Below are 288,358 nucleotides of genomic sequence, written 5' to 3' on the forward strand. Positions count from 1 at the left end.
CCAAACACCACTGACCTACCCGAAATCTACCCCCAGCACAACCCCCTACACTACTCAAACACCACTGCACTACCCTAAACCCTAATAAACTACCCCCGGCACGACACCCTATACTAACCAAACACAAGTGGGCTACCCTATACCCTAAAACACTGCCCCCAGCATTACCCCCTACACAACCCAAACATCACTGCGGTACCCTGAACTCTAAAACACTATCCCCAGCACGACCCCCTTCACTACCCAAACAACACTGCGCTACCCTAAACCCTAAAACACTCCCCCACCACGACACCCTACACTACCCAAACATTACTGCGTTACCATAAACCCTAAAACACTACCCCCAACACGACCCCTACACTACGCAAACATCACTGCGGTACCATAAACCCTAAAACACTACCCCCAGCACAACCCCCTACACTACCCAAACACCACTGCGCTACCCTAAACCCTAAAACACTACCCCAGCACGACCCCCTACACTACCCAAACACAACTGCACCACCCTAAACCCTAAATCATCCCCTAGCATGACTCCCTACACTACCCAAACACCACTGCAATACCCTAAACCCTAAAACACTACCCCCTACACTACACAGACACCACTGCACTATCCTAAACCCTAAAACACTACCCTCAGCACGACCCCCTACACTACACAAAAACCACTGTGTTACCCTAAATCCTAAAACACTACCACAGCACAAACCCCCAAACACTACCCAAATACCACTGCACTACCCTAAATCCTAAATCTACCCTCAGCATGACCCCCTACACTACCCAAACACCACTGCGCTACCCTAAACCCTAAAACACTACCAAGCACAACCCCCTACACTACCCAAACACCATTGCACTACCCTAAACCCTAAATTTACACCAGCACGACACCCTACACTACCCAAACACCACTGTGCTACCCCAAACCCCAAAACACCACCCCCAGCAAGACCCCCTACACTACCCAAACCACTGCGCTACCCAACACCCTAAAACACCACCCCCAGCACGCCCCGCTATACTACCCAAACACCACTGTGCTACCCTAAACCCTAAAAAACTACCCCAGCACGACCCACTACATTACCCACATACCGCTGCACTACCCTAAACCCTAAAACACTACCCCAGCACGACCCCCTACACTACCCAAACACCACTGTACTACCCTAAACAATAAATCTACCCCCAGCACGACCCCCTACACTACCAAAACACCACTGCACTACCCTAAACCCTAAAACACGACCCCCTACACTACACAAACACCACTGCACTACCCTAAACCCTAAATCAACCCCCAGCACGACCCCCTACACTACCGAAACACCACTGACCTACCCTAAAGCTACCCCCAGCACGACCCCCTAACCTGCCCAAGCACCACTGTGCTACCCTAAACCCTAAAACACTACCCCAGCACGACCCCCAACACTACCCAAACACCACTGCGCTACCCTAAACCTTAAAACACTACCCCAGCACACACCCCTACACTACCCAAACACCAATGAACTACCCTAAAACACTACCACCAGCACAACACCCTACACTACACAAATACCACTGCACTACCCTAAACTGTAAAACACTATCCCCAGCACGTCCCCCTACACTACCAAAACTCCACTGTGCTACCCTAAACCCTAAAACACAACCCCACCACGCCACCCTACACTACCCAAACATCAATGCGGTACCCTAAACCCTAAAACACTACCCCCAGCAAGACCCCCTACACTACGCAAACATCACTGTGGTACCATAAACCCTAAAACACTAACCCCAGCACGACGCCCTACACTACGCCAACATCACTGCGGTACCCTAAACCCTAAAACACTACCCCCAGCACGACCCCCTACACTACCCAAACACCACTGCGCTACCCTAAATCACTACCCCAGCATGACCCCCTATACAACCCAAACACCACTGCACTACCCTAAACCCTAAAACACTACCCCAGCAGGACCCCCTACACTACCCAAACACCACTGCACTACCTAAACCCTAAAACACAACCCCACCACGACACCCTACACTACCCAAACATCAATGCGGTACCCTAATCCCTAAAACACTACCCCCAACACTACACAAATACCACTGCACTACCCTAAACTGTAAAACAGGAACTCCAGCACGACCCCCTACACTATCCAAACACCACTGACCTACCCTAAATCTACCCCCAGCACAACCCCCTACACTACCCAAACACCACTGCACTACCCTAAGCCCTAAAAAACTACCCCCGGCACGACACCCTATACTAACCAAACACAAGTGGGCTACCCTATACCCTAAAACACTGCCCCAGCATGACCCCCTACACTACCCAAACACCACTGCACTACCCTAAACCCTAAATTTACCCCAGCACGACACCCTACACTGCCCAAACAGCACTGCACTACCATAAACCCTAAAACACTACCCCCAGAACGACCCCCTACACTACCCAAACACCACTGCGCTACCCTAAACCCTATAACACTACCCCGGCACAACCCCCTACACTACCCAAACACCAATGCACTACCATAAACCCTCAAACAATACCACCAGCACGACACCCTACACTACCCAAACACCACTGCGCTACCCTAAACCCTGAAACACTACCCCAGCACAACCCCCTACACTACCCAGACACCAATGCACTACCCTAAACCCTAAAACACTACCACCACCATGACACCCTACACTACCTTAAACACCACTGCGCTACCCAAAACCCTAAAACACTACCCCAGCACGACCCCCTACACTACACAAATACCACTGCACTACCCTAAACTGTAAAACACTATCCCCAGCACGTCCCCCTACACTACCAAAACACCACTGCGCTACCCTAAACCCTAAAACACAACCCCACCACGACACCCTACACTACCCAAACATCAATGCGGTACCCTAATCCCTAAAACACTACCCCAACACTACACAAATACCACTGCACTACCCTAAACTGTAAAACAGGAACTCCAGCACGACCCCCTACACTATCCAAACACCACTGACCTACCCTAAACCTACCCCCAGCACAACCCCTTACACTACCCAAACACCACTGCACTACCCTAAGCCCTAAAAAACTACCCCCGGCACAACACCCTATACTAACCAAACACAAGTGGGCTACCCTATACCCTAAAACACTGCCCCCAGCATTACCCCCCACACAACCCAAACACCACTGCGGTACCCTGAACTCTAAAACATTATCCCCAGCACGACCCCCTTCACTACCCAAACAATGCTGCGCTACCCTAAACCCTAAAACACTCCCCCACCACGACACCCTACACTACCCAAACATTACTGCGTTACCATAAACCCTAAAACACTACCCCAACACGACCCCCTACACTACGCAAACATCACTGCGGTACCCTAAAACACTACCCCCAGCACGACCCCCTACACTACCCAAACACCACTGCGCTACCCTAAACCCTAAAACACTACCCCAGCACGACCCCCTACACTACCCAAACACAACTGCACCACCCTAAACCCTAAATCATCCCCTAGCATGACTCCCTACACTACCCAAACACCACTGTGCTACCCTAAACCCAAAAACACTACCCCAGCACGACCCCCTACACTACCCAAACACCACTGCACTACCCTTAACCCTAAAACACTACCCCAGCACGACCCCCTACACTACCCAAACACCACTGCACTACCCTAAACAATAAATCTACCCCCTACACTACCCAAACACCACTGCACTACCCTAAACCCTAAAACAGGACCCCCTATACTACACAAACACCACTGCACTACCCATAACCCTAAAACACTATCCCAGCATGACCCACCTACACTACACAAAAACCACTGCACTACCCTAAACTGTAAAACACTACCCCCAGCACGACCCCCTACACTACCCAAACACCACTACACTACCATAAACCCCAAAAAACTACCCCCGGCACGACACCCTATACCACCCAAACTCAAGTGGGCTACCCTAAACCCTAAAACTCTACCCCCAGCATAACCCCCTACACTACCCAAAAACCAATGCGCTATTCTAAACCCTAAAACACTACCACCAGCACGACACCCTACACTACCCAAACACCAGTACGCTACCCAAAACACCACCCCCAGCACGACCCCCTACACTACCCAAACACCACTGTGCTACCCAAAACCTTAAAACACCACCCCCAGCACGCCCCCCTACACTACCCAAACACCATTGTGCTAGCCTAAACCCTATAACTCTACCCCAGCACGACCCCCTACAATACCCAAACACCACTGCACTACCCTTAACCCTAAAACACTACCCCAGCACGACCCCCTACACTATCCAAACACCACTGCACTACCCTAAACAATAAATCTACCCCCAGCACGACCCCCTGCACTACCCAAACACCACTGCACTACCCTAAACCCTAAAACACGACCCCCTATACTACACAAACACCACTGCACTACCCTAAACAATAAATCTACCCCCAGCACGACCCCCTGCACTACCCAAACACCACTGCACTACCCTAAACCCTAAAACAAGACCCCCTATACTACACAAACACCACTGCACTACCCTTAACCCTAGAACACTACCAACAGCACAGCCCCCTACACTACATAAACACGACTGAACTACCCTAAACACTACCCCCTACACTACACAGACACCACTGCACTACCCTAAACCCTAAAACACTACCCTCAGCACCACCCCCTACACTACTCAAACACCAATGCACTACCCTAAACTGTAAAACACTACCCCCAGCACGAACCCCCAAACACTGCCCAAACACAACTGCACTACCCTAAACCCCAAATCAATCCCCAGCACGACCCCCTACACTACCCAAACACCACTGACCTACCCTAAAGCTACCCCCAGCATGACCCCCTACACTACCCGAACACCAGTGCACTACCCTAAACCCTAAATCACTACCCCCTACACTGCACAAACACCACTGCACTACCCTAAACCCTAAAACACTACCCCTACACTACACAAACACCACTGCACTACCCTAAACCCTAAAACACTACCCTCAGCACGACCCCCTACACTACACACACACCACAGCACTACCCTAAACTGTAAAACACTACCCCAGCACGAACCCCCAAACACTACCCAAACACCACTGCACTACCCTAAACCCTAAATCAACCCCCAGCACGGCCCCCTACACTACCCAAACACCACTGACCTACCCTAAAGCTACTCCCAGCACGACCCCCTACACTACCCAAACACCACTACATCACCCTAAACCCTAAAAAACTACCCCCGGCACGACACCCTATACTACCCAAACACAAGTGGGCTACCCTAAACCCTAAAATACTGCCCCCAGCATGAACCCCTACACTACCCAAACACCACTGCGCTACCCAAAACCCTGAAACTCCACCTCCAGCATGCCCCCTACACTACCCAAACACCACTGCGCTATCCTAAACCCTAAAACACTACCCCCAGCACGACCCCCTATATTACCCAATTACCACTGCGCTACCCTAAACCAAAAAACACTACCCGAGCACGACCCCCTACACTACCCAAACACAACTACACTACCCTTAACCCTAAAACACTACCTCAGCATGACCCCCTACACTACCCAAACACAACTGCACTACCCTAAACAATAAATCTACCCCCAGCACGACCCCCTACACTACTCAAACACCACTGCACTACCCTGAACCCTAAAACAACACCCAGCACGACCCCCTACACTACCCAAACACCACTGACCTATCCTAAAGCTACCCCCAGCACGACCCCCTACACTGCCCAAGCACCACTGCGCTACCCTAAACCCTAAAACACTGCCCCAGCACGACCCCCAACACTACCCAAACACCACTGCGCTACCCTAAACCTTAAAACACTACCCCAGCACACACCCCTACACTACCCAAACACCAATGAACTACCCTAAAACACAACCACCTGCACGACACCCTACACTACCCAAACACCACTGCGCTACCCAAAACCCTAAAACACTACCCCAGCACGACCCCCTACACTACACAAATACCACTGCACTACCCTAAACTGTAAAATACTATCCCCAGCATGTCCCACTACACTACCAAAACACCACTGCGCTACCCTAAACCCTAAAACACAACCCCACCAAGACACCCTACACTACCCAAACATCAATGCGGTACCCTAAACCCTAAAACACTACCCCCAGCACGAACCCCTACACTACGCAAACATCACTGTGGTACCATAAACCCTAAAACACTAACCCCAGCACGAAGCCCTACACTACGCAAACATCACTGCGGTACCCTAAACCCTAAAACACTACCACAGCACGATACCCTACACTACCCAAACACCACTGCACTCCCCTAAACCCTAAATTTACCAAAGCACGACACCCTACACTGCCCAAACACCACTGCACTACTCTAAACCCTAAAACACTACCCCCAGCACGACCCCCTACACTACCCAAACACCACTGCGCTACCCTAAACCCTAAAACACTACCCCAGCACAACCCCCTACACTACCCAAATACCAATGCACTACCGTAAACCCTAGAACAATACAACCAGCACGACACCCTACACTACCCAAACACCACTGCACTACGCAAAACCCTAAAACACTACCCCCAGCACGACCCCCTACACTACCCAAACACCACTGCGCTACCCTAAACCCTAAAACACTACCCCAGCACAACCCCCTAAACTACCCAGACATCAATGCACTACCCTAAACCCTAAAACACTACCACCAGCACGACACCCTAAACTACCCAAACACCACTGCGCTACCCAAAACCCCAAAACACCACCCAAGCATGACCCCACACTACCCAAACACCACTGCGCTACCCACAACCCTAAAAGACCACCCCCAGCACGCCCCCTACACTACCCAAACACCACTGCGCTACACTAAACCCTAAAACACTACCCCAGCACAACCCCCTACATTACCCAAATACCACTGCGCTACCCTAAACCCTAAACCACTACCACCAGCACGACACTCTACACTACCCAAACACCTCTGCACTACCCAAACATCAAAGCGGTACTCTAAACCATAATACACTACACCCAGCACAACCCCCTACTCTACCCAAACACCAATTCGCTATCCTAAACCCTAAAACACTACCACCACCACAACACTCTACACTACCCAAACACCTCTGCGCTACCCAAAACCTTAAAACACTACCCCAGCGTGACCCCCTACACTACCCAAACACCACTGCACTATCCTAAACAATAAATCTACCCCCAGCACGACCCCCTACACTACCCAAACACCACTGCACTACCCTAAACACTAAAACACGACCACCTATACTACACAAACACCACTGCACTACCCTTAACCCTAAAACACTACCCACAGCACGACCCCCTACACTACACAAACACGACTGCGCTACCCTAAACACTACCCCCTACACTACACAGACACCACTGCACTACCCTAAAAAACTACCCTCAGCACGACCCCCTACACTACACAAACACCACTGCACTACCCGAAACTGTAAAACACTACCCCCAGCATGAACCCCTAAACACTGCCCAAACACCACTGCACCACCCTAAACCCTAAATCAATCCCCAGCACGACCCCCTACACTACCCAAACACCACTGCACTACCGTAAACCCTAAAAAACTACCCCCGGCATGACACCATATACGACCCAAACACAAGTGGGCTACCCTAAACCCTAAAACACTGCCCCCAGCATGACCCCCTACACTACCCAAACACCACTGTGGTACCCTAAACCACTATCCCCAGCACGACCCCCTATACTACCCAAACACCACTGCGCTACCCTAAAACCTAAAACACTACCCCAGCATGACCCCCTATACTACCCAAACACCACTGCACTACCCTAAACCCTAAAACACTACCCCAGCACGACACCCTACACTACCCATACACCACTGCACTACCCTAAACCCTAAAACACGACCCCCTATACTACACAAACACTACTGCACTACCCTTAATCCTAAAACACTACCCCAGCACGACCCCCTACACTGCACAAACACCACTGTACTGCCCTAAACCCTAAAACACTACACAGACACCACTGCACTACCCTAAACCCTAAAACACTACCCTCAGCCCGACCCCCTACACTACACAAACACCACTGCACTACCCTAAACTGTAAAACACTACCCCCAGCACGAACCCCCAAACACTGCCCAAACACAACTGCACTACCCTAAACCCCAAATCAATCCCCAGCACGACCCCCTACACTACCCAAACACCACTGACCTACCCTAAAGCTACCCCCAGCATGACCCCCTACACTACCCGAACACCAGTGCACTACCCTAAACCCTAAATCACTACCCCCTACACTGCACAAACACCACTGCACTACCCTAAACCCTAAAACACTACCCCTACACTACACAAACACCACTGCACTACCCTAAACCCTAAAACACTACCCTCAGCACGACCCCCTACACTACACACACACCACAGCACTACCCTAAACTGTAAAACACTACCCCAGCACGAACCCCCAAACACTACCCAAACACCACTGCACTACCCTAAACCCTAAATCAACCCCCAGCACGGCCCCCTACACTACCCAAACACCACTGACCTACCCTAAAGCTACTCCCAGCACGACCCCCTACACTACCCAAACACCACTACATCACCCTAAACCCTAAAAAACTACCCCCGGCACGACACCCTATACTACCCAAACACAAGTGGGCTACCCTAAACCCTAAAATACTGCCCCCAGCATGAACCCCTACACTACCCAAACACCACTGCGCTACCCAAAACCCTGAAACTCCACCTCCAGCATGCCCCCTACACTACCCAAACACCACTGCGCTATCCTAAACCCTAAAACACTACCCCCAGCACGACCCCCTATATTACCCAATTACCACTGCGCTACCCTAAACCAAAAAACACTACCCGAGCACGACCCCCTACACTACCCAAACACAACTACACTACCCTTAACCCTAAAACACTACCTCAGCATGACCCCCTACACTACCCAAACACAACTGCACTACCCTAAACAATAAATCTACCCCCAGCACGACCCCCTACACTACTCAAACACCACTGCACTACCCTGAACCCTAAAACAACACCCAGCACGACCCCCTACACTACCCAAACACCACTGACCTATCCTAAAGCTACCCCCAGCACGACCCCCTACACTGCCCAAGCACCACTGCGCTACCCTAAACCCTAAAACACTGCCCCAGCACGACCCCCAACACTACCCAAACACCACTGCGCTACCCTAAACCTTAAAACACTACCCCAGCACACACCCCTACACTACCCAAACACCAATGAACTACCCTAAAACACAACCACCTGCACGACACCCTACACTACCCAAACACCACTGCGCTACCCAAAACCCTAAAACACTACCCCAGCACGACCCCCTACACTACACAAATACCACTGCACTACCCTAAACTGTAAAATACTATCCCCAGCATGTCCCACTACACTACCAAAACACCACTGCGCTACCCTAAACCCTAAAACACAACCCCACCAAGACACCCTACACTACCCAAACATCAATGCGGTACCCTAAACCCTAAAACACTACCCCCAGCACGAACCCCTACACTACGCAAACATCACTGTGGTACCATAAACCCTAAAACACTAACCCCAGCACGAAGCCCTACACTACGCAAACATCACTGCGGTACCCTAAACCCTAAAACACTACCACAGCACGATACCCTACACTACCCAAACACCACTGCACTCCCCTAAACCCTAAATTTACCAAAGCACGACACCCTACACTGCCCAAACACCACTGCACTACTCTAAACCCTAAAACACTACCCCCAGCACGACCCCCTACACTACCCAAACACCACTGCGCTACCCTAAACCCTAAAACACTACCCCAGCACAACCCCCTACACTACCCAAATACCAATGCACTACCGTAAACCCTAGAACAATACAACCAGCACGACACCCTACACTACCCAAACACCACTGCACTACGCAAAACCCTAAAACACTACCCCCAGCACGACCCCCTACACTACCCAAACACCACTGCGCTACCCTAAACCCTAAAACACTACCCCAGCACAACCCCCTAAACTACCCAGACATCAATGCACTACCCTAAACCCTAAAACACTACCACCAGCACGACACCCTAAACTACCCAAACACCACTGCGCTACCCAAAACCCCAAAACACCACCCAAGCATGACCCCACACTACCCAAACACCACTGCGCTACCCACAACCCTAAAAGACCACCCCCAGCACGCCCCCTACACTACCCAAACACCACTGCGCTACACTAAACCCTAAAACACTACCCCAGCACAACCCCCTACATTACCCAAATACCACTGCGCTACCCTAAACCCTAAACCACTACCACCAGCACGACACTCTACACTACCCAAACACCTCTGCACTACCCAAACATCAAAGCGGTACTCTAAACCATAATACACTACACCCAGCACAACCCCCTACTCTACCCAAACACCAATTCGCTATCCTAAACCCTAAAACACTACCACCACCACGACACTCTACACTACCCAAACACCTCTGCGCTACCCAAAACCTTAAAACACTACCCCAGCGTGACCCCCTACACTACCCAAACACCACTGCACTATCCTAAACAATAAATCTACCCCCAGCACGACCCCCTACACTACCCAAACACCACTGCACTACCCTAAACACTAAAACACGACCACCTATACTACACAAACACCACTGCACTACCCTTAACCCTAAAACACTACCCACAGCACGACCCCCTACACTACACAAACACGACTGCGCTACCCTAAACACTACCCCCTACACTACACAGACACCACTGCACTACCCTAAAAAACTACCCTCAGCACGACCCCCTACACTACACAAACACCACTGCACTACCCGAAACTGTAAAACACTACCCCCAGCACGAACCCCTAAACACTGCCCAAACACCACTGCACCACCCTAAACCCTAAATCAATCCCCAGCACGACCCCCTACACTACCCAAACACCACTGCACTACCGTAAACCCTAAAAAACTACCCCCGGCATGACACCATATACGACCCAAACACAAGTGGGCTACCCTAAACCCTAAAACACTGCCCCCAGCATGACCCCCTACACTACCCAAACACCACTGTGGTACCCTAAACCACTATCCCCAGCACGACCCCCTATACTACCCAAACACCACTGCGCTACCCTAAAACCTAAAACACTACCCCAGCATGACCCCCTATACTACCCAAACACCACTGCACTACCCTAAACCCTAAAACACTACCCCAGCACGACACCCTACACTACCCATACACCACTGCACTACCCTAAACCCTAAAACACGACCCCCTATACTACACAAACACTACTGCACTACCCTTAACCCTAAAACACTACCCCAGCACGACCCCCTACACTGCACAAACACCACTGTACTGCCCTAAACCCTAAAACACTACACAGACACCACTGCACTACCCTAAACCCTAAAACACTACCCTCAGCCCGACCCCCTACACTACACAAACACCACTGCACTACCCTAAACTGTAAAACACTACCCCAGCACGAACCCCCAAACACTACCCAAACACCACTGCACTACCCTAAACCCTAAATCAACCCCCAGCACGACCCCCTACACTACCCAAACACCACTGACCTACCCTAAAGCTACTCCCAGCACGACCCCCTACACTACCCAAACACCACTGCGCTACAATAAACCCTACAACACTACCCCCAGCACGACCCCCTACATTACCCCATTACCACTGCGCTACCCTAAACCAAAAAACACTACCCCAGCACGACCCCCTACACTACCCAAACACCACTACACTACCGTTAACCCCAAAACACTACCCCAGCACGACCCCCTACACTACCCAAACACCACTGCACTACCCTAAACAATAAATCTACCCCCAGCACGACCCCCTACACTACCCAAACACCACTGCACTACCCTAAACCCTAAAACACGACCCCCTACACTACACAAACACCACTGCACTACCCTAAACCCTAAATCAACCCCCAGCACGACCCCCTACACTACCCAAACACCACTGCGCTACCCTAAAACCTAAAACACTACCCCAGCATGACCCCCTATACTACCCAAACACCACTGCACTACCCTAAACCCTAAAACACTACCCCAGCACGACACCCTACACTACCCATACACCACTGCACTACCCTAAACCCTAAAACACGACCCCCTATACTACACAAACACCACTGCACTACCCTTAACCCTAAAACACTACCCCAGCACGACCCCCTACACTGCACAATTACCACTGTACTGCCCTAAACCCTAAAACACTACCCCTACACTACACAGACACCACTGCACTACCCTAAACCCTAAAACACTACCCTCAGCACGACCCCCTACACTACACAAACACCACTGCACTACCCTAAACTGTAAAACACTACCCCAGCACGAACCCCCAAACACTACCCAAACACCACTGCACTACCCTAAACCCTAAATCAACCCCCAGCACGACCCCCTACACTACCCAAACACCACTGACCTACCCTAAAGCTACTCCTAGCACGACCCCCTACACTACCCAAACACCACTACATCACCCTAAACCCTAAAAAACTACCCCCGGCACAACACCCTATACTACACAAACACAAGTGGGCTACCCTAAACCCTAAAATACTGCCCCCAGCATGAACCCCTACATTACCCAAACACCACTGCGCTGCCCAAAACCCTAAAACACCACCTCCAGCACGCCCCCTACACTACCCAAACACCACTGCGCTACAATAAACCCTACAACACTACCCCCAGCACGACCCCCTACATTACCCCATTACCACTGCGCTACCCTAAACCAAAAAACACTACCCCAGCACGACCCCCTACACTACCCAAACACCACTACACTACCGTTAACCCTAAAACACTACCCCAGCACGACCCCCTACACTACCCAAACACCACTGCACTACCCTAAACAATAAATCTACCCCCAGCACGACCCCCTACACTACCCAAACACCACTGCACTACCCTAAACCCTAAAACACGACCCCCTACACTACACAAACACCACTGCACTACCCTAAACCCTAAATCAACCCCCAGCACGACCCCCTACACTATCCAAACACCACTGACCTACCCTAAAGCTACCCCCAGCACGACCCCCTACACTGCCCAAGCATCCCTGCGCTACCCTAAACCCTCAAAACACTACCGCAGCACGACCCCCAACACTACCCAAACACCACTGCGCTACCCTAAACCTTAAAACACTACCCCAGCAAAACCCCCCTACACTACCCAAACACCAATGAACTACCCTAAAACACTACCACCAGCACGACACCCTACACTACCCAAACACCACTTGTTAGAAATGGGATTTCTGGTTGGCTAGGGCTTGCGCCAAAGCCAGGCAGAAACCACCACTCTAGTCAGGGCTGGGGAGTTACACGCCAAAGATAACCCCTGCTCACCCCCTTGGTAGCTTGGCACAAGCAGTCAGGCTTATCCCGGAGGCAATGTGTAAAGCGTTTGCGCGCGCACCCAGCAACAACACCCAAGGCCCACCACAAAAGAAATTCCACACAAGGTTATATATAAAAATAGCCTTTGTATTATACCAAAACACATTAGATAATATTCACACAATTCACACTGTGCCAACTGGCACTGGGCAGAATTTTACAAGGGACTATTTACACGGGATAAGGCCACATGGACCACTGTCAGAATTAGCACAAATCACCAATAGTAAATGTAGAACATATACCAATGGAAACACAAAGTAACTGTAGAGCACAACCAGTAACTTCTGGCGCAATAGTGACCTCAGCGTCATCCCACTAGCATCAGGTATAAAACCTACCCTGCATCCATCACAGGGGCATAAACACATTATGCAATTTCTCAGTAGCCTAACGCATTAGACCTAACCACCTGAGTATAACTATACTAGGGGCGTACATCACACAGGGAAGTACAATCTCCCTAACACCAACCTAAACAGGTGAAACAACCTCCTAGGCAGAAATGACCACATTTAGAGGTATAAAACACAGGGTGCGCAAAACATGCTATACACAGTACATTTCCTAACACCCAATCACATTAGCATGAATCGCAATAACACCTCAATCACATTAGGGTCCAGGTCGCACCAGAACCTAAACGTAGCAGCTGCCCACTACTTGCTGGGCAGCTGGGGACAAGAACAGGGCCTAAACGCTGCAGCTGGCACTAAGTGCTGCGCAGCTGGGGAAGGAAAGTAGGAGGCATGGGCTCTCAATGGCCCCTGCAACAATATCCACAACGTTGGAGCCACCTAGGCTCGACACACCCCATGTCCCCAAGTTGGAGCCTCTCTGGGCTCTAGAATAACCATGCCCGCCTCGTTGGAGCCTCTCTGGGCTCTAAGAAAACAATTGTGCCCCATCGTTGGAGCCACGTTGGAGCGCAGCAGCGCTGGAAACGAACATGCCCCCACTGGAGCGGCCCGCCACTGCGGTGCCACTGAGGAGAACAGGGGCAGAGTCAACAACCACGTGGAGTCCCACTGGACTCTAAACAATGTTGGACCCAGAATAACGGTGGAGCGGCACTAGCGCTCTAAACCAAACAATGCCCGGCGTGGGAGTCTTTCTGGACTCTACAAAATACTGCCCCCGTAGTGGGAGTCCCTCTAGACTCAGAAGAGTGAAAGGCTGCCCCTTCATTGGAGCCTCTCGGGGGCTCGAGAACGCTTACCGGGTTTCTGCTCCGGGGTGCTGGGCAGCGCGCTGGAGCTTTCTTCACCGGAGCGGAGCTCTCTTCACCGGAGCTCTTCTCGTTGCTCCACGGGGCTCTCCCTCGCTTCCGGGGGCCCCGGGTGCCGACGCTGGCTTCCTCTTCCAGCACAGGAACGCGGGGTGGGCTCCCGTCGGCTTCCTGTTTCGGGACGAGGCCCCGCCCACATCACCACAAGAACTGCCTGACTTCCTGTATAAACCCGGACCGGGCTGCAGCGGTGATTTTTCCTGCCGTAAGAGGGGTGGGCTCCCTCGTAATAATAAAAACAATATCCAGCGGGTGGGCACCCACTATTAAATATAAAAATAAGCGGGGTGGGCTCCCGCGAGACCGGCATCATGGGGGAATCCCTCCGCTGGGGATTCCCTCTCTCGCTCGTCGTGCAGCGCCGTGCTGCGGAGCTCCAGCACTCCTATGGTGCCACATAAAGCAATATAGCGCTCTCAGGGCGCTAGAAGCCAGGAAAAGAGATAAAGCGCCCCCCAGGCACTTGGACAGCAACCTAAAGGTCCTGCAGACCTCAGGGAGGCAATGTAGGGCCCAGGGGCCAGCACACAGGGCCCTCCAGCAAGAGGGCAGCCCCCATGGCGGTCCCTCCTGGGCCCCACCAGGAGCAAGCCCCCTCCTGTTAGGATCCAAAGCAGAACCAGGCGCTAGAAACAAAGTCCTTGAAGTCCATCAGGCATTCAGGGGCTGGGCAGGGCCCAGGGAGGCAAGCCTTCCCCTGGGCCCCAGCAGCAGCACTCCCCTGGCAGATTCAAGTCAGAACAAGAACATTTTCATGGGGTCACAGCCCCTCTTTTATACACCAAATCCTTTGTTCTCAAAGGTGCAGGGAAGGGGCGAACCAGATACAACTGGTTCCTGAGCACTTGGTTTTGCTCAGCCCCTCTCCCTATTCTCAGAACAGGCCAGGGTCATCAGTCGCACCACAGGGGGTGGAGCCAGCATTGTGTGGGGAAAGCCCAGCCCTATTCAGGTCCCAGGTGTACTCCTCCCACTCATCAACATGCAGCTCTCTCCACCCACCACTGGGGCAGACCCATCATGACTCCTGGAGCCAGGCTCACCAGCCAATCACACGCCAGACAGTCACTGCACATTTATGCCAATGTCTAGAAGTGGCGCTTCTATACTAGCTACAGTAACGCCGCACACATCATTGCGCAGCATTCACTCTCATGAGTTTGCACATATCAAACTCGACCCTGCACTCCCCACGCATCAGGAACTAGCACGGTCACTCAGATCCCCCATGCATCCCTATGGGAGGGCAGGTCAGTCTCATTCAACCACACAGAGCGCACGCGCTTTCCACTGGGACACAGTGTGAAAGCGCCTAAAGGCCTAAAACCACTAGTGCAACACAGGAAAAAGGATACTGCAAAAAGTTCTAGGGGTGAATTTGCCAGAAGGGCCAAGTCCAACACAACCCCCTTCCAGCCAAAACGCAGGGCAGACCAATCACCACCGTGATGGTCTTTCCTGCTTGGGGCGATAGAACACGGACGCAGGCCCGCACTGCAGGGACACTCTCCGGTTCTACGCCATTCTCAATCAACATGGTTCCATCTGAAAAAAAAACATCCGAAAAAAAACTCAGGCCCAACTAGGCTACCCCACTGGTACTACCTAGTTGACCACGGCCAGGACCAGGCCCTAGGCCACCCAGATACCACTGGTCCTTGCCAAACCCAGAGTGGGGGGTAGTAACCCCTGGCATACAAGCCATTCTCCACTCTCCCTCTCAGTGTAGTTCCCAACTACCACTGATCCTTCAACCTAGGGTCCGCACCCTCAGGCTGACCAGAGGTCACGGGCAAGAATGCCCCACCCTACCTCTACTTCTGGGGTTCCGCACCCTCCCAGGGAAGCACCCACCAGAACACAACTCTCCCACCAGTTCAGGACCTCTCTCCACCAACTGGTCTACCACCTGGGATCCAAGGGGTCAGAGGCGAGGACTCCCTCCCTCTGCACCCACTTCCACTGTAGAGCAGGGTCTCTTCACTTAAGATGAGCACCACCTGCCCTCAGGACTACAGCTGCCCTTATGTCCAGATCCGGAAACACCGACTACTGGCTCCCCAACCGAGGGACGTACCCTTTGGTCAGATGCCTGGCGAACCAGGACTTAACGAGGGTGACACATAACTAATGGGTTGTGCGACACTCTTCCTGGCGCTGATCTCACGACCTCCTGTCCATCTGACAGTGCGTGCAGACCCCCCAGGACAGAAGTGGCGACACCATGGTCACTCAGTGGCAACTCAGCCATCCCGGCTGGTCTCTGACCTACTGGTTCCCACTGGGGAATCCCTCCCCCTCTCACCCCTCCCTCTGGACTTCCGCACCCTCCCAACTGGAGCGGTACCGCCAGACACCAGGACTACTGGAGCTCTGATTACAGACACTCCACGTCCTCTAGACACTGGGAGATCCTCCTCAAATGACCTATTGGTACAGCCTAGGCCCCCGACCTGATGTTTCCTAAAGAAACCATCCAGGCCCTGAGACTGGGTTTCGGGCACCTGGAGACACGCAGTCCCACCCACTCCTTCTCCGCAGAGACAGGCCGTGAGCCCCTACACCAAGACCTAGCTGGGCTACTCTGAACCTCTTCCACCACGCTGGGCTGGTAGACACCTTAGCCACTCCTTTTGGAATCACTCCCCAATGCAAGCTCCCTTTCCCAGAGAACTCACAGCCAATCAACTAGCAAGCTCCTTATTTCAGAGAACTCACACCATTCATCCACACACACACCCCTCAGACTAGTAAGACAGTTTCTACCGCCCCTGATTTCTCAACCTGACCACCCCGTGACACAGGTACCATTACTCCGGGAACTGGGAATGGGAATACATGCACTGGACACACATCTGCTGCCACCACTGGATCCCACCCTTACTGGTGAATCCAGAAACACATTTCCACAGAAATGACACTTAAAACAAACTTAGAACAATAATCCCTATACCATGTGACTATCTAAAATGCAGAGTTTTGTAGTGCAGCCAGTTGCTGCTGCGGTACAGCGCAAACGCAAGTCCTAATCCCACCGCTGATCACCAATGTTAGAAATGGGATTTCTGGTTGGCTAGGGCTTGCGCCAAAGCCAGGCAGAAACCACCACTGTAGTCAGGGCTGGGGAGTTACACGCCAAAGATAACCCCTGCTCACACCCTTGGTAGCTTGGCACGAGCAGTCAGGCTTATCCCGGAGGCAATGTGTAAAGCGTTTGCGCGCGCACCCAGCAACAACACCCAAGGCCCACCACAAAAGAAACTTCACACAAGGTTATATATAAAAATAGCCTTTGTATTATACCAAAACACATTAGATAATATTCACACAATTTACACTGTGCCAACTGGCACTGGGCAGAATTTTACAAGGGACTATTTACACGGGACAGGGCCACATGGACCACTGTCAGAATTAGCACAAATCACCAATAGTAAATGTAGAACATATACCAATGGAAACACAAAGTAACTGTAGAGCACAACCAGTAACTACTGGCGCAATAGTGACCTCAGTGTCATCACACTAGCATCAGGTATAAAACCTACCCTGCATCCATCACAGGGGCATAAACACATTATGCAATTTCTCAGTAGCCTAACGCATTAGACCTAACCACCTGAGTATAACTATACTAGGGGCGTACATCACACAGGGAAGTACAATCTCCCTAACACCAACCTAAACAGGTGAAACAACCTCCTAGCCAGAAATGACCACATTTAGAGGTATAAAACACAGGGTGCGCAAAACATGCTATACACAGTACATTTCCTAAAACCCAATCACATTAGCATGAATCGCAATAACACCTTAATCACATTAGGGTCCAGGTCGCACCAGAACCTAAACGTAGCAGCTGCCCACTACTTGCTGGGCAGCTGGGGACAAGAACAGGGCCTAAACGCTGCAGCTGGCACAAAGTGCTGCGCAGCTGGGGAAGGCAAGTAGGAGGCATGGGCTCTCAATGGCCCCTGCAACAATATCCACAACGTTGGAGCCACCTAGGCTCGACACACACCATGTCCCCAAGTTGGAGCCTCTCTGGGCTCTAGAATAACCATGCCCGCCTCGTTGGAGCCTCTCTGGGCTCTAAGAAAACAATTGTGCCCCATCGTTGGAGCCACGTTGGAGCGCAGCAGCGCTGGAAACGAACATGCCCCCACTGGAGCGGCCCGCCACTGCGGTGCCGCTGAGGAGAACAGGGGCAGAGTCAACAACCACGTGGAGTCCCACTGGACTCTAAACAATGTTGGACCCAGAATAACGGTGGAGCGGCACTAGCGCTCTAAACCAAACAATGCCCGGCGTGGGAGTCTTTCTGGACTCTACAAAATACTGCCCCCGTAGTGGGAGTCCCTCTAGACTCAGAAGAGTGAAAGGCTGCCCCTTCGTTGGAGCCTCTCGGGGGCTCGAGAATGCTTACCGGGTTTCTGCTCCGGGGTGCTGGGCAGCGCGCTGGAGCTTTCTTCACCGGAGCGGAGCTCTCTTCACCGGAGCTCTTCTCGGTGCTCCACGGGGCTCTCCCTCGCTTCCGGGGGCCCCGGGTGCCGACGCTGGCTTCCTCTTCCAGCACAGGAACGCGGGGTGGGCTCCTGTCGGCTTCCTGTTTCGGGACGAGGCCCCGCCCACGTCACCACAAGAACTGCCTGACTTCCTGTATAAACCCGGACCGGGCTGCAGCGGTGATTTTTCCTGCCGTAAGAGGGGTGGGCTCCCTCGTAATAATAAAAACAATATCCAGCGGGGTGGGCACCCACTATTAAATATAAAAATAAGCGGGGTGGGCTCCGCGAGACCGGCATCATGGGGGAATCCCTCCGCTGGGGATTCCCTCTCTCGCTCGTCGTGCAGCGCCGTGCTGCGGAGCTCCAGCGCTCCTATGGTGCCACATAAAGCAATATAGCGCTCCCAGGGCGCTAGAAGCCAGGAAAAGAGATAAAGCGCCCCCCAGGCGCTTGGACAGCAACCTAAACGTCCTGGAGACCTCAGGGAAGCAATGTAGGGCCCAGGGGCCAGCACACAGGGCCCTCCAGCAAGAGGGCAGCCCCCGTGGCGGCCCCTCCTGGGCCCCACCAGGAGCAAGCCCCCTCCTGTTAGGATCCAAAGCAGAACCAGGCGCTAGAAACAAAGTCCTTGAAGTCCATCAGGCATTCAGGGGCTGGGCAGGGCCCAGGGAGGCAAGCCTTCCCCTGGGCCCCAGCAGCAGCACGCCCCTGGCAGATTCAAGTCAGAACAAGAACATTTTCATGGGGTCACAGCCCCTCTTTTATACACCAAATCCTTTGTTCTCAAAGGTGCAGGGAAGGGGCGAACCAGATACAAATGGTTCCTGAGCACTTTGTTTTGCTCAGCCCCGCTCCCTATTCTCAGAACAGGCCAGGGTCATCAGTCGCACCACAGGGGGCGGAGCCAGCATTGTGTGGGGAAAGCCCAGCCCTATTCAGGTCCCAGGTGTACTCCTCCCACTCATCAACATGCAGCTCTCTCCACCCACCACTGGGGCAGACCCATCCTGACTCCTGGAGCCAGGCTCACCAGCCAATCACATGCCAGACAGTCACTGCACATTTATGCCTATGTCTAGAAGTGGCGCTTCTATACTAGCTACAGTAACGCCGCACACATCATTGCGCAGCATTCACTCTCACGAGTTTGCACATATCAAAATCGAGCCTGCACTCCCCACGCATCAGGAACTAGTACGGTCACTCAGAACCTCCATGCATTCCTATGGGAGGGCAGGTCAGTATCATTCAACCACACAGAGCACACGCGCTTTCCACTGGGACACAGTGTGAAAGCGCCTAGAGGCCTAAAACCACTAGTGCAACACAGGAAAAAGGCTAGGATACTGCAAAAAGTTCTAGGGGTGAATTTGCCAGAAGGGCCAAGTCTAACACCACTGCGCTACCCAAAACCCTAAAACACTACCCCAGCACGACCTCCTACACTACACAAATACCACTGCACTACCCTAAACTGTAAAATACTATCCCCAGCACGTCCAACTACTCTACCAAAACACCACTGCGCTACCCTAAACCCTAAAACACAACCCCACCACGACACCCTACACGACCCAAACATCAATGCGGTACCCTAAACCCTAAAACACTACCCCCAGCAAGAACCCCTTCACTACGCAAACATCACTGTGGTACCGTAAACCCTAAAACACTAACCTCAGCACGACGCCCTACACTACGCAAACATCACTGTGGTACCCTAAACCCTAAAACACTACCCCCAGCATGACCCCCTACACTACCCAAACACCACTGCGCTACCCTAAATCACTACCCCAGCAAGACCCCCTATACAACCCAAACCCCACTGCACTAACCGAAACCCTAAATTTACCCCAGCACGACACCCTACACTGCCCAAACACCACTGCACTACCATAAACCCTAAAACACTCCCCCCCGCACGACCCCCTACACTACCCAAACACCACTACGCTACCCTAAACCATAAAACACTACCCCAGCACAACCCCCTACAATACCCAAACACCAATGCACTACCGTAAACCCTAAAACAATACCACCAGCACGACACCCTACACTACTCAAACACCACTGCGCTACCCAAAACCCTAAAACACTACCCCCAGCATGACCCCCTACATTACCCAAACACCACTGCGCTACCCTAAACCCTAAAACACTACCCCAGCACAACCCCCTACACTACCCAGATACCAATGCACTACCCTAAACCCTAAAACACTACCACCAGCACGACACCCTAAACTAGCCAAACACCACTGCGCTACCCAAAAACCCAAAACACCACCCCAGCCTGACCCCACACTACCCAAACACCACTGCGCTACCCACAACCCTAAAACACCACCCCCAGCACGCCCCCCTACATTACCCAAATACCACTGCGCTACCCTAAACCCTAAAACACTACCATCAGCACGACTCCCTACACTACCCAAACATCAAAGCGTAACCCTACACCCTAATACACTACCCCCAGCACAACCCCCTACACTACCCAAACACCAATGCGCTATCCTAAACCCTAAAACACTACCACCAGCACGACACTCTACACTACCCAAACACCACTGCGCTACCCAAACCCCAAAACACCACCCCCAGCACGACCCCCTACACTACCCAAACACCACTGCGCTACCCATAACCCCAAAACACCACCCCCGGCATGCCCCACTACACTACCCAAACACCACTGCGCTACCCTAAACCCTAAAACACTACCCCAGCACGGCCCCCTACATTACCCAAACACTACTGCGCTACCCTGAACCCAAAAACACTACCCCAGCAAAACCCCCTACACTACCCAAACACGACTGCACTACCCTAAACAATAAATCTACCCCCAGCATGACCCCTACAGTACCCAAACACCACTGCACTACCCTAAACCCTAAAACACGACCCCCTATACTACACAAACACCACTGCACTACCCTTAACCCTAAAACACTAGCCCAGGCAATACCCCCTACACTACACAAATACCACTGCACTACCCTAAACCCTAAAAAACGACCCACGGCACAACACCCTATACTACCCAAACACAAGTGGGAAACCCTAAACCCTAAAACACTGCCCCCAGCTTGACCCCCTACGCTACCCAAACACCACTGTGCTACCCTAAATCACTACCCCAGCACGACCCCCTACACTACCCAAACATCACTGCGGTACCCTAAACCCTAAAACACTACCCCCAGCACAACTCCCTATACTACCCAAACACCACTGCACTACCCTAAATCACTACCCCAGCACGACCTCTTACACTACACAAACACCACTGCGCTACCCTAAATCACTACCCCAGCATGACCCCCTATACTACCCAAACACCACTGCACTACCCTAAACCCTAAAACACTACCCCAGCACGACCCCCTACACTACCCAAACACCACTGCACTACCCTAAACCCTAAATGTTCCCCTAGCATGACTCCCTACACTACCCACACACCAATACACTACCATAAACCCTAAAACACAACCCCCTACACTCCACAAACACCACTGCCCTTCCCTTAACCATAAGACACTACCCACAGCATGACCCACTACACTACACAAACACCACTGCACTACCCTAAACCCTAAAACACTACCCCGTACACTACACAGACACCACTGCACTATCCTAAACCCTAAAACACTACCCTCAGCACGACTGCTTACACTACACAAACACCACTGCACTACCCTCAACCCTAAAACACTATCCCCACCACAAACCCCCAAACACTACCCAAATATCATTGCACTACCCTAAACCCTAAGTCTGCCCCCAGCATGACCCCCTACACTACCCAAACACCAATGCACTACCCTAAACCCTAAAACACTACCACCAGCACGACACACTACACTACCCAAACACCACTGCGCTACCCATAACCCCAAAAAACCACACTCAGCATGACCTCCTACACTACCCAAACACCACTGCGCTACCCAAAACCCTAAAACACCACCCCCAGCACACCCCCCTACACTACCCAAACACCACTGTGCTACCCAAAACCCTAAAACACCAACCCCCAGCAAGCCCCCCTACACTACCCAAAAACCACTGCGCTACCCTAAACCCTAAAACACTACCCCAGCACGAACCACTACATTACCCACATACCACTGCGCTACCCTAAACCCTAAAACACTACACCCAGCACAACCCCCTACACTACCCAAACATCAAAGCGGTACCCTAAACCCTAATGCACTACCCCCAGAACAACCCCCTACACTACCCAAACACCAATGCGCTATCCTAAACCCTAAAACACTACCACCAGCACGACCCCCTATACTACCCAAACACCACTGCACTACCTTAAACCCTAAAACACTGTCCCCAGCATGACCCCCTACACTACCCAAACACCACTGCGCTACCCTAAAACCTAAAACACTACCCCAGCATGACCCCCTATACTACCCAAACACCACTGCACGACCCTAAACCCTAAAACACTACCCCAGTACGACACCCTACACTACCCAAACAACACTGCACTACCCTAAACCCTAAAACACGACCCCCTATACTACACATACACCACTGCACTACCCTTAACCCTAAAACACTACCCCCAGCATGACCCACTACACTGCACAAACACCACTGCTCTACCCTAAACCCTAAAACACTACCCTCAGCACGACCCCCTACACTACACAAACACCACTGCACTACCCTAAACTGTAAAACACTACTGTTGTATTTTAATGTGTATGTTTCTTTAAGTATTGCACAGTGTTGGCAGTGGCTTGCGCTGTGTTATGTTTTGCTTGAGTTCCAAGTTCCAGCATGGAACGAGGGACGGATCTGGCCAGTGGTGGTGTCAGTTGTTAGTCACCCTGCAGCTGGATGGATGTACTGCCGTGCTGTCATCAATAAAGAAGATTAATTTATATTGATGTGTACCTGGATTTAATATTGGCGACGAGCGGAAAAATCTCTCATGTCAGTGAAGCACGGGAACTGAGAGTAACTGGATCCACGAAAAAAAAGAGAAGAAAGCGGATTTAAAAAAAAAGCGAAAGGAAGTCACAAGGGAAAGTATCGGAAGCGGTGTACAGAGGAAGTAAGGCGGCGTGGAAGTAGCATTTTGGACGCAAGGAGCGATGTGGAAGACGTATACTTAAAAATATTTAAAAAAAAATAAAGTTACCGTCATCTCGATGTTGGTGGAGCGAGGTAGAGAACGTTGACGGAAGAAGCGTTCTCCATTCGCGTTGTGGTGCAAGAAGGAGGAAGGCTCTGACGAACAGTGATCGTCATCACGCTGAACGTGCAAAGACGTGTGGAGCGTGAGGAATAAGCAGCGTTGCTTAGCAACGGAGAACAACAAAGAGCGGAGCAGGACGAAGTACGCGACGCGAATGATTAGCGTAACGTGTTCTGGGTTACAAGGAAGCAACGGCGATCTCGTATAAAGTGGAAAATAAGGAGTGAAGAGCTGGTTCAAGGAAAAAAGGTGGGAAGTACTCTGTTTCATTCAAAGTTTATCGTTCCGAACGCATGGTGAAGAGCTGTTTGTTTTTCTTGGCAAAAGAGAAGGAAAATAAGGAGATTTAGCAGCACATGTGTTTCGTGGCAAAAGGAAAGCAAGAAATAATTTTATAAAGAAGAAAAGAGAGGATCAGTTGAGGATATATATAGATATGTGTATTTATTAAAAAAAAAAAAAACGCAAAGGAAAATTTCACATGAGGAGAATATAGAGGAAGGTGTGCGTTGTCCAAGCAAAGACAGAGGGTTTAGTGGAGAAAGTAATATTGTTGCGCAGTCTGTGAAGCACACGTGTAGGAAGAGAGACTAGGACAGTAAAAGAAAAGGAAAAGGAAGACTAGTGTTCGAAGTGAAAAGAGAGAAATAAAGATGCAATTTGATCCTCCAGGAAAGTTCTTACAGAATAAGGGAGATCCACCTCTACCATGGACAAGGTGGAAAGAAGAGTTTCTGACGTACATGAAAGCGATTGACGGAGAGAGAATGGGTGCGGAGAGGAAAAAGAGTATCCTACTGCACTGTTTGGGTTCGGAAGGACAAGATGTTTTCAGAGCTTTACCACAAGTGACACCTCAAGTAGGGGAAGAGAATATTAATGTTTATAGTGAAGCGCTACAGAGATTAGAAAAAAGATTCAAACCTGCTACAAGTATCGCACTGAACAGATTTAAATTTTATACAAGAAAGCAAAAGGAAGAAGAATCGTTCGATGACTTTTTAACGGCGTTAAGAGCTCTGTGTGTTCATTGCAAATTTGGAATGATGGCAGATGAAATGATAAGGGATCAGATTATCGTGCATGTGAGGAACAAGAAGGTTCAAGAGAACTTGTGGGTAATGGGGAATCCTAGCCTGACAGAGGCTATTGCTAATGCAAAAGCAGTGGAACAGTCTGAGAGTTGGATGCAGACTGTCAGGCAGAATGTAAAAAAAAGTGAAAGTGTAGAGGAAGTATGTGCTATAAAAAATAACGTGAAAAGCAGCATGCATGGTGGAAGCAACATGCAGGAGGGTTCAGAAAAAAAAATTGTGAGTAACAAGTTCAACAGTGGGAATACATTCAGGAGTAATGTGCACCAGGGTGGTCAAAACATGTGTTATAGATGCGGCAGCAGAACACATTTGGCATCTTTCAGAGGGTGTCCTGCTATAAGCAGGGAGTGTAGGAAGTGTGGAAGATGGGGTCATTTCAGCATGGTGTGCAGAGACAATAGAAGGAGTGGTTCTTCTAATTTTACCCCTACTCCCCGGTCAATTTCAACTATTTGTGGGAGTGAGGTTAATAACTGTGAGCCAGGAAGGGAAGAAAATGAAGTCAATACAGTTTGCGAGAGAGGTTTTGTAGTTTCTATTGTTAATAAGGGTGCGGGTAATGAGATTATTTTGGAGTCTCCTAAATGTTTGGTCAAGGTGTGGGGTGTGGATCTTGAACTCATGGCTGATTCTGGATCGCCGTGGACTATAATATCCAAAGAATATTTTGAAGAGAGGTTGAAGAAAGCAAGTGTGGGGGAAAAGTTGCATGCTAGTGATGTCATTGCAGAGAGTTTTGATGGTACTAGGATTGATATGGAAGGGTATTTTACTGTCAAGTTGTGGTTTAAGGGTAGATGTGTAGAGATTAAATTGTACATTGCCATAAAAGGAGTGAATGTGCTAGGATGGCGAGACCAGTGGAAACTAGGCATAATGCTAAATCCACGAGCAGTTGAACCAGTTATACTTGGGGATCAATACTCAAATGGGATGGTGGCAGTTTTGGACAATAATGAGAAAGTGAAAAGGTTGGTTGACAAGTATAAAAAAGTTTTCAGTGAGAAATTGGGTAAGCTAAAAGACTTTGAACACAAAATTGTTTTGAAACCTCAGGCACGCCCTGTAGTACAGAGGTTGAGAGGTGTACCAATCAATGTTAGAGAGGAGTTGAGAGAAATGTTGAGACAGCTTACGGAGGAGGGAATTATTGAGGAGATTGAGTCTTCAGAGTGGGTTTCTCCCATCGTTTTGGTACGCAAAGCAGACAAAAATTTGAGAGTGTGTGTTGATTTGAGGTCTTTAAATTCGAACATTGTGGTTGACTGTCATCCTCTGCCGAACATAAATGAAGTGGTGTCAATGCTAGAGGGAGCAAAAGTATTTTCTACATTAGATCTAAGGTCTGCGTATCATCAAATTTGTTTGTCAGAGGAGTCAAAGAATCTTACAGCGTTTATTGCTCCACAAGGCCTGTATCGTTACACCAGAATGCCGTTTGGTTTGGCTTCAGCTGCATCGGTTTTTCAGAGGATTATGTTTAGAATATTTAGAGATGTAGATCTTTTTGTGAAATGTTTTCAGGACGACATCTTGGTTTTCTCAAAAAATGAGGAGGAACATGGAGTTCACCTCAGAGAGGTCTGTAGTAGATTGGAGAGTAATGGTCTTACGCTGAAGGAAAGTAAGTGTAAATTGTACAGGATATCTGTTGAGTACCTTGGCCACACTCTTTCGGGTGATGGGGTTGTACCAAAGAAATCTAATGTGGACGCCATCACAAATGCCCCATCTCCTAAAAACAAAGAACAATTGTTGAGTTTTGCAGGGATGTGTGAATATTATAGCAAATTTGTGAGCAATTTTGCAAGCAAAATGGAACCTCTGAGAGTTTTACTACGGAAGAACACTGAGTACATTTGGGGTAGTGACCAGGAGAAAGCGTTTGAAAATATTAAGCAGGACATAGTGCGTGCACCCACTTTGAGGCCATTTTGTGTTAATAAAGAGTGTATCATCACTGTAGATGCCAGTTTATATGGCATCGGAGGTGTACTTTCGCAGAGGTACGGTAGAGACGAATGGAACGTGGCGTTCGCTTCGCGTACTCTCAATGAGTCAGAGAGAAAGTACGCTGTGATTGAGAAGGAGCTACTGGCGTGTGTTTGGGCAATAGAGCATTACAAGTTGTATGTTTGGGGAGGAAAATTTGTGTTAAGAACAGATCACAAGCCGTTAGTCAACATTTTGTCTTCGGGTGGTGGGTGGAATTCCACTGCGAGAATTGCGAGGCTTTCTTCTAGGCTTCAGGAGTATAATTTTAAAACAGAATATGTTCCAGGAAAATGTAACGTCACTGCCGATTGTCTTTCAAGGCTACCTTGTACTCCTAGTGTTGTAAATGTAGTGAGGGAGATTGATTTTGTTTTAAACATAAATTACATCATTCCTGCACAGTTTCAGGATATTAGTGAAGCTTTGTGGGAAGAAAGTGTAAAAAAGGATGAGGATTGGTTAAACATTAAGAGGTTTGTGTTGGAAGGTTGGCCTAGTAAAAATTTAATCAGACCGGAGTTATTACCTTGGTTCAAGGTTGCAGGTGAATTAGAAGTAGAAGGAAATTTTATGTTTAAGAATGGTAAGTGCATTCCTCCAAAAGATATGCAAGAGGTTATACTTAAGATTGCCCACAGAACTCATCCAGGGATTTCATCCATGAAACGACTAATTAGGAATTTTTTTTGGTGGCCTGGGGTTGATAGATTGGTTGATCGTGAAGTAAGAGAATGTGAACAATGTGTTTCAAGTGAAAGAATGCTCAGTGTTAAAACTCCTCCTTTAAGGATGGTAGAGTGGCCAAAGGAACCATGGCAAAGGTTAGCTTTTGATATTTCAGGCCCTTTCAACATGCTCCCGGAAAGATGTAAATTTGCTTTAGTGTTAGTAGACTATCATTCGAAATGGCCGGAAGTGAAATTTGTGAACAAAGTTACCACAGATGTGGTTTTGAATTTCTTAAAAGAAGTTTTTGCACGAGAAGGATGTCCTTCTTGTTTGGTCACTGATAACGGTGTGCAATTCACCTCAATGGAAATGAAAGATTTTGTGAAAGAGTGTGGGATTAAACATATTTTTACTTCTTTGTATGGACCGCATGAAAATGGACAGGTAGAAAGGTTTAACAGAGTATTGAAGGATTTTATTGTGGAGTCCATGAAAGAAGGTGAGAATTGGTTGAATACAGTTAGAGAGAGGTTATGGTTATACAGAATAACCCCTCACACTACTACTGAAGTGAGTCCTTTCAGACTGTTGAAAGGAAGAGAGCCTGCTTCTAAAATTTGTCCTTGGTGGTTTCGAGATAAGTGTGTGAAGCAAATTAAGAGCAGTGAGTGTGTTGAGGATGTCGCTTCAAGGGTGAAGCATAAACAGATGAGAACGTGTTTGTGGTTTGATAAGAAGTGGAGGACTCGTGTCCCTAGTTTTAGAGTTGGGGATTGGGTGAGAATTCGAAAACCAGGAATCATCTGTAAAGGTTCTAGTAGATATGGTAAAGCAATTCAAGTCAAAAGAGTTTTTAGGAACTCAGTTGCTACTCAGGATGGGAAGGTCTGGAACACTAGAAGAGTTGCAAAGTGTCCTCTCAATGTTAGGCATGGTACTTTAAATGAGGTGCCTGTTGAATCAATACGCACCAATGAATGCGAGGTTGGTCCTATGGCAGAATCAGGAGGTGTGAAGGGAAATGATCCTGGTTGTTCTAAGAACAGATCTTCTGACCGGGTTAAGTTTTTTCCCAAGAAGTTGAATGATTATGTTTAACATCTTTCTTGTATTGTTCAATGGTTGTTTTATTTTGTATTTGATTTTAGTTTATTTTCTTATTTTTGTTTTGTGTAAAGAAGGGGGATATGTTGTATTTTAATGTGTATGTTTCTTTAAGTATTGCACAGTGTTGGCAGTGGCTTGCGCTGTGTTATGTTTTGCTTGAGTTCCAAGTTCCAGCATGGAACGAGGGACAGATCTGGCCAGTGGTGGTGTCAGTTGTTAGTCACCCTGCAGCTGGATGGATGTACTGCCGTGCTGTCATCAATAAAGAAGATTAATTTATATTGATGTGTACCTGGATTTAATAACTACCCCCAGCACGAACCCCCAAACACTACCCAAACACCACTGCACTACCCTAAACCCCAAATCAACCCCCAGCACGACCCCCTACACTACCCAAACACCACTGACCTACCCTAAAGCTACTCCCAGCACGACCCCCTACACTACCCAAACACCACTACACCACCCTAAACCCTAAAAACCTACCCCCGGCACGACACCCTATACTACCCAAACACAAGTGGGCTACCCTAAACCCTAAAATACTGCCCCCAGCATGAACCCCTATATTACCCAAACACCACTGCGCTTCCCTAAACCCTAAAACACTACCCCCAGCATGACCCCCTACATTACCCAAACACCACTGCGCTACCCTAAACCAAAAAACCCTACCCGAGCACGACCCCCTACACTACCCAAACACCACTAGACTACCCTTAACCCTAAAACACTACCCCAGCATGACCCACTACACTACCCAAACACCAATGCACTACCCTAAACAATAACTCTATCCCCAGTACGACCCCCTACACTGGCCAAACACCACTGCACTACACTAAACCCTAAAACACGACACCCTATACTACACAAACACCACTGCACTACTCTAAACCCTAAATCAACCCCCAGCACGACCCCCCACACTACCCAAACACCACTGACCTACCCTAAAGTTACCCCCAGCACGACCCCCTACACTTCCCAAGCACCACTGCGCTACCCTAAACCCTAAAAAACTACACCAGCACAACCCCCAACACTACCAACACACCACTGCGCTACCCTAAACCTTAAAACGCTACCCCAGCAAACCCCCTACACTACCCAAACACCAATGAACTACCCTAAAACACTACCACCAGCACGACACCTTACACTACCCAAACACCACTGCGCTACCCAAAACCCTAAAACACTACCCCAGCACAACCCCCTACACTACACAAATACCACTGCACTACCCTAAACTGTAAAACAATATCCCCAGCACGTCCCCCTACACTACCAAAACACCACTGCGCTACACTAAACCCTAAAACACAACCGCACCACGACACCCTACACTACCCAGACATCAATGCGGTACCCTAAACCCTAAAACACTACCCCCAGCACGACCCCCTACACTACGCAAACATCACTGTGGTACCATAAACCCTAAAACACTAACCCCAGCACAACCCCCTACACTACCCATACACAAATGCACTACCGTAAACCCTAAAATAATACCACCAGCACGACACCCTACACTACCCAAACACCACTGTGCTACCCAAAACCCTAAAACACTACCCCCAGCACAACCCCCTATACTACCCAAACACCACTGCGCTACCCTAAACCCTAAAACACTACCCCAGCACAACCCCCTACACTACCCAGACACCAATGCACTACCCTAAACCCTAAAACACTACCACCAGCACGACACCCTAAACTACCCAAACACCACTGCGCTACCCAAAACCCCAAAACACCCCCCCAGCACGCCCCCCTACACTACCCAAACACCACTGCGCTACCCAAAACACTAAAACACTACCCCAGCACAACCCCCTACATTACCCAAACACCACTGCACTACCCTAAACTCTAAAACACTACCCCAGCACAACCCCCTACACTACCCAACAACCAATGCAATACCGTAAACCCTAAAACAATACCACCAGCACGACACCCTACACTACCCAAACACCACTGCACTACCCAAAACCCTAAAACACTACCCCCAGCACGACCCCCTACACTACCAAAACACCACTGCGCTACCCTAAACCCTAAGACACTACCCCAGCACAACCCCCTACACTACCCAAACACCACTGCACTACCCTAAACCCTAAAACACTACCCCAGTACGACACCCTACACTACCCAAACAACACTGCACTACCCTAAACCCTAAAACACGACCCCCTATACTACACAAACACCACTGCACTACCTTTAACCCTAAAACACAACCCCCAGCACGACCCACTACACTGCACAAACACCACTGCACTACCCTAAATGCTAAAACACTACCCTCAGCACGACCCCCTACACGACACAAACACCACTGCACTACCCTAAACTGTAAAACACTCCCCCAGCACGAACCCCCAAACACTACCCAAACACCACTGCACTACCCTAAACCCTAAATCAACCCCCAGCACGACCCTCTACACTACCCAAACACCACTGCACTACCCTTAACCCTAAAAACCGACCCCCGGCACAACACCGTATACTACCCAAACAAAAGTGGGCTACCCTAAACCCTAAAACACTGCCCCCAGCATGACCGCCTACGCTACCCAAACACCACTGCGGTTCCCAAAACCCTAAAACACCAACTCCAGCACGCCCCCTACACTACCCAAACACCACTGCACTACCCTAAATCACTACCCCAGCACAACCCCCTACACTACCCAAACAGCACTGCGCTACCCTAAATCACTACCCCAGCATGACCCCCTATACTACCCAAACACCACTGCACTACCCTAAACCCTAAAACTCTACCCCAGCACGACCCCCTACACTACCCAAACAACACTGCACTACCCTAAACCCTAAATAATTCCCTAGCATGACTCCCTACACTACCCAAACACCAATGAACTACCCTAAAACACTACCACCAGCACGACACCCTACACTACCCAAACACCACTGCGCTACCCAAAACCCTAAAACACTACCCCAGCACGACCCCCTACACTACACAAATACCACTGCACTACCCTAAACTGTAAAACAATATCCCCAGCACGTCCCCCTACACTACCAAAACACCACTGCGCTACACTAAACCCTAAAACACAACCCCACCACGACACCCTACACTACCCAAACATCAATGCGGTACCCTAAACCCTAAAACACTACACCCAGCACGACCCCCTACACTACGCAAACATCACTGTGGTACCATAAACCCTAAAACACTAACCCCAGCACAACGCCCTACACTACGCAAACATCACTGTGGTACCCTAAACCCTAAAACACTACCCCCAGCACGACCCCCTACACTACCCAAACACCACTGCGCTACCCTAAATCAAAACCCCCAGCATGACCCCGTATACAACCCAAACACCACTACACTACCCTAAACCCTAAAACACTACCCCAGCACGACCCCCTACACTACCCAAACACCACTGCACTAACCTAAACCCTAAATTTACCCCAGCACGACACCCTAGACTGCCCAAACACCACTGCACTACCATAAACCCTAAAACACTACCCCCAGCACGACCCCCTACACTACCCAAACACCACTGCGCTACCCTAAACCCTAAAACACTACCCCAGCACAACCCCCTACACTACCCAAACAGCAATGCACTGCCGTAAACCCTAAAATAATACCACCAGCACGACACCCTACACTACCCAAACACCACTGTGCTACCCAAAACCCTAAAACACTACCCCCAGCACAACCCCCTACACTACCCAAACACCACTGCGCTACCCTAAACCCTAAAACACTACCCCAGCACAACCCCCTACACTACCCAGACACCAATGCACTACCCTAAACCCTAAAACACTACCACCAGCACGACACCCTAAACTACCCAAACACCACTGCGCTACCCAAAACCCCAAAACACCCCCCAGCACGCCCCCCTACACTACCCAAACACCACTGCGCTACCCAAAACACTAAAACACTACCCCAGCACAACCCCCTACATTACCCAAACACCACTGCACTACCCTAAACTCTAAAACACTACCCCAGCACAACCCCCTACACTACCCAACCACCAATGCACTACCGTAAACCCTAAAACAATACCACCAGCACGACACCCTACACTACCCAAACACAACTGCACTACCCAAAACCCTAAAACACTACCCCCAGCACGACCCCCTACACTACCAAAACACCACTGCTCTACCCTAAACCCTAAGACACTACCCCAGCACAACCCCCTACACTACCCAAACACCACTGCACTACCCTAAACCCTAAAACACTACCCCAGTACGACACCCTACACTACCCAAACAACACTGCACTACCCTAAACCCTAAAACACGACCCCCTATACTACACAAACACCACTGCACTACCTTTAACCCTAAAACACAACCCCCAGCACGACCCACTACACTGCACAAACACCACTGCACTACCCTAAACCCTAAAACACTACCCTCAGCACGACCCCCTACATGACACAAACACCACTGCACTACCCTAAACTGTAAAACACTACCCCCAGCACGAACCCCGAAACACTACCCAAACACCACTGCACTACCCTAAACCCTAAATCAACCCCCAGCACGACCCCCTACACTACCCAAACACCACTGCACTACCCTTAACCCTAAAAACCGACCCCCGGCACAACACCCTATACTACCCAAACAAAAGTGGGCTACCCTAAACCCTAAAACACTGCCCCCAGCATGACCCCCTACGCTACCCAAACACCACTGCGGTTCCCAAAACCCTAAAACACCAACTCCAGCACGCCCCCTACACTACCCAAACACCACTGCACTACCCTAAATCACTACCCCAGCACAACCCCCTACACTACCCAAACAGCACTGCGCTACCCTAAATCACTACCCCAGCATGACCCCCTATACTACCCAAACACCACTGCACTACCCTAAACCCTAAAACTCTACCCCAGCACGACCCCCTACACTACCCAAACAACACTGCACTACCCTAAACCCTAAATAATTCCCTAGCATGACTCCCTACACTACCCAAACACCAATGCACTACCCTAAACCGTAAAACACAACCCCCTACACTCCACAAACACCACTGCACTTCCCTTAACCATAAGACACTACCCACAGCATGACCCCCTACACTACACAAACACCACTGCACTACCCAAAACCCTAAACACTACCCCGTACACTACACAGACACCACTGCACTATCCTAAACCCTAAAACACTACCCTCAGCACGACCCCTTACACTACACAAACACATCTGCACTACCCTCAACCCTAAAACACTACCCCCAGCATGAACCGCCAAACACTACCCAAATATCACTGCACTACCCTAAACCCTAAATCTGCCCCCAGCACGACCCCCTACACTACCCAAACACCAATGCACTACCCTAAACCCTAAAACACTACCACCAGCACGACACCCTACACTACCCAAACACCACTGCGCTACCCATAACCCCAAAAAAACACCCTCAGCATGACCCCCTACACTACCCAAACACCACTGCGCTACCCAAAACCCTAAAAAACCACCCCAGCACACTCCCTACACTACCCAAACACCACTGTACTACCCAAAACCCTAAAACACCAAACCCCAGCAAGCCCCCCTACACTACCCAAAAACCACTGCGCTACCGTAAATCCTAAAACACTACCCCAGAACGACCCACTACATTACCCACATACCACTGCGCTACCATAAACCCTAAAACACTACCCCCAGGACAACCCCCTACACTACCCAAACATCAAAGCGGTACCCTAAACCCTAATACACTACCCCCAACAGAACCCCCTACACTACCCAAACACCAATGCGCTATCCTAAACCCTAAAACACTACCACCAGCACGACCCCCTACACTACCCAAACACCTCTGCGCTACCCTAAACCCTAAAACACTACCCCAGCATGACCCCCTACATTACCCACATACCACTGCGCTACCCTAAAACCTAAAACACTACCCCCAGCACGACCCCCTACACTACCCAAACATCAAAGCGGTACCCTAAACCCTAATACACTACCCCCAGCACAACCCCCTACAATACCCGAAAACCAATGCGCTATCCTTAACCCTAAAACACTACCACCAGCACGACCCCCTACACTACCCAAACACCACTGCGCTACCCTAAACCCTAAAAGACTACCCCAGCACGACCCCCAACACTACCCAAACACCACTGCGCTACCCTAAACCCTAAAACACTACCCCGGCACGACCCCCAACACTACCCAAATATCACTGCACTACCCTAAACCCTAAATCTGCCCCCAGCACGACCCCCTACACTACCCAAACACCAATGCACTACCCTAAACCCTAAAGCACTACCACCAGCACGACACCCTACACTACCCACACACCACTGCGCTACCCATAACCCCAAAAAACACCCTCAGCATGACCCCCTACACTACCCAAACACCACTGCGCTACCCAAAACCCTAAAAAACCACCCCCAGCACACCCCCTACACTACCCAAACACCACTGTACTACCCAAAACCCTAAAACACCAACCCCCAGCAAGCCCCCCTACACTACCCAAAAACCACTGCGCTACCCTAAACCCTAAAACACTACCCCAGAACGACCCACTACATTACCCACATACCACTGCGCTACCCTAAACCCTAAAACACTACCCCCAGGACAACCCCCTACACTACCCAAACATCAAAAGCGGTACCCTAAACCCTAATACACTACCCCCAACAGAACCCCCTACACTACCCAAACACCAATGCGCTATCCTAAACCCTAAAACACTACCACCAGCACGACCCCCTACACTACCCAAACACCTCTGCGCTACCCTAAACCCTAAAACACTACCCCAGCATGACCCCCTACATTACCCACATACCACTGCGCTACCCTAAACCCTAAAACACTACCCCCAGCACGACCCCCTACACTACCCAAACATCAAAGCGGTACCCTAAACCCTAATACACTACCCCCAGCACAACCCCCTACACTACCCGAAAACCAATGCGCTATCCTAAACCCTAAAACACTACCACCAGCACGACCCCCTACACTACCCAAACACCACTGCGCTACCCTAAACCCTAAAACACTACCCCAGCACAACCCCCAACACTACCCAAACACCACTGCGCTAACCTAAACCTTAAAACACTGCCCCAGCATACCCCCCTACACTATCCAAACACCAATGCACTACCCTAAACCCTAAAACACTACCACCAGCACGACACCCTACACTACCCAAACACCACTGTGCTACCCAAAACCCTAAAACACTACCCCAGCACAACCCCCTATACTACCCAAACACCAATGCACTACCCTAAACCCTAAAGCACTACCACCAGCTTGACACCCTACACTACCCAAACACCACTGCGCAACCCAAAACCCCAAAACACCACTTCCAGCACGAACCCCTACACTACCCAAACACCACTGCGCTACCCAAAACCCTAAAACACCACCCCCGCACGCCCCCTACACTACCCAAACACCACTGTAGTACCCTAAACCCCAAAACACTATCCCCAGCACATCGCCTTACACTACCAAAACCCCACTGCGCTACCCTAAACCCTAAAACACAACTCCACCACGCCACCCTACACTACCCAAACATCAATGCGGTATCCTAAACCCTAAAACACTACCCCCAGCACGACCCCTTACACTACGCAATCATCACTGTGGTACCACAATCCCTAAAACAATAACCTCAGCACGACGCCCTACACAACCCAAACACCACTGCACTACCCTACACCCTAAAACAATACCCCCAGCACAACCCCCAACACTACCCAAACACCAGTGCGCTACCCTAAATCACTACCCCAGCATGACCCCCTATACAACCCAAACACCACTGCACTAAACGTAACCCTAAAACACTACCCCAGCACGACCCCCTACACTACCCAAACACCACTGCACTACCCTAAACCTTAAAATACAACCCCCTACACTCCACAAACACCACTGCACTTCCCTTAACCATAAAACACTACCCCCAGCATGACCCCCTACACTACACAAACACCACTGCACTATCCTAAACCCTAAAACACTACCCTCAGCACGATCCCCTACACTACACAAACACCACTGCACTACCCTCAACCCTAAAACACTACCCCCAGCACGAACCCCCAGAAACTACCCACATACCACTGTACTACCCTAAACTCTAAATCTGCCCCCAGCACAACCCCCTACACTACCCAAACACCACTGCACAACCCTAAACCCTAAATTTACCACAGCACGACCCCCTACACTGCCCAAGCACCACTGCGCTATCCTAAACCCTAAAACACTACCCCAGCACGACCCCCAACACTATCCAAACACCACTGCGCTACCCTAAACCTAAAAACACTACCCCAGCACACCCCCCTACACTACCCAAACACCAATGCACTACCCTAAACCCTAAAACACTACCATTAGCACGACACCCTACACTACCCAAACACCACTGCGCTACCCAAAACCCTAAAACACTACCCCAGCACAACCCCCTACACTACCCAAACACCAATGCACTACCCTAAACCCTAAAACACTACCACCAGTATGACACCCTACACTACCCAAACACCACTGCGCAACCCAAAACCCCAAATCACCACTCCCAGCACGACCCCATACACTACCCAAACACCACTGTGCTACCCAAAACACTAAAACACCACCCCCCGCATGCCCCCTACACTACCCAAACACCACTGCGCTACCCTAAACCCTAAAACACTGCTACCAGCACGACCCCCTACACTACCCAAACACCACAGCAGTACCCTAAACCCTAAAACACAACCCCACCACGATACCCTACACTACCCAAACATCAATGCGGTACCCTAAACCCTAAAACACTACCCCCAGCACAACCCCCTACACTATGCAAACATCACTGTGGTACCATAAACTCTAAAAAAAAAAAATACCCCAGCACGACCCCCTACACTACCCAAACACCAGTGCGCTACCCTAAACCCTAAAACACAACCCCACCACGATACCCTACACTACCCAAACATCAACGCGGTACCCTAAACCCTAAAACACTACCCCCAGCACGACCCCCTACACTATGCAAACATCACTATGGGACCATAAACCCTAAAACACTACCCCCAGCATGACCCCCTACATTACCCAAACACCACTGCGCTACCCTAATTCCTAAAACACTACCCCCAGCATGACCCCCTACACTACCCAAACACCACTGCACTACCCTAAACCATAAAACACAATCCCCTACACTCCACAAACACCACTGCACTACCCTTAACCATAAAACACTACCCCAGCATGACCCCCTACACTACACAAACACCACTGCACAACCCTAAACCCTAAAACACTACCCCCTTCAATACACAGACACTACTGTGCTACACTAAACCCTAAAACACTACCCCCAGCACAACCCACTACACTACACAAACACCACTGCGGTACCCAAACCCTATAACACTATCCCCAGCACGACCCCCTACACTACCCAAACACCACTGTGCTATCCTAAACCCTAAAACACTACCCCACCACGACACCCTACACTACCCAAACATCACTGCGGTACCCTAAACCCTAAAACACTACCCCCAACATGACCCCCTACACTATCCAAACATCACTGCGGTGCCCTAAACCCTAAAACACTACCCCTAGCACGACCCCCTATACTACCCAAACACCACTGCGCTACCCTAAACCGTAAAACACTACCCCAGCATGACCCCTAAACTACCCAAACACCACTGCACTACGCTAAACCCTAAAACACTACCCCAGCACGACCCCCTACACTACCCAAACACCACTGCACTACCCTAAACCCTAAAACACGAGCCGCTATACTACACAAACACCACTGCGCTACCCTAAACCCTAAAACACTACCCCAGCACGACCCACTACATTACCCACATACCACTACGCTACCCTAAACCCTAAAACACTACCCCAGCACAACCCCCTACACTACCCAAACATCAAAGCGGTACCCTAAACCCTAATACACTACCCCCAGCAGAACCCCCTACACTACGCAAACACCAATGCGCTATCCTAAACCCTAAAACACTACCACCAGCACGACCCCCTACACTACCCAAACAGCACTGCGCTACCCTAAACCCTAAAACACTATCCCAGCATGACTCCCTACACTACCCAAACACCACTGCACTACCCTAAACCCTAAAATACAACCCCCTACACTCCACAAACACCACTGCACATCCCTTAACCATAAAACACTACCCCCAGCATGACCCCCTACACTACACAAACACCACTGCACTACCCTAAACCCAACAACACCGCCCCCCACACTACACAGACACCACTGCACTATCCTAAACCCTAAAACACTACCCTCAGCACGACCCCCTACACTACACAAACACCACTGCGCTACCCAAAACCCTAAAACACTACCCAAGCACAACCCCCTACACTACCCAAACACCAATGCACTACCCTAAACCCTAAAACACTACCACGAGTATGACACCCTACACTACCCAAACACCACTGCGCAACCCAAAACCCCAAATCACCACTCCCAGCATGACCCCATACACTACCCAAACACCACTGCACTACCCTAAACCATAAAACACAATCCCCTACACTCCACAAACACCACTGCACTACCCTTAACCATAAAACACTACCCCCTTCACTACACAGACACTACTGTGCTACACTAAACCCTAAAACACTACCCCCAGCACAACCCACTACACTACACAAACACCACTGCACAACTCTAAACCCTAAAACACTACCCCCTTCACTACACAGACACTACTGTGCTACACTAAACCCTAAAACACTACCCCCAGCACAACCCACTACACTACACAAACACCACTGCGGTACCCAAACCCTATAACACTATCCCCAGCACGACCCCCTACACTACCCAAACACCACTGTGCTATCCTAAACCCTAAAACACTACCCCACCACGACACCCTACACTACCCAAACATCACTGCGGTACCCTAAACCCTAAAACTCTACCCCCAACATGACCCCCTACACTATCCAAACATCACTGCGGTGCCCTAAACCCTAAAACACTACCCCTACCACCACCCCCTATACTACCCAAACACCACTGCGCTATCCTAAACCCTAAAACACTACCCCAGCATGACCCCTAAACTACCCAAACACCACTGCACTACGCTAAACCCTAAAACACTACCCCAGCACGACCCCCTACACTACCCAAAAACCAGTGCGCTACCCTAAACCCTAAAACACAACCCCACCACGATACCCTACACTACCCAAATATCAATGCGGTACCCTAAACCCTAAAACACTACCCCCAGCACGACCCCCTACACTATGCAAACATCACTGTGTGACCATAAACCCTAAAACACTACCCCCAGCATGACCCCCTACATTACCCAAACACCACTGCGCTACCCTAAACCCTAAAACACTACCCCAGCATAACCCCCTATACTACCCAAACACCACTGCACTACCGTAAACCCTAAAACACTACCCCAGCATGACCCCCTACACTACCCAAACACCACTGCACTACCCTAAACCATAAAACACAATCCCCTACACTCCACAAACACCACTGCACTACCCTTAACCATAAAACACTACCCCAGCATGACCCCCTACACTACACAAACACCACTGCACTACCCTAAACCCTAAAACACTACCCCCTTCACTACACAGACACTACTGCGCTACACTAAACCCTAGAACACTACCCCCAGCACAACCCACTACACTACCCAAACACCACTGCGGTACCCTAAACCCTATAACACTATCCCCAGCACGACGCCCTACACTACCCAAACACCACTGTGCTATCCTAAACCCTAAAACACTACCCCCAACATGACCACCTACACTATCCAAACATCACTGCGGTGCCCTAAACCCTAAAACACTACCCCTAGCACGACCCACTATACTACCCAAACACCACTGCGCTAGCCTAAACCCTAAAACACTACCCCAGCATGACCCCTAAACTACCCAAACACCACTGAACTACGCTAAACCCTAAAACACTACCCCAGCACGACCCCCTACACTACCCAAACACCACTGCACTACCCTAAACCCTAAAACACGAGCCGCTATACTACACAAACACCACTGCGCTACCCTAAACCCTAAAACACTACCCCAGCACGACCCACTACATTACCCACATACAACTGCGCTACCCTAAACCCTAAAACACTACCCCCAGCAGAACCCCCTACACTACCCAAACACCAATGCGCTATCCTAAACCCTAAAACACTACCACCAGCACGACCCCCTACACTACCCAAACAGCACTGCGCAACCCAAAACCCAAAATCACCACTCCCAGCACGACCCCATACACTACCCAAACACCACTGCACTACCCTAAACCCTAAAACACGAGCCGCTATACTACACAAACACCACTGCGCTACCCTAAACCCTAAAACACTACCCCAGCACGACCCACTACATTACCCACATACAACTGCGCTACCCTAAACCCTAAAACACTACCCCCAGCACAACTCCCTATACTACCCAAACATCAAAGCGGTACCCTAAACCCTAATACACTACCCCCAGCACGACACCCTACACTACCCAAACATCACTGCGGTACCCTAAACCCTAAAACACTACCCCCAACATGACCCCCTACACTATCCAAACATCACTGCGGTGCCCTAAACCCTAAAACACTACCCCTAGCACGACCCCCTATACTACCCAAACACCACTGCGCTACCCTAAACCCTAAAACACTACCCCAGCATGACCCCTAAACTACCCAAACACCACTGCACTACGCTAAACCCTAAAACACTACCCCAGCACGACCCCCTACACTACCCAAACACCACTGCACTACCCTAAACCCTAAAACACGAGCCGCTATACTACACAAACACCACTGCGCTACCCTAAACCCTAAAACACTACCCCAGCACGACCCACTACATTACCCACATACCACTGCGCTACCCTAAACCCTAAAACACTACCCCAGCACAACCCCCTACACTACCCAAACATCAAAGCGGTACCCTAAACCCTAATACACTACCCCCAGCAGAACCCCCTACACTACGCAAACACCAATGCGCTATCCTAAACCCTAAAACACTACCACCAGCACGACCCCCTACACTACCCAAACAGCACTGCGCTACCCTAAACCCTAAAACACTACCCCAGCATGACTCCCTACACTACCCAAACACCACTGCACTACCCTAAACCCTAAAATACAACCCCCTACACTCCACAAACACCACTGCACATCCCTTAACCATAAAACACTACCCCCAGCATGACCCCCTACACTACACAAACACCACTGCACTACCCTAAACCCCAAAACACCACCCCCCACACTACACAGACACCACTGCACTATCCTAAACCCTAAAACACTACCCTCAGCACGACCCCCTACACTACACAAACACCACTGCGCTACCCAAAACCCTAAAACACTACCCAAGCACAACCCCCTACTCTACCCAAACACCAATGCACTACCCTAAACCCTAAAACACTACCACCAGTATGACACCCTACACTACCCAAACACCACTGCGCAACCCAAAACCCCAAATCACCACTCCCAGCACGACCCCATACACTACCCAAACACCACTGCAGTACCCTAAACCATAAAACACAATCCCCTACACTCCACAAACACCACTGCACTACCCTTAACCATAAAACACTACCCCAGCATGACCCCCTACACTACACAAACACCACTGCACAACTCTAAACCCTAAAACACTACCCCCTTCACTACACAGACACTACTGTGCTACACTAATCCCTAAAACACTACCCCCAGCACAACCCACTACACTACACAAACACCACTGCGGTACCCAAACCCTATAACACTATCCCCAGCACGACCCCCTACACTACCCAAACACCACTGTGCTATCCTAAACCCTAAAACACTACCCCCCCACGACACCCTACACTACCCAAACATCACTGCGGTACCCTAAACCCTAAAACTCTACCCCCAACATGACCCCCTACACTATCCAAACATCACTGCGGTGCCCTAAACCCTAAAACACTACCCCTACCACCACCCCCTATACTACCCAAACACCACTGCGCTACCCTAAACCCTAAAACACTACCCCAGCATGACCCCTAAACTACCCAAACACCACTGCACTACGCTAAACCCTAAAACACTACCCCAGCACGACCCCCTACACTACCCAAAAACCAGTGCGCTACCCTAAACCCTAAAACACAACCCCACCACGATACCCTACACTACCCAAATATCAATGCGGTACCCTAAACCCTAAAACACTACCCCCAGCACGACCCCCTACACTATGCAAACATCACTGTGGGACTATAAACCCTAAAACACTACCCCCAGCATGACCCCCTACATTACCCAAACACCACTGCGCTACCCTAAACCCTAAAACACTACCCCAGCATAACCCCCTATACTACCCAAACACCACTGCACTACCGTAAACCCTAAAACACTACCCCAGCATGACCCTCTACACTACCCAAACACCACTGCACTACCCTAAACCATAAAACACAATCCCCTACACTCCACAAACACCACTGCACTACCCTTAACCATAAAACACTTCCCAGCATGACCCCCTACACTACACAAACACCACTGCACTACCCTAAACCCTAAAACACTACCCCCTTCACTACACAGACACTACTGCGCTACACTAAACCTTAAAACACTACCCCCAGCACAACCCACTACACTACCCAAACACCACTGCGGTACCCTAAACCTTATAACACTATCCCCAGCACGACGCCCTACACTACCCAAACACCACTGTGCTATCCTAAACCCTAAAACACTACCCCCAACATGACCACCTACACTATCCAAACATCACTGCGGTGCCCTAAACCCTAAAACACTACCCCTAGCACGACCCCCTATACTACCCAAACCCCACTGCGCTACCCTAAACCCTAAAACACTACCCCAGCATGACCCCTAAACTACCCAAACACCACTGCACTACGCTAAACCCTAAAACACTACCCCAGCACGACCCCCTACACTACCCAAACACCACTGCACTACCCTAAACCCTAAAACACGAGCCGCTATACTACACAAACACCACTGCGCTACCCTAAACCCTAAAACACTACCCCAGCACGACCCTCTACATTACCCACATACAACTGCGCTACCCTAAACCCTAAAACACTACCCCCAGCAGAACCCCCTACACTACCCAAACACCAATGCGCTATCCTAAACCCTAAAACACTACCACCAGCACGACCCCCTACACTACCCAAACAGCACTGCGCAACCCAAAACCCAAAATCACCACTCCCAGCACGACCCCATACACTACCCAAACACCACTGCACTACCCTAAACCCTAAAACACGAGCCGCTATACTACACAAACACCACTGCGCTACCCTAAACCCTAAAACACTACCCCAGCACGACCCACTACATTACCCACATACAACTGCGCTACCCTAAACCCTAAAACACTACCCCCAGCACAAACCCCTATACTACCCAAACATCAAAGCGGTACCCTAAACCCTAATACACTACCCCCAGCACGACACCCTACACTACCCAAACATCACTGCGGTACCCTAAACCCTAAAACACTACCCCCAACATGACCCCCTACACTATCCAAACATCACTGTGGTGCCCTAAACCCTAAAACACTACCCCTAGCACGACCCCCTATACTACCCAAACACCACTGCGCTACCCTAAACCCTAAAACACTACCCCAGCATGACCCCTAAACTACCCAAACACCACTGCACTATGCTAAACCCTAAAACACTACCCCAGCACGACCCCCTACACTACCCAAACACCACTGCACTACCCTAAACCCTAAAACACGAGCCGCTATACTACACAAACACCACTGCGCTACCCTAAACCCTAAAACACTACCCCAGCACGACCCACTACATTACCCACATACCACTGCGCTACCCTAAACCCTAAAACACTACCCCAGCACAACCCCCTACACTACCCAAACATCAAAGCGGTACCCTAAACCCTAATACACTACCCCCAGCAGAACCCCCTACACTACGCAAACACCAATGCGCTATCCTAAACCCTAAAACACTACCACCAGCACGACCCCCTACACTACCCAAACAGCACTGCGCTACCCTAAACCCTAAAACACTACCCCAGCATGACTCCCTACACTACCCAAACACCACTGCACTACCCTAAACCCTAAAATACAACCCCCTACACTCCACAAACACCACTGCACATCCCTTAACCATAAAACACTACCCCCAGCATGACCCCCTACACTACACAAACACCACTGCACTACCGTAAACCCAAAAACACCGCCCCCTACACTACACAGACACCACTGCACTATCCTAAACCCTAAAACACTTACTTCAGCACGACCCCCTACACTACACAAACACCACTGCACTACCCTCAACCCTAAAACACTACCCCCAGCACGAACCCCCAAACACTACCCACATACCACTGCACTACCCTAAACCCTAAATCTGCCCCCAGCACGACCCCCTACACTACCCAAACACCACTGCACAACCCTAAACCCTAAATTTACCACAGCACGACCCCCTACACTGCCCAAGCACCAGTGCGCTATCCTAAACCCTAAAACACTACCCCAGCATGACCTCCAACACTACCCAAACACCACTGCGCTACCCTAAACCTAAAAACCCTGCTTCAGCACACCCCCCTACACTACACAAACACCAATGCACTACCCTAAACCCTAAAACACTACCATTAGCACGGCACCCTACACTACCCAAACACCACTGCGCTACCCAAAACCCTAAAACACTACCCCAGCACAACCCCCTACACTACCCAAACACCAATGCACTACCCTAAACCCTAAAACACTACCACCAGTATGACACCCTACACTACCCAAACACCACTGCGCAACCCAAAACCCCAAATCACCACTCCCAGCACGACCCCATACACTACCCAAACACCACTGCACTACCCTAAACCATAAAACACAATCCCCTACACTCCACAAACAACACTTCACTACCCTTAACCATAAAACACTACCCCAGCATGACCCCCTACACTACACAAACAAACACCACTGCACAACAACCCTAAACCCTAAAACACTACCCCCTTCACTACACAGACACTACTGTGCTACACTAAACCCTAAAACACTACCCCAGCACAACCCACTACACTACACAAACACCACTGCGGTACCCAAACCCTATAACACTATCCCCAGCACAACCCCCTACACTACCCAAACACCACTCTGCTATCCTAAACCCTAAAACACTACCCCACCACGACACCCTACACTACCCAAACATCACTGCGGTACCCTAAACCCTAAAACACTACCCCCAACATGACCCCCTACACTATCCAAACATCACTGCGGTGCCCTAAACCATAAAACACTACCCCTAGCACGACCCCCTATACTACCCAAACACCACTGCGCTACCCTAAACCCTAAAACACTACCCCAGCATGACCCCTAAACTACCCAAAAATTGATACTTGTATAGCGCACTACTCACCCGCAAGGGTCTCAAGGCGCTTGTACGAATACCGCTGTGGAACCCATCCTGGCTTTCCCTGTGAGGTGTCCACTCCTGGGCACCCCCAAGGTGGAGGCCAGGCATCCTTAGCGTTGTGGGGGCCGTTGTGGAGATTAAGCAAGCTATTACCCAGAGTTGCAGAGTGGGACTCCATGATTGGAATGGCACCGAGGCGAGAATTATCAGGTCCATGGAATTTTTGAGCCCAAGACCCGCCGAGGTGGGGAATTGAACCCTGGTCCCAGGCTAGATCTCTGCATCAGGGTCTGCCGCTCTAATCATTGAGCCACTGCCGCTCTAATCATTGAGCCCAAACACCACTGCACTACTCTAAACCCTAAAACACTACCCCAGCACGACCCCCTACACTACCCAAAAACCAGTGCGCTACCCTAAACCCTAAAACACAACCCCACCACGATACCCTACACTACCCAAATATCAATGCGGTACCCTAAACCCTAAAACACTACCCCCAGCATGACCCCCTACACTATGCAAACATCACTGTGGGACCATAAACCCTAAAACACTACCCCCAGCATGACCCCCTACATTACCCAAACAACACTGCGCTACCCTAAACCCTAAAACACTACCCCAGCATAACCCCATACACTACCCAAACACCACTGCACTACCCTAAACCATAAAACACAATCCCCTACACTCCACAAACACCACTGCACTACCATTAACCATAAAACACTACCCCAGCATGACCCCCTACACTACACAAACACCACTGCACTACCCTAAACCCTAAAACACTACCCCCTTCACTACACAGACACTACTGCGCTACAATAAACCCTAAAACACTACCCCCAGCACAACCCACTACACTACCCAAACACCACTGCGGTACCCTAAACCCTATAACACTATCCCCAGCACGACGCCCTACACTACCCAAACACCACTGTGCTATCCTAAACCCTAAAACACTACCCCCAACATGACCACCTACACTATCCAAACATCACTGCGGTGCCCTAAACCCTAAAACACTACCCCTAGCACGACGCCCTATACTACACAAACACCACTGCGCTACCCTAAACCCTAAAACACTACCCCAGCACGACCCCCTACACTACCCAAACACCACTGCACTACCCTAAACCCTAAAACACGAGCCGCTATACTACACAAACACCACTGCGCTACCCTAAACCCTAAAACACTACCCCAGCATGACCCACTACATTACCCACATACAACTGCGCTACCCTAAACCCTAAAACACTACCCCCAGCAGAACCCCCTACACTACCCAAACACCAATGCGCTATCCTAAACCCTAAAACACTACCACCAGCACGACCCCCTACACTACCCAAACAGCACTGCGCAACTCAAAACCCCAAATCACCACTCCCAGCACGACCCCATACACTACCCAAACACCACTGCACTACCCTAAACCCTAAAACACGAGCCGCTATACTACACAAACACCACTGCGCTACCCTAAACCCTAAAACACTACCCCAGCACGACCCACTACATTACCCACATACAACTGCGCTAGCCTAAACCCTAAAACACTACCCCCAGCACAACCCCCTATACTACCCAAACATCAAAGCGGTACCCTAAACCCTAATACACTACCCCCAGCACAACCCCCTACACTACCCAAACACCAATGCACTACCCTAAACCCTAAAATACTACCACCAGTATGACACCCTACACTACCCAAACACCACTGCACAACCCAAAACCCCAAATCACCACTCCCAGCACGACCCCATACACTACCCAAACACCACTGTGCTACCCAAAACCCTAAAACACCACCCCCCGCATGCCCCATACACTACCCAAACACCACTGCGCTACCCTAAACCCTAAAACACTGCTACCAGCATGACCCCCTCCACTACCCAAACACCACTGCAGTACCCTAAAACACAACCCCACCACGATACCCTACACTACCCAAACATCAATGCGGTACCCTAAACCCTAAAACACTACCCCCAGCACGACCCCTACACTATGCAAACATCACTGTGGTACCATAAATTCAAAAAAAAAAAACCACCCCCAGCACGACCCCCTACACTACCCAAAAACCAGTGCGCTACCCTAAACCCTAAAACACAACCCCACCACGATACCCTACACTACCCAAACATCAATGCGGTACCGTAAACCCTAAAACACTACCCCCAGCACGACCCCCTACACTATGCAAACATCACTGTGGGACCATAAACCCTAAAACACTACCCCCAGCATGACCCCCCTACATTACCCAAACACCACTGCGCTACCCTAAACCCTAAAACACTACCCCAGCATAACCCCCTATACTACCCAAACACCACTGCACTACCCTAAACCCTAAAACACTACCCCAGCATGACCCCCTACACTACCCAACCACTGCACTACCCTAAACCATAAAACACAATCCCCTACACTCCACAAACACCACTGCACTACCCTTAACCATAAAACACTACCCCAGCATGACCCCCTACACTACCCAAAAACCAGTGCGCTACCCTAAACCCTAAAACACAACCCCACCACGATACCCTACACTACCCAAATATCAATGCCGTACCCTAAACCCTAAAACACTACCCCCAGCATGACCCCCTACACTATGCAAACATCACTGTGGGACCATAAACCCTAAAACACTACCCCCAGCATGACCCCCTACATTACCCAAACAACACTGCGCTACCCTAAACCCTAAAACACTACCCCAGCATAACCCCCTATACTACCCAAACACCACTGCACTACCGTAAACCCTAAAACACTACCCCAGCATGACCCCCTACACTACCCAAACACCACTGCACTACCCTAAACCATAAAACACAATCCCCTACACTCCACAAACACCACTGCACTACCCTTAACCATAAAACACTACCCCAGCATGACCCCCTACACTAAACAAACACCACTGCACTACCCTAAACCCTAAAACACTACCCCCTTCACTACACAGACACTACTGCGCTACAATAAACCCTAAAACACTACCCCCAGCACAACCCACTACACTACCCAAACACCACTGCGGTACCCTAAACCCTATAACACTATCCCCAGCACGACGCCCTACACTACCCAAACACCACTGTGCTATCCTAAACCCTAAAACACTACCCCCAACATGACCACCTACACTATCCAAACATCACTGCGGTGCCCTAAACCCTAAAACACTACCCCTAGCACGACGCCCTATACTACCCAAACACCACTGCGCTACCCTAAACCCTAAAACACTACCCCAGCATGACCCCTAAACTACCCAAACACCACTGCACTACGCTAAACCCTAAACCACTACCCCAGCACGACCCCCTACACTACCCAAACACCACTGCACTACCCTAAACCCTAAAACACGAGCCGCTATACTACACAAACACCACTGCGCTACCCTAAACCCTAAAACACTACCCCAGCACGACCCACTACATTACCCACATACAACTGCGCTACCCTAAACCCTAAAACACTACCCCCAGCACAACCCCCTAGACTACCCAAACATCAAAGCGCTACCCTAAACCCTAATACACTACCCCCAGCAGAACCCCCTACACTACCCAAACACCAATGCACTATCCTAAACCCTAAAACACTACCACCAACACGACCCCCTACACTACCCAAACAGCACTGCGCAACCCAAAACCCCAAATCACCACTCCCAGCACGACCCCATACACTACCCAAACACCACTGCACTACCCTAAACCCTAAAACACGAGCCACTATACTACACAAACACCACTGCGCTACCCTAAACCCTAAAACACTACCCCAGCACGACCCCCTACACTACCCAAACACCACTGCACTACCCTAAACCCTAAAACACGAGCCGCTATACTACACAAACACCACTGCGCTACCCTAAACCCTAAAACACTACCCCAGAACAACCCCCTACACTACCCAAACACCAATGCACTACCCTAAACCCTAAAACACTACCACCAGTATGACACCCTACACTACCCAAACACCACTGCACAACCCAAAACCCCAAATCACCACTCCCAGCACGACCCCATACACTACCCAAACACCACTGTGCTACCCAAAACCCTAAAACACCACCCCCGCATGCCCCATACACTACCCAAACACCACTGCGCTACCCTGAACCCTAAAACACTGCTACCAGCATGACCCCCTACACTACCCAAACACCACTGCAGTACCCTAAAACACAACCCCACCACGATACCCTACACTACCCAAACATCAATGCGGTACCCTAAACCCTAAAACACTACCCCCAGCATGACCCCCTACACTACACAAACACCACTGCACTACCCTAAACCCTAAAACACTACCCCCTACACTACACAGACACTACTGCGCTACACTAAACCCTAAAACACTACCCCCAGCACAACCCACTACACTACCCAAAAACCACTGCGGTACCCTAAACCCTATAACACTATCCCCAGCACGACCCCCTACACTACCCAAACACCACTGCGGTACCCTAAACCCTAAATTTACCCCAGCACAACCCACTACACTACCCAAACACCACTGCGGTACCCTAAACCCTAAAACACTATCCCCAGCACGACCCCCTGTACTATCCAAACACCCCTGTGCTATTCTAAACTCTAAAACACTACACCACCACGACACCCTACACTACCCAAACATCACTGCGGTACCCTAAACCCTAAAACACTACCCCTAGCACGACCCCCTATACTAACCAAACACCACTGCGCTACCCTAAACCCTAAAACACTACCCCAGCATGACCCCTAAACTACCCAAACACCACTGCACTACTCTAAACCCTAAAACACTACCCCAGCACGACCCCCTACGCTACCCAAACACCACTGCACTACCCTAAACCCTAAAACACGAGCCGCTATACTACACAAACACCACTGCGCTACCCTAAACCCTAAAACACTACCCCAGCACGACCCACTACATTACCCACATACAACTGCGCCACCCTAAACCCTAAAACACTACCCCCAGCAGAACCCCCTACACTACCCAAACACCAATGCGCTATCCTAAACCCTAAAACACTACCACCAGCACGACCCCCTACACTACCCAAACAGCACTGCGCAACCCAAAACCCAAAATCACCACTCCCAGCACGACCCCATGCACTACCCAAACACCACTGCACTACCCTAAACCCTAAAACACGAGCCGCTATACTACACAAACACCACTGCGCTACCCTAAACCCTAAAACACTACCCCAGCACGACCCACTACATTACCCACATACAACTGCGCTACCCTAAACCCTAAAACACTACCCCCAGCACAACCCCCTATACTACCCAAACATCAAAGCGGTACCCTAAACCCTAATACACTACCCCCAGCAGAACCCCCTACACTACGCAAACACCAATGCGCTATCCTAAACCCTAAAACACTACCACCAGCACGACCCCCTACACTACCCAAACAGCAGTGCGCTACCCTAAACCCTAAAACACTACCCCAGCATGACTCCCTACACTACCCAAACACCACTGCAGTACCCTAAACCCTAAAATACAACCCCCTACACTCCACAAACACCACTGCACATCCCTTAACCATAAAACACTACCCCCAGCATGACCCCCTACACTACACAAACACCACTGCACTACCGTAAACCCCAAAACACCGCCCCCTACACTACACAGACACCACTGCACTATCCTAAACCCTAAAACACTACCTTCAGCACGACCCCCTACACTACACAAACACCACTGCACTACCCTCAACCCTAAAACACTACCCCCAGCACGAACCCCCAAACACTACCCACATACCACTGCACTACCCTAAACCCTAAATCTGCCCCCAGCACGACCCCCTACACTACCCAAACACCACTGCACAACCCTAAACCCTAAATTTACCACAGCACGACCCCCTACACTGCCCAAGCACCACTGCGCTATCCTAAACCCTAAAACACAACCCCAGCATGACCTCCAACACTACCCAAACACCACTGCGCTACCCTAAACCTAAAAACCCTGCCCCAGCACACCCCCCTACACTACCCAAACACCAATGCACTACCCTAAACCCTAAAACACTACCATTAGCACGGCACCCTACACTACCCAAACACCACTGCGCTACCCAAAACCCTAAAACACTACCCCAGCACAACCCCCTACACTACCCAAACACCAATGCACTACCCTAAACCCTAAAACACTACCACCAGTATGACACCCTACACTACCCAAACACCACTGCGCAACCCAAAACCCCAAATCACCACTCCCAGCACGACCCCATACACTACCCAAACACCACTGCACTACCCTAAACCATAAAACACAATCCCCTACACTCCACAAACAACACTGCACTACCCTTAACCATAAAACACTACCCCAGCATGACCCCCTACACTACACAAACACCACTGCACAACAACCCTAAACCCTAAAACACTACCCCCTTCACTACACAGACACTACTGTGCTACACTAAACCCTAAAACACTACCCCAGCACAACCCACTACACTACACAAACACCACTGCGGTACCCAAACCCTATAACACTATCCCCAGCACAACCCCCTACACTACCCAAACACCACTCTGCTATCCTAAACCCTAAAACACTACCCCACCACGACACCCTACACTACCCAAACATCACTGCGGTACCCTAAACCCTAAAACACTACCCCCAACATGACCCCCTACACTATCCAAACATCACTGCGGTGCCCTAAACCATAAAACACAACCCCTAGCACGACCCCCCATACTACCCAAACACCACTGCGCTACCCTAAACCCTAAAACACTACCCCAGCATGACCCCTAAACTACCCAAACACCACTGCACTACTCTAAACCCTAAAACACTACCCCAGCACGACCCCCTACACTACCCAAAAACCAGTGCGCTACCCTAAACCCTAAAACACAACCCCACCACGATACCCTACACTACCCAAATATCAATGCGGTACCCTACACCCTAAACCACTACCCCCAGCATGACCCCCTACACTATGCAAACATCACTGTGGGACCATAAACCCTAAAACACTACACCCAGCATGACCCCCTACATTACCCAAACAACACTGCGCTACCCTAAACCCTAAAACACTACCCCAGCATAACCCCCTATACTACCCAAACACCACTGCACTACCGTAAACCCTAAAACACTACCCCAGCATGACCCCCTACACTACCCAAACACCACTGCACTACCCTAAACCATAAAACACAATCCCCTACACTCCACAAACACCACTGCACTACCCTTAACCATAAAACACTACCCCAGCATGACCCCCTACACTACACAAACACCACTGCGCTACCCAAAACCCTAAAACACTACCCCAGCACAACCCCCTACACTACCCAAACACCAATGCACTACCCTAAACCCTAAAACACTACCCCCTTCACTACACAGACACTACTGCGCTACAATAAACCCTAAAACACTACCCCCAGCACAACCCAATACACTACCCAAACACCACTGCGGTACCCTAAACCCTATAACACTATCCCCAGCACGACGCCCTACACTACCCAAACACCACTGTGCTATCCTAAACCCTAAAACACTACCCCCAACATGACCACCTACACTATCCAAACATCACTGCGGTGCCCTAAACCCTAAAACACTACCCCTAGCACGACGCCCTATACTACCCAAACACCACTGCGCTACCCTAAACCCTAAAACACTACCCCAGCATTACCCCTAAACTACCCAAACACCACTGCACTACGCTAAACCCTAAACCACTACCCCAGCACGACCCCCTACACTACCCAAACACCACTGCACTACCCTAAACCCTAAAACACGAGCCGCTATACTACACAAACACCACTGCGCTACCCTAAACCCTAAAACACTACCCCAGCACGACCCACTACATTACCCACATACAACTGCGCTACCCTAAACCCTAAAACACTACCCCCAGCACAACCCCCTAGACTACCCAAACATCAAAGCGGTACCCTAAACCCTAATACACTACCCCCAGCAAAACCCCCTACACTACCCAAACACCAATGCACTATCCTAAACCCTAAAACACTACCACCAGCACGACCCCCTACACTACCCAAACAGCACTGCGCAACCCAAAACCCCAAATCACCACTCCCAGCACGACCCCATACACTACCCAACCACCACTGCACTACCCTAAACCCTAAAACACGAGCCGCTATACTACACAAACACCACTGCGCTACCCTAAACCCTAAAACACTACCCCAGCACGACCCACTACATTACCCACATACAACTGCGCTACCCTAAACCCTAAAACACTACCCCCAGCACAACCCCCTACACTACCCAAACATCTAAGCGGTACCCTAAACCCTAATACACTACCCCCAGCAGAACCCCCCACACTACCCAAACACCAATGCGCTATCCTAAACCCTAAAACACTACCACCAGCACGACCCCCTACACTACCCAAACAGCACTGCGCTACCCTAAACCCTAAAACACTACCCCAGCATGGCCCCCTACATTACCCACATACCACTGCGCTACCCTAAACCCTAAAACACTACCCCCAGCACGACCCGCTACACTACCCAAACATCAAAGCGGTACCCTAAACCCTAATACACTACCCCCAGCACAACCCCATACACTACCCGAAAACCAATGCACTATCCTAAACCCTAAAACACTACCACCAGCACGACCCTCTACACTACCCAAACACCACTGCGCTACCCTAAACCCTAAAACACTACCCCAGCACGACCCCCAACACTACCCAAACACCACTGCGCTACCCTAAACCTTAAAACACTGCCCCAGCACACCCCCTACACTACCCAAACACCAATTCTCTACCCTAAACCCTAAAACACTACCACCAGCACGACACCCTACACTACCCAAACACCACTGTGCTACCCAAAACCCTAAAACACTACCCCAGCAAAACCCCCTACACTACCCAAACACCAATGCACTACCCTAAACCCTAAAACACTACCACCAGAATGACACCCTACACTACCCAAACACCACTGCGCAACCCAAAACCCCAAAACACCACTTCCAGCACGACCCCCTACACTACCCAAACACCACTGCGCTACCTAAAACCCTAAAACACCACCCGCACGCCCCCTACACTACCCAAACACCACTGTGCTACCCTGAACCCTAAAACACTGCCAACGGCATGACCCCCTACACTACCCAAACACCACTGCGCTACCCAAGACCCCAAAACGCCACTCCCAGCACGACCCCCAACACTACCCAAACACCACTGCGCTACCCAAAACCCTAAAACACTACCCCGAGCACAACCCCCTACACTACCCAAACATCAAAGCGGTACCCTAAACCCTAATACACTACCACCACCAGAACCCCCTACACTACCCAAACACCAATGCGCTATCCTAAACCCTAAAACACTACCACCAGCACGACCCCCTACACTACCCAAACAGCACTGTGCTACCCTAAACCCTAAAACACTACCCCAGCATGACCCCCTACATTACCCACATACCACTGCGCTACCCTAAACCCTAAAACACTACCCCCAGCACGACCCTCTACACTACCCAAACATCAAAGCGGTACCCTAAACCCTAATACACTACCCCTAGCACAACCCCAGACACTACCCGAAAACCAATGCGCTATCCTAAACCCTAAAACACTACCATCAGCACGACCCCCTACACTACCCAAACACCACTGCGCTACCCTAAACCCTAAAACACTATCCCAGCACGACCCCCAACACTACCCAAACACCACTGCGCTACCCTAAACCTTAAAACACTGCCCCAGCACACCCCCTACACTACCCAAACACCAATGCACTACCCTAAACCCTAAAACACTACCACCAGCACGACACCCTACACTACCCAAACACCACTGCACTACGCTAAACCCTAAAACACCACACCCTACACTACACATACACAACTGCAGTACCATATACCCTAAAACACTACCACCAGCACAACCCCCTACTCTACAAAAACAAAACTGCACAACCCTAAACCCTAAAACACTACCCCCTAAACTACACAAACACCACTGCACTACCATAAACCCTAAAACACTTCCTCAGCATGACCCCCACCACAACACAAACACCACTGCACTACCCTAAACCCTTAAACGCTACCCCCAGCATGACCCCCTACACTACACAAACATCACTTCACTACCATAACCCCTAAAACACTACCCCCAGCACGACCCCCTACACTACACAAACACCACTGTATTACCCTAAACCCTAAATCTAAACCCAGCATGACCCCCTACACTACAGAAACACCACGGCACTACACTATACCCCTGGGGTATTACCCCAGCATGACCCCCTACACTATCCAAACTCCACTGCACTACCCTAAACCCTAAAACACGACCCCCTACACTACACAAACACCACTGCACTACCCTAAAACCTCAAACACTACACCCTGCACGACCCCCTACACTACAAACACCACTGCACTACCCTCAACCCTAAAACACTACCCCCAGTACTATGCCCTACACTACTCAAACACCACTGCACTACCCTAAAACCTAAAACACTATCCCCAACACTACCCCCTACACTACACAAAGACCACTGCACTACCCTAAATCCTCAAATACTACCCCAGCACGACCCCCTACACTACACAAACACCACTGCACTACCCTAATCCCTAAAACCCTACCCCCAGCAGTATACCCTACACTACCGAAAAACCACTGCACTACCCTAAACCCTAAAACACTATCCCCAGGTTGACCCCCTACACTACACAAACACCACGGTACTACCCTAAACCCTAAAACACTACACCCAGCAGTACCCCCTACACTACCCAAACACAACTGCACTACCCTAAACCCTAAAACACTATCCCAGACAACCCCCTACATTACACAAACATCACTGCACTACCCTAAAACACTTCCCCCAGCATGACCCCCTACAACCCAAAAACCACTGCACTACCCTAAACCCTAAAATACTACCCCAGCACGACCCCCTGCACTACCCAAACACCACTGCACTACCCGAAACCCTAAAACACTCCCCTCAGCATGACCCCCTACACTAAACAAACACCACTGCACTACCCTAAACCCTATAACTATCCCCAGTACAACCCTCTATACTACCCAAACAAAACTGCACTACCCTAAACCCTAAAACACTACACCCAGATGACCCCCTACATTACACAAACATCACTGCACTACCATAAAACACTGCCCCCAGCATGACCCCCTACAACCCAAAAACCACTGCACTACCCTAAACCCTAAAATACAAACCCAGCACGACCCCCTGCACTACCCAAACACCACTGCACTACCCGAAACCCTAAAACACTCCCCCCAGCATGACCCCCTACACTACACAAACACCACTGCACTACCCTAAACCCTAGAACTATCCCCAGTACAACCTTCTATACTACCCAAACAAAACTGCACTACCCTAAACCCAAAAACACTACCCCCAGTATGACCCCCTACACTACCCAAACACCACTGCAGTATCCTAAACCCTAAAACACCACCCACTACAGTACACAACCACTGCACTACCCTACACCCTAAACAGTACACAAACACCACTGCACTACGCTTAACCCTAAAACACTACCCCCTACACTATATAAACATCACTGCACTACCCTAAACCCTAAAACACTAGCCGCAGCACGACCCCCAACACTGCCCAAACACCACTGCACTACCCTAAACCATTAAACACAACCCCAGCACGACCCTCTACAATACACAAACACCACTGCACTACCCTAAACCCTAGAACACTACCCCCAGCGTGACCCCTACACTACACAAACACAACTGCACTACTCTAAATCCTAAATATAACCCCAGCATGACCCCCTACGCTACACAAACACCACTGCACTAACCTAAAACACTACCCCAAGCACTGCCCCTACACTACACAAACACCACTGTACTACCCTAAAACCCTAAATCACTACCCCCAGCACGACCCCCTTCACTACCCAAACACAACTGCAATACCCTAAACCTAAAAACGCTACCCCCAGTATGAGCCCCTACACTACCCAAAAACCACTGCACTACCCTAAACCCTAACACACGACCCCCTACACTACACAAACACCACTGCGCTACCTTCAACCCTCAAACACAATCCCCAGCACGACCCCCTACACTATCCAAACACCACTGCATTACCCTAAACCCTAAAACACTACCCCCTACACTACACAAACACCACTGCACTACCCTGAAACCTGAAACACTACCCCCTGCATGACCCCCTACACTACACAAACACCACTGCACTACCCTAAACCACTACCCCCTACACTACACAAACACCACTGCACTACCCTAAAACCTAAAACACTACCCCCTGCACAACCCCCTACACTACACAAACACCACTGCACTACCCTAAACCCTAAAACATTACCCCTATACTATACAAACACCACTGCACTACCCTAATCCCTAAAACACTGCCCCCAGCACGACCCCCTACACTACACAAACACCACTGCACTACCCTAAACCCTATAACACTACCCCCTACACTACACAAACACCACTGCATTACCCTCAACCCTAGAACACTACCCCAGCACTATGCCCTATACTACCCAAACACCACTGCACTACCCTAAACCCTAAAACACTATCCCCAGCACTACCCCTACACTACACAAACACCACTGCACTACCCTAAACCCTCAAACACTACTGCCAGCATGACCCCCTACACTACACAAACACGACTGCACTACCCTAAACCCTTAAACACTACCCCCAGCTGTGCCCCCTACACTACCCAAACACCACTGCACCACTGCACCACCCAAAACCTAAAAAACTACCCTCAGCAGTACCCCCTACACTACCCAAACACAACTGCACTACGCTAAAAACTACCCCCAGCAGGACTCCCTACACTACACAAACACCACTGCATTACCCTCCTGCACTACCCTAAACCCTAAAACACTACCCCCAGCATGACCTCCTACTCCTAAACCCTAAGACACTACCCCCAGCATGACCTCCTACACTACCCAAACACCACTGCACTACCCTAAGCCCTAAAACACTACCCCCAGCACGACCCCCTGCACTACTCAAACATGACTGCACTACCCGAAACCTTAAAACACTACCCCCAGCATGACCCCCCACACTACACAAACACAATACTGCTCTACCCTAAACCCTAAAACTATCTCCAGCACAACCCCCTACACTACCCAAACACCACTGCACTACCCTAAAACCTAAATCTACCCCCAGCATGACCCCCTACACTACACAAACACCACTGCACTACCCTAAACCCTAAAACACTAACCCCAGTACGACCCCTTACACATACTCGAACACCACTGTGCTTCCCTAAACCTTAGAACGCTTCCCCCAGCATGACCCATTACACCACACAAACACCACTGCACTACCCTAAACCCTGAAACGCTACCCGAAGCATGACCCCCTACACTACACAGACACCACTGCATTACCCTAAACCCTAAAACACTACCCCCAACACTACACAAACACCACTGCACTACCCTAAACCTAAAACACTACCCCCTGCACCACCCCCTACACTACACAAACACCACTGCACTACCCTAAACCCTAAAACATTGCCCCTATACTATACAAACACCACTGCACTACCCTAATCCCTAAAACACTGCCCCCAGCATGACCCCCTATACTACACAAACACCACTGCACTACCCTAAACCCTATAACACTACCCCCTACACTACACAAAGACCACTGCACTACCCTAAATCCTCAAATACTACCCCAGCACGACCCCCTACACTACACAAACACCACTGCACTACCCTAAACCCTAAAACCCTACCCCCAGCAGTATACCCTACACTACCGAAACACCACTGCACTACCCTAAACCCTAAAACACTATCCCCAGGTTGACCCCCTACACTACACAAACACCACGGTACTACCCCAAACCCTAGAACACTACACCCAGCAGTACCCCTTACACTACCCAAACACAACTGCACTACCCTAAACCCTAAAACACTATCCCAGACAACCCCCTACATTACACAAACATCACTGCACTACCCTAAACCCTTAAATACGACCCCAGCACGACCCCCTGCACTACCCAAACACCACTGCACTACCCGAAACCCTAAAACACTCCCCTCAGCATGACTCCCTACACTACACAAACACCACTGCACTACCCTAAACCCTATAACTATCCCCAGTACAACCCTCTATACTACCCAAACAAAACTGCACAACCCTAAACCCTAAAACACTACACCCAGATGACCCCCTACATTACACAAACATCACTGCACTACCATAAAACACTGCCCCCAGCATGACCCCCTACAACCCAAAAACCACTGCACTACCCTAAACCCTAAAATACAAACCCAGCACGACCCCCTGCACTACCCAAACACCACTGCACCACCCGAAACCCTAAAACACTCCCCCCAGCATGACCCCCTACACTACACAAACACCACTGCACTACCCTAAACCCTAGAACTATCCCCAGTACAACCTTCTATACTACCCAAACAAAACTGCACTACCCTAAACCCAAAAACACTACCCCCAGTATGACCCCCTACACTACCCAAACACCACTGCAGTATCCTAAACCCTAAAACACCACCCACTACAGTACACAACCACTGCACTACCCTACACCCTAAACAGTACACAAACACCACTGCACTACACTTAACCCTAAAACACTACCCCCTACACTATAGAAACATCACTGCACTACCCTAAACCCTAAAACACTAGCCGCAGCACAACCCCCAACACTGCCCAAACACCACTGCACTACCCTAAACCATTAAACACAACCCCAGCACAACCCTCTACAATACACAAACACCACTGCACTACCCTAAACCCTAGAACACTATCCCCAGCGTGACCCCCTACACTACACAAACACCACTGCACTACTCTAAATCCTAAATATAACCCCAGCATGACCCCTACGCTACACAAACACCACTGCACTAACCTAAAACACTACCCCAACCACTGCCCCTACACTACACAAACACCAATGTACTACCCTAAACCCTAAATCACTACCCCCAGCACGACCCCCTTCACTACCCAAACACAACTGCAATACCCTAAACCTAAAAACGCTACCCCCAGCATGAGCCCCTACACCACCCAACAACCACTGCACTACCCTAAACCCTAACACACGACCCCCTACACTACACAAACACCACTGCGCTACCTTCAACCCTCAAACACTATCCCCAGCACAACCCCCTACACTATCCAAACACCACTGCATTACCCTAAACCCTAAAACACTACCCCCTACACTACACAAACACCACTGCACTACCCTGAAACCTGAAACACTACCCTCTGCATGACCCCCTACACTACACAAACACCACTGCACTACCCTAAACCCTAAACCACTACCCCTACACTACACAAATACCACGGCACTACCCTAAAACACTCCCCCTGCACAACCCCCTACACTACACAAACACCACTGCACTACCCTAAACCCTAAAACATTACCCCTATACTATACAAACACCACTGCACTACCCTAATCCCTAAAACACTGCCCCCAGCACGACCCCCTACACTACACAAACACCACTGCACTACCCTAAACCCTAAAACACTATCCCCAGCACTTCCCCCTACACTACACAAACACGACTGCACTACCCTAAACCCTTAAACACTACCCCCAGCTGTGCCCCCTACACTACCCAAACACGACTGCACCACCCGAAACCTAAAAAACTACCCTCAGCAGTACCCCCTCCACTACCCAAACACAACTGCACTACGCTAAAAACTACCCCCAGCAGGACTCCCTACACTACACAAACACCACTGCACTACCCTACTGCACTACCCTAAACCCTAAAACACTACCCCCAGCATGACCTCCTACACTACCCAAACACCACTGCACTACCCTAAGCCCTAAAACACTACCCCCAGCACGACCCCCTGCACTACTCAAACATGACTGCACTACCCGAAACCCTAAAACACTACCCCCAGCATGACCCCCCACACTACACAAACACAATACTGCTCTACCCTAAACCCTAACACAATCTCCAGCACAACCCCCTACACTACCCAAACACCACTGCACTACCCTAAAACCTAAATCTACCCTCAGCATGACCCTCTACATTACACAAACACCACTGCTCTACCCTAAACCCTAAAACACTACCCCCAGTACGACCCCTTACACATACTCGAACACCACTGTGCTTCCCTAACCCTTAAAACGCTTCCCCCAGCATGACCCATTACACCACACAAACACCACGGCACTAAACTAAACCCTAAAACACTACCCCCAGCATGACCCCCTACACTACCCAAACACCACTGCACTACCTTAAACCCTGAAACGCTACCCGAAGCATGACCCCCTACACTACACAGACACCACTGCATTACCCTAAACCCTAAAACACTACCCCCACACTACACAAACACCACTGCACTACCCTAAACCTAAAACACTACCCCCTGCACGACCTCCTACACTACACAAACACCACTGCACTCCCCTAAACCATAAAACACTACCCCTATACTACACAAACACCACTGCATTATCCTCAACCCTAGAACACTACCACCAGTACTATGCCCTACACTACCCAAACACCACTGCACTACCCTAAACCCTAAAACTCTATCCCCAGCACCACCCCTACACAAACACCACTGCACTACCCTAAACCCTAAAACACTACCCCCTACACTACACAAACACCACTGCACTACCCTAAACCCTACAACTCTACCCACAGTACGACCCCTTACACTCCTCGAACACCACTGCGCCTCCCTAAACCTTAAAACACTTCCCCCAGCATGACCCATTACACTACACAAACACCACAGCACTACCCTAAACACTAAAACACTATCCCCAGCACTTCCACCGAAACTACAAAAACACCAATGCACTACCCTACACCCTTAAACACTACCCCCAGCAGTGCCCCCTACACTACCCAAACACCACTGTACTACCCTAAACCTAAAAAACTACCCTCAGCAGTACACCCTACACTACCCAAACACAACTGCACTACCCTAAACCCTAAAACACTACCCCCAGCATGACCCCCTACACTACACAAACACCACTGCACTACCCTACTGCACTACCCTCAACCCTAAAAGACTACCCCCAGCACGACCCCCTGCACTACCCAAACACGACTGCACTACCCTAAACCCTAAAACACTACCCCCAGTACGACCCCCTGCACTACCCAAACACGACTGCAGTACCCAAAACCCTAAAACACTGCCCCCAGCACGGCCCCCTACACTACACAAACACCACTGCACTAACCTAAACCCTAAAACACTACCCCCTACACTACACAAACTCCACTGCATTATCCTCAACCCTAGAACACTACCCCAGTACTATGCCCTACACTACCCAAACACCACTGCACTACCCTAAAACACTATCCCCAGCACTACCCACTACACAAACACCACTGCGCTACACTTAACCCTAAAACACTACCCCCAGTACGACCCCTTACACTACTCGGACACCACTGCGCTTCCCTAAACCTTAAAACACTTCCCTCAGCATGACCCATTACACTACACAAACACCACGGCACTCCCCTAAACCCTAAAACACTACCCCCAGTATGACCCCCTCCACTACCTGAACACCACTGCACTACCGTAAACCCACCCCCAGCACAAACCCCTACACTACCCAAACACAACTGCACTACCCTAAACCCTGAAACGCTACTCGCAGCATGACTCCCTACACTACGCAAACACCACTGCACTGCCGTTAACCCGAAAACACTACCCCCAGCACGACCCCCTACACTACCCAAACACCACTGCATTACCCTAAACCCTAAAACACTACCCCCTACACTACACAAACACCACTGCACTACCCTAAACCCTAAAACACTACGCCCAGTACGACCCCTTACACTACTCGAACACCACTGCACTTCCCTAAACCTTAAAACACTTCCCCCAGCATGACCCATTACACTACACAAACAACACGGCACTACCCTAAACACTAAAACACTACCCCCAGCATGACCCCCTACACTACCCGAACACGACTGCACTACCCTAAACCCACCCCAGCACAAACCCCTACACTACCCAAACACCACTGCACTACCCTAAAATCTTAAACGCTACCCGCAGCATGACCCCCTACACTACGCAAACACCACTGCATTGCCCTTAACCCGAAAAAACTACCCCAGCATGACCCCCTACACTCCCCAAACACCACTGCATTACCCTAAACCTTAAAACACTACCCCCTACACCACACAAACACCACTGCACTACCCTAAAACCTAAAACACTACCTCCTGCACGACCCCTTACACTACACAAACACCACTGCACATCCCTAAACCCTAAAACACTACCCCTATACTATACAAACACCACTGCACTACCCTAATCCCTAAAACACTGCCCCAGCATGACCCCCTACACTACACAAACACCACTGCACTACCCTAAACCTAAAAAACTACCCTCAGCAGTACCCCCTACACTACCCAAACACAACTGCACTACCCTAAACCCTAAAACACTACCCCCAGCATGACCCCCTACACTACACAAACACCACTGCACTACCCTACTGCACTACCCTAAACCCTAAAACACTACCACCAGCATGACCCCCTATACTACGCAAACACCACTGCACTACCCTAATCCCTAAAACACTACCCCCAGCACGACCCCCTACACTACCCAAACACACCTGCACTACCCGAAACCCTAAAACACTCCCCCCAGCATGACCCCCTACACTACACAAACACCATTGCACTACCCTAAACCCTAAAACTATCCCCAGTACAACCCTCTATAATACCCAAACAAAACTGCACTACCCTAAACCCAAAAACACTACCCCCAGTACGACCCCCTACACTACCCAAACACCACTGCAGTATCCTAAACCCTAAAACACGACCCACTACAGTACACAACCACTGCACTACCCTACACCCTAAACTAAACAGTACCCCCAGCACGACCCCCTACACTACACAAACACCACTGCACTACCCTTAACCCTAAAACACTACCCCCTACACTATAGAAACATCACTGCACTACCCTAAACCCTAAAACACTATCCGCAGCACGACCCCAACACTGCCCAAACACCACTGCACTACATAAACCATTAAACACAACCCCAGCACGACCCTCTACAATACACAAACACCACTGCACTACCCTAAACCCTAAAACACTACCCCCAGCATGACCCCCTACACTACACAAACACCACTGCACTACTCTAAACCCTAAATATAACCCTAGCATGACCCCCTACGCTCCACAAAAACCACTGCACTAACCTAAAACACTACCCCAAGCACTGCCCCTACACTACACAAACACCACTGTACTACCCTAAACCCTAAATCACTACCCCCAGCACGACCCACTTCACTACCCAAACACAACTGCAATACCCTAAACCTAAAAACACTACCCCTAGCATGAGACCCTACACTACCCAAACACCACTGCACTACCCTAAACCCTAACACACGACCCCCTACACTACACAAACACCACTGCGCTACCTTCAACCCTCAAACACTATCCCCAGCATGACCCCCTACACTACCCAAACACCACTGCATTACCCTAAACCCTAAAACACTACCCCCTACACTACACAAACACAACTGCACTACCCTGAAACCTGAAACACTACCCCCTGCATGACCCCCTACACTACACAAACACCACTGCACTACCCTAAACCACTACATCCTACACTCCACAAACACCACTGCACTACCCTAAAACCTAAAACACTACCCCCTGCACAACCCCTTACAGTATACAAACACCACTGCACTACCCTAAACCCTAAAACCCTACCTCTATACTTTACAAACACCACTGCACTACCCTAATCCCAAAAACACTGCCCCCAGCACGACCCCGTACACTACACAAACACCACTGCACTACGCTAAACCCTAAAACACAACACCCTACACTACACATACACCACTGCAGTACCATATACCCTAAAACACTACCACCAGCACAACCCCCTACTCTACAAAAACAAAACTGCACAACCCTAAAACCTAAAACACTACCCCCTAAACTACACAAACACCACTGCACTACCATAAACCCTAAAACACTTCCTCAGCATGACCCCCACCACAACACAAACACCACTGCACTACCCTAAACCCTTAAACGCTACCCCCAGCATGACCCCCTACACTACACAAACATCACTTCACTACCATAAACCCTAAAACACTACCCCCAGCACGACCCCCTACACTACACAAACACCACTGTATTACCCTAAACCCTAAATCTAAACCCAGCATGACCCCCTACACTACAGAAACACCAAGGCACTACACTATACCCCTGGGGTATTACCCCAGCATGACCCCCTACACTATCCAAACTCCACTGCACTACCCTAAACCCTAAAACACGACCCCCTACACTACACAAACACCACTGCACTACCCTAAACCCCCAAACACTACACCCTGCACGACCCCCTACACTACAAACACCACTGCACTACCCTCAACCCTAAAACACTACCCCCAGTACTATGCCCTACACTACTCAAACACCACTGCACTACCCTAAAACCTAAAACACTATCCCCAGCACTACCCCCTACACTACACAAAGACCACTGCACTACCCTAAATCCTCAAATACTACCCCAGCACGACCCCCTACACTACACAAACACCACTGCACTACCCTAAACCCTAAAACCCTACCCCCAGCAGTATACCCTACACTACCGAAACACCACTGCACTACCCTAAACCCTAAAACACTATCCCCAGGTTGACCCCCTACAATACACAAACACCACGGTACTACCCTAAACCCTAAAACACTACACCCAGCAGTACCCCCTACACTACCCAAACACAACTGCACTACCCTAAACCCTAAAACACTATCCCAGACAACCCCCTACATTACACAAACATCACTGCACTACCCTAAACCCTAAAATACTACCCCAGCACGACCCCCTGCACTACCCAAACACCACTGCACTACCCGAAACCCTAAAACACTCCCCTCAGCATGACCCCCTACACTAAACAAACACCACTGCACTACCCTAAACCCTATAACTATCCCCAGTACAACCCTCTATACTACCCAAACAAAACTGCACTACCCTAAACCCTAAAACACTACAGCCAGGTGACCCCCTACATTACACAAACATCACTGCACTACCATAAAACACTGCCCCCAGCATGACCCCCTACAACCCAAAAACCACTGCACTACCCTAAACCCTAAAATACAAACCCAGCACGACCCCCTGCACTACCCAAACACCACTGCACCACCCGAAACCCTAAAACACTCCCCCCAGCATGACCCCCTACACTATACAAACACCACTGCACTACCCTAAACCCTAGACCTATCCCAGTACAACCTTCTATACTACCCAAACAAAACTGCACTACCCTAAACCCAAAAACACTACCCCCAGTATGACCCCCTACACTACCCAAACACCACTGCAGTATCCTAAACCCTAAAACACCACCCACTACAGTACACAACCACTGCACTACCCTACACCCTAAACAGTACACAAACACCACTGCACTATGCTTAACCCTAAAACACTACCCCCTACACTATAGAAACATCACTGCACTACCCTAAACCCTAAAACACTAGCCGCAGCACGACCCCCAACACTGCCCAAAACCCACTGCACTACCCTAAACCATTAAACACAACCCCAGCACGACCCTCTACAATACACAAACACCACTGCACTACCCTAAACCCTAGAACACTACCCCCAGCGTGACCCCCTACACTACACAAACACCACTGCACTACTCTAAATCCTAAATATAACCCCAGCTTGACCCCCTACGCTACACAAACACCACTGCACTAACCTAAAACACTACCCCAAGCACTGCCCCTACACTACACAAACACCACTGTACTACCCTAAACCCTAAATCACTACCCCCAGCACGACCCCCTTCACTACCCAAACACAACTGCAATACCCTAAACCTAAAAACGCTACCCCCAGCATGAGCCCCTACACCACCCAACAACCACTGCACTACCCTAAACCCTAACACACGACCCCCTACACTACACAAACACCACTGCGCTACCTTCAACCCTCAAACACTATCCCCAGCACAACCCCCTACACTATCCAAACACCACTGCATTACCCTAAACCCTAAAACACTACCCCCTACACTACACAAACACCACTGCACTACCCTGAAACCTGAAACACTACCCTCTGCATGACCCCCTACACTACACAAACACCACTGCACTACCCTAAACCCTAAAACATTACCCCTATACTATACAAACACCACTGCACTACCCTAATCCCTAAAACACTGCCCCCAGCACGACCCCCTACACTACACAAACACCACTGCACTACCCTAAACCCTATAACACTACCCCCTACACTACACAAACACCACTGCATTACCCTCAACCCTAGAACACTACCCCAGCACTATGCCCTATACTACCCAAACACCACTGCACTACCCTAAACCCTAAAACACTATCCCCAGCACTACCCCTACACTACACAAACACCACTGCACTACCCTAAACCCTCAAACACTACTGCCAGCATGACCCCCTACACTACACAAACACGACTGCACTACCCTAAACCCTTAAACACTACCCCCAGCTGTGCCCCCTACACTACCCAAACACCACTGCACCACCCGAAACCTAAAAAACTACCCTCAGCAGTACCCCCTACACTACCCAAACACAACTGCACTACGCTAAAAACTACCCCCAGCAGGACTCCCTACACTACACAAACACCACTGCACTACCCTACTGCACTACCCTAAACCCTAAAACACTACCCCCAGCATGACCTCCTACTCCTAAACCCTAAGACACTACCCCCAGCATGACCTCCTACACTACCCAAACACCACTGCACTACCCTAAGCCCTAAAACACTACCCCCAGCACGACCCCCTGCACTACTCAAACATGACTGCACTACCCGAAACCCTAAAACACTACCCCCAGCATGACCCCCCACACTACACAAACACAATACTGCTCTACCCTAAACCCCAAAACTATCTCCAGCACAACCCCCTACACTACCCAAACACCACTGTACTACCCTAAAACCTAAATCTACCCCCAGCATGACCCCCTACACTACACAAACACCACTGCACTACCCTAAACCCTAAAACACTAACCCCAGTACGACCCCTTACACATACTCGAACACCACTGTGCTTCCCTAAACCTTAGAACGCTTCCCCCAGCATGACCCATTACACCACACAAACACCACTGCACTACCCTAAACCCTAAAACACTACCCCAACACTACACAAACACCACTGCACTACCCTAAACCTAAAACACTACCCCCTGCACCACCCCCTACACTACACAAACACCACTGCACTACCCTAAACCCTAAAACATTGCCCCTATACTACACAAACACCACTGCACTACCCTAATCCCTAAAACACTGCCCCCAGCATGACCCCCTATACTACACAAACACCACTGCACTACCCTAAACCCTATAACACTACCCCCTACACTACACAAAGACCACTGCACTACCCTAAATCCTCAAATACTACCCCAGCACGACCCCCTACACTACACAAACACCACTGCACTACCCTAAACCCTAAAACCCTACCCCCAGCAGTATACCCTACACTACCGAAACACCACTGCACTACCCTAAACCCTAAAACACTATCCCCAGGTTGACCCCCTACACTACACAAACACCACGGTACTACCCTAAACCCTAGAACACTACACCCAGCAGTACCCCTTACACTCCCCAAACACAACTGCACTACCCTAAACCCTAAAACACTATCCCAGACAACCCCCTACATTACACAAACATCACTGCACTACCCTAAACCCTTAAATACTACCCCAGCACGACCCCCTGCACTACCCAAACACCACTGCACTACCCGAAACCCTAAAACACTCCCCTCAGCATGACTCCCTACACTACACAAACACCACTGCACTACCCTAAACCCTATAACTATCCCCAGTACAACCCTCTATACTACCCAAACAAAACTGCACAACCCTAAACCCTAAAACACTACACCCAGATGACCCCCTACATTACACAAACATCACTGCACTACCATAAAACACTGCCCCCAGCATGACCCCCTACAACCCAAAAACCACTGCACTACCCTAAACCCTAAAATACAAACCCAGCACGACCCCCTGCACTACCCAAACACCACTGCACCACCCGAAACCCTAAAACACTCCCCCCAGCATGACCCCCTACACTACACAAACACCACTGCACTACCCTAAACCCTAGAACTATCCCCAGTACAACCTTCTATACTACCCAAACAAAACTGCACTACCCTAAACCCAAAAACACTACCCCCAGTATGACCCCCTACACTACCCAAACACCACTGCAGTATCCTAAACCCTAAAACACCACCCACTACAGTACACAACCACTGCACTACCCTACACCCTAAACAGTACACAAACACCACTGCACTACACTTAACCCTAAAACACTACCCCCTACACTATAGAAACATCACTGCACTACCCTAAACCCTAAAACACTAGCCGCAGCACAACCCCCAACACTGCCCAAACACCACTGCACTACCCTAAACCATTAAACACAACCCCAGCACAACCCTCTACAATACACAAACACCACTGCACTACCCTAAACCCTAGAACACTACCCCCAGCGTGACCCCCTACACTACACAAACACCACTGCACTACTCTAAATCCTAAATATAACCCCAGCATGACCCCTACGCTACACAAACACCACTGCACTAACCTAAAACACTACCCCAAGCACTGCCCCTACACTACACAAACACCAATGTTCTACCCTAAACCCTAAATCACTACCCCCAGCACGACCCCCTTCACTACCCAAACACAACTGCAATACCCTAAACCTAAAAACGCTACCCCCAGCATGAGCCCCTACACCACCCAACAACCACTGCACTACCCTAAACCCTAACACACGACCCCCTACACTACACAAACACCACTGCGCTACCTTCAACCCTCAAACACTATCCCCAGCACAACCCCCTACACTATCCAAACACCACTGCATTACCCTAAACCCTAAAACACTACCCCCTACACTACACAAACACCACTGCACTACCCTGAAACCTGAAACACTACCCTCTGCATGACCCCCTACACTACACAAACACCACTGCACTACCCTAAACCCTAAAACCCTATCCCCAGCAGTATACCCTACACTACCGAAACACCACTGCACTACCCTAAACCCTAAAACACTATCCCCAGGTTGACCCCCTACACTACACAAACACCACGGTACTACCCTAAACCCTAGAACACTACACCCAGCAGTACCCCTTACACTACCCAAACACAACTGCACTACCCTAAACCCTAAAACACTATCCCAGACAACCCCCTACATTACACAAACATCACTGCACTACCCTAAACCCTTAAATACTACCCCAGCACGACCCCCTGCACTACCCAAACACCACTGCACTACCCGAAACCCTAAAACACTCCCCTCAGCATGACTCCCTACACTACACAAACACCACTGCACTACCCTAAACCCTATAACTATCCCCAGTACAACCCTCTATACTACCCAAACAAAACTGCACAACCCTAAACCCTAAAACACTACACCCAGATGACCCCCTACATTACACAAACATCACTGCACTACCATAAAACACTGCCCCCAGCATGACCCCCTACAACCCAAAAACCACTGCACTACCCTAAACCCTAAAATACAAACCCAGCACGACCCCCTGCACTACCCAAACACCACTGCACCACCCGAAACCCTAAAACACTCCCCCCAGCATGACCCCCTACACTACACAAACACCACTGCACTACCCTAAACCCTAGAACTATCCCCAGTACAACCTTCTATACTACCCAAACAAAACTGCACTACCCTAAACCCAAAAACACTACCCCCAGTATGACCCCCTACACTACCCAAACACCACTGCAGTATCCTAAACCCTAAAACACCACCCACTACAGTACACAACCACTGCACTACCCTACACCCTATACAGTACACAAACACCACTGCACTACACTTAACCCTAAAACACTACCCCCTACACTATAGAAACATCACTGCACTACCCTAAACCCTAAAACACTAGCCGCAGCACAACCCCCAACACTGCCCAAACACCACTGCACTACCCTAAACCATTAAACACAACCCCAGCACAACCCTCTACAATACACAAACACCACTGCACTACCCTAAACCCTAGAACACTACCCCCAGCGTGACCCCCTACACTACACAAACACCACTGCACTACTCTAAATCCTAAATATAACCCCAGCATGACCCCTACGCTACACAAACACCACTGCACTAACCTAAAACACTACCCCAAGCACTGCCCCTACACTACACAAACACCAATGTTCTACCCTAAACCCTAAATCACTACCCCCAGCACGACCCCCTTCACTACCCAAACACAACTGCAATACCCTAAACCTAAAAACGCTACCCCCAGCATGAGCCCCTACACCACCCAACAACCACTGCACTACCCTAAACCCTAACACACGACCCCCTACACTACACAAACACCACTGCGCTACCTTCAACCCTCAAACACTATCCCCAGCACAACCCCCTACACTATCCAAACACCACTGCATTACCCTAAACCCTAAAACACTACCCCCTACACTACACAAACACCACTGCACTACCCTGAAACCTGAAACACTACCCTCTGCATGACCCCCTACACTACACAAACACCACTGCACTACCCTAAACCCTAAAACCCTATCCCCAGCAGTATACCCTACACTACCGAAACACCACTGCACTACCCTAAACCCTAAAACACTATCCCCAGGTTGACCCCCTACACTACACAAACACCACGGTACTACCCTAAACCCTAGAACACTACACCCAGCAGTACCCCTTACACTACCCAAACACAACTGCACTACCCTAAACCCTAAAACACTATCCCAGACAACCCCCTACATTACACAAACATCACTGCACTACCCTAAACCCTTAAATACTACCCCAGCACGACCCCCTGCACTACCCAAACACCACTGCACTACCCGAAACCCTAAAACACTCCCCTCAGCATGACTCCCTACACTACACAAACACCACTGCACTACCCTAAACCCTATAACTATCCCCAGTACAACCCTCTATACTACCCAAACAAAACTGCACAACCCTAAACCCTAAAACACTACACCCAGATGACCCCCTACATTACACAAACATCACTGCACTACCATAAAACACTGCCCCCAGCATGACCCCCTACAGCCCAAAAACCACTGCACTACCCTAAACCCTAAAATACAAACCCAGCACGACCCCCTGCACTACCCAAACACCACTGCACCACCCGAAACCCTAAAACACTCCCCCCAGCATGACCCCCTACACTACACAAACACCACTGCACTACCCTAAACCCTAGAACTATCCCCAGTACAACCTTCTATACTACCCAAACAAAACTGCACTACCCTAAACCCAAAAACACTACCCCCAGTATGACCCCCTACACTACCCAAACACCACTGCAGTATCCTAAACCCTAAAACACCACCCACTACAGTACACAACCACTGCACTACCCTACACCCTATACAGTACACAAACACCACTGCACTACACTTAACCCTAAAACACTACCCCCTACACTATAGAAACATCACTGCACTACCCTAAACCCTAAAACACTAGCCGCAGCACAACCCCCAACACTGCCCAAACACCACTGCACTACCCTAAACCATTAAACACAACCCCAGCACAACCCTCTACAATACACAAACACCACTGCACTACCCTAAACCCTAGAACACTACCCCCAGCGTGACCCCCTACACTACACAAACACCACTGCACTACTCTAAATCCTAAATATAACCCCAGCATGACCCCTACGCTACACAAACACCACTGCACTAACCTAAAACACTACCCCAAGCACTGCCCCTACACTACACAAACACCAATGTACTACCCTAAACCCTAAATCACTACCCCCAGCACGACCCCCTTCACTACCCAAACACAACTGCAATACCCTAAACCTAAAAACGCTACCCCCAGCATGAGCCCCTACACCACCCAACAACCACTGCACTACCCTAAACCCTAACACACGACCCCCTACACTACACAAACACCACTGCGCTACCTTCAACCCTCAAACACTATCCCCAGCACAACCCCCTACACTATCCAAACACCACTGCATTACCCTAAACCCTAAAACACTACCCCCTACACTACACAAACACCACTGCACTACCCTGAAACCTGAAACACTACCCTCTGCATGACCCCCTACACTACACAAACACCACTGCACTACCCTAAACCCTAAACCACTACCCCTACACTACACAAACACCACTGCACTACCCTAAAACACTCCCCCTGCACAACCCCCTACACTACACAAACACCACTGCACTACCCTAAACCCTAAAACATTACCCCTATACTATACAAACACCACTGCACTACCCTAATCCCTAAAACACTGCCCCCAGCACGACCCCCTACACTACACAAACACCACTGCACTACCCTAAACCCTAAAACACTATCCCCAGCACTTCCCCCTACACTACACAAACACGACTGCACTACCCTAAACCTAAAAAACTACCCTCAGCAGTACCCCCTCCACTACCCAAACACAACTGCACTACGCTAAAAACTACCCCCAGCAGGACTCCCTACACTACACAAACACCACTGCACTACCCTACTGCACTACCCTAAACCCTAAAACACTACCCCCAGCATGACCTCCTACACTACCCAAACACCACTGCACTACCCTAAGCCCTAAAACACTACCCCCAGCACGACCCCCTGCACTACTCAAACATGACTGCACTACCCGAAACCCTAAAACACTACCCCCAGCATGACCCCCCACACTACACAAACACAATACTGCTCTACCCTAAACCCTAACACAATCTCCAGCACAACCCCCTACACTACCCAAACACCACTGCACTACCCTAAAACCTAAATCTACCCCCAGCATGACCCTCTACATTACACAAACACCACTGCTCTACCCTAAACCCTAAAACACTACCCCCAGTACGACCCCTTACACATACTCGAACACCACTGTGCTTCCCTAACCCTTAAAACGCTTCCCCCAGCATGACCCATTACACCACACAAACACCACGGCACTAAACTAAACCCTAAAACACTACCCCCAGCATGACCCCCTACACTACCCAAACACCACTGCACTACCTTAAACCCTGAAACGCTACCCGAAGCATGACCCCCTACACTACACAGACACCACTGCATTACCCTAAACCCTAAAACACTACCCCCACACTACACAAACACCACTGCACTACCCTAAACCTAAAACACTACCCCCTGCACGACCTCCTACACTACACAAACACCACTGCACTCCCCTAAACCATAAAACACTACCCCTATACTACACAAACACCACTGCATTATCCTCAACCCTAGAACACTACCACCAGTACTATGCCCTACACTACCCAAACACCACTGCACTACCCTAAACCCTAAAACACTATCCCCAGCACCACCCCTACACAAACACCACTGCACTACCCTAAACCCTAAAACACTACCCCCTACACTACACAAACACCACTGCACTACCCTAAACCCTACAACTCTACCCACAGTACGACCCCTTACACTCCTCGAACACCACTGCGCCTCCCTAAACCTTAAAACACTTCCCCCAGCATGACCCATTACACTACACAAACACCACAGCACTACCCTAAACACTAAAACACTATCCCCAGCACTTCCACCGAAACTACAAAAACACCAATGCACTACCCTACACCCTTAAACACTACCCCCAGCAGTGCCCCCTACACTACCCAAACACCACTGTACCACCCTAAACCTAAAAAACTACCCTCAGCAGTACACCCTACACTACCCAAACACAACTGCACTACCCTAAACCCTAAAACACTACCCCCAGCATGACCCCCTACACTACACAAACACCACTGCACTACCCTACTGCACTACCCTCAACCCTAAAACACTACCCCCAGCACGACCCCCTGCACTACCCAAACACGACTGCACTACCCTAAACCCTAAAACACTACCCCCAGTACGACCCCCTGCACTACCAAAACACGACTGCAGTACCCAAAACCCTAAAACACTGCCCCCAGCACGACCCCCTACACTACACAAACACCACTGCACTAACCTAAACCCTAAAACACTACCCCCTACACTACACAAACTCCACTGCATTATCCTCAACCCTAGAACACTACCCCAGTACTATGCCCTACACTACCCAAACACCACTGCACTACCCTAAAACACTATCCCCAGCACTACCCACTACACAAACACCACTGCGCTACACTTAACCCTAAAACACTACCCCCAGTACGACCCCTTACACTACTCGGACACCACTGCGCTTCCCTAAACCTTAAAACACTTCCCTCAGCATGACCCATTACACTACACAAACACCACGGCACTCCCCTAAACCCTAAAACACTACCCCCAGTATGACCCCCTCCACTACCTGAACACCACTGCACTACCGTAAACCCACCCCCAGCACAAACCCCTACACTACCCAAACACAACTGCACTACCCTAAACCCTGAAACGCTACTCGCAGCATGACTCCCTACACTACGCAAACACCACTGCACTGCCCTTAACCCGAAAACACTACCCCCAGCACGACCCCCTACACTACCCAAACACCACTGCATTACCCTAAACCCTAAAACACTACCCCCTACACTACACAAACACCACTGCACTACCCTAAACCCTAAAACACTACGCCCAGTACGACCCCTTACACTACTCGAACACCACTGCACTTCCCTAAACCTTAAAACACTTCCCCCAGCATGACCCATTACACTACACAAACAACACGGCACTACCCTAAACACTAAAACACTACCCCCAGCATGACCCCCTACACTGCCCGAACACGACTGCACTACCCTAAACCCACCCCAGCACAAACCCCTACACTACCCAAACACCACTGCACTACCCTAAAATCTTAAACGCTACCCGCAGCATGACCCCCTACACTACGCAAACACCACTGCATTGCCCTTAACCCGAAAAAACTACCCCAGCATGACCCCCTACACTCCCCAAACACCACTGCATTACCCTAAACCTTAAAACACTACCCCCTACACTACACAAACACCACTGCACTACCCTAAAACCTAAAACACTACCTCCTGCACGACCCCTTACACTACACAAACACCACTGCACTACCCTAAACCCTAAAACACTACCCCTATACTATACAAACACCACTGCACTACCCTAATCCCTAAAACACTGCCCCAGCATGACCCCCTACACTACACAAACACCACTGCACTACCCTAAACCTAAAAAACTACCCTCAGCAGTACCCCCTACACTACCCAAACACAACTGCACTACCCTAAACCCTAAAACACTACCCCCAGCATGACTCCCTACACTACACAAACACCACTGCACTACCCTACTGCACTACCCTAAACCCTAAAACACTACCACCAGCATGACCCCCTATACTACGCAAACACCACTGCACTACCCTAATCCCTAAAACACTACCCCCAGCACGACCCCCTACACTACCCAAACACACCTGCACTACCCGAAACCCTAAAACACTCCCCCCAGCATGACCCCCTACACTACACAAACACCATTGCACTACCCTAAACCCTAAAACTATCCCCAGTACAACCCTCTATAATACCCAAACAAAACTGCACTACCCTAAACCCAAAAACACTACCCCCAGTACGACCCCCTACACTACCCAAACACCACTGCAGTATCCTAAACCCTAAAACACGACCCACTACAGTACACAACCACTGCACTACCCTACACCCTAAACTAAACAGTACCCCCAGCACGACCCCCTACACTACACAAACACCACTGCACTACCCTTAACCCTAAAACACTACCCCCTACACTATAGAAACATCACTGCACTACCCTAAACCCTAAAACACTATCCGCAGCACGACCCCAACACTGCCCAAACACCACTGCACTACATAAACCATTAAACACAACCCCAGCACGACCCTCTACAATACACAAACACCACTGCACTACCCTAAACCCTAAAACACTACCCCCAGCATGACCCCCTACACTACACAAACACCACTGCACTACTCTAAACCCTAAATATAACCCTAGCATTACCCCCTACGCTCCACAAAAACCACTGCACTAACCTAAAACACTACCCCAAGCACTGCCCCTACACTACACAAACACCACTGTACTACCCTAAACCCTAAATCACTACCCCCAGCACGACCCACTTCACTACCCAAACACAACTGCAATACCCTAAACCTAAAAACACTACCCCTAGCATGAGACCCTACACTACCCAAACACCACTGCACTACCCTAAACCCTAACACACGACCCCCTACACTACACAAACACCACTGCGCTACCTTCAACCCTCAAACACTATCCCCAGCACGACCCCCTACACTACACAAACACAACTGCACTACCCTGAAACCTGAAACACTACCCCCTGCATGACCCCCTACACTACACAAACACCACTGCACTACCCTAAACCACTACCTCCTACACTCCACAAACACCACTGCACTACCCTAAAACCTAAAACACTACCCCCTGCACAACCCCTTACAGTATACAAACACCACTGCACTACCCTAAACCCTAAAACCCTACCTCTATACTTTACAAACACCACTGCACTACCCTAATCCCAAAAACACTGCCCCCAGCACGACCCCCTACACTACACAAACACCACTGCACTACGCTAAACCCTAAAACACAACACCCTACACTACACATACACCACTGCACTACCATAAACCCTAAAACACTTCCTCAGCATGACCCCCACCACAACACAAACACCACTGCACTACCCTAAACCCTTAAACGCTACCCCCAGCATGACCCCCTACACTACACAAACATCACTTCACTACCATAAACCCTAAAACACTACCCCCAGCACGACCCCCTACACTACACAAACACCACTGTATTACCCTAAACCCTAAATCTAAACCCAGCATGACCCCCTACACTACAGAAACACCAAGGCACTACACTATACCCCTGGGGTATTACCCCAGCATGACCCCCTACACTATCCAAACTCCACTGCACTACCCTAAACCCTAAAACACGACCCCCTACACTACACAAACACCACTGCACTACCCTAAACCCTCAAACACTACACCCTGCACGACCCCCTACACTACAAACACCACTGCACTACCCTCAACCCTAAAACACTACCCCCAGTACTATGCCCTACACTACTCAAACACCACTGCACTACCCTAAAACCTAAAACACTATCCCCAGCACTACCCCCTACACTACACAAAGACCACTGCACTACCCTAAATCCTCAAATACTACCCCAGCACGACCCCCTACACTACACAAACACCACTGCACTACCCTAAACCCTAAAACCCTACCCCCAGCAGTATACCCTACACTACCGAAACACCACTGCACTACCCTAAACCCTAAAACACTATCCCCAGGTTGACCCCCTACACTACACAAACACCACGGTACTACCCTAAACCCTAAAACACTACACCCAGCAGTACCCCCTACACTACCCAAACACAACTGCACTACCCTAAACCCTAAAACACTATCCCAGACAACCCCCTACATTACACAAACATCACTGCACTACCCTAAACCCTAAAATACTACCCCAGCACGACCCCCTGCACTACCCAAACACCACTGCACTACCCGAAACCCTAAAACACTGACTCAGCATGACCCCCTACACTACACAAACACCACTGCACTACCCTAAACCCTATAACTTTCCCCAGTACAACCCTCTATACTACCCAAACAAAACTGCACAACCCTAAACCCTAAAACACTACAGCCAGGTGACCCCCTACATTATACAAACATCACTGCACTACCATAAAACACTGCCCCCAGCATGACCCCCTACAACCCAAAAACCACTGCACTACCCTAAACCCTAAAATACAAACCCAGCACGACCCCCTGCACTACCCAAACACCACTGCACCACCCGAAACCCTAAAACACTCCCCCCAGCATGACCCCCTACACTACACAAACACCACTGCACTACCCTAAACCCTAGAACTATCCCAGTACAACCTTCTATACTACCCAAACAAAACTGCACTACCCTAAACCCAAAAACACTACCCCCAGTATGACCCCCTACACTACCCAAACACCACTGCAGTATCCTAAACCCTAAAACACCACCCACTACAGTACACAACCACTGCACTACCCTACACCCTAAACAGTACACAAACACCACTGCACTACGCTTAACCCTAAAACACTACCCCCTACACTATAGAAACATCACTGCACTACCCTAAACCCTAAAACACTAGCCGCAGCACGACCCCCAACACTGCCCAAACACCACTGCACTACCCTAAACCATTAAACACAACCCCAGCACGACCCTCTACAATACACAAACACCACTGCACTACCCTAAACCCTAGAACACTACCCCCAGCGTGACCCCCTACACTACACAAACACCACTGCACTACTCTAAATCCTAATTATAACCCCAGCTTGACCCCCTACGCTACACAAACACCACTGCACTAACCTAAAACACTACCCCAAGCACTGCCCCTACACTACACAAACACCACTGTACTACCCTAAACCCTAAATCACTACCCCCAGCACGACCCCCTTCACTACCCAAACACAACTGCAATACCCTAAACCTAAAAACGCTACCCCCAGCATGAGCCCCTACACCACCCAACAACCACTGCACTACCCTAAACCCTAACACACGACCCCCTACACTACACAAACACCACTGCGCTACCTTCAACCCTCAAACACTATCCCCAGCACAACCCCCTACACTATCCAAACACCACTGCATTACCCTAAACCCTAAAACACTACCCCCTACACTACACAAACACCACTGCACTACCCTGAAACCTGAAACACTACCCTCTGCATGACCCCCTACACTACACAAACACCACTGCACTACCCTAAACCCTAAACCACTACCCCCTACACTACACAAACACCACTGCACTACCCTAAAACCTAAAACATTACCCCTATACTATACAAACACCACTGCACTACCCTAATCTCTAAAACACTGCCCCCAGCACGACCCCCTACACTACACAAACACCACTGCACTACCCTAAACCCTAAAACACTATCCCCAGCACTTCCCCCTACACTACACAAACACAACTGCACTACGCTAAAAACTACCCCCAGCAGGACTCCCTACACTACACAAACACCACTGCACTACCCTACTGCACTACCCTAAACCCTAAAACACTACCCCCAGCATGACCTCCTACACTACCCAAACACCACTGCACTACCCTAAGCCCTAAAACACTACCCCCAGCACGACCCCCTGCACTACTCAAACATGACTGCACTACCCGAAACCCTAAAACACTACCCCCAGCATGACCCCCCACACTACACAAACACAATACTGCTCTACCCTAAACCCTAACACAATCTCCAGCACAACCCCCTACACTACCCAAACACCACTGCACTACCCTAAAACCTAAATCTACCCCCAGCATGACCCCCTACATTACACAAACACCACTGCACTACCTTAAACCCTAAAACACTACCCCCAGTACGACCCCTTACACATACTCGAACACCACTGTGCTTCCCTAACCCTTAAAACGCTTCCCCCAGCATGACCCATTACACCACACAAACACCACGGCTCTAAACTAAACCCTAAAACACTACCCCCAGCATGACCCCCTACACTACCCAAACACCACTGCACTACCTTAAACCCTGAAATGCTACCCGAAGCATGACCCCCTACACTACACAGACACCACTGCATTACCCTAAACCCTAAAACACTACCCCCACACTACACAAACACCACTGCACTACCCTAAACCTAAAACACTACCCCCTGCACGACCCCCTACACTACACAAACACCACTGCACTTCCCTAAACCATAAAACACTACCCCTATACTACACAAACACCACTGCATTATCCTCAACCCTAGAACACTACAACCAGTAATATGCCCTACACTACCCAAACACCACTGCACTACCCTAAACCCTAAAACACTATCCCCAGCACCACCCCTACACAAACACCACTGCACTACCCTAAACCCTAAAACACTACCCCCTACACTACACAAACACCACTGCACTACCCTAAACCCTAAAACTCTACCCACAGTACGACCCCTTACACTCCTCGAACACCACTGCACTACCCTAAACCTTAAAACACTTCCCCCAGCATGACCCATTACACTACACAAACACCACAGCACTACCCTAAACACTAAAACACTATCCCCAGCACTTCCACCGAAACTACAAAAACACCAATGCACTACCCTACACCCTTAAACACTACCCCCAGCAGTGCCCCCTACACTACCCAAACACCACTGTACTACCCCAAACCTAAAAAACTACCCTCAGCAGTACGCCCTACACTACCCAAACACAACTGCACTACCCTAAACCCTAAAACACTACCCCCAGCATGACCCCCTACACTACACAAACACCACTGCACTACCCTACTGCACTACCCTCAACCCTAAAACACTACCACCAGCATGACCCCCTATACTACGCAAACACCACTGCTCTACCCTAAACTCTAAAACACTACCCCCAGCACGACCCCCTGCACTACCCAAACACGACTGCAGTACCCAAAACCCTAAAACACTGCCCCCAGCACGACCCCCTACACTACACAAACACCACTGCACTAACCTAAACCCTAAAACACTACACCCTACACTACACAAACTCCACTGAATTATCCTCAACCCTAGAACACTACCCCAGTACTATGCCCTACACTACCCAAACACCACTGCACTACCCTAAAACACTATCCCCTGCACTACCCACTACACAAACACCACTGCGCTACACTTAACCCTAAAACACTACCCCCAGTACGACCCCTTACACTACTCGAACACCACTGCGCTTCCCTAAACCTTAAAACACTTCCCCCAGCACAACCCATTACACTACACAAACACCACGGCACTACCCTAAACACTAAAACACTACCCCCAGCATGACCCCCTACACTACCCGAACACCACTGCGCTACCCTAAACCCTAAAACACTACCCCCAGCGTGACCCCCTACACTACACAAACACCACTGCACTACTCTAACTCCTAAATATAACCCCAGCATGACCCCCTACGCTACACAAACACCACTGCACTAACCTAAAACACTACCCCAAGCACTGCCCCTACACTACACAAACACCACTGTACTACCCTAAACCCTAAATCACTACCTCCAGCACGACCCCCTTCACTACCCAAACACAACTGCAATACCCTAGACCTAAAAACACTACCCCCAGCATGAGCCCCTACACTACCCAAAAACCACTGCACTACCCTAAACCCTAACACACGACCCCCTACGCTACACAAACACCACTGCGCTACCTTCAACCCTCAAACACTATCCCCAGCATGACCCCCTACACTACCCAAACACCACTGCATTACCCTAAACCCTAAAACACTACCCCCTACACTACACAAATACCACTGCACTACCCTGAAACCTGAAACACTACCCCCTGCATGACCCCCTACACTACACAAACACCACTGCACTACCCTAAACCCTAAACCACTACCCCCTACACTACACAAACACCACTGCACTACCCTAAAACCTAAAACACTACCCCTGCACCACCCCCTACACTACACAAACACCACTGCACTACCCTAAACCCTAAAACATTACCCCTATACTATACAAACACCACTTTACTAACCTAAAACACTACCCCAAGCACTGCCCCTACACTACACAAACACCACTGTACTACCCTAAACCCTAAATCACTACCCCCAGCACGACCCCCTTCACTACCCAAACACAACTGCAATACCCTAAACCTAAAAACACTACCCCCAGCATGAGCCCCTACACTACCCAAAAACCACTGCACTACCCTAAACCCTAACACACGACCCCCTACACTACACAAACACCACTGCGCTACCTTCAACCCTCAAACACTATCCCCAGCATGACCCCCTACACTACCCAAACGCCACTGCATTACCCTAAACCCTAAAACACTACCCCCTACACTACACAAACACCACTGCACTACCCTAAAACCTAAAACACTACCCCCTGCACCACCCCCTACACTACACAAACACCACTGCACTACCCTAAACCCTAAAACATTACCCCTATACTATACAAACACCACTGCACTACCCTAATCCCTAAAACACTGCCACCCAGCATGACCCCCTATACTACACAAACACCACTGCACTACCCTAAACCCTATAACACTACCCCCTACACTACACAAACACCACTGCATTACCCTCAACCCTAGAACACTACCCCCAGCACTATGCCCTATACTACCCAAACACCACTGCACTACCCTAAACCCTAAAACACTATCCCCAGCACTTCCCCTACACTACACAAACACCACTGCACTACCCTAAACCCTCAAACACTACTGCCAGCATGACCCCCTACACTACCCAAACAACACTGCACTACCCTAAACCCTAATACACTATCCCCAGCACTTCCCCCTACACTACACAAACACGACTGCACTACCCTAAACCCTTAAACACTACCCCCAGCTGTGCCCCCTACACTACCCAAACACCACTGCACCACCCGAAACCTAAAAAACTACCCTCAGCAGTACCCCCTACACTACCCAAACACAACTGCACTACGCTAAAAACTACCCCCAGCAGGACTCCCTACACTACACAAACACTACTGCACTACCGTACTGCACTACCCTAAACCCTAAAACACTACCCCCAGCATGACCTCCTACACTACCCAAACACCACTGCACTACCCTAAGCCCTAAAACACTACCCCCAGCACGACCCCCTGCACTACTCAAACATGACAGCACTACCCAAAACCCTAAAACACTACCCCCAGCATGACCCCCCACACTACACAAACACAATACTGCTCTATCCTAAACCCTAAAACTATCTCCAGCACAACCCCCTACACTACCCAAACACCACTGCACTACCCTAAAACCTAAATCTACCCCCAGCATGACCCCCTACACTACACAAACACCACTGCACTACCCTAAACCCTAAAACACTACCCCCAGTACGACCCCTTACACATACTCGAACACCACTGTGCTTCCCTAAACCTTAAAACGCTTCCCCCAGCATGACCCATTACACCACACAAACACCACGGCACTAACCTAAACCCTAAAACACTACCCCCAGCATGACCCCCTACACTACCCAAACACCACTGCACTACCCTAAACCCTGAAACGCTACCCGAAGCATGACCCCTACACTACACAGACACCACTGCATTACCCTAAACCCTAAAACACTACCCCCACACTACACAAACACCACGGCACTACCCTAAACCTAAAACGCTACCCCCTGCACGACCCCCTATACTACACAACCACCACTGCATTATCCTCAACCCTAGAACACTACCACCAGTACTATGCCCTACACTACCCAAAAACCACTGCACTACCCTAAACCCTAAAACACTATCCCAAGCACCACCCCCTACACAAACACCACTGCACTACCCTAAACCGTATAACACTACCCCCTACACTACACAAACACCACTGCACTACCCTAAACCCTAAAACACTACCCACAGTACGACCCCTTACACTCCTCGAACACCACTGCACTTCCCTAAACCTTAAAACACTTCCCCCAGCATGACCCATTACACTACACAAACACCACAGCACTACCCTAAACACTAAAACACTATCCCCAGCACTTCCCCCGAAACTACAAAAACACCACTGCACTACCCTACACGCTTAAACACTACACCCAGCAGTGCCCCCTACACTACCCAAACACCACTGTACTACCCTAACCCTAAAAAACTACCCTCAGCAGTACACCCTACACTACCCAAACACAACTGCACTACCCTAAAAGACTACCCCCTACACTACACAAACTCCACTGCATTATCCTCAACCATAGAACACTACCCCAGTACTATGAACTACACTACCCAAACACCACTGCACTACCCTAAAACACTATCCCCAGCACTACCCACTACACAAACACCACTGCGCTACACTTAACCCTCAAACACTACCCACAGTACGACTCCTTACACTACTCGCACCACACTGCGCTTCCCTAAACCTTAAAACACTTCCCTCAGCATGACCCATTACACTACACAAACACCACGGCACTCCCCTAAACCCTAAAACACTACCCCCAGTATGACCCCCTCCACTACCTGAACACCACTGCACTACCGTAAACCCACCCCCAGCACAAACCCCTACACTACCCAAACACAACTGCACTACCCTAAACCCTGAAACGCTACTCGCAGCATGACTCCCTACACTACGCAAACACCACTGCACTGCCCTTAACCCGAAAACACTACCCCCAGCACGACCCCCTACACTACTCAAACACCACTGCATTACCCTAAACCCTAAAACACTACCCCCTACACTACACAAACACCACTGCACTACCCTAAACCCTAAAACACTACCCCCAGTACGACCCCTTACACTACTCGAACACCACTGCACTTCCCTAAACCTTAAAACACTTCCCCCAGCATGACCCATTACACTACACAAACACCACGGCACTACCCTAAACACTGAAACACTACCCCCAGCATGACCCCCTACACTACCCGAACACGACTGCACTACCCTAAGCCCACCCCAGCACAAACCCCTACACTACCCAAACACCACTGCACTACCCTAAAATCTGAAACGCTACCCGCAGCATGACCCCCTACACTACGCAAACACCACTGTACTGCCCTTAACCGAAAAAACTACCCCCAGCATGACCCCCTACACTCCCCAAACACCACTGCATTACCCTAAACCTTAAAACACTACCCCCTACACTACACAAACACAACTGCACTACCCTAAAACCTAAAACACTACCTCCTGCACGACCCCTTACACTACACAAACACCACTGCACTACCCTAAACCCTAAAACACTACCTCTATACTATACAAACACCACTGCACTACCCTAATCCCTAAAACAATGCCCCAGCATGACCCCCTACACTACACAAACACCACTGCACTACCCTAAACCGTAAAATACTCCCCCCTTCACTACAGAAACACCACTGCATTACCCTCAACCCTAGAACACTACCCCCAGTACTATGCCCTACACTACCCAAACACCACTGCACTACCCTAAACCCTAAAACACTACCCCTATACTATACAAACACCACTGCACTTCCCTAATCCCTAAAACACTGCCCCATCACGACCCCCTACACTACACAAACACCACTGCATTACCCTCAACCCTAGAACACTACCCCCTGTACTATGCCCTACACTACCCAAACACCACTGCACTACCCTAAACCCTAAAACAGTATCCCCAGCACTACCCCTACACTACACAAACACCACTGCACTACCCTAAACCCTCAAACATTACCGCCAGCACGACCCCCTACACTACCCGAACAACACTGCACTACCCTAAACCCTAAAACACTATCCCCAGCACTTCCCCCTACACTACACAAACACCACTGTACTACCCTAAACCCTTAAACACTACCCCAAGCTGTGCCCCCTACACTACCCAAACACCACTGCACTACCCTAAACCTAAAAAACTACCCTCAGCACTACCCCCTACACTACCCAAACACAACTGCACTACGCTAAAACACTACCCCCAGCATGACCCCCTACACTACACAAACACCACTGCACTACCCTACTGCACTACCCTAAACCCTAAAACACTACCCTCAGCATGACCCCCTACACTACCCAAAGACCACTGCACTAACCTAAACCCTAAAACTCTACCCCCAGCACACACCCGTGCACTACCCAAACACGACTACACTACCCGAAACCCTAAAACACTACCCCCAGCATGGCCCCCCACACTACACAAACACAATACTGCTCTACCCTAAACCCTAAAACTATCTCCAGCACAACCCCCTACACTACCCAAACACCACTGCACTACCCTAAAACCTAAATCTACCCCCAGCATGACCCCCTAAACTACACAAACATCACTGCACTATCCTAAACCCTCAAACACTACCCCCAGTACGACCCCTTACACTACTCGAACACCACTACGCTTCCCTAAACCTTAAAACGCTTCCCCCAGCATGACCCATTACACCACACAAACACCACGGCACTACCCTAAACCCTAAAACACTACTGCCAGCATGACCCCCAACACTACCCAAACACCACTGCGCTACCCTAAACCCACCCCCAGCACAAACCCCTACACAACCCAAACACCGATGCACAACCCTAAACCCTGAAACGCTACCCGCAGCATGACCCCCTACACTACGCAAACACCACTGCACTGCCCTTAACCCGAAAACACTACCCCCAGCACAACCCCCTACACTACCCAAACACCACTGGATTACCCTAAACCCTAAAACAGTACCCCCTACACTACACAAACACCACTGCACTACCTTAAAACCTAAAGCAATACCCCCTGCACGACCCCCTACACTACACAAACACCACTGCACTACCCTAATCACTAAAACACTGCCCCCAGTACTATGCCCTACACTACACAAACACCACTGCATTACCCTCAACCCTAGAACACTACCCCCAGTACTATGCCCTACACTACCCAAACACCACTGCACTACCCTAAACCCTAAAACACTATCCCCAGCACTACCCCTACACTAACACCACTGCACTACCCTAAAACACTATCCTCAGCACTACCCCTACACTACACAAACACCACTGCACTACCCTAAACCCTCAAACACGACTGCCAGCACGATCCCCTACACTACCCAAACAACACTGCACTACCCTAAACCATAAAACACTATCCCCAGCACTTCCCCCTACACTACAAAAACACCACTGCACTACCCTACACCCTTAAACACTACCCCCAGCAGTGCCCCCTACACTAACTAAACACCACTGCACTACCCTAAACCTAAAAAACTACCCTCAGCAGTACACCCTACACTACACAAACACAACTGCACTACCCTAAACCCTAAAAACCTACCCCCAGCATGACCCCCTACACTACACAAACACCACTGCACTACCCTAAACCCTAAAACACTACCCCCAGCATGACCCCCTATACTACCCAAACACCACTACACTACCCTAAACCCTAAAACACTACCCCCAGCACGACCCCCTGCACTACCCAAACACGACTGCACTACCCAAAACCCTAAAACACTGCCCCCAGCATGACCCCCTACACTACACAAACACCACTGCACTACCCTAAACCCTAAAACACTACCCCCTACACTACACAAACACCACTGCATTACCCTCACCCTAGAACACTACCCCCAGTACTATGCCCTACACTACCCAAATACCATTGCACTACCCTAAAACACTATCCCCAGCACTACCCCCTACACAAACACCACTGTGCTACCCTAAACCCTAAAACAATACCCCCAGTACGACCCCTTACACTACTCGAACACCACTGCGCTTCCCTAAACCTTAAAACACTTCCCCCAGGATGACCCATTACACTAAAAAAACACCACGGCACTCCCCTAAACCCTAAAACACTACGCCCAGTATGACCCCCTCCACTACCCAAACACCACTGCACTACCGTAAACCCAAACCCCAGCACAAACCCCTACTCTACCCAAACACGAATGAACTACCCTAAACCCTGAAACGCTACTCGCAGCATGACTCCCTACACTACGCAAACACCACTGCACTGCCCTTAACCCAAAAACACTACCCCAGCACGACCCCTTACACTTCCCAAACACCACTGCATTACCCTAAACCCTAAAACACTACCCCCTACACTACACAAACACCACTGCACTACCCTAAAACCTAAAACACTACCCCCTGCACAACCCCCTACACTACACAAACACCACTGCACTACCCTAAACCCTAAAACACTACCCCTATACTATACAAACACCACTGCGCTACACTAATCCCTAAACACTGCCCCCAGCATGACCCCTACACTACACAAACACCACTGCACTACCCTAAACCCTAAAACACTACCCCCTACACTACACAAACACCACTGCATTACCCTCAACCCTTGAACACTACCCCAAGTACTATGCCCTACACTACCCAAACACCACTGCACTACCCTAACATTAAAACACTATCCCCAGCACTACCCCTACACAAACACCACTGCACTACCCTAAACCCTAAAAAACTATCCCCAGCACTACCCCTACACTACACAAACACCACTGCACTACCCTAAACCCTCAAACACTACCGCCAGCATGACTCCCTACACTACCCAAACAACACTGCACTACCATAAACCCTAAAACACTATCCCCAGCACTTCCCACTACACTACACAAAGACCACTGCACTACCCTAAACCCTTAAACTCTACCCCCAGCAGTGCCCCCTACACAACCCAAACACCACTGCACTGCCCTAAAGCCTAAAACACTACTCCCAGCACGAACACATGCACTACCCAAACACGACTGCACTACCCAAAACCCTAAAACACTACCCCCAGCATGAACACCCACACTACACAAACACAATACTTCTCTACCCTAAACCCTAAACCTATCTCCAGCACAACCCCCTACACTACCCAAACACCACTGCACTACCCTAAAACCTAAATCTAACCCCAGCATGACCCCCTTACACTACTCGAACACCACTGCGCTTCCCTAAACCTTAAAACGCTTCCCCCAGCATGACCCATTATACCACACAAACACCATGGCACTACGCTAAACCCTAAAAGACTACCCACAGCATGACCCCCTACACTACCCGAACACCACTGCACTACCCTAAACCCACCCCCAGCACAACCCCCTACACTACCCAAACACCACTGCACTACCCTAAACCCTGAAATGCTACCCGCAGCATGACCCCCTACACTACCCAAACTCCACTGCACTACCCTTAACCCTAAAACACTACCCCCTACACTACACAAACACCACTGCATTACCCTCAACCCTAGAACACTACCCCAGTACTATGCCCCATACTACCCAAACACTACTGCACTACCCTAAACCCTAAAACACTATCCCCAGCACTACCCCTACACTACACAAACACCACTGCACTACCCTAAACCCTCAAACACTACCACCAGCACGACCCCCTACACTACCCAAACAACACTGCACTACCCTAAACCCTAAAACACTACCCCTACACTACACAAACACCACTGCATTACCCTCAACCCTAGAACACTACCCCCAGTTCTATGCCCTACACTACCCAAACACCACTGCACTACCCTAAACCCTAAAACACTACTCCCTACACTACACAAACACCACTGCATTACCCTCAACCCTAGAACACTACCCCCAGTACTATGCCCCATACTACCCAAACACCACTGCACTACCCTAAACCCTAAAACACTATCCCCAGCACTACCCCTACACTACACAAACACCTCTGCACTACCCTAAACCCTCAAACACTACCGCCAGCATGACCCCCTACACTACCCAAACAACACTGCACTACCCTAAACCCTCAAACACTACCGCCAGCACGACCCCCTACACTACACAAACACCACTGCACTACCCTAATCCCTAAAACACTACCCCCAGCTTGACCCCCCACAATACACAAACACCACTGCTCTACCCTAAACCCTAAAACAGTACCCCCAGCATGACCCCCTACACTACACAAACACCACTGCACTACCCTAAACCCTCAAACACTACCCCCAGTACAACCCCTTACAGTACTCGAACACCACTGCACTTCCCTAAATCTTAAAACACTTCCCCCAGCATGACCTATTACACTACACAAACACCACGGCACTACCCTAAACACTAAAACACTACCCCCAGCATGACCCCCTAAACTACACAAACACCACTGCACTACCCTAAACTGTAAAACACTCCCCCCTACAGTACACAAACACCAATGCGTTACCCTCAACCCTAGAACACTACCCCCAGTTCTATGCCCTACACTACCCAAACACCACTGCACTACCCTAAACCCTAAAACACTACCCCCTACACTAAACAAACACCACTGCATTACCCTCAACCCTAGAAGACTACTCCCAGTACTATGCCCTATACTACCCAAACACCACTGCACTACCCTAAACCCTAAAACACTATCCCAGCACTACCCCTACACTACACAATCACCACTGCACTACCCTAAACCCTCAAACACTACCACCAGCACAACCCCCTACACTACCCAAACAACACTGCACTACCCAAAACCCTAAAACACTATCCCCAGCACTTCCCTCTACACTACACAAACACGACTGCACTACCCTAAACCCTTAAAAACTACCCCCCAGCTGTGCCCCTACACTACCCAAACACCACTGCACTACCCTAAACCTAAAAAACTACCCTCAGCAGTACCCTCTACACTACCCAAAAACAACTGAACTACGCTAAAACACTACCCCCAGCATGACCCCCTACACTACACAAACACCACTGCACTACCCTACTGCACTACCCTAAACCCTAAAACACTACCACCAGCATGACCTCCAGTACCCAAACACCACTGCACTACTCTAAACCCTAAAACACTACCCCCAGCACGACCCCCTGCACTACCCAAACATGACTGCACTACCCAAAACCCTAAAACACTACCCCCAGCATGACCCCCAACACTACACAAACACAATACTGCTCTACCCTAAACCCTAAAACTATCTCCAGCACAACCCCCTACACTACCCAAACACCACTGCACTACCCTAAAACCTAAATCAAACCCCAGCATGACCCCCTACACTACACAAACACCACTGCACTACCCTTAACTCTAAAACACTACCCCCAGTACGACCCTTTACACATACTCGAACACCACTGCGCTTCCCTAAACCTTAAGTCACATCCCCCAGCATGACCCATTACACCACACAAACACCACGGCACTACCCTAAACCCTAAAACACTACCACAGCATGACCCCCTACACTACCCGAACACCACTGCACTACCCTAAACCCACCCCCAGCACAAACCCCTACACTACCCAAACACGACTGCACTACCCTAAACCCTGAAACGCTACCCACAGCATGACCCCCCAGACTACCCAAACACCACTGCATTATCCTAAACCCTAAAACACTACCCCCTACACTACACAAACACCACTGCACTACCCTAAAATCTAAAACACGACCCCCTGCACGACCCCCTACACTACACAAACACCACTGCACTACCCCAAACCATAAAACACTACCCCTATACTATACAAACACCACTGCACTACCCTAAACCCTAAAACACTATCCCCGGCACTACCGTCTACACAAACACCACTGCACTACCCTAAACCCTAAAACACAATCCCCAGCACTACCCTACACAAACACCACTGCACTACCCTAAACCCTCAAACACTACCGCCAGCACGCCCCCTACACTACCCAAACAACACTGCACTACCCTAAACCCTAAAACACTATCCGCAGCACTGCCCCCCTACACTACACAAACACCACTACACTACCGTAAACCCTTAAACACTACCCCCAGCAGTGCCCCCTACACTACCCAATCACCACTGCACTACCCTAAACCTAACAAACTACCCTCAGCAGTACCCCCTACACTACCCAAACATAGCTGCACTCCCCTAAACCCTAAAACACTACCCCCAGCATGACCCCCCACACTACAAAAACACAATACTGCTCTACCCTAAACCCTAACACTATCTCCAGCACAAACCCCTACACTACCCAAACACCACTGCACTACCCTAAAACCTAAATCTACCCCCAGCATGAACCCCTACACTACACAAACACCACTGCGCTTTCCTAAACCCTAAAAGGCTACCCCCAGTACGACCCTTTACACTACTCGAACAACACTGCGCTTCCCTAAACCTTAAAACGCTTCCCCCAGCATGACCCATTATACCACACAAACACCACGGCACTACCCTAAACCCTAAAACACTACCCCCAGCATCACCCCCTACACTACCTGAACACCACTGCACTACCATAAACCCACCCCCAGCACAAACACCTACACTACCCAAACACCACTGCACTACCCTAAACCCTAAAACACTACCCCCAGTATGACCCCTTACACTACTCGAACACCACAGCGCTTCCCTAAACCTTAAAACACTTCCCCCAGCATGACCTATTACACTAAACAAACACCACAGCACTACCCTAAACACTAAAACACTACCCCCAGCATGACCCCTACACTACCCGAACACCACTGCACTACCCTAAACCCACCCCCAGCACAAACCCCTACACTACCCAAACACCACTGCACTACCCTAAAATCTGAAACGCTACCCGCAGCATGACCCCCTACACTACGCAAACACCACTGCATTACCCTAAACCCTAAAACACTAGCCCCTACACTACACAAACACGACTGCACTACCCTAAAACCTAAAACACTACCTCCTGCACGACCCCCTACACTACACAAATACCACTGCACTACCCTAAACCCTAAAACACGACCCCTATACTATACAAACACCACTGCACTACCCTAATCCCTAAAACACTTCCCCAGCATGACCCCCGACACTACACAAACACCCCTGCTCTACCCTAAACCGTAAAACACTTCCCCTATACTACACAAACACCACTGCATTACCCTCCACCCTAGAACACTACCCCCAGTACTATGCCCTACACTACCCAAACACCACTGCACTACCCTAAACCCTAAAACACTACCTCTATACTATACAAACCCCACTGCACTACCCTAATCCCTAAAACACTGCCCCCAGCACGACCCCCCTACACTACACAAACACCACTGCATTACCCTCAACCCTAGAACACTACCCCCAGTACTGTGCCCTACACTACCCAAACACCACTGCACTACCCTAAACCCTAAAACACTATCTCCAGCACTACCCCTACACAAACACCACTGCACTACCCTAAACCCTAAAGAACTATCCCCAGCACTACCCCTACACTACACAAACACCACTGCACTACCCTAAACCCTCAAACGCTACCGCCAGCATAACCCCCTACACTACCCAAACAACACTGCACTACCATAAACCCTAAAACACTATCCCCAGCACTTCCCACTACACTACACAAATACCACTGCACTACCCTAAACCCTTAAACACTACCCCCAGCAGTGCCCCCTACACAACCCAAACACCACTGCACTGCCCTAAAGCCTAAAACACTACTCCCAGCACGAACACCTGCACTACCCAAACACGACTGCATTACCCAAAACCCTAAAACACTACCCCCAGCATGAACCCCCACACTACACAAACACAATACTGCTCTACCCTAAACCCTAAACCTATCTCCAGCACAACCCCCTACACTACCCAAACACCACTGCACTACCCTAAAACCTAAATCTACTCCCAGCATGACCCCCTTACACTACTCGAACACCACTGCGCTTCCCTAAACCTTAAAACGCTTCCTCCAGCATGACCAATTATACCACACAAACACCACAGCACTACGCTAAACCCTAAAAGACTACCCACAGCATGACCCCCTACACTACCCGAACACCACTGCACTACCCTAAACCCACCCCCAGCACAACCCCCTACACTACCCAAACACCACTGCACTACCCTAAACCCTGAAATGCTACCCGCAGAATGACCTCCTACACTACCCAAACTCCACTGCACTACCCTTAACCCTAAAACACTACCCCCTACACTACAGAAACATCACTGCACTGCCATAAACCCAAAAACACTACACCCAGCACAACCCCCTACACTACACAAACTCCACTGCACTACCCTACACCCTAAAACACTACCCCCAGCAATACCGCCTACACTACACAAACACCACTGCACTACCCTTAACCCTAAATTACTACCCCCTACACTACAGAAACATCACTGCACTACCCTAAACAATAAAACACTACCCCCAGCACGACCCCCAACACTACCCAAACACCACTGCACTACCCTAAACCATAAAACACTACCCCAGCACAACCCCATACAATACACAAACACCACTGTACTACACTAAACCCTAAAACACTACCCCCAGCATGACCCCCTACACTACACAAACACCAATGCACTACTATAAACCCTAAATCTACCCCCAGTATAACCCCCTGTGCTACACGAAAACCACTGCACTACCCTAAACCCTAAAAGACTGCCCCAAGCACAACCCCCTACACTACACAAACACCAATGTACTACCCTAAACCCTAAAACACTAACCCCAGCCCGACCCCCTTCACTACCCAAACACAACTGCACTACCCTAAACCCAAAAACACTACCCCCAGCATGAGCCCCTACACTACCCAAACACCACTGCACTACCCTAAACACTAACACACGACTCCCTACACTACACAAACACCACTGCACTACCCTAAACCCTCAAACACTATCCCAGCACGACCCCCTACACTAGCCAAACACCACTGCATTACCCTAAACCCTGAAACACTACCCCCTACACTACACAAACACCACTGCACTACCCTAAACCCTAAAACACTACCCCAGCACGACCCCCTACACTACACAAACACCACTGTATTACCCTAAACCCTAAATCTGAACTCAGCATGACCCCCCACACTACAGAAACACCACAGCACTACACTAAACTCTAAAACACTACCCCAGAATGACCCCTACACTATCCAAACTCCACTGCACTACCCTAAACCCTAAAACATGACCCCCTACACTACACAAACACCACTGCATTACCCAAAACCCTCAAACACTACACCCTGCACGACCCCCTACACTACAAACACCACTGCACTACCCTAAACCCTAAATAACTACCCCCTATACTACACAAACACCACTGCACTACCCTCAACCCTAAAACACCACCCCCAGTACTATGACCTACACTACCCAAACACCACTGCACTACCCTAAATCCTCAAACACTACCCCCAGCACGATCCCCTACACTACACAAACACCACTGCACTACCCTAAACCCTAAAACACTACCCCCTACACTACACAAACACGACTGCACTACCCTAAACCCTAAAACTCTACCCCCAGCAGTATACCCTACACTACCGAAACACCACTGCACTACCCTAAACCCTAAAACACTATCCCCAGGTTGACCCCCTACACTACACAAACACCACTGCACTACCCTAAACCCTAGAACTATCCCCAGTACAACCTTCTATACTACCCAAACAAAACTGCACTACTCTAAACCCAAAAACACTACCCCCAGTACGACCCCCTACACTACCCAAACACCACTGCAGTATCCTAAACGATAAAACACGACCCACTAGAGTACACAACGACTGCACTACCCTACACCCTAAACAGTACCCCCAGCATGACCCCCTACAATACACAAACACCACTGCACTACCCTTAACCCTAAAACACTACCCCCTACACTACAGAAACATCACTGCACTACCCTAAACCCTAAAACACTACCGCAGCACGACCCCCAACACTGCCCAAACACCTCTGCACTACCCTAAACCATAAAACACAACCCCAGCACGACCCCTTACACATACTCGAACACCACTGCGCTTCCCTAAACCTTAAAACGCTTCCCCCAGCATGACCCATTACACCACACAAAGACCACGGCACTACCCTAAACCCTAAAACACTACCCCCAGCATGACCCCCTACACTACCCGAACACCACTGCACTACCCTAAACCCACCCCCAGCACAAACCCCTACACTACCCAAACACCACTGTACTACCCTAAACCCTGAAACGCTACCCACAGCATGACCCCCTACACTACCCAAACACCACTGCATTACCCTAAACCCTAAAACACTACCCCCTACACTCCACAAACACCACTGCACTACCCTCAAACCTAAAACACGACCCCCTGCACGATCCCCTACACTACACAAACACCACTGCACTACCCTAAACCATAAAACACTACCCCTATACTATACAAACACCACTGCACTACCCTAAACCCTAAAACACTATCCCCAGCACTACCCCCTACACAAACACCACTGCACTACCCTAAACCCTAAAACACTATTCCCAGCACTACCCTACACAAACACCACTGCACTACCCTAAACCATCAAACACTACTGCCAGCACGACCCCCTACACTACCCAAACAACACTGCACTACCCTAAACCCTAAAACACTATCCCCAGCACTTCCCCCTACACTACACAAACACCACTGCACTACCCTAAACCCTTAAACACTACCCCCAGCAGTGCCCCCTACACTACCCAAACACCACGGCACTACCCTAAACCTAAAAAACTACCCTCAGCAGTACCCCCTACACTACCCAAACACAGCTGCACTCCCCTAAACCCTAAAACACTACCCCGAGCATGACCCCCTACACTACACAAACACCACTGCACTACCCTACTGCACTACCCTAAACCCTAAAACACTACCCCCAGCATGACCCCCTATACTACCCAAACAGCACTGCACTACCCTAAACCCTAAAACACTACCCCCAGCACGACCCCTTGCACTACCCAAACACAACTGCACTACCCAAAACCCTAAAACACTACCCCCAGCATGACCCCCCACACTACACAAACACAATACTGCTCTACCCTAAACCCTAAAACTATCTCCAGCACAACCCCCTACACTACCCAAACACCACTACACTACCCTAAAACCGAAATCTACCCCCAGCATGACCCCCTACACTACACAAACACCACTGCGCTTTCCTAAACCCTAAAATGCTACCCCCAGCATGACCCTTTACACTACTCGAACACCACTGCGCTTCCCTAAACCTTAAAACGCTTACCCCAGCATGACCCATTACACCACACAAACACCACGGCACTACCCTAAACCCTAAAACACTACCCCCAGCATGACCCCCTACACTATCCGAACACCACTGCACTACCCTAAACCCACCCCCAGCACAAACCCCTACACTACCCAAACACCACTGTACTACCCTAAACCCTGAAACGCTACCCGCAGCATGACCCCCTACACTACGCAAACACCACTGCATTACCCTAAACCCTAAAACACTACCCCCTACATTCCACAAACACCACTGCACTACCCTAAAACCTAAAACACGACCCCCTGCACGACCCCCTACACTACACAAACACAACTGCACTACCCTAAACCATAAAACACTACCCCTGTACTATACAAACACCACTGCACTACCCTAAACCCTAAAACACTATCCCCAGCACTACCCCCTACACAAACACCACTGCACTACCCTAAACCCTAAAACACTATCCCCAGCACTACCCTACACAAACACCACTGCACTACCCTAAACCATCAAACACTACTGCCAGCAAGACCCCCTACACTACCCAAACAACACTGCACTACCCTAAACCCTAAAACACTATCCCCAGCACTTCCCCCTACACTACACAAACACCACTGCACTACCCTAAACCTAAAAAACTACCCTCAGCAGTACCCCTACAATACCCAAACACAGCTGCACTCCCCTAAACCCTAAAACACTACCCCGAGCATGACCCCCTACACTACACAAACACCACTTCACTACCCTACTGCACTACCCTAAACCCTAAAACACTACCCCCACCATGACCCCCTATACTACCCAAACAGCACTGCACTACCCTAAACCCTAAAACACTACCCCCAGCATGACCCCCTGCACTACCTAAACACAACTGCACTACCCAAAACCCTAAAACACTACCCCCAGCCTGACCCCCCACACTACACAAACACAATACTGCTCTACCCTAAACCCTAAAACTATCTCCAGCACAACCCCCTACACTACCCAAACACCACTACACTACCCTAAAACCTAAATCTACCCCCAGCATGACCCCCTACATGACACAAACATCACTGCGCTTTTCTAAACCCTAAAATGCTACCCCCAGTACGACCCTTTACACTACTCGAACACCACTGCGCTTCCCTAAACCTTAAAACTCTTACCCCAGCATGACCCATTACCCAACACAAACACCATGGCACTACCCTAAACCCTAAAACACTACCCCCAGCATGACCCCCTACACTACCTGAACACCACTGAACTACCATAAACCCACCACCAGCACAAACCCCTACACTACCCAAAGACCACTGCACTACCCCAAACCCTGAAACACTACCCGCAGCATGACCCCCTACACTACGCAAACACCACTGCACTGCCCTAAACCTGAAAACACTACCCCCAGCACAACCCTCTACACTACTCATATACTACTGCACTACCCTAAACCCTAAAACACTACCCCCAGCAAGACACCCTACACTACACAAACACCACTGCACTACACTAAACCCTAAAATACTACCCCCAGCATGACCCCCGACACTACCCAAAAACCAGTACACTACCCTACACCCTAAAATACTACCCCATCACGAACCGCTACACTACCCAAACACCACTGCACTACCATAAACCCTAAAACACTACACCCAGCATGACCCCCCACACTACACAAACACAATACTGCTCTACCCTAAACCCTAAAACTATCTCCAGCACAACCCCTACACTATCCAAACTCCACTGCACTACCCTAAAACCTAAATCTACCCCCAGCATGACCCCCTACACTTAACAAACACCACTGCGCTACCCTAAACCCTAAAACACTACCCCCAGTACGACCCCTTACACTACTTGAACACCACTGCGCTTCCCTAAACCTTAAAACGCTTCCCCCAGCATGACCCATTACACCACACAAACACCACAGCACTACCCTAAACCCTAAAACACTACCCCCAGCATGACCCCCTACACTACCCGAACACCACTGCACTACCCTAAACCAACCCCCAGCACAAACCAGTACACTACCCAAACACCACTGCACTACCCTAAACCCTGAAACGCTACCCCTACACTACACAAACACCACTGCACTTCCCTAAAACCTAAAGCACTACCCCCTGCACGACCCCTACACAAACACCACTGCACTACCCTAAACCCTAAAACACTATCCCCAGATCTTCCCCTACACTACACAAACACCACTGCACTACCCTAAACCCTTAAACACTACCCCCAGCAGTGCCCCCTACACTACCCAAACACCACTGCACTACTGTAAACCTCAAAAACTACCCTCAGCAGTTCCCCCTACACTACCCAAACACAACTGCACTACCCTAAACCCTAAAACACTACCCCCAGCATGACCCCCTACACTACACAAACACCACTGCATCACCCTAAACCCTAAAACACTACCCCCAGCACGACCCCCTGCACTACCCAAACACGTCTGCACTACCCAAAACCCTAAAACACTACCCAGAGCATGACCACCCACACTACACAAACACAATACTGCTCTACCCTAAACCCTAAAACTATCTCCAGCACAACCCCCTACACTACCCAAACACCACTGCACTACCCTAAAAAGTAAATCTACCCCCAGCATGACCCCCAACTCTACACAAACACCACTGCACTGCCCTAAACCCGAAAACTCTACCCCCAGCACAACCCCCTACACTACTCACACACCACTGCACTACCCTAAACCCTAAAACACTACCCCCAGCAAGACACCCTACACTACACAAACACCACTGCACTATACTAAACCCTAAAACACTACCCCCAGCATGACCCCCTACACTACCCAAAAACCAGTACACTACCCTACACCCTAAAACACTACCCCAGCACGAACCGCTACACTACACAAAAACCACTGCACTACCCTAAACCCCAAAACACTATCCCCAGCACAACCACCTACACTACACAAACACCACTGCACTACCCTAATACCTAAAACACTACCCCCAGCATGACCCCCTACACTACACAAACACCACTGCTCTACCCTAAACCCTAAAACACTACCCCCAGCATGACCCCCTACACTACCCAAACTCCACTGCACTACCCTAAACCCTAAAACACGACCCCCTACACTACACAAACACCACTGCACTACCCTAGTCCCTCAAACACTACCCCCAGTACGACCCCTTACACTACTCGAACACCACTGCGCTTCCCTAAACCTTAAAACACTTCCCCCAGCATGACCCATTACACTACACAAACACCACGGCACTACCCTAAACACTAAAACACTACCCCCAGCATGACCCCCTAGACTACCCGAACACAACTGCAGTACCCTAAACCCTAAAACATGACCCCCTACACTACACAACCACCACTGCACTACCCTAAACCCTCAAACTCTACCCCCAGCACGACCTCCTACACTACGCAAACATCACTGCACTACCCTAAACCCTAAACCACTACCCCCAGCATGACCCCCTACACTACCCAAAAGCCAGTACACTACCCTACACCCTAAAACACTACCCCAGTACGAACCGCTACACTACACAAAAACCACTGCACTACCCTAAACCCCAAAACACTACCCCCAGCACAACCACTTACACTACACAAACACCACTGCACTACCCTAATCCCTAAAACACTACCCCCAGCATGACCCCCTACACTACACAAACACCACTGCTGTACCCTAAACCCTAAAACACTACCCCTAGCATGACCCCCTACACTACCCAAACTCCACTGCACTGCCCTATACCCTAAAACATGACCCCCTACACTACACAAACACCACTGCACTATCCTAAACCCTCAAACACTACCCCCAGTACGGCCACTTACACTACTCGAACACCACTGCGCTTCCCTAAACCTTAAAACACTTCCCCCAGCATGACCCATTACACTACAGAAACACCACGGCACTACCCTAAACTCTAAAACACTACCCCCAGCATGACCCCCTACAGTACCCCCAGCATGACCCCCTACACTACCCGAACACCACTGCACTACCCTAAACCCTAAAACACGACCCCCTACACTATACAAACACCACTGCACTACCCTAAACCCTCAAACACTATCCCCAGCACGATCCCCTACACTACACAAACACCACTGCACTACCCTAAACCTTCAAACAATACCCCCAGCACGACCCCCTACACTACACAAACACCACTGCACTACCCTTAACCCTAAAACACTACCCCCTACACTATAGAAACATCACTGCACTATCCTAAACCTTAACACACTACCCGCAGCACGACCCCCAACACTACCCAAACACCACTTCACTACCCTAAACCATAAAACACAACCCCAGCACGACCCTCTACAATACACAAACACCATTGCACTACCCTAAACCCTAAAACACTACCCCCAGCGTGACCCCCTACACTACACAAACGCCACTGCACTACCCTAAACCATAAAACACAACCCCAGCACGACCCTCTACAATACACAAACACCACTGCACTACCCTATACCCTAAAACAGTACCCCAGCATGACCCGCTATACTACACAAACACCACTGCACTACTATCAACCCTAAATCTAACCCCAGCATGACCCCCTACGCTACACAACCTAAAACACTACACCAAACACTACCCCTACACTACACAAACACCACTGTACTACCCTAAACCCTAAATCACTACCCCCAGCACGACCCTCTTCACTACCCAAACACAACTGCAATACCCTAAACCTAAAAACACTACCCCCAGCATGAGCCCCTACACCACCCAAACACCACTGCATTACCCTTAACCCTAAAACACTACCCCTATACTACACAAACACCACTGCACTACCCTGAAACCTAAAACACTACCCCCTGCATGACCCCCTACACTACACAAACAGCACTGCACTACCCTAAACCCTAAAACACTACCCCCTATACTATACAAACACCACTGAACTACCCTAATCCCTAAAACACTGTCCCCAGCACGACCCCCTACACTACACAAATACCACTACACTACCCTAAACACTAAAACACTCCCCCCTACACTACACAAACACCACTGCATTACCCTCAAGCCTAGAACACTACCCCCAGTACTATGCCCTACACTACCCAAACACCACTCCACTATCCTAAAACACTATCCCCAGCACTACCCCTGTAGTGAATCAGCCACTTTTGTGGTCTGACACCCTATGATGACCCTCGACCACCACCATTCTGTACTGACTTAAGTGTGTCATGTTACCTTAGCCTTAATGTAGGATGGGTTTGCATATGCCTGCTTTTCTTCTGTCTTTTAGTGGAATAGTCTTTACAAGAATAGAAGGTATGGGATGTTGAGGTGCAGTCTTGTGGGTGGTGGTGCACACATGTGCTCAATGTTGTATACTGAGGGAATTAAGTGTATAATGTTATTTGGGTTAGGTGAATTATGACTTTGACCTATTGGCTTTGACGTAGTCTAATGTCATTCTACCTTCTGACTTTACCTTGCTTCAAACTTTTCTGTGTGCACAGTGGTGCTTGTAAGTTGTGTGGATGAGAATTATAGGTGCGCACTATTGCCTTTGACAGGGCCTCATGTCTGACTCTGCCTTGCTGCTGCGTGCACAGCCGTGCTTGCAAGTTGTTTGGGTTATTAACATTGAAGGTCTTGGTGTTTTCCTGAGCGATTGTTTTTGTTTAGTGTACTGTGGAAGGCCTTGTGAGAGCTTCGTCAAGACAGAGGCTGGAAGAAGTGTGAATGGAGGAAGAGACTTGAGAGCTCCTTACTGCCATGGAGATGCTTGCTTGGAACTTGGCCAGTTCTGGTAAAATTCCTCTGGCGGTGGGAGGAGGTCTTTCATGAATCTTCTAGTGTGTTTATAGCTGAGGGTTGCAGGCTGAGAAACTGGGAGTTTGGATTCCGAGCGAGGGCAGACATGTCTATCTCGGATTGAACCCTGGCTTGCTGAGCTCTGATCCCCGGCTGTAATTCCCCCAGTCAGAAGTGGGCAGTGTATGCACCAGGTGATGTATTGAGTTGTGTAGTTCTTTGATGATTGGAGGTGTTTTCTTTGTGGTGTGGGAGGTGCACATCCAGATTACTCCTCTGCTCTCTATATATGTATATCTTTCTGATCTCTTGCAGGACGTCCAGTGTACCTTATCTTATATCAGTTATTGCTTGTTTATTAATCAGTATTATAGTTTGCTCAGTTATTGATTCATGCCTTTAGATTATAAGTGTGCTACATATATTTGCATCTTATGCATTTGGTATCTGAGATAGCCTTTGCTTAGAGAGAATTATGTAATAAACCCCAAGCCTTATTCTAAAAGTGATAGAGTCTTTGCATTTTGTTATTTGCTTCCCAGGTGGGAGTGCAGGGATTGGGTGTGGCTTATTGGTGAGAAGCTACATTCAAAACATTTTGGCGTAGTCGGTTGCAGGATCTGAACATTGATTTAAAAGGGGAAGAAATGTGTTTTTTTTTTTAGAAATTGAAAGCAGACTCTTAGATATCAATTGATTTATTTGCATGGGGGTAGCCCATATGATGTGCTGGCTCGTGAAGTGAGCTAATTGTGCTGAGTTAGAATTGGTGTGAGTGTGTTTAAGTGTGTTTTGTAAAAAGTGCTTATAAATAGCTTGCTACGTGAGGCAGAAAGGGCTGGATCCCTTTCAAGTGTTTGTTAAGGAATGCATATCAAATGTTTTCAGTTGCAAAGTGAATGTAAGATGTCAGAGCATACTTCTGAAACGTAGGACTCCGAGTTTACAGACTCCGGAGTTGCAACGAAGGATGTTAATCAGCAGGAGATTTATGACGTTTTAGACAGAGACAGCGGTGTTATTTTAAATGTGTTGGTTAATATGCATCAAACATGTGGGCATTTGCAAAAAGAACGTAGTGAGTTGAAAACAGAGCTAGTTGATGCCCAGTTTGAAAATATATCTTTGAAGACAGAATTAAACGTGTACCAGGCTGTGAAGCTGTTTACTTTGACCTGCCAGAATGATTCAGATGTGCCAGGAAGGAATGTGCAGGAAAGTGAACAGACTAAGGTTTTAGGCTTAACGATCACCGGTTGTGGACATAAATTAGACATGACAGTGAATGATACATTTTGCTTCGAAAGAGAAATGCAACAATATGATTTTGAATGTGAACAGCAGATTGTGTACAATGATTACAGGAAAGTGCAGGGAAATGAAAGGTTACTTTTAAATTCAGATGCTGGACAAATGCAGATGATTCTGTGCTTTCTGGCACCAAAAGATACTGGACAGAACAGCGTTAGAGAAAATGTGGTTTGCCTATGGGAGATTGCAATGGTTGTTAAGTGGCATGTACAGACAGAAAAACAGTTTGCACAGGATTTAATAGAAGGTCCTGAGGTGGAGTTTGAAACACAAGATTTCCAAGTGAAGGTGCCCCATGTTACAAAGGAAATTAATTTGAAACAGTACAGAATGCCAGATGGGCGTGAAGGGATCAGTGAGATCATGCAGGGCTTGACAGATTGAGGTGGTGACAATTCTTGGCGCATGACAGTTGATTATTGCGAATTGGACAAATATATACCTTTTTTGACTGATGCTGTCCCAGATATTGTTACAGAAGTAGCATGGGACTGGATATGTGACTTTTGATATTGCCAATGCTTTTTTTCTTTTTGATATGTCAAGAGCAGTTTAGTTTTTTTTTTCATGAGGTGATAGACTAATGACAGTTAAGAATTGGCTTGAATTAGTTAGACAGAATGGGGGAGCATTTTCAGATTAAAGAATGTGAAGTCTTGCTGGAGGTCAGGAGAGGTGAAAGCTGTTTTTCCTTTCAGACATGTAAAGAGTTGTTCATTTGAAAGCGTCTTTCAGATTGATGTTTGGGAGGCTTGCTAAGGCGCAGGTTCTCCTCCTGCCCCCCCCCATGAGGAGAGTCGCAGAGCAGATAGGTACAGACGAAAGTTGGCAGGAGTTCAGAGCACGTCGACCTTGAAGAGATAAGGTGCGAGCTAGAGACAGCAGAGAAGTCTTCTGCTTGTTATGTTTGGCGAGGGGCCATTTGGTGTCCGCAGAGATTTGTGAAGGGGGGCAGCACCTGTGAGGGGTGCAGTGAGAGAAGTGAGAGAAGGAGACTGCCCCAGCCCTTCTTGCTGTGTAAAGAAAAAGAGAGATTTTACCAAGAATTCAGAGGCTAAAGCGTTGGTAGTATTCTTAGACATTTCCTCAGAGCTAGAGGAGAGATTTTTAGAAATGCAAGACGGAAGAAGTGTGCTTTTGAAAAATGTTTTTTTTTTGCAAGAAGCGTGATGCTTGTTTCTTTTTCAGATTCGCCCAGTTCTCCGCGTGTGAGTGGGACTCCCTTCCCCCGTGTGAGTGGGGCCCTCCCTCTCCCCCTCCCCCTCCCCCCCCCCCAAGCCTGGAGTGATCGCCAGACAAGACGGTGGCGGCTGATGCCTGTGGCTGACCAGACTGGATGGGGTCCTCCCTTGTCAAGGACATACAGATGCAGATATATGCCGGAGAGCATGATGGACTGCTTCTTTTCAAGCAAAGAGGGATCAGCAGAGTGTGGAACTGTTTCTTTCACGTGAGGACAACTTTACATGCATGAAGGCTGTGTGTCTTTCACACAGGGTACCTGCTTGTGTGACAGCAAAGACAAAACAAATGAGAGAACTACAGGATGTGCTTTGCCAGAACTGTTTTATCAACGTGAAGTTCAGATGCGATGGGAGACGGCTGTGTGTTTTGTCACACAGAAGGACTCTTTTTGATTTTAGAGAGAAAAAAAACGATAGAGACGCTTTGCTGCAATCAGAGTAGATATTTTCTGAGTTAGTGAACAGTAATAACCTGTAGCTGTTGCTACAATATATGAGTTTGGCAGTAGAGTTTCCAGTTTAACCATTAGAGGCATTAGGAGCATTCAAAAGCTTGATTCATTTATTTTGTGTATCCATTCAACATGTATCCAGATATATATGAGCTATTTCTAGATGCACCTGAGTTATTGCTTCTGCCTTATTTAGAGAATGCAGACTTTATGTGCTCTAAAGTAATTCTCATATACTTTTGATGAGTTTTTCAGTTTTGCAATGGAGCATTTCGATCATAGTTGCTTCTTAGTCATGATTTATTTTGAATTATGTATTTTTGTGTAGCCACTTCAACACATGAGTTGCTGTTTCAACATGTGCTTTTTAGTAATTGTGCCTTTCAATTTAGAAATGTGGTCTTAAATGATTTTGCTTTCAGTTGAGATATGCAGTGCTTCAATGATAGTTTTGTTTTTTCGTTATGATATACAGTTGCTATTTGCTTTGCAATGATTCAATTTTTGCATTTAGGAGATGCAGTGCTTCATTCATAGTTGTGCCTTTAGTTGAAGATTTTGTTTTTGACATATGTGAATGGTGATGATCAAGGGTCATGGGGTGCAATGTAGTGAATCAGCCACTTTTGTGGTCTGACACCCTATGATGACCCTCGACCACCACCATTCTGTACTGACTTAAGTGTGTTATGTTACCTTAGCCTTAATGTAGGATGGGTTTGCATATGCCTGCTTTTCTTCTGTCTTTTAGTGGAATAGTCTTTACAAGAATAGAAGGTATGGGATGTTGAGGTGCAGTCTTGTGGGTGGTGGTGCACACATGTGCTCAATGTTGTATACTGAGGGATTAAGTGTATAATGTTATTTGGGTTAGGTGAATTATGACTTTGACCTATTGGCTTTGACGTAGTCTAATGTCATTCTACCTTCTGACTTTACCTTGCTTCAAACTTTTCTGTGTGCACAGTGGTGCTTGTAAGTTGTGTGGATGAGAATTATAGGTGCGCACTATTGCCTTTGACAGGGCCTCATGTCTGACTCTGCCTTGCTGCTGCGTGCAGAGCCGTGCTTGCAAGTTGTTTGGGTTATTCACATTCAAGGTCTTGGTGTTTTCCTGAGCGATTGTTTTTGTTTAGTGTACTGTGGAAGGCCTTGTGAGAGCTTCGTCAAGACAGAGGCTGGAAGAAGTGTTAATGGAGGAAGAGACTTGAGAGCTCCTTACTGCCATGGAGATGCTTGCTTGGAACTTGGCCAGTTCTGGTAAAATTCCTCTGGCGGTGAGAGGAGGTCTTTCACGAATCTTCTAGTGTGTTTATAGCTGAGGGTTGCAGGCTGAGAAACTGGGAGTTTGGATTCCGAGCGAGGGCAGACGTGTCTATCTCGGATTGAACCCTGGCTTGCTGAGCTCTGATCCCCGGCTGTAATTCCCCCAGTCAGAAGTGGGCAGTGTATGCACCAGGTGATGTATTGAGTTGTGTAGTTCTTTGATCATTGGAGGTGTTTTCTTTGTGGTGTGGGAGGTGCACATCCAGAGTACTCCTCTGCTCTCTATATATGTATATCTTTCTGATCTCTTGCAGGACGTCCAGTGTACCTTATCTTATATCAGTTATTGCTTGTTTATTAATCAGTATTATAGTTTGCTCAGTTATTGATTCATGCCTTTAGATTATACGTTTGCTACATATATTTGCATCTTATGCATTTGGTATCTGAGATAGCCTTTGCTTAGAGAGAATTATGTAATAAACCCCAAGCCTTATTCTAAAAGTGATAGAGTCTTTGCATTTTGTTATTTGCCTCCCAGGTGGGAGTGCAGGGATTGGGTGTGGCTTATTGGTGAGAAGCTACATTCAAAACAACCCCCTACACAAACACCACTGTGCTACCCTAAACCCTAAAACACTACCCCCAGTACGACCCCTTACACTACTCGAACACCACTGCGCTTTCCTAAACCTGCCCTGAGGTCGTCGTGATATTTGGAACCCTGCTGACCTTTACCTGCCCTTCCTGCTTGTCCCGTGGTTGCTGCTGGCCCTAATTTCTCCCGCTGCCGCTTTGCTGACTACGCGGCCGCTGAGAGGAGAAAAACTTCAGCCCCCAGAATCCCCAGCCCCAGAGTGCGGACCAGGTGACGCTAATCACGCGCCCGGAGGCGCCATAAAAACAAGCACACCTCCGGGGGAGCGGGTGTTGCCCTGAGGTGGTCGTGATATTTGGAACCATGCTGACCTTTACCTGCCCTTCCTGCTTGTCCCGTGGTTGCTGCTGGCCCTAATTTCTCCCGCTGCCGCTTTGCTGACTACGCGGCCGCTGAGAGGAGAAAAACTTCAGCCCCCAGAATCCCCAGCCCCAGAGTGCGGATCAGGTGACGCTAATCACGCGCCCGGAGGCGCCATAAAAACAAGCACACCTCCGGGGGAGCGGGTGTTGCCCTGAGGTGGTCGTGATATTTGGAACCCTGCTGACCTTTACCTGCCCTTCCTGCTTGTCTCGTGGTTGCTGCTGGCCCTAATTTCTCCCGCTGCCGCTTTGCTGACTACGCGGCCGCTGAGAGGAGAAAAACTTCAGCCCCCAGAATCCCCAGCCCCAGAGTGCGGACCAGGTGACGCTAATCACGCGCCCGGGGGCGCCATAAAAACAAACACACCTCCCGCGTCGCGGGAGGCGCGCGGGCGACCGCCGGGCTAAGCCCGGGCAAAGGGCGGGCCGTCTGTGGCCGTCAGGGGCTGCCAGAGGCTGGGCTGGGCCACACCTCTTTCGTCCACTGTTCGTGAGTAGTATGGAGATAAGGCGGTGTGTGTGTCTGTAACTGAGTACAGCAACCAACTTTGACATTCATCTTATTGTTGTATGAGCACTATAAACTGTCACTGATACCCATTCATTTGTTGTTCAGCTGGAAAGCTCGGGACTGAGTGACACGTATTGCATTGTGCCTTAATTATACTGCTCGAGGATGGGGAAGCGGGCCTGTACTGTGAGATAACGCAATCCTACTCCCTCAACGAGTATGGCCAAACCTACATCCATAGATAGAATGCTCGAGAAAGCTTTAGGAGTAGTGGCCACAGAAATAGAACGCACTGAACGGCGCCTTTCTATCACCCCAAATCTAGAGCAACTTACACAAGCCTCTGATTCTCTAACTTTCCCACGATCATTAGACACAGAGCCTTCTAAAGATCATTCCCTAATTGAAGTGATACAAACCCTAGACCCCCCAAGTGAGGAGGCTCCTCGCTGTCCTGGTTGTAAATGTAAGGAAAAAATCAAACACATTTCGAAACCACCCTCAAGAAAAATAAAGGGACAGGTCGTGCCCAAGGAGAAGGGGAATCAAGGCAGGCCCAATGTGGCTGATACTGTAATCACAAATGATCAACCCGAGTGGGTCACTTTACTGATGACGAATCTGCATCAGCAGATAAGACTCATCATTAAAGAAGAACTAACCCCCGTATTAGCAAGGCTGGATAGCCTGTCTTCAATGTGGAATACAAGTGTACAAAATAAAGAATTTCCCATTGATACAAATAATTAACGGAGTAGGGTGAATGTCCCGGTCCCAATGAGTAATAAGCAACCCGGGTCCATTATAGTAACTAAGGACTCTCCTGATTTGACCATACAGGGACAAACTGTCACTAATGCGGGATGTAGTTTGGCGTCAAACAACTTGGCGCCACAGATCCGACCGCAAAAACAATCAGAAGTTACCCGTAGACGGGGGCCGGCTGATTCCCCCCCGAATCAGGATTATAATGATTTCGAACAAAAAACCCAAACACAAGGTCCCCTAACCATAAATTTACCACCTGAGTCTGCTCCTTATGTTTTGATTTTAGCAGGAACTCCAGCTTTAAGAGAGGGTACATTTGAATCTCATGAAGAGCTAAAACATAAAACTATTCATTGGCTTGCTAATCATAGCGACTTTAGCTACGAGAACACCCATGAGATCTTGACCACAAGAAGGGTAGGATGGATTGGTAAACACCATAAGGACATTCATGGGGATTGTGTAATAATTAATTTTAGAAAGTCATGTATTATTGAGCACATTTTAGCGACAGAACACGGAAAAAACAGGGGTCTATTATTCTACTTCCTTTGGGATATTTCTATCCCCCAATAAGGCTACTCTATCAAGAGCACCCATTCCAGTGGAAAAGGAGAGTTCCAAATATAAAGGGGGCTCCCCTTAAGCCGGTTCACTTGTTTTATAACCACCCAATTTTTAATATCCCCACCAGTAATAGGTACAGCTCACTCGAGGGTGTGGATTGACAGGGGGGCTCAGATACTACTTTTAATGTGGGATCAGCTACGACACCACCTGATTTAGGGTTACAGGATAGGAATAAAGGGATGTTTTCCAAGTCGGGGGAAGAATTAGTTAGAGAGTGTCAGATTGGCACCAGCAGTTTAAGCTATTCTTCTCTGTGTCCAGACCTTCCTGAACCCACAGATCATTCGGTACACGTTGCCTGCAAACTTATTGGTAGTGTTGAACCATCAAATACTTCCACAAATTATAAAATAGCTGTGACCCCGTATAAGAACTCATCTATGTCCGAAATAACAAGGGTTTTATCTTGGAATATAGCGGGATTGACCAGCAAACAAGACGACCCTGAATGGGGAACGTTTATTGACGGGTTTGAAATTTGCATGTTCCAAGAAACTTGGGCAAGAAAAGAGGTTCTTAAACTAGGACATGCCAGTTTCAACATCCTGGCATCCTCGAGGGGAAAAGGGAGACCTTCTGGGGGTCTTATAATTTGGGTACGCTCCCACTTGGGGTGTTCTGCAACCGAAATTGATACAGGTTCCAACGACATTTTATGTGTCATGTTACAATTCTCGGCAAAGCCACCTGTTGTACTAATAAATGTATATTCACGCCCATCGCCAAAAGGTAATGAATCTAACACTCTGGAGGAATTAACTGCTTCCCTCGGTACCATTGACACCAACCAATTGATTATACTAGGTGGGGATTTTAATTGTCAATTTGAACCGTTGGAAGGTTTACCATTGGATGGTCTGTATGATGAGGACCAGTTTTTAAACATTCCAGAGTCAGGCTGTCCCAAAGTTAAAATTTGGTCCCCATTGGCGATCCAGATGAGTTGTCTCACCATGAGGCATTCTTTTCGTGCCTGTAATGGGAGAGCAGTATCTGAGACATTGAATAGCTACACATTCTTTAGTAAGAACAAGGGGTCCATATTAGATTACATCTTAATTAATTCACATTTTTGGGATAGGATGCTGGATTTTAAGATAATTCCCCGTACCGATAGCGATCATTCCGCTCTTGTGGTGGAACTTAATGCGTTGAACACAGGGAGTCCGCTGGATACGGATAATCCCCCTGACCCTAGGCTTGTGGTTACGCACTGCAGAAAGAGAGTGAAATGGACTAATTTTATTCAATGAGAAACTAAAATGGCCAGTTTATATAATGCCTTGCTTCCTGTTTTTATAGATGCATCCAATCTCCCCAATTCGACTAAAGAGGGTTTAGACCTCCAGCAGGCCCAATTGAACTTTGATAAACTAGGAAAAATTACCTATGATTTCTTTTTCCCAACAAAAAAAACGAAAAAAGACAAGCGGCCTATCCATCCCTGGTATAATAGTTCTTGCCGTAAGGCAAAAAATGTATTGGTAGCGGCCATTAAAGCTAAAGATCGCTCTTTAATAAGGACGGCCAGAGCTTGTTATAAAGTAGTTATAAACAAGACAAAACAAAGTTGGGAAGTTGAAAATTGGGCCTCTATGAAAATCGCTTTGGGTGATAGAGACATGAGGACCTTCTGGGGAATAGCCAATTCTGGCACAACTACTTTACGTAGTGCGGTCGAACCAAATCTAGATGAACAAACCTGGCGGACCCACTTTGAAACTCTATATGCCAAGGAACCAGGAGTTGTTCATGCTCTTGGTTGTGATTTACCAGTTTTGGGTTCACTGACTAAGGAAGATTCAAACCCTTTATTCGAAGATGATTCGACAGTGAGCATCTCTATAAAAGAAATAAACACCGCACTGGCCAAAATAGCCTCAGGCAAAGCCCCAGGGCTGGACAAGATACCCGGTGATCTATTTAAAAGTGAACCTGCTATTTGGGCTCCTTATCTTCGGATGCTTTTTAATTCAATTATGCAAGGAGATGAAGATCCTTACAAGCTGGCTAGGTGCGGAAATAATTCCGATTTTTAAAAAGGGCTCCCCACTTCTCCCGACCAACTACAGACCCATAAGTCTAATAGATATCTCCCAAAAAAATGTTGCGAGAGTCCTCCTCAGACTACAGTCATGGATGGAAGAGAGGGACATTTTGTCTGTCCTCCAGGCTGGGTTTAGAGAAAAATTATCAACCCTGGACCAAGTCCTAAGACTGCCACTACTGTATTGGAAAACCTGCAGGGGGGTAGCTCTTTTTAATATTTGTTGATCTAAGATCAGCATTTGATTTAATCCCTAGGGAGAAATTATGGTCTGTTCTAGGTGGGATGGGGGTTCCAGTTTATCTAATTCAGCTTTTTAAACGTTTGCATGAATGTAACTATGCCCAAATTAGATATGGGAAGGACGGCAATCTCACAGCACCTATACCGATCAATCGTGGAGTTCTACAGGGTTGCGTACTTGCGCCAACCCTGTTCAATCTCTACATTAATGGCCTAATTGACACCTTGTCAGCAGCAAAAGACCTAGATGCCCCTAAGCTAGCTTCTCGTAGAATTTCGGCTATGATGTTTGCCGACGACACCCTTTTGGTTGCTAAATCACCTACGGGGATTCAAAAGGTTTTGGATAAATTTGAGGAGTTTTGCAGGGATAGGGGTTTAGAAATAAATCTCCAAAAAACCAAATTCATGGCATTTAATTGTCCAAAAAGTACTCGCCCTAACCCATCCCTAAATGGTAAACCCCTCGAAAGGGTGTCATCCTTTGTGTACTTGGGTTTTACAATAACTGAGTCTATGGATTGGGGGGCCCACATCACAAATTCTACGCTAAGACTAGCACAAACTTCAGGAGGCATCATGAAGGTTTTTAATAAGTCCAGCAAAATAATTGTTAGTCCAGCTGTGGAAATATACAGGGCTCAGGCAAGAGGTGGAGCTTTGTATGGTGCAGAGTTATGGGGCCACCTAAATACGTCAAAACTATTGCAGGTGGAGAACCAATACCTAAGACAGTTATTTAAATTGCCTCGTAGTACCCCCCTGGTGCCGCTACGTATGGATATAGGCATAACATCAATCGCTGAAGTAGCGGGACTTAAACCCATAATGTATTGGCGTCGTTTGTGGACCACCCCCGAGCTAATACCATATAGGGAGGAGCTCACAGAGATATTAAGGTCTTGTGGTACTTTAAAAATCCCATGGTTTGACCATATAAGGCTTCTTTTAACTAGCATGGGCCTTGGTGATTGCTGGCTTGATTCTAAGTCTGCTTGCTTGTTAACGGCAAAGGGTCAAATGAAGGCATGCTATAGTGAATACAGACTAACACAACTTAACAATTCTTCTGGGACTGGGAAATGCACTAGTGCCTTCTTAGAAATCAAGGCACTTCCTTGCTTTGAACCGGCAATAGATCTCATTACCCCACCTGCAGCCAGGAAGCTCTTTTTACAATTTAGACACGGGGTACTCCCACTGCGCTGTTTCACATCTAAATGGAGTAATCAAAACTTGACCCATTGTCCAATGTGTGATTAGCCCGAGGAAACAGAGCTTCATGTCTTTTTCTGTTGCTCTGGTCACCAGAAGGCAAGGAGTCGCTGGTTGGCACAGATCTGCAGGAATCTTGGTACCAGGTCTTGTCTTGAAGCATTTAGGGTACTGAAATCTGATACAGGTATCCCTATAGTTTACTCGGTGGCCGGTTTTTTATTCTCAGTATGGTGTACTAGAAGGGCCCACTTGAGAACCCAGAATGAAAATTGATTGTTGTTAGTCAATGCTGTAAATTTATTTGCCACTTACTTATTCATGCACTAGTTTTAAATATAGGAACTTTTGATTTCCTATTTTTATTGAGGATCTAATTTTAGCTTAATTTATATATTTATTGTTCCATGAACTCTCTAACCAATTGTGTTATCTCTGTCCAAATTTTATGTCCTAGGGTCTATGAATTTCTAAATTTGAAATTGTATGTACAATCGTATTACTCTTTTAATTGTTGTTTTATAATGTACTTTTTAGGACATTTTGTCCGAAATAAAGTTTTTTTTGACTTGACTTGACTTGACTACCCCCAGCACGACCCCCTACACTACCCAAACACCACTGCATTACCCTAAACCCTAAAACACTACCCCCTACACTACCCAACACCACTGCATTACCCTAAAACCTAAAACACTACCCCCTGCACGAACCCCTACACTACACAAACACCACTGCACTACCCTAAACCCTAAAACACTACCCCTATACTATACAAACACCACTGTACTACCCTAATCCCTAAAACACTGCCCCCAGCACAACCCCCTACACTACACAAACACCACTGCACTACCCTAAACCCGAAAACACTACCCCCTACACTACACAAACACCACTGCATTACCCTCAACCCTAGAACACTACCCCCAGTACTATGCCCTATACTACCCAAACACCACTGCACTACCCTAAACCCTCAAACACTACCGCCAGCACGACCCCCTACACTACCCAAACAACACTGCACTACCCTAAACCCTAAAACACTATCCCCAGCACTTCCCCCTACACTACACAAACACCACTGTACTACCCTAAACCCTTAAACACTATCCCCAGCTGTGCCCCCTACACTACCCAAACACCACTGCACTACCCTAAACCTAAAAAAACTACCCTCAGCAGTACCCCCTACACTACCCAAACACAACTGCACTACGCTAAAACACTACCCCCAGCATGACCCCCTACACTACACAAACACCACTGCACTACCCTACTGCACTACCCTAAACCCTAAAACACTACCCCCAGCATGACCCCCTACACTACCCAAACACCACTGCACTACCCTAAACCCTAAAACTCTACCCCCAGCATGATCCCCTGCACTACCCAAACACGACTGCACTACCCGAAACCCTAAAACACTACCCCCAGCATGACCCCCCACACTACACAAACACAATACTGCTCTACCCTAAACCCTAAAACTATCTCCAGCACCACCCCCTACACTACCCAAACACCACTGCACTACCCTAAAACCTAAATCTACCCCCAGTATGACCCCCTACACTACACAAACATCACTGTACTACCCTAAACCCTAAAACACTACCACCAGTACGACCCCTTACACTACTCGAACACCACTGCACTTCCCTAAACCTTAACAGGCTTCCCCAGCATGACCCATTACACCACACAAACACCACTGCACTACCCTAAACCCTAAAACACTACCCCTATACTATACAAACACCACTGTACTACCCTAATCCCTAAAACACTGCCCCCAGCACAACCCCCTACACTACACAAACACCACTGCACTACCCTAAACCCTAAAACACTACCCCCTACACTACACAGACACCACTGCATTACCCTCAACCCTAGAACACTACCCCCAGTACTATGCCCTATACTACCCAAACACCACTGCACTACCCTAAACCCTCAAACACTACCGCCAGCACGACCCCCTACACTACCCAAACAACACTGCACTACCCTAAACCCTAAAACACCATCCCCAGCACTTCCCCCTACACTACACAAACACCACTGTACTACCCTAAACCTTTAAACACTACCCCCAGCTGTGCCCCCTACACTACCCAAACACCACTGCACTACCCTAAACCTAAAAAAACTACCCTCAGCAGTACCCCCTACACTACCCAAACACAACTGCACTACGCTAAAACACTACCCCCAGCATGACCCCCTACACTACACAAACACCACTGCACTACCCTACTGCACTACCCTAAACCCTAAAACACTACCCCCAGCATGACCCCCTACACTACCCAAACACCACTGCACTACCCTAAACCCTAAAACTCTACCCCCAGCATGACCCCCTGCACTACCCAAACACGACTGCACTACCCGAAACCCTAAAACACTACCCCCAGCATGACCCCCCACACTACACAAACACAATACTGCTCTACCCTAAACCCTAAAGCTATCTCCAGCACAACCCCCTACACTACACAAACACCACTGCACTACCCTAAAACCTAAATCTAACCCCAGCATGACCCCCTACACTACACAAACATCACTGCACTACCCTAAACCCTAAAACACTACCCCTATACTATACAAACACCACTGTACTACCCTAATCCCTAAAACACTGCCCCCAGCACAACCCCCTACACTACACAAACACCACTGCACTACCCTAAACCCTAAAACACTACCCCCTACACTACACAGACACCACTGCATTACCCTCAACCCTAGAACACTACCCCCAGTACTATGCCCTAAACTACCCAAACACCACTGCACTACCCTAAACCCTCAAACACTACCGCCAGCACGACCCCCTACACTACCCAAACAACACTGCACTACCCTAAACCCTAAAACACCATCCCCAGCACTTCCCCCTACACTACACAAACACCACTGTACTACCCTAAACCTTTAAACACTACCCCCAGCTGTGCCCCCTACACTACCCAAACACCACTGCACTACCCTAAACCTAAAAAAACTACCCTCAGCAGTACCCCCTACACTACCCAAACACAACTGCACTACGCTAAAACACTACCCCCAGCATGACCCCCTACACTACACAAACACCACTGCACTACCCTACTGCACTACCCTAAACCCTAAAACACTACCCCCAGCATGACCCCCTACACTACCCAAACACCACTGCACTACCCTAAACCCTAAAACTCTACCCCCGGCATGACCCCCTGCACTACCCAAACACGACTGCACTACCCGAAACCCTAAAACACTACCCCCAGCATGACCCCCCACACTACACAAACACAATACTGCTCTACCCTAAACCCTAAAGCTATCTCCAGCACAACCCCCTACACTACACAAACACCACTGCACTACCCTAAAACCTAAATCTAACCCCAGCATGACCCCCTACACTACACAAACATCACTGCACTACCCTAAACCCTAAAACACTACCCCCAGTACGACCCCTTATACTACTCGAACACCACTGCGCTTCCCTAAACCTTAACAGGCTTCCCCAGCATGACCCATTACACCACACAAACACCACGGCACTACCCTAAACCGTAAAACACTACTCCCAGCATGACCCCCTACACTACCCAAACACCACTGCACTACCCTAAACCCACCCCCAGCACAAACCCCTACACTACCCAAACACCACTGCACAACCCTAATCCCTGAAACGCTACCTGCAGCATGACCCCCTACACTATGCAAACACCACTGCACTGCCCTTAACCCGAAAACACAACCCCCAGCACAACCCCCTACACTACCCAAACACCACTGCATTACCCTAAACCCTAAAACACTACCCCCTACACTACACAAACACCACTGCACTACCCTAAAACCTAAAGCACTACCCCCTACACTACACAGACACCACTGCACTACCCTAAACCCTAATACACTACCCCTATACTATACAAACACCACTGCACTACCCTAATCACTAAAATACTGCCTCCAGCATGGCCCCCTACACTTCACAAACACCACTGCATTACCCTCAACCCTAGAACACTACCCCCAGTACTATGCCCTACACTACCCAAACACCACTGCACTACCCTAAACCCTAAAACACTATCCCCAGCACTACCCCCTACACAAACACCACTGCACTACCCTAAACCCTAAAACTCTATCCTCAGCACTACCCCTACACTACACAAACACCACTGCACTACCCTAAACCCTCAAACACGACAGCCAGCACGAGCCCCTACACTACCCAAACAACACTGCACTACCCTAAACCCTAAAACACTATCCCCAGCACTTCCCCCTAAACTACACAAACACCACTGCACTACCCTAAACCCTTAAACACTACCCCCAGCAGTGCCCCCTACACTAACCAAACACCACTGCACTACCCTAAACCTAAAAAACGACCCTCAGCAGTACCCCCTACACTACACAAACACCACTGGACTACCCTACTGCACTACCCTAAACCCTAAAACACTGCCCCCAGCACGACCCCCTACACTACAGAAACACCACTGCACTACCCTAAAACACTATCCCCAGCACTACCCCCTACACAACCACCACTGCGCTACCCTAAACCCTAAAACACTACCCCCAGTACGACTCCTTACACTACTCGAACACCACTGCGCTTCCCTGAGCCTTAAAACACTTCCCCCAGCATGACCCATTACACTACACAAACACCACGGCACTCCCCTAAACCCTAAAACACTACCCCCTGTATGACCCCCTCCACTACCCGAACACCACTGCACTACCGATAACCCACCCCCAGCGCAAACCCCTACAATACCCAAACACCACTGCACTACCCTAAACCCTGAAACGCTACTCGCAGCATGACTCCCTACACTACGCAAACACCACTGCACTGCCCTAAACCCGAAAACACTACCCCCAGCACAACCCCCTACAATACTCACACACCACTGCATTACCCTAAACCCTAAAACACTACCCCCTACACTACACAAACACCACTGCACTACCGTAAAACCTAAAACACTACCCCCTGCACGACCCCCTACACTACAGAAACACCACTGCACTACCTTAAACCCTAAAACACTACCCCTATACTATACAAACACCACTACACTACCCTAATCCCTAAAACACTGCCCCAGCATGACCCCCTACACTACACAAACACCACTGCACTACCCTAAACCCTAAAACACTACCCCCTACACTACACAAACACCACTGCATTACCCTCAACCCTTGAACACTACCCCCAGTACTATGCCCTATACTACCCAAACACCACTGCTCTACCCTAAACCCTAAAACAGTATCCCCAGCACTACCCGTACATTACACAAACACCTCTGCTCTACCCTAAACCCTCAAACACTACCGCCAGAACGACCCCCTACACTACCCAAACAACACTGCACCACCCTAAACCCTAAAACACTATCCCTAGCACTTCCCCCTACACTACATAAACACCACTGCACTACACTAAACCCTTAAACACTACCCCCAGCTGTGCCCCCTACACTACCCAAACACCACTGCACTACCCTAAACCTAAAAAACTACCCTCAGCAGTACCCCCTACACTACCCAAACACAACTGCACTACGCTAAAACACAAGCCCCAGCATGACCCCCTACACTACACAAACACCACTGCACTACCCTACTGCACTACCCTAAACCCTAAAACACTACCCCCAGCATGACCCCCTACACTACCCAAACACCACTGCACTACCCGAAACCCTAAAACACTACCCCCAGCATGACCACCCACACTACACAAACACAATACTGCTCTACCCTAAACCCTAAAACTATCTCCACCACAACCCCCTACACCACCCAAACACCACTGCACTACCCTAAAACCTAAACCTACCCCCAGCATGACCCATTCCACCACACAAACACCACGGCACTACCCTAAACCCTAAAACACTACCCCCTACACTACCCGAACACCACTGCACTACCCTAAACCCACCCCCATCACAAACCCCTACACTACCCAAACACCACTGCACTACCCTAAACCCTGAAACGCTACCCCCTACACTACAGAAACACCACTGCACTACCCTAAAACCTAAAGCACTACCCCCTGCATGACCCCTACACTACACAAACACCACTGCACTACTCTAAACCCTAAAATACTACCCCTATACTATACAAACACCACTGCACTACCCTAAACCCTAAAACACTATCCCCAGCACTACCCCCTACACAAACACCACTGCACTACCCTAAACCCTAAAACACTATCCCCAGAACTTCCCCTACACTACACAAACACCACTGCACTACCCTAAACCCTTAAACACTACCCCCAGCAGTGCCCCCTACACTATCTAAACACCACTGCACTACCGTAAACCTAAAAAACTACCCTCAGCAGTACCCCCTACACTACCCAAACACAACTGCACTACCCTAAACCCTAAAACACTACCCCCAGCATGACCCCCTACACTACACAAACTCCACTGCACCACCCTAAACCCTAAAACACTACCCCCAGCACGACCCCCTGCACTACCCAAACACGTCTGCACTACTCATAACCCTAAAACACTACCCAGAGCATGACCACCCAAACTACACAAACGCAATACTGCTCTACCCTAAACCCTAAAACTATCTCCAGCACAACCCCCTACACTACCCAAACACCACTGCACTACCCTAAAACCTAAATCTACCCCCAGCATGACCCCCTACTCTACACAAACACCACTGCGCTGCCCTAAACCCGAAAACACTACCCCAGCAAGACACCCTATACTACACAAACACCACTGCACTACACTAAACCCTAAAACACTACCCCCAGCATGACCCCCTACACTACCCAAAAACCAGTACACTACCCTACACCCTAAAACACTATCCAAGCACGAACCACTACACTACACAAAAACCACTGCACTACCCTAAACCCCAAAACACTACCCCCAGCACAACCACCTACACTACACAATCACCACTGCATTACCCTAATACCTAAAACACTACCCCCAGCATGACCCCCTACACTACACAAACACCACTGCTCTACCCTAAACCCTAAAACACTACCCCCAGCATGACCCCCTACACTACCCAAACTCCATTGCACTACCCTAAACCCTAAAACACGACCCCCTACACTACACAAACACCACTGCACTACCCTAATCCCTCAAACACTAGCCCTGGTACGACCCCTTACACTACTCGAACACCACAGCGCTTCCCTAAACACTAAAACACTACCCCCAGCATGACCCCCTACACTACTCGAACACAACTGCACTACCCTAAACCCTAAAACATGACCCCCTACACTACACAAACACCACTGCACTACCCTAAACCCTCAAACATTACCCCCAGCACGACCCTCTACACTACGCAAACATCACTGCACTACCCTAAACCCTAAAACTCTATCCCCAGAATGACCCCCTACACTACCCAAAAGTCAGTACACTACTCTACACCCTAAAACACTACCCCAGTACGAACCGCTACACTACACAAAAACCACTGCACTAACCTAAACCCCAAAACACTACCCCCAGCACAACCACTTACACTACACAAACATCACTGCACTACCCTAATCCCTAAAACACTACCCCCAGCATGACCCCCTACACTACACAAACACCACTGCTCTACCCTAAACCCTAAAACACTACCCCCAGCATGACCCCCTACACTACCCAAACACCACTGCACTACCCTAAACCCTAAAACATGACCCCTACACTACACAAACACCACTGCACTATCCTAAACCCTCAAACACTACCCCCAGTATGACCACTTACACTACTCGAACACCACTGCGCTTCCATAAACCTTAAAACACTTACCCCAGCATGACCCATTACACTACAGAAACACCACGGCACTACCCTAAACACTAAAACACTACCCCCAGCATGACCCCCTACACTACCCGAACACCACTGCACTACCCTAAACCCTAAAACACGACCCCCTACACTACACAAACATCACTGCACTACCTTAAACCCTCAAACACTACCCCCAGCACGATCCCCTACACTACACAAACACCACTGCACTACCCTAAACCCTCAAACAATACCCCCAGCACGACCCCCTACACTACACAAACACCACTGCACTACACATAACCCTAAACACTACCCCCTACACTATAGAAACATCACTGCACTACCCTAAACCTTAACACACTACCCGCAGCACGACCCCCAACACTACCCAAACACCACTTCACTACCCTAAACCATAAAACACAACCCCAGCACGACCCTCTACAATACACAAACACCATTGCACTACCCTAAACCCTAAAACACTACCCCCAGCGTGACCCCCTACACTACACAAACGCCACTGCACTACCCTAAACCATAAAACACAACCCTAGCACGGCCCTCTACAATACACAAACACCACTGCACTACCCTAAACCCTAAAACAGTACACCAGCGTGACCCGCTACACTACACAAACACCACTGCACTACTATCAACCCTAAATCTAACCCCAGCATGACCCCCTACGCTACACAACCTAAAACAATACCCCAAACACTACCCCTACACTACACAAACACCACTGAACTACCCTAAACCCTAAATCACTACCCCAGCACGACACCCTTCACTACCCAAACACAACTGCAATACCCTAAACCTAAAAACACTACCCCCATCATGAGCCCCTACACTACCCAAACACCACTGCATTACCCTTAACCCTAAAACACTACCCCCTACACTTCACAAACACCACTGCACTGCCCTGAAACCTAAAACACTACCTCCTGCATGACCCCCTACACTACACAAACACCACTGCACTACCCTACTGCACTACCCTAAACCCTAAAACACTACCCCCAGCATGACCCCCTACACTACCCAAACACCACTGCACTACCCTAAACCCTAAAACTCTACCCCCAGCACGACCCTCTGCACTACCCAAACACGACTGCACTACCTGAAACCCTAAAACACTACCCCCAGCATGACCCCCCAACCTACAGAAACACAATACTGCTCTACCCTAAACCCTAAAACTATCTCCAGCACAACCCCTACACTACCCAAACACCACTGCACTACCCTAAAACCTAAATCTACCCCCAGCATGACCCCCTACACTACACAAACATCACTGCACTACCCTAAACCCTAAAACACTACCCCCAGTACTACCCCTTACACTACTCGAACACCACTGCGCTTCCCTAAACCTTAAAACGCTTCCCCCAGCATGACCCACTACACCACACAAACACCACGGCACTGCCCTTAACCCAAAAACACTACCCCCAGCACAACCCCCTACACTACCCAAACACCACTGCATTACCCTAAACCCTAAAACACTACCTCCTACACTACACAAACACCACTGCACTACCGTAAAACCTAAAGCACTACCCCCTACACTACACAAACACCACTGCACTACCCTAAACCCTAATACACTACCCCTATACTATACAAACACCACTGCACTACCCTAATCCCTAAAACACTGCCCCCAGCACGACCCCCTACACTACACAAACACTACTGCATTACCCTCAACCCTAGAACACTACCCCCAGTACTATGCCCTACACTACCCAAACACCACTGCACTACCCTAAACCCTAAAACACTATCCCCAGCACTACCCCCTACACAAACACCACTGCACTACCCTAAACCCTAAAACACTATCCTCAGCACTACCCCTACACTACACAAACACCACTGCACTACCCTAAACCCTCAAACACGACCGCCAGCACGAGCCCCTACACTACCCAAACAACACTGCACTACCCTAAACCCTAAAACACTATCCCCAGCACTTCCCCCTACACTACACAAACACCACTGCACTACCCTAAACCCTTAAACACTACCCCCAGCAGTGCCCCCTACAATAACCAAACACCACTGCACTACCCTAAACCTAAAAAACTACCCTCAACAGTACCCCTACACTACACAAACACCACTGCACTACCCTACTGCACTACCCTAAACCCTAAAACACTACCCCCAGCATGACCCCCTATACTACCCAAACACCACTGCACTACCCTAAACCCTAAAACACTGCCCCCAGCATGACCCCTACACTACACAAACACCACTGCACTACCCTAAACCCTAAAACACTACCCCCTACACTACACAAACACCACTGCATTACCCTCAACCCTAGAACACTACCCCAGTACTATGCCCTACACTACCCAAACACCACTGCACTACCCTAAAACACTATCCCCAGCACTACCCCCTACACAAACACCAGTGCGCTACCCTAAAACACTATCCCCAGCACTACCCCTACACAAACACGACTGCGCTACCCTAATCCCCGAAACGCTACCTGCAGCATGACCCCCTACACTACGCAAACACCACTGCACTGCCCTTAACCCAAAAACACTACCCCCAGCACAACCCCCTACACTACCCAAACACCACTGCATTACCCTAAACCCTAAAACACTACCTCCTACACTACACAAACACCACTGCACTACCCTAAAACCTAAAGCACTACCACCTACACTACACAAACACCACTGCACTACCCTAAACCCTAATACACTACCCCTATACTATACAAACACCACTGCACTACCCTAATCCCTAAAACACTGCCCCCAGCACGACCCCCTACACTACACAAACACTACTGCATTACCCTCAACCCTAGAACACTACCCCCAGTACTATGCCCTACACTACCCAAACACCACTGCACTACCCTAAACCCTAAAACACTATCCCCAGCACTACCCCTACACAAACACCACTGCACTACCCTAAACCCTAAAACACTATCCTCAGCACTACCGCTACACTACACAAACACCACTGCACTACCCTAAACCCTCAAACACGACCGCCAGCACGAGCCCCTACACTACCCAAACAATACTGCACTACCCTAAACCCTAAAACACCATCCCCAGCACTTCCCCCTACACTACACAAACACCACTGCACTACCCTAAACCCTTAAACACTACCCCCAGCAGTGCCCCCTACAATAACCAAACACCACTGCACTACCCTAAACCTAAAAAACTACCCTCAGCAGTACCCCTACACTACGCAAACACCACTGCACTACCCTACTGCACTACCCTAAACCCTAAAACACTACCCCCAGCATGACCCCCTATACTACCCAAACACCACTGCACTACCCTAAACCCTAAAACACTGCCCCAGCACGACCCCCTACACTACACAAACACCACTGCACTACCCTAAACCCTAAAACACTACCCCCTACACTACACAAACACCACTGCATTACCCTCAACCCTAGAACACTACCCCAGTACTATGCCCTACACTACCCAAACACCACTGCACTACCCTAAAACACTATCCCCAGCACTACCCCCTACACAAACACCAGTGCGCTACCCTAAAACACTATCCCCAGCACTACCCCCTACACAAACACCACTGCGCTACCCTAAACCCTAAAACACTACCCCCAGTACGACTCCTTACACTACTCGAACACCACTGCGCTTCCCTGAACCTTAAAACACTTCCCCCAGCATGACCCATTACACTACACAAACACCACGGCACTCCCCTAAACCCTAAAACACTACCCCCAGTATGACCCCCTCCACTACCCGAACACAACTGCACTACCCTAAACCCTGAAACGCCACTCGCAGCATGACTCCCTACACTACGCAAACCCCACTGCACTGCCCTAAACCCAAAAACACTACTCCCAGCACAACCCCCTACAATACTCACACACCACTGCATTACCCTAAACTCTAAAACACTACCCACTACACTACACAAACACCACTGCACTACCGTAAAACCTAAAACACTACCCCCTGCACGACCCCCTACACTACACAAACACAACTGCACTACCCTAAACCCTAAAACACTACCCCTATACTATACAAACACCACTGCACTACCCTAATCCCTAAAACACTGCCCCAGCATGACCCCTTACACTACACAAACACCACTGCACTACCTTAAAGCCTAAAACACTACTCCCTACACTACACAAACACCACTGCATTACCCTCAACCCTTGAACACTGCCCCCAGTACTATGCCCTATACTACCCAAACACCACTGCTCTACCCTAAACCCTAAAACAGTATCCCCAGCACTACCCGTACATTACACAAACACCACTGCACTACCCTAAACCCTCAAACACTACCGCCAGAACGACCCCATACACTACCCAAACAACACTGCACTACCCTAAAACCCTAAAACACTATCCCCAGCACTTCCCCCTACACTACACAAACACCACTGTACTACCCTAAACCCTTAAACACTACCCCCAGCTGTGCCCCTACACTACCCAAACACCACTGCACTACCCTAAAACTAAAAAACTACCCTCAGCAGTACTCCCTACACTACCCAAACACAACTGCACTATGCTAAACCACTACCCCCAGCATGACCCCCTACACTACACAAACACCACTGCACTACCCTACTGCACTACCCTAAACCCTAAAACACTACCCCAGCATGACCACCTACACTACCCAAACACCACTGAACTACCCTAAACCCAAAACCTCTACCCCCAGCACGTTCCCCTACACTACCCAAACACGACTGCACTACCCGAAACCCTAAAACACTACCCCCAGCATGACCCCCAACACTACACAAACACAATACTGCTCTACCCTAAACCCTAAAACTATCTCCAGCACAACCCCCTACACTACCCAAACAACACTGCACTACCCTAAACCCTAAAACACTATCCCCAGCACTTCCCCCGACACTACACAAACACCACTGCACTACCCTAAACCCTTAAACACTACCCCCATCAGTGCCCCCTACACTAACCAAACACCACTGCACTACCCTAAATCTAAAAAACTACCCTCAGCAGTACCCCCTATACTACACAATCACCACTGCACTACCCTACTGCACTACCCTAAACCCTAAAACACTACCCCCAGCATGAGCCCCTATACTACCCAAACACCACTGCACTACCCTAAACACTAAAACACTGCCCCCAGCACGACCCCCTACACTACACAAACACCACTGCACAACCCTAAACCCACCCCCAGCATGACCGCCTACACTTCGCAAACACCACGCACTGCCCTTAACCCAAAAAAACTACCCCCAGCACGACCCCCTGCACTACCCAAACACCACTGCATTACCCTAAACCTTAAAACACTACACCCTACACTACCCAAACACCACTGAACTACCCTAAACCCAAAACCTCTACCCCCAGCACGTTCCCCTACACTACCCAAACACGACTGCACTACCCGAAACCCTAAAACACTACCCCCAGCATGACCCCCAACACTACACAAACACAATACTGCTCTACCCTAAACCCTAAAACTATCTCCAGCACAACCCCCTACACTACCCAAACAACACTGCACTACCCTAAACCCTAAAACACTATCCCCAGCACTTCCCCCGACACTACACAAACACCACTGCACTACCCTAAACCCTTAAACACTACCCCCATCAGTGCCCCCTACACTAACCAAACACCACTGCACTACCCTAAATCTAAAAAACTACCCTCAGCAGTACCCCCTATACTACACAATCACCACTGCACTACCCTACTGCACTACCCTAAACCCTAAAACACTACCCCCAGCATGAGCCCCTATACTACCCAAACACCACTGCACTACCCTAAACACTAAAACACTGCCCCCAGCACGACCCCCTACACTACACAAACACCACTGCACAACCCTAAACCCACCCCCAGCATGACCGCCTACACTTCGCAAACACCACGCACTGCCCTTAACCCAAAAAAACTACCCCCAGCACGACCCCCTGCACTACCCAAACACCACTGCATTACCCTAAACCTTAAAACACTACACAAACACCACTGCACTACCCTAAATCCTAAAACACTACCTCCTGTACGACCCCCTACACTACACAAACACCACTGCACTACCCTAAACCCTACAACACTACCCCTATACTATACAAACACCACAACACTACCCTAATCCCTAAAACACTGCCCCAGCACCACCCCTACACTTCACAAACACCACTGCACTACCCTAAACCGTAAAACACTCCCCCCTACACTACACAAACACCACTGCATTATCCTCAATCCTGGAACACTACCCCCAGTACTGTGCCCTACACTACCCAAACACCACTGCACTACCCTAAACCCTAAAACACTACCCCTATACTATACAAACACCACTGCACTACCCTAATCCCTAAAACACTGCCCCCAGCACGACCCCCTACACTACACAAACACCACTGCATTACCCTCAACCCTAGAACACTACCCCCAGTACTATGCCCAACACTACCCGAACACCACTGCACTACCCTAAACCCTAAAACACTATACCCACCACTACCCCTACACAAATACCACTGCACTACCCTAAACCCCAAAACGCTATCCCCAGCACTAACCCTACACTACACAAACACCACTGCATCACCCTGAACCCTCAAACACTACCGTCAGCACGACCCCCTACACTACCCAAACAACACTGCACTACCCTAAACCCTAAAACACTATCCACAGCACTTCCCCCTATACTACACAAACACCGCTGTACTACCCTAAACCCTTAAACACTACCCCCAGCAGTGCCCCCTACACTACCCAAACACCACTACACTACCCTAAACCGTAAAACACTCCCCCCTACACTACACAAACACCACTGCATTACCCTCAGCCCTAGAACACTACCCCCAGTACTATGCCCTACACTACCCAAACACCACTGCACTACCCTAAACACTAAAACACTACCCCTATACTACACAAACACCACTGCACTACCCTAATCCCTACAACACTGCCCCAGCACAACCCCCTACACTACACAAACACCAATGCACTACCCTAAACCGTAAAACACTCCCCCCACACTACATAAACACCACTGCATTACCCTCAACCCTAGAACACTACCCCCAGAACTATGCCCTACACTACCCAAACACCACTGCACTACCCTAAACCCTAAAACACTACCCCTATACCACACAAACACCACTGCACTACCCTAATCCCTAAAACACTGCCCCCAGCACGACCCCCTACACTACCCGAACACCACTGCACTACCCTAAACCCACCCCCAGCACAAACCTCTACACTACCCAAACACCACTACACTACCCTAAACCCTGAAACGCTACCCGCAGCATGACCCCCTACACTACGCAAACACCACTGCACTGCCCTAAACCCGAAAACACTACCCCCAGCACAACCCCCTACACTACTCACACACCACTGCACTACCCTAAACCCTAAAACACTACCCCCAGCAAGACACCCTACACTACACAAACACCACTGCACTACACTAAACCCTAAATCACTACCCCCAGCATGACCCCCTACACTACCAAAACTCCACTGCACTACCATAAACCCTAAAACACCACCCCCTACACTACACAAACACCACTGCACTACCCTAAACCCTCAAACACTACCCCCAGTACGACCCCTTACTCTACTCGAACACCACTGCGCTTCCCTAAACCTTAAAACACTTCCCCCAGCATGACCCATTACACTACACAAACACCACAGCACTAGCCTAAACACTAAAACACTACCCCCAGCATGACCCCCTACACTACCCGAACACCACTGCACTACCCTAAACCCTAAAACATGACCCCCTACACTACCCCCTACACTACATAAACACCACTGCACTACCCTACACCCTAAAACACTACCCCCTACACTACACAAACACCACTGCACTACCCTAAACCTTAAAACACTTCCCCCAGCATGACCCATTACACTACACAAACACCACGGCACTACCCTAAACACTAAAACACAACCCCCAGCATGACCCCCTACACTACCCGAACACCACTGCACTACCATAAACCCACCCCCAGCACAAACCCCTACACTACCCAAACACCACTGCACTACCCTAAAATCTGAAACGCTACCTGCAGCATGAACCCCTACACTACGCAAACACCACTGCACTGCCCTTAACCTAAAAAAACTACCCCCAGCACGACCCCCTACACTACCCAAACACCACTGCATTACCCTAAACACTAAAACACTACCCCCTACACTACACAAACACCACTGCACTACCCTAAAACCTAAAACACTACCTCCTGCACGACCCCCTACACTACACAAACACCACTGCACTACCCTAAACCCTAAAACACTACCCCATACTATACAAACACCACTGCACTACCCTAATCCCTAAAACACTGCCCCAGCACGACCCCCTACACTACACAAACAACACTGCAGTCCCCTAAACCGTAAAACACTCCCCCCTACACTACACAAACACCACTGCATTACCCTCAACCCTAGAACACTACCCCCAGTACTATGCCCTACACTACCCAAACACCACTGCACTACCCTAAACCCTAAAACACTACCCCTATACTATACAAACACCACTGCACTACCCTAAACCCTCAAACACTACCGCCAGCACGACCCCCTACACTACCCAAACAACACTGCACTACCCTAAACCCTAAAACACCATCCCCAGCACTTCCCCCTACACTACACAAACACCACTGTACTACCCTAAACCTTTAAACACTACCCCCAGCTGTGCCCCCTACACTACCCAAACACCACTGCACTACCCTAAACCTAAAAAAACTACCCTCAGCAGTACCCCCTACACTACCCAAACACAACTGCACTACGCTAAAACACTACCCCCAGCATGACCCCCTACACTACACAAACACCACTGCACTACCCTACTGCACTACCCTAAACCCTAAAACACTACCCCCAGCATGACCCCCTACACTACCCAAACACCACTGCACTACCCTAAACCCTAAAACTCTACCCCCAGCATGACCCCCTGCACTACCCAAACACGACTGCTCTACCCGAAACCCTAAAACACTACCCCCAGCATGACCTCCCACACTACACAAACACAATACTGCTCTACCCTAAACCCTAAAGCTATCTCCAGCACAACCCCCTACACTACACAAACACCACTGCACTACCCTAAAACCTAAATCTAACCCCAGCATGACCCCCTACACTACACAAACATCACTGCACTACCCTAAACCCTAAAACACTACCCCCAGTACGACCCCTTATACTACTCGAACACCACTGCGCTTCCCTAAACCTTAACAGGCTTCCCCAGCATGACCCATTACACCACACAAACACCACGGCACTACCCTAAACCGTAAAACACTACTCCCAGCATGACCCCCTACACTACCCAAACACCACTGCACTACCCTAAACCCACCCCCAGCACAAACCCCTACACTACCCAAACACCACTGCACAACCCTAATCCCTGAAACGCTACCTGCAGCATGACCCCCTACACTATGCAAACACCACTGCACTGCCCTTAACCCGAAAACACAACCCCCAGCACAACCCCCTACACTACCCAAACACCCCTGCATTACCCTAAACCCTAAAACACTACCCCCTACACTACACAAACACCACTGCACTACCCTAAAACCTAAAGCACTACCCCCTACACTACACAGACACCACTGCACTACCCTAAACCCTAATACACTACCCCTATACTATACAAACACCACTGCACTACCCTAATCACTAAAACACTGCCTCCAGCACGGCCCCCTACACTACACAAACACCACTGCATTACCCTCAACCCTAGAACACTACCCCCAGTACTATGCCCTACACTACCCAAACACCACTGCACTACCCTAAACCCTAAAACACTATCCCCAGCACTACCCCCTACACAAACACCACTGCACTACCCTAAACCCTAAAACTCTATCCTCAGCACTACCCCTACACTACACAAACACCACTGCACTACCCTAAACCCTCAAACACGACAGCCAGCACGAGCCCCTACACTACCCAAACAACACTGCACTACCCTAAACCCTAAAACACTATCCCCAGCACTTCCCCCTAAACTACACAAACACCACTGCACTACCCTAAACCCTTAAACACTACCCCCAGCAGTGCCCCCTACACTAACCAAACACCACTGCACTACCCTAAACCTAAAAAACGACCCTCAGCAGTACCCCCTACACTACACAAACACCACTGGACTACCCTACTGCACTACCCTAAACCCTAAAACACTGCCCCCAGCACGACCCCCTACACTACAGAAACACCACTGCACTACCCTAAAACACTATCCCCAGCACTACCCCCTACACAACCACCACTGCGCTACCCTAAACCCTAAAACACTACCCCCAGTACGACTCCTTACACTACTCGAACACCACTGCGCTTCCCTGAACCTTAAAACACTTCCCCCAGCATGACCCATTACACTACACAAACACCACGGCACTCCCCTAAACCCTAAAACACTACCCCCTGTATGACCCCCTCCACTACCCGAACACCACTGCACTACCGATAACCCACCCCCAGCGCAAACCCCTACAATACCCAAACACCACTGCACTACCCTAAACCCTGAAACGCTACTCGCAGCATGACTCCCTACACTACGCAAACACCACTGCACTGCCCTAAACCCGAAAACACTACCCCCAGCACAACCCCCTACAATACTCACACACCACTGCATTACCCTAAACCCTAAAACAATACCCCCTACACTACACAAACACCACTGCACTACCGTAAAACCTAAAACACTACCCCCTGCACGACCCCCTACACTACAGAAACACCACTGCACTACCTTAAACCCTAAAACACTACCCCTATACTATACAAACACCACTACACTACCCTAATCCCTAAAACACTGCCCCAGCATGACCCCCTACACTACACAAACACCACTGCACTACCCTAAACCCTAAAACACTACCCCCTACACTACACAAACACCACTGCATTACCCTCAACCCTTGAACACTACCCCCAGTACTATGCCCTATACTACCCAAACACCACTGCTCTACCCTAAACCCTAAAACAGTATCCCCAGCACTACCCGTACATTACACAAACACCTCTGCTCTACCCTAAACCCTCAAACACTACCGCCAGAAAGACCCCCTACACTACCCAAACAACACTGCACCACCCTAAACCCTAAAACACTATCCCTAGCATTTCCCCCTACACTACATAAACACCACTGCACTACACTAAACCCTTAAACACTACCCCCAGCTGTGCCCCCTACACTACCCAAACACCACTGCACTACCCTAAACCTAAAAAACTACCCTCAGCAGTACCCCCTACACTACCCAAACACAACTGCACTACGCTAAAACACAAGCCCCAGCATGACCCCCTACACTACACAAACACCACTGCACTACCCTACTGCACTACCCTAAACCCTAAAACACTACCCCCAGCATGACCCCCTACACTACCCAAACACCACTGCACTACCCGAAACCCTAAAACACTACCCCCAGCATGACCACCCACACTACACAAACACAATACTGCTCTACCCTAAACCCTAAAACTATCTCCACCACAACCCCCTACACCACCCAAACACCACTGCACTACCCTAAAACCTAAACCTACCCCCAGCATGACCCATTCCACCACACAAACACCACGGCACTACCCTAAACCCTAAAACACTACCCCCTACACTACCCGAACACCACTGCACTACCCTAAACCCACCCCCATCACAAACCCCTACACTCCCCAAACACCACTGCACTACCCTAAACCCTGAAACGCTACCCCCTACACTACAGAAACACCACTGCACTACCCTAAAACCTAAAGCACTACCCCCTGCATGACCCCTACACTACACAAACACCACTGCACTACTCTAAACCCTAAAATACTACCCCTATACTATACAAACACCACTGCACTACCCTAAACCCTAAAACACTATCCCCAGCACTACCCCCTACACAAACACCACTGCACTACCCTAAACCCTAAAACACTATCCCCAGAACTTCCCCTACACTACACAAACACCACTGCACTACCCTAAACCCTTAAACACTACCCCCAGCAGTGCCCCCTACACTATCCAAACACCACTGCACTACCGTAAACCTAAAAAACTACCCTCAGCAGTACCCCCTACACTACCCAAACACAACTGCACTACCCTAAACCCTAAGACACTACCCCCAGCATGACCCCCTACACTACACAAACTCCACTGCACCACCCTAAACCCTAAAACACTACCCCCAGCACGACCCCCTGCACTACCCAAACACGTCTGCACTACTCATAACCCTAAAACACTACCCAGAGCATGACCACCCAAACTACACAAACGCAATACTGCTCTACCCTAAACCCTAAAACTATCTCCAGCACAACCCCCTACACTACCCAAACACCACTGCACTACCCTAAAACCTAAATCTACCCCCAGCATGACCCCCTACTCTACACAAACACCACTGCGCTGCCCTAAACCCGAAAACACTACCCCAGCAAGACACCCTATACTACACAAACACCACTGCACTACACTAAACCCTAAAACACTACCCCCAGCATGACCCCCTACACTACCCAAAAACCAGTACACTACCCTACACCCTAAAACACTACCCAAGCACGAACCACTACACTACACAAAAACCACTGCACTACCCTAAACCCCAAAACACTACCCCCAGCACAACCACCTACACTACACAATCACCACTGCATTACCCTAATACCTAAAACACTACCCCCAGCATGACCCCCTACACTACACAAACACCACTGCTCTACCCTAAACCCTAAAACACTACCCCCAGCATGACCCCCTACACTACCCAAACTCCATTGCAATTTCTAAACCCTAAAACACGACCCCCTACACTACACAAACACCACTGCACTACCCTAATCCCTCAAACACTAGCCCTGGTACGACCCCTTACACTACTCGAACACCACAGCGCTTCCCTAAACACTAAAACACTACCCCCAGCATGACCCCCTACACTACCCGAACACAACTGCACTACCCTAAACCCTAAAACATGACCCCCTACACTACACAAACACCACTGCACTACCCTAAACCCTCAAACATTACCCCCAGCACGACCCTCTACACTACGCAAACATCACTGCACTACCCTAAACCCTAAAACTCTATCCCCAGAATGACCCCCTACACTACCCAAAAGCCAGTACACTACTCTACACCCTAAAACACTACCCCAGTACGAACCGCTACTCTACACAAAAACCACTGCACTAACCTAAACCCCAAAACACTACCCCCAGCACAACCACTTACACTACACAAACATCACTGCACTACCCTAATCCCTAAAACACTACCCCCAGCATGACCCCCTACACTACACAAACACCACTGCTCTACCCTAAACCCTAAAACACTACCCCCAGCATGACCCCCTACACTACCCAAACACCACTGCACTACCCTAAACCCTAAAACATGACCCCTACACTACACAAACACCACTGCACTATCCTAAACCCTCAAACACTACCCCCAGTATGACCACTTACAATACTCGAACACCACTGCGCTTCCATAAACCTTAAATCACTTCCCCCAGCATGACCCATTACACTACAGAAACACCACGGCACTACCCTAAACACTAAAACACTACCCCCAGCATGACCCCCTACACTACCCGAACACCACTGCACTACCCTAAACCCTAAAACACGACCCCCTACACTACACAAACATCACTGCACTACCTTAAACCCTCAAACACTACCCCCAGCACGATCCCCTACACTACACAAACACCACTGCACTACCCTAAACCCTCAAACAATACCCCCAGCACGACCCCCTACACTACACAAACACCACTGCACTACCCTTAACCCTAAACACTACCCCCTACACTATAGAAACATCACTGCACTACCCTAAACCTTAACACACTACCCGCAGCACGACCCCCAACACTACCCAAACACCACTTCACTACCCTAAACCATAAAACACAACCCCAGCACGACCCTCTACAATACACAAACACCATTGCACTACCCTAAACCCTAAAACACTACCCCCAGCGTGACCCCCTACACTACACAAACGCCACTGCACTACCCTAAACCATAAAACACAACCCTAGCACGGCCCTCTACAATACACAAACACCACTGCACTACCCTAAACCCTAAAACAGTACACCAGCGTGACCCGCTACACTACACAAACACCACTGCACTACTATCAACCCTAAATCTAACCCCAGCATGACCCCCTACGCTACACAACCTAAAACAATACCCCAAACACTACCCCTACACTACACAAACACCACTGAACTACCCTAAACCCTAAATCACTACCCCAGCACGACACCCTTCACTACCCAAACACAACTGCAATACCCTAAACCTAAAAACACTACCCCCATCATGAGCCCCTACACTACCCAAACACCACTGCATTACCCTTAACCCTAAAACACTACCCCCTACACTTCACAAACACCACTGCACTGCCCTGAAACCTAAAACACTACCTCCTGCATGACCCCCTACACTACACAAACACCACTGCACTACCCTACTGCACTACCCTAAACCCTAAAACACTACCCCCAGCATGACCCCCTACACTACCCAAACACCACTGCACTACCCTAAACCCTAAAACTCTACCCCCAGCACGACCCTCTGCACTACCCAAACACGACTGCACTACCCGAAACCCTAAAACACTACCCACAGCATGACCCCCCACACTACAGAAACACAATACTGCTCTACCCTAAACCCTAAAACTATCTCCAGCACAACCCCTACACTACCCAAACACCACTGCACTACCCTAAAACCTAAATCTACCCCCAGCATGACCCCCTACACTACACAAACATCACTGCACTACCCTAAACCCTAAAACACTACCCCCAGTACTACCCCTTACACTACTCGAACACCACTGCGCTTCCCTAAACCTTAAAACGCTTCCCCCAGCATGACCCACTACACCACACAAACACCACGGCACTGCCCTTAACCCAAAAACACTACCCCCAGCACAACCCCCTACACTACCCAAACACCACTGCATTACCCTAAACCCTAAAACACTACCTCCTACACTACACAAACACCACTGCACTACCGTAAAACCTAAAGCACTACCCCCTACACTACACAAACACCACTGCACTACCCTAAACCCTAATACACTACCCCTATACTATACAAACACCACTGCACTACCCTAATCCCTAAAACACTGCCCCCAGCACGACCCCCTACACTACACAAACACTACTGCATTACCCTCAACCCTAGAACACTACCCCCAGTACTATGCCCTACACTACCCAAACACCACTGCACTACCCTAAACCCTAAAACACTATCCCCAGCACTACCCCCTACACAAACACCACTGCACTACCCTAAACCCTAAAACACTATCCTCAGCACTACCCCTACACTACACAAACACCACTGCACTACCCTAAACCCTCAAACACGACCGCCAGCACGAGCCCCTACACTACCCAAACAACACTGCACTACCCTAAACCCTAAAACACTATCCCCAGCACTTCCCCCTACACTACACAAACACCACTGCACTACCCTAAACCCTTAAACACTACCCCCAGCAGTGCCCCCTACAATAACCAAACACCACTGCACTACCCTAAACCTAAAAAACTACCCTCAACAGTACCCCTACACTACACAAACACCACTGCACTACCCTACTGCACTACCCTAAACCCTAAAACACTACCCCCAGCATGACCCCCTATACTACCCAAACACCACTGCACTACCCTAAACCCTAAAACACTGCCCCCAGCATGACCCCTACACTACACAAACACCACTGCACTACCCTAAACCCTAAAACACTACCCCCTACACTACACAAACACCACTGCATTACCCTCAACCCTAGAACACTACCCCAGTACTATGCCCTACACTACCCAAACACCACTGCACTACCCTAAAACACTATCCCCAGCACTACCCCCTACACAAACACCAGTGCGCTACCCTAAAACACTATCCCCAGCACTACCCCTACACAAACACGACTGCGCTACCCTAATCCCCGAAACGCTACCTGCAGCATGACCCCCTACACTACGCAAACACCACTGCACTGCCCTTAACCCAAAAACACTACCCCCAGCACAACCCCCTACACTACCCAAACACCACTGCATTACCCTAAACCCTAAAACACTACCTCCTACACTACACAAACACCACTGCACTACCCTAAAACCTAAAGCACTACCACCTACACTACACAAACACCACTGCACTACCCTAAACCCTAATACACTACCCCTATACTATACAAACACCACTGCACTACCCTAATCCCTAAAACACTGCCCCCAGCACGACCCCCTACACTACACAAACACTACTGCATTACCCTCAACCCTAGAACACTACCCCCAGTACTATGCCCTACACTACCCAAACACCACTGCACTACCCTAAACCCTAAAACACTATCCCCAGCACTACCCCTACACAAACACCACTGCACTACCCTAAACCCTAAAACACTATCCTCAGCACTACCCCTACACTACACAAACACCACTGCACTACCCTAAACCCTCAAACACGACCGCCAGCACGAGCCCCTACACTACCCAAACAATACTGCACTACCCTAAACCCTAAAACACCATCCCCAGCACTTCCCCCTACACTACACAAACACCACTGCACTACCCTAAACCCTTAAACACTACCCCCAGCAGTGCCCCCTACAATAACCAAACACCACTGCACTACCCTAAACCTAAAAAACTACCCTCAGCAGTACCCCTACACTACGCAAACACCACTGCACTACCCTACTGCACTACCCTAAACCCTAAAACACTACCCCCAGCATGACCCCCTATACTACCCAAACACCACTGCACTACCCTAAACCCTAAAACACTGCCCCCAGCACGACCCCCTACACTACACAAACACCACTGCACTACCCTAAACCCTAAAACACTACCCCCTACACTACACAAACACCACTGCATTACCCTCAACCCTAGAACACTACCCCAGTACTATGCCCTACACTACCCAAACACCACTGCACTACCCTAAAACACTATCCCCAGCACTACCCCCTACACAAACACCAGTGCGCTACCCTAAAACACTATCCCCAGCACTACCCCCTACACAAACACCACTGCGCTACCCTAAACCCTAAAACACTACCCCCAGTACGACTCCTTACACTACTCGAACACCACTGCGCTTCCCTGAACCTTAAAACACTTCCCCCAGCATGACCCATTACACTACACAAACACCACGGCACTCCCCTAAACCCTAAAACACTACCCCCAGTATGACCCCCTCCACTACCCGAACACAACTGCACTACCCTAAACCCTGAAACGCCACTTGCAGCATGACTCCCTACACTACGCAAACCCCACTGCACTGCCCTAAACCCAAAAACACTACTCCCAGCACAACCCCCTACAATACTCACACACCACTGCATTACCCTAAACTCTAAAACACTACCCACTACACTACACAAACACCACTGCACTACCGTAAAACCTAAAACACTACCCCCTGCACGACCCCCTACACTACACAAACACAACTGCACTACCCTAAACCCTAAAACACTACCCCTATACTACACAAACACCACTGCACTACCCTAATCCCTTGAACACTACCCCCAGTACTATGCCCTATACTACCCAAACACCACTGCTCTACCCTAAACCCTAAAACAGTATCCCCAGCACTACCCGTACATTACACAAACACCACTGCACTACCCTAAACCCTCAAACACTACCGCCAGAACGACCCCATACACTACCCAAACAACACTGCACTACCCTAAAACCCTAAAACACTATCCCCAGCACTTCCCCCTACACTACACAAACACCACTGTACTACCCTAAACCCTTAAACACTACCCCCAGCTGTGCCCCTACACTACCCAAACACCACTGCACTACCCTAAAACTAAAAAACTACCCTCAGCAGTACTCCCTACACTACCCAAACACAACTGCACTATGCTAAACCACTACCCCCAGCATGACCCCCTACACTACACAAACACCACTGCACTACCCTACTGCACTACCCTAAACCCTAAAACACTACCCCAGCATGACCACCTACACTACCCAAACACCACTGAACTACCCTAAACCCAAAACCTCTACCCCCAGCACGTTCCCCTACACTACCCAAACACGACTGCACTACCCGAAACCCTAAAACACTACCCCCAGCATGACCCCCAACACTACACAAACACAATACTGCTCTACCCTAAACCCTAAAACTATCTCCAGCACAACCCCCTACACTACCCAAACAACACTGCACTACCCTAAACCCTAAAACACTATCCCCAGCACTTCCCCCGACACTACACAAACACCACTGCACTACCCTAAACCCTTAAACACTACCCCCATCAGTGCCCCCTACAACTAACCAAACACCACTGCACTACCCTAAATCTAAAAAACTACCCTCAGCAGTACCCCCTATACTACACAATCACCAGTGCACTACCCTACTGCACTACCCTAAACCCTAAAACACTACCCCCAGCATGAGCCCCTATACTACCCAAACACCACTGCACTACCCTAAACACTAAAACACTGCCCCCAGCACGACCCCCTACACTACACAAACACCACTGCACAACCCTAAACCCACCCCCAGCATGACCGCCTACACTTCGCAAACACCACGCACTGCCCTTAATCCAAAAAAACTACCCCCAGCACGACCCCCTGCACTACCCAAACACCACTGCATTACCCTAAACCTTAAAACACTACACCCTACACTACACAAACACCACTGCACTACCCTAAATCCTAAAACACTACCTCCTGTACGACCCCCTACACTACACAAACACCACTGCACTACCCTAAACCCTACAACACTACCCCTATACTATACAAACACCACAACACTACCCTAATCCCTAAAACACTGCCCCAGCACCACCCCTACACTTCACAAACACCACTGCACTACCCTCAACCGTAAAACACTCCCCCCTACACTACACAAACACCACTGCATTATCCTCAATCCTGGAACACTACCCCCAGTACTGTGCCCTACACTACCCAAACACCACTGCACTACCCTAAACCCTAAAACACTACCCCTATACTATACAAACACCACTGCACTACCCTAATCCCTAAAACACTGCCCCCAGCACGACCCCCTACACTACACAAACACCACTGCATTACCCTCAACCCTAGAACACTACCCCCAGTACTATGCCCAACACTACCCGAACACCACTGCACTACCCTAAACCCTAAAACACTATACCCACCACTACCCCTACACAAATACCACTGCACTACCCTAAACCCCAAAACGCTATCCCCAGCACTAACCCTACACTACACAAACACCACTGCATCACCCTGAACCCTCAAACACTACCGTCAGCACGACCCCCTACACTACCCAAACAACACTGCACTACCCTAAACCCTAAAACACTATCCACAGCACTTCCCCCTATACTACACAAACACCGCTGTACTACCCTAAACCCTTAAACACTACCCCCAGCAGTGCCCCCTACACTACCCAAACACCACTACACTACCCTAAACCGTAAAACACTCCCCCCTACACTACACAAACACCACTGCATTACCCTCAGCCCTAGAACACTACCCCCAGTACTATGCCCTACACTACCCAAACACCACTGCACTACCCTAAACACTAAAACACTACCCCTATACTACACAAACACCACTGCACTACCCTAATCCCTACAACACTGCCCCAGCACAACCCCCTACACTACACAAACACCAATGCACTACCCTAAACCGTAAAACACTCCCCCCCACACTACATAAACACCACTGCATTACCCTCAACCCTAGAACACTACCCCCAGAACTATGCCCTACACTACCCAAACACCACTGCACTACCCTAAACCCTAAAACACTACCCCTATACCACACAAACACCACTGCACTACCCTAATCCCTAAAACACTGCCCCCAGCACGACCCCCTACACTACCCGAACACCACTGCACTACCCTAAACCCACCCCCAGCACAAACCTCTACACTACCCAAACACCACTACACTACCCTAAACCCTGAAACGCTACCCGCAGCATGACCCCCTACACTACGCAAACACCACTGCACTGCCCTAAACCCGAAAACACTACCCCCAGCACAACCCCCTACACTACTCACACACCACTGCACTACCCTAAACCCTAAAACACTACCCCCAGCAAGACACCCTACACTACACAAACACCACTGCACTACACTAAACCCTAAATCACTACCCCCAGCATGACCCCCTACACTACCAAAACTCCACTGCACTACCATAAACCCTAAAACACCACCCCCTACACTACACAAACACCACTGCACTACCCTAAACCCTCAAACACTACCCCCAGTACGACCCCTTACTCTACTCGAACACCACTGCGCTTCCCTAAACCTTAAAACACTTCCCCCAGCATGACCCATTACACTACACAAACACCACAGCACTAGCCTAAACACTAAAACACTACCCCCAGCATGACCCCCTACACTACCCGAACACCACTGCACTACCCTAAACCCTAAAACATGACCCCCTACACTACCCCCTACACTACATAAACACCACTGCACTACCCTACACCCTAAAACACTACCCCCTACACTACACAAACACCACTGCACTACCCTAAACCTTAAAACACTTCCCCCAGCATGACCCATTACACTACACAAACACCACGGCACTACCCTAAACACTAAAACACAACCCCCAGCATGACCCCCTACACTACCCGAACACCACTGCACTACCATAAACCCACCCCCAGCACAAACCCCTACACTACCCAAACACCACTGCACTACCCTAAAATCTGAAACGCTACCTGCAGCATGAACCCCTACACTACGCAAACACCACTGCACTGCCCTTAACCTAAAAAAACTACCCCCAGCACGACCCCCTACACTACCCAAACACCACTGCATTACCCTAAACACTAAAACACTACCCCCTACACTACACAAACACCACTGCACTACCCTAAAACCTAAAACACTACCTCCTGCACGACCCCCTACACTACACAAACACCACTGCACTACCCTAAACCCTAAAACACTACCCCATACTATACAAACACCACTGCACTACCCTAATCCCTAAAACACTGCCCCAGCACGACCCCCTACACTACACAAACAACACTGCAGTCCCCTAAACCGTAAAACACTCCCCCCTACACTACACAAACACCACTGCATTACCCTCAACCCTAGAACACTACCCCCAGTACTATGCCCTACACTACCCACACACCACTGCACTACCCTAAACCCTAAAACACTACCCCTATACTATACAAACACCACTTCACTACCCTAATCCCTAAAACACTGCCCCCAGCACGACCCCCTACACTACCTAAACACCACTGCACTACCCTAAACCCTAAAACTCTACCCCCAGCACGACCCCCTGCACTACCCAAACACGACTGCACTACCCGAAACCCTAAAACACTACCCCCAGTATGATCCCCCACACTGCACAAACACAATACTGCTCTACCCTAAACCCTAAAACTATCTCCAGCACAACCCCCTACACTACCCAAACACCACTGCACTACCCTAAAACCTGAATCTACCCCCAGCATGACCCCCTACACAACATAAACACCACTGCACTACCCTAAACCCTAAAACACTACCCCCAGTACGACCCCTTACACTCCTCGAACACCACTGTGCTTCCCTAAACCTAAAAACGCTTCCCCTAGCATGACCCATTACACCACACAAACACCACGGCACTACCCTAAACCCTAAAACACTACCCCCAGCATGACCCTCTACACTACCCGAACACCACTACACTACCCTAAACACACCCCCAGCAAAAAAAACCTACACTACCCAAACACCACTGCACTACCCTAAACCCTGAAACGCTACCTGCAGCATGACCCCCTACACTACTCAAACACCACTGCACTGCCCTTAACCCGAAAACACTACCCCCAGCACGACCGCCTACACTACACAAACACCACTGCACTACCCTAAAACCTAAAACACTACCTCCAGCACGACCCCCTACACTACACAAACACCACTGCACTACCCTAAACCCTAAAACACTACCCCTATACTATACAAACACCACTACACTACCCTAATCCCTAAAACACTGCTCCAGCACGACCCCCTACACTTCACAAACCCCGCTGCACTACCCTAAACCGTAAAACACTCCCCCTACACTACACAAACACCACTGTATTACCCACAACCCTAGAACACTACCCCCAGTACTATGCCCTACACTACCCAAACACCACTGCACTACCCTAAACCCTAAAACACTACCCCTATACTATACAAACACCACTGCACTACCCTAATCCCTAAAACACTGCCCCCAGCACGACCCCTTACACTACGCAAACACCACTGCATTACCCTCAACCCTAGAACACTACCCCCAGTACTATGCCCTACACTACCCAAACACCACTGCACTACCCTAAACCCTAAAACACTATCCCCAGCACTACCCCTACACAAACACCACTGCACTACCCTAAACCCTAAAACACTATCTCCAGCACTAACCCTACACTACACCAACACCACTGCACTACCCTAAACCCTCAAACACTACCGCCAGCACAACCCCCTACACTACCCAAACAACACTGCACTACCCTAAACCCTAAAACACTATCCCCAGCACTTCCCCCTACACTACACAAACACCACTGCACTACCCTAAACCCTTAAACACTACCCCCAGCAGTGCCCCCTACACTACCCAAACACCACTGCACTACCCTAAACCTAAAAAACTACCCTCAGCAGTACCCCCTACACTACCCAAACACAACTGCACTACCCTAAACCCTAAAACACTACCCCCAGCATGACCCCCTACACTATACAAACACCACGGCACTACCCTAAACCATAAAACACTACCCACAGCATGACCCCCTATACTACCCAAACACCACTGCACTACCCTAAACTCTAAAACACTACCCCAGCACGACCCCCTGCACTACCCAAACACGACTGCACTACCCTAAACCCTAAAACATTACTCCCAGCATGACCCCCCACACTACACAAACACAATACTGCTCTAACCTAAACCCTAAAACTATCTCCAGCACAACCCCCTACACTACCCAAACACCACTGCACTACCCTAAAACCTAAATCTACCCCCAGCATGACCCCCTACACTACACAAACACCACTGCGCTACCCTAAACCCTAAAACACTACCGCCAGTACGACCCCTTACACTACTCGAACACCACTGTGCTTCCCTAAACCTTAAAACGCTTCCCCCGACATGACCCATTACACCACACAAATACCACGGCACTACCCTAAACCCTAAACCCTTCAACACTACCCCCAGCACGACCCCCTACACTACCCGAACACCACTGCACTACCCTAAACCCACCCCCAGCACAAACCCCTACACTACCATAACACCACTGCACTACCCTAAACCCTGAAATGCTACCCGCAGCATGACCCCCTATACTACCCAAACTGCACTGCACTACCCTTAACCCTAAAACACTACCCCAACACTACAGAAACATCACTGCACTACCCTAAACCCAAAAACACCACCCTCAGCACAACCCCCTACACTACATAAACACCACTGTACTACCCTACACCCTAAAACACTACCCCAGCACGACCGCCTGCACTACACAAACACCACTGCACTACCCTTAACCCTAAAACATTACCCCCTACACTACAGAAACATCACTGCACTACCCTAAACCCTAAAACACTACCCCCAGCACGACCCCCAACACTACCCAAACAACACTGCACTACCCTAAACCATAAAACACTACCCCAGCACAACCCCATGCAATACAAAAACACCACTGTACTACCCTAAACCCTAAAACACTACCCCCAGCATGACCCCTTACACTACACAAACACCAATGCACTACTCTAAACCCTAAATCTACCCCCAGCATAACCCCCATAGTACACAAACACCACTGCACTACCCTAATCCCTAAGCACTACCCCCATCATGACCTCCAACACTACCCAAACACCACTGCACTACGCTAAACCCTAAAACATGACCCCCTACACTACACATACACAACTGCAGTACCATATACCCTTAAACACTACCACCAGCACAACCCCCTACTCTACAAAAACAAAACTGCACAACCCTAAACCCTAAAACACTACCCCCTAAACTACACAAACACCACTGCACTACCATAAACCCTAAAACACTTCCTCAGCATGACCCCCTACACTACCCAAACAACACTGCACTACCCTAAACCATAAAACACTACCCCAGCACAACCCCATGCAATACAAAAACACCACTGTACTACCCTAAACCCTAAAACACTACCCCCAGCATGACCCCTTACACTACACAAACACCAATGCACTACTCTAAACCCTAAATCTACCCCCAGCATAACCCCCATAGTACACAAACTCCACTGCACTACCCTAATCCCTAAGCACTACCCCCATCATGACCTCCAACACTACCCAAACACCACTGCACTACGCTAAACCCTAAAACATGACCCTATACACTACACATACACAACTGCAGTACCATATACCCTTAAACACTACCACCAGCACAACCCCCTACTCTACAAAAACAAAACTGCACAACCCTAAACCCTAAAACACTACCCCCTAAACTACACAAACACCACTGCACTACCATAAACCCTAAAACACTTCCCCAGCATGACCCTCTACACTACACAAACATCACTGCACTACCCTAAACAATAAAACACTACCCCCAGCATGACCCCCTACACTACACAAACACCACTGTATTACCCTAAACCCTAAATCTAAACCCAGCATGACCCCCTACACTACAGAAACACCACTGCACTACACTATACCCCTGGGGTACTACCCCAGCATTACCCCTACACTATCCAAACTCCACTGCACTACCCTAAACCCTAAAACATGACCCCCTACACTACACAAACACCACTGCACTACCCTAAACCCTCAAACACTACCCCCAGTACTATGCCCTACACTACCCAAACACCACTTCACTACCCTAAAACCTAAAACACTATCCCCAGCACTACCCCCTATACTACACAAAGACCACTGCACTACCCTAAACCCTCAAACACTACCCCAGCACGACCCCCTACACTACACAAACACCACTGCACTACCCTAAACCCTAAAACCCTACCCCCAGCAGTATACCCTACACTACCGAAACACCACTGCACTACCCTAAACCCTAAAACACTACCCCTATACTATACAAACACCACTGCACTACCCTAATCCCTAAAACACTGCCCCCAGCACGACCCCCTACACTACCCAAACACCACTGCACTACCCTAAACCCTAAAACTCTACCCCCAGCACGACCCCCTGCACTACCCAAACACAACTGCACTACCTGAAACCCTAAAACACTACCCCCAGCATGATCCCCCGCACTGCACAAACACAATACTGCTCTACCCTAAACCCTAAAACTATCTCCAGCACAACCCCCTACACTACCCAAACACCACTGCACTACCCTAAAACCTAAATCTAAATTTTGAATTTGAATTTAAAACCATTTGTTAAGCGCACGTATACCATGCGGTTTCATGGCGCTTTAAGTGATGCAGTAGCGGTCGGCAGAAGGGCTAGACAGTATAAGCTTGCTCAAATAACAGGGTTTTAAGGTCTTTCCGAAACTGTGTGTATGACGGAGAAGATCGGAGAGCAGGAGGGAGAGAATTCCAGAAAAGTGGGGCGAGAACAGCAAATTTCGCTCCACCAGATTTCTTTCTCTTAAAACGAGGAATGATGAGGAAAGCCCTATGGGCAGAGCGGAGTTCACGACCTGGGAGGTACGGTTTTATGGCGGCGCAAATGAACTCGGGGGCTGTACCTGATCTAGCCTGAAAGGTAAGGCAACCCAGTTTAAAAAGGGCACGCTCCCTCACCGGGAGCCAATGCAAAGCTTTAAGCAGGGGAGTGGCACGATGGTATTTGGGTAAGCCATAGATCAAACGAGCCGCTTGATTCTGAATGAGCTGCAAACGATGGAACGCATATGCTGGAGCTCCATTGTAAATGATGTTACCATAGTCAACTCTCGACAGTACCATGGCCAGCACAATGATTTTTAAAGCAGGAAGGGAAAAAAAGCGGGATACTTTCCTAATTAGTCTTAAAGAAAAGAAACAAGCAGAGACCACTGAACCCACATGTGAGTGAATAGAGAGTTGTGTGTTAAGAAAAATCCCAAGAGTTTTGACCTTAGAGACAGGAAGAGGGGGAGCACCAAGTGACAAGGGCCAGTGGGCAGAGGTCCATGGACTGCAACCACCTCCGGTCAGGACTAACTCAGTCTTGTCCGGATTGAGTTTGAGGTGGTTGCAGTTCATCCAGTCCTGAATGAATGTCATTACGGTCTGAACATTGGAAGCAGATGAGGGGGAGTTGGAGAGATTAAAGATTAGCTGGAGATCATCAGCGTAGTTAAACACCGTGACCTCCATCTGCTGTAACGAAAAAATGAGGGGATAGATGTACAAATTAAATAAAAGTGGGGAAAGTGATGAGCCTTGAGGGACTCCGCACTCCACTTTGCGAAAGTCAGCGGTGAAATTGGCCAAATGGACGGCTTGGGCCCTCCCTGTGAGGAAGGACTCAATCCACGAGAAGGCAGAACCTTCTATGCCCGCCGCCCTGACACGGCTGAGAAGAATGGAATGATCCACCGTGTCAAAGGCGGCGGACAGATCTAATAAAATCAAGGCTTGCGGAAGGTTGGTGTCAATGCCTTCACGTAGCACGTCCATTACCGAGATCACCACTTTCTCGGTGGAGTGCAATGGGCGAAAGCCGGCTTGACGGGGGGAAAGACAGTGATTGATTTCAACATGAGTGCTTAAGGTGGTTGTGACGTGAGTTTCCAAAATTTTTGCTAGGTAAGGCAGTAGGGAAATGGGACGGTAGTTGGAGGGGGAGGAAGAATCAGTGTCAGGTTTTTTAATAATAGGTATGACAACCGCTGATTTATGTATATCAGGAACGTTTCCCTTCTTTAGCGAGTCATTGAGGAGGGTCAAAGGGGGAGTGGGGGAAGATAAATAGATTTCCCTGAGGATATGGGCGGGGGCAAAATCTAAGGGAGAACCGGATTTGACTCGGTGAAGTAATGAGAAGAAGGTGTCCTCAGTTAAAGGTGGAATAAGGTTAAGTTTGGGGACAGTGGGGGGAGGGGAAGAATTGACAAATGCAAGGGAGGGTGGTGGAATGTTAAGTTTGATTTTGAGTATTTTATCAATAAAAAACTCATTGAGCGAGTTACAGAAGGACTGAGAGGGGGGAATGGTAGTCGTGGTTCGACTGGATAATGCTAATTCATGGACCGCGGTAAAGATTTCCTTTGAGCGAGACTCAGCTGCCATAATCCTGCTGGTATAGAATGCAGTTTTAGCCGCTAGAATGCCCGCTTTATAAGTTTTTAAAACAGACAGATATATAGTCTTTAGCTCTGGGCTGTAGTCTTTCCTCCAGGCTCGCTCGGCTCTTCTAGCTGCTAGTTTCTGTTCTTTTAGCTCTAAGGTGAACCATCGATTGGCTGCATGGGCCCGCTTGACAGTGAGTCGCCTCATGGGGGCGAATTCGTCGCCTGCCAAAGTCAGCCAATTATCAATGGCGGCCAGTTGCGACGTAGCAGTGAGATCTGTAAGGTCGGGAGCGGTTTTGGCCAAAGTTGAACAGAAGGAGGGCATGTCCGTTTTACCCCATTTCCTGACCCAAATGTTTTTAGGAAGAGGAGGTTTGACCAGTGTGGTCAGTGCAAGAGAAAAGGAAATAATAGAATGGTCGGACCAGGAGCACGGGGAAATTATGGGGGGTGTGGATGGAATATTTAGCGCCCAGATTTGATCCAACATATGACCGTGGGTATGTGTGGGGCCATGAGTGAGCAGAGAGAAGTTCAAGGAAATCATGAAGTCTGTAAAATCTTTGGATTGAGGGCTCTCAGCAGGTTCATTGGGCCAAAAGTTTAGGTCCCCTAGCACTAGTACCGATGAATTGTTAACCACCAAGGTGGCTAAGAGAGCCTGAATGCTAGGGAGAAAGGATGGGGTTAGCTGGGGAGGACGATAAATTAAGACAAAGGTGAATGGTACCTGATGGAGAGTTGAACGAGCTACAAGGTAATCTACCTCAGGAATGGGTAAGGAGGGGAGAATCTGGAAGCAGAAGTCTGTCCGGGCTATTAAGGCTACTCCGCCACCCCGCTTGCCCTCAGGCCGATCTGCTCGAATGGCAGAGTATGATGGAGGCAATGCGGCTAATACATTGGGTAGGGAGTCTGCCTTAAACCAGGTCTCCGTTAAGAATATGAGGTTTGGATTATGGGTATCAATGTAGTCAAATAGCTCGTATTGATGACTAACCGCAGACCTGGTGTTTAAGAGTATTGCTGAAGTGTTACAAATTGGTGCTGGGGGGGCTGGGGGGGGCAAGATGGTGCAGGATGGTGTATTGGATAAAGGAAATAAAGGTGGGCTGGTACTAGGAGGACGGTAAGGTGGGGAAGAACATAAATCAAGCTGTCTCAGGTGGGTACTGATCGAAGGGTCAGCCGTTCCAGGGACCCAATATGAGAGTAGTAATGCAGGTGAGTACGTAAGTAAGCGGGCAGCCTTTCGTGCCCCTAGCCCCGGTCGGCCGCGGACGGGCGCAGACGGGCTTAACTCTGGCGCAACTCCGGCGCGCCTACGTCGCGCCCGCTGCGCTCGTCCGCTGCGCTGACACATGCTGCACGATTAAGTAGGGGCGGAGCGGTGGAGGAGGGGCAGGGCTAGGAAGGAAGGCAGCCCGATCTAAGATGGCGCCCGTTGCTGCTTAGAAGCCCGCAAGTGCACCAACCCGCCCTGGCAACCCACCTCTGAAACCGCAAAAGGTAAAAGACCTGCACAAACTTTGAAGATGAGTTAAAAGCAGTAAAATACAATACAAATGTACATCGCCTGCGCTAGTAATCAGCGGGGCCGGAGAGCAGGATGATCGCGACCAGCAATCCAAGCGTCAACCAGCAAGCCCACTGCCACCGGGCTACTGGCAAACACAGTAGAAGGACAGGTCAAGGCTCTTAAATAGGAGCGGTGGGGGAGGGGCAGGGCTAGGAAGGAAGGCAGCCCGATCTAAGATGGCGCCCGTTGCTGCTTAGAAGCCCGCAAGTGCACCAACCCGCCCTGGCAACCCACCTCTGAAACCGCAAAAGGTAAGAGACCTGCACAAACTTTGAAGATGAGTTAAAAGCAGTAAAATACAATACAAATGTACATCGCCTGCGCTAGTAATCAGCGGGGGCGGAGAGCAGGATGATCGCGACCAGCAATCCAAGCGTCAACCAGCAAGCCCACTGCCACCGGGCTACTGGCAAACACAGTAGAAGGACAGGTCAAGGCTCTTAAATAGGGGCGGAGCGGTGGAGGAGGGGCAGGGCTAGGAAGGAAGGCAGCCCGATCTAAGATGGCGCCCGTTGCTGCTTAGAAGCCCGCAAGTGCACCAACCCGCCCTGGCAACCCACCTCTGAAACCGCAAAAGGTAAGAGACCTGCACAAACTTTGAAGATGAGTTAAAAGCAGTAAAATACAATACAAATGTATATCGGCTGCGCTAGTAATCAGCGGGGGCGGAGAGCAGGATGATCGCGACCAGCAATCCAAGCGTCAACCAGCAAGCCCACTGCCACCGGGCTACTGGCAAACACAGTAGAAGGACAGGTCAAGGCTCTTAAATAGGGGCGGAGCGGTGGGGGAGGGGCAGGGCTAGGAAGGAAGGCAGCCCGATCTAAGATGGCGCCCGTTGCTGCTTAGAAGCCCGCAAGTGCACCAACCCGCCCTGGCAACCCACCTCTGAAACCGCAAAAGGTAAGAGACCTGCACAAACTTTGAAGATGAGTTAAAAGCAGTAAAATACAATACAAATGTACATCGCCTGCGCTAGTAATCAGCGGGGGCGGAGAGCAGGATGATCGCGACCAGCAATCCAAGCGTCAACCAGCAAGCCCACTGCCACCGGGCTACTGGCAAACACCCAGCATGACCCCCTACACTACACAAACACCACTGCACTACCTTAAACCCTAAAACACTACCCCCAGTACGACCCCTTACACTCCTCGAACACCACTGCGCTTCCCTAAACCTAAAAACGCTTCCCCTAGCATGACCCATTACACCACACAAACACCACGGCACTACCCTAAACCCTAAAACACTACCCCAGCAGGACCCTCTACACTACCCGAACACCACTACACTACCCTAAACCCACCCCCAGCACAAAACCCTACACTACCCAAACAACACTGCACTACCCTAAACCCTGAAACGCTACCTGCAGCATGACCCCCTACACTACTTAAACACCACTGTACTGCCCTTAACCCGAAAACACTACCCCCAGCACGACCGCCTACACTACACAAACACCACTGCACTACCCTAAAACCTAAAACACTACCTCCTGCACGACCCCCTACACTACTCAAACACCACTGCACTACCCTAAACCCTAAAACACTGCTCCAGCACGACCCCCTACACTTCACAAACACCGCTGCACTACCCTAAACCGTAAAACACTCCCCCTACACTACACAAACACCACTGTATTACCCACAACCCTAGAACACTACCCCCAGTACTATGCCCTACACTACACAACCACCACTGCACTACCCTAAACCCTAAATAACTACCCCCTACACTACACAAACACCACTGCACTACACTCAACCCTAAAACATTACCCCCAGTACTATGCCCTACACTACCCAAACACCACTGCACTACCCTAAACCCTAAAACACTACCCCTATACTATACAAACACCACTGCACTACCCTAATCCCTAAAACACTGCCCCCAGCACGACCCCCTACACTACCCAAACACCACTGCACTACCCTAAACCCTAAAACTCTACCCCCAGCACGACCCCCTGCACTACCCAAACACGACTGCACTACCCGAAACCCTAAAACACTACCCCCAGCATGATCCCCCACACTGCACAAACACAATACTGTTCTACCCTAAACCCTAAAACTATCTCCAGCACAACCCCCTACACTACCCAAACACCACTGCACTACCCTAAAATACCTAAATCTACCCCCAGCATGACCCCCTACACTACACAAACACCACTGCACTACCCTAAACCCTAAAACACTACCCCCAGTACGACCCCTTACACTCCTCGAACACCACTGTGCTTCCCTAAACCTAAAAACGCTTCCCCTAGCATGACCCATTACACCACACAAACACCACGGCACTACCCTAAACCCTAAAACACTACCCCCAGCAGGACCCTCTACACTACCCGAACACCACTACACTACCCTAAACCCACCCCCAGCAAAAAAACCCTACACTACCCAAACACCACTGCACTACCCTAAACCCTGAAACGCTACCTGCAGCATGACCCCCTACACTACTCAAACACCACTGCACTGCCCTTAACCCGAAAACACTACCCCCAGCACGACCGCCTACACTACACAAACACCACTGCACTACCCTAAAACCTAAAACACTACCTCCAGCACGACCCCCTACACTACACAAACACCACTGCACTACCCTAAACCCTAAAACACTACCCCTATACTATACAAACACCACTACACTACCCTAATCCCTAAAACACTGCTCCAGCACGACCCCCTACACTTCACAAACCCCGCTGCACTACCCTAAACCGTAAAACACTCCCCCTACACTACACAAACACCACTGTATTACCCACAACCCTAGAACACTACCCCCAGTACTATGCCCTACACTACCCAAACACCACTGCACTACCCTAAACCCTAAAACAGTGGTTCCCAAACAGGGGTCCGGGGACCCCTGGGGGTCCCCGAAGCCTCCGCAGGGGGTCCGCGACTACTTTGAAAATCGAATATTAATAACAGATCGAATAATAATAAGAGATCAATAAAGTGTAGATATATATAAAGAGGCTAAATGTACAATTGAACATTTTAAAACATACTGTAAATATGAAGGAATTTGAAACTGGAGGCTAAAAATTAAATTGGTATCCTCAGATTGATTTGCAGTGCAAGTGCATCAAACTGAATATAGTATGAATGATGAGCGGCCTCAATTGAATTTAGAAAAGCTCCAACAATTCTATTAAAATTACATTTTGATTTCTACTTTAATTATATGTTTTCTAATTAAATAAAATGTGTTATTTGTGTGTTTGTTTGATGAATGCTTTTTTTGTATTTTTTTGTATTGTTTTGTGGTTCAAATCATCAACCTTGCTTAGGCTCGGGTCCCCGACTTCCAGTAATGACTTGTGGGGGGTCCCCGGATTCGAATAATGATTCAGTTGGGGTCCCCGGGTTCCAGTAATGATTAAGTGGGGGTCCCCAGAAGTGAAAAGTTTGGGAACCACTGCCCTAAAACACTACCCCTATACTATACAAACACCACTGCACTACCCTAATCCCTAAAACACTACCCCCAGCACGACCCCTTACACTACACAAACACCACTGCATTACCCTCAACCCTAGAACACTACCCCCAGTACTATGCCCTACACTACCCAAACACCACTGCACTACCCTAAACCCTAAAACACTGTCCCCAGCACGACCCCTACACAAACACCACTGCACTACCCTAAACCCTAAAACACTATCCCCAGCACTAACCCTACACTACACAAACACCACTGCACTACCCTAAACCCTCAAACACTACCGCCAGCACAACCCCCTACACTACCCAAACAACACTGCACTACCCTAAACCCTAAAACACTATCCCCAGCACTTCCCCCTACACTACACAAACACCACTGCACTACCCTAAACCCTTAAACACTACCCCCAGCAGTGCCCCCTACACTACCCAAACACCACTGCACTACCCTAAACCTAAAAAACTACCCTCAGCAGTACCCCCTACACTACCCAAACACAACTGCACTACCCTAAACCCTAAAACACTACCCCCAGCATGACCCCCTACACTATACAAACACCACTGCACTACCCTAAACCCTACAACACTACCCCAGCACGACCCCCTGCACTACCCAAACACGACTGCACTACCTAAACCCTAAATTTATCTCCAGCACAACCCCCTACACTACCCAAACACCACTGCACTACCCTAAAACCTAAATCTACCCCCAGCATGACCCCCTACACTACACAAACACCACTGCGCTACCCTAAACCCTAAAACACTACCGCCAGTACGACCCCTTACACTACTTGAACACCACTGTGCTTCCCTAAACCTTAAAACGCTTCCCCCGACATGACCCATTACACCACACAAATACCACGGCACTACCCTAAACCCTACAACACTACCCCCAGCACGACCCCCTACACTACCCGAACACCACTGCACTACCCTAAACCCTGAAATGCTACCCGCAGCATGACCCCTAGACTACCCAAACTCCACTGCACTACCCTTAACCCTAAAACACTACCCCAACACTACAGAAACATCACTGCACTACCCTAAACCCCAAAACACCACCCTCAGCACAACCCCCTACACTACATAAACACCACTGTACTACCCTACACCCTAAAACACTACCCCAGCACGACCGCCTGCACTACACAAACACCACTGCACTACCCTTAACCCTAAAACATTACCCCCTACACTACAGAAACATCACTGCACTACCCTAAACCCTAAAACACTACCCCCAGCATGACCCCCAACACTACCCAAACAACACTGCACTACCCTAAACCATAAAACACTACCCCAGCACAACCCCATGCAATACAAAAACACCACTGTACTACCCTAAACCCTAAAACACTACCCCCAGCGTGACCCCTTACACTACACAAACACCAATGCACTACTCTAAACCCTAAATCTACCCCCAGCATAACCCCCATAGTACACAAACACCACTGCACTACCCTAATCCCTAAGCACTACCCCCATCATGACCTCCAACACTACCCAAACACCACTGCACTACGCTAAACCCTAAAACATGACCCCCTACACTACACATACACCACTGCAGTACCATATACCCTTAAACACTACCACCAGCACAACCCCCTACTCTACAAAAACAAAACTGCACAACCCTAAACCCTAAACCCTAAAACACTACCCCCTAAACTACACAAACACCACTGCACTACCCTAAACCCTAAAACACTACCCCCAACATGACCCCCTACATTACACAAACACTACTGCACTACCCTACTGCACTACCCTAAACCCTAAAAGACTACCCCAGCATGATCCCCTACACTACACAAACACCACTGCACTACCCTAAACCCTCAAACACTACCCCCAGCATGACCCCCTACACTATCCAAACTCCACTGCACTACCCTAAACCCTAAAACACGACCCCCTACACTACACAAACACCACTGCACTACCCTAAACCCTCAAACACTACCCCCAGTACTATGCCCTACACTACCCAAACACCACTTCACTACCCTAAAACCTAAAACACTATCCCCAGCACTACCCCCTATACTACACAAAGACCACTGCACTACCCTAAACCCTCAAACACTACCCCAGCATGACCCCCTACACTACACAAACACCACTGCACTACCCTAAACCCTAAAACCCTACCCCCAGCAGTATACCCTACACTACCGAAACACCACTGCACTACACTAAACCCTAAAACACTACCCCTATACTATACAAACACCACTGCACTACCCTAATCCCTAAAACACTGCCCCCAGCACGACCCCCTACACTACCCAAACACCACTGCACTACCCTAAATCCTAAAACTCTACCCCCAGCACGACCCCCTGCACTACCCAAACACTACTGCACTACCCGAAACCCTAAAACACTACCCCCAGCATGATCCCCTGCACTGCACAAACACAATACTGCTCTACCCTAAACCCTAAAACTATCTCCAGCACAACCCCCTACACTACCCAAACACCACTGCACTACCCTAAAACCTAAATCTACCCCCAGCATGACCCCCTACACTACGCAAACACCACTGCACTACCCTAAACCCTAAAACACTACCCCCAGTACGACCCCTTACACTCCTCGAACACCACTGCGCTTCCCTAAACCTAAAAACGCTTCCCCTAGCATGACCCATTACACCACACAAACACCACGGCACTACCCTAAACCCTAAAACACTACCCCAGCAGGACCCTCTACACTACCCGAACACCACTACACTACCCTAAACCCACCCCAGCACAAAACCCTACACTACCCAAACACCACTGCACTACCCTAAACCCTGAAACGCTACCTGCAGCATGACCCCCTACACTACTCAAACACCACTGTACTGCCCTTAACCCGAAAACACTACCCCCAGCACGACCGCCTACACTACACAAACACCACTGCACTACCCTAAAACCTAAAACATTACCTCCTGCACGACCCCCTACACTACACAAACACCACTGCACTACCCTAAACCCTAAAACACTACCCCTATACTATACAAACACCACTACACTACCCTAATCCCTAAAACACTGCTCCAGCACGACCCCCTACACTTCACAAACCCCGCTGCACTACCCTAAACCCTAAAACACTCCCCCTACACTACACAAACACCACTGTATTACCCACAACCCTAGAACACTACCCCCAGTACTATGCCCTACACTACCCAAACACCACTGCACTATCCTAAACCCTAAAACACTACCCCTATACTATACAAACACCACTGCACTACCCTAAAACCTAAAACACTACCTCCTGCACGACCCCCTACACTACACAAACACCACTGCACTACCCTAATCCCTAAAACACTGCTCCCAGCACGACCCCTTACACTACACAAACACCACTGCATTACCCTCAACCCTAGAACACTACCCCCAGTACTATGCCCTACACTACCCAAACACCACTGCACTACCCTAAACCCTAAAACACTATCCCCAGCACTATCCCTAAACAAACACCACTGCACTACCCTAAACCCTAAAACACTACCCACAGTACGACACCTTACACTCCTCGAACACCACTGCACTACCCTAAACCCTCAAACACTACCGCCAGCACAACCCCCTACACTACACAAACAACACTGCACTACCCTAAACCCTAAAACACTATCCCCAGCACTTCCCCCTACACTACACAAACACCACTGCACTACCCTAAACCCTTAAACACTACCCCCAGCAGTGCCCCCTACACTACCCAAACACCACTGCACTACCCTAAACCTAAAAAACTACCCTCAGCAGTACCCCCTACACTACCCAAACACAACTGCACTACCCTAAACCCTAAAACACTACCCCCAGCATGACCCCCTACACTATACAAACACCACTGCACTACCCTAATCCATAAAACACTACCCACAGCATGACCCCCTATACTACCCAAACACCACTGCTCTACCCTAAACCCTAAAACACTACCCCAGCATGACCCCCTGCACTACCCAAACACGACTGCACTACCCTAAACCCTAAAACATTACCCCCAGCATGAGCCCCCACACTACACAAACACAATACTGCTCTAACCTAAACCCTAAAACTATCTCCAGCACAACCCCCTACACTACCCAAACACCACTGCACTACCCTAAAACCTTAATCTACCCCCAGCATGACCCCCTACACTACACAAACACCACTGCGCTACCCTAAACCCTAAAACACTACCACCAGTACGACCCCTTACACTACTCGAATACCACTGTGCTTCCCTAAACCTTAAAACGCTTCCCCTGACATGACCCATTACACCACACAAATACCATGGCACTACCCTAAACCCTACAACGCTACCCCCAGCACGACCCCCTACACTACCCGAACACCACTGCACTACCCTAAACCCACCCCCAGCACAAACCCCTACACTACCATAACACCACTGCACTACCCTAAACCCTGAAATGCTACACGCAGCATGACCCCCTACACTACCCAAACTCCACTGCACTACCCTTAAACCTAAAACACTACCCCAACACTACAGAAACATCACTGCACTACCCTAAACCCAAAAACACCACCCTCAGCACAACCCCCTACACTACATAAACACCACTGTACTACCCCACACCCTAAAACACTACCCCAGCACGACCGCCTGCACTACACAAACACCACTGCACTACACTTAACCCTAAAACACTACCCCCTACACTACAGAAACATCACTGCACTACCCTAAACCCTAAAACTCTACCCCCAGCACGACCCTCAACACTACCCAAACAACACTGCACTACTCTAAACCATAAAACACTACCCCAGCACAACCCCATGCAATACAAAAACACCACTGTACTACCCTAAACCCTAAAACACTACCCCCAGCGTGACCCCTTACACTACACAAACACCAATGCACTACTCTAAACCCTAAATCTACCCCCAGCATAACCCCCTGTGCTACACAAAAACCACTGGTCTACCCTAAACCCTAAAAGACTGCCCCAAGCACAACCCCCTACACTACATAAACACCACTGTACTACTTTAAACCCTAAAACACTAACCCCAGCACGAACCCCATCAATACCCAAACACAACTGCACTACCCTAAACCCAAAAAGACTACCCCCAGCATGAGCCCCTACACTACCCAAACACCACTGCACTACCCTAAACACTAACACACGACTCCCTACACTACACAAACACCACTGCACTGCCCTAAACCCTCAAACACTATCCCCAGCACGACCCCTACACTACCCAAACACCACTGCATTACCCTAAACCCTAAAACACTACCCCCTACACTACACAAACACTTCTGCACTACCCTAAACCCTAAAACACTAACCACAGCACGACCCCCTTCACTACCCAAACACAACTGTACTACTCTAAACCCAAAATCACTTCTCCCATCATGAGCCCCTACACTACACAAGCACCACTGCACTACCCTAAACCCCAAAACACTACCCCCAGCACAACCCCCATAGTACACAAACACCACTGCACTACCCTAATCCCTAAGCACTACCCCATCATGACCTCCAACACTACCCAAACACCACTGCACTACGCTAAACCCTAAAACATGACCCCCTACACTACACATACACCACTGCAGTACCATATACCCTAAAACACTACCACCAGCACAACCCCCTACTCTACAAAAACAAAACTGCACAACCCTAAACCCTAAAACACTACCCCCTAAACTACACAAACACCACTGCACTACCCTAAACCCTTAAACGATACCCCCAGCATGACCCTCTACACTACACAAACATCACTGCACTACCCTAAACCCTAAAACACTACCCCCAGCACGACCCCCTACACTACACAAACACCACTGTATTACCCTAAACCCTAAATCTAAACCCAGCATGACCCCCTACACTACAGAAACACCACTGCACTACACTATACCCCTGGGGTACTACCCCAGCATGACCCCCTACACTATCCAAACTCCACTGCACTACCCTAAACCCTAAAACACGACCCCCTACACTACACAAACACCACTGCACTACCCTAAACTCTCAAACACTACCCCCAGTACTATGCCCTACACTACCCAAACACCACTGCACTACCCTAAAACCTAAAACACTATCCCCAGCACTACCCTCTACACTACACAGACCACTGCACTACCCTAAATCCTCAAACACTACCCCAGCACGACCCCCTACACTACACAAACACCACTGCACTACCCTAAACCCTAAAACCCTACCCCCAGCAGTATACCCTACACTACCGAAACACCACTGCACTACCCTAAACCCTAAAACACTATCCCCAGGTTGACCCCCTACACTACACAAACACCACGGTACAACCCCAAACCCTAAAACACTACCCCCAGCAGTACCCCCTACACTACCCAAACACAACTGCACTACCCTAAACCCTAAAACACTACCCCCAGACGACCCCTACATTACACAAACATCACAGCACTACCCTAAAACACTACCCCCAGCATGACCCCCTATAACCCTAAAACCACTGCACTACCCTAAACCCTAAAATACTACCCCAGCACGACCCCCTGTACTACTTAAACACCACTGCACTACCCGAAACCCTAAAACACTCTCCCCAGCATGACCCCCTACACTACACAAACACCACTGCACTACCCTAAACCCTAAAACTATCCCCAGTACAACCCTCTATAATACCCAAACAAAACTGCACTACCCTAAACCCAAAAACACTACCCCCAGTACGACCCCCTACACTACCCAAACACCACTGCAGTATCCTAAACCCTAAAACACGACCCACTACAGTACACAACCACTGCACTACCCTACACCCTAAACAGTACCCCCAGCACGACCCCCTACACTACACAAACACCACTGCACTACCCTTAACCCTAAAACACTACCCCCTACACTATAGAAACATCACTGCACTACCCTAAACCCTAAAACACTATCCGCAGCACGACCCCCAACACTGGCCAAACACCACTGCACTACATAAACCATTAAACACAACCCCAGCACGACCCTCTACAATACACAAACACCACTGCACTACCCTAAACCCTAATACACTACCCCCAGCGTGACCCCCTACGCTCCACAAAAACCACTGCACTAACCTAAAACACTACCCCAAGCACTGCCCCTACACTACACAAACACCACTGTACTACCCTAAACCCTAAATCACTACCCCCAGCACGACCCACTTCACTACCCAAACACAACTGCAATACCCTAAACCTAAAAACACTACCCCCAGCATGAGACCCTACACTACCCAAACACCACTGCACTACCCTAAACCCTAACACACGACCCCCTACACTACACAAACACAACTGCGCTACCTTCAACCCTCAAACACTATCCCCAGCACGACCCCCTACACTACCCAAACACCACTGCATTACCCTAAACCCTAAAACACTACCCCTACACTACACAAACACAACTGCACTACCCTGAAACCTGAAAGACTACCCCCTGCATGACCTCCTATACTACACAAACACCACTGCACTACCCTAAACCACTACCTCCTACACTACACAAACACGACTGCACTACCCTAAAACCTAAAACACTACCCCCTGCACAACCCCCTACACTATACAAACACCACTGCACTACCCTAAACCCTAAAACACTACCTCTATACTATACAAACACCACTGCACTGCCCTAATCCCAAAAACACTTCCCCCAGCACGACCCCCTACACTACACAAACACCACTGCACTACGCTAAACCCTAAAACACGACCCCCTACACTACACATACACCACTGCAGTACCATATACCCTAAAACACTACCACCAGCACAACCCCCTACTCTACAAAAACAAAACTACACAACCCTAAACCCTAAAACACTACCCCCTAAACTACACAAACACCACTGCACTACCATAAACCCTAAAACACTTCCTCAGCATGACCCCCTACACTACACAAACACCACTGCACTACCCTAAACCCTTAAACGCCACCCCCAGCATGACCCCCTACACTACACAAACATCACTTCACTACCCTAATCCCTAAAACACTACCCCAGCACGACCCCCTACACTACACAAACACCACTGTATTACCCTAAACCCTAAATCTAAACACAGCATGACACCCTACACTACAGAAACACCACGGCACTACACTATACCCCTGGGGTATTACCCCAGCATGACCCCCTACACTATCCAAACTCCACTGCACTACCCTAAACCCTAAAACACGACCCCCTACACTACACAAACACCACTGCACTACCCTAAACCCTCAAACACTACACCCTGCATGACCCCCTACACTACAAACACCACTGCACTACCCTCAACCCTAAATAACTACCCCCTACACTACACAAACACCACTGCACTACCCTCAACCCTAAAACACTACCCCCAGTACTATGCCCTACACTACCCAAACACCACTGCACAACCCTAAAACCTAAAACTCTATCCCCAGCACTACCCCCTACACTACACAAAGACCACTGCACTACCCTAAATCCTCAAACACTATCCCAGCACGACCCCTACACTACACAAACACCACTGCACTACCCTAAACCCTAAAACCCTACCCTCAGCAGTATACCCTACACTACTGAAACACCACTGCACTACCCTAAACCCTAAAACACTATCCCCAGGTTGACCCCCTACACTACACAAACACCACGGTACTACCCTAAACCCTAAAACACTACACCCAGCAGTACCCCCTACACTACCCAAACACAACTGCACTACCCTAAACCCTAAAACACTATCCCAGACGACCCCCTACATTACACAAACATCACTGCACTACCCTAAAACACTACCCCCAGCATGACCCCCTACAATCCAAAAACCAATGCACTACCCTAAACCCTAAAATACTACCCCAGCACGACCCCCTGCACTACCCAAACACCACTGCACTACCCGAAACCCTAAAACACTCCCCTCAGCATGACCCCCTACACTACACAAACACCACTGCACTACCCTAAACCCTACAATTATCCCCAGTACAACCCTCTATACTACCCAAACAAAACTGCACTACCCTAAACCCAAAAACACTACCCCCAGTACGACCCCCTACACTACCCAAACACCACTGCAGTATCCTAAACCCTAAAACACGACCCACTACAGTACACAACCACTGCACTACCCTACACCCTAAACAGTACCCCCAGCACGACCCCCTACACTACACAAACACCACTGCACTACACTTAACCCTAAAACACTACCCCCTACACTATAGAAACATCACTGCACTACCCTAAACCCTAAAACACTACCCGCAGCACGACCCCCAACACTGCCCAAACACCACTGCACTACCCTAAACCATTAAACACAACCCCAGCATGACCCTCTACAATACACAAACACCACTGCACTACCCTAAACCCTAAAACACTACCCCCAGCGTGACCCCCTACACTACACAAACACCACTGCACTACTCTAAATCCTAAATATAACCCCAGCATGACCCCCTACACTGCACAAACACCACTGCACTAACCTAAAACACTACCCCAATCACTGCCCCTACACTACACAAACACCACTATACTACCCTAAACCCTAAATCACTACCCCCAGCACGACCCCCTTCACTACCCAAACACAACTGCAATACCCTAAACCTAAAAACACTACCCCCAGCGTGAGCCCCTACACTACCCAAAAACCACTGCACTACCCTAAACCCTAACACACGACCCCCTACACTACACAAACAAAACTGCGCTACCTTCAACCCTCAAACACTATCCCCAGCACGACCCCCTACACTACCCAAACACCACTGCATTACCCTAAACCCTAAAACACTACCCCCTACACTACACAAACACCACTGCACTACCCTGAAACCTGAAACACTACCCCATTGCATGACCCCCTACACTACACAAACACCACTGCACTACCCTAAACCCTAAACCACTACCCCCTACACTACACAAACACCACTGCACTACCCTAAAACCTAAAACACTACCCCCTGCACAACCCCCTACACTACACAAACACCACTGCACTACCCTAAACCCTAAAACATTACCCCTATACTACACAAACACCACTGCACTACCCTAATCCCTACAACACTGCCCCCAGCACGACCCCCTACACTACACAAACACCAGTGCACTACCCTAAACCCTAAAACACTACCCCCTACACCACACAAACCCCACTGCATTACCCTCAACCCTAGAACACTACCCCCAGCACTATGCCCTATACTACCCAAACACCACTGCACTACCATAAACCCTAAAACACTATCCCCAGCACTACCCCTACACTACACAAACACCACTGCACTACCCTAAACCCTCAAACACTACTGCCAGCATGACCCCCTATACTACCCAAACAACACTGCACTACCCTAAACCCTAAAACACTCTCCCCAGCACTTCCCCCTACACTACACAAACATGACTGCACTACCCTAAACCCTTAAACACTACCCCCAGCTGTGCCCCCTACACTACCCAAACACCACTGCACCACCCGCAACCTAAAAAACTACCTTCAGCAGTACCCCCTACACTACCCAAACACAACTGCACTACGCTAAAACACTACCCCCAGCATGACTCCCTACACTACACAAACACCACTGCACTACCCTACTGCACTACCCTAAACCCTAAAACACTACCCCCAGCATGACCTTCTACACTACCCAAACACCACTGCACTACCCTAAGCCCTAAAACACTACCCCCAGCACGACCCCCTGCACTACTCCAACATGACTGCACTGCCCGAAACCCTAAAACACTACCCCCAGCATGACTCCCCACACTACACAAACACAATACTTCTCTACCCTAAACCCTAAAACTATCTCCAGCACAACCCCCTACACTACCCAAACACCACTGCACTACCCTAAAACCTAAAGCTACCCACAGCATGACCCCCTACACTACACAAACACCACTGCACTACCCTAAACCCTAAAACACTACCCCCAGTACGACCCCTTACACATACTCGAACACCACTGTGCTTCCCTAAACCTTAAAACGCTTCCCCCAGCATGACCCATTACACCACACAAACACCACGGCACTACCCTAAAACACTACCGCCAGCACAACCCCCTACACTACCCAAACAACACTGCACTACCCTAAACCCTAAAACACTATCCCCAGCACTTCCCCCTACACTACACAAACACCACTGCACTACCCTAAACCCTTAAACACTACCCCCAGCAGTGCCCCCTACACTACCCAAACACCACTGCACTACCCTAAACCTAACAAGCATTTGCAATGCAATAGGTCTCGCATTTGCAAGAGTTTAAGCTACTGGCACTGTAAATGACAATACTTATTATTTATGTTTTAAAAACCAACACATAAATAAAAGGCATTGTCATTTACAATGCCAAATAGCTCAAACTCTCGCAAATGTGAGACCCATTGCACTGCCACAGTGAAAGCGTGCATGGCGCTCTGGTCATACATAGAAGCAGCAACAAAGCTGCATTTGATTGCAAGCCCTGAAGTAATCAAGAGAAACAAAAGAGGACACAGAAAAGTTCCCCCTGTTTGGATGATAAAAGGACTGCCTCCAGAGATTAAACTTCCCCTCCTTCCTGGGTGCTGTCTAGGTCATTATCCCACTGGAAGGCGTAATACAGGCTCATACAGCCGCGTGTGTCGTACTTAAAGGATTGCCTCCGAAAAGCAGCCGAGTTGAGGGTCATTTCGAGAAATCTGGACGTACAATTCAAACACGACTGTCTACTACAAGCCGAGCCATTCTGACAATCATAAGTCAAAAAAAAAATCTTCATAGCATACTAATGCTATATTAAAATGTGAAAGACTAGTTTGTCAGGGCATGCATTGTCACTCTTTTTTTTGCTGTCTTGTACTACCTAAGAAGTTTAAAGGCGGGGTTTGGGGGGGGGGGGGGCACTCTTAGCTTCAGCCTCTGTCCAGTGTGATTTTCAAGGTATGGCTTATAAATCAAAGCACCAACTTAATATGCATCCTTCTTGTCTTGAGTAATAAATGTGGTGGGGCAAAGACGAATATCGAACCCAGCATTGAACCAAAGTCACAAAAGCGAGTTTTAACTTAGAGTAATGTACTCGAATATTGAACAATAATGAAACAGATTGTACAATCATGTACAATCAGTACTGAACATCAGTTTTAAAACATTTATTGACCAACATCGACAGGTAGGCACTGCCCAAATCCGTGGAAATGGTTTTATATTCAGAGAATTCTGATTTCTTAATGAGTGCAGATTTTACAAATTCCTTGTACATTTTGGAAACTGCTCGCATATTCTGAATATTTTGGAAACTATTTTCAGATGTGTTTCTAGACCTGCACTTGCAGGCAAACAGAGCACCCAGAATCAGAAAGAAATGAGAAAATACTGAAACAGGGAGGGCGGGCTTCAGCTGGTATCATATGCTAGGAAAACTACTTGTAGCGATTGAGGCATTTGTTGTGCAGCAGCAAAGTTGAGTTGCAGGCTAACCTCAGGGGTCGTTACCTGAGGAGTCAATCTTGAGGAGAAACAGCCCCGTTCGCGGCGCTCAGTCTCCCAGCGGAGGCTCTCCCCTTACACTCGGGGCTTTCTCCCATGCATTTCAATGGTGGCATCTTGAGCACCCAGGCTCTAGCGCTGATATGCATGCAAAGGGATCCGGGGGGGATGTGGTAAGATGTGGGAGGGCCAAGAACCCTGGCAGCATGCTTTGCCAATGCAGAATTTTAGGCTCTGGCAATTATTTTTACTGATGCTGCATCAACAAAAAGAGAAATGATTATTGCCAATGCTGAATAGCATTGGTGAAAAAAAAAGTCCAACAGTATGTAAGCTCACATGTCATCACACATATACACATAGGTGGCATGACGCTGCAGCGACTCACCATGAGTGTGTTTATGCTTTCATGCATCGACATGCATGTGTGCACTTAAGTTATGTAGGGTTGTTGCTATCACTGTTAAAGCAGGTGAAGTGGCACTGGGCCCCAAGGTCACAGCTCAAGCAATGGTGGGGGGGGGGGGGGGGGTTCTTCCTTGCAATAAGACCCATGGCACACTGGCTACACCACTTAAGGAATGACAAAGCCGCCATTTATGTTTTCTTTGCAGTTCCAAGATGCTTCTTTGCCAATCTTGAAAGGGGTGAATAAAAAAATAAAAAAATAGGTTAAATATGCGCAAATGACCCTTTTCATAAATGAGTGACATAGCAGCATATTGCAGTTGCTGGATAGGGACAACATTTTAAAGGGATATGATGGGAAGGGATGGGGAGCAATGTTAGTTTGGGCTGGGTGGGTGAAACTAAACATTGCTGAGTGACGAGAGTAACAGGTGGTAGGTGAGGTGATTTCAAGCGCTAGATCGAAGCGCTGTAGAAAACTAATGTTGCCAGTTGTGGGTGTGCCGGCAGAGGAGGCTGGGTCTGCGCACGAAAGTGAGTGATCGCGATCGCGATCAAAGCGGCCGTGCGGCTGCGAAAGTGAAAGTAAGTGCGGCGCGCGCGCCCGCGCACATGCACTGTAGCTCTAGGCTTGCCTGGTAGCACTTTTTGGGGCCCACATACATAATGTCTCTTCGAGCCAGCGCATGCGCTGGGCTCAGCGAGATGCGCTGGGCTCAGCGAGACCTAAAAAAAGCGCTATGATGCAGCCAACACAGGCAACATCATAGCGCTATTTTGTGTTAGGAGAAGCAGGGAAATTAACTCACCTTGGGGGTGAAGAGACTCAACTTTTGCTCAACATTCTGTGATTCTGGCCTTTCAATGACTTTCAGACATGATGAACAGCAGATGTGCTGATGGACAGCACCGCTAAAAGACATTCAAAATTGACGAGGAAAATAGCTCGGGCACTGCCAATTGGCTGGAGAACCCGCACGTGAACGAGTTTGCTGAAGAAGAGACTCAACTTTTGCTCAACATTCTGTGATTCTGGCCTTTCAATGACTTTCAGACATGATGAACAGCAGATGTGCTGATGGACAGCACCGCTAAAAGACATTCAAAATTGACGAGGAAAATAGCTCGGGCACTGCCAATTGGCTAGAGAACCCGCACGTGAACGAGTTTGCTGAAGATTTAGACTGCGCCTCCTTACAGGAAAGCCATTCATTTCCGAAGCCATCTTCCTTGATTGACTTAAGTGAGGGTCAGTTGTTAAAAGTGCTGCATGGATCACCAGTTTCCTTTAGGGACTCATTCAGGAAGCACTCACCTGAGGCTAGAGTGGAGCTCGCGGCTAATCACGGCGGCGCAAGGTCATTCCTGTGGGTGACTGACTTCACCGTAGTCTCCTCTCGCTGTCCCCCTCTTAAATCTTGTGAATTTGCAATGGATCGATTTACACAAGTGCTGCGTTCACAGCCAAAGCTCAACATATTGTGTATGCGCAACTGCTTTCCGAGAATGTAAACGCTAACCTGGGAAAACATGACTAAACCCCCACCGAGGCCATGGTTGCATTGTAGGGAGGAGACATTCTGAGGCTACAGCAGGGTGAGGGGTACACGGTTAAAGCGCTGCAGCTGAAGACGGCCTCTCCTAATCAAAAGCTCATGTGAGTTAATTTGGGAGGGATTCATGTCGGAAAGAAAAAAACATTCATGAAGGGCTGATGTGATTGGTAATCGAATATTAAATACAAGAAAAATAGCCTTTCTGTAACGAGGCCCGATTAATAACCCCCTGGTGGCCTGCACTTGTAAAACTGGTTTAATCTTCCTGAGTGTTTTTCACCAGATGTTAGCTTGATCGCGATCAAAGCGGCCGTGCGGCTGCGAAAGTGAAAGTAAGTGCGGCGCGCGCGCCCGCGCACATGCACTGTAGCTCTAGGCTTGCCTGGTAGCACTTTTTGGGGCCCACATACATAATGTCTCTTCGAGCCAGCGCATGCGCTGGGCTCAGCGAGACCTAAAAAACTACCCTCAGCAGTGCCCCCTACACTACCCAAACACCACTGCACTACCCTAAACCTAAAAAACTACCCTCAGCAGTACCCCCTACACTACACAAAACACCACTGCACTACCCTAATCCCTAAAACACTACCCCCAGCATGACCCCCTACACCACACAAACACCACGGCACTACCCTAAACCCTAAAACACTACCCCCATCATGACCCCCTACACCACCCAAACACCACTGCACTACCCTAAACCCTGAAACTCTACCCGAAGCATGATCCCCTACACTACCCAGACACCACTGCATTACCCTAAACCCTAAAACACTACCCCCAACACTACACAAACACCACTGCACTACCCTAAACCTAAAACACTACCCCCTGCACGACCCCCTACACTACACAAACACCACTGCACTACCCTAAACCATAAAACACTACCCCTATACTACACAAACACCACTGCATTATCCTCAACCCTAGAACACTACAACCAGTACTATGCCCTACACTACCCAAACACCACTGCACTACCCTAAACCCTAAAACACTATCCCCAGCACTACCCCTACACAAACACCACTGCAATACCCTAAACCCTAAAACACTACCCCCTACACTACACAAACACCACTGCACTACCCTAAACCCTAAAACACTACCCACAGTACGACACCTTACACTCCTCGAACACCACTGCACTACCCTAAACCCTCAAACACTACCGCCAGCACAACCCCCTACACTACACAAACAACACTGCACTACCCTAAACCCTAAAACACTATCCCCAGCACTTCCCCCTACACTACACAAACACCACTGCACTACCCTAAACCCTTAAACACTACCCCCAGCAGTGCCCCCTACACTACCCAAACACCACTGCACTACCCTAAACCTAAAAAACTACCCTCAGCAGTACCCCCTACACTACCCAAACACAACTGCACTACCCTAAACCCTAAAACACTACCCCCAGCATGACCCCCTACACTATACAAACACCACTGCACTACCCTAATCCATAAAACACTACCCACAGCATGACCCCCTATACTACCCAAACACCACTGCTCTACCCTAAACCCTAAAACACTACCCCAGCATGACCCCCTGCACTACCCAAACACGACTGCACTACCCTAAACCCTAAAACATTACCCCCAGCATGAGCCCCCACACTACACAAACACAATACTGCTCTAACCTAAACCCTAAAACTATCTCCAGCACAACCCCCTACACTACCCAAACACCACTGCACTACCCTAAAACCTTAATCTACCCCCAGCATGACCCCCTACACTACACAAACACCACTGCGCTACCTTAAACCCTAAAACACTACCGCCAGTACGACCCCTTACACTACTCGAATACCACTGTGCTTCCCTAAACCTTAAAACGCTTCCCCTGACATGACCCATTACACCACACAAATACCATGGCACTACCCTAAACCCTACAACGCTACCCCCAGCACGACCCCCTACACTACCCGAACACCACTGCACTACCCTAAACCCACCCCCAGCACAAACCCCTACACTACCATAACACCACTGCACTACCCTAAACCCTGAAATGCTACACGCAGCATGACCCCCTACACTACCCAAACTCCACTGCACTACCCTTAAACCTAAAACACTACCCCAACACTACAGAAACATCACTGCACTACCCTAAACCCAAAAACACCACCCTCAGCACAACCCCCTACACTACATAAACACCACTGTACTACCCCACACCCTAAAACACTACCCCAGCACGACCGCCTGCACTACACAAACACCACTGCACTACACTTAACCCTAAAACACTACCCCCTACACTACAGAAACATCACTGCACTACCCTAAACCCTAAAACTCTACCCCCAGCACGACCCTCAACACTACCCAAACAACACTGCACTACTCTAAACCATAAAACACTACCCCAGCACAACCCCATGCAATACAAAAACACCACTGTACTACCCTAAACCCTAAAACACTACCCCCAGCGTGACCCCTTACACTACACAAACACCAATGCACTACTCTAAACCCTAAATCTACCCCCAGCATAACCCCCTGTGCTACACAAAAACCACTGGTCTACCCTAAACCCTAAAAGACTGCCCCAAGCACAACCCCCTACACTACATAAACACCACTGTACTACTTTAAACCCTAAAACACTAACCCCAGCACGAACCCCATCACTACCCAAACACAACTGCACTACCCTAAACCCAAAAAGACTACCCCCAGCATGAGCCCCTACACTACCCAAACACCACTGCACTACCTTAAACACTAACACACGACTCCCTACACTACACAAACACCACTGCACTGCCCTAAACCCTCAAACACTATCCCCAGCACGACCCCTACACTACCCAAACACCACTGCATTACCCTAAACCCTAAAACACTACCCCCTACACTACACAAACACTTCTGCACTACCCTAAACCCTAAAACACTAACCACAGCACGACCCCCTTCACTACCCAAACACAACTGTACTACTCTAAACCCAAAATCACTTCTCCCATCATGAGCCCCTACACTACACAAGCACCACTGCACTACCCTAAACCCCAAAACACTACCCCCAGCACAACCCCCATAGTACACAAACACCACTGCACTACCCTAATCCCTAAGCACTACCCCATCATGACCTCCAACACTACCCAAACACCACTGCACTACGCTAAACCCTAAAACATGACCCCCTACACTACACATACACCACTGCAGTACCATATACCCTAAAACACTACCACCAGCACAACCCCCTACTCTACAAAAACAAAACTGCACAACCCTAAACCCTAAAACACTACCCCCTAAACTACACAAACACCACTGCACTACCATAAACCCTACAACACTTCCTCAGCATGACCCCCTACACTACACAAACACCACTGCACTACCCTAAACCCTTAAACGATACCCCCAGCATGACCCTCTACACTACACAAACATCACTGCACTACCCTAAACCCTAAAACACTACCCCCAGCACGACCCCCTACACTACACAAACACCACTGTATTACCCTAAACCCTAAATCTAAACCCAGCATGACCCCCTACACTACAGAAACACCACTGCACTACACTATACCCCTGGGGTACTACCCCAGCATGACCCCCTACACTATCCAAACTCCACTGCACTACCCTAAACCCTAAAACACGACCCCCTACACTACACAAACACCACTGCACTACCCTAAACTCTCAAACACTACCCCCAGTACTATGCCCTACACTACCCAAACACCACTGCACTACCCTAAAACCTAAAACACTATCCCCAGCACTACCCTCTACACTACACAGACCACTGCACTACCCTAAATCCTCAAACACTACCCCAGCACGACCCCCTACACTACACAAACACCACTGCACTACCCTAAACCCAAAAACCCTACCCCCAGCAGTATACCCTACACTACCGAAACACCACTGCACTACCCTAAACCCTAAAACACTATCCCCAGGTTGACCCCCTACACTACACAAACACCACGGTACAACCCCAAACCCTAAAACACTACCCCCAGCAGTACCCCCTACACTACCCAAACACAACTGCACTACCCTAAACCCTAAAACACTACCCCCAGACGACCCCTACATTACACAAACATCACGGCACTACCCTAAAACACTACCCCCAGCATGACCCCCTACAACCCTAAAACCACTGCACTACCCTAAACCCTAAAATACTACCCCAGCACGACCCCCTGCACTACTTAAACACCACTGCACTACCCGAAACCCTAAAACACTCTCCCCAGCATGACCCCCTACACTACACAAACACCACTGCACTACCCTAAACCCTAAAACTATCCCCAGTACAACCCTCTATAATACCCAAACAAAACTGCACTACCCTAAACCCAAAAACACTACCCCCAGTACGACCCCCTACACTACCCAAACACCACTGCAGTATCCTAAACCCTAAAACACGACCCACTACAGTACACAACCACTGCACTACCCTACACCCTAAACAGTACCCCCAGCACGACCCCCTACACTACACAAACACCACTGCACTACCCTTAACCCTAAAACACTACCCCCTACACTATAGAAACATCACTGCACTACCCTAAACCCTAAAACACTATCCGCAGCACGACCCCCAACACTGGCCAAACACCACTGCACTACATAAACCATTAAACACAACCCCAGCACGACCCTCTACAATACACAAACACCACTGCACTACCCTAAACCCTAATACACTACCCCCAGCGTGACCCCCTACGCTCCACAAAAACCACTGCACTAACCTAAAACACTACCCCAAGCACTGCCCCTACACTACACAAACACCACTGTACTACCCTAAACCCTAAATCACTACCCCCAGCACGACCCACTTCACTACCCAAACACAACTGCAATACCCTAAACCTAAAAACACTACCCCCAGCATGAGACCCTACACTACCCAAACACCACTGCACTACCCTAAACCCTAACACACGACCCCCTACACTACACAAACACAACTGCGCTACCTTCAACCCTCAAACACTATCCCCAGCACGACCCCCTACACTACCCAAACACCACTGCATTACCCTAAACCCTAAAACACTACCCCTACACTACACAAACACAACTGCACTACCCTGAAACCTGAAAGACTACCCCCTGCATGACCCCCTATACTACACAAACACCACTGCACTACCCTAAACCACTACCTCCTACACTACACAAACACGACTGCACTACCCTAAAACCTAAAACACTACCCCCTGCACAACCCCCTACACTATACAAACACCACTGCACTACCCTAAACCCTAAAACACTACCTCTATACTATACAAACACCACTGCACTGCCCTAATCCCAAAAACACTTCCCCCAGCACGACCCCCTACACTACACAAACACCACTGCACTACGCTAAACCCTAAAACACGACCCCCTACACTACACATACACCACTGCAGTACCATATACCCTAAAACACTACCACCAGCACAACCCCCTACTCTACAAAAACAAAACTACACAACCCTAAACCCTAAAACACTACCCCCTAAACTACACAAACACCACTGCACTACCATAAACCCTAAAACACTTCCTCAGCATGACCCCCTACACTACACAAACACCACTGCACTACCCTAAACCCTTAAACGCCACCCCCAGCATGACCCCCTACACTACACAAACATCACTTCACTACCCTAATCCCTAAAACACTACCCCAGCACGACCCCTACACTACACAAACACCACTGTATTACCCTAAACCCTAAATCTAAACACAGCATGACACCCTACACTACAGAAACACCACGGCACTACACTATACCCCTGGGGTATTACCCCAGCATGACCCCCTACACTATCCAAACTCCACTGCACTACCCTAAACCCTAAAACACGACCCCCTACACTACACAAACACCACTGCACTACCCTAAACCCTCAAACACTACACCCTGCACGACCCCCTACACTACAAACACCACTGCACTACCCTCAACCCTAAATAACTACCCCCTACACTACACAAACACCACTGCACTACCCTCAACCCTAAAACACTACCCCCAGTACTATGCCCTACACTACCCAAACACCACTACACAACCCTAAAACCTAAAACTCTATCCCCAGCACTACCCCCTACACTACACAAAGACCACTGCACTACCCTAAATCCTCAAACACTATCCCAGCACGACCCCTACACTACACAAACACCACTGCACTACCCTAAACCCTAAAACCCTACCCTCAGCAGTATACCCTACACTACTGAAACACCACTGCACTACCCTAAACCCTAAAACACTATCCCCAGGTTGACCCCCCTACACTACACAAACACCACGGTACTACCCTAAACCCTAAAACACTACACCCAGCAGTACCCCCTACACTACCCAAACACAACTGCACTACCCTAAACCCTAAAACACTATCCCAGACGACCCCCTACATTACACAAACATCACTGCACTACCCTAAAACACTACCCCCAGCATGACCCCCTACAATCCAAAAACCACTGCACTACCCTAAACCCTAAAATACTACCCCAGCACGACCCCCTGCACTACCCAAACACCACTGCACTACCCGAAACCCTAAAACACTCCCCTCAGCATGACCCCCTACACTACACAAACACCACTGCACTACCCTAAACCCTACAATTATCCCCAATACAACCCTCTATACTACCCAAACAAAACTGCACTACCCTAAACCCAAAAACACTACCCCCAGTACGACCCCCTACACTACCCAAACACCACTGCAGTATCCTAAACCCTAAAACACGACCCACTACAGTACACAACCACTGCACTACCCTACACCCTAAACAGTACCCCCAGCACGACCCCCTACACTACACAAACACCACTGCACTACACTTAACCCTAAAACACTACCCCCTACACTATAGAAACATCACTGCACTACCCTAAACCCTAAAACACTACCCGCAGCACGACCCCCAACACTGCCCAAACACCACTGCACTACCCTAAACCATTAAACACAACCCCAGCATGACCCTCTACAATACACAAACACCACTGCACTACCCTAAACCCTAAAACACTACCCCCAGCGTGACCCCCTACACTACACAAACACCACTGCACTACTCTAAATCCTAAATATAACCCCAGCATGACCCCCTACACTGCACAAACACCACTGCACTAACCTAAAACACTACCCCAATCACTGCCCCTACACTACACAAACACAACTGCAATACCCTAAACCCTAAATCACTACCCCCAGCGTGAGCCCCTACACTACCCAAAAACCACTGCACTACCCTAAACCCTAACACACGACCCCCTACACTACACAAACAAAACTGCGCTACCTTCAACCCTCAAACACTATCCCCAGCACAACCCCCTACACAACCCAAACACCACTGCATTACCCTAAACCCTAAAACACTACCCCCTACACTACACAAACACCACTGCACTACCCTGAAACCTGAAACACTACCCCATTGCATGACCCCCTACACTACACAAACACCACTGCACTACCCTAAACCCTAAACCACTACCCCCTACACTACACAAACACCACTGCACTACCCTAAAACCTAAAACACTACCCCCTGCACAACCCCCTACACTACACAAACACCACTGCACTACCCTAAACCCTAAAACATTACCCCTATACTACACAAACACCACTGCACTACCCTAATCCCTACAACACTGCCCCCAGCACGACCCCCTACACTACACAAACACCAGTGCACTACCCTAAACCCTAAAACACTACCCCCTACACCACACAAACACCACTGCATTACCCTCAACCCTAGAACACTACCCCCAGCACTATGCCCTATACTACCCAAACACCACTGCACTACCATAAACCCTAAAACACTATCCCCAGCACTACCCCTACACTACACAAACACCACTGCACTACCCTAAACCCTCAAACACTACTGCCAGCATGACCCCCTATACTACCCAAACAACACTGCACTACCCTAAACCCTAAAACACTCTCCCCAGCACTTCCCCCTACACTACACAAACATGACTGCACTACCCTAAACCCTTAAACACTACCCCCAGCTGTGCCCCCTACACTACCCAAACACCACTGCACCACCCGCAACCTAAAAAACTACCTTCAGCAGTACACCCTACACTACCCAAACACAACTGCACTACGCTAAAACACTACCCCCAGCATGACTCCCTACACTACACAAACACCACTGCACTACCCTACTGCACTACCCTAAACCCTAAAACACTACCCCCAGCATGACCTTCTACACTACCCAAACACCACTGCACTACCCTAAGCCCTAAAACACTACCCCCAGCACGACCCCCTGCACTACTCCAACATGACTGCACTACCCGAAACCCTAAAACACTACCCCCAGCATGACTCCCCACACTACACAAACACAATACTTCTCTACCCTAAACCCTAAAACTATCTCCAGCACAACCCCCTACACTACCCAAACACCACTGCACTACCCTAAAACCTAAAGCTACCCCCAGCATGACCCCCTACACTACACAAACACCACTGCACTACCCTAAACCCTAAAACACTACCCCCAGTACGACCCCTTACACATACTCGAACACCACTGTGCTTCCCTAAACCTTAAAACGCTTCCCCCAGCATGACCCATTACACCACACAAACACCACGGCACTACCCTAAAACACTACCGCCAGCACAACCCCCTACACTACCCAAACAACACTGCACTACCCTAAACCCTAAAACACTATCCCCAGCACTTCCCCCTACACTACACAAACACCACTGCACTACCCTAAACCCTTAAACACTACCCCCAGCAGTGCCCCCTACACTACCCAAACACCACTGCACTACCCTAAACCTAAAAAACTACCCTCAGCAGTGCCCCCTACACTACCCAAACACCACTGCACTACCCTAAACCTAAAAAACTACCCTCAGCAGTACCCCCTACACTACACAAAACACCACTGCACTACCCTAATCCCTAAAACACTACCCCCAGCATGACCCCCTACACCACACAAACACCACGGCACTACCCTAAACCCTAAAACACTACCCCCATCATGACCCCCTACACTACCCAGACACCACTGCATTACCCTAAACCCTAAAACACTACCCCCAACACTACACAAACACCACTGCACTACCCTAAACCTAAAACACTACCCCCTGCACGACCCCCTACACTACACAAACACCACTGCACTACCCTAAACCATAAAACACTACCCCTATACTACACAAACACCACTGCATTATCCTCAACCCTAGAACACTACAACCTGTACTATGCCCTACACTACCCAAACACCACTGCACTACCCTAAACCCTAAAACACTATCCCCAGCACTACCCCTACACAAACACCACTGCAATACCCTAAACCCTAAAACACTACCCCCTACACTACACAAACACCACTGCACTACCCTAAACCCTAAAACACTACCCACAGTACGACACCTTACACTCCTCGAACACCACTGCACTACCCTAAACCCTCAAACACTACCGCCAGCACAACCCCCTACACTACACAAACAACACTGCACTACCCTAAACCCTAAAACACTATCCCCAGCACTTCCCCCTACACTACACAAACACCACTGCACTACCCTAAACCCTTAAACACTACCCCCAGCAGTGCCCCCTACACTACCCAAACACCACTGCACTACCCTAAACCTAAAAAACTACCCTCAGCAGTACCCCCTACACTACCCAAACACAACTGCACTACCCTAAACCCTAAAACACTACCCCCAGCATGACCCCTACACTATACAAACACCACTGCACTACCCTAATCCATAAAACACTACCCACAGCATGACCCCCTATACTACCCAAACACCACTGCTCTACCCTAAACCCTAAAACACTACCCCAGCATGACCCCCTGCACTACCCAAACACGACTGCACTACCCTAAACCCTAAAACATTACCCCCAGCATGAGCCCCCACACTACACAAACACAATACTGCTCTAACCTAAACCCTAAAACTATCTCCAGCACAACCCCCTACACTACCCAAACACCACTGCACTACCCTAAAACCTTAATCTACCCCCAGCATGACCCCCTACACTACACAAACACCACTGCGCTACCCTAAACCCTAAAACACTACCGCCAGTACGACCCCTTACACTACTCGAATACCACTGTGCTTCCCTAAACCTTAAAACGCTTCCCCTGACATGACCCATTACACCACACAAATACCATGGCACTACCCTAAACCCTACAACGCTACCCCCAGCACGACCCCCTACACTACCCGAACACCACTGCACTACCCTAAACCCACCCCCAGCACAAACCCCTACACTACCATAACACCACTGCACTACCCTAAACCCTGAAATGCTACACGCAGCATGACCCCCTACACTACCCAAACTCCACTGCACTACCCTTAAACCTAAAACACTACCCCAACACTACAGAAACATCACTGCACTACCCTAAACCCAAAAACACCACCCTCAGCACAACCCCCTACACTACCTAAACACCACTGTACTACCCCACACCCTAAAACACTACCCCAGCACGACCGCCTGCACTACGCAAACACCACTGCACTACACTTAACCCTAAAACACTACCCCCTACACTACAGAAACATCACTGCACTACCCTAAACCCTAAAACTCTACCCCCAGCACGACCCTCAACACTACCCAAACAACACTGCACTACTCTAAACCATAAAACACTACCCCAGCACAACCCCATGCAATACAAAAACACCACTGTACTACCCTAAACCCTAAAACACTACCCCCAGCGTGACCCCTTACACTACACAAACACCAATGCACTACTCTAAACCCTAAATCTACCCCCAGCATAACCCCCTGTGCTACACAAAAACCACTGGTCTACCCTAAACCCTAAAAGACTGCCCCAAGCACAACCCCCTACACTACATAAACACCACTGTACTACTTTAAACCCTAAAACACTAACCCCAGCACGAACCCCATCACTACCCAAACACAACTGCACTACCCTAAACCCAAAAAGACTACCCCCAGCATGAGCCCCTACACTACCCAAACACCACTGCACTACCCTAAACACTAACACACGACTCCCTACACTACACAAACACCACTGCACTGCCCTAAACCCTCAAACACTATCCCCAGCACGACCCCTACACTACCCAAACACCACTGCATTACCCTAAACCCTAAAACACTACCCCCTACACTACACAAACACTTCTGCACTACCCTAAACCCTAAAACACTAACCACAGCACGACCCCCTTCACTACCCAAACACAACTGTACTACTCTAAACCCAAAATCACTTCTCCCATCATGAGCCCCTACACTACACAAGCACCACTGCACTACCCTAAACCCCAAAACACTACCCCCAGCACAACCCCCATAGTACACAAACACCACTGCACTACCCTAATCCCTAAGCACTACCCCATCATGACCTCCAACACTACCCAAACACACTGCACTACGCTAAACCCTAAAACATGACCCCCTACACTACACATACACCACTGCAGTACCATATACCCTAAAACACTACCACCAGCACAACCCCCTACTCTACAAAAACAAAACTGCACAACCCTAAACCCTAAAACACTACCCCCTAAACTACACAAACACCACTGCACTACCATAAACCCTACAACACTTCCTCAGCATGACCCCCTACACTACACAAACACCACTGCACTACCCTAAACCCTTAAACGATACCCCCAGCATGACCCTCTACACTACACAAACATCACTGCACTACCCTAAACCCTAAAACACTACCCCCAGCACGACCCCCTACACTACACAAACACCACTGTATTACCCTAAACCCTAAATCTAAACCCAGCATGACCCCCTACACTACAGAAACACCACTGCACTACACTATACCCCTGGGGTACTACCCCAGCATGACCCCCTACACTATCCAAACTCCACTGCACTACCCTAAACCCTAAAACACGACCCCCTACACTACACAAACACCACTGCACTACCCTAAACTCTCAAACACTACCCCCAGTACTATGCCCTACACTACCCAAACACCACTGCACTACCCTAAAACCTAAAACACTATCCCCAGCACTACCCTCTACACTACACAAAGACCACTGCACTACCCTAAATCCTCAAACACTACCCCAGCACGACCCCCTACACTACACAAACACCACTGCACTACCCTAAACCCTAAAACCCTACCCCCAGCAGTATACCCTACACTACCGAAACACCACTGCACTACCCTAAACCCTAAAACACTATCCCCAGGTTGACCCCCTACACTACACAAACACCACGATACAACCCCAAACCCTAAAACACTACCCCCAGCAGTACCCCCTACACTACCCAAACACAACTGCACTACCCTAAACCCTAAAACACTACCCCCAGACGACCCCTACATTACACAAACATCACGGCACTACCCTAAAACACTACCCCCAGCATGACCCCCTACAACCCTAAAACCACTGCACTACCCTAAACCCTAAGATACTACCCCAGCACGACCCCCTGCACTACTTAAACACCACTGCACTACCCGAAACCCTAAAACACTCTCCCCAGCATGACCCCCTACACTACACAAACACCACTGCACTACCCTAAACCCTAAAACTATCCCCAGTACAACCCTCTATAATACCCAAACAAAACTGCACTACCCTAAACCCAAAAACACTACCCCCAGTACGACCCCCTACACTACCCAAACACCACTGCAGTATCCTAAACCCTAAAACACGACCCACTACAGTACACAACCACTGCACTACCCTACACCCTAAACAGTACCCCCAGCACGACCCCCTACACTACACAAACACCACTGCACTACCCTTAACCCTAAAACACTACCCCCTACACTATAGAAACATCACTGCACTACCCTAAACCCTAAAACACTATCCGCAGCACGACCCCCAACACTGCCCAAACACCACTGCACTACATAAACCATTAAACACAACCCCAGCACGACCCTCTACAATACACAAACACCACTGCACTACCCTAAACCCTAATACACTACCCCCAGCGTGACCCCCTACGCTCCACAAAAACCACTGCACTAACCTAAAACACTACCCCAAGCACTGCCCCTACACTACACAAACACCACTGTACTACCCTAAACCCTAAATCACTACCCCCAGCACGACCCACTTCACGACCCAAACACAACTGCAATACCCTAAACCTAAAAACACTACCCCCAGCATGAGACCCTACACTACCCAAACACCACTGCACTACCCTAAACCCTAACACACGACCCCCTACACTACACAAACACAACTGCGCTACCTTCAACCCTCAAACACTATCCCCAGCACGACCCCCTACACTACCCAAACACCACTGCATTACCCTAAACCCTAAAACACTACCCCTACACTACACAAACACAACTGCACTTCCCTGAAACCTGAAAGACTACCCCCTGCATGACCCCCTACACTACACAAACACCACTGCACTACCCTAAACCACTACCTCCTACACTACACAAACACGACTGCACTACCCTTAAACCTAAAACACTACCCCCTGCACAACCCCCTACACTATACAAACACCACTGCACTACCCTAAACCCTAAAACACTACCTCTATACTATACAAACACCACTGCACTGCCCTAATCCCAAAAACACTTCCCCCAGCACGACCCCCTACACTACACAAACACCACTGCACTACGCTAAACCCTAAAACACGACCCCCTACACTACACATACACCACTGCAGTACCATATACCCTAAAACACTACCACCAGCACAACCCCCTACTCTACAAAAACAAAACTACACAACCCTAAACCCTAAAACACTACCCCCTAAACTACACAAACACCACTGCACTACCATAAACCCTAAAACACTTCCTCAGCATGACCCCCTACACTACACAAACACCACTGCACTACCCTAAACCCTTAAACGCCACCCCCAGCATGACCCCCTACACTACACAAACATCACTTCACTACCCTAATCCCTAAAACACTACCCCAGCACGACCCCCTACACTACACAAACACCACTGTATTACCCTAAACCCTAAATCTAAACACAGAATGACACCCTACACTACAGAAACACCACGGCACTACACTATACCCCTGGGGTATTACCCCAGCATGACCCCCTACACTATCCAAACTCCACTGCACTACCCTAAACCCTAAAACACGACCCCCTACACTACACAAACACCACTGCACTACCCTAAACCCTCAAACACTACACCCTGCACGACCCCCTACACTACAAACACCACTGCACTACCCTCAACCCTAAATAACTACCCCCTACACTACACAAACACCACTGCACTACCCTCAACCCTAAAACACTACCCCCAGTACTATGCCCTACACTACCCAAACACCACTGCACAACCCTAAAACCTAAAACTCTATCCCCAGCACTACCCCCTACACTACACAAAGACCACTGCACTACCCTAAATCCTCAAACACTATCCCAGCACGACCCCTACACTACACAAACACCACTGCACTACCCTAAACCCTAAAACCCTACCCTCAGCAGTATACCCTACACTACTGAAACACCACTGCACTACCCTAAACCCTAAAACACTATCCCCAGGTTGACCCCCTACACTACACAAACACCACGGTACTACCCTAAACCCTAAAACACTACACCCAGCAGTACCCCCTACACTACCCAAACACAACTGCACTACCCTAAACCCTAAAACACTATCCCAGACGACCCCCTACATTACACAAACATCACTGCACTACCCTAAAACACTACCCCCAGCATGACCCCCTACAATCCAAAAACCACTGCACTACCCTAAACCCTAAAATACTACCCCAGCATGACCCCCTGCACTACCCAAACACCACTGCACTACCCGAAACCCTAAAACACTCCCCTCAGCATGACCCACTACACTACACAAACACCACTGCACTACCCTAAACCCTACAATTATCCCCAGTACAACCCTCTATACTACCCAAACAAAACTGCACTACCCTAAACCCAAAAACACTACCCCCAGTACGACCCCCTACACTACCCAAACACCACTGCAGTATCCTAAACCCTAAAACACGACCCACTACAGTACACAACCACTGCACTACCCTACACCCTAAACAGTACCCCCAGCACGACCCCCTACACTACACAAACACCACTGCACTACACTTAACCCTAAAACACTACCCCCTACACTATAGAAACATCACTGCACTACCCTAAACCCTAAAACACTACCCGCAGCACGACCCCCAACACTGCCCAAACACCACTGCACTACCCTAAACCATTAAACACAACCCCAGCATGACCCTCTACAATACACAAACACCACTGCACTACCCTAAACCCTAAAACACTACCCCCAGCGTGACCCCCTACACTACACAAACACCACTGCACTACTCTAAATCCTAAATATAACCCCAGCATGACCCCCTACACTGCACAAACACCACTGCACTAACCTAAAACACTACCCCAATCACTGCCCCTACACTACACAAACACCACTATACTACCCTAAACCCTAAATCACTACCCCCAGCACGACCCCCTTCACTACCCAAACACAACTGCAATACCCTAAACCTAAAAACACTACCCCCAGCGTGAGCCCCTACACTACCCAAAAACCACTGCACTACCCTAAACCCTAACACACGACCCCCTACACTACACAAACAAAACTGCGCTACCTTCAACCCTCAAACACTATCCCCAGCACGACCCCCTACACTACCCAAACACCACTGCATTACCCTAAACCCTAAAACACTACCCCCTACACTACACAAACACCACTGCACTACCCTGAAACCTGAAACACTACCCCATTGCATGACCCCCTACACTACACAAACACCACTGCACTACCCTAAACCCTAAACCACTACCCCCTACACTACACAAACACCACTGCACTACCCTAAAACCTAAAACACTACCCCCTGCACAACCCCCTACACTACACAAACACCACTGCACTACCCTAAACCCTAAAACATTACCCCTATACTACACAAACACCACTGCACTACCCTAATCCCTACAACACTGCCCCCAGCACGACCCCCTACACTACACAAACACCAGTGCACTACCCTAAACCCTAAAACACTACCCCCTACACCACACAAACACCACTGCATTACCCTCAACCCTAGAACACTACCCCCAGCACTATGCCCTATACTACCCAAACACCACTGCACTACCCTAAACCCTAAAACACTATCCCCAGCACTACCCCTACATTACACAAACACCACTGCACTACCCTAAACCCTAAAACACTACCTCTATACTATACAAACACCACTGCACTGCCCTAATCCCAAAAACACTTCCCCCAGCACGACCCCCTACACTACACAAACACCACTGCACTACGCTAAACCCTAAAACACGACCCCCTACACTACACATACACCACTGCAGTACCATATACCCTAAAACACTACCACCAGCACAACCCCCTACTCTACAAAAACAAAACTACACAACCCTAAACCCTAAAACACTACCCCCTAAACTACACAAACACCACTGCGCTACCATAAACCCTAAAACACTTCCTCAGCATGACCCCCTACACTACACAAACACCACTGCACTACCCTAAACCCTTAAACGCCACCCCCAGCATGACCCCCTACACTACACAAACATCACTTCACTACCCTAATCCCTAAAACACTACCCCAGCACGACCCCCTACACTACACAAACACCACTGTATTACCCTAAACCCTAAATCTAAACACAGCATGACACCCTACACTACAGAAACACCACGGCACTACACTATACCCCTGGGGTATTACCCCAGCATGACCCCCTACACTATCCAAACTCCACTGCACTACCCTAAACCCTAAAACACGACCCCCTACACTACACAAACACCACTGCACTACCCTAAACCCTCAAACACTACACCCTGCACGACCCCCTACACTACAAACACCACTGCACTACCCTCAACCCTAAATAACTACCCCCTACACTACACAAACACCACTGCACTACCCTCAACCCTAAAACACTACCCCCAGTACTATGCCCTACACTACCCAAACACCACTGCACAACCCTAAAACCTAAAACTCTATCCCCAGCACTACCCCCTACACTACACAAAGACCACTGCACTACCCTAAATCCTCAAACACTATCCCAGCACGACCCCTACACTACACAAACACCACTGCACTACCCTAAACCCTAAAACCCTACCCTCAGCAGTATACCCTACACTACTGAAAAACCACTGCACTACCCTAAACCCTAAAACACTATCCCCAGGTTGACCCCCTACACTACACAAACACCACGGTACTACCCTAAACCCTAAAACACTACACCCAGCAGTACCCCCTACACTACCCAAACACAACTGCACTACCCTAAACCCTAAAACACTATCCCAGACGACCCCCTACATTACACAAACATCACTGCACTACCCTAAAACACTACCCCCAGCATGACCCCCTACAATCCAAAAACCACTGCACTACCCTAAACCCTAAAATACTACCCCAGCACGACCCCCTGCACTACCCAAACACCACTGCACTACCCGAAACCCTAAAACACTCCCCTCAGCATGACCCACTACACTACACAAACACCACTGCACTACCCTAAACCCTACAATTATCCCCAGTACAACCCTCTATACTACCCAAACAAAACTGCACTACCCTAAACCCAAAAACACTACCCCCAGTACGACCCCCTACACTACCCAAACACCACTGCAGTATCCTAAACCCTAAAACACGACCCACTACAGTACACAACCACTGCACTACCCTACACCCTAAACAGTACCCCCAGCACGACCCCCTACACTACACAAACACCACTGCACTACACTTAACCCTAAAACACTACCCCCTACACTATAGAAACATCACTGCACTACCCTAAACCCTAAAACACTACCCGCAGCACGACCCCCAACACTGCCCAAACACCACTGCACTACCCTAAACCATTAAACACAACCCCAGCATGACCCTCTACAATACACAAACACCACTGCACTACCCTAAACCCTAAAACACTACCCCCAGCGTGACCCCCTACACTACACAAACACCACTGCACTACTCTAAATCCTAAATATAACCCCAGCATGACCCCCTACACTGCACAAACACCACTGCACTAACCTAAAACACTACCCCAATCACTGCCCCTACACTACACAAACACCACTATACTACCCTAAACCCTAAATCACTACCCCCAGCACGACCCCCTTCACTACCCAAACACAACTGCAATACCCTAAACCTAAAAACACTACCCCCAGCGTGAGCCCCTACACTACCCAAAAACCACTGCACTACCCTAAACCCTAACACACGACCCCCTACACTACACAAACAAAACTGCGCTACCTTCAACCCTCAAACACTATCCCCAGCACGACCCCCTACACTACCCAAACACCACTGCATTACCCTAAACCCTAAAACACTACCCCCTACACTACACAAACACCACTGCACTACCCTGAAACCTGAAACACTACCCCATTGCATGACCCCCTACACTACACAAACACCACTGCACTACCCTAAACCCTAAACCACTACCCCCTACACTACACAAACACCACTGCACTACCCTAAAACCTAAAACACTACCCCCTGCACAACCCCCTACACTACACAAACACCACTGCACTACCCTAAACCCTAAAACATTACCCCTATACTACACAAACACCACTGCACTACCCTAATCCCTACAACACTGCCCCCAGCACGACCCCCTACACTACACAAACACCAGTGCACTACCCTAAACCCTAAAACACTACCCCCTACACCACACAAACACCACTGCATTACCCTCAACCCTAGAACACTACCCCCAGCACTATGCCCTATACTACCCAAACACCACTGCACTACCATAAACCCTAAAACACTATCCCCAGCACTACCCCTACACTACACAAACACCACTGCACTACCCTAAACCCTCAAACACTACTGCCAGCATGACCCCCTATACTACCCAAACAACACTGCACTACCCTAAACCCTAAAACACTCTCCCCAGCACTTCCCCCTACACTACACAAACATGACAGCACTACCCTAAACCCTTAAACACTACCCCCAGCTGTGCCCCCTACACTACCCAAACACTACTGCACCACCCGCAACCTAAAAAACTACCTTCAGCAGTACCCCCTACACTACCCAAACACAACTGCACTACGCTAAAACACTACCCCCAGCATGACTCCCTACACTACACAAACACCACTGCACTACCCTACTGCACTACCCTAAACCCTAAAACACTACCCCCAGCATGACCTTCTACACTACCCAAACACCACTGCACTACCCTAAGCCCTAAAACACTACCCCCAGCACGACCCCCTGCACTACTCCAACATGACTGCACTACCCGAAACCCTAAAACACTACCCCCAGCATGACTCCCCACACTACACAAACACAATACTTCTCTACCCTAAACCCTAAAACTATCTCCAGCACAACCCCCTACACTACCCAAACACCACTGCACTACCCTAAAACCTAAAGCTACCCCCAGCATGACCCCCTACACTACACAAACACCACTGCACTACCCTAAACCCTAAAACACTACCCCCAGTACGACCCCTTACACATACTCGAACACCACTGTGCTTCCCTAAACCTTAAAACGCTTCCCCCAGCATGACCCATTACACCACACAAACACCACGGCACTACCCTAAAACACTACCGCCAGCACAACCCCCTACACTACCCAAACAACACTGCACTACCCTAAACCCTAAAACACTATCCCCAGCACTTCCCCCTACACTACACAAACACCACTGCACTACCCTAAACCCTTAAACACTACCCCCAGCAGTGCCCCCTACACTACCCAAACACCACTGCACTACCCTAAACCTAAAAAACTACCCTCAGCAGTGCCCCCTACACTACCCAAACACCACTGCACTACCCTAAACCTAAAAAACTACCCTCAGCAGTACCCCCTACACTACACAAAACACCACTGCACTACCCTAATCCCTAAAACACTACCCCCAGCATGACCCCCTACACCACACAAACACCACGGCACTACCCTAAACCCTAAAACACTACCCCCAGCATGACCCCCAACACTACCCAAACACCACTGCACTACCCTAAACCCTGAAACTCTACCCGAAGCATGATCCCCTACACTACCCAGACACCACTGCATTACCCTAAACCCTAAAACACTACCCCCAACACTACACAAACACCACTGCACTACCCTAAACCTAAAACACTACCCCCTGCACGACCCCCTACACTACACAAACACCACTGCACTACCCTAAACCATAAAACACTACCCCTATACTACACAAACACCACTGCATTATCCTCAACCCTAGAACACTACAACCAGTACTATGCCCTACACTACCCAAACACCACTGCACTACCCTAAACCCTAAAACACTATCCCCAGCACTACCCCCTACACAAACACCACTGCAATACCCTAAACCCTAAAACACTACCCCCTACACTACACAAACACCACTGCACTACCCTAAACCCTAAAACACTACCCACAGTACGACACCTTACACTCCTCGAACACCACTGCGCTTCCCTAAACCTTAAAACACTTCCCCCAGCATGACCCATTACACTACACAAACTCCACAGCACTACCCTAAACACTAAAACACCATCCCCAGCACTTCCCCCGAAACTACAAAAACACCACTGCACTACCCTACACCCTTAAACACTACCCCCAGCAGTGACCCCTACACTAACCAAACACCACTGTACTACCCTAAAATTAAAAAACTACCCTCAGCAGTACCCCTACACTACCCAAACACAACTGCACTACCCTAAACCCTAAAACACTCTCCCCAGCACTTCCCCCTACACTACACAAACACGACTGCACTACCCTAAACCCTTAAATACTACCCCCAGCTGTGCCCCCTACACTACCCAAACACCACTGCGCCACCCGCAACCTAAAAAACTACCTTCAGCAGTACCCCCTACACTACCCAAACACAACTGCACTACGCTAAAACACTACCCCCAGCATGACTCCCTACACTACACAAACACCACTGCACTACCCTACTGCACTACCCTAAACCCTAAAACACTACCCCCAGCATGACCTCCTACACTACCCAAACACCACTGCACTACCCTAAGCCCTAAAACACTACCCCCAGCACGACCCCCTGCACTACTCAAACATGACTGCACTACCCGAAACCCTAAAACACTACCCCCAGCATGACTCCCCACACTACACAAACACAATACTTCTCTACCCTAAACCCTAAAACTATCTCCAGTACAACCCCCTACACTACCCAAACACCACTGCACTACCCTAAAACCTAAAGCTACCCCCAGCATGACCCCCTACACTACACAAACACCACTGCACTACCCTAAACCCTAAAACACTACCCCCAGTATGACCACTTACACATACTCGAACACCACTGTGCTTCCCTAAACCTTAAAACTCTTCCCCCAGCATGACCCATTACACCACACAAACACCACGGCACTACCCTAAACCCTAAAACACTACCCCCAGCATGACCCCCTACACTACCCAAACACCACTGCACTACCCTAAACCCTGAAACGCTACCCGAAGCATGACCCCCTACACTGCCCAGACACCACTGCATTACCCTAAACCCTAAAACACTACCCCCAACACTACACAAACACCACTGCACTACCCTAAACCTAAAACACTACCCCCTGCACGACCCCCTACACTGCACAAACACCACTGCATTACCCTAAACCATAAAACACTACCCCTATACTACACAAACACCACTGCATTATCCTCAACCCTAGAACACTACCACCAGTACTATGCCCTACACTACCCAAACACCACTGCACTACCCTAAACTCTAAAACACTATCCCCAGCACTACCCCCTACACAAACACCACTGCAATACCCTAAACCCTAAAACACTACCCCCTACACTACACAAACACCACTGCACTACCCTAAACCCTAAAACACTACCCACAGTACGACCCCTTACTCTCCTCGAACACCACTGCGCTTCCCTAAACCTTAAAACACTTCCCCCAGCATGACCCATTACACTACACAAACACCACAGCACTACCCTAAACACTTAAACACTATCCCCAGCACTTCCCCCGAAACTACAAAAACACCACTGCACTACCCTACACCCTTAAACACTACCCCCAGCAGTGACCCCTACACTAACCAAACACCACTGTACTACCCTAAACCTAAAAAACTACCCTCGGCAGTACCCCTACACTACCCAAACACAACTGCACTACCCTAAACCCTAAAACACTACCCCCAGCATGACCCCCTACACTACCCAAACAACACTGCACTACCCTAAACCCTTAAACACTACCCCCGGCTCTGCCCCCTACACTATCCAAACACCACTGCACTACCCTAAACCTAAAAAACTACCCTCAGCAGTACCTCCTACACTACCCAAACACAACTGCACTACGCTAAACCCTAAAACACAACCCCCATTATGACCCCCTACACTACACAAACACCACTGCACTACGCTAAACCCTAAAACACGACCCCCTACACTACACATACACCACTGCAGTACCATATACCCTAAAACACTACCACCAGCACAAACCCCTACTCTACAAAAACAAAACTGCACAACCCTAAACCTTAAAACACTACCCCCTAAACTACACAAACACCACTGCACTACCATAAACCCTAAAACACTTCCTCAGCATGACCCCCTACACTACACAAACACCACTGCACTACCCTAAAACCTAAAACACTACCCCCTGCACGACCCCCTACACTACACAAACACCACTGCACTACCCTAAACCATAAAACACCACCCCTATACTACACAAACACCACTGCATTACCCTCGACCCTAGAACACTATCCCCAGTACTATGCCCTACACTACCCAAACACCACTGCACTACCCTAAACCCTAAAACACTATCCCCAGCACTACCCCCTACACAAACACCACTGCACTACCCTAAACCCTAAAACACTATCCCCAGCACTACCCTACACAAACACCACTGCACTACCATAAACCCTCAAACACTACTGCCAGCACAACCCCCTACACTACCCAAACAACACTGAACTACCCTAAACCCTAAAACACTATCCCCAGCACTTCCCCCTACACTACACAAACACCACTGCACTACCCTAAACCCTTAAACACTACCCCAGCAGTGCCCCCTACACTACCCAAACACCACTGCACTACCCTAAACCCTAAAACACTACCCCCAGCATGACCCCCTAAACTACCCAAACACCACTGCACTACCCTAAACCCTAAAACACATTCCCCAGCATGACCCCCTGCACTACCCAAACACGACTGCACTACCCAAAACCCTAAAACACTACCCCCAGCATGACCCCCCACACTACACAAACACAATACTGCTCTACCATAAACCCTAAAACTATCTCCAGCACAACCCCCTACACTACCCAAACACCACTGCACTACCCTAAAACCTAAATCTACCCCCAGCATGACCCCCTACACTACACAAACACCACTGTGCTTTCCTAAACCCTAAAAGGCTACCCCCAGTACGACGCCTTACACCACTTGAACACCACTGCGCTTCCCTAAACCTTAAAACGCTACCCCCAACATGACCCATTACACCACACAAACACCACGGCACTACCCTAAACCCTAAAACACTACCCCCAGCATGACCCCCTACACTACCCGAACACCACTGCACTACCCTAAACCCACCCCCAGCACAAACCCCTACACTACCCAAACACCACTGCACGACCCTAAACCCTGAAACGCTACCCGCAGCATGACCCCCTACACTACACAAACACCACTGCACTGCACTGCCCTAAACCCAAAAACACCACCCCCAGCACAACCCTCTACAGTACTCACACACCACTGCACTACCCTAAACCCTAAAACACTACCCCAGCAAGATACCCTACACTACACAAACACCACTGCACTACACTAAACCCTAAATCACTACCCACAGCATGACCCCCTACACTACCCAAAAACCAGTACACTACCCTACACCCTAAAACATTACCCCATCACGAACCGCTACACTACCCAAACACCACTGCAGTACCCTAAACCCTAAAACACTACTTCCAGCACGGCCCCCTGCACTACTCAAACATGACTGCACTACCCAAAACCCTATAACACTACCCCCAACATGAGCCCCCACACTACATAAACACAATACTGCTCTACCCTAACCACTAAATCTATCTCCAGCACAACACCTACACTACCCTGCAGTACCCTAAAACCTAAATCTTCACCCAGCATGACCCCCTACACTACACAAACACCACTGTGCTACCCTAAACCCTGAAACGCTACCTTCAGCATGACCCCCTACACTACGCAATCACCACTGCACTGCCCTAAACCCGAAAACACTACCCCCAGCACAAACCCCTACACTACTCACACACCTCTGCACTACCCTACACCCTAAAACACTACCCCCAGTAAGACACCCTACACTACACAAACACCACTGCACTACACTAAACCCTAAAACACTACCCCCAGCATGACCCCCTACATTATCCAAAAACCAGTACACTACCCTACACCCTAAAACACTACCCCAGCACGAACGGCTACACTACACAAACACCACTGCATTACCCTCAACCCTAGAACACTACCCCCAGTACTATGCCCTACACTACCCAAACACCACTGCACTACCCTAAACTCCAAAACACTACCCCCAGCACAACCACCTACACTACACAAACACCACTGCACTACACTAATCCCTAAAATACTACCCCCAGCATGACCCCCTACACTACACAAACAACACTGCTCTACCCTAAACCCTAAAACACTACCCCCAGCATGACCCCCTACACTACCCAAACTCCACTGCACTACCCTAAACCCTAAAACACGACCCCCAGTACGACCCCTTACACTACTTTTTAGAAATGGGGGTCTCTAGTTGGCAATGGCTGGCCACTGTCCAAGACAACCCCTGCTCAACCCTGTAGTAACGTAGCACGAGCAGCTAGGTTTATCTCAGAGGCAGTGTGTGAAGCATTTATGACCATACACAGTAATATAATGAGGAACACTACAAATGGACACCACTCAAGTAGTTATGAAAAATAGGAATTTTTATATAGACTTAATCACAAGACCAATAACAGTAAAAATCCACAATACTATAAAAATATAATTACTTTAGAAATGCTGCAAGGAAAAATAGTTCAGGATGCACAAAATGATGTTTAGTTTAAGGCAGGGGTCTCTGCGACCCTTTTACTCACAAAGTATCTGGTTCCTGGAGCAAAGCAACAAAAATGTCGCTAAGGAGCTGTAGCGAGAAATTTCCTCACGCTAACAAGCGATGCGTTGAATCCTTACCGCGAGGGAGGATGATGCGCTGGGTTGCGGGCAGGACAAAGCGACAAACTTCCTCACGCTAAGCCGGTGATGCGATGAAATCCTTGCCGCGAAGGGAGGATGATGCACCGAGCCTGTTGTGTGTGCGATCTTTTTGCGTTGACAAAGATGGCGCTCCGCGAGGGAGCGACGATCCGGATTCGATGCGGGGAAAATGGCGAACGCTCGGCGTCCGCGCTGCGATGATCCTGTTGCGATGATTTCAGATAGAGGGCGTTTTCAGGCCCGCAGACAGGTGCTGCGACGATCTTCGGATAGCGGGCATTTTCAGGCCCGTAGACAGGTGCTGCGACGATCTTCGGGGTTAGTGAGCGCTCGGCGATAGCGGAGCGGCGATTTTTCTCACGCTCATCAGCTGCAGCGGCTCGCTAACGGAGGTTAGCGACGATTTTCAGCGCTCTCTTCTCAACAGTAGAAATAGAGGTCCTGGAACATACAGGAGCCTCACCTGCAGATAGTAATCCTCGCTGGGAGGAAACAGGAGGCTGATGGTGGAGTCTGATGTGCCTGAGACTCCAGCAGGAGGCTAGCTCTCTCCTAGCCCTTGGGTAGTTGCTGTAGCAAAAGAAATAAAAGTCCAATCAAAGTTCCTTTCCTCTTCTTGAAGTCCAGTAGTAACAGTTGCAGGCCAGTCCCAGGAACAGCACACAAGCACAAGGACAGTCCTTCTCCTGCAGATTCTTGTAGCCACACGGACAGAGGTTCTTCTTGTTATCCAGGAGCAATACAAATTGTAGGGGTTTGTGCACAAATATTTATACCCCCAAAGTCTTTGTTCTTAGGGGTCCCAAGCCTCTGAACCCAGCCAGAACCAGTTTTGCCCAGCCCTGGAGCACTTTGTTGATCAGGCTGCATCCTTCCTTTCAGAAGGAGGGGGTCTGCCTCAGACGCACAGTGGGAGGTGGAGCCAGCTTTCACCTTGCCAGGCACAGCCCTATTCAAGTGCAGGAGCTACCCCTCCCCTCACACCTAGGCAGGTCGCTCTATTCAACCCAGGTCTGACTCAGCCTGCCCTGTCCCTCCAAAACCAGACAGCCAATACACATAATAGCAGAGCAACTGGAAGGCTTAGGCAAGAAAGTACCTATACTCTAAAAGTGGTAGTTTCAAACACAGAATATAAAAATAACCTTCACTAAAAGATGTATTTTAATATTCTGAGCTCAGGCATACTAGATTCGTTTTTCTACCATGTTCTGTGGGTCAGTTAGGACTATAGGATGTAATAGCCCAGACCTCCCGTTCTGGCCTATGGAGAACAGGTAGCCTTACAGTAGTGAAAAACGAAATTGGGTGTAATTCACTACTAGGACATGCTACATACAACAGGGCATGTCCTACCTTACACATACAATGCGCCCTATCATAAGGGGGGCTTACATGATGCCAAGGGAAGGTTTAGGGGCTGGGAAGCGGGTGCACTTCACAGCCAAGATGGCAGTTCTGGACTGCACGCAGACACTGCAGTGGCAGGTCTGAGACACACTTTACAAGCTGCTTCTGTGGGTGGCACAAACCAGTACTGCAGGCCCACCAGCAGCATTCGGTTTACCAGCCCTGGGCACACACCGGCCACGCTACTAGGGACTAACAGGTAAACTGAATAAGCCAATCATGGATGTACCAATTCATATGTCATCTTTACAAAGGGAGCATTCGCGCTGTGGCACTGAATGGCAGCGGCACAGCACCCGGAGCATCTATAACCAGCAAAAACAGAGGAGATACAGCAAAAAAAGGAAGGGAGACTCACGTCAATGGTGCCAGGTTATAACACGCGTCCCCTCCAGCTGAAATGTGGGGAGAACTACCCATCCCCTTGGAAGTTCTCTTCACTAAGGCGGAAAAATCTGGACAGACCATCAGCATTGGCGTGTTCTGTACCAGGGCGATGTTCCACCGTAAAGTCCATACCCTGTAGGGAAATGGACCACCTTAACAACTTAATTAGATTTTATTTAAAAAAACAAAAAAAAAAAATATTAAGAGAGAAAGTATATATTACATATAGAATATTAATAATTATTTATCAGTGATCATATTTACAAGAGATCAGTTATTTCCCTGTGTTCCTGATTAATATGTCTGATCTAGACTCGGATGAGGCCACTGCCCCCATCCCTAATTTGGAAAATGAGGCAATCAAAAATTTGATTCACGACGAAATGAGATCTTGTATGTTGTCTACCTTATCAAAAGTGATTACTTCAAAAAGATCACTCCCCACTGAGGAGAATGAAACTCAACATACTTTTGGTGATGACGATCTCATTGAAATTCGGGGAAAAAGGTCTAAAAAGACTAAAAATATTGACTCTATCCCCAAGAGCACGACGGGAGGTCTCAGCACCTCAAAAATATTGGGAGGTCTTTGCACCTCAAATACTTCAGGTGTCCCTTGCGGCACAACTTTTAAAGGTGTCCCTTGCGGCACAACTTTTAAAGGTGTCCCTTGCGGCACAAATTTTATGGGTGTCCCTGGCGGCACGAACTATCGAAGTGCTCACATATCTGATACACATCTTGAGCAAGATGTTGATGATGATTTTATCGATGACGATGCCTCCGTTTTTCCTGATGAATATATCCTCGATCTAGATGAGGACGATGAGGATTTTAACTCTCAACCCTTAGACGATGATTTGCCTTCCTCTTCAAAGGACACCATCCTTGACCCTTTAGGCGGTGAGATGTTCTCTCCCCTTAACATTAAGCACCCTAGAAGCAACGAGTGGCTTCCTCAGGAGCACGTTAGTAAATTCATAACTAAGTGGCTAAGGAACACTCTGGAGAGGGACACACGTAGCTTACTAAGATCAGAATGCTCTAGACCCTTTATAGAGAATAAGGTTTGCCAGACTCCAAATCTGGACCCTGAATTAATTAAATATCTTTTTAAACTTGGGCGAGATCCAAGAAAGGGTATGGAAAGATCTTTCAAAATTTGCCAAGATCGTTTATTAGACGTCCTCGGACCCCTCGCTAAGATCATCGACGCCGCAGAGGATAGTTACCTTAATGGTTCAGTACTGAATACCGAGGCTATCCGAGGCTGGAGCCAGAGGGCCCTGGTCTTCTTGGGCAATGCTAATGCCAGCATCATTTCCGAGAGAAGGAGAATTGTTCTCACCAAAATCAGTCCAAAATTGAGCGACTTGGCGGATAAGGAGTCCACGAACAACCCTAAAGGGCTATTATTTGGCGAAGACATGATCAAGACCTTGAGCAAATACGTCTCTACCTTTACCGCTCTTGACAAGGCTAACCAGAACATGAAACGAGTTTTCAACAACTACAACCTTTTTGGCAGGGCCGGAAGAAGAGGCCAATCTTCCGGCCGTTTCAACCGAAGGCCATACTCCAGGTCCAGGGGTTACGGAGGTAGAGGCTACCAACCCTCAAACACTCCTCAATTCTACCCCCCAAGGGGGAGAGGATTTCGCTCGAGAAATTTCAGAGGAAGAGGATCATCCACCGACTTCAACCCTCAAAGTGAGTACTCTTCCATCCAACCCCCCTTTCCCCTCTCCAAAAGTAGGAGGCAGATTAAAACATTTCGTTCACAATTGGAAACTAATTACCCAAGACCCTTGGGTTCTGAGTACAGTGAGTGGTTTTATGATAGACTTCATAGATACTCCGATTCAATTTTCTATACCAAAAAGCATCCCCTTGTCCTTAGATCAAGAAAAAATTATAGAAGAAGAGATATCCTCTATGCTTTTGAAAGGAGCGATAGTGGAAGTACCCTTCCATCTGATGAGATTTGTGAGCACTCTTTTCTTAGTAGAGAAAAAAGACAAGGGTTGGAGACCTGTAATAAATTTAAGGGAACTCAACAAGTTCCTTCTTTACAGACACTTCAAGATGGAGGGTATCCATCTTTTAAGAGATCTTCTTCTGGAAGGAGATTGGCTTGTGAAATTAGATCTGAAAGATGCTTATTTCACAATTCCAATTCGCGAGTGCCATCAATCCTTTCTCCAGTTTATATGGAAGAATCATCTTTTCCAGTTCAAAGCCCTTCCCTTCGGCCTTTCATCAGCCCCTTGGTGTTTCACCAAGGTGATGAGAGCCGTGGCCTCATGCATACGGGAAAAAGGCATCCGTCTTATCATATACCTGGACGATATACTCATCCTATCTCAAGATCACTCTCAAATTGTTCAGGATATGAATTTTGTAATAAACCTCCTAGAAACTCTGGGTTTTATAATAAACAGAGAAAAGTCTATTCTTTTCCCCTCAAAGGAATTAGAATTTCTGGGTTTCAACGTCAACACTACGAATTGTCTTCTCCTCCTTCCCTCCAAGAAGATTTCAAAAATAAGAAAGGTTATAAGACACGTTCTCAAACAAAAGGACTTATCCTTAAGGGAACTAGCCAGACTTCTCGGTCTGCTTTCCTCTTCCATTCAAGCTATCTTCCCAGGCCCGTTGAACTATCGAGCTCTCCAAAGGATAAAAGGGAAGGTTTTAAGAGCAGGTCTTTGGTACGGAGATCGAATCTCGCTCAACCAAGATGCTATTCTGGAACTCAATTGGTGGTTGGACAACCTAGACGCTTGGAATGGACGAGCGATCTTTGGGTCAACCCCAGATTTTGTTTTAGAATCAGATGCCAGTCTTCACGGATGGGGTGCATGTTTCCTAGATCAGAACACAGGCGGAGTGTGGTCTCAGGTAGAATCTTCCCTCCATATAAATTTCCTAGAGCTTACTGCCGGTCTCTATGCTCTGATGAGTTTCAGAAAATTTCTTCAGGGGAGATCTGTCGTTCTAAAGATGGACAACATGTCTGCGGTTGCTTACATAAACCGTCTTGGAGGTACAAAATCCGCAGATCTCTCGAACCTAGCGAAGAAACTTTGGATGTTCTGTCTAGAACACAAAATCTCCCTAAGAGCGGAATATCTTCCGGGGAAGGCGAATCTTTGTGCCGATTGGAACTCAAGGTTCCTCCTAGATCACAGCGACTGGAAGCTCAACACCTCCGTTTTCAATTCTCTCAACAATTTCTGGGGTCCTTTCCAGATAGACCTCTTTGCGAGCAGATTATCTTTCCAACTTGCGAATTACTACAGTTGGATGCCCGACCCGGGAGCTCTAGCAGTGAACGCATTTCTTCAATGCTGGAAAGGGATCAACGCCTATGCCTTTCCCCCTTTCTCAATGATTCAGAGAGTCCTTCAGAAAGTCAGACTTCAACAAGCTTCAATCGTTCTAGTGACTCCCTTTTGGCCATCCCAAGCTTGGTTTCCCACTACCCTAGAACTTTCTTGCGATCTTCCCTTCCTAATTCCTCCCCTCGCAGATCTCCTCTCAGACGTGGACGGACACATTCACCCTCTAGTCCAATCAGGGAATTTGAACCTTCTTGCCTGGAGAGTGTCAGGAGATCCAATCATCTCTCAGGGCTTTCATCAACAGCTTCTACTCTCCTCAGCGAGTCTTGGGCTCCCGGAACACACTACCGGTATAACAACATCTGGAAAGTTTGGTTACGTTGGTGCCTGGAAAGGGACCTGGATCCCGTGGAGGCTCCTATCGTTCACATAGTTAATTTCTTAGTCTTTCATTTCGAGAGAGGGCTTAGTTATAGATCAATTAATTGCTATAGATCAGCAATCTCTGCAGGTCATGCTCTCATTAATGGAAAGACAATAGGCAAAAACAACATTGTCTGTCGAGTCCTTAAAAGTATCAGACTTAGAAGACCTCCTAAACCTAGATACCAATTCCTTTGGGATGTCAATTTAATTCTTGATCTTTTCTCTAGTTGGCCTGACAATAATCTTCTGAATAGGAAGAACCTTTCTATCAAGTTAGCCACTCTTCTTTGTTTAGTTTCTTGCCGTAGAGTTTCTGATGTTAAGGCTCTTGACATTTCATATAGATCTTATGACATGTTTGGAGTCAAATTCGACTTGTTCAGAAGAACCAAAACTATGTCTGACTCTATCTTTTATCCCAAATTTGATCTTTACCCAAAACTTTGTGTGGTTAACTGTATGAAAGAATATGACTGTAGAATGAGTTCTCTCCGCCCTTCTGGTGTGAATCAGTTACTCATCTCCTTCGTTAAACCTCACCTAGGTATTAGTTCTGCTTCTATCGCAAGATGGGTTAAAATCGTTATGGAACTAGCAGGTATTGATTTAAACATTTTTAAACCTCACTCCATCAGAGGCGCTATGGCCAGCAAATCCTTCTACTCAGGTGGTAACTTGAATGATATTCTTAGAGCTGCTGATTGGTCTAATTCTAATACTTTTGCTAAGCATTACTGCAAACCAATTTCTCATATGTCTGATGTTGTATTACATAGCTACCAACATGCATAATGGTAGCCTCCGGTCTTGTAATGAAATTGCGATTCTCCTATTACCATGACTAGAGAATCTAGATTTCATTAAAGACACGGAGGCTAACATTATCCCTCCCACCCTTCCCAGGGTGGTTAATTTAGTACTGTATTTATATCCTATTTGCATTGTTTATACTATATTTTATTCTATGTCTCTCTGCCTTATTTATTTATGATGTTCATTTGAAATGTTTACTTGTTTTTACTTTTATAGTTTTATACTATTCTTTCTTCATTTAATTTTCTTTTTCTTGCAGATAATCCATCTTAACTTTACGATCTTCATTGTTTTTGGAAGAATCCTTTCTTCGTTTCCTGAGTTCTCCCTCGTTTCTGTGATATCCTCTACTACCTATGGAATCTTTCCTGGAGTCTAAGTTTTTTGGGACTTATCGTGCTATATTCCACAATTTAAAAGAGGCTGATTGTTATGTCCTCACGGCTGATGTTTCCTTATTGTTCTATTCTGGAACTTCACTTCTTTATGATGTATGCGGCTGCTTGGTGACGCATTAAAAGTTATATGCATAATGTTAGCCTCCGTGTCTTTAATGAAATCTAGATTCTCTAGTCATGGTAATAGGAGAATCGCAATTCTCACCCCTCATCTGCATCAACCATCTGAGGGGCCTGTGGTCTGTCTGAACCCGGAAGTGAGTCCCGAAAAGGTATGGTCTCAGCTTCTTCAGTGCCCAGACCACAGCAAATGCCTCACGCTCAATTGCACTCCACTTCTGTTCCCGTGGAAGTAACCTCCTACTGATGAAGGCTACGGGTTGGTCTAGTCCCTCCTCATTCATCTGTGACAGAACAGCCCCCACTCCATGCTCTGAAGCGTCTGTCTGGACAATAAATTCCTTAGCAAAGTTGGGCTCCAGGAGCACGGGCGCTGTACACATGGCAGTTTTGAGGGCATCAAAAGCTTTCTGACAGGTGTCAGTCCAGTTCACAATCTTGGGCTGCTTCTTGGAAGTCAGCTCAGTCAAGGGGGCAACGATGCTGCCATACCCCTTGACAAACCTCCTGTAATAACCCGTGAGTCCTAAGAAGGCCCTCACCTGGGTCTGGGTCCTTGGGTGCTCCCACGCCAGGATGGTTTCAATCTTGGGCTGTAGAGGTGCCACCTGGCCACTCCCTACCTGGTGTCCTAAGTACACCACCGAACCCTGCCCAATCTGGCACTTACTGGCCTTGATTGTGAGGCCTGCTCTGCGCAGCGCCATCAACACTTCCCAGAGGTGGTGTAAGTGGTCCTCCCACGAGGAACTGAATACTGCAATGTCATCCAGGTAGGCGGCACTGAAATCCTCCAGCCCAGCCAACACCTGATTGACCAACCTCTGGAAGGTGGCAGGGGCATTCTTCATTCCAAAGGGCATCACACGGAACTGGTAGTGCCCATCTGGGGTGGAGAATGCTGACCTCTCCTTTGCCCCATCAGTTAAGGCGATCTGCCAGTACCCAGACATTAGATCAAACGTGCTGAGGTACCGGGCAGCCCCTAACCGATCTATGAGCTCATCAGCTCTGGGGATGGGGTGCGCGTCGGTCCTCGTGACCGAATTGAGACCTCGATAGTCCACACAGAACCTAAGTTCTGGAGTGTCACCAGGCGCTGCAGCTTTTGGTACCAAGACCACGGGGCTGGACTAGGGGCTGCTAGAGGACTCAATCACCCCTAGAGCAAACATTTTGGAGACCTCCTCCTTGATGTAGGCCCTTACCCGGTCAGTCACTCGGTAAGCCTTGTGCTTGACAGGAGGACTGTCCCCGGTGTCCACCTCATGGACGCACCAGTCAGTGACACCAGGCACCAGGGAAAATAAATCAGGGAATTGCCCCAACAGCTGGCGGCAATCTAACTGTTGCTCAGGGGTCAGTGTGGTGGAGAGGACCACACCCTCCACTGACCCATCCTTTTCTCCTCCACACAGGAGGTCAGGAAGAGGCTCACTTTCCTCCTCCATCCCTGCATCTGTGGCAAGGAGCATGCCCACTTCAGACCTCTCAAAGTGGGGCTTCAGGCGATTCACATGCAGGACCCGCAGGGGGTTCCTGGGAGATTTAAAGTCCACCAAATAGGTAACTTGACTTTTGCGCTCCACCACCTCAAAGGGACCGGTCCACTTATCTTGGAGCGCACAAGGCTCCACTGGGGCCAGTACCCAAACCTTCTGACCAGGTTGAAATTCGACCAGAGTGGCATTCTGGTCGTGCCAACGTTTCATCTCCTCCTGGCTGGCTTCCAGATTTGCCTCAGCAATTTTTCTGAAACGCCGAGTTTGGTTCCTGAAGGCCAGGATGTAGCTAAATACATCCTGGGGAGGTTTCCTGGGAGATTGCTCCCAGCCTTCCTTGACCAAACTCAGAGGTCCTCTTACCGGATGGCCATAGAGCAGTTCAAAGGGACTGAACCCTAAGGACTTCTGTGGCACTTCACGGTATGCAAACAACAGGCATGGCAAGAGGACGTCCCACTTACGCCTCAGGGGCTCTTCTAGGCCCATGATCATGCCCTTCAAGGTCCGGTTGAATCTCTCAACCAGACCGTTACCCTGGGGGTGGTAAGGAGTGGTAAACTTGTAAGTCACCCCACACTCCTTCCACAGGGACTTCATATACTGGGAGATGAAGTTGGTCCCCCTGTCGCTCACCACCTCTCTGGGGAACCCCACATGGGAGAAGATCCCCATCAGTGCACGTCCCACCACGGGGGCCGTCACTGTCCTGAGCGGGATGGCTTCAGGGTACCGGGTGGCATGGTCCACCAAGACCAGGATGTACCTGTTGCCCATGGCTATCTTGGGGTCCAGAGGCCCCACAATGTCGATGCCCACTCGCTCGAATGGGGTGCTAACAACTGGGAAGGGTTGGAGTGGGGCTTTGATCTTCCCCCCACTCTTCCCACTTGCCTGGCAAGTCTCACAGGTCCTACAATACGTATCTGAACTCTTGCGCATCTGGGGCCAATAAAAGTGGGTGACCAGCCTTTCAAAGGTCTTAGTCTGCCCCAGATGTCCTGCCAATGGGATGTCATGAGTCAACCCCAGTAGGAAGGTTCTGAAGCCCTCGGGTACCACCAGCACACGGGCTGACCCCGGTTCAGCAACCTTAGGCTCGCCATACAGGAGACTGTTCTCCCAATAAATCAGATGTGAACCGGACACATCACCTGCTGCCTGGGCTGCAGCCTGTTGCCACATACCCTCAAGAGAGGGGCAAGTTCTCTGCTGTTCACAAAACTCCTCCCTGGTGGGCCCCCCTTCCTGCTGCCACTGGGTCAGCTCAGGCAGGTCCCCCAGGTCGGTACTCTGCTCCCCGGTAGGCTCCAGGGCATCCCCCTCAGGGTCTGCTCCCTCCTGGGCCATGGGAACCAAGGGGGCCGGTTTCCCGCGCCCCCTGCCCCCTCCCTCTAAGGCAGGGACCTGGGCCATATTCTCAGGCTCCAGGTCTTTCTCAATACTCTCTTTGGCTGCCATGGACCGAGTGGTAGCACATGCCCACTCAGGCAGTCCCAACATTTGCAAGTGAGCTCTCTTCTCCACCGTAGCCCACGGGGAGTTCTCCAAATCATTGCCCAACAGACAGTCCACAGGCATGGCGGGCCTCACAGCCACCTGAAGAGTTCCTGAGACCCCCCCCCACTCAAAGGGAACCTGAGCCACCTCACAGTGGCTCTCTGTGTTGTCTGCAGACACTACTGGGTAGAATGCATGGGGCACAACCTGCTCTTTGGACACCAACCGGGAGCTGACAGCAGTTACACTGGCTCCTGTGTCCCTCAGAGCCTCCACTCTATGGCCATTGATGGTTACCCACTGCCTGTATTTTTTAGTGTTATCAGGCAGTGCAGGCTTAGGAACCATTTCAAAGTCTCCTAGTGAGACAAGGGTCAATTCTACGGGGTCCCACCCACCTTGGGCACCCATCTCCTCCTCCCCCAGGGCTACACTAGCAAGCTGGCGGGGCGGTGCACGGGGTGGTGCAGGAGTATCCCTTTGGGGACACTGGGGGTCAAAGTATCTGTGGCCCACCTGGCCACACTTAAAACAAGTAGGGGGCCTCCTTGGAACAGGATTACCTGTTGGAGGCACTGGCTTCTTATCTGGGGGAGGCTGGGATACCACTGCCTGGTTCCCTTAGGAATTATCTTGGGGCCCTCGGTGGAACTCCCTTGGTTTACCCCTGTCCCCCCCACCTCTCTGCTGGGGACCCTGCCCACCTTTGGCGAAGTCTCCCACTGGACCCTTGCGAACCCGGGTGCTCACCCAGCGGTCCGCCTCCTCAGCAAGCTTCCTAGGGTTAGTCAGCTTGCAATCTATCAGATGCTGGCGTAGCTCAGGAAAACAGTTACTAGAAAAATGCTCCCATGCAATCAAGTCATACAGTTGCTCAAAAGTTTCTACTTTCCTGCCTTTTACCCAGCGCTCCATTGCTCTGCCAAAAAAAGACACATATTCAACCCATGTGGTACCCTCTATCTTCTTGCAGGTTCTAAATCTCTGCCTGTACATTTCAGGGGTTAAACCATAGCGGGTAATCAAAGCTTCCTTCATGTGGGCGTAAATCATCCTACTTTCTGGGGGTAGGTCCAACAAGGTATCCCTCCCCTCACTCACAAACCGTCCCCACAACCCCGCTCCCCAATCCTTCTCAGGGACCCGGTGGGACACCATGGCTAATTCATAAGCGGCAAACCATTGCCCAATATCCTCACTTTTATGAAAATCCTTAATAACCTCTTTAGGTATATACACTCTACTCTCTGTATGCACTACTGGTATGCTGCCACCAGAGGGGGAGATCTCAATACCCTTGGCCTTAATCTCCAACTCCCTCAAAATTCTCTCATGTTCAAATTTCATCTTCATTATCTCAACTTCTAACTTCTTATTCTCTAGGTCTCTCTGACCATCCAATTTGAGCTTAGCCATCTCCATATTATGCCGCCTATCTCTCTCCCTGTCCTCCATCTCTTCTGGAGACAGACCCCTTGAGGACACGCTAGTGCCCGGGCTGGAAACTGCTTTATCCCCTACCAAATCTACAATTTCTTCCTGCTGCTCTCCTGCATTCTCTCCCCCCTCCACAGGCCCTTCCTCATTCCTAGGGGCATCCCTGGCTTCTAACCAGGCCTTCAGCACCTTGTAATACTCTTCCCTCTTAGTGAGACCTGTGATAGGGACCGTGAAGCGTTTGCAAAAACATTTGAGCTGCTTGGCATTGTAGGTGTCTAATTTCTCTTCTTCCCAGGAGAGATCCTCAGAGGCATTGGATCTGAGCTTGCCCATTGTGGCAATAACTGGCAATAACGATCAAAAATAGAATAAAAAAATCTCAACAACGTACGTGGTTATGTTATGGTCTGCACTCACTAGTAGTGTACACTATAATTACTGTATGCAATCATAAATGCAAGTCCAGATCCTCACCGCTGACCACCAATGTTAGAAATGGGGGTCTCTAGTTGGCAATGGCTGGCCACTGTCCAAGTAGGGACCCTTCTTCCTAAGTCAGAGTAAGCCTCCTACACCCTTTGACAACCCCTGCTCAACCCTGTGGTAACGTAGCACGAGCAGCTAGGCTTATCTCAGAGGCAGTGTGTGAAGCATTTATGACCATACACAGTAATATAATGAGGAACACTACAAATGGACACCACTCAAGTAGTTATGAAAAATAGGTATTTTTATATAGACTTAATCACAAGACCAATAACAGTAAAAATCCACAATACTATAAAAATATAATTACTTTAGAAATGCTGCAAGGAAAAATAGTTCAGGATGCACAAAATGATGTTTAGTTCAAGGCAGGGGTCTCTGCGACCCTTTTACTCACAAAGTATCTGGTTCCTGGAGCAAAGCAACAAAAATGTCGCTAAGGAGCTGTAGCGAGAAATTTCCTCACGCTAACCAGCGATGCGTTGAATCCTTACCGTGAGGGAGGATGATGCGCTGGGTTGCGGGCAGGACAAAGCGACAAACTTCCTCACGCTAAGCCGGTGATGCGATGAAATCCTTGCCGCGAAGGGAGGATGATGCACCGAGCCTGTTGCGTGTGCGATCTTGCTGCGTTGACAAAGATGGCGCTCCGCGAGGGAGCGACGATCCGGATTCGATGCGGGGAAAATGGCGAACGCTCGGCGTCCGCGCTGCGATGATCCTGTTGCGATGATTTCAGATAGCGGGCGTTTTCAGGCCCGCAGACAGGTGCTGCGCCGATCTTCAGATAGCGGGCGTTTTCAGGCCCGCAGACAGGTGCTGCGACGATCTTCGGGGTTAGCGAGCGCTCGGCGACAGCGGAGCGGCGATTTTTCTCACGCTCACCTGCTGCAGCGGCTCGCTAACGGAGGTTAGCGACGATTTTCAGCGCTCTCTTCTCAACAGTAGAAATAGAGGTCCTGGAACATACAGGAGCCTCACCTGCAGATAGTAATCCTCGCTGGGAGGAAACAGGAGGCTGATGGTGGAGTCTGATGTGCCTGAGACTCCAGCAGGAGGCTAGCTCTCTCCTAGCCCTTGGGTAGTTGCTGTAGCAAAAGAAATAAAAGTCCAATCAAAGTTCCTTTCCTCTTCTTGAAGTCCAGTAGTAACAGCTGCAGGCCAGTCCCAGGAACAGCACACAAGCACAAGGACAGTCCTTCTCCTGCAGATTCTTGTAGCCACACGGACAGAGGTTCTTCTTGTTATCCAGGAGCAATACAAATTGTAGGGGTTTGTGCACAAATATTTATACCCCCAAAGTCTTTGTTCTTAGGGGTCCCAAGCCTCTGAACCCAGCCAGAACCAGTTTTGCCCAGCCCTGGAGCACTTTGTTGATCAGGCTGCATCCTTCCTTTCAGAAAGAGGGGGTCTGCCTCAGACGCACAGTGGGAGGTGGAGACAGATTTCACCTTACCAGGCACAGCCCTATTCAAGTGCAGGAGCTACCCCTCCCCTCACACCTAGGCAGATCGCTCTATTCAACCCAGGTCTGACTCAGCCTGCCCTGTCCCTCCAAAACCAGACAGCCAATACACATAATAGCAGAGCAACTGGAAGGCTTAGGCAAGAAAGTACCTATACTCTAAAAGTGGTAGTTTCAAACACAGAATATAAAAATAACCTTCACTAAAAGATGTATTTTAATATTCTGAGCTCAGGCATACTAGATTCGTTTTTCTACCATGTTCTGTGGGTCAGTTAGGACTATAGGATGTAATAGCCCAGACCTCCCATTCTGGCCTACGGAGAACAGGTAGCCTTACAGTAGTGAAAAACGAAATTGGGTGTAATTCACTACTAGGACATGCTACATACAACAGGGCATGTCCTACCTTACACATACAATGCGCCCTATCATAAGGGGGGCTTACATGATGCCAAGGGAAGGTTTAGGGGCTGGGAAGCGGGTGCACTTCACAGCCAAGATGGCAGTTCTGGACTGCACGCAGACACTGCAGTGGCATGTCTGAGACACACTTTAAAAGCTGCTTCTGTGGGTGGCACAAACCAGTGCTGCAGGCCCACCAGCAGCATTCGGTTTACAAGCCCTGGGCACACACCGGCCACGCTACTAGGGACTAACAGGTAAACTGAATAAGCCAATCATGGATGTACCAATTCATATGTCATCTTTACAAAGGGAGCATTCGCGCTGTGGCACTGAATGGCAGCCGCACAGCGCCCAGAGCATCTATAACCAGCAAAAACAGAGGAGACACAGCGAAAAAAGGAAGGGAGACTCACGCCAATGGTGCCAGGTCTAACACTACTCGAACACCACTGCGCTTCCCTAAACCTTAAAACACTTCCCCCAGCATGACCCATTACACTACACAAACACCACGGCACTACCCTAAACACTAAAACACTACCCCCAGCATGACCTCCTACAGTACCCGAACACCACTGCACTACCCTAAACCCTAAAACACGACCCCCTACACTACACAAACACCACTGCACTACCCTAAACCCTTAAACAATACCCCCAGCACGACCCCCTACAGTACACAAACACCACTGCACTACCCTAAACCCTAAAACACTACCCCCTACACTACATAAACACCACAGCACTACCCTAAACCCTAAAACACTACCCCCAGTACGACCCCTTACACTACTCTAACAACACTGCATTACCCTAAACCCTAAAACACTACCCCCTACACTACACAAACACCACTGCACTACCCTAAAACCTAAAACACTACCTCCTGCACGACCCCCTACACTACACAAACACCACTGCACTACCCTACACTACACAAACACCACTGCACTACCCTAAAACCGAAAACACTACCTCCTGCACGACCCCCTACACTACACAAACACCACTGCACTACCCTAAACCCTAAAACACTACCCCTATACTATACAAACACCACTGCACTACCCTAATCCCTAAAACACTCCCCCAGCAGGACCCCTACACTACACAAACACCACTGCACTACCCTAAACCGTAAAACACTCCCCCTACACTACACAAACATCACAGCATTACCCTCAACCCTAGAACACTACCCTCAGTACTATGCCCTACACTACCCAAACACCACTGCACTACCCTAAACCCTAAAACACTATCCCCAGCACTACCCCCTACACTACACAAACACCACTGCACAACCCTAAACCCTCAAACACTACCGCCAGCACGACCCCCTACACTACCCAAACAACACTGCACTACCCTAAACCCTAAAACACTATCCCCAGCACTTCCCCCTACACTACACAAACACGACTGCACAACCCTAAACCCTTAAACACTACCCCCAGCTGTGCCCCCTACACTACCCAAACACCACTGCACTACCCTAAACCTAAAAAACTACCCTCAGCAGTACCCCCTACACTACCCAAACCCAACTGCACTACCCTAAACCTTAAATCACTACCCCCATCATGACCCCCTACACTACACAAACACCACTGCACTACCCTACTGCACTATCCTAAACCATAAAACACTACCCCCTGCATGACCCCCTATACTACCCAAACACCACTGCACTACCCTAAACCCTAAAACACTACCCCCAGCACGACCCCCTGCACTACACAAACACGACTGCACTACCCAAAACCCTAAAACACTACCCCAACATGACCCCCCACACTACACAAACACAATACTGGTATACCCTAAACCATAACATTATCTCCAGCACAACCCCCTACACTACCCAAACACTACTGCACTACCCTAAAACCTAAATCTACTCCCAGCATGACCCCCTACACTACACAAACACCACTGCGCTACCCTAAACCCTAAAACACTACCCCAGTACGACACCTTACACTACTCGAACACCACTGCGCTTCACAAAACCTTAAAACGCTTCCCCAAGCATGACCCATTACACCACACAAACACCATGGCACTACCCTAAACCCTAAAACACTACCCCCAGCATGACCCCCTACACTACCCGAACACCACTGGACTACCCTAAACCCACCCCCAGCACAAACCCCTACACTACCCTAAACCCTGAAATGCTACCTGCAGCATGACCCCCTACACTACCCAAACTCCACTGCATTACCCTTAACCCTAAAACACTACCCTTTACACTACAGAAACATCACTGCACTACCCTAAACCCTAAAACACTACCCCCAGCACGAACCCCAACACTACCCAGACACCACTGCACTACCCTAAACCCTAAAACACAACCCCCAGCATGACCCCCTACACTACCCGAGCACCACTGCACTACCTTAAACCCACCCCCAGCACAAACCCCTACACTACCCAAACACCACTGCACTACCCTAAACCCTGAAATGCTACCCCCAGCACAACCCCCTACACTACTCACACACCACTGCACTACCCTAAACCCTAAAACACTACCCCCAGCAAGACACCCTACACTACACAAACACCACAGCACTACACTAAACCCTAAAACACTTCCCCCAGCATGACCCCCTACACTACCCAAAAACCAGTACACTACCCTACATCCTAAAACACTACCCCAGCACGAACCGCTACACTACACAAAAACCACTGCACTACCCTAAACCCCAAAACACTACCCCCAGCACAACCACATACACTATACAAACACCACTTCACTACCCTAATCCCTAAAACACTATCCCCAGCATGACCCCCTACACTACACAAACACTACTGCTCTACCCTAAACCCTAAAACCCTACCCCCAGCATGACACCCTACACTACACAAACACCACTGCACTACCCTAAACCCCGAAACACTATCTCCAGTATGAACCCTTACACTACTCGAACACCACTGCGCTTCCCTAAACCTTAAAACACTTCCCCATTACACTACACAAACACCACGGCACTACCCTAAACACTAAAACACTACCCCCAGCATGACCCCCTACACTACCCGAACACGACTGCACTACCCTAAACCCTAAAACATGACCCCCTACACTACACAAACACCACTGCACTACCCTAAACCCTCAAACACTACCCCCAGCACGACCCCCTACACTACACAAGCACCACTGCACTACCCTAAACTCTAAAACACTACCCCCTACACTACACAAACACCACTGCACTACCCTAAACCCTAAAACACTACCCCCAGTACGACCCCTTACACTACTCGAACACCACTGCGCTTCCCTAAACCTTAAAACACTTCCCCCAGCATGACCCATTACACTACACAAACACCACGGCACTAGCCTAAACACTAAAACAGTACCCCCAGCATGACCCCCCTACAATACCCGAACACCACTGCACTACCCTAAACCCACCCCCAGCACAAACCCCTACTCTACCCAAACACCACTGCACTACCCTAAAATCTGAAACGCTACCCGCAGCATGACCCCCTACACTACGTAAACACCACTGCACTGCCCTTAACCCAAAAAAACTACCCCCAGCATGACCCCCTACACTACCCAAACCCCACTGAATTACCCTAAACCATAAAACACTAGCCCCTTTACTATACAAACACCACTGCCCTACCCTAATCCCTAAAACACTGCCCCAGCTCGACCCCCTACACTACACGAACACCACTGCACTACCCTAAACCGTAAAACACTCCCCCCTACACTGCACAAACACCACTGCATTACCCTCAACCCTAGAACACTACCCCCAGTACTATGCCCTACACTACCCAAACACCACTGCACTACCCTAAACCCTAAAACACTACCCCTATACTATACAAACACCACTGCACTACCCAAATCCCTAACACACTGCCCCCAGCACAACCCCCTACACTACACAAACACCACTGCATTACCCTCAACCCTAGAACACTACCCCCACTGCTATGCCCTACACTACCCAAACACCACTGCACTACCCTAAACCCTAAAACACTATCCCCAGCACTAACCCCAACACCAACACCACTGCACTACCCTAAACCCTAAAACACTATCCCCAGCACAACCCCTACACTACACAAACACCACTGCACTACCCTAAACCCTCAAACACTACCGCCAGCACGACCCCTACACTACACAAACACAACTGCACTACCCTAATCCCTAAAACATTACCCCCAGCATGACCCCCTACACTACACAAACACCACTGCACTACCCTAAAACCTAAAACACTACCCCCAGCATTACCCCCTACACTACACAAACACCACTGCACTACCCTAAACACTAACACATGACTCCCTACACTACACAAACACCACTGCACTACCCTAATCCCTAAATCACTTCCCCAGCACGACCCCCTACACTACACAAACACCACTGCACTACCCTACTGCACTACCCTAAACCCTAAAACACTACCCCCAGCATGACCTACACTACCCAAACACCACTGCACTACCCTAAACCCTCAAACACTACTGCCAGCACGACTCCCTACACTACCCAAACAACACTGCACTACCCTAAACCCTAAAACACTATCCCCAGCACTTCCCCCTACACTACAGAAACACCACTGCACTACCTTAAACCCTTAAACACTACCCCCAGCAGTGCCCCCTACACTACCCAAACACCACTGCACTACCCTAAACCTAAAAAACTACCCTCAGCAGTACCCCCTACACTACCCAAACACAACTGCACTACCCTAAACCCTAAAACACTACCCCCAGCATGACCCCCTACACTACACAAACACCACTACATTACCCTACTGCACTACCCTAAACCATGAAACACTACCCCCAGCATGACCCCCTATACTACCCAAACACCACTGCACTACCCTAAACCCTAAAACACTACCCCCAGCACGACCCCCTGCACTACCCAAACACGACTGCACTACCCAAAACCCTAAAACACTACCCCCAGCATGACCCCCCACACTACAAAAACACAATACTGCTGTACCCTAAACCGTAAAACTTTCTCCAGCACAACCACCTACACTACCCAAACACCACTGCACTACCCTAAACCCTAAAACACTACCCCCAGCACGAACCCCAACACTACCCAGACACCACTGCACTACCCTAAACCCTAAAACACAACCCCCAGCATGACCCCCTACTCTACCCGAACACCACTGCACTACCCTAAACCCACCCCAGCACAAACCCCTACACTACCCAAACACCACTGCTCTACCCTAAACCATGAAACGCTACCCCCAGCACAACCCCCTACACTACTCACACACCACTGCACTACCCTAAACCCTAAAACACTACCCCCAGCAAGACACCCTACACTACACAAACACCACTGCACTACACTAAACCCCAAAACACTACCCCCAGCACAACCACATACACTACACAAACACCACTTCACTACCCTAATCCCTAAAACACTATCCCCAGCATGACCCCCTACACTACACAAACACTACTGCTCTACCCTAAACCCTAAAACCCTACCCCCAGCATGACACCCTACACTACACAAACACCACTGCACTACCCTAAACCCCGAAACACTATCCCCAGTACGACCCCTTACACTACTCGAACACCACTGCGCTTCCCTAAACCTTAAAACACTTCCCCCAGCATGACCCATTACACTACACAAACACCACGACACTACCCTAAACACTAAAACACTACCCCCAGCATGACCCCCTACACTACCCGAACACGACTGCACTACCCTAAACCCTAAAACATGACCCCCTACACTACACAAACACCACTGCACTACCCTAAACCCTCAAACACTACCCCCAGCACGACCCCCTACACTACACAAGCACCACTGCACTACCCTAAACTCTAAAACACTACCCCCTACACTACACAAACACCACTGCACTACCCTAAACCCTAAAACACTACCCCCAGTACAACCCCTTACACTACTCGAACACCACTGCGCTTCCCTAAACCTTAAAACACTTCCCCCAGCATGACCCATTACACTACACAAACACCACGGCACTACCCTAAACACTAAAACACTACCCCCAGCATGACCCCCTACACTACCCGAACACCACTGCACTACCCTAAACCCACCCCCAGCACAAACCCCTACTCTACCCAAACACCACTGCACTACCCTAAAATCTGAAACGCTACCCGCAGCATGACCCCCTACACTACGTAAACACCACTGCACTGCCCTTAACCCAAAAAATCTACCCCCAGCATGACCCCCTACACTACCCAAACACCACTGAATTACCCTAAACCCTAAAACACTAGCCCCTATACTATACAAACACCACTGCCCTACCCTAATCCCTAAAACACTGCCCCAGCTCGACCCCCTACACTACACAAACACCACTGCACTACCCTAAACCGTAAAACACTCCCCCCTACACTGCACAAACACCACTGCATTACCCTCAACCCTAGAACACTACCCCCACTGCTATGCCCTACACTACCCAAACACCACTGCACTACCCTAAACCCTAAAACACTATCCCCAGCACTACCCCCAACACCAACACCACTGCACTACCCTAAACCCTAAAACACTATCCCCAGCACAACCCCTACACTACACAAACACCACTGCACTACCCTAAACCTTCAAACACTACCGCCAGCACGACCCCCTACACTACACAAACACTACTGCACTACCCTAATCCCTAAAACATTACCCCCAGCATGACCCCCTACACTACACAAACACCACTGCACTACCCTAATCCCTAAAACACTTCCCCAGCACGACCCCCTACACTACACAAACACCACTGCACTACCCTACTGCACTACCCTAAACCCTAAAACACTACCCCCAGCATGACCTCCACTACCCAAACACCACTGCACTACCCTAAACCCTAAAACACTACCCCCAGCACGACCCCCTGCACTACCCGAAACCCTAAAACACTACCCCCAGCATGACCCCCACACTACACAAACACAATACTGCTCTACCCTAAACCCTAAAACTATCTCCAGCACAACCCCCTACACTACCCAAACACCACTGCACTACCCTAAAACCTAAATCTAATCCCAGCATGACCCCCTACACTACCCAAACACCACTGCATTACCCTAAACCCTAAAACACTACCCCCTACACTACACAAACACCACTGCACTTCCCTAAAACCTAAAACACAACCCCCTGCACGACCCCCTACACTACACAAACACCACTGCACTACCCCAAACCATAAAACACTACCCCTACACTATACAAACACCACTGCACTACCCTAAACCCTAAAACACTATCCCCGGCACTACCACGTACACAAACACCACTGCACTACCCTAAACCCTAAAACACAATCCCCAGCACTACCCTACACAAACACCACTGCACTACCCTAAAGCCTCAAACACTACCGCCAGCACGACCCCCTACACTACCCAAACAACACTGCCCTACCCTAAACCCTAAAACACTATCCCCAGCTCTGCCCCCCTACACTACACAAACACCACTGCGTTTCCTAAACCCTAAAACACTACCACCAGTATGACCCCTTACAGTACTCGAACACTACTGCGCTTCCTTAACCTTAAACGCTTCCCCCAGCATGACCCATTACACCACACAAACACCACGGCACTACCCTAAACCCTAAAACACTACCCCCAGCATGACCCCCTACACTACCCGAACACCACTGGACTACCCTAAACCCACCCCCAGCACAAACCCCTACACTACCCTAAACCCTGAAACGCTACCTGCAGCATGACCCCCTACACTACCCAAACTCCACTGCACTACGCTTAACCCTAAAACACTACCCCTTACACTACAGAAACATCACTGCACTACCCTAAACCCTAAAACACTACCCCCAGCACGAACCCCAACACTACCCAGACACCACTGCACTACCCTAAACCCTAAAACACAACCCCCAGCATGACCCCCTACTCTACCCGAACACCACTGCACTACCCTAAACCCACCCCAGCACAAACCCCTACACTACCCAAACACCACTGCACTACCCTAAACCATGAAACGCTACCCCCAGCACAACCCCCTACACTACTCACACACCACTGCACTACCCTACACCCTAAAACACTACCCCCAGCAAGACACACTACACAAACACCACTGCACTACACTAAACCCTAAAACACTTCCCCCAGCATGACCCCCTACACTACCCAAAAACCAGTACACTACCCTACATCCTAAAACACTAGCCCAGCACGAACCGCTACACTACACAAAAACCACTGCACTACCCTAAACCCCAAAACACTACCCCCAGCACAACCACATACACTACACAAACACCACTTCACTACCCTAATCCCTAAAACACTATCCCCAGCATGACCCCCTACACTACACAAACACTACTGCTCTACCCTAAACCCTAAAACCCTACCCCCAGCATGACACCCTACACTACACAAACACCACTGCACTACCCTAAACCCCGAAACACTATCCCCAGTACGACCCCTTACACTACTCGAACACCACTGCGCTTCCCTAAACCTTAAAACACTTCCCCCAGCATGACCCATTACACTACACAAACACCACGACACTACCCTAAACACTAAAACACTACCCCCAGCATGACCCCCTACACTACCAGAACACGACTGCACTACCCTAAACCCTAAAACATGACCCCCTACACTACACAAACACCACTGCACTACCCTAAACCCTCAAACACTACCCCCAGCACGACCCCCTACACTACACAAGCACCACTGCACTACCCTAAACTCTAAAACACTACCCCCTACACTACACAAACACCACTGCACTACCCTAAACCCTAAAACACTACCCCCAGTACGACCCCTTACACTACTCGAACACCACTGCGCTTCCCTAAACCTTAAAACACTTCCCCCAGCATGACCCATTACACTACACAAACACCACGGCACTACCCTAAACACTAAAACACTACCCCCAGCATGACCCCCTACACTACCCGAACACCACTGCACTACCCTAAACCCACCCCCAGCACAAACCCCTACTCTACCCAAACACCACTGCACTACCCTAAAATCTGAAACGCTACCCGCAGAATGACCCCCTACACTACGTAAACACCACTGCACTGCCCTTAACCCAAAAAAACTACCCCCAGCATGACCCCCTACACTACCCAAACACCACTGAATTACCCTAAACCCTAAAACACTAGCCCCTATACTATACAAACACCACTGCCCTACCCTAATCCCTAAAACACTGCCCCAGCTCGACCCCCTACACTACACAAACACCACTGCACTACCCTAAACCGTAAAACACTCCCCCCTACACTGCACAAACACCACTGCATTACCCTCAACCCTAGAACACTACCCCCAGTACTATGCCCTACACTACCCAAACACCACTGCACTACCCTAAACCCTAAAACTCTACCCCTATACTATACAAACACCACTGCACTACCCAAATCCCTAACACACTGCCCCCAGCACAACCCCCTCCACTACACAAACACCACTGCATTACCCTCAACCCTAGAACACTACCCCCACTGCTATGCCCTACACTACCCAAACACCACTGCACTACCCTAAACCCTAAAACACTATCCCCAGCACTACCCCCAACACCAACACCACTGCACTACCCTAAACCCTAAAACACTATCCCCAGCACAACCCCTACACTACACAAACACCACTGCACTACCCTAAACCCTCAAACACTACCGCCAGCACGACCCCCTACACTACACAAACACTACTGCACTACCCTAATCCCTAAAACATTACCCCCAGCATGACCCCCTACACTACACAAACACCACTGCACTACCCTAAAACCTAAAACACTACCCCCACCATTACCCCCTACACTACACAAACACCACTGCACTACCCTAAACACTAACACACGACTCCCTACACTACACAAACACCACTGCACTACCCTAATCCCTAAAACACTTCCCCAGCACGACCCCCTACACTACACAAACACCACTGCACTACCCTACTACACTACACTAAACCCTAAAACACTACCCCCAGCATGACCTCCACTACCCAAACACCACTGCACTACCCTAAACCCTAAAACACTACCCCCAGCACGACCCCCTGCACTACCCTAAACCCTAAAACACTATCCCCAGCACAACCCCTACACTACACAAACACCACTGCACTACCCTAAACCCTCAAACACTACCGCCAGCACGACCCCCTACACTACACAAACACTACTGCACTACCCTAATCCCTAAAACATTACCCCCAGCATGACCCCCTACACTACACAAACACCACTGCACTACCCTAAAACCTAAAACACTACCCCCACCATTACCCCCTACACTACACAAACACCACTGCACTACCCTAAACACTAACACACGACTCCCTACACTACACAAACACCACTGCACTACCCTAATCCCTAAAACACTTCCCCAGCACGACCCCCTACACTACACAAACACCACTGCACTACCCTACTACACTACACTAAACCCTAAAACACTACCCCCAGCATGACCTCCACTACCCAAACACCACTGCACTACCCTAAACCCTAAAACACTACCCCCAGCACGACCCCCTGCACTACCCGAAACCCTAAAACACTACCCCCAGCATGACCCCCCACACTACACAAACACAATACTGCTCTAACCTAAACCCTAAAACTATCTCCAGCACAACCCCCTACACTACCCAAACACCACTGCACTACCCTAAAACCTAAATCTAATCCCAGCATGACCCCCTACACTACACAAACACCACTGCACTACCCTTAACTCTAAAACACTACCCCCAGTACGACCCCTTACACATACTCAAACACCACTGCGCTTCCCTAAACCTTAAGTCGCTTCCCCCAGCATGACCCATTACACCACACAAACACCACGGCACTACCCTAAACCCTAAAACACTACCCCCAGCATGACCCCCTACACTACCCGAACACCACTGCACTACCCTAAACCCACCCCCAGCACAAACCGCTACACTACCCAAACACCACTGCACTACCCTAAACCCTGAAACGCTACCCGCAGCATCACCCCCCACACTACCCAAACACCACTGCATTAACCTAAACCCTAAAACACTACCCCCTACACTACACAAACACCACTGCACTACCCTAAAACCTAAAACACAACCCCCTGCACGACCCCCTACACTACACAAACACCACTGCACTACCCCAAACCATAAAACACTACCCCTACACTATACAAACACCACTGCACTACCCTAAACCCTAAAACACTATCCCCGGCACTACCACGTACACAAACACCACTGCACTACCCTAAACCCTAAAACACAATCCCCAGCACTACCCTACACAAACACCACTGCACTACCCTAAAACCTCAAACACTACGGCCAGCACGACCCCCTACACTACCCAAACAACACTGCCCTACCCTAAACCCTAAAACACTATCCCCAGCTCTGCCCCCCTACACTACACAAACACCACTGCGTTTCCTAAACCCTAAAACACTACCACCAGTACGACCCCTTACAGTACTCGAACACTACTGCACTTCCTTAACCTTAAACGCTTCCCCCAGCATGACCCATTACACCACACAAACACCACGGCACTACCCTAAACCCTAAAACACTACCCCCAGCATGACCCCCTACACTACCCGAACACCACTGGACTACCCTAAACCCACCCCCAGCATAAACCCCTACACTACCCTAAACCCTGAAACGCTACCTGCAGCATGACCCCCTACACTACCCAAACTCCACTGCACTACGCTTAACCCTAAAACACTACCCCTTACACTACAGAAACATCACTGCACTACCCTAAACCCTAAAACACTACCCCCAGCACGAACCCCAACACTACCCAGACACCACTGCACTACCCTAAACCCTAAAACACAACCCCCAGCATGACCCCCTACTCTACCCGAACACCACTGCACTACCCTAAACCCACCCCAGCACAAACCCCTACACTACCCAAACACCACTGCACTACCCTAAACCATGAAACGCTACCCCCAGCACAACCCCCTACACTACTCACACACCACTGCACTACCCTACACCCTAAAACACTACCCCCAGCAAGAAACCCTACACTACACAAACACCACTGCACTACACTAAACCCTAAAACACTTCCCCCAGCATGACCCCCTACACTACCCAAAAACCAGTACACTACCCTACATCCTAAAACACTAGCCCAGCACGAACCGCTACACTACACAAAAACCACTGCACTACCCTAAACCCCAAAACACTACCCCCAGCACAACCACATACACTACACAAACACCACTTCACTACCCTAATCCCTAAAACACTATCCCCAGCATGACCCCCTACACTACACAAACACTACTGCTCTACCCTAAACCCTAAAACCCTACCCCCAGCATGACACCCTACACTACACAAACACCACTGCACTACCCTAAACCCCGAAACACTATCCCCAGTACGACCCCTTACACTACTCGAACACCACTGCGCTTCCCTAAACCTTAAAACACTTCCCCCAGCATGACCCATTACACTACACAAACACCACGACACTACCCTAAACACTAAAACACTACCGCCAGCATGACCCCCTACACTACCCGAACACGACTGCACTACCCTAAACCCTAAAACATGACCCCCTACACTACACAAACACCACTGCACTACCCTAAACCCTCAAACACTACCCCCAGCACGACCCCCTACACTACACAAGCACCACTGCACTACCCTAAACTCTAAAACACTACCCCCTACACTACACAAACACCACTGCACTACCCTAAACCCTAAAACACTACCCCCAGTACGACCCCTTACACTACTCGAACACCACTGCGGTTCCCTAAACCTTAAAACACTTCCCCCAGCATGACCCATTACACTACACAAACACCACGGCACTACCCTAAACACTAAAACACTACCCCCAGCATGACCCCCTACACTACCCGAACACCACTGCACTACCCTAAACCCACCCCCAGCACAAACCCCTACTCTACCCAAACACCACTGCACTACCCTAAAATCTGAAATGCTACCCGCAGCATGACCCCCTATACTACGTAAACACCACTGCACTGCCCTTAACCCAAAAAAACTACCCCCAGCATGACCCCCTACACTACCCAAACACCACTGAATTACCCTAAACCCTAAAACACTAGCCCCTATACTATACAAACACCACTGCCCTACCCTAATCCCTAAAACACTGCCCCAGCTCGACCCCCTACACTACACAAACACCACTGCACTACCCTAAACCGTAAAACACTCCCCCCTAAACTGCACAAACACCACTGCATTACCCTCAACCCTAGAACACTACCCCCAGTACTATGCCCTACACTACCCAAACACCACTGCACTACCCTAAACCCTAAAACACTACCCCTATACTATACAAACACCACTGCACTACCCAAATCCCTAACACACTGCCCCCAGCACAACCCCCTCCACTACACAAACACCACTGCATTACCCTCAACCCTAGAACACTACCCCCACTGCTATGCCCTACACTACCCAAACACCACTGCACTACCCTAAACCCTAAAACACTATCCCCAGCACTACCCCCAACACCAACTCCACTGCACTACCCTAAACCCTAAAACACTATCCCCAGCACAACCCCTACACTACACAAACACCACTGCACTACCCTAAACCCTCAAACACTACCGCCAGCACGACCCCCTACACTACACAAACACTACTGCACTACCCTAATCCCTAAAACATTACCCCCAGCATGACCCCCTACACTACACAAACACCACTGCACTACCCTAAAACCTAAAACACTACCCCCAGCATTACCCCCTACACTACACAAACACCACTGCACTACCCTAAACACTAACACAAGACTCCCTACACTACACAAACACCACTGCACTACCCTAATCCCTAAAACACTTCCCCAGCACGACCCCCTGCACTACCCTAAACCCTAAAACACTACCCCCAGCATGACCTCCACTACCCAAACACCACTGCACTACCCTAAACCCTAAAACACAACCCCCAGCACGACCCCCTGCACTACCCGAAAGCCTAAAACACTACCCCCAGCATGACCCCCCACACTACACAAACACAATACTGCTCTACCCTAAACCCTAAAACTATCTCCAGCACAACCCCCTACACTACCCAAACACCACTGCACTACCCTAAAACCTAAATCTAATCCCAGCATGACCCCCTACACTACACAAACACCACTGCACTACCCTTAACTCTAAAACACTACCCCCAGTACGACCCATTACACATACTCAAACACCACTGCGCTTCCCTAAACCTTAAGTCGCTTCCCCCAGCATGACCCATTACACCACATAAACACCACGGCACTACCCTAAACCCTAAAACACTACCCCCAGCATGACCCCCTACACTACCCGAACACCACTGCACTACCCTAAACCCACCCCCAGCACAAACCGCTACACTACCCAAACACCACTGCACTACCCTAAACCCTGAAACGCTACCCGCAGCATCACCCCCCACACTACCCAAACACCACTGCATTACCCTAAACCCTAAAACACTACCCCCTACACTACACAAACACCACTGCACTACCCTAAAACCTAAAACACAACCCCCTGCATGGCCCCCTACACTACACAAACACCCCTGCACTACCCCAAACCATAAAACACTACCCCTACACTATACAAACACCACTGCACTACCCTAAACCCTAAAACACTATCCCCGGCACTACCACCTACACAAACACCACTGCACTACCCTAAACCCTAAAACACAATCCCCAGCACTACCCTACACAAACACCACTGCACTACCCTAAAACCTCAAACACTACCGCCAGCACGACCCCCTACACTACCCAAACAACACTGCCCTACCCTAAACCCTAAAAGACTATCCCCAGCTCTGCCCCCCTACACTACACAAACACCACTGCACTACCCTAAACCCTTAAACACTACCCCTAGCAGTGCCCCCACACTACACAAACACCACTGCACTACCCTACTGCACTACCCTAAAACACTACCCCCAGCATGACCCCCTGCACTACCCAAACGCAACTGCACTACCCAAAACCCTAAAACACTACGCCCAGCATGACCCCCCTCACTACGCAAACACAATACTGCCCTACCCTAAACCCTAAAACTATCTCCAGCACAATCCCCTACACTACCCAAACACCACTGCACTACCCTAAAACCTAAATCTACCCCCAGCATGACCCCATACACTACACCAACACCACTGCGCTTTCCTAAACCCTAAAAGGCTACCCCCAGTACGACCCTTTACACTACTCGAACACCACTGCGCTTCCCTAAACCTTAAAACGCTTCCCCCAGCATGACCCATTATACCACACAAACACCGCGGCACTACCCTAAACCCTAAAACACTACCCCCAGCATGACCCCCTACACTACCTGAACAGCACTGCACTACCATAAACCCACCCCCAGCACAAACCCCTACACTACCCAAACACCACTGCACTACCCTAAACCCTGAAACGCTACCCTCAGCATGACCCCCTACAATTCACAAACACCACTGCACTGCCCTAAACCCGAAAACACTACCCCCAGCACAACCCCTACACTACTCACACACCGCTGCACTACCCTAAACCCTAAAACACTACCCCCAGCAAGACACCCTACACTACACAAACACCACTGCACTACCCTAATCCCTAAAACACTACCCCCAGCATGACCCCCTATACTACACAAACACCACTGCTCTACCCTAAACCCTAAAACACTACCCCCAGCATGACCCCCTACACTACCCGAACTCCACTGCACTACCCTAAACCCTAAAACACAACCCCCTACACTACACAAACACCACTGCACTACCCTAAACCCAAATACACTACCCCCAGTACGACCCCTTACACTACTCGATCACCACTGCGCTTCCCTAAACCTTAAAACACTTCCCCCAGCATGACCCATTACACTACACAAACACCAGAGCACTATCCTAAACCCTCAAACACTACCCCCAGCACGACCCCCTACACTACACAAACACCACTGCACTACCCTAAACCCTAAAACACTACCCCCTACACTACACAAACACCACTGCACTACCCTAAACCCTAAAACACTACCCCCAGTACGACCCCTTACACTACTCGAACACCACTGCGCTTTCCTAAACCTTAAAACACTTCCCCCAGCATGACCCATTACACTACACAAACACCACAGCTCTACCCTAAACCCTAAAACACTACCCCCAGCATGACCCCCTACACTACCCGAACACCACTGCACTACCCTAAACCCACCCCCAGCAAAAACCCCTACACTACCCAAACACCACTGCACTACCCTAAAATCTGAAACGCTACCCGCAGCATGACCCCCTACACTACGCAAACACCACTGCACTGCCCTAAACCCGAAAACACTACCCCCAGCACATCCCCCTACACTACTCACACACCACTGCACTACCCTAAACCCTACAACACTACCCCCAGCAAGACACCCTACACTACACAAACACCACTGCATTACACTAAACCCTAAAACACTACCCCTAGCATGACCCCCCACACTACACAAACACAATACTGCACTACCCTAAACCCTAAAACTATCTCCAGCACAACCCCCTACACTACCCAAACACCACTGCACTACCCTAAAACCTAAATCTAACCCCAGCATGACCCCCTACACTACACAAACACCACTGCACTACCCTTAACTCTAAAACACTACCCCCAGTACGACCCCTTACACATACTCAAACACCACTGCGCTTCACTAAACCTTAAGTTGCTTCCCCCAGCATGACCCATTACACCACACAAACACCACGGCACTACCCTAAACCATAAAACACTACCCCCAGCATGACACCCTACACTACCCGAACACCACTGCACTACCCTAAACCCACCCCCAGCATAAACCGCTACACTACCCAAACACCACTGCACTACCCTAAACCCTGAAACACTACCCACAGCATCACCCCCCACACTACCCAAACACCACTGCATTACCCTAAACCCTAAAACACTACCCCCTACACTACACAAACACCACTGCACTACCCTAAAACCTAAAACACGACCCCCTGCACGACCCCCTACACTACACAAACACCACTGCACTACCCCAAACCATAAAACACTACCCCTATACTATACAAACACCACTGCACTACCCTAAACCCTAAAACACAATCCCCAGCACTACCCTACAAAAACACCACTGCACTACCCTAAAACCTCAAACACTACCGCCAGCACGACCCCCTACACTACCCAAACAAAACTGCACTACCCTAAACCCTGAAACACTATCCCCAGCTCTGTCCCCCTACACTACACAAACACCACTGCACTACCCTAAACCCTTAAACACTACCCCCAGCAGTGCCCCCTACACTACCCAATCACCACTGCACTACCCTAAACCTAAAAAACTACCCTCAGCAGTACGCCCTACACTACCCAAACATAGCTGCACTCCACTAAACCCTAAAACACTACCCCTGCATGACCCCCTACACTACACAAACACCACTGCACTACCCTACTGCACTACCCTAAAACACTACCCCCAGCATGACCCCCTGCACTACCCAACACAACTGCACTACCCAAAACCCTAAAACACTACCCCCAGAATGACCCCCCTCACTACACAAACACAATACTGCTCTACCCTAAACCCTAAAACTGTCTCCAACATAATCCCCTACACTACTCAAACACCACTGCACTACCCTAAAACCTAAATCTACCCCCAGCATGACCCCATACACTACACAGACACCACTGCGCTTTCCTAAACTCTAAAAGGCTACCCCCAGTACCACCCTTTACACTACTCGAACACCACTGCGCTTCCCTAAACCTTAAAACGCTTCCCCCAGCATGACCCATTATACCACACAAACACCACGGCACTACCCTAAACCCTAAAACACTACCCCCAGCATGACCCCCTACACTACCTGAACACCACTGCACTACCATAAACCCACCCCCAGCACAAACCCCTACACTACCCAAACACCACTGCACTACCCTAAACCCTGAAACGCTACCCTCAGCATGACCCCCTACACTATGCAAACACCACTGCACTCCCTAAACCCAAAAACACTACCCCCAGCACAACCCCTACACTACTCACACAACGCTGCACTACCCTAATCTCTAAAACACTACCCCCAGCATGACCCCCTATACTACACAAACACCACTACTCTACCCTAAACCCTAAAACACTACCCCCAGCATGACCCCCTACACCACCCAAACTCCACTGCACTACCCTAAACCCTAAAACACGACCCCCTACACTACACAAACACCACTGCACTACCCTAAACCCTCAAACACTACCCCCAGTACGACCACTTACACTACTCGATCACCACTGCGCTTCCCTAAACCTTAAAACACTTCCCCTAGCATGACCCATTACACTACACAAACACCACGGCACTACCCTATACACTAAAACACTACCCCCAGCATGACCCCCTACCCTACCCGAACACCACTGCACTATCCTAAACCCTAAAACATGACTCCCTACACTACACAAACACAACAGCACTACCCTAAACCCTCAAACACTACCCCCAGCACGACCCCCTACACTACACAAACACCACTGCACTACCCTAAACCCTAAAACACTACCCCCTACACTACACAAACACCACTGCACTACCCTAAACCCTAAAACACTACCCCCAGTACGACCCCTTACACTACTCGAACACCACTGCGCTTCCCTAAACCTTAAAACTCTTCCCCCAGCATGACCCATTACACTACACAAACACCACAGCACTACCCAAAACACTAAAACACTACCCCCAGCATGACCCCCTACACTACCCGAACACCACTGCACTACCCTAAACCCACCCCCAGCAAAAACCCCTACACTACCCAAACACCACTGCACTACACTAAACCCTAAAACACTACCCCCAGCATGACCCCCTACACTACCCAAAAACCAGTACACTACCCTACACCCTAAAGCACTACCCCAGCACGAACGGCTACACTACACAAACACCACTGCACTACCCTAAACCCCAAAACACTACCCCCAGCACAACCACCTACACTACACAAACACCACTGCACTACCATAATCCCTAAAACACTACCCCAGCATGACCCCCTATACTACACAAACACCACTGCTCTACCCTAAACCCTAAAACACTACCCCCAGCATGACCCCCTACACTACCCAAACTCCACTGCACTACCCTACACCCTAAAACACGACCCCCTACACTACCCAAACACCACTGCACTACCCTAAACCCTTAAACACTACCCCCAGCAGTGCCCCCTACACTACCCAATCACCACTGCACTACCCTAAACCTAAAAAACTACCCTCAGCAGTACCCCCTACACTACCCAAACATAGCTGCACTCCACTAAACCCTAAAACACTACCCCTGCATGACCCCCTACACTACACAAACACCACTGCACTACCCTACTGCACTACCCTAAAACACTACCCCCAGCATGACCCCCTGCACTACCCAAACTCCACTGCACTACCCTACACCCTAAAACACGACCCCCTACACTACCCAAACACCACTGCACTACCCTAAACCCTTAAACACTACCCCCAGCAGTGCCCCCTACACTACCCAATCACCACTGCACTACCCTAAACCTAAAAAACTACCCTCAGCAGTACCCCCTACACTACCCAAACATAGCTGCACTCCACTAAACCCTAAAACACTACCCCTGCATGACCCCCTACACTACACAAACACCACTGCACTACCCTACTGCACTACCCTAAAACACTACCCCCAGCATGACCCCCTGCACTACCCAAACACAACTGCACTACCCAAAACCCTAAAACACTACCCCCAGAATGACCCCCCTCACTACACAAACACAATACTGCTCTACCCTAAACCCTAAAACTATCTCCAACATAATCCCCTACACTACTCAAACACCACTGCACTACCCTAAAACCTAAATCTACCCCCAGCATGACCCCATACACTACAGAAACACCACTGCGCTTTCCTAAACCCTAAAAGGCTACCCCCAGTACGACCCTTTACACTACTTGAACACCACTGCGCTTCCCTAAACCTTAAAACGCTTCCCCCAGCATGACCCATTATACCACACAAACACCACGGCACTACCCTAAACCCTAAAACACTACCCCCAGCATGACCCCCTACACTACCTGAACACCACTGCACTACCATAAACCCACCCCCAGCACAAACCCCTACACTACCCAAACACCACTGCACTACCCTAAACCCTGAAATGCTACCCTCAGCATGACCCCCTACACTATGCAAACACCACTGCACTGCCCTAAACCCGAAAACACTACCCCCAGCACAACCCCTACACTACTCACACAACGCTGCACTACCCTAATCTCTAAAACACTACCCCCTTCAAGACCCCCTATACTACACAAACACCACTACTCTACCCTAAACCCTAAAACACTACCCCCAGCATGACCCCCTACACTACCCAAACTCCACTGCACTACCCTAAACCCTAAAACACGACCCCCTACACTACACAAACACCACTGCATTACCCTAAACCCTCAAACACTACCCCCAGTATGACCCCTTACACTACTCGATCACCACTGCGCTTCCCTAAACCTTAAAACAATTCCCCCAGCATGACCCATTACACTACACAAACACCACGGCACTACCCTATACACTAAAACACTACCCCCAGCATGACCCCCTACCCTACCCGAACACCACTGCACTATCCTAAACCCTAAAACATGACTCCCTACACTACACAAACACAACAGCACTACCCTAAACCCTCAAACACTACCCCCAGCACGACCCCCTACACTACACAAACACCACTGCACTACCCTAAACCCTAAAACACTACCCCCTACACTACACAAACACCACTGCACTACCCTAAACCCTAAAACACTACCCCCAGTACGACCCCTTACACTACTCGAATACCACTGCGCTTCCCTAAACCTTAAAACTCTTCCCCCAGCATGACCCATTACACTACACAAACACCACAGCACTACCCAAAACACTAAAACACTACCCCCAGCATGACCCCCTACACTACCCGAACACCACTGCACTACCCTAAACCCACCCCCAGCAAAAACCCCTACACTACCCAAACACCACTGCTGACTACACTAAACCCTAAAACACTACCCCCAGCATGACCCCCTACACTACCCAAAAACCAGTACACTACCCTACACCCTAAAGCACTACCCCAGCATGAACGGCTACACTACACAAACACCACTGCACTACCCTAAACCCCAAAACACTACCCCCAGCACAACCACCTACACTACACAAACACCACTGCACTACCATAATCCCTAAAACACTACCCCAGCATGACCCCCTATACTACACAAACACCACTGCTCTACCCTAAACCCTAAAACACTACCCCCAGCATGACCCCCTACACTACCCAAACTCCACTGCACTACCCTACAACCTAAAACACGACCCCCTACACTACACAAACACCACTGCACTACCCTAAACCCTCAAACACTACCCCCAGTACGACCCCTTACACTACTCGAACACCACTACGCTTCCCTAAACCTTAAAACACTTCCCCCAGCATGACCCATTACACTACACAAACACCACAGCACTACCATAAACACTAAAACACTACCCCCAGCATGACCCCCTACACTACCCGAACACCACTGCACTATCCTAAACCCTAAAACATGACCCCCTACACTACACAAACACCACCGCACTACCCTAAACCCTCAAACACTACCCCCAGCACGACCCCCTACACGACACAAACTCCACTGCACTACCCTAAACCCTAAAACACTACCCCCTACACTACACAAACACAACTGCACTACACTAAACCCTAAAACACTACCCCCAGTATGACCCCTTACACTACTCGAACACCACTGCGCTTCCCTAAACCTTAAAACACTGTCCCCACCATGACCCATTACACTACACAAACACCACAGCACTACCCTAAACACTAAAACACTACCCCCAGCATTACCCCCTACACTACCCGAACATGACTGCACTACCCTAAACCCACCCCCAGCACAAACCCCTACACTACCCAAACACCACTGCACTACCCTAAAATCTGAAACGCTACCCGCAGCATGACCCCCTACACTACGCAAACACCACTGCACTGCCCTTAACCCGAAAAAACTACCCCCAGCATGACCCCCTACACTACCCAAACATCACTGCATTACCCTAAACCCTAAAACACTAGCCCCTACACTACACAAACACGACTGCACTACCCTAAAACCTAAAACACTACCTCCTGCACGACCCCCTACACTACACAAACACCACTGCACTACCCTAAACCCTAAAACACTTCCCCAGCATGACCCCCTACACTACACAAACACCCCTGCACTACCCTAAACCGTAAAACACTTCCCCTATACTACACAAACACCACTGCATTACCCTCAACCCTAAAACACTACCTCTATACTATACAAACCCCACTGCACTACCCTAATCCCTAAAACACTGCCCCCAGCACGACCCCCTAGACTACACAAACACCACTGCATTACCCTCAACCCTAGAACACTACCCCCAGTACTATGCCCTACACTACCCAAACACCACTGCACTACCCTAAACCCTAAAAAACTATCCCCAGCACTACCCCTACACTACACAAACACCACTGCACTACCCTAAACCCTCAAACACTACCGCCAGCATGACCCCCTACACTACCCAAACAACACTGCTCTACCCTAAACCCTAAAACACTATCCCCAGCACTTCCCACTACACTACACAAACACCACTGCACTACCCTAAACCCTTAAACACTACCCCCAGCAGTGCCCCCTACACAACCCAAACACCACTGCACTGCCCTAAAGCCTAAAACACTACCTCTATACTATACAAACCCCACTGCACTACCCTAATCCCTAAAACACTGCCCCCAGCACGACCCCCTACACTACACAAACACCACTGCATTACCCTCAACCCTAGAACACTACCCCCAGTACTATGCCCTACACTACCCAAACACCACTGCACTACCCTAAACCCTAAAAAACTATCCCCAGCACTACCCCTACACTACAGAAACACCACTGCACTACCCTAAACCCTCAAACACTACCGCCAGCATGACCCCCTACACTACCCAAACAACACTGCACTACCCTAAACCCTAAAACACTATCCCCAGCACTTCCCACTACACTACACAAACACCACTGCACTACCTTAAACCCTTAAACACTACCCCCAGCAGTGCCCCCTACACAACCCAAACACCACTGCACTGCCCTAAATCCTAAAACACTACTCCCAGCACGAACACCTGCACTACCCAATCACGACTGCACTACCCAAAACCCTAAAACAGTACCCCCAGCATGAACCCCCACACTACACAAACACAATACTGCTCTACCCTAAACCCTAAACCTATCTCCAGCACAACCCCCTACACTACCCAAACACCACTGCACTACCCTAAAACCTAAATCTACCCCCAGCATGACCCCCTTACACTACTCGAACACCACTGCGCTTCCCTAAACCTTAAAATGCTTCCCCCAGCATGACCCATTATACCACACAAACACCACGGCACTACCCTAAACCCTAAAAGACTACCCCCAGCATGACCCCCTACACTACCCGAACACCACTGCACTACCCTAAACCCACCCCAGCACAAACCCCTACACTACCCAAACACCACTGCACTACCATAAACCCTGAAATGCTACCCGCAGCATGACCCCCTACACTACCCAAACTCCACTGCACTACACTTAACCCTAAAACATTACCCCCTACACTACAGAAACATCACTGCACTCCCCTAAAACCCAAAAACGCAACCCCCTATACTACACAAACTCCACTGCACTACCCTACACCCTAAAACACTACCCCCAGCAATACCGCCTACACTACACAAACACCACTGCACTACCCTTATCCCTAAAACACTACCCCCTACACTACAGAAACATCACTGCACTACCCTAAACAATAAAACACTACCCCCAGCACGACCCCCAACACTACCCAAACACCACTGCACTACCCTAAACCATAAAACACTACCCCAGCACAACCCCACACAATACACAAACACCACTGTACTACACTAAACCCTAAAACACTACCCCCAGCGTGACCCCCTACACTACACAAACACCAATGCACTACTATAAACCCTAAATCTACCCCCAGTATAACCCCCTGTGCTACACAAAAACCACTGCACTACCCTAAACCCTAAAAGACTGCCCCAAGCACAACCCCCTACACTACACAAACACCACTGTACTACCCTAAACCCAAAAACACTACCCCCAGCATGAGCCCCTACACTACCCAAACACCAATGCACTACCCTAAACACTAACACACGACTCCCTACACTACACAAACACCACTGCACTACCCTAAACCCTAAAACACTATCCCACCACGACCCCCTACACTACCCAAACACCACTGCATTACCCTTAACCCTGAAACACTACCCCCTACACTACACACACACCACTGCACTACCCTAAACCCTAAAACACTACCCCAGCACGACCCCCTACACTACACAAACACCACTGTATTACCCTAAACCCTAAATCTAAACTCAGCATGACCCCCCACACTACAGAAACACCACTGCACTACACTAAACCCTAAAACACTACCCCAGAATGACCCCCTACACTATCCAAACTCCACTGCACTACCCTAAACCCTAAAACACGACCCCCTACACTACACAAACACCACTGCATTACCCTAAACCCTCAAACACTACACCCTGCACGACCCCCTACACTACAAACACCAGTGCACTACCCTAAACCCTAAATAACTACCCCCTACACTACACCAACACCACTGCACTACCCTCAACCCTAAAACACCACCCCAAGGTACTATGACCTACACTACCCAAACACCACGGCACTACCCTAAAACCTAAAGCACTATCCCCAGCACTACCCCCTACACCACACAAACACCACTGCACTACCCTAAATCCTCAAACACTACCCCCAGCACGATCCCCTACACTACACAAACACCACTGCACTACCCTAAACCCTAAAACACTACCCCCTACACTACACAAACACCACTTCACTACCCTAAACCCTAAAACCCTACCCCCAGCAGTATACCCTACACTACCGAAACACCACTGCACTGCCCTAAACCCTAAACCACTATCCCCAGGTTGACCCTCTACACTACACAAACACCACGGTACTACCCTAAACCCTAAAACACTACCCCCAGCAGTACCCCCTACACTACCCAAACACAACTGCACTACCCTAAACCCTAAAACACTACCCCCAGATGACCCCCTACATTACACAAACATCACTGCACTACCATAAAACACTGCCCCCAGCATGACCCCCTACAACCCAAAAACCACTGCACTACCCTAAACTCTAAAATACTAACCCAGCACGACCCCCTGCACTACCCAAACACCACTGCACTACCCGAAACCCTAAAACACTCCCCCCAGCATGACCCCCTACACTACACAAACACCACTGCACTACCCTAAACCCTAGAACTATCCCCAGTACAACCTTCTATACTACCCAAACAAAACTGCACTACCCTAAACCCAAAAACACAACCCCCAGTATGACCCCCTACACTACCCAAACACCACTGCAGTTTCCTAAACGAAAAAACACGACCCACTAGAGTACACAACCACTGCACTACCCTACACCCTAAACAGTACCCCCAGCACGACCCCCTACACTACACAAACACCACTGTACTACCCTTAACCCTAAAACACTACCCCCCACACTACAGAAACATCACTGCACTACCCTAAACCCTAAAACACTACCCGCAGCACGACCCCCAACACTTCCCAAACACCACTGCACTACCCTAAACCTTAAAACACAACCCCAGCACGACCCCTTACACATACTCGAACACCACTGCGCTTCCCTAAACCTTAAAACGCTTCTCCCAGCATGACCTATTACACCACACAAAGACCACGGCACTACCCTAAACCCTAAAACACTACCCCCAGCATGACCCCCTACACTACCCGAACACCACTGCACTACCCTAAACCCACCCCCAGCACAAACCCCTACACTACCCAAACACCACTGTACTACCCTAAACCCTGAAACGCTACCCGCAGCATGACCCCCTACACTACCCAAACACCACTGCATTACCCTAAACCCTAAAACACTACCCCCTACACTCCACAAACACCACTGCACTACCCTAAAACCTAAAACACGACCCCCTGCACGACCCCCTACACTACACAAACACCACTGCACTACCCTAAACCATAAAACACTACCCCTATACTATACAAACACCACTGCACTACCCTAAACCCTAAAACACTAACCCCAGCACTACCCCCTACACAAACACCACTGCACTATCCTAAACCCTAAAACACTATCCCCAGCACTACCCTACACAAACACCACTGCACTAACCTAAACCATCAAACACTACTGCCAGCACGACCCCCTACACTACCCAAACAACACTGCACTACCCTAAACCCTAAAACTTTATCCCCAGCACTTCCCCCTACACTACACAAACACCACTGCACTACCCTAAACCCTTCAACAGTACCCCCAGCAGTGCCCCCTACACTACCCAAACACCACTGCACTACCCGAAACCTAAAAAACTACCCTCAGCAGTACCCCCTACACTACCCAAACACAGCTGCACTCCCCTAAACCCTAAAACACTACCCCGAGCATGACTTCCTACACTACACAAACACCACTGCACTACCCTACTGCACTACCCTAAACCCTAAAACACTACCCCCAGCATGACCCCCTATACTACCCAAACAGCACTGCACTACCCTAAACCCTAAAACACTACCCCCAGCACGACCCCCTGCACTACCCAAACACAACTGCACTACCCAAAACCCTAAAACACTACCCCAGCATGACCCCCTATACTACACAAACACCACTGCTCTACCCTAAACCCTAAAACACTACCCCCAGCATGACCCCCTACACTACCCAAACTCCACTGCACTACCCTACACCCTAAAACACGACCCCCTACACTACACAAACACCACTGCACTACCCTAAACCCTCAAACACTACCCCCAGTACGACCCCTTACACTACTCGAACACCACTGCGCTTCCCTAAACCTTAAAACACTTCCCCCAGAATGACCCATTACACTACACAAACACCACGGCATTACCCTAAACACTAAAACACTACCCCCAGCATGACACCCTACACTACCCGAACACCACTGCACTATCCTAAACCCTAAAACATGACCCCCTACACTACACAAACACCACAGCACTACCCTAAACCCTCAAACACTACCCCCAGCACGACCCCCTACACTACACAAACACCACTGCACTACCCTAAACCCTAAAACACTACCCCCAGTATGACCCCTTACACTACTCGAACACCACTGCGCTTCCCTAAACCTTAAAACACTTCCCCCACCATGACCCATTACACTACACAAACACCACAGCGCTACCCTAAACACTAAAACACTACCCCCAGCATGACCCCCTACACTACCCGAACACCACTGCACTACCCTAAACCCACCCCCAGCACAAACCCCTACACTACCCAAACACCACTGTACTACCCTAAACCCTGAAACGCTACCCGCAGCATGACCCCCTACACTACCCAAACACCACTGCATTACCCTAAACCCTAAAACACTACCCCCTACACTCCACAAACACCACTGCACTACCCTAAAACCTAAAACACGACCCCCTGCATGACCCCCTACACTACACAAACACCACTGCACTACCCTAAACCATAAAACACTACCCCTATACTATACAAACACCACTGCACTACCCTAAACCCTAAAACACTAACCCCAGCACTACCCCCTACACAAACACCACTGCACTACCCTAAACCCTAAAACACTATCCCCAGCACTACCCTACACAAACACCACTGCACTAACCTAAACCATCAAACACTACTGCCAGCACGACCCCCTACACTACCCAAACAACACTGCACTACCCTAAACCCTAAAACACTATCCCCAGCACTTCCCCCTACACTACACAAACACCACTGCACTACCCTAAACCCTTCAACACTACCCCAGCAGCGCCCCCTACAGTACCCAAACACCACTGCACTACCTGAAACCTAAAAAACTACCCTCAGCAGTACCCCCTACACTACCCAAACACAGCTGCACTCCCCTAAACCCTAAAACACTACCCCGAGCATGACTCCCTACACTACACAAACACCACTGCACTACCCTACTGCACTACCCTAAACCCTAAAACACTACCCCCAGCATGACCCCCTATACTACCCAAACAGCACTGCACTACCCTAAACCCTAAAACACTACCCCCAGCACGACCCCCTGCACTACCCAAACACAACTGCACTACCCAAAACCCTAAAACACTACCCCAGCATGACCCCCTATACTACACAAACACCACTGCTCTACCCTAAACCCTAAAACACTACCCCCAGCATGACCCCCTACACTACCCAAACTCCACTGCACTACCCTACACCCTAAAACACGACCCCATACACTACACAAACACCACTGTACTACCCTAAACCCTCAAACACTACCGCCAGTACGACCCCTTACACTACTCGAACACCACTGCGCTTCCCTAAACCTTAAAACACTTCACCCAGAATGACCCATTACACTACACAAACACCACGGCATTACCCTAAACACTAAAACACTACCCCCAGCATGACACCCTACACTACCCGAACACCACTGCACTATCCTAAACCCTAAAACACTACCCCCAGTATGACCCCTTACACTACTCGAACACCACTGCGCTTCCCTAAACCTTAAAACACTTCCCCCACCATGACCCATTACACTACACAAACACCACAGCACTACCCTAAACACTAAAACACTACCCCCAGCATGACCCCCTACACTACCCGAACACCACTGCACTACCCTAAACCCACCCCCAGCACAAACCCCTACACTACCCAAACACCAATGCACTACCCTAAAATCTGAAACGCTACCCGCAGCATGACCCCCTACACTACGCAAACACCACTGCACTGCCCTTAACCCGAAAAAACTACCCCCAGCATGACCCCCTACACTACCCAAACATCACTGCATTACCCTAAACCCTAAAACACTAGTCCTACACTACACAAACACGACTGCACTACCCTAAAACCTAAAACACTACCTCCTGCACGACCCCCTACACTACACAAACACCACTGCACTACCCTAAACCCTAAAACACTACCCCTATACTATACAAACACCACTGCACTACCCTAATCCCTAAAACACTTCCCCAGCATGACCCCCTACACTACACAAACACCCATGCACGACCCTAATTCGTAAAACACTTCCCCTATACTACACAAACACCACTGCATTACCCTCAACCCTAGAACACTACCTCCAGTACTATGCCCTACACTACCCAAACACCACTGCACTACCCTAAACCCTAAAACACTACCTCTATACTATACAAGACCCCACTGCACTACCCTAATCCCTAAAACACTGCCCCCAGCACGACCCCCTACACTACACAAACACCACTGCATTACCCTCAACCCTAGAACACTACCCCCAGTACTATGACCTACACTACCCAAACACCACTGCACTACCCTAAACCCTAAAAAACTATCCCCAGCACTACCCCTACACTACACAAACACCACTGCACTACCCTAAACTCTCAAACACTACCGCCAGCATGACCCCCTACACTACCCAAACAACACTGCACTACCCTAAACCCTAAAACACTATCCCCAGCACTTCCCACTATACTACACAAACACCACTGCACTACCGTAAACCCTTAAACACTACCCCCAGCAGTGCCCCCTACACAACCCAAACACCACTGCACTGCCCTAAAGCCTAAAACACTACTCCCAGCACGAACACCTGCACTACCCAAACACGACTGCACTACCCAAAACCCTAAAACACTACCCCCAGCATGAACCCCCACACTACACAAACACAATACTGCTCTACCCTAAACCCTAAACCTATCTCCAGCACAACCCCCTACACTACCCAAACACCACTGCACTACCCTAAAACCTAAATCTACCCCCAGCATGACCCCCTTACACTACTCGAACACCACTGCGCTTCCCTAAACCTTAAAATGCTTCCCCCAGCATGACCCATTATACCACACAAACACCACGGCACTACCCTAAACCCTAAAAGACTACCCCCAGCATGACCCCCTACACTACCCGAACACCACTGCACTACCATAAACCCTGAAATGCTACCCGCAGCATGACCCCCTACACTACCCAAACTCCACTGCACTACACTTAACCCTAAAACACTACCCCCTACACTACAGAAACATCACTGCACTGCCCTAAAACCCAAAAACACTACCCCCAGCACAACCCCCTAGACTACACAAACTCCACTGCACTACCCTACACCCTAAAACACTACCCCCAGCAATACCGCCTACACTACACAAACACCACTGCACTACCCTTAACCCTAAAACACTACCCCCTACACTACAGAAACATCACTGCACTACCCTAAACAATAAAAAACTACCCCCAGCACGACCCCCAACACTACCCAAACACCACTGCACTACCCTAAACCATAAAACACTACCCCAGCACAACCCCATACAATACACAAACACCACTGTACTACACTAAACCCTAAAACACTACCCCCAGCGTGACCCCCTACACTACACAAACACCAATGCACCACTATAAACCCTAAATCTACCCCCAGTATACCCCCCTGTGCTACACAAAAACCACTGCACTACCCTAAACCCTAAAAGACTGCCCCAAGCACAACCCCCTACACTACACAAACACCACTGTACTACCCTAAACCCTAAAACACTAACCCCAGCCCGACCCCCTTCACTACCCAAACACGACTGCACTACCCAAAACCCTAAAACACTACCCCCAGCATGAACCCCCACACTACACAAACACAATACTGCTCTACCCTAAACCCTAAACCTATCTCCAGCACAACCCCCTACACTGCCCAAACACCACTGCACTACCCTAAAACCTAAATCTACCCCCAGCATGACCCCCTTACACTACTCGAACACCACTGCGCTTCCCTAAACCTTAAAATGCTTCCCCCAGCATGACCCATTATACCACACAAACACCATGGCACTAGCCTAAACCCTAAAAGACTACCCCCAGCATGACCCCCTACACTACCCGAACACCACTGCACTACCCTAAACCCACCCCCAGCACAAACCCCTACACTACCCAAACACCACTGTACTACCCTAAACCCTGAAACGCTACCCGCAGCATGACCCCCTACACTACGCAAACACCACTGCACTGCCCTAAACCCGAAAACACTACCCCCAGCACAACCCTCTACACTACTCACACACTACTGCACTACCCTAAACCCTAATACACTACCCCCAGCAAGACCCCCGACACTACCCAAAAACCAGAACACTACCCTACACCCTAAAATACTACCCCATCATGAACCGCTACACTACCCAAACACCACTGCACTACCCTAAACCCTAAAACACTACCCCCAGCATGACCCCCCACACTACACAAACACAATACTGCTCTACCCTAAACCCTAAAACTATCTCCAGCACAACCCCAACACTATCCAAACTCCACTGCATTACCCTAAAACCTAAATCTACCCCCAGCATGACCCCCTACACTACACAAACACCACTGCGCTACCCTTAACCCTAAAACACTACCCCCAGTACGACCCCTTACACTACTTGAACACCACTGTGCTTTCCTAAACCTTAAAACGCTTCCCCCAGCATGACCCATTACACCACACAAACACCACAGCACTACCCTAAACCCTAAAACACTACCTCCAGCATGACCCCCTACACTACCCGAACACCACTGCACTACCCTAAACCCACCCCCAGCACAAACCCCTACACTACCCAAACACCACTGCACTATCCTAAACCCTAAAACACTACCCCCAGCAAGACACCCTACACTACACAAACACCACTGCCATACACTAAACCCTAAAACACTACCCCCAGCATGACCCCCTACACTACCCAAAAACCAGTACACTACCCTACACCCTAAAACACTACCCCAGCACGAACCGCTACACTACACAAAAACCACTGCACTACCCTAAACCCCAAACCACTACCCCAGCACAACCACCTACACTACACAAACACCACTGCACTACCCTAATCCCTAAAACACTACCCCCAGCATGACCCCCTACACTGCACAAACACCACTGCTCGACTCTAAAATCTAAAACACTACCCCCAGCATGACCCCCTACACTACCCAAACTCCACTGCACTACCCTAAACCCTAAAACACGACCCCCTACACTACACAAACACCACTGCACTACACTAAACCCTCACACACTACCCCCAGTATGACCCCTTACACTACTCGAACACCACTGCGCTTCCCTAAACCTTAAAACACTTCCCCCAGCATGACCCATTACACTACACAAACACCACGGCACTACCCTAAACACTAAAACACTACCCCCAGCATGACCCCCTACACTACTCAAACACCACTGCATTACCCTAAACCCTAAAATACTAGCCCCTACACTACACAAACACCACTGCACTACCCTAAAATCTAAAACACTACCTCCTGCACGATCCCCTACACTACACACACACCACTGCACTACCCTAAACCCTAAAACACTACCCCTATACCATACAAACACCACTGCACTATCCTAATCCCTAAAACACTTCCGCAGCATGACCCCCTACACTACACAAACACCACTGCACTACCCTAAACCGTAAAACACTCCCCCTACACTACACAAACACGACTGCATTACCCTCAACCCTAGAACACTTCCTCCAGTACTATGCCCTACACTACCCAAACACCACTGCACTACCCTAAACCCTAAAACACTACCTCTATACTATACAAACACCACTGAACTACCCTAATCCCTAAAACACTGCCCCCAGCATGACCCCCTACACTACACATACACCACTGCATTACCCTCAACCTTAGAACACTACCCCCAGTACTATGCCCTACACTACCCAAACACCACTGCACTACCTTAGACCCTAAAACACTACCTCTATACTATACAAACACCACTGAACTACCCTAATCCCTAAAACACTGCCCCCAGCATGACCCCCTACACTACACAAACACCACTGTGCTAGCCTAAACCCTAAAACACTACCCCCAGTACGACCCCTTACACTACTCGAACACCACTGCGCTTCCCTAAACCTTAAAACGCTTCCCCCAGCATGACCCATTACACCACACAAACACAACAGCACTACCTTAAACCCTAAAACACTACCCCCAGCATGACCCCCTACACTACCCGAACACCACTGCACTACCCTAAACCCACCCCCAGCACAAACTCCTACACTACCCAAACACCACTGCACTACCCTAAACCCTGAAACACTACCCGCAGCATGACCCTATACTATGCAAACACCACTGCTCTGCCCTAAACCCGAAAACACTACCCCCAACACAACCCCCTACACTACTCACATACCACTGCACTACGCTAAACCCTAAAACACTACCCCCAGCAAGACACCCTACACTACACAAACACCACTGCACTACACTAAACCCTAGAACACTACCCCCAGCATGACCCCCTACACTACCCAAAAACCAGTACACTACCCTACACCCTAAACCACTACCCCAGGACGAATGGCTACACTACACAAAAACCCCTGCACTACCCTAAACCCCAAAACACTACCCCCAGCCCAACCACCTACACTACACAAACACCACTGCACTACCCTAATCCCTAAAACACTACCCCCAGCATGACCCCCTACACTACACAAACACCACTGCTCTACCCTAAACCTTAAAACTCTATCCCCAGATTGACCCCCTACACTACCCAAACTCCACTGCACTACCCTAAACCCTAAAACACGACCCCCTACACTACACAAACACCACTGCACTATCCTAAACCCTCAAACACTTCCCCCAGCATGACCCATTACACTACACATACACCACGGCACTACCCTAAACAGTAAAACACTACCCCCGGCATGACCCCCCTACACTACCCGAACACCACTGCACTACCCTAAACCCACCCCCAGTACAAACCCCTACACTAACCAAACACCACTGCACTACCCTAAAATCTGAAACGCTACCAGCAGCATGACCCCCTACACTACGCAAACACCACTGCACTGCCCTTAACCCGAAAAAACAACCCCCAGCACGACCCCCTAAACTACACAAACACCACTGCATTACTCTAAACCCTAAAACACTACCCCTACACTACACAAACACCACTGCACTACCCTAAAACCTAAAACACTACCTCCTGCACGACCCCCTACACTACACAAACACCACTGCACTACCCTAAGCCCTTAAAACACTACCCATATACTATACAAACACCACTGCACTACTCTAATCCCTAAAACACTGCCCCCAGCATGACCCCCTACACTACACAAACACCACTGCATTACCCTCAACCCTAGAACACTACCCCCAGTACAATGCCCTACACTACCCAAACACCACTGCACTACCCTAAACCCTAAAACACTATCCCCAGCATCACCCCCTACACAAACACCACTGCACTACCATAAACCCTAAAACACTATCCCCAGCACTACCCCTACACTACACCCTCAAACACTACCACCAACATGACCCCCTACACTACCCAAACAACACTGCACAACCCTAAACCCTAAAACACTATCCCAGCACTTCCCCCTACACTACACAAACACCACTGCACTACCCTAAACCCTTAAACACTACCCCCAGCAGTGCCCCCTACACTACCCAAATACCACTGCACTACCCATAACCTACAAAACTACCCTCAGCAGTAACCCCTACACTACCCAAACACAACTGCACTACCCAAAGCCCTAAAACACTACCCCCAGCATTACCCCCACCACTACACAAACACCACTGCACTACCCTACTGCACTACCCTAAACCATAAAACACTACCCCCAGCATGACCCCCTATACTACCCAAACACCACTGCACTACCCTAAACCCTAAAACACTACCCCCAGCATGACCCCCTGCACTACCCAAACACGACTGAACTACCCAAAACCCTAAAACACTACCCCCAGCATGACCCCCACACTACACAAACACAATACTGCTCTACCCTAAACCGTAAAACTATCTCCAGCTCAACCCCCTACACTACCCAAACACGACTGCACTACCCTAAAACCTAAATCTACCCCCAGCATGACCCCTTACACTACACAAACACCACTGCGCTACCCTAAACCCTAAAACACTACCCCCAGTACGACACCTTACACTACTCGAACACCACTGTGCTTCCCAAAACCTTAAAACGCTTCCCCCAGCATGACCCATTACACCACACAAACACCATGGCACTACCCTAAACCATAAAACACTACCCCTAGCATGACCACCTACACCACCCGAACACCACTGCACTACCCTAAACCCACCCCCAGCACAAACCCCTACACTACCCTAAACCCAAAAACACTACCCCAGCACAACCCCCTACACTACACAAACACCACTGCACTACCCTACACCCTAAAACACTACCCCCAGCACGACCGCCTACACTACACAAACACCACTGCATCACCCTCAACCCTAGAACACTACCCCCAGTACTATGCCCTACACTACCCAAACACCACTGCACTACCCTAAACCCCAAAACACTATCCCCAGCACTACCCCCTACACAAACACCACTGCACTACCCTAAACCCTAAAACACTATCCCCAGCACTACCCCTACACTACACAAACACCACTGCACTACCCTAAACCCTCAAACACTACCGCCATCATGAACCCCTACACTACACAAACACCACTGCACTACCCTGAACCCTTAAACACTACCCCCAGCAGTGCCCCCTACACTACCCAAACACCACTGCACTACCCTAAACCTAAAAAACTACCCTCAGCAGTACCCCCTACACTACCCAAACACAACTGCACTACCTTAAACCCTAAAACACTAACCCCAGCATGACCCCCTACACTACACAAACACCACTGCACTACCCTACTGCACTACCCTAAACCCTAAAACACTACCCCCAGCATGACCCCCTATACTACCCAACCACCACTGCACTACCCTAAACCCACCCCCAGCACAAACCCCTAGAGTACCCAAACACCGCTGCACTACCCTAAACCCTAAAACAGTACCCCCAGCACGACCCCCTACACTACCCAAACACGACTGCACTACCCAAAACCCTAAAACTCTACCCCCAGCATGACCCCCACACTACACAAACACAATACTGCTCTACCCTAAACCCTAAAACTATCTCCAGCACAACCCCCTACACTACCCAAACACCACTGTACTACCCTAAAACCTAATTCTACCCCCAGCATGACACCCTACACTACAAAAACACCAGTGCACTACCCTAAACCCTAAAACACTACCCCCAGTACGACCCCTTACACTACTCGAACACCACTGCGCTTCCCTAAACCTTAAATCGCTTCCCCCAGCATGACCCATTACACCACACAAACACCACGGCACTACCCTAAACCCTAAAACACTACCCCCAGCATGACCCCCTACACTACCCGAACACCACTGCACTACCCTAAACACAACCCCAGCACAAACCCCTACACTACCCAAACACCACTGCACTACCCTAAACCCTGAAATGCTACCCCCAGCACAACCCCCTACACTACTCACACACCACTGCACTACCCTAAACCCTAAAACACTATCCCCAGCAAGACACCCTACACTGCACAAACACCACTGCATTACCCTCAACCCTAGAACACTACCCCCAGTACAATGCCCTACACTACCCAAACACCACTGCACTACCCTAAACCCTAAAACACTATCCCCAGCATCACCCCCTACACAAACACCACTGCACTACCATAAACCCTAAAACACTATCCCCAGCACTACCCCTACACTACACCCTCAAACACTACTGCCAACATGACCCCCTACACTACCCAAACAACACTGCACAACCCTAAACCCTAAAACACTATCCCCAGCACTTCCCCCTACACTACACAAACACCACTGCACTACCCTAAACCCTTAAACACTACCCCCAGCAGTGCCCCCTACACTACCCAAATACCACTGCACTACCCATAACCTACAAAACTACCCTCAGCAGTAACCCCTACACTACCCAAACACAACTGCACTACCCTAAGCCCTAAAACACTACCCCCAGCATTACCCCCACCACTACACAAACACCACTGCACTACCCTACTGCACTACCCTAAACCATAAAACACTACCCCCAGCATGACCCCCTATACTACCCAAACACCACTGCACTACCCTAAACCCTAAAACACTACCCCCAGCATGACCCCCTGTACTACCCAAACACGACTGAACTACCCAAAACCCTAAAACACTACCCCCAGCATGACCCCCACACTACACAAACACAATACTGCTCTACCCTAAACCGTAAAACTATCTCCAGCTCAACCCCCTACACTACCCAAACACGACTGCACTACCCTAAAACCTAAATCTACCCCCAGCATGACCCCCTACACTACACAAACACCACTGCGCTACCCTAAACCCTAAAACACTACCCCCAGTACGACACCTTACACTACTCGAACACCACTGTGCTTCCCAAAACCTTAAAACGCTTCCCCCAGCATGACCCATTACACCACACAAACACCATGGCACTACCCTAAACCATAAAACACTACCCCTAGCATGACCACCTACACCACCCGAACACCACTGCACTACCCTAAACCCACCCCCAGCACAAACCCCTACACTACCCTAAACCCAAAAACACTACCCCAGCACAACCCCCTACACTACACAAACACCACTGCACTACCCTACACCCTAAAACACTACCCCCAGCACGACCGCCTACACTACACAAACACCACTGCATCACCCTCAACCCTAGAACACTATCCCCAGCACTACCCCCTACACAAACACCACTGCACTACCCTAAACCCTAAAACACTATCCCCAGCACTACCCCTACACTACACAAACACCACTGCACTACCTTAAACCCTTAAACACTACCGCCATCATGAACCCCTACACTACACAAACACCACTGCACTACCCTAAACCCTAAAACAGTACCCCCAGCACGACCCCCTGCACTACCCAAACACGACTGCACTACCCAAAACCCTAAAACTCTACCCCCAGCATGACCCCCACACTACACAAACACAATACTGCTCTACCCTAAACCCTAAAACTATCTCCAGCACAACCCCCTACACTACCCAAACACCACTGTACTACCCTAAAACCTAATTCTACCCCCAGCATGACACCCTACACTACAAAAACACCAGTGCACTACCCTAAACCCTAAAACACTACCCCCAGTACGACCCCTTACACTACTCGAACACCACTGCGCTTCCCTAAACCTTAAATCGCTTCCCCCAGCATGACCCATTACACCACACAAACACCACGGCACTACCCTAAACCCTAAAACACTACCCCCCAGCATGACCCCCTACACTACCCGAACACCACTGCACTACCCTAAACACAACCCCAGCACAAACCCCTACACTACCCAAACACCACTGCCCTACCCTAAACACTGAAACGCTACCCGCAGCATGACCCCCAACACTACGCAAACACCACTGCACTGCCCTAAACCCAAAGACACAACCCCCAGCACAACCCCCTACACTACTCACACACCACTGCACTACCCTAAACCCTAAAACACTATCCCCAGCAAGACACCCTACACTACACAAACACTACTGCACTACACTAAACCCTAAAACACAACCCCCAGCATGACCCCCTACACTACCCAAAAACCAGTACACTACACCCTAAAACACTACCCCAGCATGAACAGCTACACTACACAAAAAACACTGTACTACCCTAACCCCCAAAACACTACCCCCAGCACAACCACCTACACTACACAAACACCACTGCTCTACCCTAAACCCTAAAACACTACCCCCAGCACAACCCCCTACACTACCTAAACTCCACTGCACTACCCTAAACCCTAAAACACGACCCCCTACACTACACAAACACCACAGCACTATCCTAAACCCTCAAACACTACCCCCAGTATGACCCCTTACACGACTCGAACACCACTGCGCTTCCCTAAACCTTAAAACACTTCCCCCAGCATGACCCATTACACTACAGAAACACAACGGCACTACCCTAAACACTACCCCCAGCATGACCCCCTACACTACCCGAACACCACTGCACTACCCTAAACCCACCCCCAGCACAAACCCCTAGAGTACCCAAACACCGCTGCACTACCCTAAAATCTGAAACGCTACCCGCAGCAAGACCCCCTACACTACGCAAACACCACTGCACTGCCCTTAACCCGAAAAAACAAACCCCAGCACGAATCCCTACACTACCCAAACACCACTGCATTACCCTAAACCCTAAAACACTACCCCTACACTACACAAACACCACTGCACTACCCTAAAACCTAAAACACTACCTCCTGCACGACCCCCTACACTACACAAATACCACTGCACTACCCTAAACCCTTAAAACACTACCCCTATACTATACAAACACCACTGCACTACCCTAATCCCTAAAACACTGCCCCAGCACGACCACCTACACTACACAAACACCACTGCATTACCCTCAACCATAGAACACTACCCTAGTACTATGCCCTACACTACCCAAACACCACTGCACTACCCTAAACCCTAAAACACTATCCCCAGCATCACCCCCTACACAAACACCACTGCACTACCCTTAACCCTAAAACACTATCCCCAGCACTACCCCTACACTACACAAACACCACTGCACTACCCTAAACCCTCAAACACTACCGCCGGCATGACCCCCTACACTACCCAAACACCACTGCACTACCCTAAACCTAAAAAACTACCCTCAGCAGTAACCCCTACACTACCCAAACACAACTGCACTACCCTAACACCCTAAAACACTACCCCCAGCATGACCCCCCACACTACACAAACACAATACTGCTCTACCCTAAACCCTAAAACTATCTCCAGCACAACCCCCTACACTTCCCAAACACCACTGCACTACCCTAAAACCTAAATCTACCCCCAGCATGACCCCCTACACTACACAAACACCACTTCACTACCCTAAAACCTAAATCTACCCCCTGCATGACCCCCTACACTACTCTAACACCACTGTGCTTCCCTAAACCTTGAAACGCTTCCCCCAGCATGACCCATTACAACACCCAAACACCACGGCACTACCCTAAACCTTAAAACACTACCCCCAGCATGACCCCCTACACTACCCGAACACCACTGCACTATCCTAAACCCACCCCCAGCACAAACCCCTACACTACCCAAACACCACTGCACTACCCTAAATCCTGAAACGCTACCCGCAGCATGACCCCCTACACTACCCAAACACCACTGCACTACCCTTAACCCTAAAACACTAACCCCTACACTACAGAAACATCACTGCACTACCCTAAACCCAAAAACACTACCCCCAGCAGAAACCCCCTACACTACACAAACACCACTGCACTACCCTACACCCTAAAACACTACCCCCAGCAAGATCGCCTACACTACACAAACACCACTGCACTACCCTTAACCCTAAAACACTACCCCCTATACTACAGAAACATCATTGCACTACCCTAAACCCTAAAACACTACCCCCAGCACGACCCCCAACACTACCCAAACACCACTTCACTACCCTAAACCATAAAACACTACCCCAGCACAACCCCATAGAATACACAAACACCACTGTACTACCCTAAACCCTAAAACACTACCCCCAGCGTGACCCCCTACACTACACAAACACCAATGCACTACTCTAAACCTTAAATCTACCCCCAGCATAACCCCCTGTGCTACACAAATGCCACTGCACTACCCTAAACCCTAAAAGACTGCCCCAAGCACGACCCCCTACACTACACAAACACCACTGCATTACCCTAATCCTTAAAACACTACCCCAGCATGAACAGCTACACTACACAAAAACCACTGCATTACCCTAACCCCCAAAACACTACCCCCAGCACAACCACCTACACTACACAAACACCACTGCACTACCCTAATCCCTAAAACACTACCCCCAGCATGACCCCCTACACTACACAAACACCACTGCTCTACCCTAAACCTTAAAACTCTATCCCCAGATTGACCCCCTACACTACCCAAACTCCACTGCACTACCCTAAACCCTAAAACACGACCCCCTACACTACACAAACACCACTGCACTATCCTAAACCCTCAAACACTTCCCCCAGCATGACCCATTACACTACACAAACACCACGGCACTACCCTAAACAGTAAAACGCTACCCCTGGCATGACCCCCCTACACTACCCGAACACCACTGCACTACCCTAAACCCACCCCCAGCACAAACCCCTACACTACCCAAACACCACTGCAGTACCCTAAAATCTGAAATGCTACCAGCAGCATGACCCCCTACACTACGCAAACACCACTGCATTACTCTAAACCCTAAAACACTACCCCTACACTACACAAACACCACTGCACTACCCTAAAACCTAAAACACTACCTCCTGCACGACCCCCTACACTACACAAACACCACTGCACTACCCTAAACCCTTAAAACACTACCCATATACTATATAAACACCACTGCACTACCCTAATCCCTAAAACACTGCCCCCAGCATGACCCCCTACACTACACAAACACCACTGCATTACCCTCAACCCTAGAACACTACCCCCAGTACTATGCCCTACACTACCCAAACACCACTGCACTACCCTAAACCCTAAAACACTATCCCCAGCACTACCCCTACATTACACAAACACCACTGCACTACCCTAAACCCTCAAACACTACCGCCAGCATGACCCCCTACACTACCCAAACAACACTGCACTACCCTAAACCGTAAAACACTATCCCCAGCACTTCCCCCTACACTACACAAACACCACTGCACTACCCTAAACCCTTAAACACTACCCCCAGCAGTGCCCCCTACACTACCCAAACACCACTGCACTACCCTAAACCTAAAAAACTACCCTCAGCAGTAACCCCTACACTACCCAACCACAACTGCGCTACCCTAAACCCTAAAACACTACCCCCAGCATTACTCCCTACACTACACAAACACCACTGCACTACCCTACTGCACTACCCTAAACCATAAAACACTACCCCTAGCATGACCCCCTAAAAACCCCAAACACCACTGCACTACCCTAAACCCTAAAACACTACCCCCAGCACGACCCCCTGCACTACCCAAACACAACTGCACTACCCAAAACCCTTAAACACTACCCCCAGCATTACCCCCCACACTACACAAACACAATATTGCTCTACCCTAAACCCTAAAACTATCTCCAGCACAACCTCCTACACTACCCAAACACCACTGCACTACCCTAAAACCTAAATCTACCCCCAGCATGACCCCCTACACTACACAAACACCACTGCGCTACCCTAAACCGTAAAACACTACCCCCAGTACGACCCCTTACACTACTCGAACACCACTGCGCTTCCCTAAACCTTAAAACGCTTCCCCCAGCATGACCCATTACACCACCCAAACACCACGGCACTACCCTAAACCCTAAAACACTACCCCCAGCATGACCCCCTACACTATCCGAACACCACTGCACTATTCTAAACCCACCCCCAGCACAAACCCCTACACTACCCAAACACCACTGCACTACCCTAAATCCTGAAACACTACCCGCAGCATGACCCCCTACACTACCCAAACTCCACTGCACTACCCTTAACCCTAAAACACTACCCCCTACACTACAGAAACATCACTGCACTACCCTAAACCCAAAAACACGACCCCCAGCACAACCCCCTACACTACACAAACACCACTGCACTACCCTACAACCTAAAACACTACCCCCAGCATAACCCCCTGTGCTACACAAAAGCCACTGCACTACCCTAAACCCTAAAATACTGCCCCAGGCACAACCCCCTACACTACACAAACACCACTGTACTACCCTAAACCCTAAAACAATAACCCCAGCACGACCCCCTTCACTACCGAAACACAACTGCACTACCCTAAACCCAAAAACACTACCCAAGCATGAGCCCCTACACTACCCAAACACCACTGCACTACCCTAAACACTAACACACGACTCCCTACACTACACAAACACCACTGCACTACCCTAAACCCTCAAACACTATCCTCAGCATGACCCCCTACACTACCCAAACACCACTGCATTACCCTAAACCCTAAAACACTACCCCCTACATTACAAAAATATCACTGCACTACCCTAAACCCTAAAACACTAACCCCAGCACGACCCCCTTCACTACCGAAACACAACTGTACTACTCTAAACCCAAAATCACTACTCCCAGCATGAGCCCCTACACCACACAAACACCACTGCACTACCCTAAACCCCAAAACACTACCCCCAGCACAACCCCCTATAGTACACAAACACCACTGCACTACCCTAATCCCTAAAGCACTACCCCATCATGACCTCCAACACTACCCAAACACCACTGCACTATGCTATACCCTAAAACACGACCCCCTACACTACACATACACCACTGCAGTACCATATACCCCAAAACATTACCACCAGCACAACCCCCTACTCTACAAAAACAAAACTGCACAACCCTAAACCCTAAAACACTACCCCCTAAACTACACAAACACCACTGCACTACCCTGAACCCTAAAACACTTCCCCTCATGACCCCCTACACTACACAAACACCACTGCACTACCCTAAACCCTTAAACGCTGGGGCATGACCCCCTACACTACACAAACATCACTGCACTACCCTAAACCCTAAAACACTACCCCCAGCACGACCCCCTACACTACACAAACACCACTGAATTACCTTAAACCCTAAATCTAAACCCAGCATGACCCCCTACACTATAGAAACACCACTGCACTACACTAAACCCTAAAACACTACCCCAGCATGACCCCCTACACTATCCAAACTCCACTGCACTACCCTAAACCCTAAAACACGACCCCCTACACTACACAAACACCACTGCACTACCCTAAACCCTCAAACACTATCCCCAGCACAGCCCCTACACTACCAACACCACTGCACTACCCTTAAATAACTACCCCCTACACTACACAAACACCACTGCACTACCCTCAACCCTAAAACACTACCCCCAGTACTATGCCCTACACTACCCAAACACCACTGCACTTCCCTAAAACCTAAAACACTATCCCCAGCACTACCCCCTACACTACACAAACACCAGTGCACTACCCTAAATCCTCAAACACTACCCCCAGCACGACCCCCTACACTACACAAACACCACTGCACTACCCTAAACCCTAAAACACTACCCCCTACACTACACAAACACCACTGCACTACCCTAAACCCTAAAACCCTACCCCCAACAGTATACACTACACTACCGAAACACCACTGCACTACCCTAAACCCTAAAACACTATCCCCAGGGTGACCCCCTACACTACACAAACACCACGGTACTACCCTAAACCCTAAAACACTACCCCCAGCAGTACCCCCTACACTACCCAAACACAACTGCACTACCCTAAACCCTAAAACACTACCCCCAGACGACCCCCTACATTACACAAACATCACTGCACTACCCTAAAACACTACCCCCAGCATGACAGCCTACAACCCAAAAACCACTGCACTACCCTAAACCCTGAAACACTACCCCTGCATGACCCCCTGCACTACCCAAACACCACTGCACTACCCGAAGCCCTAAAACACTCCCCCCTGCATGACCCCCTAAACTACACAAACACCACTGCGCCACCCTGAACCCTAAAACTATCCCCAGTACAACCCTCTATACTACCCAAACAAAACTGCACAACCCTAAATCCAAAAACACTACCCCCAGTACGACCCCCTACACTACCCAAACACCACTGCAGTATCCTAAACCCTAAAACACGACCCACTACAGTACACAACCACTGCACTACCCTACACCCTAAACAGTACCCCCAGCACGACCCCCTACACCACACAAACACCACTGCACTACCCTAAACCCTACAACACTATCCCCAGCATGACCCCCTACACTACACAAACACCACTGTATTACCCTAAACCTTAAATCTAATCCCAGCATGACCCCCTACACTACCCAAACACCACTGCACTACCCTAAACCCTGACACACGACCCCCTACACTACACAAACACCACTGCACTATCTTCAGCCCTCAAACACTATCCCCAGCACAACCCCATACACTACCCAAATACCACTGCATTACCCTAAACCCTAAAACACTACCCCCTACACTACACAAACACCACTGCACCACCCTGAAACCTAAAACACTACCCCCTGCATGACCCCCTACACTACACAAACACCACTGCGCTACCCTAAACCCTAAAACACTACACCAGTACGACCCCTTACACTACTCGAACACCACTGCGCTTCCCTAAACCTTAAAACACTTCCCCCGGCATGACCCATTACACTACACAAACACCACGGCACTCCCCTAAACCCTAAAACACTACCCCCAGTATGACCCCCTCCACTACCCGAACACCACTGCCCTACCCTAAACCCAAAAACACTACCCCAGCATGAGCCCCTACACTACCCAAACACCACTGCACTACCCTAAACACTAACACACGACTCCCTACACTACACAAACACCACTGCACTACCCTAAACCCTCAAACACTATCCTCAGCACAACCCCCTACACTACCCAAACACCACTGCATTACCCTAAACCCTAAAACACTAACCCCTACACTACACAAACATCACTGCACTACCCTAAACCCTAAAACACTAACACCAGCAAGACCCCCTTCACTACCCAAACACAACTGTACTACTCTAAACCCAAAATCACTACTCCCAGCATGAGCCCCTACAGTACACAAACACCACTGCACTACCCTAAACCCCAAAACACTACCCCCAGCACAACCCCCTATAGTACACAAACACCACTGCACTACCCTAATCTCTAAAGCACTACCCCATCATGACCTCCAACACTACCCAAACACCACTGCACTATGCTAAACCCTAAAACACGACCCCCTACACTACACATACACCACTGCAGTACCATATACCCTGAAACATTACCACCAGCACAACCCCCTACTCTACAAAAACACAACTGCACAACCCTAAACCCTAAAACACTACCCCCTAAACTACACAAACACCACTGCACTACCCTAAACCCTAAAACACTTCCCCTCATGACCCCCTACACTACACAAACACCACTGCACTACCCTGAACCCTTAAACGCTGGGGCATGAACCCCTACACTACACAAACATCACTGCACTACCCTAAACCCTAAAACACTACCCCAGCATGACCTCCTACACTATCCAATCTCCACTGCACTACCCTAAACCCTAAAACACTACCCCCTACACTACACAAACACCACTGCACTACCCTAAACCCTCAAACACTACATCCAGCACGGCCCCCTACACTACCAACACCACTGCACTACCCTAAACGATAAATAACTACCCCCTACACTACACAAACACCACTGCACTACCCTCAACCCTAAAACACTACCCACAGTACTATGCCCTACACTACCCAAACACCACTGCACTTCCCTAAAACCTAAAACACTATCCCCAGCACTACCCCCTACACTACACAAACACCACTGCACTACCCTAAATCCTCAAACACTACCCCCAGCACAACCCCCTACACTACACAAACACCACTGCACTACCCTAAACCCTAAAACACTACCCCCTACACTACACAAACACCACTGCACTACCCTAAACCCTGAAACACTACCCCCAGCAGTATACCCTACACTACCGTAACACCACTGCACTACCCTAAACCCTAAAACACTATCCCCAGGGTGACCCTCTACACTACACAAACACCACGGTACAACCGTAAACCCTAAAACACTACCCCCAGCATGACCCCCTACACTACACAAACACCACTGCACTACCCTAAACCCTTAAACGCTGGGGCATGAACCCCTACACTACACAAACATCACTACACTACCCTAAACCCTAAAACACTTCCCCCAGCACGACCCCCTACACTACACAAACACCACTGTATTACCCTAAACCCTAAATCTAAACCCAGCATGACTCCCTACACTACAGAAACACCACTGCACTACACTAAACACTAAAACACTACCCCAGCATGACCCCCTACACTGTCCAATCTCCACTGCACTACCCTAAACCCTAAATCACTACCCCCTACACTACACAAACACCACTGCACCACCCTGAAACCTAAAACACTACCCCCTGCATGACCCCCTACACTACACAAACACCACTGCACTACCCTAAACCCTAAAACACTATCCACAGCACTACCCCCTACACAAACACCACTGCGCTACCCTAAACCCTAAAACACTACACCAGTACGACCCCTTACACTACTCGAACACCACTGCGCTTCCCTAAACCTTAAAACACTTCCCCCGGCATGACCCATTACACTACACAAACACCACGGCACTACCCTAAACCCTAAAACACTAACCCCAGCACGACCCCCTTCACTACCCAAACACAACTGCACTACCCTAAACCCAAAAACACTACCCCAGCATGAGCCCCTACACTACCCAAACACCACTGCACTACCCTAAACACTAACACACGACTCCCTACAATACACAAACACCACTGCACTACCCTAAACCCTCAAACACTAGCCTCAGCACAATCCCCTACACTACCCAAACACCACTGCATTACCCTAAACCCTAAAACACTACCCCCTACACTACACAAACATCACTGCACTACCCTAAACCCTAAAACACTAACCCCAGCACGACCCCCTTCACTACCCAAACACAACTGTACTACTCTAAACCCAAAATCACAACACCCAGCATGAGCCCCTACACTACACAAACACCACTGCACTACCCTAAACCCCAAAACACTACCCCCAGCACAACCCCTTATAGTACACAAACACCACTGCACTACCCTAATCCCTAAAGCACTACCCCATCATGACCTCCAACACTATCCAAACACCACTGCACTATGCTAAACCCTAAAACATGACCCCCTACACTACACATACACCACTGCACTACCCTAAACCCTTAAACGCTGGGGCATGAACCCCTACACTACACAAACATCACTGCACTACCCTAAACCCTAAAACACTACCCCCAGCACGACCCCTACACTACACAAACACCACTGCACTACCCTAAACCCAAAAACACTCCCCCAGCATGACCCCCTACACTATCCAATCTCCACTGCACTACCCTAAACCCTAAAACACTACCCCCTACACTACACAAACACCACTGCACTACCCTAAACCCTCAAACACTACACCCAGCACGGCCCCCTACACTACCAACACCACTGCACTACCCTAAACCCTAAATAACTACCCCCTACACTACACAAACACCACTGCACTACCCTCAACCCTAAAACACTACCCCCAGTACTATCCCCTACACTACCCAAACACCACTGCACTTCCCTAAAACCTAAAACACTATCCCCAGCACTACCCCCTACACTACACAAACACCACTGCACTACCCTAAATCCTCAAACACTACCCCCAGCACGACCCCCTACACTACACAAACACCACTGCACTACCCTAAACCCTAAAACACTACCCCCTACACTACACAAACACCACTGCACTACCCTAAACCCTAAAACCCTACCCCCAGCAGTATACCCTACACTACCGAAACACCACTGCACTACCCTAAACCCTAAAACACTATCCCCAGGGTGACCCCCGACACCACACAAACACCACGGTACTACCCTAAACCCTAAAACACTACCCACAGTAGTACCCCCTACACTACCCAAACACAACTGCACTACCCTAAACCCTAAAACACTACCCCCAGATGACCCCCTACATTACACAAACATCACTGCACTACCCTAAAACACTACCCCCAGCATGACCCCCTACAACCCAAAAAACACTGCACTACCCTAAACCCTAAAACACTACCCCTGCACGACCCCCTGCACTACCCAAACACCACTGCACTACCCGAAGCCCTAAAACACTCCCCCCAGCATGACCCCCTAAACTACACAAACACCACTGCGCTACCCTAAACCCTAAAACTATCCCCAGTACAACCCTCTATACTACCCAAACAAAACTGCACTACCCTAAATCCAAAAACACTACCTCCAGTACGACCCCCTACACTACCCAAACACCACTGCAGTATCCTAAACCCTAAAACATGACCCACTAAAGTACACAACTACTGCACTACACTACACCCTAAACAGTACCCCCAGCACGACCCCCTACACTACACAAACACCACTGCACTACCCTTAACCGTAAAACACTACCCCCTACACAATAGAAACATCACTGCACTACCCTAAACCCTAAAACACTACCTGCAGCACGACCCCCAACACTGCCCAAACACCACTGCACTACCCTAAACCATAAAACTCAACCCCAGCACGACCCTCTACAATACACAAACACCACTGCACTACCCTAAACCCTAAAACACTACCCCCAGTGTGACCCCCTACACTACACAAACACCACTGCACTACTCTAAACCCTAAATCTAACCCCAGCATGACCCTCTACAATACACAAACACCACTGCACTACCCTAAACCCTAAAACACTACCCCCAGTGTGACCCCCCTACACTACACAAACACCACTGCACTACTCTAAACCCTAAATCTAACCCCAGCACGACCCTCCACAATACACAAACACCACTGCACTACCCTAAACCCTAAAACACTACCCCCAGTGTGACCCCCTACACTACACAAACACCACTGTACTATCCTAAACCCTAAATCACTACCCCCAGCACGACCCCCTTCACTACCCAAACACAACTGCAATACCCTAAACCTAAAAACACTACCCCCAGCATGAGCCCCTACACTACCCAAACACCACTGCACTACCCTAAACCCTAACACACGATCCCCTACACTACACAAACACCACTGCACTACCTTCAACCCTCAAACACTATCCCCAGCACAACCCCCTACACTACCCAAATACCACTGCATTACCCTAAACCCTAAAACACTACCCCCTACACTACACAAACACCAATGCACCACCCTGAAACCTAAAACACTACCCCCTGCATGACCCCCTACACTACACAAACACCACTGCACTACCCTAAACCCTAAAACACTATCCACAGCACTACCCCCTACACAAACACCACTGCGCTGCCCTAAACCCTAAAACACTACCCCAGTGCGACCCCTTACACTACTCGAACACCACTGCACTTCCCTAAACCTTAAAACACTTCCCCTAGCATGACCCATTACACTACACAAACACCACGGCACTACCCTAAACCCTAAAAAACACGACCTAGTACACTACACAAACACCACTGCACTACCCTAAACCCACCCCTAGGACAAACCCCTACACTACCCAAACACCACTGCACTACCCTAATCCCTAAAACACTGCCCCCAGCACGACCCCCTACACTACACAAACACCACTGCACTGCCCTAAACCCTAAAACACTACCCCCTACACTACACAAACACCACTGCATTACCCTCAACCCTAGAACACTACCCCCAGTACTATGCCCTATACTACCCAAACACCACCGCACTACCCTAAACCCTAAAACACTATCCCCAGCACTACCCCTACACTACACAAACACCACTGCACTACCCTAAACCCTCAAACACTACCGCCAGCACGACCCCCTACATTACCCAAACAACACTGCACTACCCTAAACCCTAAAACACTATCCCCATCACTTCCCCTACACTACACAAACACCACTGCACTACCCTAAACCCTTAAACACTACCCCCAGCTGTGCCCCCTACACTACCCAAAAACCAGTGCACTACCCTAAACCTAAAAAACTACCCTCAGTAGTACCCCCTACACTACCCAAACACAACTGCACTACGCTAAAATACTACCCCCAGCATGACCCCCTACACTACACAAACACCACTGCACTACCCTACTGCACTACCCTAAACCCTAAAACACTACCCCCAGCACGACCCTCTGCACTACCCAAACACGACTGCACTACCCGAAACCCTAAAACACTACACCCCACACTACACAAACACAATACTGCTCTACCCTAAACCCTAAAACTATCTCCAGCACAACTCCCTACACTACCCAAACACCACTGCACTACCCTAAAACCTAAATCTACCCCCAGCATGACCCCCTACACTACACAAACACCACTGCACTAACCTACCCTAAAACACTACCCCCAGTACGACCCCTTACACATACTCGAACACCACTGCGCTTCCCTAAACCTTAAAACACTTCCCCCAGCATGACCCATTACACCACAGAAACACCACGGCACTATTCTAAACCCTAAAACACTACCCCCAGCATGACCCCCTACACTACCCGAACACCACTGCACTACCCTAAACCCACCCCCAGCACAAACCCCTACACTACCCAAACACCACTGCACTACCCTAAACCCTGAAACGCTACCCGCAGCATGACCCCCTACACTACGCAAACACCACTTCACTGACCTTAACCCGAAAACACTACCCCAGCACGACCCCCTACACTACCCAAACACCACTGCATTACCCTAAACCCTAAAACACTACCCCCTACACTACACAAACACCACTGCACTACCCTAAAACCTAAAACACTACCCCCTGCACGACCCCCTACACTACACAAAGACCACTTCACTACCCTAAACCCTAAAACACTATCCCTATACTATACAAACACCACTGCACTACCCTAATCCCTAAAACACTACCCCGGCACGACCCCCTACACTACACAAACACCACTGCATTACCCTCAACCCTAGAACATTACCCCCAGTACTATGCCCTACACTACCCAAACACACACTGCACTACCCTAAACCCTAAAACACTATCCCCAGCACTACCCCCTACACAAACACCACTGCACTACCCTAAACCCTAAAACACTATCCCCAGCACTACCCCTACAATACACAAACACCACTGCACTACCATAAACCCTCAAACACTACTGCCTGCACGACCCCCTACACTACCCAAACAACACTGCACTACCCTAAACCATAAAACACTATCCCTAGCACTTCCCCCTACAGTACACAAACACCACTGCACTACGCTAAACCCTTAAACACTACCCCCAGCAGTGCCCCCTACACTACCCAAACACCACTGCACTACCCTAAACCCTAAAACACTACCCCCAGCATGACCCCCTACACTATACAAACACCACTGCACTACCCTACTGCACTACCCTAAACCCTAAAACACTACCCCCAGCATGACCCCCTATACTACCCAAACACCACTGCACTACCCTCAACCCTAAAACACTACCCCAGCACGACCCCCTGCACTACCCAATCACGACTGCACTACCCAAAACCCTAAAACACTACCCCCAGCATGACCCCCCACACTACACAAACACAATACTGCTCTACCCTAAACCCTAAAACTATCTCCAGCAAAACCCCCTACACTACCCAAACACCACTGCACTACCCTAACACCTAAATCTACCCCCAGCATGACCCCCTACACTACACAAACACCACTGCGCTTTCCTAAACCCTAAAACACTACCCCCAGTACGACCCCTTACACTACTCGAACACCACTGCGCTTCCCTAAACCTTAAAACGCTTCCCCCAGCATGACCCATTACACCACACAAACACCACGGCACTACCCCAAACCCTAAAACACTACCCCCAGCATGACCCCCTACACTACCCGAACACCACTGGACTACCCTAAACCCACCCCCAGCACAAACCCCTACACTACCCAAACACCACTGCACTACCCTAAACCCTGAAACGGTACCAGCAGCATGACCCCCTACACTACGCAAACACCACTGCACTGCCCTAAACCCGAAAACATTACCCCCAGCACAACACCCTGCACTACTCACACACCACAGCAGTACCCTAAACCCTAAAACAATACCCCCAGCAAGACAACCTATACTACACACACACCACTGCTATGCACTATACCCTAAAACACTACCCCCAGCATGACCCCCTACACTACCCAAAAACCAGTACACTACCCTACACCCTAAAACACTACCCCAGCACGAACCGCTACACTACACAAAAACCACTTCACTACCCGAAACCCCAAAACACTACCCCCAGCACAACCACCTACACTACACAAACACCACTGCAATACCCTAATCCCTAAAACACTACCCCCAGCATGACCCCCTACACTACACAAACACCACTGCTCTACCCTAAACCCTAAAACACTACCCCCAGCATGACCCCCTACACTACCCAAACTCCACTACACTACCCTAAACCTAAAACACGACCCCCTACACTACACAAAAACCACTTCACTACCCGAAACCCCAAAAAAACTACCCCCAGCACAACCACCTACACTACACAAACACCACTGCACTGCCCTAAACCCTCAAACACTACCCCCAGTATGACCCCTTACACTACTCGAACACCACTGCGCTTCCCTAAACCTTAAAACACTTCCCCCAGCATGACCCATTACACTACACAAACAACACGGCACTACCCTAAACACTAAAACACTACCCCAGCATAATCTTCTACACTACCCGAACACCACTGCACTCCCCTAAACCCTAAAACACTACCTCCTACACTACACAAACACCACTGCACTACCCTAAACCCTAAAACACTACCCCGTACACTACACAAACACCACTGCACTACCCTAAAGCCTAAAACACTACCCCCAGTACGACCCCTTACACAACTCGAACACCACTGCGCTTCCCTAAACCTTAAAACACTTCCCCCAGCATGACCCATTACACTACCCGAACACCACTGCACTACTTTAAACCCACCCCCAGCACGAACCCCTACACTACGCAAACACCACTGCACTGCCCTTAACCCGAAAACACGACCTCCTACACTACCCAAACACCACTGCATTACCCTAAACCCTAAAACACTACAACCTACACTACACAAACACCACTGCACTACCCTAAAACCTAAAACACTACCTCCTGCACGACCTCCTACACTACACAAACACCACTGCACTACCTAAAACCCTAAAACACTACCCCTATACTATACAAACACCACTGCACTACCCTATTCCCTAAAACACTGCCCCAGCACGACCCCTACACTACACAAACACCACTGCACTACCCTAAACCGTAAAACACTCCCCCTACACTACACAAACACCACTGCACTACCCTAAACCCTAAAACACTACCCCTATACTATACAAACACCACTGCAATACCCTAATCCCTAAAACACTGCCCCCAGCATGACCCCCTACACTACACAAACACCACTGCATTACCCTCAACCCTAGAACACTACCCCCAGTACTATGCCCTACACTACCCAAACACCACTGCACTACCCTAAACCCTAAAACACTATCCCCAGCACTACCCCTACACAAACACCACTGCACTACCCTAAAACACTATCCCCAGCACTACCCCTATACTACGCAAACACCACTGCACTAACCTAAACCCTCAAACACTACCGCCAGCACGACCCCCTACACTACCCAAACAACACTGCACTACCCTAAACCCTAAAACACTATCCCCAGCACTTCCCCTACACTACACAAACACCACTGCACTACCGTAAACCCTTAAACACTACCCCCAGCAGTGCCCCCTACACTACCCAAACACCACTGCACTACCCTAAACCTAAAAAACTACCCTCAGCAGTACCCCTACACTACCCAAACACAACTGCACTACCCTAAACCCTAAAACACTACCCCGAGCATGAACCCCTACACTATACAAACACCACTGCACTACCCTACTGCACTACCCTAAACCATAAAACACTACCCCCAGCACGACCCCCTGCACTACCCAAACACGACTGCACTACCCAAAACCCTAAAACACTACCCCCAGCAGAACCCCCTACACTACCCAAACACCACTGCACTACCCTAAAACCTAAATCTACCCCCAGCATGACCCCCTACACTACACAAACACCACTGCGCTACCCTAAACCCTAAAATACTACCCCCAGTACGACCCCTTACACTACTTGAACACCACTGCGCTTCCCTAAACCTTAAAACGCTTCCCCCAGCATGACCGATTACATCACACAAACACCATGGCACAACCCTACACCCTAAAACACTACCCCCAGCATGACCCACTACACTACCCGAACACCACTGCACTTCCCTAAACCCACCCCCAGCACAAACCCCTACACTACCCTAAACCCTGAAACGCTACCCGCAGCATGACCCCCCTCCACTACCCAAACTCCACTGCACTACCCTTAACCCTAAAACACTACCCCCTACACTACAGAAACATCACTGCACTACCCTAAACCCAAAAACACTACCACCAGCACAACCCCCTACACTACACAAACACCACTGCACTACCCTACACCCTAAAACACTACCCCCAGCAGGACTGCCTACATTACACAAAACCCACTGCACTACCCTTAACCCTAAAACACTACCCCCTACACTACAGAAACATCACTGCACTACCCTAAACCCTAAAACACTACACCCAGCACGAACACCAACACTACCCAGACACCACTGCACTACCCTAAACCCTAAAACACTACCCCTAGCATGACCCCCTACTCTACCCGAACACCACTGCACTACCCTAAACCCTGAAACACTACCCACAGCATGACACCCTACACGACACAAACACCACTGCACTACACTAAACCCTAAAACACTACCCCCAGCATGACCCCCTACACTACCCAAAAACCAGTACACTACCCTACACCCTAAAACACTACCCCAGCACGAACCGATACACTACACAAAAACCACTGCACTACCCTAAACCCCAAAACACTACCCCCAGCACAACCACATATACTACACAAACACCACTGCACTACCTTAATCCCTAAAACACTACCCCTAGCATGACCCCCTACACTACACAAACACCACTGCTCTTCCCTAAACCCTAAAACACTACACCCAGCATGACCCCCTAAACTACACAAACACCACTGCACTACCCTAAACCCTCAAACACTACCCCCAGTACGACCCATTACACTACACAATTACCACAGCACTACCCTAAACACTAAAACACTACCCCCAGCATGACCCCCTACACTACCCGAACACGACTGCACTACCCTAAACCCTAAAACATGACTCCCTACACTACACAAACACCACTGCACTACTCTAAACCCTCAAACACTACCCCCAGCACGACCCCCTATACTACACAAACACCACTGCACTACCCTAAACCCTAAAACACTACCCCTACACTACACAAACACCACTGCACTACCCTAAACCCTAAAACACAACACCCAGTATGACCCCTTACACTACTCGAACACCACTGCGCTTCCTTAAACGTTAAAACACTTCCCCCAGTATGACCCATTACACTACACAAACACCACGGCACTACCCTAAACACTAAAACACTACCCCCAGCATGACCCCCTTCACTACCCGAACACCACTGCACTACCCCAAACCTCCCCCAGCGCAAACCCCTAAACTACCCAAACACCACTGCACTACACTACAATCTGAAACGCTACCCACAGCATGACCCCCTACACTACGCAAACACCACTGCACTGCCCTTAACCCGAAGAAACAACCCCCAGCACGACCCCCTACACTACACAAACACCACTGCACTACCCTAAAACCTAAAACACTACCTCCTGCACGCCCCGCTACACTACACAAACACCACTGCACTACCCTAAACCCTAAAACACAACCCCTACACTACACAAACACCACTGCACTACCCTAAAACCTAAAACACTACCTCCTGCACGCCCCGCTACACTACACAAACACCACTGCACTACCCTAATCCCTAAAACACTGCCCCCAGCAAAACCCCCTACACTACACAAACACCACTGCATTACCCTCAACCCTAGAACCCTACCCCCAGTACTATGCCCTACACTACCCAACACCACTGCACTACCCTAAACCCTAAAACACTATCCCCAGCATCACCCCTACACAAACACCACTGCACTACCCTAAACCCTAAAACACTAACCCCAGCATAACCCCTACACTACACAAACACCACTGCACATCCCTAAACCCTCAAACACTACCGCCATCATGACCCCCTACACTACCCAAACAACACTGCACTACCCTAAACCCTAAAACACTATCCCCCGCACTTCCCCTACACTACACAAACACCACTGCACTACCCTAAACCCTTAAACACTACCCCCAGCAGTGCCCCCTACACTACCCAAACACCACTGATCTACCCTAAACCTAAAAAACTACCCTCAGCAGTAACCCCTACACTACCCAAACACAACTGCACTACCCTAAACCCTAAAACACTACCCCTAGCATGACCCCCTACATTACACAAACACCACTGCACTACCCTACTGCACTAGCCTAAACCATAAAACATAACCCCCAGCATGACCCCCTATACTACCCAAACACCACTGCACTACCCTAAACCCTAAAACACTACCCCCAGCACGACCCCCTGCACTACCCAAACACAACTGCACTACCCAAATCCCTAAAACACTACCCCCAGCATGACCCCCCACACTACACAAACACCACTGCGCTACCCTAAACCCTAAATCTATCTCCAGCACAACCCTATACACTACCCAAACACCACTGCACTACCCTAAAACCTAAATCTACCCCCAGCATGACCCCCTACACTACACAAACACCACTGCGCTACCCTAAACCCTAAAACACTACCCCCAGTACAACCCCTTACACTACTCGAACACCACTGCGCTTCCCTAAACCTTAAAACGCTTCCCCCAGCATGACTCATTACACCACCCAAACACCACGGCACTACCCTAAACCCTAAAACACTACCCCCAGCATGACCCCCTACACTACCCGAACACCACTGCACTATCCTAAACCCACCCCCAGCACAAACCCCTACACTACCCAAACACCACTGCACTACCCTAAATCCTGAAACGCTACCCGCAGCATGACCCCCTACACTACCCAAACTCCACTGCACTACCCTTAACCCTAAAACAGGACCCCCTACACTGCAGAAACATCACTGCACTACCCTAAACCCAAAAACACTACCCCCAGCACAACCCCCTACACTACACAAACACCACTGCACTACCCTACACCCTAAAACAATATCCCCTATACTACAGAAACATCACTGCACTACCCTAAACCCTAAATCACTACCGCCAGCACGACCCCCAACACTACCCAAACACCACTGCACTACCCTAAACCTTAAAACACTACCCCAGCACAACCCCATTCAATACACAAACACCACTGTACTACCCTAAACCCTAAAACACTACCCCCAGTGTGACCCCCTACACTACACAAACACCAATGCACTACTCTAAACCCTAAATCTACCCCGAGCATAACACCCTATGCTACACAAAAGCCACTGCACTACCCTAAACCCTAAAAGAATGCCCCAAGCACGACCCCCTACACTACACAAACACCACTGTACTACCCTAAACCCTAAAACACTAACCCCAGCACGACCCCTTCACTACCCAAACACAACTGCACTACCCTAAACCCCAAAAAAACCTACCCCAGCATGAGCCCCTACACTACCCAAACACCACTGCACTACCCTAAACCCTCAAACACTATCCCCAGCATGACCCCCTACACTACTCAAACACCACTGCATTACCCTAAACCCTAAAACACTACCCCCTACACTACACAAACACCACTACACTACCCTAAACCCTAAAATACTAACCCCAGCAGGACCCCCTTCACTACCTAAACACAACTGTACTACTCTAAACCCAAAATCACTACTCCCAGCACAACCCCCTATAGTACACAAACACCACTGCACTACCCTAATCCCTAAAGCACTACCCCATCATGACCTCCAACACTACCCAAACACCACTGCACTATGCTAAACCCTAAAACTTGACCCCCTACACTACACATACACCACTGCAGTACCATATACCCTAAAACACTACCACCAGCACAACCCCCTACTCTACAAAAACAAAACTGCACAACCCTAAACCCTAAAACACTACCCCCTAAACTACACAAACATCACTGCACTACCCTAAACCCTAAAACACTTCCCCTCATGACCCCCTACACTACACAAACACCACTGCACTACCCTAAACCCTTAAATGCTACCCCCAGCATGACCCCCTACACTACACAAACATAACTGCACTACCCTAAACCCTAAAACACTACCCCCAGCACGACCCGCTACACTACACAAACACCACTGTATTACCCTAAACCCTAAATCTAAACCCAGCATGACCCCCTACACTACAGAAACACCACTGCACTACACTAAACCCTAAAACACTACCCCAGCATGACCCCCTACACTATCCAAACTTCACTGCACTACCCTAAACCCTAAAACACGACCCCCTACACTACACAAACACCACTGCACTACCCTAAACCCTAAATAACTACCCCCTACACTACACAAACACCACTGCACTACACTCAACCCTAAAACATTACCCCCAGTACTATGCCCTACTCTACCCAAACACCACTGCACTACCCTAAAACCTAAAACACTATCCCAAGCACTACCCCTACACTACACAAACACCACTGCACTACCCTAAATCCTCAAACACTACCCGCAGCACGACCCCCTACACTACACAAACACCACTGCACTACCCTAAACCCTAAAACACTACCCCGTACACTACACAAACACCACTGCACTACCCTAAACCCTAAAACCCTACCCCCAGCAGTATACCCTACACTACCTAAACACCATTGCACTACCCTAAACCCTAAAACACTATCCCCAGGTTGGCCCCCTACACTACACAAACACCACGGTACTACCCTAAACCCTAAAACACTACCCCCAGCAGTACCCCCTACACTACCCAAACACAACTGCACTGCCCTAAACCCTAAAACACTACCCCCAGACGACCCCCTACATTACACAAACATCACTGCACTACCCTAAAACACTACCCCCAGCATGACCCCCTACACTACACAAACACCACTGCACTACCCTAAACCCTAAAACACAACCCCTATACTATACAAACACCACTGCACTACCCTAATCCCTAAAACACTGCCCCCAGCAAGACCCCCTACACTACACAAACACCACTGCATTACCCTCAACCCTAGAACACTACCCCCAGTACTATGCCCTACACTACCCAACACCACTGCACTACCCTAAAACACTATCCCCAGCATCACCCCTACACAAACACCACTGCACTACCCTAAACCCTAAAACACTATCCCCAGCATTACCCCTACACTACACAAACACCACTGCAGTATCCTAAACCCTCAAACACTACCGCAAGCATGACCCCCTACACTACCCAAACAACACTGCACTACCCTAAAACCTAAAACACTATCCCCCGCACTTCCCCCTACACTACACAAACACCACTGCACTACCCTAAACCCTTAAACACTACCCCCAGCAGTGCCCCCTACACTACCCAAACACCACTGATCTACCCTAAACCTAAAAAACTACCCTCAGCAGTAACCCCTACACTACCCAAACACAACTGCACAACCCTAAACCCTAAAACACTACCCCTAGCATGACCCCCTACATTATACAAACACCACTGCACTACCCTACTGCACTAGCCTAAACCATAAAACATAACCCCCAGCATGACCCCCTATACTACCCAAACACCACTGCACTACCCTAAACCCTAAAACACTACCCCCAGCACGACCCCCTGCACTACCCAAACACAACTGCACTACCCAAATCCCTAAAACACTACCCCCAGCATGACCCCCCACACTACACAAACACAATACTGCTCTACCCTAAACCCTAAATCTATCTCCAGCACAACCCCATACACTACCCAAACACCACTGCACTACCCTAAAACCTAAATCTACCCCCAGCATGACCCCCTACACTACACAAACACCACTGCGCTACCCTAAACCCTAAAACACTACCCCCAGTACAACCCCTTACACTACTCGAACACCACTGCGCTTCCCTAAACCTTAAAACGCTTCCCCCAGCATGACTCATTACACCACCCAAACACCACGGCACTACCCTAAACCCTAAAACACTACCCCCAGCATGACCCCCTACACTACCCGAACACCACTGCACTATCCTAAACCCACCCCCAGCACAAACCCCTACACTACCCAAACACCACTGCACTACCCTAAATCCTGAAACGCTACCCGCAGCATGACCCCCTACACTACCCAAACTCCACTGCACTACCCTTAACCCTAAAACACTACCCCCTACACTGCAGAAACATCACTGCACTACCCTAAACCCAAAAACACTACCCCCAGCACAACCCCCTACACTACACAAACACCACTGCACTACCCTACACCCTAAAACACTACCCCCAGCACGACCGCCTACACTACACAAACACCACTGCACTACCCTTAACCCTAAAACAATATCCCCTATACTACAGAAACATCACTGCACTACCCTAAACCCTAAAACACTACCGCCAGCACGACCCCCAACACTACCCAAACACCACTGCACTACCCTAAACCTTAAAACACTACCCCAGCACAACCCCATTCAATACACAAACACCACTGTACTACCCTAAACCCTAAAACACTACCCCCAGCGTGACCCCCTACACTACACAAACACCAATGCACTACTCTAAACCCTAAATCTACCCCGAGCATAACACCCTATGCTACACAAAAGCCACTGCACTACCCTAAACCCTAAAAGACTGCCCCAAGCACGACCCCCTACACTACACAAACACCACTGTACTACCCTAAACCCTAAAACACTAACCCCAGCACGACCCCTTCACTACCCAAACACAACTGCACTACCCTAAACCCCAAAAAAACCTACCCCAGCATGAGCCCCTACACTACCCAAACACCACTGCACTACCCTAAACACTAACACACGACTCCCTACACTACACAAACACCACTGCACTACCCTAAACCCTCAAACACTATCCCCAGCATGACCCCCTACACTATTCAAACACCACTGCATTACCCTAAACCCTAAAACACTACCCCCTACACTACACAAACACCACTACACTACCCTAAACCCTAAAATACTAACCCCAGCAGGACCCCCTTCACTACCTAAACACAACTGTACTACTCTAAACCCAAAATCACTACTCCCAGCACAACCCCCTATAGTACAGAAACACCACTGCACTACCCTAATCCCTAAAGCACTACCCCATCATGACCTCCAACACTACCCAAACACCACTGCACTATGCTAAACCCTAAACCTTGACCCCCTACACTACACATACACCACTGCAGTACCATATACCCTAAAACACTACCACCAGCACAACCCCCTACTCTACAAAAACAAAACTGCACAACCCTAAACCCTAAAACACTACCCCCTAAACTACACAAACATCACTGCACTACCCTAAACCCTAAAACACTTCCCCTCATGACCCCCTACACTACACAAACACCACTGCACTACCCTAAACCCTTAAATGCTACCCCCAGCATGACCCCCTACACTACACAAACATAACTGCACTACCCTAAACCCTAAAACACTACCCCCAGCACGACCCGCTACACTACACAAACACCACTGTATTACCCTAAACCCTAAATCTAAACCCAGCATGACCCCCTACACTACAGAAACACCACTGCACTACACTAAACCCTAAAACACTACCCCAGCATGACCCCCTACACTATCCAAACTTCACTGCACTACCCTAAACCCTAAAACACGACCCCCTACACTACACAAACACCACTGCACTACCCTAAATAACTACCCCCTACACTACACAAACACCACTGCACTACACTCAACCCTAAAACATTACCCCCAGTACTATGCCCTACTCTACCCAAACACCACTGCACTACCCTAAAACCTAAAACACTATCCCAAGCACTACCCCTACACTACACAAACACCACTGCACTACCCTAAATCCTCAAACACTACCCGCAGCACGACCCCCTACACTACACAAACACCACTGCACTACCCTAAACCCTAAAACACTACCCCGTACACTACACAAACACCACTGCACTACCCTAAACCCTAAAACCCTACCCCCAGCAGTATACCCTACACTACCTAAACACCATTGCACTACCCTAAACTCTAAAACACTATCCCCAGGTTGGCCCCCTACACTACACAAACACCACGGTACTACCCTAAACCCTAAAACACTACCCCCAGCAGTACCCCCTACACTACCCAAACACAACTGCACTACCCTAAACCCTAAAACACTACCCCCAGACGACCCCCTACATTACACAAACATCACTGCACTACCCTAAAACACTACCCCCAGCATGACCCCCTACACTACACAAACACCACTGCACTACCCTAAACCCTAAAACACAACCCCTATACTATACAAACACCACTACACTACCCTAATCCCTAAAACACTGCCCCCAGCAAGACCCCCTACACTACACAAACACCACTGCATTACCCTCAACCCTAGAACACTACCCCCAGTACTATGCCCTACACTACCCAACACCACTGCACTACCCTAAACCCTAAAAAACTATCCCCAGCATCACCCCTACACAAACACCACTGCACTACCCTAAACCCTAAAACACTATCCCCAGCATTACCCCTACACTACACAAACACCACTGCAGTACCCTAAACCCTCAAACACTACCGCAAGCATGACCCCCTACACTACCCAAACAACACTGCACTACCCTAAAACCTAAAACACTATCCCCCGCACTTCCCCCTACACTACACAAACACCACTGCACTACCCTAAACCCTTAAACACTACCCCCAGCAGTGCCCCCTACACTACCCAAACACCACTGATCTACCCTAAACCTAAAAAACTACCCTCAGCAGTAACCCCTACACTACCCAAACACAACTGCACTACCCTAAACCCTAAAACACTACCCCCAGCGTGACCCCCTACACTACACAAACACCACTGCACTAGCCTAAACCATAAAACACAACCCCCAGCATGACCCCCTATACTACCCAAACACCACTGCACTACCCGAACCATAAAACACTACCCCCAGCACGACCCCCTGCACTACCCAAATACAACTGCACTACCCAAATCCCTAAAACACTACCCCCAGCATGACCCCCCACACTACACAAATACAGTACTGCTCTACCCTAAACCCTAAATCTATCTCCAGCACAACCCCATACACTACCCAAACACCACTGCACTACCCTAAAACCTAAATCTACCCCCAGCATGACCCCCTACACTACACAAACACCACTGCGCTACCCTAAACCCTAAAACACTACCCCCAGTACGACCCCTTACACTACTCGAACACCACTGCGCTTCCCTAAACCTTAAAACGCTTCCCCCAGCATGACCCATTACATCACACAAACACCATGGCACTACCCTACACCCTAAAACACTACCCCCAGCATGACCCCCTACACTACATGAACACCACTGCACTGCCCTAAACCCACCCCCAGCACAAACCCCTACACTACCCTAAACCCTGAAACGCTACCCGCAGCATGACCCCCCTCCACTACTCAAACTCCACGGCACTACCCTTAACCCTAAAACACTACCCCCTACACTACAGAAACATCACTGCACTACCCTAAACCCAAAAACACTACCCCCAGCACAACCCCCTACACTACACAAACACCACTGCACTACCCTACACCCTAAAACACTACACCCAGCAGGACTGCCTACATTACACAAACACCACTGCACTACCCTTAACCCTAAAACACTACCCCCTACACTACAGAAACATCACTGCACTACACCAAACCCTAAAATACTACCCCCAGCACGAACCCCAACACTACCCAGACACCACTGCACTACCCTAAACCCTAAAACACTACCCCTAGCATGACCCCCTACTCTACCCGAACACCACTGCACTACCCTAAACCCTGAAACGCTACCCCCAGCACAACCCCCTACACTACTCACACACCACTGCACTACCCTAAACCCTAAAACACTACCCACAGCATGACACCCTACATGACACAAACACCACTGCACTACACTAAACCCTAAAACACTACCCCCAGCATGACCCCCTACACTACCCAAAAACCAGTACACTACCCTACATCCTAAAACACTACCCCAGCACGAACCGATACACTACACAAAAACCACTGCACTACCCTAAACCCCAAAAGACTACCCCCAGCACAACCACATACACTACACAAACACCACTGCACTACCTTAATCCCTAAAACACTACCCCTAGCATGACCCCCTACACTACACAAACACCACTGCTCTTCCCTAAACCCTAAAACACTACCCCCAGCATGACCCCCTACACTACACAAACACCACTGCACTACCCTAAACCCTCAAACACTACCCCCAGTACGACCCCTTACACTACTCGAACACCACTGCGCTTCCCTAAACCTTAAAACACTTACCCCAGAATGACCCTTTACACTACACAAACACCACAGCACTACCCTAAACACTAAAACACTACCCCCAGCATGACCCCCTACACTACCCGAACACGACTGCACTACCCTAAACCCTAAAACACTACCCCTACACTACACAAACACCACTGCACTACCCTAAACCCTAAAACACTACCCCCAGTACGACCCCTTACACTACTCGAACACCACTGTGCTTCCCTAAACCTTAAAACACTTCCCCCAGCATGACCCATTACACTACACAAACACCACTGCACTACCCTAAACACTAAAACACTACCCCCAGCATGACCCCCTACACTACCCGAACACCACTGCACTACCCTAAACCTCCCCCAGCGCAAACCCCTACACTACCCATACACCACTGCACTACACTCAAATCTGAAACGCTACCCACAGCATGACCCCCTACAATACGCAAACACCACTGCACTGCCCTTAACCCGAAGAAACAACCCCCAGCACGACCCCCTACACTACCCAAACACCACTGCATTACCCTAAACCCTAAAACACTACCCCCTACACTACACAAACACCACTGCACTACCCTAAAACCTAAAACACTACCTCCTGCACGACCCCCTACACTACACAAACACCACTGCACTACCCTAAACCCTAAAACACAACCCCTATACTATACAAACACCACTGCACTACCCTAATCCCTAAAACACTGCCCCCAGCAAGACCCCCTACACTACACAAACACCACTGCATTACCCTCAACCCTAGAACCCTACCCCCAGTACTATGCCCTACACTACCCAACACCACTGCACTACCCTAAACCCTAAAACACTATCCCCAGCATTACCCCTACACAAACACCACTGCACTACCCTAAACCCTAAAACACTATCCCCAGCATTACCCCTACACTACACAAACACCACTGCACTACCCTAAACCCTCAAACACTACCGCCAGCATGACCCCCTACACTACCCAAACAACACTGCACTACCCTAAACCCTAAAACACTATCCCCCGCACTTCCCCCTACACTACACAAACGCCACTGCACTACCCTAAACCCTTAAACACTACCCCCAGCAGTGCCCCCTAAACTACCCAAACACCACTGATCTACCCTAAACCTAAAAAACTACCCTCAGCAGTAACCCCTACACTACCCAAACACAACTGCACTACCCTAAACCCTAAAACACTACCCCCAGCATGACCCCCTACACTTCACAAACACCACTGCACTACCCTACTGCACTAGCCTAAACCATAAAACACAACCCCCAGCATGACCCCCTATACTACCCAAACACCACTGCACTACCCTAAACCCTAAAACACCACCCCCAGCACTACCCCCTGCACTACCCAAACACAACTGCACTACCCAAAACACTAAAACACTACCCCCAGCATGACCCCCACACTACACAAACACAATACTGCTCTACCCTAAATCCTAAATCTATCTCCAGCACAACCCCATACACTACCCAAACACCACTGCACTACCCTAAAACTTAAATCTACCCCCAGCATGACCCCCTACACTACACAAACACCACTGCGCTACCCTAAACCCTAAAACACTACCCCCAGTATGACCCCTTACACTACTCGAACACCACTGCGCTTCCCTAAACCTTAAAACGCTTCCCCCAGCATGACCCATTACACCACCCAAACACCACGGCACTACCCTAAACCCTAAAACACTACCCCCAGCATGACCCCCTACACTACCCGAACACCACTGCACTATCCTAAACCCACCCCAGCACAAACCCCTACACTACCCAAACACCACTGCACTACTCTAAATCCTGAAACGCTACCCGCAGCATGACCCCCTACACCACCCAAACTCCACTGCACTACCCTTAACCCTAAAACACTACCCCTACACTGCAGAAACATCACTGCACTATCCTAAACCCAAAAACACTACCCCCAGCACATCCCCCTACACTACACAAACACCACTGCACTACCCTACACCCTAAAACACTACCCCCAGCACGACCGCCTACACTACACAAACACCACTGCACTACCCTAAATCCTCAAACACTACCCCCAGCACGACCCCCTACACTACACAAACACCACTGCACTATCCTAAACCCTAAAACACTACCCCCTACACTACACAAACACCACTGCACTACCCTAAACCCTAAAACCCTACCCCCAGCAGTATACCCTACACTACATAAACACCTTTGCACTACCCTAAACCCTAAAACACTATCCCCAGGTTGACCCCCTACACTACACAAACACCACGGTACTACCCTAAACCCTAAAACACTACCCCCAGCAGTACCCCCTACACTACCCAAACACAACTGCACTACCCTAAACCCTAAAACACTACCCCCAGACGACCCCCTACATTACACAAACATCAATGCACTACCCTAAAACACTACCCCCAGCATGACCCCCTACAACCCAAAAACCACTGCACTACCCTAAACCCTAAAACACTACCCCAGCACGAACCCCTGCACTACCCAAACACCACTGCACTACCGAAGCCCTAAAACACTCCCCTCAGCATGATCCCCTACACTACACAAACACCACTGCACTACACTCAACCCTAAAACATTACCCCCAGTACTATGCCCTACACTAGCCAAACACTACTGCACTACCCTAAAACCTAAAACACTATCCCCAGCACTACCCCCTACACTACACAAACACCACTGCACTACCCTAACTCCTCAAACACTACCCCCAGCACGACCCCCTACACTACACAAACACCACTGCACTACCCAAAACCCTAAAACACTACCCCCTACACTACACAAACACCACTGCACTACCCTAAACCCTAAAACACTACCCCCAGCAGTACCCCCTGCATTACACAAACATCACTGCACTACCCTAAAACAGTACCCCCAGCATGACCCCCTACAACCCAAAAAACACTGCACTACCCTAAACCCTAAAACAGTACCCCAGCACAACCCCCTGCACTACCCAAACACCACTGCACTACCGAAGCCCTAAAACACTCCCCTCAGCATGATCCCCTACACTACACAAACACCACTGCGCTACCCTAAACCCTAAAACTATCCCCAGTACAACCCTCTATACTACCCAAACAAAACTGCACTACCCTAAACCCAAAAACACTACCCCCAGTACAACCCCCTACACTACCCAAACACCACTGCACTACCCTTAACCCTAAAACACTACCGCCTACACTATAGAAACATCACTGCACTACCCTAAACCCTAAAACACTACCCGCAGCATGACCCCCAACTCTGCCCAAACACCACTGCACTACCCTAAACCATAAAACACAACCCCAGCACGACCCTCTACAATACACAAACACCACTGCACTACCCTAAACCCTAAAATACTACCCCCAGCGTGGCCCCATACACTACACAAACACCATTGCACTACTCTAAACCCTAAATCTAACCCAGCATTACCCCCTACGCTACACAAAAACCACTGCACTAACCTAAAACACTACCCCAAGCACTACCCCTACACTACACAAACACCACTGTACTACCCTAAACCTTAAATCACTACCCCTAGCACGACCCCCTTCACTACAAAAACACAACTGCAATACCCTAAACCTAAAAACACTACCCCCAGCATGAGCCCCTACACTACCCAAACACCACTGCACCACCCTAAACCCTAGCACACGACCTCCTACACAACACAAACACCACTGCACTACCTTCAACCCTCAAACACAATCCCCAGAACAACCCCCTACACTACCCAAATACCATTGCATTACCCTAAACCCTAAACCACTACCCCCTACACCACACAAACACCACTGCACCACCGTGAAACCTAAAACACTACCCCCTGCATGACCCCCTACACTACACAAACACCACTGCACTACCCTAAACCCTAAAACACTACCCCCTATACTATACAAACACCACTGCACTACCCTAATCACTAAAACACTGCCCCCAGGACAACCCCCTACACTACACAAACACCACTGCACTACCCTAAACCCTAAAACACTACCCCCTACACTACACAAACACCACTGCATTACCCTCAACCCTAGAACACTACCCCCAGTACTATGCCCTACACTACCCACACACCACTCCACTACCCTAAACCCTAAAACACTATCCCCAGCACTACCCCTACACAAACACCACTGTGCTACCCTAAACACTAAAACACTACCCCCAGTATGACCCCTTACACTACTCGAACACCACTGCGCTTCCCTAAACCTTAAAACACTTCCCCCAGCATGACCCATTACACTACACAAACACCACGGCACTACCCTAAACCCTAAAACACTACCCCCACCATGACCCCCTACACTACCAGAACACCACTGCACTACCCTAAACCCAACCCTAGCACAAACCCCTACACTACCCAAACACCACTGCACTACCCTAATCCCTAAAACACTGCCCCCAGCACGACCCCCTATACTACACAAACACCACTGCACTACCCTAAATCCAAAAACACTACCCCCTACACTACACAAACACCACTGCATTACCCTCAACCCTAGAACACTACCCGTAGTACTATGCCCTATACTACCCAAACATCACCGCACTACCCTAAACCCTAAAACACTATCCCCAGCACTACCCCTACACTACACAAACACCACTGCACTACCCTAAACCCTCAAGCACTACTGCCAGCACGACCCCCTACATTACCCAAACAACACTGCACTACCCTAAACCCTAAAACACTATCCCCAGCACTTCCCCCTACACTACACAAACACCACTGCACTACCCTAAACCCTTAAACACTACCCCCAGCTGTGCCCCCTACACTACCCAAACACCAATGCACTACCCTAAACCTAAAAAACTACCCTCAGCAGTACCCCCTACACTACCCAAACACAACTGCACTACGCTAAAACACTACCCCCAGCATGACCCCCTACACTACACAAACACCACTGCACTACCCTACTGCACTACCCTAAACCCTAAAACACTACCCCCAGCACGAACCCCTGCACTACACAAACACGACTGCACTACCCCAAACCCTAAAACACTACCCCCAGCATGACCCCCCACACTACACAAACACAATACTGCTCTACCCTAAACCCTAAAACTATCTCCAGCACAACCCCCTACACTACCCAAACACCACTGCACTACCCTAAACCCTAAAACACTACCCCAGTACGACCCCTTACACATACTCGAACACCACTGCGCTTCGCTAAACCGTAAAACGCTTCCCCCAGCATGACCCATTACACCACACAAACACCACGGCACTACCCTAAAACACTACCCCCAGCATGACCCCCTACTCTACCCGAACACTACTGCACTACCCTAAACCCACCCCAGCACAAACCGCTACACTACCCAAACACCACTGCACTACCCTAAACCCTGAAACGCTACCCGCAGCATGATCCCCTACACTACACAAACACCACTGCACTACCATAAACCAACCCCAGCACAAACCGCTACACTACGCAAACACCACTTCACTGCCCTTAACCCGAAAACACTACCCCCAGCATGACCCCCTACACTACCCAAACACCACTGCATTACCCTAAACCCTAAAACACTACCCCCTACACTACACAAACACCACTGCACTACCCTAAAACCTAAAACACTACCCCCTGCACGACCCCCTACACTACACAAACACAACTGCACTACCCTAAAACCTAAAACACTATCCCTATACTATACATACACCACTGCACTACCCTAATCCCTAAAACACTGCCCCCAGCACGACCCCCTACACTACACAAACCCCACTGCATTACCCTCAACCCTAGAACACTACCCCCAGTACTATGCCCTACACTACCCAAACACCACTGCACTACCCTAAACCCTAAAACACTATCCCCAGCACTACCCCCTATACAAACACCACTGCACTACCCTAAACCCTCAAACACTATCCCCAGCAGTACCCCTACACTACACAAACATCACTGCACTACCCTAGACCCTCAAACACTACCGCCAGCACGACCCCCTACACTACCCAAACAACACTGCACTACCCTAAACCCTAAAACACTATCCCCAGCACTTCCCCCTACACTACATAAACACCACTGCACTACCCTAAACCCTTAAACACTACCCTACACTCTAAAACACTACCCCAGCACGAACCGCTACACTACACAAAAACCACTTCACTACCCTAAACCCCAAAACATTACCCCCAGCACAGCCACCTACACTACACAAACAACACTGCACTACCATAATCCCTAAAACACTACCCCCAGCATGACCTCCTACACTACACAAACACCACTGCTCTACCCTAAACCCTAAAACATTACCCCCAGCATGACCCCCTACACTACCCAAACTCCACTGCACTACCCTAAACCCTAAAACACGACCCCCTACTCAACACAAACACCACTGCACTACCCTAAACCCTCAAACACTACCCCCAGTACGACCCCGTACACTACTCGAACACCACTGCGCTTCCCTAAACCTTAAAACACTTCCCCCAGCATGACCCATTACACTACACAAATACCACGGCACTACCCTAAACATTAAAACACTACCCCCAGCATGACCTTCTACACTACCCAAACACCACTGCACTACCCTAAACCCTAAACACTACCCCCTACACTACACAAACACCACTGCACTACCCTAAACCCTAAAACACTACCCCCAGTACGACCCCTTACACTACTCGAACACCACTGCGCTTCCCTAAACCTTAAAACACTTCCCCCAGCATGACTCTATAAACGACACAAACACCACGGCACTACCCTAAACACTAAAACACTACACCCAGCATGACCCCCTACACTACCCGAACACCACTGCACTACTCTAAACCCACCCCCAGTACAAACCCCTACACTACCCAAACACCACTGCACTACCCTAAACCCTGAAACGCTACCCGCAGCATGACCCCCTACACTACTTAAACACCACTGCACTGCCCTTAACCCGAAAACCCTACCCCCAGCACGACCCCCTACACTACCCAAACACCACTGCATTACCCTAAACCCTAAAACACTACAACCTACACTACACAAACACCACTGCACTACCCTAAAACCTAAAACACTACCTCCTGCACGACCCCCTGCACTACACAAACACCACTGCACTACCCTAATCCCTAAAACACTGCCCCAGCATGACCCCCTACACTACACAAACACCACTGCACTACCCTAAACCGTAAAACACTCCCCCTACACTACACAAACACCACTGCATTACCCTCAACCCTAGAACACTACCCCCAGTACTATACCCTACACTACCCAAACACCACTGCACTACCCTAAACCCTAAAACACTACCCCTATACTATAGAAACACCACTGCACTATCCTAATCCCCAAAACACTGCCCCTAGCACGACCACCTACACTACACAAACACCACTGCATTACCCTCAACCCTAGAACACTACCCCCAGTACTATACCCTACACTACCCAAACACCACTGCACTACTCTAAACCCCAAAACACTATCCCCAGCACTACCCCTACACAAACACCACTGCACTACCCTAAACCTAAAAAAACACCCTCAGCAGTACCCCTACACTACCCAAACACAACTGCACTGCCCTAAACCCTAATACACTACCCCCAGCACGAACCCCAACACTACCCAGACACCACTGCACTACCCTAAACCCTAAAACACTATCCCCAGCATGACCCCCACCACTACACGAACACCACTGCACTACCCTAAACCCACCCCCAGCACAAACCCCTACACTACCCAAACACCACTGCACTACCCTAAACCCTGAAACGCTACCCCCAGCACAACCCCCTACACTACTCAAACACCACTGCACTACCCTAAACCCTAAAGCACTACCCCAGCACAAACCGCTACACTACACAAAAACCACTGCTCTACCCTAAACCCCAAAACACTACCCCCAGCACAACCACCTACACTACACAAAACACCAATGCACTACCCTAATCCCTAAAACACTACCCCCAGCATGACCCCCTACACTACACAAACACCACTGCTCTACCCTAAACCCTAAAACACTACCCCCAGCATGACCCCCTACACTACACAAACACCACTGCACTACCCTGAACCCTCAAACACTACCCCCAGTACGACCCCTTACACTACTCGAACAGCACTGCACTTCCCTAAACCTTAAAACACTATCCCTATACTATACAAACACCACTGCACTACCCTAATCCCTAAAACACTGCCCCCAGCACGACCCCCTACACTACACAAACACCACTGCATTACCCTCAACCCTAGAACACTACCCCCAGTACTATGCCCTACACTACTCAAACACCACTGCACTACCCTAAACCCTAAAACACTATCCCCAGCACTACCCCCTACACAAACACCACTGCACTACCCTAAACCCTAAAACACTATCCCCAGCAGTACACCTACACTACACAAACACCACTGCACTACCCTACTGCACTACCCTAAACCATAAAACCACTACCCCCAGCTTGACCCCCTATACTACCCAAACACCACTGCACTACCCTAAACCTTAAAACACTACCCCCGGCACAACCCCTGCACTACCCAAACACGACTGCACTACCCTAATCCCTCAAACACTACCGCCAGCACAACCCCCTACACTACCCAAACAACACTGCACTACCCTAAACCCTAAAACACTATCCCCAGCACTTCCCCCTACACTACCCAAACACCACTGCACTACCCTAAACCTAAAAAACTACCCTCAGCAGTACCCCCTACACTACCCAAACACAACTGCACTACCCTAAACCCTAAAACACTACCCCCAGCATGACCCCCTACACTACACAAACACCACTGCACTACCCTACTGCACTACCCTAAACCATAAAACCACTACCCCCAGCTTGACCCCCTATACTACCCAAACACCACTGCACTACCCTAAACCCTAAAACACTACCCCCAGCACAACCCCTGCTCTACCCAAACACGACTGCACTACCCAAAACCCTAAAACACTACCCCCAGCATGACCCCCTACACTACACAAACACCACTGCACTACCCTAAACCGTAACCCCCCCCCCTACACTACCCAAACACCACTGCATTACCCTAAACCCTAAAACACTACCCCCTACACTACACAAACACCACTGCACTACCCTAAACCCTAAAATACTAACCCCAGCACGACCCCCTTCACTACCCAAACACAACTGTACTACTCTAAACCCAAAATCACTACTCCCAGCACAACCCCCTATAGTACACAAACACCACTGCACTACCCTAATCCCTAAAGCACTACCCCATCATGACCTCCAACACTACCCAAACACCACTGCACTATGTTAAACCCTAAAACTTGACCCCTTACACTACACATACACCACTGCAGTACCATATACCCTAAAACACTACCACCAGCACAACCCCCTACTCTACAAAAACAAAACTGCACAACCCTAAACCCTAAAACACTACCCCCTAAACTACACAAACATCACTGCACTACTCTAAACCCTAAAACACTTCCCCTCATGACCCCCTACACTACACAAACACCACTGCACTACCCTTAACCCTTAAACGCTACCCCCAGCATGACCCCCTACACTACACAAACATAACTGCACTACCCTAAACCCTAAAACACTACCCCCAGCACGACCCGCTACACTACACAAACACCACTGTATTACCCTAAACCCTAAATCCAAACCCAACATGACCCCCTACACTACAGAAACACCACTGCACTACACTAAACCCTAAAACACTACCCCAGCATGACCCCCTACACTATCCAAACTTCACTGCACTACCCTAAACCCTAAAACACAACCCCCTACACTACACAACCACCACTGCACTACCCTAAACCCTAAATAACTACCCCCTACACTACACAAACACCACTGCACTACACTCAACCCTAAAACATTACCCCCAGTACTATGCCCTACACTACCCAAACACCACTGCACAACCCTAAAACCTAAAACACTATCCACAGCACTACCCCCTACACTACACAAACACCACTGCACTACCCTAAATCCTCAAACACTACCCCCAGCACGACCCCCTACACTACACAAACACCACTGCACTATCCTAAACCCTAAAACACTACCCCCTACACTACACAAACACCACTGCACTACCCTAAACCCTAAAACCCTACCCCCAGCAGTATACCCTACACTACATAAACACCTTTGCACTACCCTAAACCCTAAAACACTATCCCCAGGTTGACCCCCTACACTACACAAACACCACGGTACTACCATAAACCCTAAAACACTACCCCCAGCAGTACCCCCTACACTACCCAAACACAACTGCACTACCCTAAACCCTAAAACACTACCCCCAGACGACCCCCTACATTACACAAACATCAATGCACTACCCTAAAACACTACCCCCAGCATGACCCCCTACAACCCAAAAACCACTGCACTACCCTAA

This window comes from Triturus cristatus, chromosome 1_1, assembly GCF_964204655.1.
Source record: "Triturus cristatus chromosome 1_1, aTriCri1.1, whole genome shotgun sequence".
Lineage (NCBI taxonomy): Eukaryota > Metazoa > Chordata > Amphibia > Caudata > Salamandridae > Triturus > Triturus cristatus.